The sequence below is a fragment of the Fringilla coelebs genome (assembly GCF_963513975.1).
Source record: "Fringilla coelebs genome assembly, chromosome: 3".
Taxonomy (NCBI): domain Eukaryota; kingdom Metazoa; phylum Chordata; class Aves; order Passeriformes; family Fringillidae; genus Fringilla; species Fringilla coelebs.
The window spans coordinates 16,148,578-16,436,935 of record NC_140030.1 but is presented as its reverse complement, the minus strand read 5'-3'; the positions used below and the strand labels follow the sequence as shown (position 1 = coordinate 16,436,935).

At 39.2% G+C, this 288,358-nt stretch overlaps 3 protein-coding genes across 7 annotated transcripts; 1 reads left to right on the top strand and 2 right to left on the bottom strand.

Annotated features, from left to right (window-relative positions):
- The first annotated feature begins 66,360 nt into the window (after window positions 1–66,360).
- Window positions 66,361–68,440, top strand: ID2 (inhibitor of DNA binding 2). The gene is made up of 3 exons (XM_084201948.1): window positions 66,361–66,787; window positions 67,028–67,092; window positions 67,772–68,440. Exons 1-2 carry the CDS (start codon window positions 66,440–66,442, stop codon window positions 67,082–67,084), a joined length of 405 nt encoding a protein of 134 aa, XP_084058074.1. The 5' UTR covers window positions 66,361–66,439; the 3' UTR covers window positions 67,085–67,092; window positions 67,772–68,440.
- A 21,495-nt stretch (window positions 68,441–89,935) lies between these two features.
- Window positions 89,936–165,113, bottom strand: KIDINS220 (kinase D interacting substrate 220). Of its 5 annotated transcripts, none has more exons than XM_084203241.1 (31): window positions 164,977–165,113; window positions 163,768–163,832; window positions 157,571–157,720; window positions 153,219–153,317; window positions 151,730–151,828; window positions 150,181–150,279; window positions 149,133–149,234; window positions 148,608–148,706; window positions 147,627–147,824; window positions 145,672–145,770; window positions 143,250–143,348; window positions 142,492–142,590; window positions 141,350–141,527; window positions 140,668–140,832; window positions 139,138–139,317; window positions 138,622–138,787; window positions 137,574–137,725; window positions 134,927–135,216; window positions 131,090–131,230; window positions 130,227–130,470; window positions 129,968–130,056; window positions 128,867–129,011; window positions 127,093–127,255; window positions 112,044–112,222; window positions 108,721–108,947; window positions 104,483–104,593; window positions 103,547–103,603; window positions 97,172–97,312; window positions 95,293–95,391; window positions 94,183–94,431; window positions 89,936–92,341 (listed from the first exon to the last, which is right to left on the bottom strand). In XM_084203241.1, exons 3-31 carry the CDS (start codon window positions 157,676–157,678, stop codon window positions 91,073–91,075), a joined length of 5,346 nt encoding a protein of 1,781 aa, XP_084059367.1. In that variant the 5' UTR covers window positions 157,679–157,720; window positions 163,768–163,832; window positions 164,977–165,113; the 3' UTR covers window positions 89,936–91,072. The 5 variants fall into 5 exon arrangements, with proteins under 5 accessions (XP_084059367.1, XP_084059369.1, XP_084059370.1 ...); XM_084203243.1 differs by having other exon boundaries at window positions 163,768–163,813; window positions 164,977–165,107; XM_084203244.1 differs by lacking the exon at window positions 103,547–103,603.
- An 8,595-nt stretch (window positions 165,114–173,708) lies between these two features.
- Window positions 173,709–259,886, bottom strand: MBOAT2 (membrane bound glycerophospholipid O-acyltransferase 2). Its single transcript, XM_084202264.1, has 13 exons — window positions 259,764–259,886; window positions 242,354–242,499; window positions 238,763–238,840; window positions 203,122–203,217; window positions 199,180–199,235; window positions 192,056–192,110; window positions 191,079–191,262; window positions 185,284–185,476; window positions 182,803–182,906; window positions 182,393–182,457; window positions 177,583–177,715; window positions 174,940–175,091; window positions 173,709–174,463 (listed from the first exon to the last, which is right to left on the bottom strand). The coding sequence occupies exons 1-13, from the start codon at window positions 259,833–259,835 to the stop codon at window positions 174,241–174,243; spliced, it is 1,557 nt and encodes a 518-aa protein (XP_084058390.1). The 5' UTR covers window positions 259,836–259,886; the 3' UTR covers window positions 173,709–174,240.
- Window positions 259,887–288,358: the final 28,472 nt, after the last annotated feature.

The following is a 288,358-nucleotide window of genomic DNA, read 5'->3' as shown; positions in this document are numbered from 1 at the left end:
GTGGGGGATTTACCCCCACTTCAGCAGGAGCAGGACACGGCCTCAGGTATCATTTAACATTGAAGGCTGTGCCCAGGCTGAGTGCTGGTCTATCTGCTGTGGAGATGCTGAACTTTATTCATTATATGATGAAGGTAATTATGGGCCATTAACCTGCTGGGTGGGAAACAGTGCACATGCTGAGGGGATCCAGGAGAAATGTGATGACAGAGCAGGGCATGTTTTGCTGGTTTTGCCAAACAGCCAGAAAGCGGCTGCTGGATCATAAAGGGATCAAAGAGCAGGAGTTTAAAATACATCAAGTAATGGTTTATAAATGCTGGTTCTTAGTCATGCTGCTCTCTGGGAGGCTTTTTCAGATGATCCACTGGCTGAAACCTTATTTCAGGCTTATGAAGCTCCTAAAGTAAAGGGAAAGAGCCTCGTCCAGACCCACAGATGTGTGTTTAACAGTTGCTCAGTGAGAGGAAGCGGGACCCTGACAGGCAACACTGGCCTTTAGGCAGCTCTAGGAGCCGCCTCCGCTCACCCGGTGCCCGCAGGAAGAATTAACCCCGCTCCAGCTGTGCAGAGATGTTCCAGCACAGGGGAGAGCCGCCGCCGAGGCAGCGCGGGGCGAGGGGAGGGCTGCGAGCCTGCCGGTCAGCCCGGGGCAGAAATTGCCCTTCAGCCTGGAGGCAAAGCAAGATGGGCAAGCTCTGCTGTGTGGGGACTGATCACTTCATCCTTCTCATCCTTCAGAACAAAAGGAGCTGACGCACCAACTGATCTGACATTTGCTTTGGTGGTGGTTTTTTTTTTTGTTTTAATTCCATGCATTCTCTAAATAATGGGAACAACGGGGCTTTGCACCTGGGAAGGCTGTTGTGCATTTCTCTCCGATAGGCAGGATATCAGGGTTAGCTAAATATGAGTTCAGCTGCGGGACTGACTCACTGCTTGTTCCTGGAACTGTCTGAAGGAGGGGAGGATGCTGTGGGCAGGCTCTAACTGTATCATCTGGGTTAGGGCCGGTAGCAGATGGTCCTAAAAACATACTTCCATGTGGGTTTAAAATAGCACAGCACCCACAATCAGCTGAATGGGGAAATGTGAAAAAGGCTTGTCACACAAGGAATGCTGCTGTGAAGATCTGCAGTCAGGAGGGGATCCAAAGTTTCACCAGCCCTCACAGCACAGAAGTGCCCAAGGCTGTCTCCTCGCACACATTGCCTCACACCACTGCCATGTCCCACCAGCCCTGGCAGGGGGATTTTGGCCTTCCCATCATATTTCATGCAAGAGAACAAACTTTTTCCCCCCACCACAAAATAAAAGGAGGAAACTTTCTCTTACAGCAGCTTTTCCAGTTAAGCAGCACTCCCTGTCCACTACATAAGCTTAAGCCCGAAAAATTGCACAGGAAAAAAACAAAAGAATTACTTGTCCTTTGTGAGTCAACCTACTGTAGTGCTGGTCAGCAGCGACAGCCCTAAATACTCTGAGTCTATAGTTACATCCTGCTGGCTGCTCTGATGCCACACATGGAGTAAAAGAGGTGGTGACAGGAGAGGAATTGGCAGAGGGCTCCGAGGCGTCAAGCAGGCGGCTCTCCCGAAGAGACAGAGGAACTACCCCGGGCTCAGCGGGGAGCAGCCAGGCAGCCTCGGGCGAATGCCCCAGCGCAAGCCTTAGGTGGGTGTCCACAGCACGCTGCAGCCCAAGGAGAGTGTCCAGCCGGCTGTGGCACAGCAGCAGGGAGCACTGCAGGGAGCACGGCAGGGCTGCCCTCTGCCTTGCCCCAGCCCACCGAGGCGAACCTCATGCAGCCAGCGGTGCCTGTCCGCACCTCGGAGGTGCACATTTCCTCAGCTCCCGCTACAACCGGCACAGAGAGCCCTTCCCGCACGCCTCCTGGGACTCTGCCAGCTGATGTCTTCCACTTGAAGAATGATGGGGTGACTTGCTTCTCAAGGCTCAGGTTAACTCCCAAAACTCCCTGTGCCTCAGGGAGTGGGATGAAGTGAAAACTGAGGAACTGCATTGCTATTGTGTGCCTGACTTTCTTAGGCTGAGGGGTAAAGAGATGCTGCGGAGAAAAGCACACCCTTCCATTCCCCCAGCCCTCCTCCTGTCCTCCCTGATGTGAGGGCTGTTACTGACCAAAGAACATGATTCCTCTTCATTCCTCCATATTTGTGTCTCAGTAGGTATGCAAATACTCCAGCAAAGGTTTCTTGCTCTTTCCCCTCTTCCCCACCTCTTGCCTTTTTGCCATGCAAGCACCAAGAGCAATCTGGCCTGTAACCTTTAGAGGAAGAGAAATATCACAGGCACATCTGTTTTTACAGCTAATTGGCCACAGTTTTTGAAACAGGCAGAAGTAGCGCAGATGAACAAAAAGAGTTCCCTGAGAAGCCCTGGCTACTGTGGGGGCCTGACTCTAGCTCCTAGAGCAGTTCATAGCACATCCCACAGATGCCAGAAAAACACATCAAGGTTTGCTTGTGATTGCACCAACTCCTGGTGGAAACATGTCCAGCCCCCTTTGCTCCGCTGGAACTTGCATGAGTACACAGCAGTGCATTTGGTCCTCAGTCTGAAACACATTTCAAAAGCAAAGATTTTCCTAGGCGTTACCCCAGTCTTAAGAAGTAAACACATGGTGTCTACACCTTGCACTTAGTTTTCAACATCTCCTGTAAACTGCTTTTACCACTGTAAGAAAGCATTTCAGAATGCATTTTTAAAAAAATATTTTCTGTGTTTCACTTCACTGGGTTTTTATCAGCACAGAACTATTAGTACAGCACTGGGTTGTTACGCACTTCGCCAATACAATAAAGGCTGTAACAAGAGATGGTTTAGATGAAGATTATTTATTACTGCCAATAGTTGCAGAGAAAGTGCTCATTTGGGCAGAGTGGGCTGAGGGGAGGAAGGGCTGTTCTGGTTTTTGCTGCAGCCTTCACTCATTACTTTTTCCAGAAAGCATTAAGCTTCCCGCCTGCACTTGCAGTTCACATCCCACAATTTTATCTAGGCTGAGCAATTTTAAGAGATTGGAAAGCTATTTAAGTTCACACAGGGTTGCCCTTTTCACCCATGTCTTCACATTTTGGTTCTAGCCAGCAGCAGTAAAGGAGCTTCCCTCCAAACTCATCTCCACCTGGCCCTACGAAACAGACACAGTAACTCAGAAATGGTCACTTCTTCTGTTTAAACTAGAGTTGCACAAATTGGGCAGGGCACTTTCTAAATGTAGAAAAAGACACAATGGCACAGTCTTAAAATATCTGAATAGCACTACTGTTTCTGCCTTCAAGTACACACAGAAGAAATTCTCCAGAATCAATAAGATAATCTTTTTCCTTATTGCTTATGCAAACTACATGCCCTTTTAACTGGAAATGATCACTTCCCAGGGATCTTGCTTAATTTTACGGCCTCTCCATCTCTCCCCAAGAATTCAACATACAATAGTGAAATAGCGAGCCTAACACATGCTGCAGTCTAAGCACATAATATTTTGCAATAAATATAAATTATATATACATATATATATATATATATATAAGCAGAAAGAGAATGACTGTGAGAAAGAACAACCCTACCTACTTCCCATTCATGTTATGCAAACACCTTTCACATGTGTCTGTGCTCACTGAATGCAAACAGTGAGTATGCATACAGCTATGCCCACAAAGCACACATTCCTCATTAAAACCCATGCAACACATTTGTATCTGATTGACTTTTAAATCCTTCATCTTCCCACAACTACATCTTCCCCAAATCTAGTGGTCCAAATCTTGTTCACTTCTTCAGGCAGTCTGTTGCAGTCAGGGTCTTCTGCCTCCATTAGTGGAAGGCATCCTCACATCCCTGGGAATGTTACTGGCTTAAACACCAGGACTGGTCACGTCCAGTTTTACAACATCAGCAACAAGGCGAAGAGGTGATAAATGGAGTTTGGTATCATGCAAGGGGAAGAGGCTGTGCCTTCCAACAAGGCAATATCTTTATGGAAAATTAAGGCACACAAGGACATTAACATGCTTCATTTTCACACAGGGGAAAGTTTTTCTCAGATTATTTTTAGAAAGATTTACTGGTTTTAATTTTGGTAGTTGGATCCTAAAAAAGGAAGCATGGCACATGGCCTCTTAAAAAGTTGCAAAACCCACTCTCAATAAAATTTAATATGCCCTGACTTGGCTTTCCTTTAATGTGCACTGTGTGAAGTACAGTGGTATAACATTTTTAGCATCAATCATTTCAGCACACTTCTGAGTAATGTGACTACCTCACACCTCTGCAGATAGGACGTTTATTCAACAGTGCCACTTATTTTCTCTGCACTATGTGCACGTCTACACACCCACAAACCTTTCACTGGCAGCTTTTCCTTGTTCTCCAACACTACTGCCCAGTGGAGGAGTCACTGAGTGCACAGAGATCAAGAGAACTGTGCTGACACAAATTCACTTCAGCAGACCAGGTTGTCATCCCAGCAGAACAGGAGCTCTGGAGAGTCCATGATACTATGTTCTCTGGGTCAGCACTGTTGTGTCTGTTTGTATGTCTAGGTAAATTTCCCATCCACTAATCCTTGATGGAATAAAAGTGGCCCAGTCTGCTGCTGCAGTGAACTGAGGGAGCCCTGTGTAATTTGACAGAGCTGTAACAGATTACACCCACTAAATGGTTGGCTCCAGGAAAGAATTTTGCTGCCATCGTTATTATGTGCAAGCAGCGCTACTATAGATTGTATTATTTATTGCATATTTATGTCACTGGTGCAGTCAGGAGAGTGGAGCATAAAATGAGGAGGAGCAGGGCCATCTAGCTCACCAAGTGCAGTCCCTCCAAAATCATATAAATAGATGTTCTCCCAGAATGGCCTGTAAACACTGTGAACATTTTCGCTGTCACACCCACACCCCCACGCCCCACCTGAAATAGATAAAAAGTGTAGTGTACCATGGGGAGCATGAGACATGAAAGTGTCCGTGTTCTGGGCCCCAGGAGAATTTCCTCCCATCCCCTAAAAGGGTCCTTTCAGGTACCACCACATATCCTGGAGTGAAGTTAAAATGTGCACAACAGAGGAGTGCACCCATCAGGGCTGATTATTTATTCAAGTAGACACTGACTGGTAACATTTTGGCTAATAACATAGACTTCCTTGAACTGCAAACCAAACTTTCTACAGGGTGGGTTAAATACCAAGACAGTACAGAAGAGGACTTCAGGAAGAAGCCCTTGTTAATCAGTATGCCCCCTTGTTAGTCTTGTTAGTCAACATGTCACTGCAAAACACATAAATAAGACCATATTTCCCACAGGCAAAGCTATAAAGTAGCAAAGTGAAAACTACTGCTGATTTAAAGCAAGAATCCCCATCTTCCTAAAGCTAGTTTTCCTCTAGGAAACACTTCCCATAAAACACAGAGACTCAGCACATTTGGGGTTTTAACAGGTCAGATCAGTTCAGCTTTGAACCTCTTGTGTGAGATATTCACTAAAATTTTCAAAGGATCAGGTTGATTTGAAAGCAAAATTAGACACTTCATATGTAATGATCTGGTTATCACCTAAGACTGATTTTCAAAAATTGGATATGAAGTGGCCACAGGACATGGTTAAAAGGAAGCTCATAGAAAGAGAGCATGTGAAATCTACAGCCAAAATACATATGGCCTAATTTAAAAACAGGATTAAAGGAAATTCACAAAGTCATTTTGCTGCCAGATGTAATTAGTATGTTTAATATGTGAGATCACCTGAATCTACTTCTACTTGTTTTGTGTCCCATTAGGAGTTTCACAGGAGCAGTAATATGATTGAATGGCCCCTGTGAGGGATGAAGCTTAGGCTGCTTTGAAACAAATTGAATTAATTTGAAATGATTCTTTCCAGGTATGACATTCTTGGAAACAGATGTGGGAATAAGGAGGGAGGGCATCAAGAGTCCAGATATATAGACCTAAAGCTGCACCCACATTTTTGTATAAACATCGGCACCTTTTTAAATATTTCCAGAAATATTGTAAAGCTTGAAAGCCTGTTCACATAAGATTACAATTGATGCTCCTCCCCAGAATTTTGTTACCATTTGAGATACTACAGTGACAAGGATCCTCACACAAATTTTCCATCTCTATCACTTCTCTAAAATGGGAAAGTTGTGGGGATTGGATCCTACAACCTTTTTTTGTAGGATGTTAAAAGAGTAAATTTATACCCAGATGTTTCATGGTGAGTGAAACAGGCCAGATTCCAGTTCACTGGCTGAGACAAGGCCATCGTGGAGGAAAGAGAGCCTTATTTTGAGTGGCATTCACAGCCTTTCCACTAGATTTTCCTATTGTTGATTGATTTTACATGGAAGTCACTCAGGGGTTTACACTGCTGAGTAGCAGCGCAAACTCCTAAATAGGATAGAGCAGATTTATACTGTTTCCCAAACAAATGGTATCATAAATGCTTTAAATAGTACAGTTACACAGCTAAAATACTCTAAACCAGCAGAGGAGGTGGAGGTAAGGGCAATAAGGATAGTATCAGGAGAAAAAATGTTCTGAGACTCAGAACATCTAAAATTTACACCCAACTCTGTAAGCTACAAGTGCTCAGCTCGCCTGAAAACAAGCCCATGCATATGCATTCTCATTTTAACCTACAAAAACATTTCAAAATCCAGGCCCTGATCTGGCAAGATGCTGAATGTTTTCCCTTTTCATCAGACAAGCCTCTAAAAGAGATACTGAAGCGTGCATACTGCAGGAGCCGAAGCGCAGCCACAAAGGCTAATTTACCCAGCCAAAAAGCAGTCATTGCTGCCACTGCTATGCAGACATACCCACTGCCTTCAGCAAAACTTCAGTGAAGACTGAGGGCACTTGTCACTTCACAGGGAGCACTCAGTGTCTTCCAGGCTCACATTGGGTCTACATATGGATGAGCCGAATATTTTTCACTACAAACACTCTTCCCCTTCCAGGCCTCCTTCGCTTTCAGTTCTGAAGGGTGAATTCATTGAAAACATCTGCACTACTAGAAACATTCTGTGCTTTTTCCAAACCTCATCCCCATGGTGGCTCTGTAGTAATGGAGAATAGACAGAGCTGCATAACACAAGCCTGCAAGGAATGAACTGCTGTAGGGAGAGGATACCAAATGCTGGAGCTTTGCCTCCAGTACCTAGCCACTACCTGGGCTCTGCTCACCCTCTGCCCTCTGCCATACAGCCAAAAGGCTCCCACAGCAACTGGCACATGCCATCACACTGCTCTTACCTCCACGATACGGAACACAGCTAAAAAAAATCCCACTTAGCAGTGTGTCATGTTACCTTCTGCACACCTAGGAGTTGCTGCATGCTTTCCTTGGTATCAAGGCCAGTTCTGGAATTGGTTTTTGGATATTTTACATAATTGCTATATCTCCTTCTTTTTTCCCTGTTTTCTTTAACTTTTCAGACTTGCAGCACTAAAGAAAGGGCTTTGTATCTGTGTCACAACAGCACGGTAGAGGCATAAATGGGACTGATCCTGTGTCATTCACAAGCAGCAGCAATGAACTGGGCTAAGACTGCAAGAGCATGTTTATGGGCAGCAAACTTTAATGAGCCACATGAAATCTTCAAACAAGGGAAAGGAAAAGCTGTATTTTTGTTTGGGGAATAAGGGATGTGGACCAGCCTTCAGCAGGCCTACCAGGAAGGCATGTGTAAGGGCTTGCGTGGCCATCTGTTTCTCCTCCTTATCAGCACTCCAGTGCCAGCTGCCTCTGTGGCTGAGCCGTCCCACAAGCAGGTCCCCTGCCCGGTTCTGTGCTGCCTCTGTCTCCTCCTCGCTAATCCCACATAGCTCTACGAGCTGCTTCCTACGGGCCCTATTTGGCCCCACCCCGCTGTAAACCCCTATAAATCACAGGGGGGAAGCGGCGTCTCCCCAGTGGTGCCTGCTCGCAATGCCGCTCCTCTCCCTGAGCAGTGGCTGAGGCACTCGAGTCGGTGCTGCGCTCGCTTTCCTTCCCGTGTTCTTCAGCCTGCCGAACCTCCATTTCCTGCAGTGCCACAGAAGTGTGGTCCAAGCCCGAACAACCACGGGATTTATGTTCGCTGACCTAGCACCCACATCCCAGCGCTGCCGTGCCCAAACTGCAATTAAAGCTGCAAAGGCAGCCCAGAAGTAGATACCCCGGATAGACAGGCAAGATAAGAAGCTAATAGCAGATAGACAGGCTGATAGGCGAGTTTGAAAGCTGCAGCCACCTGGGAGCCACGCACGGTGATGCAATCCAGCAGTGGCAGTTGCCAAAGTCGTTCTGACAGCAGAGGCCAAGGGTGGGCAGGGCGCCCGCAGGGGCGCCGGGGAGGGGAGCCGGGTCCATCTGCGCGGAGGTGTGAAAACAGCAGAGCCGCAGCCAGGCTCCCTTTGGGGCGTCTCGCAGCGCTGGCAGCACAGCGCTCCACTAAGCCTTGTGCTCAGAGACCATGAACAACCGGGATTGAAAAAATATGTGTAACCTGGCTAAAGGACAGCAGGCTGCTGGGGGAACGGAAGGGGAAGGCAGGAGAGCGTGGTAGGCTGTGGAGAGGCTGTGGATATCTGGAGGATACTGACCCCAGCAAGGGTGCGGGTGCCAAGTAAGAGAGCAAGAAATCATCCAGGATGCTAAGTTTTGCATTACTGTTCCCTGAATGAAGTACTGGATGAAATTAGGAGAAGAACAATGAAACCCAGCCAGGCAGGACAGGCTGACAGATGCACTGGCACTACATCTCCTTTGCATTCCAGGACCTCCGTAAGCAGGGCAACAGGGAGGAAGGCATGGGAGTTGCTCCCACAGATCACCCAAGGCACGGCAGCCAGACCTGGCCTTCTCAATTCACTTGCAAAGGTGGAGAGGATCCATCTCTATTGTAATATCTTTCAGCCCAGGAGGCATGGTCGCAGACCAACCATGAACACAATTCAGAACAAAACAATGATGCCACTCCCCAAAGAATTACCCGTTGATCTAAGTGCATGAGAAGTAACAGCAACTGGATGTAGTGTCTCCACCAGGGACTTAGAAATTTACAGTGAGTTGCCACAGCACTTTCACTAGCTTTTCAGCCTTCTCTTTAGCTTTACTGCTTTCCAGCCAACAAATTAGTCTATACAAAAGCCAACACTGAATGCAATTTTCACTTTAACCTACATGTTGAACTTCAATGTCTTCAGTGAACCCAGGGTTAGAGAAGGACTGATATAGTTTGCAGGATGGGTTTATCTGTCCCATAATAACTGTTGTTATTTTAAGTATAATAATAACAACTTCATAATTTAACTGTTTGTCTCCAAGTACAACAGCTATTTCCTACTAGTTCCCAAGTACTGCTACCAGCACAGCAGGAGGTGCCTTTGTCACAGACCTCCACATCAAGATTAAGGATGGTGCAGCACTGACAACTGAATTACAGTGGAAGTACTTGCTCTTGCTTCAGCGTTGAAGGTTCTAGAAGGCCAATGCAGCAAAAGTAACACCATTATCAACAACACTGGCTTCCAGAACTTCCCTTCCCTGGGCTGTCAACTGAACTAGTTATTACAAACTTCTGGCTACCTCTTGGAGGAGTCAATAGTCTGTACAGCTTATTTCTTATTTTACTTTTAAGTGGTGATTTGTACTTTTATGAAATAGAGTATGATCCAGGTGTCCTCGTGCTAGGTGCTGCAAAAAGTTTTTTGGGAATTTTTTTTGCAAAGGGAACCTAAAAGCTAAAACCAAAAATATTTAGGGAAAAAATGAAATGGAGAGGAGATGTTCTACCACTGTATCAAACCTATTGAAGAACATGTTCTCACTTGAAGAAGTGTTTACAGAGTCTATTGGAGTTTCTATGGATTTTACTGAGGCTGAGCACTACAAATATTAATTATTTGAAACTGACAGGCTAAAACTTCCTGATCAAACACCCTAAACAATGTGCAAATGTGGATTTGAGTGAGATATGAATTCTGACTGGATCCAGTCCCATGAAGGTCAATCCCATGTCATACAGTACAAAGCATAACTGTAAGATTAAAGAGAACTGAAAATAAATCCTTGTTCTGCTTTGGTAATTTTCATTTACAGAGATGAAAAGTACAAATATTTATAAACAATATTCTTACAGGAATTGGAGGGTATTTTTCCTTTTCAAATAATTACTATTTAAAGAAATGTTGAGCTCACTTAAAATGCAATGCAACATGTGAGTATGCTTAGCTTTGTTGGAGAAAATAAATATTGTTAAAAATAAAATTAGCATTGGAAAACCTCTGCCACTAATCCCAACCAATCCACCCGGCAAGCTTGAAGGCAAACATGCAAGCAAGTCTCAGATAATGCAATGATGCAAGATGCAGAAGAATCTGCTTGCCTGGGTAAGATAGAAGATCACTATTTAACACCACTAAGACAACACCTCCAGGCTCTTTTATTTCAGTACTGAGCTAACCTGACTCCATTTAGCTCACAAAGTGTGTTGGGACCAGATGATGATGAAGTCAGAGGCAAGATAACTGGAGATTAAACTTAACAGATATTTCTGTTCCTAAAATTACTTCCCTTTCTGTACTCTGCTAGTGGCTCTGGCTCACAAGTTTCTTATTCCTTCTTAATAAAGTTAAAAACAATTCAACCAGCTGAGGATCAGATCCTAAACTTTTGTTACTCTGTTAGAGTAAAATTAATGGTGGTTTGAAAGCCTCCAGAAGGTCAGCAAGAGGTGCATGGAGCACGCTGTGACCTAGTGTTAAAAGGAAGAAATTCCAGTCCCAGTTTCTTCAGCCACCTTAAGTTCAGAGATACAGAAGGAATCGGGCACCTGCAAAATGCAAATGAGGAAGGGGATGTGATGGACTGCAGGGCATAGGTAGTTACTCAATAGTATAAACAATAAGTAAGAAGAAGAGCTTATGAGAACAGCAGTGGAAGGGGTCCTTTAGAAGTGCAAGGAAATGCAGCTAAAAGCCCACTGAGCTCTCAGTGCTGCCTGCATGCTTCTATGGTGAGTGTTATTTTGAGGAGGTGAGGAATGCAAGGCAGGGGGTCTGAGGTCTATGGTTTGTTTTCCCATCAATACATATGTCTGACTTCGAGTAAAAGATTAACGAGACAGCTAGCAAATGTCCTCGGAGACAAATGGGCAAAAGGCTGTTTGTACATGTCAGGTGAGGGAGGGCTCATTCTCCTCTCTCAGTCTCTGAATGAATCTGCTAGGATGCACACCTGCACCAGGAAGACTTCCTTGACAAGGTAACCCTTTCCTCTGCAGAACACACGAGCATGTCAGCATGCAGCTTACCTTACACGTACATTCTTTCAGTCAATGTGGTTTGGAAAGAACCTTCCACCTACTTTTTTTCTTCATGTGACGTACATTACTGTATGTTACAGAAAAGCCCCAGGTAAAGTAAATGGAAACTCTATCCAGCAGCTATGCACCTGGTGTTTTTGCATTTCCCAACAGATATTACAGTTGCTGGAATGATGTGTGAATCTTCTACAACACCTCCTATTGACAATTTATTTTAGGTGTGGCATGAGAGAGATCTGAGATATTGATACTAATGACCCACAGCCTGTTGCTAAAGAGAAGGAAGAAAGGAAGTGAAGGAATTTATAGTAAAAAAAACAAAAGAAAAAAAAACAATGCCAAACTATAAAACCCCACAAATATTTACATTCTACTGCTTTTGACAGCAACCATTCTATTACAGACCAAAAACACAGCAAAAGGGCATGCTGACACTTTAATATTTCCAGGGTAGTCATGGTAGTAGGAAGAACAACTGGACTATCACTAAAACTCACCTTTCCTAGATATCAAAAACTCTGCTGTGTTTTCCTGTTCTGTTGTCAATCTGTGCTGCTGGTGATCCCCCAAAGTTGATGGTGTAATGGTGTTGGCCTGAGTCCCACTGCAAGGAATGCAGTGGCACCTAGTCAACCACCAGTACTAACCACATCTCACTGCAGATCTTAACTAACCTGGCAGCTCACCTTTGTGTAGTAATGCCACTAAAAATGGGAGTGCCTTTTCCTTTCCTTACTATCCTTCTTTTTTTTGATCTTTTCTGCTCTTTTCTGGAAAAGTCTGAGGGATATTAGCAGATTCCCTAAGGAGAGAAGTGACCCAGCACTTGTAACACTGTCACAACCTTCAACACCTCTTATGTTCTGATTTCTGCTTTACCTGAAACCTGTGGAGTGTGAGTCACATCCATTTCCCTTATGCCATGATAGGGAGGAATGCTGATATGTGGGAACTGACAAAGAAGCATGAGGGAGCCGATGTTCACCTCTTAAACCTGACGAAATTTGCTGGTGAATCACAGGGTAAGAACTTGACCTCACCCATGAAGTTTCATGAAGATTAAAAGAACTTCCTTGTAACCTCCTCGCTGTGCCTCTGCCTACCAGATTTATTGTCTGGAGACAAGCAGTTAAACCACCCCACTAAGCTCAAGGAGAATGAGTTCAAGTCTTGTCAACAGCCATCTCTGACAAGCCAGCTCAAAATAGCATAAGCTATCCCTTTTGATGAGTCAAGAACAACCAGTCCCCTCTATTGAACACATCAGACAGATGTGGTTGGCTGAGGAAAAGAATACACTGAACCGTTCCAGGCCCTTTCATATCAGTGACATCAGATATATTTTGGTGTGAGAAGCTTGGAGCTCTGAATGAGAAGGTGATGTTGCAGGAAATTAGTCCTCAAGCAATGTTTTTATCTCACTTAAGTCTGACAGCATGCAAGCAAGCACAGGATAAGCTTATCCAAAAAAGCTGAGAAATGTTAGAAAACTAAGACCAACTACAACTACCCCTGAAAAGCAGGAAAGGAAACACTAGGAAATGAACATGCTGTGTTATGAACCAAACAGCCTTCTGTAGGCAAGGTCCTTAGCCACCTGGGGATTAAAATGATCCTTAACACTCCTAACTGCAGCTCTTGAACTGAGGATCTGGCCCATAGTCACTGCCAGGGTGCTCTGTCCCTCCTCCCTGAATGCTGCCAGAATGCAGGAAATAAGACATATGTTGGTCCATCCTGTACTGTACTCTTACTTCTATTTTTTTCCTTCTTTGCAGCTGCAAAATACAACTGAGCAAGTTAAATTCCACTTCCCTTGAACACGGAAGCCAGCAGTGCATTTTGTCACATGGTCACATCAGCAGACCACAACAACAAGCACAGTCACCTGGTGAAACAATCCACACAGAGATTTGGAAGGAAAATTTCCTTCGGGCAGGTGACACCGGACATCTGGCAGTCCTCTACTTCTGTTCTGAGAGCAACACCCACATTGTAGGGCATGCTGCCAGAAGCTGCACCCACCTGGGATGTAGCCAGCCCAAGATAAAAGGGAGCACCAAATCCAGAAGGGATGATTAGCATTCACTGATGTTGTTCAGGACACAAGTACCTGGGAACATGCTAGTTCCCCTTAGGTGTTCAGTACTGCACAGAAAAGTCAGGGAACTAAGAAAGTTAATCAGGTCAGAGCCAGGCTTGCATATGCTTTCTCCACAGGAATTACAAACTATTTGCCAAATATTCAGATTGGGTAATTGCTACCCGGACTACTAAGGACGTGAAGCCCAAAAGAAGATAATTGCTCAGAGGTTCTGATAGATTGCATCACTCTCTGCCAAAGTATATGACAGAATGAGAATTATCAACATATAATGTAAGGATACAAGCCTGTGCATACAGCAGAGCTGGACCCATCATGGCTGGCTGAAGCAGAAAAAACATTAACCCCCAGACTGTTCATAGGAAAGCAATAATTTGATCCTGAACTCCAGAAGCATTTGTGGAATCCAGAGATTCCCTGAAATAACCTTCCCTTCTTAGGACACAGGGGAGAAGAATTTATCCCTGCTTTCTCTAAAATGTAAATTTGACCAAAGCTAATTTTTCCCCAGCATCTAGCTATGAGCTCATGGTTCTACCAGCATACAAGTTTAGTCTCACACTGCCACATATTTTATGACCAAATGCAACTTGGAGCAGAGCCTGTACTAGGTACTGGTAAGATTAGGAAGCAGAAAAACTAGGCATCCAAAATACTACAACCTAATTGTATGTGAGAGTAGGAGATTCCTGAAGCATTTCAGAGGAACATTTCTTCTATGCAACCAAACAGCAATATCCAGAGAAGAGAGCAGATATTTATTCAAAGTTTCACTATTCCAGTCAGTCATGCATACAGTGCTGACTCAGGAGCAAACATTAAAAAGCAGGAGCCATGTGGGAGCTTAGAAATCTAATTGTACATGTCCCAAGGGGAATCATTACAACAGTGTCAAACAGGCCTTAAGCAGGAGGAATGAATAGTTGGGGGAGATCTGACAGCAGGGGGAAACAGTGCTGGCAGAAAAGGCCCCCAGAACAACAGGTACAATCGACAGCACAGCCTTCAGACTGAGGCTTTTAGGGAGAAAACTGATAGCCCAAATTAAAAGTAAATAAGGAAGACAGGGTACAAATATAATAAGGAGAGAAAGTACATTAAAATCAAGTGCAGGCCCCACTTCTGTGTGCCATTAGGAGATTATCCTCCTCCTTGTTCTCCTAGGTTAATAACTGAAATAGTTAATTTTAGATATGACCGCAAACAAGCAAATAAACTCAAAACTACATCTCTAAGAAAACTGGAAGATGTCAACATTATTAGGGCTTATTCAAGGTACAACACCTAGCCATAGATGAAATACTAATGAAAGGTTGAATTTAGCACCTTCAGAAAATGACTATTCCACACATCAAGGGTGTTTTGCCTAATTGTGTAACCTAGTTTTATTTTACTATCCATAGTAAAATAGCCCAAAATGTTGGTGTAAAAAGACCACAGAGCTTTGTGATTGGCTGAAACTTAGGGAAGGCATGTGTGTATTAATATTTTACTTCAGAAAAAATGCAAATCACTTCAATAATACAGTGTTTGTGTTCTGTATGAGATAATGGATAGTCACAGCTCCCTTAAACTGGGAGGTTTCCAAAATTCTGATTGTGTACCATGACTCTCTCTCCTACATATAAAAAAAATGCTTCTTTATCTATTGTGAAAACATCTTTTTTCTTGATACAGGAACTATAAATTCCACTCCTCCCATTCACACCAAAAAGAACATTACTCCCTAAACAGCACCAACTTAATCCAAAACAAACAGCAAGATATCTCAAATATTCTTCAGTTTACTCAGGGATGTAAGACACAAGAGACAGAGTACCTCCTTCTTGGAACAAAGGAAGGAGAGAGGGTGGATTCAAAAGGGCTGAAATCAAAAGGGTCTAACTCATCTCCAAGTACCATGGTCAAATTTATGAGTGTTTCCACAGAAAAAAAATGTGTCAGAAGGACATCCTGGGTTGGAATGCGGTAGAATTGATTCCCACAAGCCCAGGAATGTTGCTGGTTTTCATGATAGAGCTGTTAATCTTATAATAAAGTAACTTTTGAATATATTTTGCACTCAGTGATGAGCTCTACTAGCAGTGACCTCAGTGTGAGCAGCCCTCCCCAGTAACAGGGCTGTGGAAATATTGCTGGAGGCAGGTCTTGCGTTGCTTTCTTTTGTCTCTCCACTTAAGCTTTGCAGAAAGATACTACCAGAAGCACAGAAAGGCCATAAAACTGAAAACATCATTTTAAATCAAAAGGCTTTTAGTGGTTGTCTTAAAGGGGCTATCTGTGTTCCCAACAGTGACTATAGCAATTACATGATGAAAACATCTATGCAGGTGCATAATTTAAAAAGAGAAAGGACATCCTCCCCCTTTAGGAGAGGCCAGGCTTTATATTTCAGTAGGTCTGTTTGGCTAACAAAGGAGAAAAAATGAGGACAGAGTAAAAGAAGGAGTGGAGCAGGAAAGAAAAAAAGATGAGATGAGAGAAAAGAATGGCCAGCAGAAAAAACAGCAGGGAAGGAGGATGAAAGAGAAGGATGACATCTGACTTGGACAAGGGGTGAACCACAAACCTAGTCATTGCCAGTGTCCAGACAAAAATAACTCGTTTGTCCAGCAGCAGCAGGGCAGCTGCCAGTGCAGCAGGACAGCCTCCCCCCTGCACTGCTCTGCCCAGCACATCCCCAGCACACTTCCAGATCTGCCCCTTTCCCTGTGCTGTGTGGCAAAACTCAGCATGCTCTTGCAGTCCCTGTGGTTGTGGTTAGGAAACTGCTGCATGATGGATCTCAATAGAAAAAGTATTTTAATACAAGAAAAACAGGAAACTCAAGCACGTTTTGAGTCTAATTCAATTTCAGTTCCGTGATTCCTTTATTTTCTATGGACAAAAGGCATGTAACAAAATTATGAACTGGGACGTGAAGAAAGCAGAACTGTGCACATGACAGATAAAACTGGCTCATTATGTGAAAACTGAAGCCATGCGAAATAAAAATGCAGAGCAGATTAGAGCACCTCTCATCCAAAAACCAGTTAGGACCAGTCAAGCACATCCCAGCACCTGGACAGAGTTTGAGCAGAACATATATGAACTGGCACAGGTCACAGTTTCACAAGAGGAGACCAGGTTATGAAGAAATGCAAATATTCTTTCTTCATTTTAAGCTGAAAGCAGCCTCTGGTTTAGGAATCTTCAGAGACAAAGTACAAGGTACCAGTTCAATGTCAGCTGCCTCACACTCTCTTTTCAATATCATCAGTGCATTTTAGTGCTAATGTACTAAAGCATGACACTAGCTAAAGATAACCACATTCTATTGAGAAACATAACAATTGAAATAATGGAATAAGCACTTCATGCAATTTGCTAGGAATGTAGTTTGGACACCAACAGCCAAAACAAACTAAAATGGCAAATGCAAGGACTCTATTTTGAAAAGATCTGCAAACAGACTCAGCAGCTTTACAGGGGGTCATATTTTCCACAAGGATAAACTGTCCTTGAACAATATTTTCAGTGTTCTGGATATTAACCTGCTTTCTTTTCATATGGATTGTTCTCACCTACACTCCTTTTCCTTGAACAAATATTTACTGTGACCAATAAAATTCTGCTCTCCATTTATGAGTTAAATAGCATTGCATTCCCACACGCTGCTTTATATACGTGTGCTTTATATACATTGAGCATAAGTGCCCACAGAAAATGACATCTCCCAACTACGTCTGATGGAATTATTTTAAGCAATCACATTCTCTGTAGATTTCAGTCCTGATTCATCAATACATTTAATTCGCTGTGGTATTAGATCTGTGAGCAAGAGGAATGAAACATGCAGCTGAAGGAAGAAGGTGACATATTTCACCAGCGATAAAGCATTTCTGTGAGCATGTGAGAGCGATGCCTGATGCATTGCTCATAAGCATGAGAGTAAACACATCATCTGCACAGGGAACTAGTGACATGTCTAATTTCAAGAAAGCAACAAAAAGTATTTTTAGCGAATTATTCATACGCTTCTAAATGTGTTCAAGGGTTTTACCAGGTCAGAATTAAAGTGGACAAATTACAGCCTGCAAGATGCCAAGAGTCTGTAGGTGATAAGCATGCTGGACTACTACCTACTACTGTTATTCATTCATTATTCACCTATTCGCTGCTCATTGTCTTGAAAATTTTAGTAAACAAGTCAGAAATTGAAAGAATCCTTAGATGTGAACCACAAACATCCAGCACAAACTATGTATAAAGAAAAAGGGTGAGAATTTCACAGGTTAACATATATAAACATATAATCTAAGCCTCTTTTCTTTTCTACCCGGGGGACAGACCCTCAGCACACCAGAGCCCACCAGCATCTGTACTGTGTTTATATAGCTTTGGGGAAGTCAGGGACTGTGCTCCACATGCAGGTCCTTTTTGCTGAATTCCCCTCCAGGGGCGCAGGGGTGAAGGGGAACACATCTCTCATGAACACCTGCAACCAGCAGTTCCTTCCTCAGACACTTAAATAGATTTTCCTCACACTACAGTAAAACGAGATACTGGCTGTTCCCCTTCATACCCCCCTAAACATAAACAGTTGTACTAACAAGAAAGAAGGTGAGAGCCGCAGCAGGTTAATCTGAGATGGAAAAGTAAAGCTATGCTGGACTTGGGTTTAATTTGGAAATCCCAGTTTCTTTGCAGCACCCCCCAAAATAGGTTCAGACTGCATAGCATGCCTAAGCTCTATCACAAACACACCCATTTACCTCGTTTAGAACTGTCCCTAGTCTTACAGATCTCTCTCAAGTCTTCTGAGACTAGTGGTATCTGACAAGGTTCAATACTGCACCCAGTCTTGTTTGACTTATTCAGCAATGACCTGGATGAAGGGGCAGAAGGCTCCTCAGCAAGTTCCCTGATGGCACAAAGCTGGCAGGAGCAGCCAGTGCCCCAGAGGGCCGTGCAGCCCTTCAGAAGGAACTCAACATGTTTGAGAGAGGGGCAGGGAAGAATGGTCTGAAATTCAACAAAGGCCATTGCAGAGTCCTGCACCTGTGGAGGAATAACCCCAGGCACCAGCACAGGCTGGGGCTGGCCTGCTGGGATGCAAGTGCCAAGAGGATGGACCAGGCTCTTCTCAGCAATAGAACAAGAGGCAAAGGGCAGAAACTGAGGTACAGGAAATTCCCCTTCAACACAGTTCTTTAGTGTGACGTGACTGAGCACTGGAACAGGTTGTCCAGAGAGGTTATGGAGTCTCCCTCACTGGAGATATGCAAGAACCGTCTGGATGCAATTCTCTGCAGTGTGCTCTGGGGTGACACAAGATTTAGCAGGAAGGTTGGACCTGATGACACACTGTAATCCCTTCCAATCCAACCCACTCTGGGATTCTGATCTTTACAAAAGAGGCTCAGCAGCCACAGACAATCTGAGAGAGCCAATTGGATGGTCTCTTGGAGGAGAAAGAGGTGCACCCACACAGGCAGCACCATGCATATGTATGGTCTCCTAACAATTTGACTAGGATTGGACCTAACTTGGTTTAGGGCTTATCTAAGCCTGATGTTTGAAATTATTAACATGGGCATGCATGGTCTGATTTCTATTTTACACATGCATTTGGTTTTTGTCAAGATAGCCTGACTTCAGGACAAGTGATAGCCACAAGGCAGCCAACCACCAAGCTAAGCCCAATGGCAAGGGAAGCACTGACTTCCCTGTGGGCGCAAGGAGGAGTAATATATCAGCACAGATGCCTTGGTTAAAGCAGAAGAGATGGATGAGAAGTCCTGTCCAGAAAAGAGATGTCTGTCCAACATGAGGAAGGACAGGTTAAACAGCCCATGCTACCTGTTCTGTACTAGGACATGCACTCTGTACAACAAGCCCTCAATGCCAAACACCAATGAAGCATTAAGCAGAGAGAAAATTAAGTCAACCACCAACACGCTGGAAACAGCAGAAACTATTGGCTTTGGCACACGTGCAAAGTGTGTATGCCTGGGCTGCCTGGAATAGCAAGAGATGCAAAATCCAGGACTGCCAGGATTGTTGGTGAGAGGGGAGGTGAGATGCTGCACGGCTGGGCAAAAAAATATATGATCCCCTGTGCTGATCTTAAAGGAAATCCAGATGCTCTCCTGATAATCTTGAGGCAGAGGATTTCAGATCCATCAGGCCAAGAAAGGGGAACTACACAGAATTAGAGAATCACTTAAGTTGGAAAAGACCTTTATCACCAAATCCAACCATAAACCTAACACTACCAAGTCCACCACTAAATCATGTCCCTAAGTGCCACATTTACACTCCTTTAAATACTGCCAGGGATGGTGACTCAACCACTTCCCTGGGTAGCCTGTTCCAATGCTTAACAATCTATTTGATGAGGAAATTTTTCCTAACAGCCAATCTAAACATCCCCTGGTACAACTTGAGGCCATTTCCTCTTGTCCTATCACTTGTTAGTTGGGAGAAGAGACCAACTCCCACCTCAATACAATCTCCTTTCAGATATTTGTGGCGTGTGATAAGGTCTCCCCTGAGCCTCTTTTTCTCCAGACTAAACAACCCCCGTTCTCACAGCTGGTCCTCTTAGGACTTGTTCACTAGACCCTTCACCAGCATGAGACAGTCATATCACAATGCTGAGGAGACTTTTTTGTTCACCAGGTTGTTTGTTTGTAAGGTATTTTTTTCTCTTAGCAGCAAGCGTGTTCTACACTAACATCTGCTTGACAATTTGTTATTTGAAAGCTGTGTCATCTGTAACCTTATCTGTCTCATTTATCTTCTGTCATACACTAAAGATCTGTGCTTTTACTTTAAGATTACCTTATTTCCAAATTTGTAAACCCTGCTTTACAGAGAAAATATCTTTTCATCTGTTATTTGGCCACTATCAAGCATTTAGCAACAAGAGCATAGAACAGCCACACTCTTCTGCACACCATGTAATAAAAACAAGAATGGCTTTCTTTTAAATAGTCCCTAATTAAGCCACAGTGCTGGTTTCAGGGACTTTTCCAGTAGTTCTGAGAAGAGACAATAGGTTGAGTTAGACAGCAGTGGCAAGCAGCCAATGTGCAGGTGAGAGAAGAAAGGGACACCAAACTTCATCTATGCCAAACGTTTCCACATGCTTGACCCCTTTCAGCCTCTATGAATAAGATTTCACTGATTTTCTTAAAACAGATGCTACTGGGAATAACTAGGAAGTCATTAAGCACTGTAAATAACTAAAATAGATAATATTGTTGCAAAAATATACTGAAGAACTGTGATTTGTGATGCATGAGCTTTGCTGTGCCGGGTATGTTAACTTAATAAATGGCCAAATTAATTTGGCCACAAAAGGTCTTCCAGTCAACCATGCAAATTAGCACAGTTCTGTTGAAATGCATTATATTTTAATACTGCTTCTAATCAGAGGATCTCAAAATACATTTTGGATCCATAATTAATAAGACATATTTCCTTGAGCTATGCAAGTATGATTATATCATACACTGCAGTAGTCTCACTGCACTTCTCCACAACTGTAACACTGTACAACTGTATGAGTGGGCTCATATAATAGCAACAAGCTCTGACCATTGCCTTGTTTCTGGTTTACCACTGTGCTAGTTATGTGAACATGTGCATATTCGTGTGTTGCCATTGCTATTCTTTCCCTCCCTGCACAGGTACAAAAGATGCAAGTTGGTGGGTAGATATTGAACTCGCAACAGTTTCTTCTCAGATGCCTATTTCTTGCAACTTTCCAGTGGGATCCTCCAAAGGAGAAGCAGCAACAGAAGTGAAAAGGGAATGTGCTTGTGTACTCATGTGGATGCCTGAGTGACAAATCAGTACATCACATGGCAGAATCATGTAGCGTCTGAGAAGCAGATAGGTAAGCCTAAATTTTACTAATCAAAACTGCATACCTATTTTTTCTTGCTAATCATGCAGAAGATTATTCATGGTGAAAGAGATTTAAAAATACAACTTAGTTTTAACCATGTATTCTTATTTAAAGACCAGAAGAAAAGTGTTATTTTACAGGTAGTGGTCAGACACCAGGAGTCTTAACTTTCCCACAGTTGCATTGTAAGTCTGTGCTCACACTGGCAGTTGCATCCACTCAAATTGCCATTAATTCTGCTTACCACATCAGTGCTTAAGAACTACTGCAAGTGTAGTGCCTTCACTCTCACCAGGCTCTGTGCACAAAGAGCTGCAGGCAGGCCCTGCCAGGAGGTCTCACAGGCAAAGCAAGAAATGCAGGAAAGGCTGGAGAAAAGTCAGTACCACAGCCAGCAAATTGTGCAGGCTTTAGATAATGTGAAGTGTGTGGAACTAAAAGAAACAAGTGACTGATGAGGAAAGATTAAAGGAGAAATAGGTCAGGAGAGATGAAGATAAACCAGAACAGACAAGGAGCAAAAATGAAGTGAAAGGACTGCAGGGAGTGGTAAGATGCAGAAGAGAGAGACAGAGCTCCAGCGAAAGAGGATGGGGTGCAGAAATTGCTCCAGAAGTGCGGCAAGCTCTCACAGCATCCAACAGTCCCTGTTTCAGCAACTCTGGTAGCTGTTCCTCTCTGTGGTTCAGGGGAGGCATCACTTGTGTCCTAACATCCTCTGAGCAAAAGAGCTCCCTACACAACTCTGCACTGTGGGAAGGAGGAGGGATGGGCACTGACCAGAGCCCGTCTACTTCCCCATCTCCTCCGAGCAGCTCAGCCCCGGCTGCCTCTGCAGCTGCTCCGCCAGCCAAGGAGTTCGGCCGCAAGGCCAACCACAAGCCCAAACTTCTCCTGCTAGTTGGTTCACCACTTGTATCTCACAAAACAGGCCTGCTCTGAGCCTGCTGCAAACACATTGAACACTCCTGCTTCTCTTCCATATCCATACCATTTCCCTTCCAGGTTCAGATGAGCAGAAATATATATGCAATAGATGAGAAAGGAGGAGAGGAAAGAGAAGAAAAAATGGAGCTTTCTGGCTCACCCAGATGGCTTTTTAGCTAAGTGTTCTGACAAACATGCAATACTGCTAAAAGCTGTTCCTATTAAACCCAACTGAATTTGAAGGACAGACTTCAATCTTTATTATTTTTTTTCAAAAGCTGCCCAAAACCCCAGATTTCAAAGTCTGCTGTACTTGATGGTTATGTCAGGCACCCGTTTCCTGCAGACAAAAGGACACAGACATACAGCACACCACAGTTTGAGATCTGGAAACAGAAGATGGAGGCACTGGCACCTACCTCCATATCCCTATCCCTCGTGGGAGGAAATGGACTTCAAGGGGATGGATGTACAACCACTTCCCATGGTGTTTTGCCAGTCCTCTGCCCCTGAGTCTGTTATGATTACTGCTGATCCACCACCTGGAGCCTATGTTGGCCATTCATACTGCTTTTCATGGCAAGTAACCATAGTGAGCATGTGTAATTGATCTCCACCCACATTTTTGAAGAGTTCTGGGATTGCTAGAAAGATGAAGCAAAGATAAACTGGACCCCAGACTGTACCATGGAACCAAATTCCCTGTGGATATATTTTCTGCTGATGGGCTTGTAGCAAAGGCTTTGTCTCCCTTGAGGGTATATTAGGAGCAGCAAGAAATGAATTACAGCAGGGTCACTTCTCAACAGGCAGCAGGGAAGAGAAGATATTTTCTTCTCCTAAGCCACTCTGAATGCTGTTCAGAAGCAAGTTTCTCTCCAGAATCCTTCAGACATTGAGACACACTGCCTCTAAAAGGCTGACCTTCAAACAAGAATATCAAAGTTAGGGCGACAGGTTTCTAAAACATTTCAAACAGTTTCTTGTGAGTCATCATTAAAATGGCCATTTGTGGGTAAGAACAAAATCCTGAGCAAAGGTTACCCCTCAAATGCTTTTGAAAAGCCATGTGCTGTGTTAAACAAAACCATTACAACACAAGCTGCAACCTATTTCCAACATTCAGAGCCAGAGATCATATAAAACTATCAGACTGGATTTGTATTGTGAAGTTTCTACTAAAATGAAGTCATGCCTGATAACACTGATATACTACACCCCATACATAAGTAAATCAATATTATCATTACCCCACCAAGTGCAATACTCAAGCTAGGTTTGCTAATAAAAGCAGACTGCATTTAACTGAATATCAGAAATATTTATGATTTCTTTAAAAAATTGCAATCCTGAAAGCTAGAGCCCTGATGATTCAAAGTACAAAGCATTCCATGGAAAGAGAATTTTCTTTCTCCATTTGGCACACTACCAACAGATCCCCTGCATGCAATCCAGCCCCACAGTAAATATCCAGGCCACATACAGCACACGTACACCCACAGGCACCCAAAGTTTTGGCTGTTGCAAACTATCATTGCTTGCTTGACTTCAGCACAACTGTCTGCAGCTCCTGAAGATCTGGCCCAACAAACATATTCCACCAGAAAATGAAAAGCACCGGTTTTAATGTGCTTTTGACAGATTAATGAGGTTGGTGTTGTTTTTTAAATTAACATCCTTTGGTTCATGAGAAGTCTTCAGCACTTTTATATTACAACAACCATTTTAAGCTTATCTGCAAGGTTTCAGGCCAATGCCAACAGACCCTGCGGCCAGGCACTGACATTTGGGGCTTACAAGTTATTACATTTCAGTCACCAAAGTAAAGGCCTAGAATCTCATCTGAGATTTCAAACTTCACCCTTCAGAAGAGCAGATTATGAGCAGCAACTGAGACTGTGGCTGCAACTGAGAGAGAGACCAGCTTCACAACAAGCCCCACAAATTTTCTCATACCTCCATCCTCACCACACTTTCCCAGATGAGATGCTTTGCTTCCATGTTGAGACTGCTGGGAATGTGATGAGCAGGCTCTGGTTTAACAACAGAGTATTCTTGTCTTTCTGTGGGTAGGTAAATAGGACCAGAAGTTTGGTGAAGTTCACAAAATAAAATCTGCTATTAACACAGTCTGGGTGGTTTGGATTTGTTTCTTTGTTTACTAGACTGTTCGTAAGTTTTACTAGGTTCATAAGAAGACTCACCTACTCATCTGTTCATTCTCAAGAAATGTAAACTCCTTAATCCACTGCACATCTAATTGGAAAACCCAGGGCCCTGTGATGTATCCTGAGCCCTGCCACCCAAGGAAGCACTGCAATTTGATGACACATTAAACAGCGTCGCTAGTAGAAGCAATTTCTAGGTATAAACACTGAAAATCTTTACAAGTACTGGTCAGTTGCTTGTTGAAGAAACTGCTGTTACAGGGTCCCCCTTCAGCTGGTTGCTACCATCCCTTTGCCAGGAGCTGCCCCCACTGCAGAGCTCCTCTTCAGTCCTATTACAAATGCTTAATTTGCAATAGCAGGTTAATTTAACACAAGAAAAGCTCTTTACTTTAATCTGGCTGACATTACCCTGAAGCAGATTCTCACTGTCTCTTTCCACATGGCTTTCAGGGCAATGGCATTACAAAAAAAAAAAAAAAAAAGTTGGTAACCAACAACAAAAAGGAAAGCACATCTGAAACCAGTGTGCTGATCTACAGTGGATGTCTACCACATCCTAAAACACAAAATGTCAGTCAAAGATGAAATCTGCAGGCAAAACCAATCTTTGCATGCCAGTGCTTTTCCTTTGAAAGAGATTAAAGAAAAAAAGTAATTGCAGTGAAAAACTACCCTTTACCTAAACAAAATCTGGGGAAATTCTAGGAACACATACCTTGGAGAAAAAGAATACATTCTGGAAATTATTTACAACTGGTTGACTTTCCTTATGGCAATGTTAGAATTTGAAGCTAAGGAAAAAGACAGTAAATTTCAGCAGATAGATCTCAATTTCCCTTCTCTAGTGCTCAGACCTGAATGTTAACATGATAGCAAATTTTGGACACATCAACTTTTTCCCTTGATTTTTATTTCTTTCCTGTGAAACTCTGAAAGTGTTTTTATCTTTTTTAATTTCAGTCTGGTTTATGTTCTTCAAATTTTATTTTTCTGTATAACTGCCCAAAATGCTGAGTGTTATGGTGATATATACAAATTTCAAACTCAGCATCCAAGGCTTTCTTCTGGAAAATGCCAATTTCCTCTAAAACACTCATTTTCTATGGAAAAAAATATTTGAGCTTCTCCTCTTTTCTGGGGATAGATCTCATTTCAAACTTGCTGTGATTTGTCACCTTTTCATCCAAATCTTGAAATATAATTCAAGATGATTTTCCAATTAGCCAGATCTTGAAATAGAGTGGAAGAGGCACTTCTGTGGAGCTTGGTTTGGTTTGTAGGTTTTCCCTGTAGCTGTCAATGAAAATCATCTCTCGACAATGGCAAGGAAAGGAAAGGAGGAAGGGAGGCCTGAAAGAGTGGGAACACCCAGTAGAAAATAAAAATCTTTACAAAGAATTTAAGATTTCTATTCCACTCTGCCCTTATTGTCAGCAAATCTCAAAACAAATATAAATAGTGCCCCTAAGCACTAATACAACCGACTCCTTCAGGTTCCCCCGTCCTTCTTTTGTTAATATCAGTGCTATGGAAAATGAAACCCAGTAACTTCTGATCAGCCTAGGCATGGAAACCAATGCTGCACTATGCAGATGAGAAGGATCTCCCTGATTTCCAACAGGAGTCCGAAAAACCAAGCAACACCAGTCCAACACAGCCATCCCTGGACGAAGTCCCCATGCCCCTTCCCAGATGTCCCTCAGCCAGGACTTGTCTGTTCCCTGCTGCTGCAAACCTGGGTCTTTTCACACCAGAATACAGCACTTACGCCAAATTGTGAAGCGGTTTTACAAGGTGGAAAGGCACCAGCTTGGGGCTAAAGCAAGGCCAATAAACTCCTCTAACTTGTAACAAAATAACAGATTTAAACCCAGGTCAACTGAGGTGAAGGGCAAGTGCATTAATCGCCTGCATTAACAAGGCTCTGCGTGCCCGCAGCAGCCCTCAATTGGAAAAGACAGTACATCTTCCTGTAAATAAGACAAATAAACAGCAGCTACAACAACAAATCTTCCCCCAATTTCTTTTACTTTTCATTAAACAAGTAATCTGACTTTTATTAAGTCCTCTTCAAAGGCTGTGCAGGCCACTCTCTGTAAGGGTGCCTGTTTGCAGCACATGCACACTCCAAGATGTTCATCTCAGCCTGACGGGTGCCTGGAAAGGAACCTCAGCCAGTTTTGTTCTTAAGTGATAATCGAAGAAATCCTCTGTCACGTGTTGCAGCAGTGTGAGTTGGCCATACCAGGACGAAGAGTCATGCAGATGTTACCCAAATGCTTCCATTAACTTAATCTTCCTCAGAAGAGCCCTTCTGCTGCCAAGTACTTAAGAGTGTCACTTGGGATTTAGATGCCATTTTTGTTCACTACTGAAGACCGGTCATGTGTAGGAATCTGCAGCCTTGATAATAGGGTTTACAGAACACCATGAAAATAGATTACTGACTGCTGAAAACATTTTAAAAAGACAATGCTACCTTTTTTACTAGCCTTAAGTGCTTTCTGGCATGGAAGGCCTAATGGTTGTTTACTCCGGCATGTTTTCTGGAGTGTCAGCTTAGAACAAAATAAGGATCATCATAATAATTAGCTGAGATGCTGACAATATGAATCAAGAGTCGAGATCAATATATGTTTTCATACACATCATTTTAGAAAACAAAACTCTATTTCTGTGATCAGAAAATGCATCAAACTTTTTCAATTGTCCTAGTATATGCTGTTATCTCAGTAATGAAACCAGTTTTGCTTTTTTCCTTTTTTAACTCAGTTGTTATGTGGGAAGATGTAGTAGTATAAAATAGGAGGAAATAGTATGAGTAAATTTAACTTGAACAGTTTAGTATGTGTTTTAGAGAAAAGATTATCAAGTCCTATTTTTTTTCAACTGTCTTTTCATCTCCGTTTTTTTCATCTTGCAGTTGCTTCAGCCAAGCAATTCCAACAGTTCAGAAGGACAGATGTTCCATCTCATTCTATTCCCAGACAAGTCACTCTGTAAAATTACATTTCTTTTGAAACACTAGTACAACAGTTTAAAGACCATCAGAAGTTTTAAAGGCAAATTGCAGAGGAATAATCAGCAATGTGTTTGGACCTAGTTACTCTGCTGGATTTTTTTTTAATTGTAGTACCACTCCTCAGTGAGACAGTTTCAAATTTATTTTCCACCTTGTGGTTCTTCCTGGTTTGCATCTACATAGTACCACAAACCTCAGTGCAACCTGAGCAGAGTATGTGTATTTGTGATATTCAAGGGTGATGTGTTCAGGCATGTGTTCAGTGAACCAAGGCATACCAATACACAAGACAAGGAGAAAAAAATTATTTCAAATACACTACTTTACTGACTGGCTAATCGAAGCCTACTCAATAAGGACATTCAGATCACACAGCTGCATTTCATAGCATCCCTGTTAATCTGCTAGTGCTGATACATTTCTACAACAAGGCCAGAGAGCTAGAAACCTTTGATCGATGCTCTCAGGAACCACACACCTGCACTGTCTCTTCCTGAACAGGTTAGTGATGGCACAAGAATTAAATGCAGTCTCAAGAAAAGCAAATTAGGATTTGATAGCAGTCACTTAACACAGAGAGACAGAAATCTTTCCATGTAGGTGCATCTGTATTACTGCTTTAGCTGGGATCACAGGGACTCTTTTGAGTCAAACCTACCAATCGTCCCATTTACTGCACTTGGGCTCACGCTGCAGAGTGGCCTCAGAGCTAAAAGAGAAGGAAATGTTCCTGAGAGCCCCTGTTTACTCACTGAGACTGCTGACATTCACTCCATGGGACTAGACTAGCATCAGCCTGAAGCACCCTCTGGAAATGTGCTCAGTGTGGCTACCAGGTCCAGAGGGCTGACAGCTCCTTCCTGCCAGTGCTGCTCGCCATCTGCACTGCTGGCTACTGTGGGCACACAGTCTGTACTGTGCCACATGGAAGGCACATTACTGTTAGGGCCTTAATCTCCAGGTTCTTCTCCAGGTATGAACACTGACGCTTGTAAAATGGAAATAATGCCTTACATGCATCTTATACAGTTTAAGTCAGACATAAGCTTCAAGAAAGTACAGAATTAGGCCCAGTATCTCAAATCTATATAATAACTGATTAACTATAATAACAATTAACTATAACTGATATGATATATTAAATACATTTCTGATTTTGGCATATAGAAATAAATTTCAAATTAGACCCTTCAAATCCTATTCAATATAATGTCTTCCTAGGCCAATTACTTCTCAGAAAACACTCAAGTTTACTAACTTGAAAGTGTGAATTTGTTGCCTAAAACTCCAGATCTGCAAATACACACAAACAAAACCTTGGCATGTGAGTATTTTATGTAACCCCGGTGTTGCCTACACATAGTAAACCTAACCACATACATTCTTGTTACCATATCAAGACTAAGAACTTCACAGAGAAAGGCTTGTGCATCCATTCTGTTACCAAGAGTCCCCATGTGAAATTGTGATAGATAAGCTCAGGCCAAAATACTCAGCTTAAGGCAGTTCACACAGCCCAGCTTCATCCACCTTCCCATATCAGATGCTGCTTGTTCAAAGCCCACTGAAGATCTGGACTCCCAGCTTTTGAATTTCAAAGGTACCACTAGAGATAATGGAAAGTAATATTTGGGCTTTTTTTCTTTACTTGTAGCTATTTAGGAGTTAATCACCTAAGGTTACTGTCAATGGAAACAAACTGGGTACCGCCCTGTTGTGATCTGAACCTGAACCCCACTTTTATGGAAGGACAGCTGACTATAAAAATAACCAGGTGCAACAGTGGAAAATTCCTGCCATCTTAATGTCACCAGGAATTTTACTATCGATTTCAACTAACAAAGTCAGGTTTCAAGGCAATTGTGGATATCCTTTAGGTATTCAGCACTATTTGCAGCAGCAGTTTGTCTACTCCCTCTAGCAGGAATTAAAAAAAAAAGAAAAGATGCTCATGTTCGAGTGCAGAAATAGAAAATTTTATTGTATTAAGCCCCCTGAAAGCAAGATGGCACTCAGTGAAGAGTGTATTAGGCCAAATCCAATTATTTAGTAACTCCAAAGAGGTCAATGGAATTGCAGCACAGCTGAATTTGGTCCAGCACTGCAAGTTAAGAAAATTGAGCTAAATTCTGCCCAAGGAACATGCACTGAAGTAAGGCTACACATTTAACAGACAGGAAAAAAATGAGCTTACACCACACACAGGATCAAGTCATGCTTGCTCTGGCAGTGTAAATCTCTTACCAAATGCAGTGGACTTACTCCTCTAATTCGAAGCAGCGAGATTTGGATTTTTCTTTTTACAGTTACATATAAGAATGTGATCACATTAGGAAGATTTTCTGTCATCACTTTTCCTTCAATTACAAAACAGAATACAGAGGGTAGGGGATGTTATGAAATCACAGTATTGGACTGAATCCCAAAACAAGGATTATGTTAAATAAAAAGGGGAATTCAAACTTGTTTCATGACTGTGGTGCTTCAGTTTTACTTAGATAATTCTAACAAAACTAATACTCATGTCTGATTTACAAATGTGCACATACCAAATATGGGATGGAAGATCTTAGGAGCTTTTCTCAAAAAATGTGAAAAATGCATGCTCCCTAGTAAAAGAAAAACCTGTTTTTACAATTATGTGACTAATCTTATTCACCTAATATTGGTACAATAATGGACTAAGATAACCTGTAGCTCCAATCACACAAATAGCCCCTTTTGTCACTTAATTCAGTGAGTTTCCTTTCTACCAAAGCAGCTAGAAAGCAAACTTTCATCTAATATTATCATGCACTAATTATATCTAACGCTCCATGCTTAGAAATTGTAAAAGTACTTTCTTTTTCATTAAATGTAACATAGCTTATGGACTTTCAGAATCCTGCAGGCATTCTTAGGACTTTGCATAACTGGAGATGCAAACTGGGATACTCATATCTGTTCATCTGCCCAGTTATTGAATTCCATTGAACAAGGTACTTAACCTACTACTGAGGATGCAAACCCCAGTTTCCCACAAAAATAATCCATCAATGCATCACAGAAAGGGGATACCAATGTGAGCTTTTCAGGCTGAGTCCTGAATGAAAAATGTGAGAAAGACTGAAGGAAAAAACTTCCTGCGTAATGATAGCAGTTTTGCTTTAAGTATCATCTGCTTTTTAAATTTTCAGACACTAGAAGGACTAAAATACCACATAAATGTTACATTTTAAAAAAGGAAAGTCCTGGAAGTAACAGAAATAAATGGAGTTCTCAGTGGCAAATTCTGCACCCTTTCTGTGGGAGTCAGCCTGAGGAAGTGGGAGTAGAATCACACTAATTGGTAACAGAGTCATTCAGTTCACTCCTAGACTGGTACTAATTTCATTATTACACTATATAGAAATGTATAATTATTTACAAATAATTTCACAAATAAATTGCCTGAATTTACACATGAATAAATCAGGCCAAAGTTAGGTTTTGCTCTGGAAAAAGCATTTTTCAGCAGCCTATAAAGGCCCAGACTTTAAAGGAGGGACGGATGCAAACAGTGCCTCTGTACGTTGCGCTGATCTTCTGCGCGAATTGGTTTAACACTAACGATACGCAGCACACAAAAACTCATATGGGCTCAACACTGCAAGGCTGCCAATTTAATTTGAAATGACTTGACAGAAAATCTCTAGGCCACCAAATGCTATTATAAAGCACTGTATTCTCATTAAAGGTCTGAGCCCTTTTTTTTTCTCCCCGAGGGCAGGCTCCTCGTGAGGCTGTCCCTCTGGCATAACATGTGATAGAGCTAATCTGTCTTCACTTGGACAGCATTGCGGATATGCAAACCCAGGTGGCACTAATAGGTTTACAGTAATAACTATGGAATTGGATACAGTATGTTACACTGTGAGAAATTCCCACAGATCAATTTTTGTGGTGAAGGTTAACCAACAGACATGGAGCCATAATATTCTTTTTTCATGGGTCTGTTAACAATTTTATGGTTTTAAAAGTAAAAGAAGAAAGACTCTCCCATATTTGGACAGAATATAAATATTTTACTTTTCAAACATATCTACAATATATGTGCATAAAAAATACTCTCCTGGAAAGACAACTTCTGTTGTCAGTTATCCCAGCACAAACCTGGAGGAATTCCACTGGCTTCAAAGAAAGATACCACTATAAGTGAGAGCACAATATGCCCCCAAAATATGTGTAACATAAGATCGTGTCATACCATTTTGTTTGTACATTTTGGTGGCAGTATTGTAACTTTATTATTAGAAATTACAATAAGAACAAAATTAGCTGCATAATCATAATGAATGTATTATACAGGTGAAAATACCCTTGTTGTAGTAAAGCATTATAGCCAGAGACACAAAATTGTGATCTGACCATTTGTGGTCATTAGAGATCCCATGGTACTCTTTGTAAGATTAGGGGTTTTAATCTCAGGGTGCTGGCCAAATTCCAGCAAGAGTAATTACATTCTCTCTACCCAAATTCCCCACATTTCACCTCAGGTGGGTGCCTTTCCATGGTGCATGAAGTGTTCTTTGCACGTGGATTTTAAAATTCTGTACCTGTTAGTGTAAAAGGTGTTATAAAATGTGATACAATTTGTTACAATTAAGTACATTCATTCCAGAAAAAAAGAAAGAGCCATCTGTCAATCAACTGCAACATTTAATGTACTGATTAAAAACATCATTTCAGCTCAAGAGGCACTCCTGTATTGTGGTATGTTATGTCTTTGCAGTCATAAATTCCATACCCCTGTTAGCTACTACAGATGGAACATATTGAGAAGTTAAACACACAGCACTGGTGACTGAAGAGGATGTATACAACCACACTGCAAATTCACCCAGCTTGTCAGCCCCCAAACAGCACTATTACCAGCTCAAGCCAGAGCATCTGTCTCACTTGAGACTAACAAAGAGATCTCCTCAAGGCAGTATAATCACCTAGGAGGGGGAGTTTGGAAACTGAAAACAAAGCCAGACAAAAGAAATACATTTCTCAGTACACAGCCACCTGAGCACTTCCAAGGCAGGGTACCTGTCTACCTGCAGACACGGGGATGATGGGCGACCACCTCCCCAGGCAATTTATTACTCCCTCTGATGATTCAGGTACTGCCTCCTACTGCAACACCTACTCACCCTCACTAGTAAGCAAAGACATATGGAAAGAAGGATGATGCACTCTGCAGCACTGCAAGATGGTTTTCCAGCCTAGAATGCCACCTCATGTGCATCTTGATTTTGTCAGCCATTTTGGTTTGTCTTCCACAAAAAGAAATGGACTGGAAGTAAAATAGCAAAGTATCACAAGAAAAAATAGTCATGAAAAATACTTCCAAGCCCTCCTTTCACCAGCATCTTTTTGTTTCATTTTTGACAGATTTTCAGTAAGAAACTTGATATTCTTCAAGCATAGAATGAAATCATTAGATTTCAGTTTCATATACTTAATTAATTTATTAAGGAGTAAAGCAACCTTTCAGGATTGTTCTAATAATTGATCCAGTGAGTCATGGGCCAGGCCTGGAGATGCTCAGTCTAGCAGAATGGCATCTTCATTTGGATTGAGACTGTTGACTGAACCAAGTCATGTACAATTCAATTCTCAGAGTCTACTCTGATGAAACCAGACTTCAATATCTATCTATCTATCTATCTATCTATCTATCTATCTATCTATCTATCTACCTATCTACCTATCTACCTATCTACCTATCTATGCATGCTAAGTGCTTAACAAGCAAATCACTTGTCTTGAGCGGTGCCATGTGCAATATTGACTCTGAGTGCAGTTGGAAGCGGGAAATCACTGTTTTTAAATTGATACTGACTGTTATTAGGCAGACACTGTTGTACTGAATCAGCACAAAATTATCTGATACGTGAAAAAACTACCATTAATCAAGGTAATACTAAGTGAACTTAACTGCGAGCTTCTAACAGATTTTCTTATTTGTTTGAGCCTTCCACATCAATTTCCACAACCTACTTACACAAGATACAGTTTATTGCTAAGATGAATGTTTTCTTCTGTATTTACAAAAATGTCTCACGTGTGGGCCTTCACATCAGAAAAAGACTTTATACAGCAGTTTCTCCTAAAAGGTTTTTTGACAACTGATACCATGCAACTGCACTGCCAACCCTTTTTTCCCCTAGAGAAAAGTGGAGGTATTTCAGACATGACATCTGACAACAATTTCAATAGCCTGTCTTTTTAATTTTGAATCTTCAGATTACTATACTATATCAGCATCATTTTTGTTTTGATGTGGGATCATATGCAACCTGTATATGGCTAACTTAGGGATCACAAGCAGTGCAGTCTCAAAGTCCAAGAGAACAACATTCCTTCAGATCACACATAATCCAGAGCTTTCAGACCCAACTCCGTAGGTAGTCAATGAAGAGAAGTTAAATTAGAGTTGTGGAATACAATACTCTGTATTTCTGTTTATGCTTTGCATTGCACAACCATATTAAAATATGAACTCACCCTATACAGCTTAGGCATCTCTGTGAGGTATCCAGTCGGAATACAGTCACCCTTTGATCCATGTCTTGCCAATAAGGATAGGAAGACCCCTCAACACAATAAACAGATGAATGAACAGAATGATGAACAGAAATAAAGTGTTATGTCCATTAAGTACAATGAAATTACTTAGAAATGCTGACTTGTCCAAAACCCCAGCACACACCTAAAGAAAGGTAGAAATGAGTCTCAGCTCTATCAAGCTCTGGTTTGGCATCTTACTTGTATGATGCCTTCTTACCATATGTGCTTCCAAAGACACAGATTCCTCAATGCTTTATGGATCAGGGCCTTCAATTATAGCAACATCTTTGAGAAATGGAGAAAAACAAAATTATTTTCCATCAAAATATTTAAACAATAAAATGTCAGTAGATTTTTCCTGCTTTAGCTCTAAGGAAAAGGCCTGGCTGAATCTTCCAGCTTTAGAGAAAGGTCTGATTTTAAAGCCAATTAATAAATTAGTTAATTAATAAATTGGCAGATTCTGAAATGGTTACCACATTTTAAGTTACCCAGATCTAAACCCAGCCTTTTATCTCAATTCTTCCTCTTACAGTGAAATTTCAGCTAAATCTGTTCCTACTTTATCACACCATCAACCTCTGAATTTTCATCATCTCAAACAGATCTCTTTTCTCAAAAAAGTTATCCAGTCTTCTTTGTTAGACTCTGAAAACTACAGACTCTTTTTCAGACTCTGAAAACTATAACTCAGTTTTATTCTTCACCACTCATCTTCACCTCTCCTTTTCTCCATCCCCAGACACCAGCAGTCCTCACTCTCCCATTATGCAACCCACATTCCCCAATACAAATCACAGCACTAAAATTACTGCTCTGCTTTGTTTTTTTACCAGCTTATCTCCCTCTACTACTCCCTTCCCTCCCTCTATCATATTTGTCAAACAGCACAAATTTCCTAACCTCTCATTCCTCCATCCAAGCTATCTCTGAATTGCCCCATGTGAATCCTACTCCTGTTCTCACCTTTCTGCCCCTCTCTTTTAGGCTTTGCTCTCTCTTCTGTTATCCACCAAGTTATTTTTCTCCTTTTGTCATTCACTTGCAGTGCATTTCTCCCACAAAGTATCTCAATCATAATACTACAGAGAGATTTTTAAATCTCAGTTAATAAGAAATGTGGATATTGAACCCATGTATTTCACACAGCTCAATACCTATTGTCTCACTCAGCCAAATCTATTGGAGGCCCCATGGGCAGCAGCATTTTCCCCTTGTATATCTGCACAGTAGCAAGTACTCTCCTGGAGCTCGGCAAATAATAAAGCAGTTGTGTATCTTAAAGGAACCAGATAACACAGTAATAATGATCATAAGCATATGCAGTAACTTTTCTCCAGATGGATCCCAAAGCACTCTATACCATTTGCCAATTAACAGTACAAAATGAAGTATTTACATAGGAATAATTTCACCCACAAACAATGGCATAATGCCAGCCATGCCTTAATTGCATGAAGTTACACAATACAAATTTAAGACAGGAAGTGAAGACTCACGTCATATTTTCAGGGAGAATTAAGGCTGGAGTATTATAATTACCAAAACTAGCAGTAAAATGCAAATAAACTCCAAAATAAACTACACTTATTCCCAGAATTGTGGAAACATATAAAATTTTTATCTGGTCAATAACAAGAACAGTTAATCCCAACCCAAATTCTGAACACTTTCAAAGATTGCTGCAATTTAAAAAAATTTAAAAACAAAATAAAAACACAAACAAAAACAAAACAACTCAAAAACTGGTGTAGTCCTGAATAACTTTATTAAAAATTGGAAAGTAGCCAGGACCTGAGACTTCTTTAATAATTGTTGTAGTGACTTGACTCATCATAAACTGGGACTTCAGATGACAGGAAATATCCTAATGTGGAAATCCAAAAAAAACCTCAGTTTGACTGTGCATTCACATATCCAGAGTCAAATTTTAATTTAAATTAATTAGATTAATAAAAGCTGAGGTGGAAGTAATTCCTGCTGATTTTTTTCTACACATTGGAAAAGTCACAGGCAAGTTTACCACTAATATTTAAACCAAGGTTCCATAGGTAAATGTAACATTTAGTTCTCAAAAGACTTTGAATTGGGTAAAGTCTTGGCATTGGTCAAATCATTTAGAATGCTTTTGCTAACTTTAACACAGTCAGTTTCACTCACAGTCCATGGGATAGAGGAGTGTATAATGAAAAAAATACTTTGAATAAATTACTCAATGATTGCTCAAAATTTATGAATAATTTATTTGGAAAAGAGTATTTAACCATACATGAAGCTTGTCAAAGAGGGGCAAATATATTTCTGAGTCATTTATTCAACAATTAATGGAAAAAAAAAACTATTCACAAATGTCATTCAAATAAGCTCCAGACTATAATAAGTTGGTTTCCAGTTGACTCAGTGTGCCTTTTAGAAAAGTTCCAAGTTTTCCTGCACACTAAGCTTGCTCTCATTATTTGAGATTCTCTTGTTTCTAATTTTCCCTTTCCCCCAGCAAAATAGCATCTTTTTTCAGTACCACCACCACATTGTAGGCCTGACTGGCTTTGACTGCAAGCCCAGTACCCAACTCTTATGAAGTGATCTTTCCCTTCACTAAGAAGCCAAGAAGTAAAGAAAAATGAGCATGTACCTATATGTATTTATATATCTTTGAATTTCTGAATATATCTTCTGGGTGGGGAGCAGAGAAGAAATCCACCTCAAAACAAGGGCATGAGTCAGAGGAAACAGAAGAGGTGAGACAAGAGTTGGTGGCTGCATTCCTTCAAAGCCTCTCTTCCAGCCCTGTCCACACTTGGACACACCTGCCTGGAGTGATCCAAGAGCATCAGTGCACAGCCAGAGAAGATTTCCCTTCTCAAGCCACAACATGATTCATTGCAGCCACTGGAGAAGTAGGTTTCTCTTGAAAAGAAATCCTGGCATTTGGTTTGATATGCTTTCCTAACTATAAAAATCTTAGATGCAGGAAATTCATGTTGTTATCATTGTTTTTCCAATATGCATTTAAAATGTAGCATTGCAAACACTGGACTGGCTGGTGTTCCTGCCTCAATGGGATTTTCCCAGTGCTTTGAGCACAGTATAATGGAGTGAACTCATCTTTCAACAACTTGGCACCTTTTTTTTCAAATGCAACTTAAACAATAAAGGTCAGATTTAAAGACACAGCAAGACAAACAGCTCTGCTTTATGCTTTTAAAAAAAATGTTATTCACTAGCATTTAATGAGAATTTCCAAGGCACTGCAAATCACCAAGGGTAAACAAGAATGAACTGCTAAGAAAAATTTACCTGAAAAGGAGGTAGAAGAAGAGCTGTATGATGCTCTGATAAATATAAGTACTCTTTGTACACAATGTGTGCAGAAATTGGTGACTTATTTCTTGTGCTGTGAGTAAGAACAAAGGCAAAGTGAAAGAAGCAGAAAAGATCAGAGTGCAAAGCTGTATAATAGCTATTCCAAAGCAAAACAGCCACTCTTTTTCAACCAGATCTGCTTTAAAATAATGGCTCATAGAACTAGATAGAATATTTTCTTAATTTAGACTTTTCTAATGCAATATGATTTGGCATCTAGAATATATAATCATCATGAGAATGTAAATGCTATAATCCTCCTGACATCTATTCTACCTACTCTTTTTGATGCTATTTTGGCTTGACTCTAAGAAATTGTAGCACACCAAGTATTACTTTAATTAATAAAGGTTAAGCATAGCTGAGTGCTGCTTAGCAAAATCTTATTTATGTGAATAAATAACTGCCTAGAAATGATGAGTACACACAGCAATGTGCATGCTTTCATTTCCACATAACATACATCCATTAACTCCCACTGTGCATTGGAGTTAAGTGCCCTATATCAATCAAAGAGATTTATTTAACAGAGCATAATTTTAAAGGTGAGTTTTGGACTGTTTGTTGGCCTATACCAAAGAACCCAGGTCTGGAGCTGGAAAGAAGATAAAAGTACATGATGTGGTTTGTGGTGCAAGTCACTCCTTCATTTATCCATCCCTGTCACACCTGAAGCTGCACAGTGCCAAGGACAAGACATCACTGCAGGTGCTGCCTTTCAGAGATGTACAGCCCGGCCTTAGCCTACATGAAACCAGCAGAAGGATGAGGTCATGGCTGGGAACAAAAGAAGCAATTTGGGGAACCTGCTGATCAGTGAACAGCCCTGGGGCTTAGCACAGGCTTGGCAGGATCTCCAATCCTCTGACCTCGCTGATTAGCAAGATGGGAGAAGGGAGGAGAGGGAAGGAGTTTGTAAGGAAGATGAAAGAGCAATTGAATCCTGACAAAAACAACCTTCCTGAGACCCCTGTGTCTAATGTCAGCAGTTAATTTGCATTTTCACATTTAATTTGGACACTGCTGGACCAAAGCCTCCCAGGCACAACCTGTCACCACGCTGGTTTCAACAGTGTTAAAGTGGGATACATTTGTCCTGTAGTCTACATATTAAACTGCCATCATCTCCTCTTTATGCATGTAGCAGTAGACTGAGATTGCTTCTCCACATTCATTTCAAGCAGCAGCCTTGCCACACACATTACAGCAATTGTGCCACTGACCATTTAACAACCAACACTGAAAGAAAAGAAGCCTCTTTCTTTTTCCCTCCCCTGTCCAGCAGATCAATGTTCAGGTCCCATCCATTCTCTATGGAAATGACCCCTCTGCAAATATCCCGTTACCCAATATTTACTGCACTGGCACGGAGTCCCAAAGGTAAACTTGAAAAGAGGTGAGTTCAGCCCTCACAAACAACTAACCAAGAAATGCTCTGGGAACAGCAGGCACGTAGGATTCGTTAGCTGGAGGAGGGCCACAAAAGCCATTCACAACACCCTTCTTGACACTGCTTTACTTCTTCAGGACTCTGCTTGCTAATAAAACTGCAAAAGGATTAACCAAGGAGTTGCACAGAAATCGCCACAAAATGTCTTAGCATTTTAAAGCAGAAAACCCTTGGCATCGATTTTACAGATGACATACTGAAAAGGTTGGGGGTTTTTGTTGCTTTTTTTTTTCTGCTAAAGAAAATAGGATTAGAGGTAGAGGCTTTTATATACCACCACTTCTGAGACATATGTTCTGCTCTCCCACCAGTTATGAAGTGATTACTGGAGTGGCACAAACAGATTTTTTTAACAAAGTAAAGGTGTGATTTTCTCAGGTTCTGTGAGAACATGCACACTTATTTTTACCAACCCAATCTGTTTTCCAGTAGTTTAATGTCCGCAGGGTTTATAAGGCTATCTTAGGTGTTGGAATCAACGCAGTTTGCAGGGTGCTACCTGACTATGGAAGTTTAAAGAAAAAGACACAGAGAAAGCAGAAATTATATAAGACTCAAACGAACATGGGGACCAATTTAAATATACAAAAATATTGCCCTTTTTTTGCTGTTTGCCCATATACAGTGGTCTAATGCCTGAAGGCCTTCATATTGTAAATACTTGCTTAGTTTTAGAAACCTCACTGAAGATCTATCCCTAAAAAATTTACATATACAGCCTGACATTTAAAAGTATTATTTTTACCCCACAAAAAGGAATTTGATCTTATAAATACTTACTGCCAGGAGCAACAATTTCCAAGTGGAAACCAGGACTTGATTTCTTGCACTTTGTCTATTTAAGCTGGCCATAAAATGTTATCAAAGGCACAACTGAAGAGATCTGATTTTATATCCATTCACACCAACTTTTCAGTATATAAAAACCAAGGAAAGGAGATTTCACTACAAGGCAGTGCAGAGAAAGCATTCACACCTGAATTGGACTGCTCACCTATTCCAGATTTTCAGCCAAAAATCTATAAACACACCAACAGAAGGCAATGCTCCTCCAAAAGGCCCCTAAAGTTAAATGTTGGTCTGTTACTGGGACAAATTTAGAATAACCACTTCAAATGCAGTGAAGAGACTCAGGACCAGAGGAAGTGAGAACAAAATTTGGTAGGGACTGTACAGGGAAGTAGTCAGTTAACATTTAATCCCTGATGAAAATCTTCACAATTGAGTGTCACTGGTTTAAAACCAGTTTATCTGAAAACCCTTTCATGGATATATTTCAAGCTACCCTACAGCATCTTAGCTCATAATTTAGCAACAGAATCTAGACTTTACATTTCCAGCCTGGTTGAAATCTATGCATTTGAAATTCTGCAAAGTTTTGATGCCATTTTAAGTATAACACTTCGGGGGGGAAAAAAAAAAAAAAATTCTACCTCCTTTTCTGAATCACTGAAACATTACAGGTAGAGAAAAGTCTTACACAGGACAATATCCCTTCAGTATTTTTCTGTTCAAATGACTTTACTTTGTCAGTACTCTTAAGACAAGAGGGCTGTGGCGTATTTTCTTGACACAAGATAGCTCAGCCCTCCTAATCAAAAATTTTTGGAAAAACAGTCTTCATCCTTAGCTCTATGCTGAGGAATCGGACAGTGAGGTCAAAGTCATTAGTCCCTGACAAAAGCCATAGCAGGTCCCACCAAGCATGCTCAGTAGGATTTGTTGTTGTTGTTGTTGCTTTTTATTTTGGATGAAAAGTCTCCCTTTCTTGAAAACTGGGATTTTCAGTGCAGCCTCATCTGGCTGAATGTGGGCACATTTGCAGGAGCAGAGAGGTCCTGTGTTCACAGCAGCACAGGTGCTGGAGACCCTGTGGCACAGGGCTGCACCCTGCACTTGGGGCTCCTTCGAAATGCAGAAGTTTAACTGTAAAGTTGAAAGGAAAATGGAGACTGGGAAAAACTCTATACATCAAAACTTAGAGAACAGATAATCCTTTTGTAGGAAGTACCCAGAGATAGCCCTGGTCATTTCATTTAGACCTCTTACAATGCCAAAGGCACTTGAGACAGCCAAGCTGTTCCTACAGCTTTGTTTTTCTCTGCTTGCCCATTACAGTATTTCCTAATCCTGAAACAGCTCCTCAGTGATGGAACTGGTGATGTTTCACTCAGGTTTTTTCACATAAATTATCTCCTCTTACCCCACTCCTTTATTTCCCATTGGCTGTACCAAATTTTTTATCAGACAAGGCTGTGAACAAATAGATGTTCCCATTTTAAAATGTACTATGTACACTGCTTTACCCCATACCTACATAAAAATCATCTCAAACACCTTGCATTAATTATAACATGGTATTTTCATTTACTTTTACTACCTGCTTATTACCATTAAAAAACCCCCATACAAACAAAAACAACATAAAAAAAAAAAAAAAACAAAAAAAAAACAACAGAAATAAAAGTGCAATAATCGATGGGAATGCAAAACACAAGTATCTGCTTTAGATACACAGAGGCAAAGAAATTAAGAGACTTAGACTCTGAGCTAATACTTCATCCCTAATTCATTCCCTTGCACCCATATATGGAACACTCAGCACAATGAATCTGTGAAAAGACACATTAGTGTGTTGTGGAACTGGTGTAGAATAAATTGATGGGGAATTTAATGTAACTCTGATCAGAGACTGGGTCAGAGATTTCAGTGATGAATAATGCCAGACAAATAATTTATATTTTAATTCAGTCTTTCCTTAGATTTTTTTGCTTTTATTCATCCAAAATACTTTTGGGGAAGGAGGCTTCTGCTGAGGCATCCTATACAAGGCACTGAATGTCTGACAGCAGTCAGTACTTTGTGATTTAACTGCACTGGTATTTCTTAAAAGTAAGAGGTCATATGTCACAAAGCAATGTCAGGGTCTGAACCTTTTCTCTTAAAGATTACTAAAAATTGTTAAATCCCATTTGCAACAGGAAGAACATACTAGTCCTAATATTGCAGAGCATGTTTGTAATCAAAACATGTTCACAAGTTCTCATAATCCTATATTCTAAGGAAGTAAAAATATCTTACATTGTATTAATGTCAAATTGAACAGAAACTCATGCTCTGTGATAAATTGTTCCCAAGAAGAAAAGCTTGCTTTTCCAAGTTCTTCCTGCCTCAACTTGCTTTTTTAATTTGCTGTGAAATAAAACAAGATTTTTAAAGAGTGGATATTTGGGAAAAATACAGAAACAATGCAATCTTTCCACTCTAAAAACCCATGCTGCACTGACAAAGGAAAGTAGAAGGTGTATGCAGAATCACTGCAAATAAATTGCTACATGTGCTGTATCTCGTAGAACTGCTGAACAGTTTTTATTACATTTTTGTTCATTGGTGATTGCTATAGAGATCTCTGCATTGCAAGTAGCCACACCATTTTAGTGCTTTGCTGTTTCAGAAGAGCAGATTTTCTTGATTAATAACAAAAGGTTTTGTTGGGATCAGAGCTGTTTCCCACCATCTCTATGCAAACCCGGCAACACAAACTGTGTACATTAGCATTTCAAGGAGCCTCCTATTAATGATGGCAAGAAAAGCTTCTCTCGGTGGGTAAAATCCATTTTGTCCTCTCTTGTGACATCTGTTCTAACTTTTAAAGCCAGAAAGGAAACTAGATAATGCCAGAGAGTCTTTTGATTTACTGTATTGGCACTTGTGATGATGCTTCAGACTATAAAAGCATGTAACCCTAGTGGACATACATGACTGTGTAAATGTGAACATCTGCATATTCCCACAACATAGGGTGAATTGAACAAGTAATTCCAAAGTTCTTTGTTAAACTTTTAATATCTTTTTTTTTTTCAAGATTTCATAATTATACTTCCAATTACTTCTACACCATACAAAATTCAACATTTTAAATTGTATTTTTATGTAAATGTTTATTGCTACATATGTTTTTTTAATTAATTTCATTTCCCAGAAGCTTTTCTTTTTCTTACATTTTTGTGAGTGAAGACATTTAAGCAAATAGAGTTGGAGTTACTGAAACATGGTTAAAAAAATAAAACCCCAAACAGTGTAGAATAAGAAAACGTAAACTAAACCCTGCAGATTTCTTACCTCTTTACACCATCTGTGCAGTATTGCTCTTAGGCCTTTTACATTGGTCATCCTGGGAACAAAGCTGAAGGCAGATTCCAGCAGTTTTTCCATTCACTATTCATTCAGAGGTTCATCAGCTCCATATGGATCCAGCCAACTGCTGTGTTAAATCAGAGCCTTTTCCCAGAATTGACATGGTAATGAAGTCATGGTATTGCTCACAGAAAAGGCCTCCATAGGTATTTTCCTCTCTAACAAATCCAGCCTTTTCACCCCATTCACTCCCTAAAATTATCTCATAACATTACAACATCTGTGAACTGGGTTTTTGCCTTTTAATGTCTAGCATGCTTTATTACATGACTATGCATTACGTACTGGTTAACAAGACTCCTACACAACCAAGGAAATAAACTTGCACTCTTCCCAGCTCAGATTGTTTTGTCCCCTTTTAATTTATATCTACTATATTTATTTTTCTGCAGATAGAGCTGTCCAAACTATTGATATACAAGATGAACTTTAATTTTTTTTTTATTTCTATCAGAAAGTGGCTTCAGAAATATTCCAGAATGAAAAATTGTTTAACCACAAAATGGTAAATCCATCAACACAAAAAATTGCTAAAGATAGTTTGCATTAATGGCAACTATGTTCTAAAAGTTTCCTTAGGTTCATCATATGTATGAGCTTTGCTTTAACAGCAATGGTTTAAGATTTTTTCAGGAATAAATATGAGAAAGTTATTTCTGCAATATTTCATCTGCAATAAATATGTAGATACTGCCTTGATATGAAAACACAAGGTAGCTTTATTGGAAAACGATGTCTTTCTTGTAGCAATAATGTACTTGAACAAATATGATCTGTAAAATGGGTACCATTACAGATGTGTATGTGTGCCCAAGGTTAGCCATGTGCTGACTGAAGAGATCAGTCTGTTACTTGCAGTTAGTGTAGGTTTTTGAGGTGGTTGTGAGATATGTTTCACTTCTGGTCTGCAAGCATGCTGCCATTATTTTTTTTTTGTATGAGTTAACACTGTGTCCTGGTAAATTCTGGTGTTTTGGATTGGAAAGCAGAAAGATGCAGAAAGATAAAGCACACACAATTCCCCTTCTGCACCCCAGCACAGCATCCATCCAAGTGCCTCAGCCAGAGGGAAGCTGTATGCATACAGAGAGTGGGTGCATGGGACAAGTGACTAAAGACTATTCTTAGAGAAACTGTCCATGGGATCCCTCCTGGCTACTCCTCACAGGGCTGGTCCCAGCACCTCAAGGCAGACATGGCAGAGTTACTGCATGTGCAGACAAGGACAACTAAAACTATCAAAGGGATAGAACAGTTGCTCTAAGAAGAAATAAGTCACTAAAAAAGATTAGAGCTCCAATTTGATGAGGGGCTAGTTGAGAGAGAGAATATAAGGTTTTTAGAATCACAAAGCAGAAGTCTTCAGCAACTTTTGCAATTCTATATCTAGGGGTCACTTGATGAAATCAGCAAGTGATCGATTTAAAAGAGGTAAAAGCACTTCTTTATAAAGCATCTACCAAACTTCTGGAGCCTGCTGATGCAGAAGAGTGAGGAGAGAAACTGCAAGTGTAGGATCATTAAAATATGAGATAACTTGATGGACCATGAGTCCATAAGCAGATGCTGAAAGAGCTGAGCAGGGCTACAGTCTAACATCCCTAACACAACTGCTCCAGGTGTGGGAGGGAACTGAAGAAGAATTAATTGCAGGAAGTGACCAGGCTAGTATGGTCTTCCTAAATACATTTCCTGTTTCTGCTTTCAGAGACACAACACCTGGGCAGCTGGACACTGGTCTGACCCAACTAGTGTCATTGCAAAGTTCTTTTTTACATCTTGTGAATATCATTCAGACACCACTCTAGAGCTCAGTGTTCATTCTGCTGAAGCAATGACTGCCATACTCTGCCAAAACTGACCTCAACCAGAGACCTGCTATTCAAAGTAAAGCCATCTAAAGGTAGATGGAGCATAAGGCCAAGTCATAGAGAACAAGGAATTGCTTTCAAACTGAGAGATATCTTTTTTTCATCTGACACAAAAAGGTCAGAGTGTCTCCAGTACCAGAAGACACACTTTATCAGTGAGTGACAATTAATGGTTGTTTTATGGGGGGGTGCTCCAACTGGATATTAGAGACCACATATAGTCACTGACAGCATCTGTACTGGATTAGTTCCTGGGAAAAAGTATCCTTGTCTGCACCACTTACTGCAGTGAGGTGCACCATCATGATTGCCTGAGATGTCACTAAGTCAAAAAGGAGCAACAAAAAACACTGGTAGAACACACAAGCTCCTTGTGGGTGAGTTAACTCATTATTAGTGAGATTAACCAAACAAACATGTCTTTAATCCTGACATCTTTAAGTCTGTGATGTTTAAGAATACAAAGGTCCAAGTTTGAAGATATTTCTTCTATACTTGTAATTCCAGAGGGCTACAGAGCTACAAGTACAGTGACAGCTCCACCAGCACAGTAACTCAGAAACATTACCCAGGGTGTATCCAAGCCTAACCTGGGATAAATGCCAATAGCTCCAAGAAGAGTAAAGAAGCACTTGATGAACATGAACAACATCCTCAAAATACTTGTGGCAACTGGGGAAAAAACTTGCCGCTTGTATAAAAATAGAAAGAAATGAAGATTAAATAACATCTGCAAAGAAACACTGCACAAGAAAACATATGGAACTTCTGTAGTAGATTATGCCAAAGAATACCCCTTACACAATAAATTTGTTTTACCTATCCATGAAAACCAGCTGCTGAGTCAGAGTCAGCCCACTCCATTTGTTCATGCTTTGCCTTTCAAGTTAACTGAAGTTTCTAGCACCTAACACTGCTGATTGCTGACAGAGGGCACACAGAGCAAAGACAAACAACACTGTACCTACAGGCCTCTCTGGTCCCTCTGAATTCAGACAGGACTCCATCTTGTGAAGTGATTCTGGGCCTTGGTGCAACAACTGCTGCAGGAAAATGTGGAACTGAGAGCAATGCCCAGGCAACTTTCGAGTCCTGGTTAGTAAATTCTGCTGTAGCAGCCTCACACTAAAAGGATAGTTTCTACCAAGATTTTCTGCTTCCCTTTGGCACCAGGCAGCTATGAAGAGGAAATGTTATCACTATCCTCAAGAAATCACACACACTGTCTCCACAGCACAGTATGTCTCCTCCTTTCCAGGCAGCAGAGTTTCCAAGCTGGTTAAGCCAAGCCGTCCTGCATAGCAGAGAGCTGAGGTGTTGACCGGCCCCTTGGAGAGCAGCGGAGGGCAGGGGGAGGGGACACAAATCCCCAGTGCTGGTGAGGAAGATGCACTTGCTCTGTCTCTGAGGACAAATGCTAAAGAAGTTGGCCATTCTCTGTGTTTGGACACCTACTGACAACTGATCTCATCCTTTCTTGGAAAGAGCTTTTTAACTATTCAGTGCACTTTAGACCTCTTTATTCACAAATAGCTGTTTCAAAGTAGCCTGGGGCATGGATGTATGGCATTGTGTTGCAATTGCCTCCACAATATTTGCAAAGGGACTGTTTATCTATTAGGTATTATGCAGCTCCCCACTTGCTTCTTCCTAGAGGCTACTATGAAGAACAATGCAATCGTGCTTGAAAGTCTTTTAACCCAGTATACAAACAACCATGAACAGCTCACACAATGTATTTACAAAATGACTACACCCAATATTCTGAGATTTTGATGTGGTATCTCCTTGTCTGTCCCTTACCTATAAACCTGTGGAGATATATGCCAGAGGTAATGGTGATGGAAGGAAAAGACTGCTGGTTTGAAATGGGACACCTGCACCTGGTCAGAATGGTGTTCATTCCTTGGTCAGAGCTGCTCAGAGCTGCTCTAACTGCCAGAAGATAAGGAGGGACTAAAGAGGTAAATCTGTCTCCTCAGCCAAGACTTGCAGGTGAAAACCTGTATTCTGGCTCCTTCTTGCATGCTTGTAACAGTGTTTTTCACTGCAACTTCTGTATGGGTACAGGCTGTTTGATTCAGTGACACAACACAAGACAGGAAAAAAAATCCCTTTTGTCCTCAATTACATTTATTAGATTTGTAACAAATGAAAGCAAACGAAGGCATAATTTTGTTGGAGTAATAAGAACCACAGGAGTTTGTAAAGGAAAGCAGAATCCTTTGCAACCTTGTACAGTGAATCCCACCCTGGATGAAACAGCATCTACTTCACATCGACTCAGGGATTTGACACAGCAAGATAATCAGTTAATTCCAGTTACACTAATGAGCTGGAAAAAAGTCTCCAACATGAAGAACAGCTTTGCTAGCCATTCAGAAGACAGGCTGCCTTAACACAGAGGGTTGCTGCCAACCCAGGGGCCTGCATTTGGGGTGCCACAAAAGAGGCCTCCAAGCTTGGCAAAAGCTGAAGATTCATGTAGGATCAACTGAAGCTGTGACAGATTCCAAAATATCAGAAGTGACTTCATGTGCTTCTGAAAGATATTGAAAGGATCTGAGGCACCAGTAGTGTTCTCTTTTATCCTCCCAGTAAGGCACTGGGACCCAGGCAGAGTGAAACAAGTGCACAGGGTGAAGGACTGCCACAAGATTGGTGCCATGCTCAGAGCTTTGGGTTCTCTGATGTGGGACGTGCCTTCGAGAGACTGGGCATGTCAACAGTAGATGGGGCACACTTGCTCAAGTGGGGTACAAGTGCTTTGGAGAGCAAGTTGGATGGACTTATTAGCCAGGGCTTTAAACTAGATTCAGTGGGGAAGGGGTTGCTCTACCAGGCATTAGTAAGGAACCAGGAAAAAGCAGCCCTAAAGCAAGGAAACACCAAAAGTCATCCCAAAGGAAATGGAGAGGGCTCCTCCCAAAAGACGAAGAGCTCAACAACCCAGCGACACCAATGCACGCAGCCTGGGGAACAAACAGGATGAGCTGGAAACCATGGTGCCAATTGCTCTCACAGAAACATGGTGGCAGGAGTTGTTGTGTTTGATTAAAGCATGGCAACAGAGGCCCACAAGCCTTTCAGAAAGGACAGGCTGGGAAGGGGGCCAGGGCCTTTTCACCCTGTGTTAAGGAGGGGATAGATTGTGAAGAGCTGCCTCTGAGTAACAGCCATGAACAGGTTGAGAGCTTGCGGGTAAAAATCTAGGACAGGACCAACAAAGGACACCTGGTGACAGGCATCTAGACCACCTGATCAGGAGCCTGTTGAGGAGGCTTTTTTGCTTCACATACAGAAACTGTCACACTTGCAAGTTCTCATCCTGATGGGCGATTTCAACCACCTGGACATCTGCTGGGAAAGAAATGCAGCTAGTGCAAACAGGGCAGGAGACTCCTGGAGTGTGTAGAGGACAACTTCCTGGTCCAGGTGTTAGACAAGGCAACCAGAGGTGAGGCATTACTGGACCTGGTGCTGACCAATGTGGATGAGCTCACATAAGGAATTAAGACTGGAGGCAGCCTGAGCTGTGATGACCATGCTCTAGCCTGGTGAGGAGCAAAGTCAAGACCCTGAAGTTTGCAAGGGTGAACTTCCAGCTGTCTAAAGAGTTGGTGAATGAGATCCCCTGGGTAACTGGCCTTAAGGACACAGTGGCTAAACAGAACTGGCAACTATTTAAAGCCATTTTTCTTATAATACAAGAGCTCCAATCCCAGTGTGCAGGAAATCAAGCAAGGCAGGACAGAAACTAGCACAGCTGAGCAAGGATCTGCTTCTCATACAGAGGAGTAAGAAAGAAATGCACAGCCAGTGAATGCAGGGACAGGTCACCTGGGGAGACTACAGATTTTCCCAGCTAGAAGTAGCTGGGTTTTGAGGCACAAAAGCCCAGAATACAAAGGAGGCTATGCTGCTGTTTCCAGTGGAGGAATGAGGGAAGACATTTCAGAGTCTTCAGTCCTCAAAATTTTTCTAAGTATAAACACCCAATTTACAGAATGTAAAACATCATATTAATCACATGTGTAAATTTAGGACTACAACATGATAGAAACACTGACTTCTTTTTTCTCCATAGCTCACAGCATTCTACTCTGTTCTGATAAAACCAGCAGATATCTTTGCCTTTTTCTTTCAAAGGGCAAACACATTCTTTTAGTCTCCCATCAAAGGGTCCTTTGACTTTTCACCTCCCTTGGTTTTAGTTCAGCTTCCAACAACAATCACTTACGGATTCTTGGAAACCAAGGGTAAGTGTACTTTTCTAATTTTTATCTCACTATTTTCAATAGGGGTGGGGCTTGGGGTTTTTTTTCATTCCTGGGCAAGTATTTTCAGCTTCCCCCTCATCTGTTCCATTCTGGAACAGCTGCTATCCTTGCCACTTCTTTACATTTTTGCTTTCCACTCAACATTTGTGTTTAGGTATGTACTTCATCCACGCTGTTTAAAATCAAACCACTACCTGCCACTTTTGTTTGCATTGACCAACAGCTCCCTAATAATTGCTGCCTCTACATTTAATCAGTCCATCACAAGCCACAGAAAATCCTTGAAATTAAGATTGCAGATAATTAGTAGGATTATAATCCACAGACACATAAATCAATAAAGAAATTTAGTTCAAGTAAAGACCACCCATACTTCCCAAACTAAAAATTAAACACCAAAGTAGTAAGATATTTCACTGGTTACTTCTGCATTTATCTTCTAGGTGTCTTTTTTGGCCCTCCATAAGAGCACAAACAGTTCAGATAAGCGTTAGGGCACAGAAAAAGAACACATCCATAAAATAAGGTACTCATTAACTCATCCAGATTCCTTGCCGATATGCCAAGAAAATCAAGATGAAGGACTAGCAGGAATTTCAGGCCTGCTATATATATTCTTCTGTAATTTCTTTTAAGATGAGGTGGGAAAAAATGTGCTTAGTTGTTTGTCAGACTTTAAAAAGAAGCAAAGTTTGCTTTGAAGTTCACAAACTTACGAATCTTTTAGCTCAGGGATGTTATATTGAACTGCTTGTTAAGTGCAGCAGGAACAATCTGTTGCACCATTAATTTAAGAGATCTATATACCTTCACTACTAATGATGCTGGCATTAAGAAAGGAGGCAGTGCATCCTTCATAAGACCTGGTCCTGGAGTGAACTTTACATTGACAGGTTATGCACGAGTCCGGAATTTGCAGCTGGAGCACAGACCGAGTTCCTACTTTCTTTTCTTTACAGTTAGTTTACAGCTTTTGCAACTTACTTAATTTCATGTCAGTTTAGAAACTTTAGGTGATTACCAACTGGTCATTGAGTTCAGTCAGAGGTGTGTCAACAAGACATTTGAGTTCATTTGCATTTAGCTTATTTAGCCACTTTAACTGCAGCCATAGCAGAGCCCAGGTACCTGTGGAGCACTGCTTACTAATGGCACAAACATCACAAACAGAAAAACAGACAAAAGACTTCAATAAGCAAAGCATCTGAGAATCTGTAGGATGTTACACAGCACTGGAGCAGGTGCACAGTTGGGTATGGCTCCATCCCTGTGCTGGGTGAGCAGGCCGCTCTGGAAAGGCAGAGTATAGCAAAAAACCACAAGTATATAGGCTGGAAATTAGCTGTTGGAATAAGAGAAACAGTTTCAGTGTTTATCTGTCAGTGTCAGTTTTTAAGTTAATGGTCAGTGAGTGCCGAGCCATGGAACTGACTCAGAGGCAGACATCGTTTGGGACTCTGGTTCGACACTCCCTAGAGACTGAGCTCATTGATTAGATGTTCACTGACTACAACTGGTGTCATTTGAGATGCCAAGAGGATGAAAGCAGGGTCTCCTCAGTGGATGCTAACAAGAAGGCAGCAGGCAGAAACAGATGTACAGGAAGTTCCACCTGAACATGAGGAAGAACAACTTTTCTGCGCAAGTGATCGGAGCAGGTTGCCGAGAAAGGCTGCGGAGCCTCCCTCACCAGAGATATTCAAGAACTGTCTGGACACAAATCTGTCCAATGTGCTCTGGGATGACCCTGCAGGAGCAGGGAGGTTGGAACAGATGACCCTCTGTGGTCTCTTCCAACCTGACCCATTCTGTAATTCTGTGGTGTGTCTCATCTGAATTCCAAAAATCCTGCTTCTGAATGAGCAACTCTGCAAGACTCCATTTTGGTCATTTGGACTTTGTGAGAGATGGAAATATAAAACCATACTTCCTACCACTGACAAGAGACATCCCCGGGACTGCAGTGCAAGAGATACTGCTACAGAAGGTCTTATGGATGTTTATGGAGAACAGAAAGGTGCATTCTGGGAAAGCAGACAAAAACTGAAAACCAAATTTGCTGGATTGATGAACCTCAAATGGGAAAGCAGTGACAGATTAGGTAGGCTCTCTTTTGGTTAGAAACATACCTCAACTAATTTGGGGGAAAAAAAAAAACAAACCAGTTCTGTTTCTCATTGGAATTGACTCCTCATATTCAAGGCTAATTCTTAATCTGATGTTTACTCTGTTCACTGCTTTTCTGCATTCTGCATTGTCCACATCTGGACAATGTGCATTTATTCATCAGCTGTGTTCATTCTAGCTGTGGTTGAGGTGGCAATTTCATTCTGTCTCTGCATACATCAATGGATACATTGCCTTTCCGCTGAACTTTCTCATGCCTGTTCTCAAGTCAGAACTTGCATATTTTTTCTGAAAGTTAGAAGTATACATGCACTCCTTTCCTAACCTCTCATTTAAATGTGAGAACACAACATTTTAACAAAATGCTTTTGATACAGAGTGGTTTTTTATTTCTCTTTTTGAGTCTTTCAATTTTAAAGCAGCTCTGAAGACAGAGGAACAAGTGTTTCTTCAAATGCTATCACAAATGGGAGAAAGGCACAAGACTGTCTAGGAAAGGTAAGGTTTATAAGGAAAAGGAACACCACCACTCTCATTTGTGCATGAACTCCAGCAGGAGGGTGAAGCATGTGACTGTGAGAAAGTTTGAGTCACATTTGCATACAAATAGTTAAAGAGCACTCAAATGAGTCATGAAAATTTACTCTGTTTCTAAAAATGAGTGGAAATGCTAATGCAATGGTAAGGCTGAGATTTCAATTGATGATAAGCAAAAATATTTACTGTTCTGGTTTCAAAGAGACTCTAACTTCTGCTCATTATTCCTACCTACTACAACAGCCCATGCAACATTCATTCAATTCAGATCTTGCCAGTATTTATCTATATATATATTTTTTTTATTATTTGGGTCTTTTTTTAAGGGAGGGTGGTTTGTGGTTTTTTTTTTTTTTTTTTTGTGCAATACCACATTTTTTTTCCTGCATTAATTGTGAAGTATATTATATCACAAAGGGTAATAGCGATATCTTATGAACAAAACATAACTATACTTAAATTCTGCGCTCTGGTAAAAACAGAATGGTCTAGGATGGTCTAATGTATTGTTCAGGAAAGCAAGGAAGGTGTCAGAGCTGGGATTTGTGCAAAGAGAAAGATGAGAAGGGAAAAGAGGTACCCTTTTTTGGAAGAAGGCATGGGTGTTTACTTGCAGAGCTGTGTAAAGGCAGTATTAGAGGATGATGGAAAGTCAGTTAGGATGAGTACAGTTTTCTGTCACTACAATGACAAAAAATTTTTAAAAGTCAAAAAGATGTGTGTTGTTCATGTCCAGGGCCCAGAAGACACAGTAGCAGCTTACCACAGCTTGACGAGCTCACTCTGCATTTACAAACATTTATAAAACCGAAGGTAATACAGCAAAGAGCAAAAAGTACAAAGGATTGTTCTTTCTCCAGTACTTAGTGGAGCAGCTGAACAAGTCAGAAGGATGGCTCTCACTGACAGCCCTGCTCCTGTACCAGCTATCATCAGCACCCATCCACACCACAGGTAACACTTCCATTGCTCCAGGGGAATGCATCACGTGAGGACTACTGAACGAAGTACTGCCTGACTTTTGCATCTGTCATCCTCACAAGCTGCCTGGTTTTAAAACATTAGCAAAAATGGCAAGGTAACAGCTTGTGTTTGTTCTGTCATCCCCCCACTTCAAGACCCCTGACGCACTGAGAGACAGACTGTGGGTCAGGTTCTGCTCTGCCCCGTTCTTTCTGTCGTTATTTACACCTGAACAAACTGAGTGGAAAACATGCAAAATGGTACCATTTTGTTTTGATAGTGTTTTACCCTCACTTCACAGGGGTGAGAATGAATAGACAGGGTGCAAGGCAGTGGAGAATCAGGGATTCTGTATATTAAAAAACAGTGCAGACAGCGCAGAAAGTGTCAAACACCATACAAAAGGACTGCTCATGCATTCACGCTCAGCATCTGTGATCTGGACAGTATAAACAGAAGTCACTGTCTTTGGGCTATGTGGATTTTACAGGGTTTTGTTTATATAATTTAAAAATCAGCAGACCTGCAAGGCTGAATGTTGCAGGATGCTTTGCAAACAGCAATCTCACCCTTTACAGAAGCTTCTGGAGCTTGCGAGAGGAATTCCCTCTTTATTGATAGATGGTGAATGATATTGTCAGATGATTGATACTGGCTCTCTGCCACATGATGCAGGAGCCTACAATATTAATTAAAACCCTAAAACAATTTGAAGAATTGCCTGTCTGAAGCTCTGATTAGCTAGGATGCCTTCCCCTTCCATATGGAGTTGGGCAAGTAATATCAACTAGGAGGGAAGCCTTTCTGCCACTCTGAAGGATTAAGAACTGTGGCTTCATATGCAAGAAAGTTATCTCCCTTAAAGAGATCTTTGATGCTTACAGCCAAGATGTGCTAATAAAGTCTGAAAGGGTGAACTCTGCCTTAGTCCCCTGGCCAGGCACAGGAGCTGAATTTGCAGATGTGCAAGAGCCAGGAAGGATGGAAGCAGCGCTGTGGCTAAAAGCAAACTGGGACAGCTGGGAGTGAAGGAGAGGGAAGGTAACAACCGGCAGAGCCAAGAGCTGCTCCTGTCTGTGTCAGCTTCCAATGACAGCTGATGGTTACTAAAATGGCATCATGGCCTGGTGATCCCCAGCAGGAAAGGGGTTCACAGCACATCTGCAGTAGGAATAACATGAGCATGTTTTCACACAGACTGCCTAAAAAACAATTTAACTTCCACTCTGCCCAGCTACTGTCAGCAAAGCCCCACAGACATGAGTGCATCTTAAGGAGTGATTTGAAGGCAAGTGGCTGGAAAGAATTTTCCAGATCTTTGTCCCACACATGGAGTATAGGACACAGGAAAATGTGAAGATATCTGTGCAGTAAAAGGACAAGTGTGTGGTACAGGCTGGCATTGCTACCAGAGCAAAGGTCAAGTTCAGCTATGCAATAAGTTAACAGAGCTGAAAAGAGAGGATAAAGAGTCCAAAAAAAGAGCAAGGGTGTTTTTTTGCCTGGAGCAAAAAGGATGTCAGGTGAAGTTAGTGGTTGTAGATGCAGGTTTTCCTCTTTAACTATCTGGTTTGTCAATTGATGGCATTTTTTGTTGTTTGGAAGAAAATTTCCAGCATTCTGGGATTTTGTTTTGGTCTCTCTCATACTGCAAGCACTCTTCAGAGCTATTAAGTTGAACAGCCACTAGTTAAGCACTTAAAGATGGGCTCTGACAGGTTTCCCAAGCTGCTTCTGAAATGTATTTGGCAAATAAATTCCTCCTCATCTGCTAATTTCAGACTTTTAAAATAATTTAGCTCTCAAGTACATAACATAATGTTATTATCTTGTTCTTTACAATCTGAGGGCAGAATCTATTTAGAACGTGAGCAGGCTGGCTATGTGCAAGTGACAAGTTTTAGATAAAATTCATTTGCCAACCCAGAGCAGTGAAACAAATTCCCTCTCAGCTCTCACAGACACCTGCTACACTAGCCAAAAACCAGCCACATCCCACAGACACATTCACAAACACACCTGAAGCTGAATCCAAAGCTGTGACCTGACAGGGAGAGTCTTCCCCTCTGGAAGGTCTCACTGGATTTGCATCAGGCCCCATAGGTGTAAAGCATGAAGATTACTGAGTCTCCATCAAAGGAGTTTCCACTGCCTGTTTTATGTCTTACCCACAGCCACCCCCATAACAGCTGATTCACACAGACAGCCTGCTTATTCTATACAGGAATGTACATTTGCAGCTTATATACATGTGCTTCTCTCCACAAAACACTACCAAAATAGCAAAAAGAGAGAAATTGGCACACTCCAGGCTGCTCCTTAAAACAATTCTGCAAGGTGTGTTGCTGCTCTCAGTACAGAGCAGAGAGTATCATGTCCCCAAAGAGCTATGCTTTTGTCAGGCTTAAAAAAGGAGCATCTGCATTACAGCAAAAAAACACCCAGTCAATAAAAAATTACCAAAAACTTTCCCATAACATTTTTTCTGTAATAGATTCTATAAAAGCACTTCTGAAAACAAAGCAGAAGCTCACATAAAGAGAAATAAAATCACACTTCAGAAGAAAACCAAGATTATTCTCCTGAACATTTTCTCAGGAAATTCGAAGTGGTCTGATGCTTACAAGGCCTGTCAAAAACCAAGGCTTCATGTCCCATTCTTCCCAGTTCAGATTGCAATTTAGAGTTTCCATTGCACCAGGTGAATGTCCAAAATTACCACTTCTGGAGTGTTTCTTATCTGATGATTATAGGAATCTCACTGGATCAACCCAGAACCTATGTCTCCCATAACCTAGGAAACTGATTTAACTAGGGCTAAAATCACCACTTACAACTCACAAGTTGTCCTAACAGGAGACAGAAATACAAGAAACTTCTTCAGCAGCATTCACTTTCTGGATAGTGTTGCTTATTTTAGCTTGACATTTCAAATGAAAAAAATCTAAATTGATGAAGAAATCTGAAACTTGAATTCTCCCTCTCCCCTTCCCCTTTAATCCTTAGACTTCCTTATTCCTGCTCCAAGTCCTCATCCAGCTGTGGCTGGTACTTTCTCTGGTCTCTGGCAATCACCCTACTGTCACTGCACCACCTTGTGATTTCCCAGCTGGAGAGCAGGACGTGAAATCTCTTTATGGGCACTGGAAAGAACACCAAAATGCCCCTTATTACAATTATTATGTCTGCCACCCAGAATATTTTCCCACGTTTATTAGAATATATTCTGTACTACCTTAAAAGGGATATTCCCTTTTCAAGAACAAGAAAATAAAAAAGAGAAAAGGGAAAAAATGAAAAAAAATTTAAAAGAAAAAAAAGGAAAAAAGGAGAAAAATAAGCTGTTATCTGTAAACCAATGATAATATGTGAAGCAGCTGGTCAGAAAATGTATTGGCTACTAACTCTAGTTCTGGCTGCCAAACTTGTGATCGATGGGACCTGTTACTTCAAGCAGTGTTTTCATCATAATTTAGATCTTTAAGGACAATTCCCATTGGATTAAGGACTTCCCATGTGATAAACAGTCTCCTGACACAGGTCAGCTCTAAGGGATTTGTCCATCATCACACATAAAAAAATCTTTGTGGCAGAGACATGGATTAAGTCCTCCAGAACATAAATCAGCTGTTTCAAGGAGCATCTTCCTTCTTTGTGTACCTTCTACAACAGCTGAGGTAAGGCTTCCACAGAAAGCCATCTCCTTCACCATGGAAGTCCCATCTATGCCACAAAGGAATACACAGCCCTGCTGGTGTAGATTGCACAGCTAACAGGCAGAAATGCACAAAACTTACAACTGTGAGCATCTAGCCTAGAGGTTACACACTGTGGACTGTAAAACCCCAGCACTCCACCAAAACACAGTCAGAAAAGGTTCTTGGTCTACATCTATTAGCCACTGTTCATTCTTCTCACTGCTGTCAAACGTGTGAAGTCACACACACACACACCCAAAAAAAAAAAAAAAAAAAAAAAAAAGAAAATTGAAAAAAAAAAAAAAAAAAAGAGGAGAATTGCCAAGAAAGTCTGAGAACTGAGAACCAACCCTGACATGGGACATCCACATCAAGGCCAGGGTGTCTAGTTAAACCATATGCTGTCTGGGCTAAAGACAGCTGGAGTCAGAAATCAAAAGAGTGTCCACGATAGAGCTAAGCTTTTAGACTTCAGCAGTAGGTAGATATAAGTCATCACAGAAGCAACAATTTTCTCAATTGTCTGTAAACTGAGTCTTTAAAGACAGGCTTAGATGCAGATATCAACCAGACACATGCCATAAATCAGGTATGGTGAATCCCATCTCCAGAACCAAGAGACCTGTGAAAGGGAATAAGGAATACAAAACTATTGCTAATGAAGTGAAAACAAACAGAGTGATAAGGCAGAAAAAAAAAGAAACTGCTAAAAGTCAAAATTCAATGGAGAACAGCTGAGATGCTACGTATAAGTGAGCTGTTTTGTTCTGGCTGAAAGTATTTCAATAGGATCTCTTGTCTCTGCTGTAAACAATAGCTTGAGGCCTTAAATAATTTAATTTTAGTCCATTCCAAATTATTTTTATGTTGCCAAATTTAGAAATATATCTTCCATATTTTGATAAAAGAAGTAGAAGGGTTTCTCAACCATGTGTTTTGGAATAATTGAAGGCATTCAGTTTTATGGAATGATTGACATGAACATAGTAACATCATCTCCAATTGTATTCATAGCTAAAAACCCATCAGGAGAACATATTACTGTAATTTTGCCAAACTGGACACTTATTTTCCACAATTGTTTCCACAATCTAAAATTTACAAAATGACTTGGATAATAAGCCTTTGGTGACCTTTAACTAAAATTGTCTTTCCCTGGAATCATCCATTTGCAAAGGGTATGTGTGCACCAAACTCAGACCAGCACAGAAAACACTTGCACTCCAGTAATTTGATAAGAAAGCTGGGTGACCTTTTGCTGATCTCTGATGAAACAATTAAGTACAGAGTTGGGATCTATGCTGCAGTACACCACAGCACTATTCCACATTAGCAAAAATGAAAAAACTATAGCTTTTTGAAACTGAGAATTACAGGCTCATCTCTTCAGAGCTAGTATTAAAGGTGATATTTTTAAAGGCATCCGACCACCAGTTTTAGAAGTCAGATACAGATTTTTCTGGGTATTCAAGAGCATAAAATGAGATATACACTTAGTCCATTTTCCATAGTACTTCACTTTTTTTGATTTAAATATGGACCCTTTCAGCTTTCTGAAAATCCCAACTGTATCCCTGTAATATCTTCAAACAATTTTTTTGCCTATTTTACACATCTAGCTCCTCCCTTTGAAGCAGTATGTGCCTCGAGTCAGTTAGACCATCCACAGAAGAGTGCAAAATGACAGGTTATAGTTCCATACTTACATTTCAGACACCCGACACCAGGATCCACAAGCACAGACTAGGAACACACATGGCCACATGGCCTTTAGGCTCTACAGGCTCAGCAATACTTCATCCCAAGACACTTCACCCCAGCTACCCATGTCCAGCCTTCCAGTGGAAGGAATGACCACGATACAGAGACAGAACTCAACTAACTTTGACTACATACCCAAATTTTAAAGGCTAAATACGGGTATGATGAATCAGAAAAATTAGTCATCCCCAGTGGAATCCACCTCACTTGGTATCTATAAGTCAGGCTTCTGGCTGAAATTGGTTGTCTGGCTCCTGCTGAGAACTGATGGTGAGCAACGGCCCCCAGCGAGGAGAGATTCACTCCATCCTGAGAGAGGTGTCAGATGGGCACAGAATGAATCACTCTCTGCAGGTGTCTCTTGCTCTCTCTTCCCACTGACTACAGAGAGATGAGACATAAAACCTCTAAATAGCTAAGATAAGGTGAGATGAACCTCACCCTCAAGAATGGGTGAGTCTGCCAGGCCAGCAGGCCCAGACTTCAGGGTTCTTGCCATCCAGGAGATGCCTTTACCCCTGAGCTACAGTGTTGGGCTCCCTCTTGTTTATAATGCCTCTGGCCCTCTGAAATTTGCATCTGTTTCTTTGCTGTGGCAAGCTTGAACAGGATGGGTGGGTGTCCTCCACCTTAGCCTTATCTCTGGTCGTTAGGGCTGCTTTGCAAGCAGGAGGGAGTTTATATCACCTCTGATGAGGAGAACATTGAATCTGCATCACTCACTTCCAGGACAAGTGCTCTCATGAGAAAAATTGCCTATGAGAAAGCAGCAGTTCCTTTCCTTCTTTGCCCCTGAACCTTCCGGCAGCTCCAGCTGCTGCGCCTTGTGCTAAGCTCCATGCTGTCAGTGTGCATTTAACCATGATCTTGTGCACACCTCCTGGACCAGGCTTCTCCAGAGATTTAGGCACATGCCTGTTTTGTGTGTCCCAGGTGGGTTTATGCAGGCGACAGTCACAGAGAAAGCTTAACCTAGATAATGCTCATTCTGGGCCAATAAAGAAGCAAAGTTTTAACAGCCTAGGAAACTTCACTAGAACTCACATGGTTCAACAGGACTCATGAGGGTGCACGTGCATTTGGGATATGGTGCGCATATTTTGTTAAACTGCACTTCCAGTACCCAAACCCTGAGTGGAATTAGGCTTTCCTGACCATACATTTTTTTTTCTGTATATTAGTAAAAAAGGACTGAGAATGCTGTGGTCCTGTGTTGACATATCCTATAACAATAGCTTTGGAAAAGTTACATTAGTACTGCCTGCTTAATAATACAAAGCTTTCCACCATGGAACTGAGGTGTTCCTCCTGAAGACAACAGGAACACCAGATTGACCAATAATTAGATGCAGTACAGACTCAATTTCTCCTCTATGTTCATGAACATTATTATTATTGAGGAAAAGCAAAACACACAGAGCATACTATGTAAATACATTTATACTTGAAATTATCATAATTTTACCATTTTGGGGGTGGAGTGGGGTGTGTGTGTTTAAAATCATACCTGGAACACATTTGCAAAATCTTTCTCACTAAGCCAATTCCCAATCCCTACCTTTTTTTTTTGGCGAAATTAAGACAAGCGTTTTGTGATCTCATTCCCATAGGCCTGTACCTAAAGATCAAAACTGGGCCAAAGTGGGAGACTGAGGGGAGCTGGACCAGGCAGCCAGAAAATTAAGAAAGGAATAAGCCCATTTTTTACTCCTTGGTTTATTCCTTATTGCAAGTGAGATTACTGTCAGTAATCTCCTGCCTGGCCCCTTCTCCCTTTTCTATCCTGAATAGATTTTCCAGAGAATTGGTGGGGAGTGCAAAACCCGCAACATTTTAGACCTACATTAATTTAAAGGTATCACTAGAAAAGTTACACTAGATGAAAACCATCTGCTACATAAGCCAAGCAGTAATAAGTGTACTTGCTTGATCCCAGATTTTAGAACAACCATGCTAAGTTAGAGAGCCACCTATAAGGATTTATAGAGGACTTAATTGAAACATAAATATTGCATTAATAAAATAGTTAAAGATTTTTAAAAAGAAATTTATTTGACTTTGAGTAAAAACTTAAGAGTTAATACATGGATCTAATACACCCTAGACTAGTAGAACTTACTATGCCAGAGAGATGCTGCTCTGAGAAAGATTTCACAGCAATTTTCTTCAAGTAGAATCAGGTAAGCAATAGCCCTTTGCAGATAGCAGTTTATATAGCAAAGCCTTCAGGGCACTGAGAAATCCTACAGAACAGAAAAATCCTACAAAACAGAAATAAACATTAGAACTAAAGCATCCGAATTTGGATTTGATATGAATGTTGCATACAATTCACATGGAAACACCCCTCTTTGCAGAGTGGTGTTGGAAAATACAGTTTGAGTAAAAGTCATTTTACTGCACAGCAGCAGTTTAGGAATATGATCATAAAATGATACACATGTTGAAATGGAATCCAAACAAAGGCCTGCCCTTCCTATAGTCCAATGCTTCTAGCCAAAATGGACATGTCTCAAAATAATGAAAAACCATTTATGTTTTGCCAAAATACTTCCAAAGCATCCCAACAACACACAGCCTGGGATTAACAGTAGCAGATGAGGGATGCTTAAAAGCGGGGATGAAGAGAATGATACTGTGCAAAGGCAACATTTTTCAAAAGCACAATGAGGAAGGAGGAAAAGAGATCTTAGAAGTTGGCAGATCTGTGGCATTTGCAAATACGGTCCAGAAAAGAATGGAGTTTGGAAATGGGTCTCAGAGAAGCTGTGTCCATACGTTCCTTGAAGCGGCACCCGGAGGGGGTGGGAGGGGGGGTGTGTGGAAGCGGTGGGCAGGGCATTCTCGTGCCCAGAGAAGGACCTGGAGGCGAGGGAGCTGTGCTGCCAGCCCCGCTGCCCGAGAGCCCTGCCAGGGCCAGCACGGGGTGCGGGAAGCAGGAGTCCTGCTCCCAACAGGAGCGCAGAGCGCCGCGGGAGCAGGGAGATGCCACCCTGCTGCTGCCGCTCCGGGGCTGCCCCCGCTGCCCGGCCGCGGGCACGGCAGCGCTGTCCCACGCACGGCAGCCGCGCTCCGCCGGGCCGGGCCGGGCCCGGTGACACCGGCGGCGGTGGCACACGGCAGCACACGCACGACACGCGCGAGGCGTGGGACGGTGGCTGCAGCCGCGCCACTGCCAGCCGGGTCTGCAGCGCTGGGGACGGGGGCATGGGGAGGGCTGCTGCCGGCATGGCGAGGAGTGGGAAACGGGGAAAAGTAGAAGGAAAATTTTTAAAATATTAAAAAAATAAAAACAAAAAACAGTCCCTTCCCCCAAGGCGGCTGTGGAGTGTGCTGAAACCCCCTTTTAGGCACAATCAGCCCCGAGCATCTGGGCAAGGATGAGGTGGGTGCAAAGTGCACGGGGAGGAAATGTGTCAGCTGCAGCATCCGAGAGCAGCGGAGCAAGCTCAGACGGGAAATGAGCTTGCGAAGTGCACCCGACAAGATGATCGCGGGGATAAGTTGCTTCTATGGAAACTGCAGCCCGATGAACCAAAAAAACAGTTTGATGGCAAAGTTTTAGCAGGAGCTGGCTGATGCCTGGTTTCAGCTACATTCCCCACCCCCTGAAGAAAAAAAGAAAAAAGTAGAAAAAGCTGCACAATGTGTTTCTTGTTATGGACCAAAAAAAAAAAAAAAAAAAAAGAAAAAAAAAGAAAAAAATGAAAAGAAAAAGAAAAAAAATGGGGACAGGTTTTTCCCTGTATGGGCTACATCATATTAAGCTGTAAGTTTAGTTCTGGACAAACAATCTCTTGTTGCATCTCTGAGATGGAGGTTAATGAATTCCCACAGATGATGTTGGCCAAACAGTGGTCGGCTTGTGACTTGATTTCCAGCATCATGATGTGAGGGGATCAGTATAGAAAAGCACTTTGAAGGGAAGAGGCTGCCTACAGCAGGATTGTTTCTACAAGCTAATTGTACTGAGTGCAGCTGCACAAAGCTGGATCAACAGTAATAGAAGGCGGCGCAGACTTCCTGACGCCAGCCCCGCAGAGCTCCCACCAACAGCCTGGCAATTCCAGATTGTTTTCCAGACCTTATCTCTCCCCCAAGTTTTTTTTTTTTTTTTTTCTTCTTCTTCTTCTTTCGCCTTTTTTTTTTTTTTTAATTTTGTGACCGGAACAAAAGTAACAGGAAAATCCTTTGTGAAAGTAGAAAATGCTGTTACAGATCGGTGCCTTTCGCAGAAGTTGTAACTAAATATTTTGCATGCATTACTCTCCCTCCCGCTCAAAAGCAAGAAAGGGGAAAAAAAAGCCAACCCCCAAACTTCTACAACTTTTCTTTGAATGAATTGGAAACGTGAGGCAAACAATAGGGAGCGGGTAGTTAAAAGCGGCAGGGTTTAGCGAGATATTTTACCTGGTACATTGAAAACTCCTGTGTCAAAACATATTTGGACACCCCGCTTGGACAGGCTGGATGGTGTCAATGACTTGGAACAGAGCCAATTTTAACAGATTTTTTTTTTTCTTCTTCTTCTTTTTTTTTTTTTTTAGTCTGGTTTGATGGGTTAAATACGCGGCAATTAAAGCTATTTACATTATTAATGAGTGTTTTAGATAGATTTCATTAGAGGCAGGGGACAGGGCCGCGGAGGAACGCGCCGGTCCCCAAGGAGGGTGGCAGCGCAGCCCCGCAGGTTCTGCCCGGAGCCCGTCGCCCCGCACACACACCGGGGGGAGCCTGGCCGGGGGGTGACTATGTGACCCTGGGGCTGAGCTGAGAGGACCTTCAGAAGCGAAAGAATAGGCATCAAAACAACCATGAAAATACACTTTTTTGGCGCGGGGGGAAAGGGGTGAGAAGCCGAGAGGAGAAGGACCGAACCCCCCACTCTCTACCCCACATCGGAGCCTGGGAAGCACGGCCCGCACCTTCCCGGCCGGGTCGCGTCAACCCGGCCCCGCAGGGCAGCCGGGCTGGGGGACGAGCAGCGCCGGCACCTTTCCTACCCCTCGTCCATTCGCGATTTTGCCCGTTTTACTCTTTCCTTTCTCCCTTCTGCGGGCGCCCCCCTCGCCCCCCCCTCCCGCCTTCCCACATTCCCTCGTCCTCCCCCCGCGGCATGGCGGGGCGTCCGGCGGCGGCCCCCGCTGCAGGTGCGCCCGGGAGGGGGAAGCGAGGCCGGGCCGCCGCCGCGGGCGCAGCCCCGGTCGCCATGGCAGCCGCCTGAGCGGCGCCGCCGGGCCCGGGCGGCGCGGGCGGGGGGGGCGGCGGCGAGGGGCTGATGTCACGGGGCTGGCGCCGCGCAGTCCGGGCCGGCCCCGGGCGCGGGGCGGGGCACGGGGGCGCGGGGGGAGGACGGCGCCCCCGGGGCGGCCGCGCTCCCGCCGCCGCTCCGCGCACCCAGCGCCGCCGCGGGCTGGCGACGGGTGCGGGGACCCGCGGAGCGCAGCCCCCGGTTCGCGATCCCGGGGGTGCGGAGGCGAAAGCGGCGCTTTGTGCGTGGCTTCGAGTGGCGGCGGTTCGGGACTGGGAACCGGCTGTAAAAGTCCCGGCTGAAAACGAAGAGGTGGGCGCACGGCTCCGAGACTCTCGGAGCTGCCTGGGACGGGTCCTGGCAAAGCCCCCGAGGAGCAGCTCGCAGTCCCTTCCCCGGTGGTTTCGGACTCCCCCGGCCCTGCAGTCGCCTTGGCTCGCCGGGCAGCGGGACCGCCGCGGGTGCGACACCGCTCCTGGGGCCCGTGTCGGAGCGCAGGAGCTCCCAAAGCTAGCGAGCCGCTGCCAAAGCTTTCTGTGGTCAAACAACAGAATTGAGGGAATGCAGTGTTAGGGAAAGCCTCTTCAGCCGCTTTCCTGGGGGAAGCGGAGCCTGGCTGCTCGGGGGCTCTATTTTGCATGCAGAAAGCGCACATGACAGTCATTTGATGACAGAGAAAATAGCCAGGTTAGGCTTTCCACACAACTTGCCGGTGTTCCAAAAAGCGTGCTTGATGTGGAAAACCGAGAGCAATAATACGGGGTCCTCTGCAGCGCCCGGCCGGCCCGTGCTGCTGCGCTGTCCAAGAACGACAAACAGTGATGGGAGAAACATGAACATATTTACGTTGGCTATTATTACACCCAAACCACTCACCATTTCTTTCACTGGTGCCTTCATTAGACAGAAACGCAAGTATGTTGCAGGACCAAAACCTGTAGCCGCTGGTCAAATTCCACCACCAGTTGGTATCTTAGGGATGTAAGGGTTGAACTCACCCTAAGTCGTGATTTTAAGTGAGTCGTTAATTGGCAGGGTGTTTCTTTATTATTATTTACTCTCTGTAACTGCACATGAACAGTCTACTTGCCTTCCTATCAGATTGAATGTCGAGATTCACTTTCACCCTTCGCGTTTCAAAACGCGTTGAATTGTGTTCCTGTCAGCCTCGGCACCGCCTCCAGTCCACCCTGGAGAACAGCCCTGGGGCAAACACCCTGGTGTGACAGTCACCGAAGTGCCCTGTTAAAAGAATAACCAACCACCAGCTCAGGAATGCCACGTTAATTGGAAAAAAACCTGATGTGGCTCTTCGCAGCTTTGTCTCCAAGTGTCCGCAATGTTCTTTCCTCACAGCCCCGACCCCCTTCGTGTAGCTATGCAACAACCGCGCAGATAAATCCAGTATTTGTCTGCTTTTAATATTTATGATTGGCAGCACAATCCTCACTGATTTTATGGATGTATGCGTTTACTACGGTTTTGTTTGCAATGAACACTAACGCGCTTTAAGCAACTGTGTGGTTCTACTATTAGAAAATTGCTGCGATTTGTGCAGAATTTAATTTATATTATTTGTGTATATACGTTCATGCTTTTGTAATTTGAACTTTCCTTAGGTAGTGCGGGGAATGGAAGGTAAAAGCTGTGTCCGTTTGTTATACCGCCGGTAGCATAAGCAAAATATAGAAAAATACAATGGAACTAAACTTTAAAAAAAACAAAAAAATCAAAGTCACTTCTCCAGCTCAACAAAACAGAAAAACCCCGAAAACTTTTTCCTCTGGAATGTTTCTGGAAGATGTTTCATTGGCTGCAACCAAAAACTGCTAAAAGTACAGCGCGTAGTAAGCATTTGCATTTGTCACCAGAAACAATCTATGCATAATTAATGGCAGTACTGTGTCACGAGCACTGATAGGGCGCAGATGAGCAGCCTTTCAAGGGTAATACATGTAAATGCACTTCCAATATGCAGATTTGCTTAATGATCTCCAATTAATAGCATCATCTGAAGTAGCCCTGTTCTCAGGAAGCAGGGCGCGGGGAGTGACGCCTGCCTGGCTGCTGAGGTGCTCAATGTCCCGTTCTCACCAGGACAGAAAGTTGCAGTGGGGTTTAAAGGCTTATTTTATCTTTAATCTTGGTTTATTTCATTCCTGCTTACAGCCGCTGCCTACAGCGCTGGCTGCAAACCCGACCATTGACTTTCGCTGCCGTGTGCTGAGTGGGGCCGTGCAAACACCGCCGGGATGCTCCAATTCACGGTGACCCGGGGCAGGCTCTGCCCTCGCCACCCCTCGCTGCAGTGGGACCTGCGCAGCCCGCACTGCGCCCCTGGCGCGGCCGGTGCGAGCCCGTGCACAGACCGGGGTGCGACGGAGGGGGAGAAGAGGCGGAGGCGTGTCTGAGGGCCGGAGGGGTGCCAGGGGGCGCGGCGGGGGTGTCTGAGGGCCGGAGGGGTGCCGGGAGCACGGCGGGGGTGTCTGAGGGCCGGAGGGGTGCCAGGGGGCACGGAGGGGGTGTCTGAGGGCCGGAGGGGTGCCAGGGGGCACGGCGGGGGTGTCTGAGGGCACGGCAGGAACGCGGCGCTGCCACCCCAGGCCCCGCGCGGGCCCGCGCAGCCCCGCGCACTATTTACTCCCTCAGCTGTGCACGCGGCCACGCCCCCCGCCGCTATTGGCTGCTCGGGCGGAAGGCCCCACCAGTGAGGGCGCCCCGCGGTGATGGACGTGCCGGCGGCCGCCAATGGCAACGAGCGCGGGCCGGTCCCGGCGGCGGCCGCCATATAAAAGCGGCCGCGCAGCGCTGCCCCTCAGTGCGAGCTCCGGCAGCGCCAGAGCGGCAGTACAGTGTTCCGCAGGCTCCAGCCCGCACGCCAGAACCGCGCTCTCCGCCCGCCTGCCAGCATGAAAGCCTTCAGCCCGGTGCGGTCCGTCAGGAAAACCGGCCTCTCGGAGCACAACCTGGGCATCTCCCGGAGCAAGACCCCCGTGGATGACCCCATGAGCCTGCTGTACAATATGAACGACTGCTACTCCAAGCTGAAGGAGCTGGTGCCCAGCATCCCGCAGAACAAGAAAGTGAGCAAGATGGAAATCTTGCAGCACGTCATCGACTACATCCTGGACCTGCAGATCGCCTTGGACTCGCACCCCAGCATCGTCAGCCTGCACCACCAGAGACCCGGGCAGAACCCTTCCTCCAGAACTCCTCTGACCACCCTCAACACAGACATCAGCATCCTCTCGCTACAGGTAAGCGCGTCCTCCGCGCCCCGGCTCTCCGCCGAGCCGCATCGGGGAGCTCGGGTGGCGCTGGCGGTGTCCCCGGCGCGGGCGGCGGGTGACAGCGGCCGCGGTGCGCTCCCTCTCCCGCGGCGGGGCCGGACCCGGAGGCGCTGCGGGGGATGTGCTGCGGGAGCCGGGACAATCCGCTCCGGCCTCCCTGTGAGAGCTCGGCCACCTCGCCCTTACCCTGCTCTTGTTCTCTCGCAGGCGTCCGAGTTCCCCTCAGAGCTCATGTCAAGCGACAGCAAAGCACTTTGTGGCTGAATCAAACGGTGAGTGCAGTGCGCCTTTTTTTCCTAAACTTCGGGTAAAAACTGCTTCCCGGGGAATGGGAGGCGTGATGGCAAGTGCTAAAAATAGGTACTGAAAGTTGATTAGGAGATGCCTTTGTAATCAGTAAGAAATGAGACTTATAATAATTGAGTCTTGAGGTCCTAAGTGTGTGTGTGTGTGTCGCTAAGGTTCATCCAGCAGCACTGACTCCTCTGATCCTGCTCGCTGCTTAATGCAAATTCTTATCTGTTCTTGGAGCCTTAACTTCCTGGGCCAAAGTGACTGATTAAGTTGGGAATCTTGGCACAATTCTTTGAATTCTGTGATGTGGGATTGTCTGTGTTATCAGTTAAATAAGTGACTGCTTTTAATCAAATAATTGCTCTAAGAGGCAGACTGGCGCCTCTGAACATTGCGTTTACAGAGATCTAAATAAAGATTGGACTGAGAATCCTCTTTCTAGCCTTTCCCTGGAGTGTATGTTATTTTTATGTTCAATTTGTGCTCTTGAGAGCGAGTGTGTGAGCTTGTATGTGTTGCATCTGGACGCCAGGGTTTGCCCAATCTCTGAGTGTTTGGTTAAATGTTCAAACTGTGGCTTCCTCTCTGGCGCCAGTCTGTCCGGATCTCTGCCCTGTTAGCATTCTCCTAAATATGCCTCTTTTCAATCTCTTGCAGGTGTTCCACTGATGAGAGTTTTTTTTTTTTCTTTTGCACAAGAAAATATCTACAGGATTTTTTTTCTTTTTTGAGGTGCTGAATTTATTTTTCAGCTGTATCTGGAGGGGAAAATCCACGTTCAAGTAAAAGGAACTTTTAAAATGAATAAAGAAGAAAAAATCAAGATTGATCTTTATCCCCACCCCATTTTTCAACTTGGACTGAACCTAGTTATTTATGAAGAGACTCTTAAATACCCTTTCCCTAGTTGGAAGGCTTCCTTTATATACTATTCCCAAGGTGGGGAGCGAAACAAAAATCTCACAAGGAGTTGCCCATTTTAAAGCAGACTTTGCCTTTTTTTCCAAAGGTGGAGCGTGAGTACCGGAAGGATCCAGTGTTCAGTTTTTTAGGAAAGTCTGTAGTCAGAAATTACCTTTTTGACACAAACCTAGGACTGAATGCTGTGTATATATTTATATATAAATATATATATATGAGTGAAACCTTGTGAACTCTTTAATTAGAGTTTTCTTGTATAGTGGCAGAAATACACATTTCTGCAAAAAGTGTAATGATGTACTTAATCATGCTAAACTTTTTATAAAAGTTTAGTTGTAAACTTAACCCTTTTTATACAAAATAAATCAAGTGTGTTTATTGAACTGATTGCTTGCTTTATTCTTTGGGGACCAACTGTTGGCTTTGATTTGTGTTGTTTCTGTTGGTTTTTTTAATACTTATACATTGTTATGAATTTATCAAGTAAAAATTCAAATATGTAGAGACTATAAAGAATAAAATTACCTGACGTGAATAATTCTTGTAATTCGGAAAATCTTATTTGAGTGTATATTGCAATCTTCTAAGTCATCTGCCTGTAAACAGTGTGAAAGGAATGAGAAAAGGAACTTAATACACAAGGGATGCTATTGACAAAAGGGCTTGGAAATGTACAAGAGCAGTTAATCCTGAGGCATTCCCATAGAGTATTGCCTTTTTTCTTCCCTCCCACCCCTCTGAATGATTCAGTTCGGGGTAGTAATGGCCCAGATCTGTTAATTTGTGCTTGGAATAATCGCTCAGAATTAAGGGTTGTGGGTGGTTATTAGTGCCCCAACTATTAAATTTCTCTAAAAAGGCTTTGAATGTTAGAGTTGGTGATGCGTTAACATGGGATCTAAAATGATGAAGTGACTGTTGCCTTTCCTCACTGGAATTTCCATGCTTCCATGCAATATTTCAATGAAATGGGCTTTCTAATCATTTGCAGCAGCTTCTCCATATGACTAAGATACTGAGAATTGACTTAAATTGCTGTTGTGTTACTGATTAAACTTTGGCTGCTCCTACAGGGACTCTCTCCATAAGAATTAAATTAAGTTTGAAATAGGAATCTAAATTCCTGAAAGCCAGAAACGGTTTATTTCTTCTTTCTCTTTTGCCCTCAGAAGCGATGCAATATCCCTTATTATTCCAGGGACACTTACTGTACCCTCTGGAGCCACTGTTCATTAAATATGTGTAGTTGTCATAAGACAGTGGTTGTGGGAACTGTGCCTTATCAGATGACATTCTAATTTAAGCACAGGCATAAACTTCTCTGAAATGAGAAGTTAAATTGTGGGTCCTACTTGGGAATTTAAGAGAGTCACTTGTAATCTGAAAGAAAGAAACTTCCCTGGTGCTTAGGGTAAGTACAGCTCTGGCAGGCACTGCGCTCTGGGCCTGAGGGAGGGTGTTTAGGGTTTTTGTGCTCTGAGGACTCTTAGTGTGAAAGGCAGGAGCCTCACCTGGGGCCAGTAACACTTTCCCTAGCGAACAGGTGGGTGGGTGGTGCTCTGGGGCAGCAGCAGCTGCCTTTCCTTGCCCTTGACACCAAATCCGTTCACGTAGGCTGGGAGAAAGCCAGCTCTGATCTCTTAATACTGACGCTGCCCTGCCCAAGCAGAAGCGCGCCCTCTCAGAGGATCAGTGCAATCAGAAGACAAGAAGGGTTAGCAAAAGCTGGGACGGGCCGGGGGGTGGGGAGAGAAGGACACGGCCCAAGGCTGATCTGCATCTCCCCGTGGCCAGCCCCGCAGGGATTAGGGAAAGCTCCGTGCAGCGCACACCGGCTGTGCCTCCTGTGGCCAAACCTCGCTACTGTCTCAGCGCCCGGAGCGCAGGGCTTGTTCCAGCTTCGTGCAATCAGCGTTTAACCCTGACAGCCCAGTAGTGAAATACTTCATTACCGCAAATCAGCACGCCTCAGTCCCTGAAATGCTCTTTTTCCTGTGTGTATTTTACCCAACTCTTAACAGCAGCACATTCGGGGTTGTAATCAGAGTATTGAAATCTTCCAAACCAGTAACAATCCAATGCAATCGTCCCCAAATTTCAGTGTCAAAACTACTTTTTCACCCTGCTGCTCATTTTGGAGTGAAACAACAGTAAGTCACTTTAAACCCACAGTTCATTTTATAAAATTAAAGAGCTGCAACGGTCAGATCACTGTAATTATTTTAAGATCAGCTCCTTTAGAAACTACGGAGTTTACACTTTGATATTTTTAAGCTACAGGATGATTAACACACTTGTAGAATGAAACCGATTTCCTTATCATGCACAGCCAAAATAGAAATTCACAATTTACAAGGCGTGGGGAGCTGAGCAGGAAAACAAACAAACATGTTTTTAAAAATGTAAATTAAGAAAGGAAAACATTTCTCATCTTTCAGAATTAACTAATTCCTCGACTTGACAATGCAATCCTTCCCTTCGATCAGAACTGGGGGCTTAAACTAGGTCCTCCCTGAGAGATTCACTCTTTGTTTCTGTTCTTAAGATTTTGTCATTCAAAGATAAACAAGGTCAAAGCTGAGTGCCCAACATAACTAATTCTTAACAGCAATTCTTTTAAGTTTCCTTAAAGGTGTAGGATTTCTTTATTCTATACCATTGTCATTGTCCCTCCAGAATGCATGAGAAAAATCTGTGATATTTTCACCACTTTCCCTGGCCCATTTAGTGTCACCGTACACAGCTGTTGTCCATAGTCCTGGTAACTGAGTAGCTCAGCACAACAGATCAATACGACCTGCAGTCAAGTATGTGATAGCAAAATAGTTTTTGTGACAATCATATTTAAACTCTGCAATTTGGTTTTGAGTAGGCTATGCATGAAAGTTGCAAATACACCTACAGACAATTCCACACGGGTGTGGGGGGAAACGGAGATACAAGAGGATTCTCTCATCCAGAAGAGAGGTTTCCAAGCCTGGCCTTTCTTGCATATCGCCCTTAATAACACATGGCCCAGCTCCCAGTCTTATCCCAGTCAGAAATCGGCAGGCGCACACCCACGGGCGGTAGGAGTCCCTCCAGCCCGTCTCCAGGTAAGGGAAACGCAGAGCGCAGGCTGGGGTTTGTTTACTCACCCCCGGGCAAACAGCATTGTGTCTATCGCACCGAAACCATTCGGGAGCCACTCGCAGAACCGGTGCCAATATTTTGACAAAAACGTGACCGAGGGCGCTGCCCGGGAGCGCGGGCAGGACGCACCTTTGGCCGCGTCCCGCGGCGCGGGCGGTGCGTGGAGGGCCAGTGCCACCCTCCGGGCCGGCCGCGCACCGCACCGCGCTCCCCGCGCCGGCGGCAGCGCCTTCCCTGCCCGCTCCGGCCGGGGAACTCAGCGAGAGCTCAGCTCTCATGGCTGCGGACTTCATTCCCAACGAGCGACACGCTTTGGAAAAACCTGCAGAGAACACTGCTTGGAAACACCAAGTACTTTGCTCGTAAGGTAATGAGAAAAAGCAGCATTTGATAGAACTAATTTGTGTTTGACTCTGGAAAGTAAACATGTTCTCTAAACAGTCTAGTGTGTGTGTTAAAGATTCTTCTACAGAACACTTTGCAGTCTGGATCGATTAATGCAATATGGGGAAAGAGATAAAATTATGATTTGCTAATGAGAATTAGCTGTGGGTGAGAATCTCTTCCTGTGTTTACCACTGCCCTTGCTTACTTACGAGGAATGATTTACACAGCTTTTACTGGAAGCTATAAAGAAGAGGGATAGCATAATGCAACTGTTGCATGGGAAAAGAAAACAGTGGTATTGAATTTTGTACAGAAAAAGGTTTTCACAAATGTACTCTGTAAAACTACTATTTTGCAAAAGGATCAATATTTTCTGATTCTATAAATGAAAGTGTTGGATATTTGAAATCAAATTTGTTTTACCTGCATTGCCATATTCCTCTCTAGAACAGCCATTAAGTTATCAAAATTCTAAAGTGTAGGAGCCAAATGCAAACAGTATTTCAATAAAACAAGCTGATATTGCAACAGCCACTGATTGTGTGAGCTACTAGCTAAGGTAAATTGAAGGAGAAAGCAAAGGACAAAATAAACAAATGCAATTACTTTTGGAGTCACTCATGATAACTGAGAAGAATTTATATTTCAGTTGATTGCTTATCTTGAAAAAAAATAATGATTTAAAAGGGCAGTCACTGCATTGGGCAAGAACTATAAATAGGGCCAAACTGAGAAAAATTAATTGCACAGGAAGTGCTGCAGTGGACTTACTGCTGTTAGCTGCTCTAGAAGACAGCACTTTACTTTCTATTTCACCAGAACACGATGAATGGATAGATAAAATGACATTATGTGAAGCAACAAGGCCTCTCCAGATTTGAAACAATTAAACTAACTGCATTACTTGCCAAAAAGAGTACGTTTCTATAATTTCTAGTGAATATCACCACAAATAACACCCTGTCTGTGACTAACAGTTTTATGAATAGATAAGGTATTTCTCCTTAAAACTAACAGCCTGAAACAGTTCTTAAGTTTTACTACTGATGGCAGAACTTCAAAAGCTCACACACAGTTGTTTGTGGGGTGTTTTTTTCCCCTTCTCTTCATAGGAACTGGACTGTAAACCTGCTGAATTTATCTTTCATTTGGAAAAGAACAAATTATTTGGATACTTATCATCTTGAATCTGAGCAGACACAGGACCAGCAGTATTGCCTCACTGAAGCCCACCCCTTGCTAACAGCTGCAGTATCTGATGCTGATGGACGAGTGCAAGATCAGCTGTGGGTGGCACTTCCTCCATATAATCTCAGCATCTCACATGCTCCTAGAACAGCTTTCCTCATATTTTTTGGCATGGAGGTTCACTTTGATGCACTGTTTCTCAATACAGAACTTGCATATCCTATTGGAGTTACACCTGTCACCTTATTTTTCTTTTGTCCTGAGAGGAGATGTAGTGCTCTGAAGGGGGAGACAGAAGCAGGAAGAAAAGTAGTAACATAAGACTAAGTATATCCTGCACATTAGACTGTCAAAGATCAAAGCAGTGTATCTGTCCTTTAAAAAACAATGAGGTTGGAATGGTGTTTTCAGTCTTGTGGAAGTTTCTTTCACCTGGAGTAGAGAGCCTGACCTCCATCCCAGATGGACCCTCTCACTCAGGCACCCCACAGACCTGAGCTGGGTTGGCCACATTGGATACTAGCACCCCATGGAAATTCAGGGTCTTAGAAAACCTCTAAGAGTGTCCTTCAGCCATATTTTCTGTCAACCTCATTGCCCATCCACAAGCTCTTTGTGATATTTAGAAATCTGTGCAGTACTTGAAGAGAAGGAATGTGATAACAGTCTACTGTAAACCAAAGTGGAGAGCAGAGAACAGAGAACTGGTGATCAACACCAAATGCTGCTGCTGCTGAGATTTCTTCCTTGTTCAGACCAGTAGCTTCACACCCAGCTGTAACACAGTAATGCCTATAGAAAAGACAGTCTCACACAGCATCAGAAAGACACCTCAGTGGAACTGGGAGGAAATGTTTCTCATGGACATTGCTATGCAGGAGGTTAACTACTAGAGATTCTTGTTTTCCATTCATTAGGGTAGAAGAGGTTTGCTTCAAGAACAAGAGTAAACAAAACAAAACAACCACAAAAACCAAAACAAAACCCCAAACAAACAAATAAAAAACACCCCCCAAAAAAATAAAAACAGACCAAGAATTTGAACATGTAAGTATTTTTTCAAGTTCAGATTCAGTGTCTACATGAATTAATATATAGGAATAAAGTGATGGGCAGGCTATTTCAGGAAGACTGGTCAAGCTACATGGCTACATTTCACAACTTCTTCGAAAAGTATCTTCCCAGTGCCTTTGTATTTCTCTGCATAAGTATATGAGAATACAGTGCCACTGCTTGTGTAAAAAACATTAAGTAAATCTCCCATTAGTACTTTTTAAAAGATGTAACAGTTTGAAGGCTGAGTAAATCACATGCCAAATCTATAAATTCAGTCCAGCTCTTGTTAGAATGCTGGTTTACAGCACATAGATATTTTCAGCCAGCAGATAGGAAGGTGCAGTAAAAAATGTGGACACATTTTTTACTAATCTTTACTAATTCCCATTTTGCTCCTGTTATCACAATGTGGTTGCACTTACCACTCTTTCAGAAAAAGCTGGAAGTGTTGGTTGGATCTCATCCTGCAAGTATCAAGACATCACAGTACCTATAAAACTAAATTCTAAATTCCACTGTAAATCTGATTCCTCAGTTATTCAAATGTTAAGGGTTCCTTAGAGATTTTTTTTTTAACTGAATTACTTTAATTTATCCACCTATCTAAGTTTAAAATTTTAATTTAGAAGAAAAAGCTATGCTTAGAGTTTAAAAGGGTAGATGTTTGGACCCTTGTAGTAAACATATACATAAAAAGTGTGTGTTATGTACACACCACATCCAACATGCAATTAGCAGTTTATTGATAGCGTGAAAACAATTCTCCTAATCTGAATATCGGACACACAGTGTCACTGATATTTAATGGTATGTTGCTTTTTGGCAGTTTTGAATACTTACTGTTATTTTTATTTCTATTTTACAGGACTTTGAGGTAAGCAGTATTTTCAGAACAGATAAAAGTAAGGTGGATGAACAGTACTTGTAAGGGGAAAGGGAGCACTTCTGGAGAGACATCCAAAGGCAGAAACTTCCTGGACTATGGCAGCCCTGGAAGGTAGCAGATTTGTTAGTTATGAGCCTAAAAATAACCAAAATTTTTCAAATAGAAAAAGAAACTCAGAAGCCAGGCATCAAAGTGAGAAAACAAAGAAGATACTTCAGGATTTATTGGTTTTCCACTGAAAAATATGATGGGACAACACCCTGGCACAAAACAAGGGAAATGTGACTACAAGTGGAAGAATGAGAGAAGAAAGATATGCAGAAAAAAAAGAATAAGTGATATAATGTACACACACAAGAAAATTCTGAAGAAAATTATTGTGCCAGAGGAAGGGAGGAAAAGTAGGTTTTATGCAAGGAATCACAGGTAAACAAAACATGGAACACACAAAGAACAAGGTAAAAAAATAGTGTCCATGTAAGAAAGAGGCAGAACAGAAGAAAGTGTATTAGCAGTGTAGAAAGTGAATGCAGTCACAAATTCTACAAGAAAGAAAGATTATGAGAACAAAAGTATGTAAAACATACTTGTCTTGTGAACTCAGGAAGGGGGTGGGCAGATTTATTCTTTATCCTCTCTGAAGAGTTTTAAGAAAGACCTAAAAATCCCTCTTCTAATTCCACAGTATTTACAAATATAAAATGCTAGTTCCAGCCAGCCTTGTGCCTCAATCAGAATATAAATTATTTCTTTCTTTTTTTTTTCCATTTAGATATTATTCACACTGCATAACCTATGGAAAATAAAGGACTTTAGTCCTTGATAACTATACCTCCCATAACAGACTAAATTTAACATTTCCTAGGGAAAAATAAGATAATTAGCTGTAAAAGTATTTCTTTAAAACTTCCTTTTGCAGGTTCAATTGCTAGGAAAATTATGAATGAATCACCTTCAGTAACACAATTCCTGCCAAGCATAAAGTAACAATAAAATATTATCATAGGAAGCGTGTAATTCACTGAAAGCAGGTAGAACAAAAAAGTAGGTCAGCTTTGAGAACTTATTTTTTTTAGATTCCATGTTGGGGTTTATTAGTTAGAGTTATTTCTTATTAAATCCCATGTACTTATAACATTTATAACCTCACATATGATTTCAGGGGGTTACCAATAAATCTGTAAATAAGTAATGAGGAGCATTTTTAAAATATTGTTTACATTAGGAATAAAAAGGGGGGGGGTTTCTCCTTCAGAACTATATGCAGCAAAGGATAAAAAGGACTATTATTATGTCAAAAAAATTCGACATGGTGAACAGAGTTTAGTTTAGTAAATGACAGAGAAAAGGAGGACTGACACTAAAAGCAAGAATTCTGTGATTTAAATTTCTTCATCAATCAGATTTTCCAATGAAAGTCATTCACTAAGAAACAAAAACAGCAGGTACTTTTAATATACAAGTTTCAGGCTTATAAAGGAAAAACAGCTCTGTAGGTGCTATCTTTGAGGGCATTAATTCATGCAGTAACTCAAAGGTTAGAGAAGGAGTGGATGTTGTCCTGGGGTGATCCAGCATTTTTGCAATCCTGAATAATGCTACCTCTGTAGTACAAGTGGGAAGCATGACTGCAGTATGTGAGCAAGACCTAAGCAAACTTCCATTCCCTTAGGCTGGGTACCAACACCAAAGTCCAGTACAGACTTCAGTGCAGAAGATAGCCAGGAGAATACACAAGGCTGTACTGACACCTAAATCTTTGCAACCTGACTGCCCCTGATGCTTCAAACAGCTTTTTCAGTCATCCTCATCATCTGCATGAACTGACCTAAAGGCTTCAGACTGAAACACAGACATACCCATAACAAATGCCTAAGGGCTTCAGTGGAGGTATACTCGGAATTATTATGTGACATAATCAATTATGGATATCTGTCCTTATCTTTGAGACAGTGTCACATGAGACCTAAAGGTAAATGTAAGGTAGCTGTGTGGCAATTTGATGTCATTATCACAGAAAAAGGTCTCAGAAGCACACTTCCAAACCCTCTAAGCAATTGAATGTTTTGCTGAAGAGATATTTATAGACATTCTTCTGTTTTCTGTAGAGAAAAAAAAAGAGCTTTATAAATGTAATCAATTTAAAGTTTTAGAAGTATTAGTTTACCATGTCTGAACTATTGCTGATATGTACTTTTAATTTTTTTGTCAACTGATGGCTTCCACAGCTTTCTTAAGCACTTAATTACAAGTCAGGAAAGAAAGGTAATTTCATTAGATTCTTATAGAGTTGGTGAATGATTTAAGGTGTCCATGAAAACACTAATAAGCCACAAAAACTTCTTAACTTTCCCCTCAAAGTTCTGGCATTTAAGCAGCTCAAACCAGTAATTTATCAGCTGTTGAAGGTGATGAAACAGGGCTTCACTGATGTGGGGGGAAATATGATCTTGTGGTTAAGACTTTGAACTGGGAGCTTTAAGACATAGCTCTTAGCCCAAATTTCCCACAGACTTTGTATGCGACCTCTGCAAGTCATCTCACTCCTTCATGTTTTTAACTGTCTGTAAAAATGGAAAATATCATTCTCCCTCTCAGGAATTCTTATGAACTATCACGTCTCAAGCTGGGCTACCTTTGTAATACTACCAATGGGAGCATCTTGGGCACTAAAATTGGTCATATGTCACGTGAAATTGTACCTGCCACGCACTCGAACCATTGCCAGTCACAGCTTGGGAGTTACATGGCCCAGAAGCCCTCCCAGAGTAGCATTATGTTTTACAGAGTATCTGTATCAATGTCAACAGGAGAGATTCCATTGCAATAGACCAAAGAATGCTCCTTATCCTGTTGGAAGCATTAAGGTTGGTTCGAGCCCCAGGTTTGTTTAAACCACTAAGAAAAAAGAGCCAGGGAGAAAGCATAAACCCTGGGCAGCCACAGATCTCTGGGTGAAGTAAAAGCAGTTTCTTTGGTCTGAATGTAAATCCGGTAGCAGGATTTTATGTCAAGCACTGCAATTCTTCCGAGATCCATACATTTAATTATCAATGTTAGTAATATTGTAGCATGAATGCAAAGACCCAGCATGACAGTAGGCTGGGCACGAGGTCACTGTGCAAAACACAAGAGTCATACTTGTGACTGGAGGCCACCAAGCGCATGAACAAGCATGAACAAGGACCTGTTAATCTGATATGCAAAATATACTGCTTTGCTCCTCCATTTGAACTGGCAGTCACTGTATCCCATACAACTGGAACAGTCTGGGTTACTGCTATCTTTGTGTTGCCTGGCTCTTTTTATTTCAAAGTGGGACCTTCTGCATTTGAACTTCTATTCATGGACCTGCTCCAAGGGGAAATTTGGCAACTTCTTCTCTTTCATGGGTATTTACAGTGAAGCCTACTTCATCAGTGAATTTCCCAGGAACACATATAGTTTGGCACATGCTGTTTTTCCTTTGGGAGTTCCATCAGTGCTGAACACAGTGACAGCTGATGTTTGAAACAAATATCTGTGCATTTGGCAATGTAAAACCAAGAAGTGCAAACCAGAGTGGCAGGAGGTCATCTTATGATCCGTTCATTTACATTACTCTCACTCACCCAGTAAATGAAATTCCGCAATTTAGCATCACTGATATTGCTTTAGTAGAAAGCTTTTATTTTCAGAACACTTGGGAGATGTTTCCACCACAAATTAGAAGCTCATTTCTTTGTGCTTCCCTGATGAAGCTTATAATCTTTTTGTAACAATATTTTACATCTGAAGAAATCATGTCCATTCAACCTTCCTCTAAATCCAGCTCTTCCATTATTATATACCTGTAAAGTAATGTTTTCTATATGTTTTTGCCATTCTCCTCCATTGCTGATTAAAGTTGCTCAGGTCTGGACACAGTACACCTTCAGCAGCAGGACATACCTCTCCTGGATTGGATAATACTGCTATTAATTCACCCATCAGACATTTCTCTTCTTCCCTTTCACTTCTACAGTTTTATTTATCTTCTTAGCTTACTACTGGTTTAGTAGCCACACTAAAACCCCATTGCTCTCTGCAGTATTTCAGTGGCTTTTAATCAATTTTATATTTGTGGATTTGATTTCACTTTTGTAAGTGCAATATTTATACTTACCTTTACTGAATGGCATCATGGTAATTTACAGTCTCCTGTGTATCAATAATTCTGTCCTGTGAGATAAGGCAGGTTCAGACAATAGCAAAGTCTGAGATTCCACCAATAATATTTCTTTCAGTACCAATTGAGGTACTGAACAAAAATGGACCAAACAGACCCCCCACGTGACCCTACTTTGACATGAGATAACTGATGATCACTCGAGGTTTACCTTTTCCAGCAGTAAGCTTTCACTCCATTGCATGATTTGCTTAAGTTTTCAATTATGATAGTCTTACTACAGTCAAACATATGACATCTGCTGTATCCATTTTCTGCAGGTTGGTTACTCAGACACAGGAGGAAATTGGAGCAATTTGATAAGGGTCATTCCTGAAAACTTAATATTAACTTTCAAATTTGCAGTCTAAACACCTGACGAATAATAAAAGCTTGATAAATAAAGTTCTTCCAGATGTCAGAGTAAAGATAGTTCCCCTGGCCCTCCCTTTTTGTCTTGAATATGATTCCAGATACTCCTCTCCTATCTGCTAGTAGCTGTATCTCCATGATACAGCTGTCTCTCCATTTCTCCAAGAAAATTGATCATAGTTTATAGATTATTTTGACTGGATTCATAATTTCAACAGAAAGCACATTGAAAGAAAAATAAGTATGCTTAAGTTACTATCTGGACAAAAAACCTCTTGTTGGTATGCTAGAAAGGTCTAAGTGTTCAGAACACCTCACTTCTGATCTCAAAAGTTTTTGGGTTGTTAAAATAATTATTGATTTCTTATTACTGCAGAAATCTCCATAATCATTTAGGTTTATAAGATGATTGGAGAGAAGAAAAATATACAAGCCAAACAGTTATGTGGAGTCAATTTATCTTGGATTTTTTCTGCTTCTACTTTTCAGAAAACATTAAAAAGGTCTTAGAACAGTTAACATGAATGAATTTTGAAGTTATTTTCTTCAGAATTTTAAAATCCAGATAATTCTAAGATATCTGAATTGAATATATTTCAGTGCTACATAGCATCAATGTGGAAGATTTTAATGACTATCCTCAGTAATTTTTTCCTGAAATCTCTCTTCTTTAGCCGTGATTTACTTTCTTAGAAGTGTTGTTCATTTGCATATTTATATTGTAATTGCACATGTTCCCAAGCAGTTAAGAATTTTCAACCTTTGCACTACCCACGGCGTGTGTTCACACCACATCCTCACACATACTTCAGATACAGGTGCTGTGTCATCTCAGCCCTGGCTCTGCTACAGAACTCAGAGTTCTCTGAAACACTTGCCCTTCGGTGCAACCTATGAATATTTTCTTTCTCCATTTTTAAATGTATATTTAAACATGTCTGTGCATTACTCTCAGTGACCTGGAAAGAGGTGTCACAGTCCTCATTTTAAGACTCAAATCAATCAATTGACTCACAGATCAATCTTAGAAGCTCAGCAGCAACCCCCAGATTCCTGTGTGATGCCATAACTCTTGCTGAATATCAGCTCGAAGCTTGTTGGCTCTGCTCTCAGCAGAGAAGAGCTTCACAACTATCTGCAGTGGAGACTCTCAAGGGTTGCCAGAGTTCTGAGAAATTGCACCACTCTGGGCAAGTTCCACTCTAGACATGTCATAAATCATCATACTGTTGAGCAGCCTTTACAGATAGCGTTGCTTTGCTACTAACATGGTGCTGACTTGATCCTGAGAATACAAAATCACCGCCTCTTATCATCCTGGTCATGAAAGAATGGTTTAGGAATGGGAGGCTACATAAAACTACATTCCCTAGTTAAAATAGAATTGCTTGGGAAGGGGGAAGCTATAGGACTTCACTTTATCCAAAAAAGTGACTGTGGCAGCGACAATCCTAAGTGTGAATTTCGCCTGCTCTCCAAACAATGTTACAATCTGAAGAGACCTGACCAGGAATGGTAATGCTGTAACTCCTCTGAGGTTCTGTCCCGCAGTCCTAGCCCTGATCATTACCTGGTTTGTTTCTTTTGGTCTTCCATGCTGGCAACAATTTAATTCAAACTAGAGAACCTTAAAGAACACTGAATTGAACATGTGTGGCTGGAGCATCAAGGTAATGCTCCCAAGTGAATGTCGAGCAGACAAGGGATGGTTGAGCTTCTTTAGCTCCAACAGAAAGTCCAAAGTCTGGACACTCAGCCAAGAGAGAAGAAACAGAAGGCTCTTTAGTGCATTCTCTCATAGAACCCTCTCTGTTTTTCATAAGGATTTCTCCCATAGCATAGGAAGATTAGTACCCTAACCCTGACAGACACTCAATATTCACACTGAAACAGGTAAAGAATTCTTCATCAGATCCAAGATCAGATAGAGATGTTATTTTGAGATTTGTTACTGACACATAGATAAAATTAAAAAAAAAAAAATCAAACCCCAACCTAAACCAAACCAAGCAAACAAAAAAAGAGAAACACCCCCCCAAAACAAACAAACAAACAAACAAACCACTAAAAAACCCACAATGAACTGAAGGTTATTTTTCCAGAAAGACTAGAAAGGAGTTCCTCACAGTAGGAGGATGACTGTCTAAGTGCTCTATCCAGCTTTCCACAGCCTGAAAAGATTCCTGAAGAGAAAAAGCTCTGATAGGGGTCTACCCACCCCTGAACACCAGGGGCTATTTAAATATAGGTGATTTTTTATTTCTTTTCATCTACTGTCCCTGCAACAAACAAACAAAAACACAAAAACCAAACAACAAACAAACAAACAAAAACCACAAAAAAAAAAAAAAAAAAAAAAAAAAAAAAAACAAACCAAGAATTGAAGAACCATAAAGTAGTTGACAGAACCTGAGACAACAAACCTTATGTTTTAGAGGCCAGTTACTCGAGCAAAAGAATCACGGTCCATCTCAGATGAGCAGTGGCAGGTCTCTGCTAAAAGACAACTAGTCCCAAGAAAAGTAATCTGAATTTTTTCTGAAAGTCCAAATAATTTCAAGGATGAGACTAAAACAACAGTCCCCTTCCTATACTGGAAAATTACAGAAGTGGGACTACTTTCCTGAATTTGAATTTTAAGCATAAATACCTTCTCTTGTAAATCTAGGATGAATCACCATTGTATTTTTTGCTTGAGAGTAATGGGTCTATGCAGATAAATTAGTTCTGTGGATCTCAGTTTTGCAAAGTAGCACCAGGTGCTTAAAGAAATTACTGTAAAAAAGAGACCTGAAATTTGATGTGAAGACAAAAAATAAAAAATAAAAATTACTGAACACTGTAGCCATGGACAACAAAATTAAAGACTCTGGTTCATATTAGCATATAAAAAGATCTGATGAAGCTGAGCTAGTCTGTCATCAAATGGAAGAGAGGCAGAAGGTAGCACAGATGGTGAAAACAGAGGAAATTATTCATGGTTCCTCGTCACACCTTGAAAGAAGCTACTGCAAAGATGATGTTGAAAATTAAGACCAGAAGGCATCCCGGAACAACAAAACCTCTAAACCCTCCTTTATATTCCAAAGGTGTAAATATGTCCGGAGGTTAAATAGGCTTATGGTTTGATGATTTGTCTTTTATAGAAAATGAAAAAAATCAAGATTTCTTTTTATCTTTCAGAGTAAAAATATCTGAACACCAAAGGTTGATTCTTGAGTCTTTAAACAAATGTAGAACCTTTCAGATTCTTCAGATTACTTGAAAGCAAGTGCTAAAATGTCCTGCACATAACAGCATTTGCAGTGCCACTCAGACCCGCATCATCAAGCATAACTTAGAGAACCAAGAGGAAAATTAACCCTTCCTGAGTGCAACTATAAAGTTCTTCTACAATCTTAACGGACTACCTGGGGTGTAGATGAGCTGGCAACTGTCCTTATCCTATGAGCAATGATTGCCTGATTATTTTCCTGGAACAGATGCAAGGAAACAAAGAAGCAGGTTTCTCCCCCACAAAATAAAGTTCGATGTTTTTTTCCATTGGCAGATATAAATTAGTGCATTTTTTTAGATGTGTCCACAATACCATCCACAATATAGATATCAGGTAAAATGTATTTTAAAACCAGCTTTGTGGACTGTGCATATATCCTGTGAATTTTCCAGGACTTGAGGAAGAGGATGGAGAGAAGTGAGAGAAAAAATGATTGTAGAACTTAAAGCCTACCTAGGCTGTAAAACCTTCCCGAGGTAAAAAACCCCACCAATTAAATATTCTCATCCAAGCAAAAAACACCACCAACACCACAGTACAACAGCATTTTCTGCCATTGCTGAAGTAGAAAAAATTGCAGAGTACAGCCGTTATGAGGTTATCATGAAGAAATTTGGGAAGGTAAGTCACACTGTCAGCAAACAAAGCCCCAGCTACCAGTCAGGTGTTAAGGCAGAACTGAAACAGTTCCAAATACACGCACCCAACACAGGGCATGGGGGCAAGACAGGACAGGAGCATGTCCAGCAATAAGGGAAAGCAAATACAGACCCAGTCCCAAAGGCCTGGATTGCCTAAAGCTCGAATAATTCAAAGCCAGAATCTTGGGTTTTGCCAAAAGGAAAGGACCATAAACAGCCTGTAAGGTTTATAGTCGGGGAACCTAAGGAGGATGGAAAAAAAAAGCTGGGTAATGAGAAAAAGTCAACTTAAGAGTAATCTTTAGTTTTGATTACAGGACTTTCTACTGTTTCAATGAACGTAAAATAAAGGTGGTCTCTCAACAAAAATCCATTTTGATTGGCAGATGAAAGCTCAGAACTCTTCTAAAAAATACATATAATTCTGTATTCTACCACTGCTGAGGTGGGAAAGGATTTTTGGTGTCCAAAATAAACCTAGGAAAGTTTTGCTGCCTCTCAAAAGTACTGTAAGAAACGAGGAAGATTTGACGGTAGTGTAATATGTAAACATATTAAAGATTATGTATTGCTTTTAGCCAAGCACAAACCATCACATTATTTCAGAAGAAATATACAAAACCAAAAAGTTAAATCTCTGCTGATTACTTCCCTGTGGTTTAATTAGTGAGGCAAGGCAGTAAGGCATCACAAAATTTCCATTTTAGTTTAACTATTCCCCAAAGTCAATATTTTATACCTTTGTTTTTATTTCTAGGTTCCAGGGACACATACAAACTATTCAAACTTTTCCTTTTGTTTGCTACCATTAGAAAACCTGGACACAAAGAAAAATCTCATAATGGACCACAACATTCCTTTCCTCCCCTTGTCTTTCACAAACAATAAACTTACTGTACTCCAGTAATGATATACAGACACTCTGGTTTACTCACAAAGATAATTCTGCAATCCAGGTTACTTCTGTAAGAAGCAACAAGGATATGCAATTTCAGTACTCAGACCTGAAACATGAAAGAACCCTGAACACTGTGCTGTGTAATGGCAGCTCTGAGAATTCACATTACAAGAAGTATGTTCCGTTGCTGGAATCTCATCTTTAAAAGAAATATACACCAACTCTCTGTGAGAGAGTGAAATGGCTAATGGCTTAAACACTGTAAAAATCATCAGAGGACTTCTGCCCACTCTAGCAAACTGCAAAGAAGCTGTTCATCTGAGACCAGCGCAGCCCACCCCACCCCAATTATGCCTACTGACTAGAGTGGGGAAAGTGACAGGCACTTGAGATAAGATAAAGGGGTGCTATTGCCCAATCATCCCAGGTCTGGGAGCAGAATGTATCCACAAGTGATGCTGATAGCTCAAACATTCGGGGCAAGCCGGCAATGTGCAAAGTACTCGCCCAGGTGCAGAGGGTGAGCACGCCTCTACAGGCTACAGCTGGTGTTGAGCAAGATAAGGAAAGAGGCAAACCCTGGGGCTCGGGGAATGTCTTTGTGTCCTTACTAAAGTCAACTCAGCTGTGGTGGCTCCCTTGCCGGGGAAGTACTGAGACATTCGCACTCCGCCTGAAGGTTTTCATCTCTGCTGATGGGCCATAATGGACTCTACTGGGCTGACACAGACAGCTCTAAGGGTGTCAAAGACTTCCCAAGTGTCCTGAACAACAACCTTAATCCACAATCATCATCCAGTGTGAAACTCCCCACCCCAGGAGAGGTACCCTGGGCGTTCCCATTCTCACCTGAACCTGAGTTGATGAAAACTCAACAGATGTAGTGTTTTAGGGGGTGCTGTTTGACTCCTCCCACCACCTGATGGTCTGCAACCACCACTTTGACTAACAGACATTATAATTGTAACTACCAACTGGTGTAAGGATGCCTTTTGATGCTGAGAATTTTCTACACTTGTCCCTTCCTTATATATTTTTAAATTGTATATTGTCATATTAATATAGACAATAATAGCCAAAATGGTTACATGCCTGCTTTCCATTGCAACCAAACTGTTCTGCAATAAATTCTACATGTATTTAGAAATACTGGCCATTCAGTGTCTTTTACTCTAAGCTGCCCCAAGGCATCCATTAACAAGAATCTGTGTTGCCCTTGACTTTCCAGGTGTGGGTTGTAGCACTCTGTTGTAACCTTTTACTACATAAAATGTTACACAATCTCTCACTTGTCTTTTCTTTCCTCAAAAAGACTTTTTTCTTCTAAATATCCCAGAGATTTTTTTCCTTCACCTTAGGTGACCCAAAGATAACGATAAAGTAAGAGAAGAAAATTAGCCAACAGAATTTCCTTTAGAAGTTTATCCACTGTCACCATCACAACAATTTGGGGGCAAGAACACCACCTGTTAATGTTTTTAAAGGCCCAAACATTTGTGTTGTCAGTATCAGTCTTGTGACTGCAAAAACCACTGCTAAGAACCCTGTAGCTCTGAGTCTTACTTCATGGAAGACAGGGCACAAACTTCTAAACCAAAACTTAACCAAAATATTCAGCATATCACAGGAGTCAGACCCACACATGAAAATAGAAATGTTAGACTCAACGCTTGGAAACATGGTGTGATATTATTTATACTATTAATTTTTTCAACACCCATTTTCCCTTTCATTTTCTTCTGTTTGTTACAATTCAGAAACCTTTGAGAATATGTCAAACTTATGAAACTGTTCTGTATTCCCAAGGAGAAAGATTCTAAGAAAAATTTTTGCCCACCCTGCCCTTAATCTAATGAAACGAGCCTTAAGAAACATAACTGAAATCTAGAAAATACAATGCATAAGGGCTGCCAGAAAACAGCATGTAAGTTTAGCACAGTCTTTCCAGTCTCTGCTTAACTGGAATTGGAACTTTGCTTTAAGTCCTCCTCACTACAACTCCTAGACAGCACAAAAAAGACCAAAATCCCAAAATCAGTCTTTATCTCACACCAATTACTACAATGTTTTTCTCTCATGTGTCTGAAAATTCACTAATTGGTATGAACACTTTTATTTTGCCACTATTGTAGTTTGCATTTACTGGACCTCAAATATTCAGGTATTATTTTTCTTTGGCAATTTCTTAGTAAAGTGTTTAGAAACTTAAACAAACCTGTAATGTTATGAACAAAAAAAGGGTTATCCATTTTTTTTTAAATTGCAAAGCTCACAACTGAAACCAGTAACTGCCAAGTGGGAGTCCTAACTATTCATGGTTTATAATTTCATGTTGTAATGTTCTGTTAACAGTATACTTTTAACTACCTGTTCTCAGTAGCTGCTGGGCTGCCCGAGGGCGGTGGAGCATCCCCTCCCCAGCGCGGGCCCCGGCGGGGCCGGGGGAGCCCCCACGGGTGGTGTCCGCGGGAACCAGCCCGCCCCGGGAACGGCGGGCGAACCCCTCTCCTCAAGCAGGGGTCCCAGCTGAGCCGGGGAGGGGACACCCCGGGGATAGCACGGGGGGGACAGGGACCAGCCCGAGCCCCTTTCCTGCAGGGGCAGCTGCTGAGCATAGCCTGCTGTTTCCCGAGTGATGGCACCCCGACAGATTGGTATGCTAATGCGGTGTTAACACTGTAGTTATCTGTGTCACCTGCCTGGGACAGGTAAATGACTGTTTCTCGGACGGTGGAGGGAAAGGCATCAGGAGTTTATATGCAGATTAAGTCGAACCAAGATGCACCATGAGCAAATTGCACCAAACGCAAGCTAATAAACCCCTAAACCGGCGAGCCAATATGGAATTTAGGAGTCAAAGTAGGGTCTGGACATCTAGGCGAAGTCTGGAACCGGCAGAGACTCTGAAAACCTTAATGGCCCCTCACCACAACCTCAGACAATGTTAGTAGGAGGGAGGATTCGAGATTTCAACCTTGATAAGCAGGATCCAGAGGTGTCTACTCCGGCCTATTCTTGTGAGGAGAGGACCCCCAGCTCTGCCCCCGGGTGGACAAAGTTGCACCTACCTCCTCTCCCGTAAGTCACTCCTGGGAGCGAGACTGGACACCGTGGACTCATCAGGCACCTCAACCTTGAGCTGATCACTTTTAATAAAGGCACTAAAAGGAGAAAGATTGCCTGCCCATTTATTTCATGGTACAGATGATAAAGCTGATCAAAATGATCAAGACCACAGGGTGCAACATGCTGAACTGTGGCTTCTCTGCTTGTGTTATCCTATGCCAGCACAGACAACCTCCCATATCCTTACAGCAAGGTCCAGAAAGCTTCCCATGAGAGCTGCACATGTGAAAAAGACTCTTTGTGGATTCTGTTGACAGAAGTGAACAGCTGAGCCCCAGACCACAAGAGAAACTACCTACTTTCAGCATTTTGTATAAACTCATGCTAAGTATGTCTCAGGAAAATTTCCCAAGTATTACATAAAAAAAAAAAAAAAAAAAAGGGGAAGAAACCAAAAAATGTAACAGTATTTGAAAAATTAAGAAAGCTAGGATCTGAAAACTTACCAACATGCCATACCTATTCTGTTGTGTGGGCAAAGTCACACAGGCTGATCAGATATCCCAGAATGACCAGGACAGGCACAAACTGGAAACTTTTTTTCCAGATCTCCAAGAATTTTACCAGACCATCATTTTGTCATAAGTTTTACAAGTGAAATGTAAGAACTTCCCTCTCTCACTTCCTCAGAAACTGCAATCCTGGAAAAGGCTGGCAAATAGCCACAAGAGTCTCATATAAAACCTGGAATGTTACTTGCATCCAATTTTTCCTTTCAAAAGTGGTTTATTTTCACCCTACCATGCAATCCTATCCAGGCATCATAACACAAGGACAAGCCAAACCGTGCTCTTAAGATTCAGTTAGACAAAGTAGTCATGGTTTCAAGTTCCTGTACATTCAGCCATCCAAAATTAGAGTGGATACATAAAGTATCATTACAAGAGTTCTGGAAAGCAATGAGTACCAGAAATAAGTTTGCAGTTGTCTTATTGTTTTATACTTTTCATTCATTTCCATTTTCCATGGAACTCTTGGGTTCCATGATTCCCACAAGTCACAGAGCTACCATTAAATATTTCAACACTGGAAATTGTTTATGGTTTCTTAACTCGAAAAATTGTGCAACTATGCAAGCAAGTAGCCATAGAAACTGTGGTAGAGAAAAAAAGTTTCAGCTAGGAAACTGCAGTGTATTTTTAATTCTTGCAAATGTTATTCCTTTATATTCTACATGTGAAAAAAACATTAAACATTTATAGTAACTAACATATATTTCTGTTATGTACGAAAGGACACTTACTACTCTGTTGTATTAAGTATTCCACTTCCTTCTTTCTTTTCTCTTCTCTCCCTTTATCATACTACAAGTTTCTTCTGTTAGCTTATGAACACCTGTGTAAAAAAACTTAGAAGAATTCACTCTGTCTAGTTATTTTTATGCAAGAAGATTCTGAAAGTCAGTTCTATTTATTGTCCTGTTAAAAGCCAGCTTTTATGGCATGCTGTTCTTAAACTGGCCATAAAGTATTCGTATTTCCCAATTCTAGGAACTTCGCTAGGAAGGCATTAAATAAAAAGTCCATGAACACATTTGATGATATAAACTACAGCCTGCATTACTACGTAACGCAGCTAAAGCAGTCCATGAAACTGCATGGACCCAGAGTTTGGAAATGAAATGACTTTAGGTGCCCATATCCCATGTGTGGCATGGATCAACATACCCAAAGGGAGAATTGCATTAAGCCCTGTGCCATCTTACACAGTTTCTTGTAACTATTGCTTCCTAGTGATGGTAAGTATTTCCACTGGTATTAGTGAACACACGACAGAAACGCTCAAAAGTTTTCCACTCAACCACCTCTTTCATCCCAACGTTGTTATTTTATGAAGACTTGAGGGATAAAACTTACATGAAGAAAAATACCTCAAAACCATACGACAAATTGTCATTCCTCTATTTAGAGGAATTAAGATTAAATTATCCCAACTAATTTGTATCTTATGTCAATACTATATGCTGAATGAAGAAGGCTACACTTGTCTTCTCTTACAAAACAATGATTATAAGTATCTTTCTGTCAAAAGCTTTCACATCCCAAAAATGCCTGAGAGCAATGTACTCTTATTTTTAAGACAAAGAACCCAGCCCAAAAAACTGTTCCCAAAGATTTGGCAAAGTATTACAAAGCTACACAGGCTTTGGGGGCTTCATATTTTGTTTGGGGAGGCTTTTTGGCTGAACTATTACTCTAATAGTGCACACAAGTCTCCAGTACTTCTGTAACACTGAGTAAATTTTAATTCAACCAAATAACATACCAACGAAATCCAGAAATGTACAGATCACATCTCCAGTCCTGTAAGTGTAAGACATCCATGGACTGAAAAAATAGAGAGCCTAGATAAAGGCAGAAAGACTTCTGTTGACTCTGGCATAGAAATGCATCTTCTTGATTTGAAAAACAAAGGCCAAGACCACAAGGTCCCTTGGGAAGCATCTGGTTGGAGATGCACTGGGATACAAGCAAAGCTGTGCAGAGTTACGAGCACATGTGACTGCCAAAACAGCAGGAATACTGCTCTGGACTAGTGAGAGGTGTCCACTTCTCTGCAGCTCACAGCACTTAATTTAGAAATGTCTGCTTTGGCAATTTCATTTATCAAATGTATTTCTATACTTATTTAGTATTATATTAAAAAGTACATTGTTTTATTGCATGTTAAAGAATTGAATCTGTGAAGTACTTAACCCATAACAACACGGATTTAACATTTTTATCAGGTGAAGAAACAAAGTACTGCAAACAAAAAGAAATTTGGACACAAGCCCAACATGCCAATTTATTTTTTATTTTCTTCCTATTAGCAGGCTCTAGCTTGAACAATTCTCCCTCAAAACCATGCAGATTTCACTGGACAGTACAAGTATTTGCTATAACATCATTCAGGTACATCACTTAGATGATAAAAAAATCTTCAAACACTGTACTTCAGAAATAAAGATGCTGGAGAACAGCTTTGACAAGATTCCAAAAGGTATGCATTAGTTTTAAAATGGAAAACACTGCTTATTTTTCTTTCCATACCAAATGATAAACACTGTACCAAGGAAAAACCACACACAGCCACAAATGCTTCATAAATTCAAACATCATATTCATACTTTACCGTTACAGTATTTTAATCTGGTGGTTGCATCTACGGAGACCATCTATTCAGGACTGCAAAACTGCGTACCTAAAATAAATAGTGGATCCACTAAGTCAATGATAAGGTATCACCTTATAAATAACTGCCAATTCCAGTGACACATCAAGACAACATTCCTGACAAACCTTATCACCACTCTACCCAAAGTTCACAAATTCAACAGTAACTACTGAACATACAAAGAGCAAAAGCATACATATAGCCAAACAAGTACCTTAACACTCAAATTTCAACATATGTAATTTATGTCGCACACATTAATTCATAAATTAATGCAAAGTTTGGTAAGGTTGTGCTATTTGATGTTTTGGCATCTTGAACATCAAATGGCAAGGATGGACAGCATTAACTTTACTTGCAAATATGGAGAATTAACGGAATGTTTAGATGGGATAAGTAATACATATCCCAAGAGAAAAGCAAAGTCACATTGTACTTTTCATAATTAAACCATTCTTCTGTAAAATCTGCCCCTGACCAAATCTTTGCACAGTGTTCTAACAAAGAACTGATTTTCCATGCTGACAACTACTGCTTTTATATGTGGGGAAGGTCTGAAGTAGTTTGCTTCTGGTAAAAATTATTCCTCCTTTCAGAAAAAATGACTGAAAATAATCTAGGCCTTCTTTTACGATATCGAAAGCTTGAACTACAGAGATTAATGTAACCACAGACTGGCAAAGAATTCCAAGCTACAATTCATGAGCATACTCTTTTCAACCTGGCTGCTTTTCACAGGATACTCTCTCTCTCTTCTCCAAACCCAGCCCCCTCTGAGGCTGCAACAGTGTGGAGCTCTGATGAATCTTTTGAAAGCCTTTTATAACTTGAACGCTGGCCTCGCTTGTGAGCAGCTGTCTTCAGGTTCTCATTCTGAACAGCAGTTGGATTCGAACCTGAGCCAGGGTGCAGGGTAATTTGAGATGGATCTCTGATAGCTTGTATTTCTTCAAAATTTTGATTAGCTCGATTGCTTGGAGCACTGTTGTTATTTAAGGTGACTGTACTAGGGGTTCTGTTTAAATTATAGACTTTCTGGCAGGCCGGCCAGCTCTCTTCGGGGCTACTTGCTATCAGGCTGCTTTCAGAAGGGCTTTTCTTATCTTCTGAGCAAATAGACATGCGAACCACAGCTGGATCTTGAAGGCCACTAAGGCTGTGTGGAATTCCTCTTTTTGCATTGTGACTGTCATCTTCAAGCTCAATGAGATTTGCCTTTTCAAGCTGTGAATCATCTGCTCCTTCATTGTGGAGGGAATGATTCGGAGAACTTTCATTAGATCTTACACCAGAGTCAGACGAATCTTTCTTATCCAGAAGGGCATCTGTCAAATACTCCTTGGCTTTGATGAAGGTTCTAATAGGTTCAGAACCATGTTCTGGAGATTTGGGCTGCTTCTCTATTTTGATATCTGTTTTCTTATCTTTACCTTCCTTAAGAAGTGGAGTATTATCTGATTCTTCAGTTCCTGACTCATCTTCATCACTGGGAAGTTTCTGATACCGGAGAGTAACTCCCTTAAGTTTTAAATCTGCAGCCTGGAAAATACTTGTTCTTTCCAAAGACTTCTTTCCTGGCAGAAGCTTGGAACCGGACTGATCAGATTTTTCATCTTCTTCAGTTATAGGATCCAAAGGAGATGCATCATTAGTAGAAACACCTGAAGTACTGTAATCAACATCATTCCTCTTCAGCAAAAAGGACTTTCTTCCATCATCCTGTTTTTGTTCACCATCTTTTCCTTTTTCCTGTTCTGCATTGGAGTGTAGGGAACCCCCCGATGTGCTCTGGCCCATATAGAAAGCACTTGAACTATGAGGGGAGGACCTCCCACTTACTGTGGTAGAATTGGCACCTCCTTCTAACTGTGACATTTGAGCAATATACTCTCTATATGCATCTCTGTACTCTGCCTGCACCTTGTCTGTAAGCTTTGATATTTCAATACTAGAATCTTGAGAGTTAAGACTCGAAAGACTTGGAGTTCTACGAGTTTGCGACTGGAAAAAAAAAAAGGAAGAGAAAAAGGTAACAGTTAAATGAACTATCTATTTTTACTTTTATCGATCTTCTTGCATGAAATAAAGCATTAAATATGTACTTAAATTATTCTTTTCATTGCTGCAAATAAGATTATGCAAGTAAAATTGTAAACACTATAATTAAATATGCTTACTATAAACATGTATATGCAATCACACACACTAACTAAACTGAGAAAATATTCCCATTCTTGGTTCCCATAATGAAAAATTTCCACAAAACAAGCATTTTATCCAGCGCATTTGAGACCAACTCTTTTGAGCATATAAAGACTGGATTTGTATGTCAAGATAGGCTTTTCTAATACATTTCATACATTTACAAAATTTGCATTTTATATTAGAAAGAAAGCAAGAATTCATCTAAATGTTGAAAAAAATCTCAAAAACATCTCTATAAGACCTCCACCATACATACTTCAATATATCCTGGCAAAATTCCATTGCATATATCTGTTTTCAGAAAGATCAGTTTTCTGACAAACATAACCCTCTTTGCCCCCATGTCTGTTTTTAGAATTTGGTTTTATTTCTCACTACCCTACTCTGACATCATTGGTAACAGATTAAACTAATCTCCCCAAGTGCAGTCTGTTTTGCCAATGATGGTCCCTGGTGAGTGATCTCTCCCTGCCCTTATCTTGTCCCACAAGCCTTCCATTATATTTCCTCTCCCCTGCCCAGCTGAGGAGGGCAGTGATAAAGAAACTTTGGTGGGCAACTGGCATCCAGCCAGGGCCAACTCACCACAACAGAGAAGCTGAAATACAAATCAGTATCGACTTTTAAAAAATTCTAACAGGTGAATTCTAATATTATCTTAAGGACAAACCACCTTTCTCATTCCTTTGACTCAACTTCAGATATAGGCATCAGAAGCACTGTTTATTCAATGCCACTTTGGCCTAAAAAAACATCCATTGATACTCCATGGAAATGGGCAGTAAGGGTAATTAGTATCCTACAAACATGCACAGGCATGCATGCACACGCTCAGAAGTATCTGGGATAGAAATCTATCTCTGGGATATATATCCCAAACCCACTTTCACAATGTTGATTACTGAAAGTATCACCTATGGTTAGGAATTTGGGGTGTCTTTTTATTTTGTTGCACCTCCAAGATTTTATAATTTACTTTTAGAGATGAAGAGCATTCACCCCACTGGATTTGCTGTCTTGTTTGTTTTATTTAATTTTAATCACTACTTAGCCACCAACTGACTAGTCATATATTTTAAGGACAGACAAATGAAAACCCAACACTTCACATGGTTTCATAAGATACAAGAAAACTGACCACAACCTATGGCAGAAACCACAGCTGGAGAAGGATGACAGTTCTGGAATTTATGAAGAGGTTATGCATTGTAAGGACAAGTTTCTGATGTCATGGGGCACTGTCTATTTTCAAAAGCCTAACAAATACATTTGCTGAATGGGCTAATATCTGGTTAGCACATAACTAAAATATTTCATATACAAAGCCTGAATAATACAAAAATACAGAAGCCTCGGAAGACACCACCCTAGGCTAGATGAGAAAAACATGATAGCTTTAGGCTTTTTGCCATGAAGAGTGATTACTGGAACAGATGAGTTAGTTTTCAGATGGCAAAAATTAAAGACTTCAACTCAGAGTATGGCTAGAGTTTACACTTCTGCAGAACCAGGCTTTACCTAGACTGAGAATTGAAAGCATCTGAACTATCCTAGAGACTTATTTCTTGACTTGTCTATAGCAAGCCTGTAAAAAACCTCTTTTCCATACAGGTAAGCAAGCAGAATACATTAAATACCTGCCAACTTAAGTTACTATGGCGTGGAGGAGCTTCATCAAGACCAATTGTGTTGAGTTCTTCAAAGCTGAAGTTCAGTGTGTAGGGAGCTTGACCAGCAAGGCCTGTCAGCTCAGTGTGAGGCAGCTCGGTGCTGTGGCCAGGACGGCGAGTAAGGTCACTGTGAGGAACTGCAGCTGCACCGTGCTCCGCTGCTCCATGAGGATCTTCCTGAGCAGCCTGATTTTCTGAATTTCTCATTTCAAGTATCTTAACATGCAAAGAGAGACAGTTTAAATGTAATTACGTAAATAGAAGAAGTTCTCAAAACTGATAAACAAAATTTCATTAAAAATAGGAATGAGGAATTCACAGCTGCAAATGTGTACCTGTATATGCAGTTTTCACCACAAAAAAGTAGAAAAATCACTTGCTAATTCTTTTGTATTTACAAATTATTCTTATTACTGCTCAAACCCTTGAAAGAACCCACATGCCACAAAAATACTTGAATTCTTGTAAAACTAGTAAGTGATAAATTACAAATTTTAAAGCAAAACCGAACACTTTGTATCTAACAATAAATCTCATCATGTAATTCTTGGTGTTTTCAAGACTGACTTACAGTTGAGAGACACACTGTTATTTCAAGAAAGAAAACTGGCAATAGTCTAAAAATACTTAAGAGAAACTCAGTTCTCTGTGATGCATAACCGTCACTATAACAGCCTGCCTGCCCAATTCCTTGCACTTATTATTACATATACTTTGAATTCCCTGACTAACTTCAACAGTAGGACAGAGATTTTAAAAAGATTTAAGTTCTGACCATTTCATTAAAATAAGCAAATTTCAAAAAGGGAACCCCCACAAGAAAAAACAGATCCCACAAGAAAAGGAGATAAAAAACTTCAGAGTTCACAATCAATTAAGATGCAAATTCACAAGCAAACAGTTACTCATTAGTGCTTAAGACAAAAAGACAAAGTAACAAAATAGCAGATGCATTCATGCTTTAAGACAATACTTAGAAACTGAAAGATGATGACAATAAGGAAGCAATCAGAAAGAAAGACTCATATTAAAAAAGACTAATTTATGATCACCTGAACACTGAACAGAAAGTCTTACCATGCTCCTGAACAGATGCCAGTCACCAAAATTCATATTCATTTCTTTTTTCAGTTCATCAATGTTGCACTGAGCCAAGACACGGCCATTTATATTTGCCTAAAAAAATACAACTAAATAATGTCAATTATGGATACCAGAATGATGGCATGGCAGTAACAGACTAAAAAGGTTGAGGTAAAGCTGGATGCAGACTACTAGTGAAATTTCCCAAAGTCACTATTAAGTCCAATTATATATAAAACCATATGTTTTTATAGAAGTATATTTAGTGCTAATTGCTGATGGACAAGAAACACCTATGTGTCATGGAAAAAAATGGAAATATTAAATCCATTAAAAATTTGTATAAAAAAGGCAATATGATAGTGTCCTATATACAGACATAAGGAAATAACATGTAAGTGGTAGAAAATTTCAGGGACAATAAGCCACACTGATCTGCTTATCTTCTGTTCCAACTCAGAACAGAAATGGACTGCAGACACCCAAGCATTTGAAGATAATCAGACAATGAAGTCCCAGGCAACATCTGACCCCTGGCTTCAAGCATCTAAGATCAAGTACTGCCTCCATTAAGTTCCCTCTCTGCATAAAACAGGCTTACATTCCTCCCATCATTAGAAATTGCCAGGGACAGAAGATTAGACATCTTTCTAATGTTCATCATCAATCAGAGATCAACACAGAAGTGCTTAAACAAATCTATATTCCTCACATTCAGCATGTTTATACAGTGCTTAACTTCCAAAAGCACCAAGTTCAACAGAGACCCATTTTCATTACATAACAACAAGAGGCATTTCTCTTTATACCATATATCCATGTATAGACAGAATGTAAAAGAGGAACCATGTCTTAGGAGAGCAGCCAGAAAACGGAAGACCCAAGTTGAGAGCTCTGCTTATACTAAGGGATCTCAATGATTTTGTACCCATATCCCAGCAGATGGTCTTAGTCAAACCAGGAAAAAGATCAGGCTGAGCCATTTTCTTCCTTCTTTTTTGCATGATATCCCTTGTAATTCTTACAATGCAAGAATATAAATAAGAGGAATCTCTTAGGGATAACTGATGAGCACATCCTTCTTTCAGTCTGGAGCAAAGGAAGCAACTAAAATTTTTTGCAGCTTCACTTAATGACCTGCAATCTAACATCCTGCTTCATGCTTTGAGTAACTTTGCTGAAGCTTCCTATGAAAAACCTGTCTCTTAATCCTTGAATCAAATCCTTCCATATTATTAAAGATACGATAGGTTCCAGGACAAAGTGAGCTCAGCAAAAACACTAATGATAACCTTCATATTTTCCCCTTCTTTCTTTGTAGAAAAGAGCACATGGAATGGTGAAAAAAAAAGTTCAAGAGCAAAAAACAATTCAGTGCTAATGTATCTATCACAGAAAAGAGGAGAGACAGAAAAATACACCGTGACCTTTTTCTAAAGCAAATAGATGTGGACTGTGATAAAGAAATGGAACCACCTTTACCACTCATTTACAACAGGAGAGATGTGCCAATTTTTCACAGAGAAATAGTAAGGGATACTGCTACTTAGATATAGAAGACATTTGCAACCCTTTTTATTTTTTCATTACACATGGCAATTTTGAAAACATTTTTCTTCTTCTTTTCTCAGAATAACCAGTCTCATCAGCATCTATACTTCTGTTTGTCCTATCCATCAGAGCATTTCCTCTGAAAAATGAATGCTTGTATTAAAATGCCCTCCAAACTTGTCATGCACAGAACTTAGGATGTTATTTTAACGTCTGATGTTTTTAATAAACATTTTCAAGAAAAGAGGTAACTAAATATTTTCTTCTCCTTGTCTATCTCCATGTTTAGGAACTAAACACATAAATGAAATTCAGCTGATACCTTTTTTATAGTTGCAGAGTACTGAGGTAGCATGCTCTGGTCCAGACCATCTATCTGCTTTAGCTTCTCACACACGGCTTCCACACTCATTGTGCTCAGAGATACATGGGATACTCCTGTGGCTGACCCTGTGCCTGATCCCTGTAAGTGAGAAAACATGCACATAAGACTTGTTCCAGTACTCAGTGCACCCAGAAATTCACAATACACACTAACACAAATCAAGTTGTGTTCGACTATATTTTAAAATTAAGATATGAAAATAAGAATGCACAGGCATTTTTAATTACTATCAAAATAGCTATATATTGGGAAACATTCATTATATGTATTTCTAGGAGAAAAAAAACAGCACCTTGAGTCCTGCCTTTGGGACAAAATAACCCTCTTACATAATTTTAAGTAAAGAAACATAAAAATCAGAAATATTAAGTACAGGTTAATCAATTTACAATGCAGTTTCACTCACAAGTTTTCCCCTAACTTTAGCAGTTACTTTGGTTTTGGGATGTTTGGGGTTTTTTTCTCAAATAATGCAGATACAACTTAGATTTTTCTGTCTTAAAATCTCCTGGTTTATTATCAGACAAAGATGACCTAAAACTCAAAGACATTCAAAACAAAGATAACTCCTCAACCCCTTGGATTAATTTTAACAATAATTTTAACATTATCTGTTCATTTTCCAGAGGTTCCTTCAGCTCTGCTTATGCAAGATCAGCCAAGGGGCTGTGTACCACAGTACTGAAACAGCAGCACTGCAAATGCCCTACAAGATACTATGAGGATGCTTCACGTACCCCAAACTTGGGCAAGATTCAGGCAGAAATTATTTATAATTATTCAGCTCTGTAACACAAGAGTAGTCCTGTTAATGTTGCTAGCTTCTGGGAATTTCAAAGAAAAGCTGGAAAACTAAAACAAATGCATCTGCAGGTAGACAGTATATTAAGGCAGTATGTTCTTTAAAAAAAACACATTCCCCCTGGATTGGAACCTATGTAGTTACATCAGTGATTCCAAGCAAAATCAGAATCAATTCTATCAGTTAAAAAATATTTGTATGCTCTCCACTTGTGAGGGAGGTTGCACCTTTCCTTTTTTCTTAAAATGAAGATTTGGGTGCAGCATTGTAGACTGTGCACCAAGCTCATTTTGGGAGGATGTAGAAGAGCTTCTAAGCTTCAGAGGTCATTATTACATGCACAAGCCCTGGGATGTAAAAGGGCATTTTGACTATCCAGTTAATCAAGTTTTATTTTAATCTTCAAATCACCAAAGAAGACTGGTTTTGGAGTTGTAATGTTGTCTCCCATTTTTATTTAATTACTTGGAAGATGTTTAATCTTTCAGAATTAATATAAATTACTAGATAAATTATTAAATTACTAGATCCCCATCCCTGTGAAAACCAAGAGTTATCACAGAGAATGCCATTAACCTTATCTGAATTATCTAAACAAGGATATTTACAAATAATTTATTCAGCTAGTAATTCCAAGGCAGCAATCCAAAACGCCATTATCTACAGCCTCAGAGTTCTGACTTAACTGTTATCAAAGATATCCTGATCTGGGGAGCTAGGCACACCCCTCACCCAACCTACTCTGAGTTTCAAAGTTTAGGTAGTATTACTTGTAATTCCCCCAAAGCTCTCCACCAGATGTCCTTGAAATGGACTTTAAAGTGTGTAACTATCAGTTTCATTTGGGAACACTACTGGGGGCTGTAGGGAATTTGAGCCTGGCAGTTCACACACTTGCCTGGAAATAGCTGGGGCACCAATCTTTGTTTCTTTAACCATTCCTAATGTTTTTAGTGTCATGTCAATTGGATAATAAACAAACAAAAGATATATCCTGTTTTCTGGGAAATCAATCTACCTAAATTACTGCAGAAAAATTAAACATTTTAGTTCCACTTCAGTCTAGGCACTTAAACTAGGGCTTGGTACCCCTTTAGAGGACATGCCAGCTACATTTCAGATACTGCATGTCTAAAAGACAAATTTTAGGTCTTAATTTAGTCTGATTCTCAGCATATCTAAAATCTGTATCATGTCAAGGATATAAGCCAATCATCAAAATGATGAAAATGACAGAATGAAGCTTCACCCATAATCTATTTATCATATACTTCTTGTATGAACATCTTTAATCTTCCTCTTTAAGAGATCACTGTGGGTTTTTCTTCACAATACCAGCTTGATCCATTATTTCCTCATAAACACACTATTTACTATTGGCATGAGTTAGATAATACATCAACAGCAACAGGATACTAAGTTTATTCAAATCTTAATTATTTTTTGAAAGAAGGCTTATCAATTAAAACAGAAGAAACTGTTATAGCCAAAATTACTTTGTGGTACCACTAAAATAAATGGTCCCTACGCAACATGTGTTAGCAACTGCCTTTGCTCTCAGAATCTATCAAATACATTATCTATGATATACCCAGAAATAAATGAAGAAAAGTTTTAAACACTTCTAATTTAACAGATTCTCATTCAGATCAAAATATTTTTCTAACAATCAAGGACAAGCAATTCTTTCTGCATGCATTAAGACCTAGTTTAGAAACTTTGCTTTCAGTGTATAAAAAAGATACATAAAAGCTGAAATATTTAGACTATTTTTGTTAAAGTGTGAACTGTTTGAAATAGATGCACATTAATCCAAATCATTCTTTATGAAAAGCACTCTCTGAAGAATAAGTAATGTAATAGCTTTAGGGATATTGTCATCATGTAAGTGAATTAAAACTGTACTTAAACTGACACATTTTTCAGCCTTAGTGGTTTTGTTAGAGATGCTTAGAGAACATTAGTCTGAAAAGTATTTGCCATGCAAAAGCTAAAAGCAGCTTGTCAAAACAAACCTCAAGGCTAGTAATGAGCATTAGTTTACAGACAGCCCAGCATGAAGCACCAGTATGATAGCTTCTGGAATGACTCTGAAACAAGTGAATGAGAATCCACAGGAAGTGGCTGTACCTTTCTGTTTTTGTTTAACTCAGACTTACACAGCTTTGAGAAAAGGACAAAACAGAATTAAAAGAAACAACAGCTTAAAGTGACATCACAAAGGTTGAACATACAGAGAACATGCTTTGAAGTAAACAGGAAATCAGGGTTAGGATAGACACAGGATATTTTCATCATGTGATGAAACTTTTAAAATAGGTCTTCAAAATATACATTTAGGATATGCTATACAAATACTATTTTCATGAGCAGACTATTCTGTTTTGCATTTGTAAAAAAACCACTAGTTATATTCTGGTTTTCATAAAGGTTTTAGATTGTTTCATTAAAAGGAAGATTTTCTGTCAGAAACATTCTCCTGCCATCTCAAGATCCCATTATACTACCAACGTACCCCAAATAACTTTTCAAATTCTATCAAACCAGATCTGCCAATGCCCCTCGCCCCCACCTGCCCAAAAAAGCCCCAAAAACAAACCAGCACCACCCACAGAATAGAAAAGGTATTTCTTATAAGCACAAAAATGCTACACAAAAGCACTGGAAAACCTGTGAGAAAACTCCCATGCCATACATTTTCATTCATGCTCAAATTTTTGAAAAGTACTTCTTAAGAAGTACTCTATGTTTATCTATACTACATGCTCTGGATCATGTTAGTCCTCATTCAAAGCACACATAATACTATATCTTAATGGATTATACATTCAGTGCAGTACAAAAAAGCGTATTTAAACAAAGTAATTATATTGGAACAAGCTACTTCCTAAGAAGTCAAAATTAACAATGCAAATGAAAGCGCAAAATCAAAGTTTATGACAGATAAGCACTGCTAATGCTGGTTTGATTTCTAACATAAAAGGGGATTCTGTGAACCATTCCATGACTGGTAACACTGCAATCCACTTACAAACTCTTCAAAAGGGCATTCTAGAAGTTTTTGCAGTTATTCAAAAATACGCATTTGTACAGTAAAACCTGCAGAAATGCATGTTGTCTCCATCACAAATGCCAAAGGCTGCCATCTTAAGACTATTTACATTAGTGATTCAAGCTGATAACCTAAAATTTCAATGTGCCTTCATGCTGATACAACTTAAACAGATGGTATTTGGTCAACTTACCAGTTTGACATCAATGTTTTGATCCATTCAGCAAAGAACAGTAAACTATGGTCTGAGACAGACAAGTTTTATCATCAGCAACAGAATCTAGCTATAGAAGGTGGCTAAAGTAAAATGCTTGATACAGGATGACTATACTCAAAATATTCCTGATTTTTACTAAGCTAACCTGGACTTACACAGATATTATGAGACTAATGATGGTGTCTGGAATTTCAGAACTTGGTCACTCCAACATCAGACTGACAACAACAGCAGACCCATAACTAGATCACTAACAGCCTCCACACAGCTCTGTTAACTCATGCAATAAGAAGAAATTATGATCTGTGTGAAAAAAAAATTATGCTCCTGAGTAATCCTGTTTTTTCACCCTGTTATGACTCAAACATTCAAAACAATGATTATTCTCTATTTTACACAGGAGTTGCAACATTCCTGGCTCCTTGCCAGTTTAGCATGAAAGACAATTTTGATTCTACATGCTCCTCTTGTTTTCAATCACCAAACCAATTACACATCTTGGTGTTCATTAACTACTTTGTGCAGGTTTTTTTCATTTATTTAATTACTTTGCGTGCACCAAACCATTTAATAAGTTGGATCACTTATACAGTAGCAACGACCCATCAATTAAGAGCTACCTAAATAGCTGGATGAAATTATTGCACCCATCATCTACAGATAATTGTAGCACATAACACAAACATAATATTGTTTCCTTTCATGGAAAATTCAATAAAGTTGACAAAAGAAGTGGATTTAGAGTAAATGAAACACTGCTAAGACATCGCATATCATATCTTGACTAACAACCTTCTTGTCAACTTCCCAAGAGACTTTAAGAAAAATTCAAAGTTTTAGATTTACACCATAGGTTAAATAGTGCTAAGTCTTAAAAAATATATGACCTGAAGTGCTGCATTACAGGCTCACAATAGTATACATTAAATTAAAAAACAGATCTAACAAAATCTTCCATTATCATTATCTCAAAAGAAGTTTCTTTTTAATGTTTTAATTCCTGTATTTTCTTACTTAGAGGCAATAGGTTACTTAACTTACAGGAGTCTTTTAAACTGCTGTTTGAAGCTGCATGTTAATGAGCATTAAGATAAACACTCAGCAGCAAGCAGAAGAGGCACCCAGTTCCAATTCTGCTGCTGGAACTCATTCACTACTCTGCCCCAAGACTAAATCCCACTTTTCCAGGCTTGTGTGCCTTGTCACACTCACAGAGACACACAGTTCTCAGCCATCATGCTAATACTTTTGAGCAAGTCATTAATTTTCCTTGCACTGGCAAGTCTCAAAGGTCTGGGAAAATAATGGGATAATGAGATAAGGAATCAAACACAAGGATGGCATTTCCAAAGGAAAAAGTACTCCGAAGTCATCCCTTCACACAAGGTAAAAAATGACTTGGGAGAGAGAAACTTAGCATACCTTTTCCATTGCACTGCACATATGTGGTTTCTCAGTGAAAGTTATGTACCCTTAAGCAGAGTTTGGAATCTGTGTGGGATTTGATTATTTTTTCATTGCACAATAGTAGAAAGACAATTTTTGCAATTATTTACTAAAAGAAAAAGTAAATGCAATCAAACCATAACTTTTGCCAACAACTATTGGCAGCAAATATTAAAGAGAATCATGACAGTCACATTAAACTCTTTGTTTTGGTATAAAACACAATTACTGTAATTAGAGTTAAAACATATACCATAAAGACGATATCCTAAGTATGAATACTTAGGATAAAACAAGACAAGTCATAGAAAAGGTAAGTGTTAACATCCTGACTCAAGAATAAATTATGACCAGCAATGTTTTATTTTTCCATTTCTATCAAAGCTGCCTTACATTGTGTTACCTGCAATAGCTTTATGTCACCAACTAAAGAAGTAGGTTCGGGAGAGAGAGTTGACTGAAGCAGAAAAACACGATTACTTCTAAAACTTAAGCACTGAATGACCAGCTGTCATTCTACACTCTGCTCAGCTACCACGACACTTGACTGAAAGCTCACCACAGCTACTGAGAAAGGCAGGGGGAAAACTACAGGGGAAAACAGAGTACATCTTACAAGTGAAATATTAGCTTTTAAATTCATTCACGAACTACATTAGTTTTCGACTACTCTATTTGCCCACCAAAGCCACTGATGCAGTGTTAGTGAACTGCAGTTATGATTAATGCAGACTCATTACTGCTGAAAAAGCAATGAGATGCTAAAATTTCCACACCACATGACTACTCGTTTACCATTGAGGGGTCTGTGGGTGAAGGAAGCCCCTCATCAGCATCCTCCTTGATAACATCCTAACAACAACAAAATATTATGGTTTGGGTAAAATGATCAAGGGCTCAACAAAAATTATGAAGTAAACAGTGAATGAGAATGATCTCATATTAATACATAATTCAATAGAAACACATTTGTTTTCTTTAAGTGATTAAAGTTTTCACCACCTTTTAACAGCCTTGCTCATTGTATCAATACCCTAGAATTAAAGCGACCAACAAGTGAGGCTTTTACTTTTTATCTTTCCTCAGTTCATAATTCCATTTGAACAGCCATCTGTCAGTAAAATAAGTACCGTTAAATAGGAAATTTATTATTCTATAGGAAACTAGAAAAGTCTGCTAGTTTTGCTCTTCTGATAGGTAAAATTGAATTATATGTACTTGCAAAAACACTTCAGATAAAATGTATTTTGTTTTACTTAAATATTAAATCTATTTCTTTTAACATTTAAATATGATCTTCCAGTTTCTAACATTCTTTACAATATTAAAGGATGTAATTTTATTTTCTCCAGGCACAAAGAATTTGTGACACATTATTAAAAAATTTGAGTATAAATTTACGAGTAGCACTCATTTTTCTTCTATCACTACATCTATTTTAGTACTACAGTACTGTTGGCATTTTCATTAATATATTTTTTGCCAGTATCACAGGTCATTCTTCTCTCATCTTTATACACGGATGCTAGAATTGGTCTTCCTCTGTAAAGAATTTCTAAAGTTAAAACAAAATACATTTACATTACATGTTAGTAAAACCTTTGCTTAAAATATTTATAATATAAAGCTTATACTTGTCTAACAGAGAACCATCATTAATAACCTTCAATTTCATTACTCACTATATTTATTGTCTAGGTTAGTATTTGAATTACCCTTCAAAATACTTACTAGGCCATTGTTCTGATCTCTGGACAAACTCGTTTTTAGTGGTGGACGTGAGATGAGATGAGAACTGCCAGGGTAATACCTTGGCATGTAAAGACATGGGGCAAAGAATGGCTATGGGAAAAAAAAAGGTGTAACAAAAAAGGGACAAACAATTACACAAATCAAAATGTAATAATAAAATAAAAATCATTACAACAAAACACATCCTCTAGTTGAGTTTCATAAAGTAAAAAAGAGCAATTACTAATGGCTTTCTTTACTTTTGCATTGAACCATTGAATAGAATTCAATCAAAAGCTCTGGAGTGAATTCTTCAAAATCACTCAGCAAATGACCCCTTTTTTTCCCTCCAAGCCAATGGGTGCTCTGGTATAGTTTTCTGGAAGAACAGAGTCAGAATGGTTTTGGTAGCTACACTCCAACGTCTGCTTTCAATATGGGAAAAGGATAATTTAATAACAATACTGACAATTTCACTCTATGACCTTCTAAACTAAAAATCAGGTGCTCAGCAAGACTTTGAGTCATTTGTAATGGCCAAGACAATTGAACCAAATAAATAAGAAGTGTGATACACTAGAGCATCACTAGAGCTTCCCATATTTGTGGCACCAAACCTGGGGACTTCCACAAACACTAGATTTGATAAACATATGAACAGATGCTTAGAGCAGACAGTATTGGAGTTTTGTTTTGCTGGAAATACATTAATGCATGTTGTTCAATACAAATAACACTTTAAGGGACAGTGTTAATTTAGACTTTAGGAAAAGCAGCATTACAGCACTCATTGCTTTCAACTTATTACCCAATTCTTAATAAAACTCCTCCCCCCCAAAAAAACAAAATCTAAAAACCAACAAAACATCATAAAAACCTAAAAGAAATCTCAAAACAATGGCTGCATTACTGATTTCTGGTGTCTCTATGTGTAGCATTTTCAAAATTGTATTATCCAGATACTTCACAAGAGAACATATTACCTGATTTGTGTTTCTGCACATGACAAGATTCTGATTAGTCTACAGCATGAAATTCAGTATAAAGTAAGTAATTCTATGACTAAAGGGAGAATCTATGAGGAAGGAGTTAAATTTCTTGAAATATTCCACTTTAGATTTGCCAATAAGGACTTAAAAACTCCTGAATTCAAAAGCAGCTCTAAATGAACTGAGAAATTCAAGTTTAATTTCTGAGTATATCATTTATGTAGCATATGCTACAACTTCAAGCATTTTATGGAAAATAAAAATGGTTCCATATTCTTAGCTGCTAGAGGTAGATTCTGAGCACTTTCACATAATTACCACAAAAATTTCATATGCTTTTCCAACATATGAAGTTACACAATATTCATTGTAACCATTAGTCTAATTGAGGAAGTTTGGTTACCTAGCTTTTGCCTCTACATTATTTGGCTAGTATAGAATTATGCAGGAAAGTCCACTGATTTAAATTATTCCACTGTCATAAGGCACATTCTACAAATAATACAAACTTTTTTCTGGAAGAGATTAATTTCCAGAAAATACCATAGAATCATTTAATGCTTCAGTTTTCCACTAACAGTTTAAACCATGTGGAAAACCCCCAAGCATGAAATGTTTAACAATCAAACCGCATTCAATCCCCCAGCTCTCACTGCAGAGCCTCTTCCCTGAAACACACGGGGAGCTTGCTGGTTGCATGATATCAGACTACAAAGCAATGGAAAAAAAATCTGTCCACTAAGGCAATTATCCCAAAATCCTCTCATAACTTCAAATCAACCCCTGGGCCCATTTCAGCTACTTCACTGTTTCCCAGTTGTGGAATTAATTCTCCATTACAGGCCAAGCACTTCAGACTCAATCCTCAATTGAAGTACAATACAGGTATCATGAAAACATGAGATCAATATAAATATATATTGGGCATAAACCAGTGCGGAGTTGCTCTTCAAGTCTACAGATAGTCTAAAAAGCTTAATGGATGTAGCAAAACATTATTTGTTCAAGATATCAAAGAATTTTCTCCTCTTTTGTAAAAAAAAAACCAAAACAAACAAGTGTTCACATACCATAATTTCTTGTTCCCACCCAGGAAACCCCAATTAGACTTGCCTACAGCTCTGACCTTCCCTGTAAGAAACATCATCTCCACAATAATCCATGAGAGCAGCAATTTTGAGAAGCTGAATTTGAAATCAGCTTTCAGCCAGGCATTAGACTGTGGTAAACAGTACATGTCCAGCTTAGCCCTATGTGCGAGCCAGAGTGCTAAATTGAAGAGCTTCTAAATGGGACCATAATCTTCCCTTCAGAGATAACCAGAGGGAGAACTGGGTTTTAAACCAAAAATTAATAGATTACATCACTGGAAGTTCCAGGTCCATAACATAGAAGAAACTAAAGAAAAAAGAAGAAACATACATAATTAAAAAACTTGTATTTTCCAAAAATAAAGTATTTTCCTCAACAGCTGAAGGGGGCTTTTCTTAAGCATAAATTAATGCTTAAAGACAATAGGACAGGAACCATTTACTGGTCAGAATATGGCACATATCCCCAGAACTGAGGGTGCTTTTGAATAAAATCCAGCCATTTCCACAGAAGTATCTGAATCCATTGTGTTGTGTCATACCAGTATCCAAGACCTCTCTCAGAAACTTCTACTGGGGAGTTGCTATTGGCTTTTTTAAACACCATTTTTACAAAAACCTGAGAAATGAAATATGATTGAAAATGCTGAAGGAAACAGTGTTTCAGGATGAATTCTACTTTTAAAAGCTTCTCATCACTCATCTCAGTATGTGGTGTTCATGACAGTACCTTTATGAGTCCAGAATAATGAATACAGTTCTCTGACAATATTTATTAAGTGACACACTAAAAATAATTATACTTTAGAAGGGTAGTATAAAATTCCAGTGAGAAAGGTCAAAATTGAAGTATTTTAGTCTTCAGCAGGCAAAAAAGTAAGCATGTCTATAAGCCTTAACACAAATGAACAAATAAACTCTTTGTAAGAACAGCTTATGACTCACCAGTAATTATTTCTCTAATGCTTATTGGAGCCAAAAACCCCACACAGGTTTCAACAGTTTATCACCCCAGACTTTAAACCTTGTCATGTACAGTAACATAAAACAGGGCAAAAAAGACACAAAAACAGGGCTTCCAACAAAACAGCTACTTGGACTAAGCTGAGTTAGTATCAACACAAATATTCATGTGTCAAGCATTTATCAGTGTTGGACTACTTCAAAATAGATGTTATTTTATGTTATTTTCAACCAAACAGCATACTGTCAATGTCTTGAAGGTATATAAGAATCATTTCAGAACACATAACTTAAAAGTTCTGGCCTACGTATACATTTTTTTGCCTTGGTTAACACACGCTGATTTATGAATAACTCAATTTACTTTTCACCATAATAGGTTATATGTTTATCTACAGTCAAACCTACTTAATGTTAAGCAATTTCCTGTATATAGAAGTACACTATGACTTTTATCAGCTCTCTGTGGTTTTTTTCATGATAGTACTACAGGAAAAAAAAGTGAAAAATAAAGTTTAAAAATAGTGATCACATCCCACAAAACCAGAAAGTTTATAGACACTCTTGAACTATACAGTAAAGCACTGAATTCAATTTTCACGTGAGCTGCTCCCAGGACTATGTTTTCTGAGGCCCACATATAGCTCAAAAATGTATGTTTTGTGCAATTCATGTTAATTCCTTTAAACTAGTACAACACCAGCTTAGGGAAAAGATCACGGAATAACTTTAAAAAGAGACAGAAGGGAAGACAGACATACATTCGCATAATCTATCTCCCCACTTGAGTTTCTGTATGATTTAAACAAAAGTAACCAAAAAAAGATGGGATCCTTTCCAACATCTATGAGCATGCAAAAAACTGAGCACTGTTTACCACCCTCAAAAAAACCCCAAAACCCAACAAAACAAAAACAAACAAAAAACCAGCAACCCAAAAAGCCCTGCAATATCCTACAAATGAGCAGTGTCTCAAAGTTATTTTCTCTCCTTTGTAATTTGTTTTTCTAATGCCATTTACCATGTTTCTTCCCCAAACAACAGTGACTGAACACTACTGCAAAATTTGTCAGCTTTTGGACTTTTTTCCCACTCCTAAATAAAACTTGCATGGGTATTTTAATATTTAATCGATTACATCTGCAGTATTACCAAACTAAATCAGAAGAATGTTAATTGGATCTCGATTATTTACCCGATTGTAAAAGGGATGCTGAGGTCCTGTCATACCACTATAGTAACTGCTGTGAGGCTGGGGGGACAAAACTCCGCTGTTGAAAGGCCCATTGAAAGAGGCTGTAGAAGAGCAAGCTGAGGAAGGCTGACTGAACAGAGATGTTGCTCTAGCAGGTGCCTCATGTAAAGGCAAGGTGGGATAAGGAAGTCCTCCAATATTCATCTGATCTCTTGCAGCACGAACATCTGAAAAATAAATTGGTAACAAGAATATGATTTTGCTTGAAGTATTTGGAAAAGTTTTTATTTGTTTGCCAATTCACTACAGTACATTTTTGTATATTTAACTCCAAACAGAGCTTATCAAATAGAACATCAAGAAGGTCAAATTTCAGCTGGATTTGGTTGATTTCTCTTGATTATCACGTCTACACAGGAGTCCTTAGGAAAGTTAGGATGGTTTATCACATAAAACTTATGTAGCATATTCAATCTCTCTAAACATTAAGTTTTTTTTTTTAAATGTGGCATAAAGGAACCTAACAGTCATACTCCAAGAGAAGCTGCTCCAAGGCTGGTCTGTACAATGGCAGAGTGACAAATCCCAGCACACAGGGACCTCTTCTGATCCACCAGGGTCTCTCAATCCTCTCACTTCAGGTGCTACAGGGACCTGAGAGTTGCCAAAGAAAAGAAGGTCCCCAACAACCCACAGCCCAGGGAGAGTGACAAGGTAGTTTGAGTGGCCAGGGCGCAGGAAATGGTGCAGTCACCCTACCCAAGAGGTGAGCCCCCTTGGTGGTCGTTATCCTCTCAGAAGGAGCTCAGATATGGCATCCACATAAGGCACAAACCCATAGTCCTCTGCCACCACCAGAAAGGATGTGACAACACAGACAGAGCTCCCATCCAGGTCTCAGGCTGCAGGGGTCAGAGCCTGTCACCAGTGTTGGATGGTAGTAGAGACAACAGCTGTGTGAGACATGACCAGGGAGACAACCCTGGTCCAGCCTGGTAAAAGAGTTAAGTAAGGAAGCAGAAAGATTAAGAAGCATTGAAGAGTCAGAGGATAGAGACTGCTGGAATCATGCTCTGGCCTCCCTGAGACAGAACAGCCACCAGAAAAAAGCCGAGATCCAGGGGACCCTGTATTCTCCCTATAACAGGCAAAAGGCACCTGCGCATGGGGACATTCATGTTGGACATTAGAAACAATTCCTCCACTGAAAGTCTCATGGAGATCAGCCAGGAACTCCTGAGGTAACAGAATCCAACAGGGAAACACCACTAAAATACTTCAAAGGAATTAAAGGGTGCTCCTCTAAGAAGGTAACACAGCTGACAGCCCAGCTGAGGTGCCTCCACCTCAGTGCACACAGACTCGGCAACTAACAGAAGGAGCTGGAAGCCACTGTGCTGCCAGAAAGCTGTGACCTAGCTGACATTCCAGAAACTTGGTGGATGAATCCCAGTTGATGGCTGCAGGCTGTTCAAATGGGATAGGAGAGGAAGGTGGGGAAGAGAGTTTTCCCTCTACATCAAGAGATGGAGAGATGCAAATTCTTAAAAACAGTAACAAGGAGGACCCCAGGAACTAGCAACCTGTCCGCCTCGCTTCTGAAGATCGTGGACCAGATCCTCAGGAAAGTTTTGCTAAGGCACATGGAGGACAGAGGTGATTCAAGACAGCTAGCAACAGCTTCACCACAGGGAAGTCCTGCCTGACTAACCTGTGACCTGTGATGGAGTGACTGCATCAGTGGACAAGGGAAGGGCTAGAGATATCTCTCTGGATAGCTATCTATCTATAGATATCTGTATTTATCTGGACTTCCACAAAACTTTTCATGCAGTTCCCCACAATAGCCTTCTCTCTACATTGGAGATACATTTGATGGGTAGACTGTTACACAGATAAGAAATTGTGTGTGGACAACTGTATCCAGAGGATAATGGTCAATGGCTCAGAGTCCCAGCAGACATCAGTGACAAGTGGTGTCCACTGGGTCCATACAGGGACGAGTGTTATTTAGTATCTGCATTATTGACATGAATGGATGAGTGCATCCTCAGCCAGTCTGCAGACGACACCATGCCGAGTGGTGGAGTTGACACAACTGAGGGATGGGATGCCATCCAGAGGGACCTGGATGAGCTCAAGAAGGGGACCTATGGGAATCTTATGAGGTTTAATAAGATCACCTGATTTGGGTCAACTCTCAGTAACAATCCAGGCTGGGGATGAACAGATCCAGAGCAGCCCTGCTGAGAAGGACTTGGGGGTGCTGTGGGTGAGAGGCTGGACTCGACCCAGCCATGTGCCCTTGTAGCTCAGAAAGACAAACATGTCCTGGGCTGCATCCAAAGCAGTGTAGGCAGCAGGTGAGGGAGGGATTCTGCCCCTCTGCCCTGGTGAGACCCCACCTGCAGTGCTGCATCCAGCTCTGGGATTCCCAGAACAAGAAGGACATCAATGTATTTTAGCAAGTCCAGAGGAGGCCATAAAGATGACTGATGAGGAACGGAGCACCTCTACTATGAGGAAAGGTTGAGAGAATTGGGATTTTTCAGAGAGAAGGCTTTGGGGTGACCTAATTGCAGCCTTCTGGCATCTGGAGAGAGCCTCCAAGACAGGTGGAAAAAGACTATTTACAGGTATGTAGTGACAGGACAAGGGGGAATGGCTACAAACTGATAGTAGGTTTAGAATTCTTTACCATGAAGGTGGTGACATAGTAGAGCAGGCTGACCAGAGAACTTACGGATGCCCCAACACTGAAAGTGCTCAAGACCAGGTTGGATGGGGTTCTGAGCAACCTGGTCCAGTGAAAGGTATCCCTGCACATCGCAGGGGGTTGGAACTAGATCATTTTTAAGGTCCCTTCCTACCTAAGCCATTATAAGACTCTAAGGAACAACTCCCCTAGGAGGAAAGGCTGACAGAGTTGGGGTTCTCCAGCCTGGAGAAGACTTTGTTTCACTGACTTAATTTCTACAGGGTTTTACATGTACTTTCAAAATTGTTAACAAAGATCTGAAGTCAACTTGCATCTCTTCTACTAAAATATCATTGTGTGTATTGGTTTCTTCCATCTCCTCAAGTGCTCTGCAAAGCAAGAACAATGGACTTTGCCCTCCAAAAGAGAAGCTTTAGTCCAGGATGGTCTGAGTATTACAGCAAAATTATTAAGTGAAACTGAATGGCCTCTTACTGAAGTCAAATCAGACAATCTAAAGGTATGATTTGATGAACAAATGAGTGTTCTGTGTGATATGCCAAGTAGCTCAACTTAAAATAAATAACAGATTTGTCATTTTCCATTTATTTGAAAGCATACTCACCTGCAATGATTTCTCGTAGCTTGGGATCCAAGTTCACTGTACAAGGCAAAAAAGTTCTTACATCACGTGCAACAAGGACAGGTGTTCGTGAGGACAAAAATACTTCGAAGTTCCGTATATCTGCATCAATTTCAAGTAGAGGTTCAACATCTTTAGTTGTAGGAATATTCTTTGAAATTCTGGGGGGTGAAATTAGATACATCATAAACCATATTTATTAGAGTATGACTTCAGTTTACAAAGTAATATTCTAGGGTGCAATACTAGCACACTTGCACCCAATTCTTCCTGCTCTCTGGAAAATAAGAGAACCCATAAAAAGCTGTTCTGTCTGCAGAAAGAGCAATGTAATATTTTCTAATATGCAAAAAACCTTAAACTGCTGAACAATCTGATCTAATGGTATGCTTCAGAGAAATGTCAAAGAAGCCATACATCAGTAATGTCAAATCCCAAGTAAGGGGAAGTTAACATTTGTGAACTTTAACCCCAAACATCTATTCAAATTCCTATACCCAATTCAGAAATTCCATGGGAAAAACAATCTCATTTTTAAACTTTTTGTAAGAGGAACAGGCATCTTAAAGTTGATCAAAATCTAACTGTGCATTCATTATAAAAAGTGGGAAAACAACCACCTGCTTTCAAGCAATTCACCTTCTAAGAAAAAGCCACAAACAAATGAAAACAACAAAACCATGAGACATGATCAATGTAAGGGACTGTTCAAGCATTATGACTATTGTCAAGCAACAGTGGGGGTTTTGTGAGCAGTAGTATAAAGGGGAGTTTCAGGAAGGAACAAGTAGGATTAAATGTTAGTCTTGTGGAAGTTCATGAAAAGCTCCTACCAAGCAAGTGATGGAGGCTGACAATGTTGGTCAGATGGACCTATCTTACTTGATGTTTCATCTCATAGTACTGGTATCACATATAAAATGAGAAATTATAATCTACATTACAAATTACTAAAATGAAAAATTACTCACACCCAGCATAATAAATACGTAAACAGTGAAAGAATGCACTGAGAATAGTGAACACAGTTACAGTAAGAGCTACAAAGTGACTGTGACACCACTCTATATGGATACCAGTGAAGTAACCACACTGTACATAAAGTAAAAATAAAAAAAAAATTATGAGGAGAAAAAACCAATGAACTTCATATAAATACAAAAATAATTATGACTTTTAATGGCTCTTTTCAATGATGTGTTAGGACTACAACTCCATGATAAAGGGGTACAGCATAGATGTGTTGGCTGCTCTGTGAACTGCTGTAACTTGCTTAAAAGAAGGTAGCATAGAAAAAAGAAAGTGTGTTTTCTCCAACTACTGGGCAATTAGAAGAGCAAAGGCAACTACAAATGCTGTCACGAGGGAAATGAGTGCACCGATGCATGGATGGGTAGGAAGGCAGGAGAATCATGCACACTAAGTAAATCATCAGGACACCAGCAATCTCTTACATTAAATAAATTTACAATCACATTGTGTCTTCAAAAAGAAAAAAACACTTAAAAGAAACCCCCAACTGGTTGTAATTGAACTGTATTTTTAAGACAGCTAATGAACTAAGTCTACCATTAGCTGAACAATCTTACCCTATTTCACAATTTGTCTGCTTTTTAAAAGCAACAATCTTTTTTATCTTTATTTTTAGATTCTCCACAGGGAGTAGAATTTTATGTACCATGGGATTATTTCAGAGACAAAAGTTGCAGATTTACACAGAATACATTTAATGTTAAGAAAAATAAAAAAATTGAGAATCAATGCTACATGCTTGAAGTAAGCGCAACTCCATTGCATTAAAAATGTATTTCAGCTGTGGTAATCTTTCAATCTGATCTTTTACCACATTCTAGCCACATACTAAGACAAAAATTAACAAATTCCTATTAATTTGATCAGAAAACAATGGACCATGTACCTAACAGACAGAGAATACTGCCATACCATGCTGTCATAAACAGTGTCTGAATAACTTCATTCACAGTGAGAGATTACTTTATAGCACAGAAAAAATGTAACAAATATAAAGCATAAAAGCAAGTGTAGCCCATTCTAACAAAGGTTTTGCAGAACAAATTGTTATGAGACATTGTCCAGATGGCAGCTGGGTTATCCACTTTAGGGAAGCTCAATGCATGTAAGACTTCAGAGACTCCAGCCGTAAGAGAATAAAAGGTAGTGCTTCTGTAAAAGGTAGTGCTTCTGTGAGAAGACAAACTTGACACTCAAAGGTTACAATTTCAAATAACGGGTACAGTTCATTCTCTGGCAAAGTTCAAAGAAATCTAGTAGAAGCTGAAAGTAGTCCTAACCTCAAGGAGTGAAGGGCAAAAAGAAAAAAAATAAGAACACTGGCAGTATCAAAGTAAAACCTGGATACTCCACTGAATCTGAGAAATGCATATTTTACACTAATATTTAGCTATTACCTTACGAAATTCTATTTAGCCTTACATCAAACTACAACTAAACTGACTGTAAATGTGTATGTTTTAAATCAAACATCAGATTGTGAAGAGAACCAAGATCCTTAATGCGCACTTTAGCTAAATATATTTGTTATATATATATATATACACACTGTTTGTATTTTAGACAGGAGTTCAACACTGTAAAAGTAAAAATTAAGTCACTTTTCAAGTCAGGAAGTGAAGAGTTAAAGAGTGGCCTACTTCAACACTTCAATCTACAAAATAAAAAGCCAAAAGAGAATGTGACATAGATTTAAATAAAACACACAGCTGATGAATCACATGAAACAAATTAGCTGATTTTTAATGCCAGCTCTACTTAAGTCTGAATGCGAACAGTGTTCCGAATGCGATGAACAAAGCTACTGTTCAGAAGCCAATAGCCCACTGCTGGTGTGCAGATTGAAGTCTCTATTCTAACCTCCTGAGCTCAATGTCTTAAACTACGCCTTTGAAAGAAATATTTATGTAAATGATAATCTTTTGGCAAAGAGCCACAAAAACCATACGTGCCTGCACTTCTCAGATAAAAAAATAAAAGGTTAGCATTTAAAGCACTTTAGAAGTTACTTTTTCTAAAATACAAGCATGCAGATCTAAAAATAAAGCACTGTGAACACACTTTTTTCATTTTGGGGCTAGATTCCTGAGGCAAAAGAATTATATTTAAAATCAGAAACATCAGAAAGTGTCAGTGCTACAGACTGTCTGTTTCCAGGAGAAACTACTTGAATTTAGAAGGAATTAAACTAAAACAAAACATTTCATTGATTGAAGCGAACCTTAAAAATTAATTCCACTACTCTTCACATTGCTTTCCCATGAGCAGCTGAAATTAAAAACTGCTTTCATTCGGGAGTAAGTTACATTGCAACAACAATGAATTATTCCTGGCTTTTTCCTCAAATATAGACAACTTAGTACAAGTACACAGAGGCACATCATCTTATCTTTCATTCTGTAAATTAGATTCACATTTGCTCTAATTACGGTCACCTTGTACTTCCATGACTGACTTAGAAAATAACCAACCATGGTCTGACAGTGTGTACAGCACTGAATGTTGCCAGCACAGCTCAGAGGAAGGTGCTAAGCTGTTGAACCTATTGGCCATCTCCTTCACTACCCTACTAGGTGGTGGCAAAATGGCAACAGCCAAAATTACCCACCTTCACCCGCACTGGAGGCTGCAGTGGAGGTGCCCACATTGCCTATGCCACTGGTTATGTCAGGCCCTGGAATATGCCAACAGGATTTACTCACCTCTTCCCCCAGCCAGGGCTTTTGGGGCAGGCTGCCTCTGACCCAGTGTAGCGCAGTAACCGGGCTGTGCTGACAAGAGCTGTGAGGAGCCTCACTGCAGGGCTCTCCTGCCTGAGCTAAGAACAGCTTTTAAGCTCAGACCTTTGCCCTTGGTCCTCCTCCGAGCTACATCTATGCACCTTTGGTCTTGACCTTGACTACTGGCTTAACTTCCTGCCTTGAGCTGTGCCTTGTGGCTACACACCACAGGGCTGTTGGCTGTCCCTGGTTACCGTCACTGAACCCGCTCAGCTTTTCCTGTTTGGCTACTGAGTGATTGCTCCCCTTGCTCACAGTGCCATGCCTGCCTTGCAGCCCTCCTCAGCTCCCAGCTCACCCTCGCTCATGGAGCAGAACCCTGCTGTTCCCACACTGATAGAAGGTTGACTTCTTTACAAGTCCTCATACCCCAAAGGGCTGTTCTCTCTGCTCTTTCCAAACCTCTCTCCCTGAAGGTTAAAAACAAAGAAATGCTTCAAATTGATCTTTGCACACCTAATTTTTTTTCTTCATGTGTTTTACAGAAGCAAGCAACTGCATGGACAAAAGTAATTTAACTTTCACACCCCATAAAAAGCAAATTAATTAATTGCTATTAAATAATAGAGCAACAGAAGGCATGAGCATGAAGGCATGTCATGTTTTATCTATCATGGGCTTTTAAATTTTTTTCTCTCAAGATAGTACAAATCAAAAATGTTGCTTCAAATAATGAAATAATTTGTCATTAAAAATAAGAAAAAAATTTCTACAGGTTTGATGCTGAGAAACACAAAACTAGAAAATCTTGGCCGCTATGGAATGCAATAAGAAATTCTGATGCTCAACAGTCTGCTAATTTGATGTCCGATCTCTAATACCTAATAATCAAATCTTATGCTTTGCACTGAAGTTACTTATCCCACTCTTCTCATGTCTGGTCAATATAGTGACAGTGGTAAAAGCTCTCACACAAATCACTCCAGGAACTTTGTAGTACTTTCAATATATTAGCACCTGTGCTACAAATATTCTCTCAAACTGAAAACTGCAACAGGTCACTTGGACACTGAAAAAGAACATTCGCTTATACACCCATTCATATAAAAATAGGAACAAAAAGCCATCACACAGTCAATAATATAACATAAGGGAACAAATGCTTTATCTTTATAAAGACCAAAAAAAAGAGAAAGCTATAGTTTGATATATCTATGTAGACAAAAATTCAAGTCCCCTCAGCGCATATTAAGCAGAAGAGACTTCACTGAACAGATGCAACAGCTATTTAAAAACTCCTATTACCATAGGTATTCAGGAAAGCTTGATTTGCAAAACTGACTCTATTCAATTCAAGAACCAGCAGATAAACCACCTCTCCACCTCTCCTCCTAAAGCGTTCCTGCTTTTGATCATTTCAGAAAAAAAAACCATTCTGATGCTTAAAAGATTGGTATTTATTAAACTAATCTCCCACACCCAGTATCACACACTGTCACTGAGCCATATTAAAAAGTTCTGTTCTTTAAACAACTCTCTGGCATACTTTATGATTAAAATAAAGTGTTAAAGCAGTTACAAATGCCCGGATTCATTCACAGCTTTGCAGTGCTATTTGAATTACAAAAGGCAAAAGAATTTTAAAAAAGGTGGGCATCAACCACCTACTACTCAACTGCTACATTGCCTTTTAACATTGAGACCACACTATTAGCACAGTAAGAAACGTAATAACTTTATGTGCCCTGCCTTTTAAGTATGAGGCAATAAAAGGAGATGGAAAAACAAAAAGCAGGTTAAATATTTTAGAAGTAATGCCTCACTGTGAGGTCTACAATACTAAATTGTCTACTTAAAGGAAGTGATTTATTTAAACCTGGCCTGGGCAAAGATGATTGTAGAGAACATTATCATCAGAGTGATGAATGTGGCACCTTCCACAGAGTTTTCATTTTTAATTTCTATAATCACTAAATAGCTACACTTCTTAAATTAATACATCAATAGGTATTAAGCAACTCACAAATCCCTCTGAAGTTCATTTCACCCTTTTTTTAAAAAGGTATTTAAACAGTGTCACAACTGGAATTAACATAATAACCTTCCAAAAAAGTTACATTTCAATGATCTTGCTGAATTTTAACATTTAAAATTTCTACAGAATTGCTGAAAGCATGTAACATACTTTTCTAAAAGAATAATTCAATAGATATTTGTCTAAAGCACTGTAATGAAAAAGTAAACAGATAATGCTTATCTTCCATTTTTATTTTACTTTTCTTCTTACTTATGTATATTAACAAAAAAAACCTCAAATGATTTAAACAAAAGCTTTTAGCTCAACACATAATTGCAACAAAATTACAATAATTGTACCAATTAAAATAATCCTGAATGAACAGTTTGTCATCTTAATGTTCCAATGGTTTATAGAAGGATCTACTTAATTAGCTGAAATTGCTTTCCAATGTTAGTATCAAATGTCATTTGTTAAAAGTTGAACGATTTTGAAAATAATTTAACAAAGCAATTTTACAAAACACCAAGAACCAACATTTTCTTTTCAGCTGAATAAAGCAAGCAGATGTGTCATCAAATTGCTATAAAAATAAATGAGCCTTTATATGGAGAAAAATAAATTTTACTACTAGTGCTACAGAATACTATTTTTGTATGAAATCAGATTCTTTAATAAAATAATTTCATATCATTTATATCTTGGTGATATTTTTAGTATGCTATAAATATACTTTCTTAAATTGAGGTAGTAAACAATCAAGGAGAAATATTCCACCGTACATGAAACAGAAAAATGTTTTAACGTAAGTGATTTCTTGATTTGATTACTATGTGTGCATTACACAAGAGATCTGAATCTATCAGGAAAACATGGCACCACTGAAACCATGTTATAGAACTCCAAATCTATAGTAATGAACTGCGGTTTCACTTATAAATCAATTCGTTTGTACCAGTTTAATTTCAAGAGAAAAGGAAAAAAATAAAAGAAAAACCCTTCTGTGGTTGATTTCAAGAAAGAGTAACTTCACTAAAGACTGGAAAAAAACTCAAGCAAAATCATATACCAGTGCTGAAACTGGACTGGAACTGAAAAAATTAAGAAACAACAATTCCTTCTATTATTGATAAATTAAACAAAGCATATATTCCACAATCCATCCCTTGGAATGCTGTACAAGTTGCAAAAGCCTTAAAATGAAATTAATACATGAGCTATGGCTCGCTTAGATCCTTTGGTGCTTCAACCCCTGTAACCCCCCTCCCTCCTTCCCCCAACAAGAAAAATAAAAAGAATTAGAAAAAGAAAAAGAAAAAGAGAAAAAGGTGCTGAATTAAAGAAAGCCGTTATGCTATTCTTCTAAATTTGGTGTGTTCTGCCTCGGCACATCGTATTGCCATCCAATTTGCCATCCATCATAGGTAGGCATGCACACATATGTGCACAAAGACTTTATCACAGAGGTTAAATAAAGCCCAAGTGATGGATGAATTACATGTTGCTAAGTTTTAAATAACGGTTACCTACAACTCTGAGAAAAGTATAACCATTTTCTTGTCCTGAGAAATCTTTTTTCAAAATCAAAGAGCTCTTGATTTCCATAGTTTCCTTCAGCTTCCCAAAAAGCATATTTTCAAGGAGATTAAGGAAGGGTGGAGATCGTAATCTGAACAGATGGCTCATGAGTTTCTTCTATCCTGAGCCAAGCTCTTCTGTTCTAATATTTTTAATAAATATATAAAAATAGTCACAGAAATTTACAGACCATCAGCTATTTGCAAATATCCTCATAAAAAATCAGAAAGTTCTGTCTTAATATTCTGGTTTGCTCAAAGCCCCTGTCTTAACACCCCAGTTTGGTCAAAGTTAGGGCAAAGAATGACAGGTAGGACTGTCCCTCGTGACATCAAGCCCAAAAAGCAGATTAACATCAAAAGCAGCCAGTAGGAAGCACCTGAATAGAAGGTTACATGAATATCTGAATTCTGTAGCATTAAAAAAATTGTATATTCAGTCATGGGGGACAAGCACCCTCCCCTCCCCAGCATCTTTAAGCACTGATCTCATGGTCCCTCTTAGGGCTACCTACTCAGATATACCAGCCTTACACTTCTCACATTTTCAGCAGGTAAGGGCTAGAATTATATTCAGAAAGACACAGAACCTAGGTCCTAACCCCATAAGAGAGAGGACAATATTTACCACACCTCTACCTAGTGCCTGGGTGAATGTCTGGTATCTGAGCACAACCATGAGGAAATTCTCATGGATTGTCATCAACTTCATACTGACTTTTTTCTTTCCAAAAGGCCCTCTGTAACAGGTAGATCATTAAATTCTTCTGGTAGCCTCCAGTGCATACCCCGCCATTTTCTTTCCAAAGGCCAACTGGAACTTTTCCACAGTGGCCTTCCTTGCCTGCTGGACAACACGTCTTGCTCACCAGCACCAGGAGGTTCCCGCAACCTGTAACACATCCTGTCCCAGCACTTGGTACAACTAATTCAGACACATTTATCTTAGAATTAAAGTAGCCCTTTCTGCTGTACTTTGTGCTGAACCTCATTTTATCCTCCTGCTTCAAACATGCTCAAACCACGTTTTTTGTCCTTTACTTGGCTCTTTAAGCGCTTCAGCTACTGACTGAATAGGTTCTAGGTGCAATGTAGGCCTTGCTTTAGCAATTCTGTACATTCACAACAGAACTGTTTCACAGCAGAACCATTGATTACACAGGACTCTCAGGGGTAAAAATTCAGTCCATAGTTTTTCAAGTTTTTTCAAGTATTCAATTACAATAATTTTCTGAAATGCCATACAAGACATTCTTGAACTCAAGAGGCATACGCATGCCTGAAGTTTCACTTTCAATTGCATAAATCTTACAGTCCAGCTACCAACAGCTCTAAGAAGTGGCAGACTGGTAAATTTACCACATCTAGTTGAGAACAGGCTTGCTCATAGATACAGAAACTCTCCCTAATGCCTCTGGAAGGACAAAAGTCTCCAGAAGGACAGGCAAGAGAGTTACACAATTACTTCAGTGAATTCTAGGAACATTTTCCAATTGACAAAGTACTGCAGACTTTGATTTCTGCCATGATAAGAAGGATACGAAGAGATAAAATATGTTCAGCAGATTATCTTATTTAAGGAGGCAATTTGATGAGGAAAGGGACTGGGAAGACATTTCTTCTCATACAATCAGCTTTAATAGCATGATTTTTGATCAACATGGTGGTAAATATCAATCCCTGACATCTTTGGTCTTAAGAAGTAGAAAATATCAAGAAACTAAGACTACCAAGACTCAGAGCCTCAAACTGAAATGAAAAAATTAGGACTTTTGGGGAAAAGAAAGAAATAAATCAAATGTCTTAAGAATGCGGAGGGCTGGAGAAGAGAGGAGAAAGTCTGGCAAAACTGGGAGTCAACACTGCTTGATGTGAGACTACAGCTTTCCCTGGCCTCTTAAGTATATCAATTTTGGTACAACTATTTTGAAATGCGATGATTAGAAACTCAGTCTTTAGAACTTAGAAAAATCACAGATTTGTATAACACAATACATTCTGCCCTTCCGTTGTTTTGTTGTTTTAGGGAACTCCTAAAGACACTGTTTCATTTTCTGACTGAAGTGGGGCACAAAACATTGTTCAGAGAAATCAGCAACAATTGATTAATTCCTTTCCTTACCACAGATTTACTGCCCACTACTGTGTTAGCAGGGCTGTAGATGAGATTATTTTCCCCAGTAGGGTATATACCTATATGAACAACAACTTTGATCTGCAACTTACTCACAGCTACTTCCACAACCCTCTGTGAAACTGTTATCTTGGTTATATGCCCACATGGCATCACCTCCCTCTATCAGACCATTCACTGGCATGTCAAATAGCACAAGAATTATCTTTGGAATCCTCACCTGCAAGTTTCTCATGAGACACATACTCCTATCTTTTGCTTCCTTCTTTTGTTTTCCTGGGGCAATCGTGCCTGTTATTATCTTAGATTTTAATACATTTAGATGTTCTAGAATAAGATCTTGCTTAAAATGTCTTAAATTTCAAAATAGTTCCTTGTCTTCTTCCTATGTTCATGGACTCTGTTGAGAATTCAGTTTTGTAAAATGTATATTTTTTCCTACAAAAGCCACAGTGACTTTTCCCAAGATATCATTTATTTAGATCTGACACTGTCGTTTATTCTGGTGTCATGGATGCTTTACTTGCCTTCACAAGAGAGCACATTCCCATAGCTGGCTAATTTACAAGTCTGAGAAGTCTCAGTTGCAAACACTCAACAGAAACTTGCTTTAATCTGACAACTTAATTCTCTTAGAAATTTATTTGCAGAAAGCCCACATATTTTATTTCACTTCAGATCTTTAAAAATTTGCCTTTTGCAACTTCTGCAAGCCACTTTGGTGTTACACAAAATTGACTCTTTACAGTAACGCAGAAGAGAATACAGCACAACATAAATGTAGAGAAATATTAACGCTATGTCATAGCTATAAATCAAATGGTAAAGATAATTAAATTAGACCAGGATGGACATATGGGTAATGACAACAGTGAGCTTGACCACTGAAGAACCTAAACACAAAAAGGGGAGGAGCAACAAAATCAGAATTAAGAGCTTAACCTGGTAAGGAGAGAGACTACATGAAAATCCTGATGATGAGAAAAGGCAACACATTACCTGAAGGAGTAAATACTACTAATAATAAATATACCAGGTGAAAAGCAAGACCAACCAGACAAGTAGATAGAGATAGACTGAAATGAGAGGATAGAAGTGAGATGATAAAACAGGTCAGTTTAAGGAAATAAAGAGTAAAGACATTTTTCTTGAGCATATAAACTGAAAGCCAACAAAGCAGATTCAGCATTTTCTTTTCAAAATTTGCCACAGTGACAAAGCATGGGCTTGCCTCCCTCTAAAAAAGATTGAGAGCACAGAGTCTCAACCTGTTACCATAAGAGATGTTAAGTGACTCCAGCTCATAAAGGTTGTTCACAGAGGTGTGTATGTGTCACAAACTGAAGAGTAATTTTCTTTAGAGGACTGGGGGGGAAGAAGGAGGGGGGTGTTCTGTTTTGGGTTGGTTTTTCTTGTGGTTTTCTAATTGGTTGTGTGGTTTGGTTTTTTTGGTTTGTTTGTTGTTGTTGTCATTGTTGTTGGTTTTGGTTGTTGTTTTGCGGGGGGAGTCTGTGTTCTTTTGGTTTTGGTGGGGTTTTTTGTGAGGGTGGTTTTTCTGTTTGTTTGTTGGGTTTTCTGTTATAGACCCTGGAAGAAACTTCCCAATATGATATTCAGTAGGTTTTTCATCTCGGCATACTATGAAATAGGAAATACACACTTCTCCTAACAGATCTGGCTTCATACTCATCAACTTAGTCTTTGATATTCTTCACAGTATCTATAGAAAAAGACAAATTTACTTTCCCCAACAAGTCTTCATAATAAGAATATATTAGCTAGCTTTATTTTTAATGACAAATTGAAACACAGAGATAACAAGTAAACTTATTTAGTTACCAAATTGAGGTATCCATTTCTTTCCAGAATACTCCACCAACTGAAAGCAGAGCTCCCAGTAGCTCCAGATATAGCTCTGAACACTGAGTACTTAGCATTATCAGCCTACAGAACCATAAGCTGTACACCACCTCCCCACGGAGGCATGATTACTATCCAAGTGAAAGGTACTATAGAGGTGACTAGTCCAGCATCACACAAACTCTGACTAATAGTTGTGGAACAGCATTTCATTGTCTTACTTTAGTTATTGCATTCAACTCCAAAAGACAGCACTGCAATGTTACAGAAAATGGCCTTCTCTTTTACTACAGTTTGCAAAATTAAATCCTGGACATTACAAGATGGGAATCTCATGGAGGCAAAATAGCATATAATCATGGAAATCATATATCATTGTGCCTGCATAGAGGAGAATTAACTAAAGACTATATTTATTCTTTTGCTTCTTAGTGCTTGACTACCCGATTCTTTTCGCTTTCCCGTATTTTTTGTATGTTGTGAAAGTATCGCTTTCTCCGGGAAACAGCGAGCCAAGGCTCTGGCGCCAGCGCTCCCCGCGGCTGTGCCGAGCCGGGAGCGCCACCTGCCGGCACCGCGCCGCGCTGCACAGTCCCTGCGGCACTAGCGCTGCCGGGGGACCGCTGGGGACAGCCCGCCTCGGGGTCACAGGCGGGGACAGCCCGCCTCGGAGACACAGCTGCAGGGCAACACGGGGTTAACTGTCCCCCCCACCCCCTCCCGTTGCACCCTCAGCGCACACAGCGACCATCTACAGCAACTCCTCCGCTGAAGGGAGCTGTAACTGGTCAGCCTAGCGTGGTCACCCTCTGCTCCGCACCGTCTGCAGCAGAGGGGAAGGCAATGGAGAGTTCTCACTGCAAGGGAATCCTTGTGATTCAAAAGCTTTTTAACACATGAGCTTTTAAAATTTGGAAAAGCAACTGTAATATCAAAGGATTCTCTTTACACAGAGAATGCAATCAAGCGTGAAATTCTTACATTTAACATAGAACCTACAAGACTCCTTTTATTGACGAGATGTCCAAGCAGCAACCCTAAAGCTGCAATGTCACAATAGAAAGTAGTTTGACAAAAACTATTCAATACTAGGAAAACTATATTCTTGATTCTGAGCTAAAATATCAAGATATTTAAAAAAAAACCCTGAAGAATAAAAAGCGGAGAACAACAAACTCAGTACAGGAACATGCTACATAATTATCAAAATCTGGTATGTATTTTGATAACACATGAGAGACTCCAATGGGAAAGCTGCTCTATAAACTAACAAAACTTAGAAAACTGAAACTGAAGTTTTAGAAGAGGAACTAACTTTGAAATGATAGTGAAACAGTTATTTGAATCAAGTTACCTTAAACAGTTGCAGATAAAAAGAATAGCAATGACACTGAAAGGATTACTTTGGATAAAACATAATTTTAGAGGTCTGTATAGTCCCAGAGAAGAGTTCACAGACTTTTTCACATTCAGCATATGGTAAAGAAGATCACTCAAATCACCAGACAGACCTCAGCTTTGTCAATACCTCAGAAGAGTTACATATTTAGTTCCTTACACAGGTTCAATAGAAGGGGCTGAGAGACATCAATTCTCTTCCTAAGCATGCAGCAACATTATTGTTAGAAAACTTTTTTCTTTAATTGTTAAGAAGCTGAAGAATTGGTCTTGTTTTCCTTTTCCTTATTTTTCTGGTATTGCAGGTAGAATACAAACGGCTTTCCTTAAAAGATGATGATCACCTTCCCTTTTCCAATACATTGTACAGGGTTCTTCACTGTTTCTTCCCATTATGTACTCTGGTTTTAAAACACTAAAAAATTATCTATACCCTTGTAATTGTCAGTTATGAACTAGCAGTTACTCAAGTGGCTGTATCACTTCCAAACAACCTGCATAGCAAGAGGTACAACACAGCAGCAGTCATGAATCTCCTCCACACCTTAACTAATAAACCATGACTCGCTCCAGCTGGCACTAAGCATCAACAGCTCAAGTGTTTGTGCTAACAACAAACAACCCAGAACCCAAGTAAGTTATTCACATTCACTTGTCAATGTCCTTTTATTTATGTTGGTTTACTACGATTTAACATCCATGAATACTGGAATTACTAGCATCCATTTATGAAAAAAAAATCAGGTCTCTAATACCTCTTCTGGTTTATCAGAAGACAAACATTGTTATGTCTTGAAGACAGCTTTGGACTTCAATCATCCCAAAGTGATTTATTACTCTAGATGCCAATAATCAGAAAACTGTAATGAGTTTGTTGGGTAAATACTGAAAATATAAAATTGTGAAACATGCTTTACAGAAATCTGAACAAAGAGAAGTTTGAATAAAAAGCATGACAGAAAAGGAAATTCCTGATGATTCTGAATTACTTTACTTAGCTGATCACATAAACATTTGTGATACTAACTGTGTGAACACACAGTCGAAAGATGGGTTCCCTGTGCTTTACCTTCGATTTCACAGGTATATTATACTCATAGAGGAAACGCAAAACTCAAAAACTGGGTCCATACTCTAGAGGAGAGTGTTTTCTAATCATGCACTTAATTTACCTGTGAAGTCTGGTATTTCTAAAGCCATCTTCCATCTTAAAGCCAGTCAACTACTTCACTCTACTACTTGCCCTCTTTATCTGTCTTCAATCCTCAGCCTCATCATGCCCAATCCACACTTATCCCTCTACCTTCTGAGATTTCTGTGTTCAGATCATAACTGCACTTCAACTTTTCTAATACAACTCATTCAATCTTTCTCAAATAATCCTAATTCCATTCTCAGCCCACCCCAGATCCTACACAGTTCACCTCCTACTCCTTGACTTTCATTGCAGAGCACACTTCCAGTATTTTCTCTCCAAGTTCATTCCCCTGGACCCTGCAAAATTTCTAGATTTTCTGGTAACTTGTTCAATCAGTCACAATCTTCTCTCTTTACCTCAGCAGCTCTTTTCATTGGATCTCAATTATATTTTATCCAAACCAAACCTTTCTTTCTTCCCCCTGACTCTCAGATTCTGCTTTCCTTCTATAGGCCCCACTCTCAGTCACATCTCTCTCTTCCATTCCTCCCACTGTCATCAGGTCACAACTCACAAATCTTTTCTTACAAGCAGAGGGTTCTGGAGAGAGATGCTCACTGGCAACACAGGACAATTTGTTCTCAGCAGTAATACCTAGACAGCTCTGTAGGAAAGCAACTTGTAGCAGAAATGGAGAAAGACATGCCTCTTTTTCACATCCCTTAACTGCAGCACATGGCACTGCCATAGCACACCTGCTTAGCACAAAACCTTCAGAGATTTTTATCAGTGAAGGCCAGTTTCTGCTGAGCTTACTTCAGATTAACAAAGAAGTGGAAAAAATATCCAACTTGTAGCTTGGCCAAAGTAAAGATGAAAAGGATATCAAGAGACAAAAGTACAGTTAGCTGCCTGTGAAAGAATACCTGTACAGTTCTCTTTGGTTTAAATACAAAGCACTCATTCATACATGGAGCATCAATTAGCAATGAAACTCACTTAGAGTTTTCAAAAGTCAGCAAAAGAGGGTGAGATTGTGGGAATTTTAGATTACAACCTGATAAATGTCTGAAAGCCATGTTATTCTAGTGATCATTAATAACAATCACTATTTTAATCACTGAAATTGCACACCATTACCAGAATAATGACTACCTCTCATAGATGGTTTTTAAAGTCAGGTGATCTGGAACACCTTCAGTCTCTTCAAGATGCAGGATGAGCCACGATGTTCTATATGGCCACTGCTCTGTGAGATTGATCCAACTTGCCAGTCTGTCCCAATTGAATGTGATTTGATTGGCTCTCAATAAACGACCTGAAAGAACAAGAAAGAACAGAAGAAAACATAGAGGATTTTTTTCTCCCTTTTGAAAGATACCTTTTTTCCCCTCAAAGTAACAGTTATGTTACTTTGTTATTATCTGATATGTGAACTTCCTGCTATTATATTTTTAGCTCAGTAAATTCAAAAATCATTGCAAGATACATCTAAAAATATAATTTTACAGTCTAATAAAAATCCCTGCAAATACTGGTCAAAATATTAGACTCTCCAAAACTGTCAACTTCAGCCCCAGTTTAAACACTAATTACTATCATCCTGCTCCTGATGAATCTTAACTTACTTCAACCAAATTCAATAAAGAATTTCACACAGCATTAATTTCTCCATCTAAACACAGAATTTCATGCTAATACTTTGACAGATTTTCTATGCACTCGTATATGAAATGTGGTCAAAACAAGTTAAGCATACAACTGCCAACTTCAATAGCTAATATAGTAAAATTCAATGCTATAAAAAAAGACTGGTTTAAGTTAGTAAGGTAAGGTATAAATTACAAATAAGGTTATTTTGAAAACCAGAAAAAGTTAATACTACAATTTAGGCATCTGAAGTTTCAGCAAATTTTCTGTCTTTTATTTATATCTGTAATTACATGTAACATACAGCCTGAAGGCTCTGATCATAAAGCTGTTCATGAAATCATCATGTCTAACCACAGATTATACTACAATAAAAGTGTTCCTGCAAGGTCTTTTTTTTTAGTTTAATTTTACAACTAATATTTTGTGATTTTGTTATGCTTTTGTAACTGCACTGTAATTTGCCAAAACAAGACAGGTTACATGCTACAAATTGCAGTAACAACTAAGAGACAGACCACTTATTTAAAACATTAGCCCAGAATTTGAGAGGCTAAATATGTTGCAGATTTATTCTCTTAACTATACACAGTGTGAAAAGTAACTCAATTTCTCTGCTTTGGGTAGCTGTAGGGCCACCCAGTGCCTTCTACTGTCTGTAATAGAAAAGACACTAAATAATCACTCCCCATTCTCTTACTACATGAAACATGTTTTTATTAAACCTCCATAACCCCTCTTCCAGTTATTTCCAGTTTTTAAAGTTCATAGATACCAATGTCTTGACTGTATTTTATTGAAGAAAAGCAGGTGACAAAATGCTTTCATCAGCCCTACACAATCATTTAGGGAAAAAGAACTGCAAATATTCACAGCAAAAATAAACAGGATACATACTTGGTTTTCCACTCACAGCTTACCTTTTTACATATCATCACTACAATCTTTGCTCACACCACAGTATTATGAAATTGAAAAATGTAATTTTCTTATACCACTTCAAAATAAAAAAATATAAAATTTCCTAAAAATGCAAAATAGAATAATTTGTCTCCCAACTGAAGCCAATGAAACAACAAATATTACATATCTTTCAAATTCCATGTAGAATGGTCAATAATGTTTTCATACATTTTGGAAGAGTTTGCTTCAGAAGGACTTTCAAAATCAAAACATCAACTGACTTGTTCAATTTAGTTTACACACTGAAAAGTCTGAGTGTAACTACAAGCAGCCAAAACACAATCCTGTTTACTGCATACCAGCATGTCATGCTTACCAGTCACTGAAACAATATTTAGCAACCTCCTCATGGTCTGAGGGCTGATATCACTGAACCAATCCTCTGTAACCAACAGCTTGGTCAAATCAAATGACATTTGGCGGGTTATGGTCCTCTGCATCTGGCGCCTTCGGTAAGTATCCTGATAATGAAGCAAAAACCCAAGGAATACTGATTAGTACCAAAAGCTTTTATGTATTTCAAATACTTCAGTTTTACTTGATCATCAAGTTAGAGCCTTTGTGAGTAAGTCTGTGAACCTGACAGGTAATATCAAATGTACAAGAATTTAATTCTGATTTACCTGTGTAAAAGCTGAACACTATTTCCACAGAAGCCAAGAAGTGGTAAGAGTTACACATTTTACTTCTACATCAATTCTGAGAGGGCAAAATAGAGTAACATAGCAAAATATTTTCTAAAATGATTACTACTTTCAGCATTTCTATCAATGCTTCCTACTGTCTCTCCAATGAGTTAATATGATCCATTTACTACCCACATGTAACAATTCAAGCGACCATTAGGCTCCTCCACTACATAATTCTCAGAGTCTCTACCAATGGCAGCTCAAGAACTCAGTAGCCTCAGACTCTATGTTCTTTTTCACAACTTTCTAGATACCAGTTTGTGATTTTATGTAAATATGAAAGGAGAGAAAGCAGGATAAGAATGTGGTAGACATTGCAGTACAAGTCTAGTACTTAATATTGCTTTGATTAAGTCAGTTACTGTCTCTTGTTGCAACGTCCTGCAACAAACTGATGTCAGGCTTACACAAAAAAAAATCCAAAATATACACACAGACCATAGCTCCTAGAGGATCTGCTGTATCATCTCAGCATTCACAGAGAGCTGTATTTAATTTTTTGTGGAAAGGAATACTTTGGTGAGCAAGCAAACTTTTTCCTCTTTGACAGAGCATCAGTCTACTAATGTAAGAACAGACTTTTCTTACATGGATCATTTATAAAAATTTCAAAAGAATGGGTTGATAAGTCTTCCAAGTTGATATTACTGAAAATGTCAAAGAAAAAAAAACAGAAAAGAAAAAAAGGTTTTACCAGTATCTCTATTTAGACTAAAAATCCTTCTCACCCGCCTGTTGAGAGCAGTTTTGCTACCAAGCTTGGTCATGTCTCCAAGACTGTTCTGAGAAACTCTCCTGTCAACCTCTTCATGCAATCCTATGGAAAGGAAAACAAAGGTAGGCATATATCTCTCTAGTCATATACATTTGACTGACCTGTAAAAATAATACTAATGATCTGTCAATTATTTTAAAAATTTCTTCCAAAACACAGATTTTGGATTGTTGGTTTTGTAATGCTCATATCACCTTCCTGCAGAACCTTACCTGCATTATCTGCATAAGGAATATCCCCATTGGTTGTTGAAGCTACCATCAGTTTTTTTGCATTACTAAGCCCTCGGCTGTTGAGAAAAACAGGCAAATGGACAATATTTCGCATGTAATCATGGCCATTTATGTTTGAATCCCGTAGAACACTGTTGAGATTCTGGTTAATTGCCTTTATAATAATGTGTGGGTCACTTGCAAAAATCGCAATGAATGGTCCTTTTGAAAACAAGACTCGCACCTGTAAAAAAGTAGACAGTAAACCTTGTTAGTAACAACTAACTGTAGCTGCAGATCACTTGAACATTTGGCTCAACAGCTTATATTCATTCTGTTCAAGGAATAAAACCTGAGAGGCCAAGAGATGAATGGACATGTCATCTTCTTCTATATGAGGTATCTAACATTAGGAACTTATTCACAGCTAGAAATAAGCACACTCAACAAGTCAACAGCAGAATTTACAATGGAAATCATCACCAAGGATGTATCATGCAGTAATGTTCCAGTTTCCCACAAATATTTAGCATTTAAGTATTTTTCATCTCAAGTACTTCAAAGGTAAAAATATGAAAAACCCTCCAAACATTTTAAGCTTGTTTCAACCTTATACTTATTTTCCATAGTTTGTATTTGATTGTTTCAAACCTTTCAAAAGTACTAACATGCAATTTAATTTTCAACTTTTAAAATCCATCACTCTTAGCATTATAGTTATGCCAATGTACACAAATATTAATTACCACAACATAGCTTTCTTTCTACAGAAAATACACAACAACCATATGTATCTGAACTCATTTGTGGAAGAGATCATGCATATAATCCAGAGGTTATCTTTATAAAATGATCCAACTCACAGTATCAAGCATCTGTAAAACCTTGTCCTGTTCACAAGCATCCAGTCCATCAATAATTACAACAAGCCTTGTCTGATTCTGAGTGAAGCTGTCAATGGTTTTTGCCATTTTGGCCATCAGTTCCACTTCACATTTCAAAACCTAAAAAAATGAAAAAAAAAAAAAGAAAAGAAGGAAAGGACACATCTATAATACTTAAAACTGATAAAAATACATACATTTCCTTTTGCCGATTACTATTTGTCCCAAAAATACTCAGTAAGATTACAAGAAAAAATTTACAAATACTCAAAGTGAAAAGTCCTAAAATATCACTTCCAACGTATTAATTTCCTTTTTGAACAAAAATGTATAGCAGAAACATATATTCCGCTTTGATATAGCAAACTATCCTTATTTAAAATCCATTACAATGTTATTTAAGAAAGTAACATTTATGCACAGTAAAAAGCATTATTTCAGAAGTAAATAAAAAAGCATTTGTAGCTTCAGCTAGTCCTCAAACATGGCTCTGCAAAAAATGTACAGCAAAATTTTCTATCTCCCTTCCAGCCAAGCACATTATGCTATTACTCTAATAGTCAAGATAGGCAGTCTGAAGATCTGTTAAGCTTTTCAACATTGTTACACATGTAACAACCAACCATAACATAGAAACAAAGGAGGAATTTGCCTTTCCTAACTTCAGCAGCTAACAGGTAGACATTAAAATCTGATCTCTTAACCAACAGGTTCATTAGAATGTGCACAGTAAGATGACATAAAACATGAGATTAACAACTCTCCTGAAATACTTCTCTCCTTTGATGGCCAAGGGTGAACCTAACTCCTAAAGGCTCAAGTTATGTCAGATAAATACCACTCAACAAACAACTGTCAAGAAAAACAGTACCAACACACAATCAGGTCTTCTGTGCTGCAAAAACATGACACTAGGCATGCTGGCATCAGATGGGATTCACCTTTCTCAAAAGGCAAAGAGAGCATTCAACCAGGAGCCAGCAGGGTTAACTGACACAGCTTTAAACAAGAGGGAGGGGGATAAATCAGGCTTGCCCACAACAAACTGTGGTATGACACACTAAGGTTACAGGGATGAAGGGCTACTGAGGGCCCTCATCTGAGATGTGCTGGCCACACTGGAGCATACTTGGTAGTCTTATGGAGATCAGCCAGGAACTCCTGAGGTAACAGAATCCAACAGGGAAACACCACTAAAATACTTCAAAGGAATTAAAGGGTGCTCGACTAAGAAGCTGACAGAGCTGACAGCCCAGCTGAGGTGCCTCCACCTCAGTGCACACAGACTGGGCAACTAACAGAAGGAGCTGGAAGCCACTGTGCTGCCAGAAAGCTGTGACCTAGCTGACATTCCAGAAACTTGGTGGATGAATCCCATGACTGGAGTGCAACTGCTGATGGCTGCAGGCTGTTCAAATGGGACAGGAGAGGAAGGAGGGGAGGAGAGGTTGCCCTCTACAACAAGAGATGGAGAGATCACAAAAAGATGCCTCTGAGAAACAACCACAAACTGGTGGAGTCAGTGCATAAAAGACCAATAAATGTCACCTTGGGGTTTGTGTCTTTAACAGGCCTGATCAAGGGGGGCCTATTGACAAAGGCTATGTCCCAGCTACAGGAGGCATCATGCTCATGGGCTTGCTTCCTCCTGGGGAACTTAGATGACCCCAGCATCTGGAAACGCAGCCCCATGAGCTGTCAGCAATCCAGGAGATTGCTGGAATTCAGCTAGATAATAGACAAGCCCTACCAGAAGGGGAGCAACACTGGACCTGATGATCACTAATGTAAGTGAGGTAACTGGGGATGTCAAGCTTGGAGCTGCATCCTGGGCTGCAGTGATCACACACTGCTGGAGTTTGCAGTCCTGAGGGATATGGGTCAGGTAAGGAGTAAAGTCAGCACACCGCATTTCAGGAAAGCAAACTTTTGGCTCTTCAAAGAGATAGTCAACAGACCCCCTGGAAAACTGACTACAGGGACAACACAGCTGGCAGATCTTTTAAGGATGCTTTCCATGGAACACAAAAGCCTGTAATACCCAGGTACAAGAAAATTAGCAAGGAAGACTAAAAGCTGGCTGCACTGAGTAGAGACCTGCTGGTCAACCAAAAGACCAAGACATAAATGCACAGGTAGTGGAAGCAAGCACAGGTACACTAGGAAGAGTATAAGGGCACAGTCTGGTTGTGAGAGGATGTGGTGAGGAAGGCCAAGGCAGAGCTGGAGCTGAACTTGTCAAGAGGAGCAAAAAAATAACAAAGAGTCAATGGCTCAGTGTCCCAATGGACATCAGCGACAAGTACTTTCCCTCAGAGGTCCACACTGGGACCAGTGTTATTTAATATCTGCATTAATGACATGAATGAAGGGATCAAGTGCATGCCCAGCAAGTTTGCAGATGACACCAAGGTAAGTGGTGCAGCTGACACACCTGAGGGACAGGACGCCATCCAAAGGGACCTGAACAAGCTCAAGAAGGGGGTTCATGAGGTTCAATAAGGCCAAGAGCAAGGCCCTGCAGCTGTATCCCTGGTATCATTCCAGGCTGGGTGATGAACAGATGTAGAGGAGCTCTGCCAAGAAGCTTGGGGGATGCTGTAGGTGAGAGGCTGGACACGGCCCAGCCATGTGCCCTTGCAGCCCAGAAAGCAAAAATGTGTCCTGGGCTGCATCCAAAGCAGTGTGAGCAGCAGGTCTGGGAGGGATTCTGTCCCTCTGCTCCACTCTAGTGAAACCATACCTGCAGCCCTGCATCCAGCTCTGCACTCCTCAGCACAGGAATGACACTGATGTGTTGGAGCAAGTCCAGAGGAGGCCACAAAGATGATAAGAGGGATGGAGCACCTCTGCTGTGATAAAAGGCTGAGAGGACTGGGATTATTCAGCCTGAAGAAGATGAGATTCTGGGGAGATGTTTATTGTGGCTTTCCAGTACCTAAAGAGGCCTGTAAGTAGTATGAGGATAAACTTTTTGGCAAGGCCTTTTGCAAGAGGAAAAGGGGGATTGGTTTTAAAAACTGACAGACAGTCAATTTAGGTTAGATATAAGAAAGAAGCTTGTTTAAAATGAGGTGGTAAAACACTGGTACAGATTGCCCAGAGAAGTTGTGGATGCCCATCCTCGGAAATATTCAAGGTCAGGTTGCACTGGCTGACCTTTAAAAGGTCCCTTTCAACTCAAACTATTCTATGACTGTTTGAAAAATATTTGTACAACAGATTTTTATACATTGGCTGTAATCTACAAAGTTAAAAATCAGGATGCTACATTTTACTTTCAAAGAATAAGTATATCTGATGAGAGCCTGAGACTATATTTATCAGTTTATAGATACAAGACAGCAAAACAGTAGTATTTCCTACCATTTTTCATTAAATACATGGAGTGTTTTGTAATGTTCCTTCAGTGCTACAATTTCTTTCTTAGCAAAGAGGTCTTGCACACAAAGTTAGGCTTGTTTTTACACCTTTAGAAGACTCTCAAAGTTATTCTTTCTCATCTTATGATCTAAAGCAAGCTTTTACAAAATAATGGTAATTGAGAATTGTTTTCCAAGTACTTTCTTCCCAGCAAAAATAAAATCAGAAAACTGAACCCCCAAATTTAACATTCATGATTAAGCAGATAGATCTCATACACGAAGCACAATTACCACTGGCACAGAAGTGTCTCATTCAGTAAAAACTCACCAAGTCTCATTCTCCTGTTGTGAGACTTAGCCTGATTAAATTAATGGTGCCCCAATTTAATAATGCTCCATGTTTGGGGGTTCGTTTCATTCCTTTTAAGGGCCAATTCATACAAACACTCACCTTCATGAAGCCCTCACTTTTCAGCTTGTGAAGCTTGGAGGCAGCACTGTGAAGACGTTTTCTTTGAGAATTCAACACAGAGTCCATCACCTGCCACCATGTGCGGCAATTCAAGAAAAAGGCCAAGCCAACAATACAGGTCACTGTTATGAGGATAACGTTCACTGTCATGTTGGCTGACTCCACATTAAAAATCGCCAACAGGGCGATCGCAGAAACAACGCAAGACAAGATGAACAGGAAAATCACAAAGGATGGGAGGCAGCAAGTTTTCTTCCATTTCTTTTTACCTAGGAAACGGGTACTGCTGTTAGAATTAATGTACAATGTAAAGACATGTGAGAGAAAAATCTATTCACTTGCATATTTTTCATAAAACACTAACTGGCACAAAAGCTTACTGCAGTGTTACCATCTAGTCACAAACCTGTGGAGAAAAAAATCTATTACTTGCCAAAATTCTTGGAAATTAAGAATCAGAAATCAGAGCTATTCCTTTAATCTTTAGTTTATTTCTATCATTTCAAGAAATCCACACTGGATAGAAATGAATTTTGTACCAGTGCTATCACCCCTTTTGCGGTATCTCTTTGTAAAGTGTATTTATGTAAATAAATTGTAGGACAACAGTACAGGATCTACTCAGTTTTAAACTGGAACTTACATAATATAACAGTACCATTGAAGAACTAAACCAAAATTACAAGCTGCAGCCTGAGGCCATCCTTTCTTGCATGCTAAAACACACACGAACAGGAAAACTGCAGCAAATATGCTTTGGACAGCTCACAAGGGCCCCAGAGGAGAGTACAGAGCTCCTGACTTCAAGTGGACTGATAAGAAAGAAGCAAATACTGCAGTTGGAGCTTAGCACAGCTAAATCAGTGACCAAAGAAACAGCATTTTCCAAAGCAGCAGTCTCTGCCTTTAGGACCTGTACAGACCCAGTGGTACATCTAGAAGATTGCTATCTTCTGGACACATTTGTTGATAACAAAGAACAGAATAGCAATGATCTGAAGCAAAATTATGACAGTTAAACATCAGTATTTGAACTGCAGGGGGAAAACCAAATTTTTAATATGCTAAGTAGAAAGAATACTCAAAGTTTATATGTGGCCCATATAATTCTCTATACCAACAGAGATCTTGGTCATTTATGTCAGCAATGTGAAGGTTTTTCACATTGCTGACATAATTGACTCATAGGATTGTGCTGTAGGACAAAGCAACAAAAATGCATAATGACAGAAGTGAGAGGCAAGAAATGAAGTGGAACAGCTCAGATATAATTAGACTCAGTTCTAGACTTAGTAGAAATGTAAGCATCCTCTTACTAGAAAGAGACAAAACTGGATTAGAGAGACACTTAAATATCAGGAACAATGTCATAACAATTGAAAGAGGCATGTCTGCAAGTTTACAGACGTAACAAAAATTAAGATACAGAAGGCTAAAAATAAACCTCTATGGAATTTCTATGAACATCTAGAGGTAATAAACCTATGACCCTGGACCTGTAAACAACTTGAGAAGAGAATGTGCAAAATCATCAAATAGATAAAACAATTTTAAAAAATCAATCAGATATTTAGACAGAGCACAGGAAGGCAACAGAGCAAGGAATACAAGTGAATGTAAGATTACAAATGAAAGGGAAAAGATGATTACTGCAAATAATCACAAGAAGCCAGCACCACGCTGCCATTCCCAAGACATCTTCAGGAGAAATTACAGCTGTTTTACTAAGAAAAAGGAGAGGAACTGCAGAACCTAACATGGAAAAAAGGGTGAAAAAATCCACACATCTCTTTCATAAAGAACACTTAGTGAATTTGTAAAAGAACAATGAGGAGTAAGTTGTGTTCAGCACACAGCTGAACATAGCAAACATAACGTGTTTTTTCCAGCCTCTGCAGGACAGAAGAGTCATTTCACTTTGTGAGAGGTGACAGATTCCTCAATTCATGGACAAAAAGAAATGAGAAGTAACTGACACATATTAAAGTACAAATAAATCCTCAATTAATTACAAGTTAAGCTCTAGTACTCCTTCTTCACAATATCATACTCTCCTCTGTGAATTTCTTTTTCTAGAAACCTACAGATGAAACAGAATGAAAAAGCTTGTAGTATCAAGAGGTAAATTTCATCCCATCTTACTAGTATTAATCACAGCAATTTATAGGATTGGACCAACATGTTCTACACATTTATTATTTCTAAGAATAAATAGTGGTCACTCATACAAGCTCTAAATTAAAATCTAATAAACTAAACAAACCTCTCATAGCAATACACATAAACATACATTTCCCTTTATCTGACTCAGACACATTGACTTAATTGCTATGGAAATATACTGCATCTATAAGGATGTAATATAAATATACATTTCCACTGACATTTCTGAAAACTGTACTTCACAGGAGATATTCCTTTATTATATTAATAAAATCAAGATTAGCAAATAAAATGGGGCATTTTTTCTCTTCCAAACAAAGAGTTCTCCCTTCTCTATGAATTTCTGCATGGCTACAATTTCTAAAGAGAGCTTATAATGCAAAAAACAGAAGCCCTGGTAACAGTGCACTGAAATGGAAAAACTGGAAATGTCAGTCAGGTAAAAAAAAAAACAAAAACCAACCTTGTGTATCTTCTGTCTTGAAAACTCGAAATAGCCTTGTTGCTAGGAAACCAAATTCCCTTTCACATGCATCAGAGAGGGTAGCAATCATCTCAGCCAGTGAAGTCTCTCCACCTACACTGGACAGTCTATTGTAGTCTGTAAACAAAAATCTGAAAGAGAAAAGCATTTATTTTGTATACTTCAGAAAACTTTAAATATTTTCTGGCAACTAAAACAAAAGTTTTGCTGCATCTCTGTAGTTAAAAGTTCTTTTAAGTGGTACAAAATGTAAAACACTTAGATTTTTTTTTTTTTAAAATCTACATGGAATTTAACTACTTCCCCATTTATCAACCTCTTCTTTGCCCCACTTCCTATTCTAAAACTTGATTTCTTTAAAAGACAAAAATTGTCACATCACTAAGAGTTCCTCAGATGACAGTAAAAACATGAAAATATCTTTATGATGCCAAACCATAATATTGACAAATATTTTCAAAACTGCATTCTGATCTATTTTCAAATATTTATAGAGGATTATAGAGGATTATAAAAAATACAGAAACACAAGATGACATAAAAGCACCATGAGGAGAAAATAGAAGTCTTTAAGCAATAGAAGTAAATTAAATTTTCAAACACATAGTATAAATTTTCTTGTTTTCAGGTAAACTAGAAGTTTTGAACAGTCTGATGCTCTGCTTACAGGGAAGAAAAAAACCCCCAAACCTTAACAAAAGTAATCAGTGGAACAAGCATTAAACATAGATAATACACAACATACATAAACTCTTCTTTTATCTGGTATGAATTTTCCTTAGTACAACAGTCAAAATCTCTAATTCTAAAAAGCATTTCCATCAGCTTTGGAAGATAGTAGTGTTCTCAAGAAAAACTCTCTTCCTCACACTCAAAAGTTTATGATCTTCTAGAGCTACTGTTTTTCTAACAGGAATCTCAATAAATTTTCCTATGAAGCTAAATGTGCACATTAAACACACAGTTTGAGAAGTATCAGAGTGAGCCTGACTGATTTATTCAAGAGTAAAAAAATGAAATAACTAACCTGACAGGTAAAGCTTTAGTGGTTTGCTCTGGTAGTTCTGGTGGGTTCACAAACATGAGTTTGAGAAGCAACTCTAAATATCCAACATGTCTTGCCAACCTTGTACTTAACACCCAGGCCCAGTTCCATCTCTCCCCTTCTCTCCGGCCACCAAAGTAAATTACAGCTAAAATATTAAAAAGATGTTACAGTTTTAATTTAGCCAACATTGACAGCTGAAAGAATCATGAAGTTTGAAAAGATAAAGTATGGAGTTCTGTAAAAAAAGTTATGAACTTTTAGCAGTTAGGCTAAAAATGAGAATGGTAAGAATAACACAATGAAATTAATAGACAAAATCCTTCTTTGTTCTCAAGAATGCCCTCTCACAAATTACATGCAAAACAAAAGGTCCAAAGGGGTCTTATTGTCTACAAAACCATTTAGTATTTTTTATGAATGGCAAAGCATATCTACAAAGCAATATTTAATCCCAAAAATAGATTAAAACATTCATGAATTCCATACAAGACTTACTAAAGAAAATGTAGAGAACAGCTAATAAGCTGAGTGACACTGCTATTCCAAGCTTTGCGTCCACAGTGAAAGCAAGCAATAAACCCAAACCTCCACACAGCAAGAGTGTGAGGAATACAACAAGCCAGGAGAACTGAAACAGAGGTTCAATCTGCTGTCCTGCAAAAGTCTTCATTTCATCTAAAACAAAAACACAAAAACCAGTTAACACAGCAAGACACTAAGGAACAGATCATTTTTGAAAAGAACTTTTTCAGCAGACTGTATAACTTATCTCAATTACTGATTCAAAAAGAAAACAAATGATGCTTGAATTCTTCTTCAAACATCAGCACAAAATCATCCATGCAATGAATGAAAATATTTAAATACACAATGCTTAGAGATTCCTTGCTGCAGATTTTCTACTTCTGAGAGCATATTAAAAGTCATGCAATCCTCCTGCGAAAGTGTAAAACATATTTTATGACTCTGAGAAAAATAAATCCACCATATCTATCAAAAACCCAACCCAACCCCCAAAATCTCAATCACTGAAGCATGGACTGTGTTCCTCAAATAGTCAGATATAAGAGTACAATGTGAAGGCCGTAGTACTATTTCTGTTTGTGGATTCTTATTAACTAAGACAGGAATTCCTGAAGGAACTTATTTCGGTTCTACAGAATAAGAAATAATAGATACACAATCCAGAATAAAAACAGGAATGAGGAACAGGAAGAAAACACTGAGAAAGTGCTTTAGAAATGTAAGAGCTCATCAGCAACAAATATCACAGTCAAAATACATATGGTTTTTGTTTATGACATGGAACAGGAGGTGAAAAAAATGAATGCAGAAATCCCATTTTGGCTAACAGAGAAATCACAGAAAGTAAGAAACACCAAGATTAGTGGAATGATTTTGAATTATATTGAAACATCTCCGAAAAACAGCCTCTATAAGAAAATGCTAAAACTAAGTAAGATGCCTATTTCCACCAGGAATAATATTGATTCATTTCATATACTGCATTTGCCTTCCTCTGTCATTTCAGAAAGTTCTAAAAACTCAAAATAAGAAACAGGAAAGGGGAAGAAAACTAGATGCAAAGAACATACACTACAGAGAATAAAATATTAATAGCCTGATAATTGTTCTTAAGCATTAAAAAGAAAAAGATACATAGGATGCACAATAAATAAATACTACAGCAGAAGAGGTCTGAACCTGATCTGACACACAAACAGGCCCAGCAAGGCATATTTTGGCAGTCAGACTTTCCGCAGTACCTAAAGGGTAGATTTACTGCTGCAGGAAACTCACAGGAAAATAGACAAAAGCACTTAAAGACCAACTTGACATTATATAAATGAACAAAGCAATCTATGAATGAACTGGCCACAGTAAAATTTCAATCCCTTTATCATAGAAACAGAGGCCAGACACAACATTACATGGACCAACAACCCTCACAAAAACCAATAACTCCGATGTGATGCTTTTCATAGATAGATTGTAAGTACTGAAAAGACTAAATCAAGATTTTACCTTCCAGTTTCTTAAGCAGGAAAGATTTTCCACTTCCCCACTGTGCATACAAGCCTACACAGATGGGTGGCTGCATGGTTGGTTCACTCAGAATATCAGCCAAAGCGCTGCTGTACAGATCATAGCCCAGCATGTCACCATCAGATTCAGTGGGAGACAAGTGTCCTGCAACACAAACACTGTGCTACACAACTTTGCTCTAAGAAAGCTCTTCAGTAGAACAATTTTCATACATAAAGTCATGACACGTTCACCCATATTTGTATATATACTCCTGCCCTGTAACAGCTTTTGTTCTTTGTACATTCCTGTTCAAAGCAATTTTAAATCATCCACATAAATGATACATAATTATCACAACTACTAAAGCCTACTACAAGATTCAAGACCCCAAACCACAGGAGGTCAAAGAAAGTAATTCCCACACAAGCAAGATCCAAATAAAAACAAACCAATCGACAGAAGTCACGTAGTATCTAACACCTAAAGTCAAAATAAAAGGTTATTATACCTCTGCCAGGCTTTTAGAGTGATGGGGTTTTTTCCCAACTGATTATTTTTAAGCCTTCCTGTTAGGTGCAACATTGAAACATTGAAAAATCTGTAGTCACCTTTCAATACATAGTTGAATAAACTGGATTGTCAATATATGAATGATTTAATAAAAACTGCTTATACTTACTGGCACCAAATATCTGTGTTAAAATACTCTTCTGGTGGCTACAGTCAATATTGTAAGGGGTTTCTCCTGTTTTGTTGGGTCTATAAAGCAATCGACCATCTTTTGGATTTCTCAGGAGTAATTCAGCAAGTTTACGGCTTCTTCCACGAATAGCAATGTGAAGTGGAGTATCCCCTTTCTGCAATTAAGTGAACAGCTTGTAATATCTACCAGGAATTCCTAAGACTAGAGACAGACTATGCGTTCAATGCTGTTTCAGAAGTATTACTTCCTTGAAATAAATCTTAGGGCACTTTCAAAAGCATCAGTGCCTTACAGCAAGCATTTTTCCCCCTGAAAAAGCATTACAAATGTTTCAGAGAAAACATGTAAAAAAGCAGTTCTTAGAATGCTAAACCTCAGACACTTTCTTCTTTCTTAAATGTTTATTAATATCTTAAAGTTCATGAAAACTGCAGTCTCTGTGAAGAAACAAATGTCTACAGGCAAACTCAGGGACTTGTTTGGAACAAGAGACAGTGCTTGTTAGAATTGTTTCACTGTCTGCTCAGAATTCCCCAAAAACTTCCCAGTAAAAGCTTTCTTATTGCATCAAATCAATATAACTACTTATTCACCCTAAATAAGAGATTTAAAAAGCACCAAATAAATGTTGCTGTCTTTAAGAGTTTTGCAGTCAAAGCACGTAATGCATAACAAGACAGAAATAATCACCTGTATTTATCCTTGGCATCCTTTAGTTTAATGTCTATTAATCAAAAACTAACATTAGTGACAATGACAACCATTCTCTATGCTCTTCTTCAAGTATACTAAGAATTAGCTGTTTAATCTGTGGAAGTTTTATTCCTTGCCTGGATTTTTTTTTCAAGTAATTAAGAGCACCCTAACACAAAACAAACCAAAACCTAACAATATACTAATGGTGGAAACAAATTTACACTTAAGTGTTCCTATCTATTTAATTATTAAACATATGGGAGATTAAGCATTTAAGTCTTACTGTCTATTTAATTATTAACCATATGAGAAGCTCTCCTTCTTTAGCCTCATCAGTATTAGCCTCAACAGCTCTCTCCAAAATCCTGCTGCAAAACTAAAATGATTAAATTTACTGAAGTAAATAAACAAATACTCTTTACCTTGTCTACAGCAGAGACCTTAGCTCCTTTATCCAGAAGAAGCTCTACTATTTCAATATTCCTCATCTTGGTTGCCTTTATAAGTGGTGTCTCTCCATCCTAAAATGGAAAAGTAGGACTAATATAAAGACCTCCATATAGCCAAAACCAAGGAAAAGAAATAGTGATTCGGTAACAAATTAAAGCAAAAAAATTTAAGATAATTAAAAATAAAACCGCTGTTGTGCAAGCAACAACACCTTAGCACCTATGTCTGTGAAAAAGTATCCCAGACCCAGTTCTAGATTAATTAGAATCAAAGATCAAAATACATTTCTGTCAATAACAGTGTCAAATAGAGAAAGACGAAATTCAGTTATAATACTAGATATTTGAAAATACTTCAATGCTGCGCCAACTACTTCTCTTATTTTTCCCTTACTGCTGCACATGCCTGAACTCATGCCTAGTAATATCAGAAACCTCTTTCCTCAGTTTCCAGTAGCACTTGCTCTTTACTCCTTATTGCTGCTCATGTCAATGATGTAAGGAATCCACATGCCCCATGCTATCCCTGTTTGCTATTTAATAGCAAATCATTTTTATCAACAGAGGGAATATTACTATTGCTGAGAAGACTTATTTCATGAAAAAAAAAATTAACAGTGTTCAAGGTACCAAAACTTCCCAAAAACTGAATTTTGTATGATCTTCACATCACATAAGAGCTAAGAAAAGAACAGATAATAAAGAAAGCAACTCAATTAAAATTCTGTTACCTTGGTACATGTCTCAGTATCAGGGTTGCATTGCAAGATATCCCTCACCATTGTAGCATTTCCTTTCTCAACTGCCCAATATAAAGCAGTTTTATTATCCTAAAAAAAAAAAAAAGTAGTATTAAACACTAACAGTACTTTCATTGGATTTAGTTGGATTAATTTCAAAAAAAGTATTTAAAGTACAACCACTATATATTGAAAACTGCATACAATAAAGCAAGTTTTAGCACAGCTGAAGGCAAAGGGAAATGTCAACAAATCTAGGTGGCATAACAGAAGAATTTAGAGGGGAGGATGAAAATTTGGCTAGGGAATATAAATCTATTTTGAAAACCTTTGTGAAATATATTAAGAGCTTTAACAATCCAAGCAGACTTAACCTGTCTTGAAAAAGTTTCTGAAACTACATGTAAGTATTCAGTTCGAACTCAAATATACAAATTACCTAATGAAATAAACATTTTTTCAGAGGCCATGGAAGCTGGGAAGCTGTAAAAGTAGATGGACAAGAAAGGCAACACGAAGCACCAGAACACTGATCAGCCAGACATTTCATCAGTAAACCTGGAGGAAGGTTCATAGCCACAAATATGCTTCTGTCATCTTCTTTTCCTCCCAGTGATGTGTGGATGTGTGCCACCCAGAAAGTCTTCACATATGGGAAGACTTTCACAATCTTTCTGTAGCCTAATGACTGCATCATGACTCTTTCTGTTTGATGCATATTTGTGTAGAGACATTTAAGAATAGCCTCTGAACACACACCGCTTCTAAGCATGAATATCAAAGTGTCCCTTGCAGCCTTCTACCTTGCCTACTTCTTTCATTTGCAGCTCTCTCTCTTCCACTCATGGGCCTCACAGAAAACTGAGTTTAAAGCCTTTCTCAACAGTTTAAGAAGCCCAGTGACTAAGATTTCATTCCTCTCCAATCACTTGAGTTTCATCTTCTCTGCCCTTCAGTGAGCTGGCTTCCAAGATATCAGCCTGAGCTGTACATCAGCTACATAGCCAGGTGCTCCCAGCCAGGTCCTTTCTCCTCCCAGAAGGGCTGAGGAAAATACTGCCTGAGCCCTCACCTGCCCCAACACCTACTCTCAATGGCCTTTGAGTCATGTTTTATCTGCTGAAGGTATCCACCAGCTAGTGACCACACGAATGAATGACCAGCAAGGAACACCATTGCTGGAAGGCTGATCAAGACTCAGCAATATTTCTGAAATGTCACAAATTTGGGCAGTGAACACATCTCCCCAGAACAGGCCAGCAGGCAAGTGCTGGCTGCAGTGCTAAACAGCAGGGAAGTTGATCCCAGCAGGGAAGTGGCACTCATCTCCAATTTTGATACTGCTGGTCCTAAACTATGATCTGAAGTGAGGAGCCAAAATATTGCTCTGATGGTACTGACTCCTGCTGTGCCTCCTTGTAAGGCCACAGAAGTGTTCTCTAGATCAACCACTGCAAGTTGCCACTCAAGCAGCCTCATGCTGCCAGAAGTCACAAGCTTCCCTGCTACCAAACATGTTGCATCCTCCTGCTGTTTCTGTATTGCTTCAGTCACAGCAAGATATTGAAGAGCTTCAGATTTTCAAACCCATGTCACAGCCAGAAGCTGAGATACACGGGTTGCCAATGTCAGGTTAGAGGAAGAGATTCAAATGCTACTTTTTCTTGAGAATAAAAACTTGCAGACTTTTCAGAGACGCTCTGCAGCAGCAGCAGGCACTGAACCTTTACAGCTCTCAGTGACTAGTTAGTTTTGTGTACCAACTTGGCAGAACCCATGTGCCAACAAAGCAGAGTGATTTGAATAGCTTCAAGCAAAAGAAAGCAAGTTGAATGTAACAAACACAAGTACCATACTGAATGAGAGATCTTCCAGTAGAAGAGTAAAACTAATATCTTAATCAAAGGACAAAAAAGAAAGAAGAGGTAGGTAGAAAACACAGAAATCACTAACAGTGTTTAACAGACAGTAACAAAGAAAATTGGTGGAGACCAGAACCAACCAAGCACAGAATTGCTCTTACAACAGATATAATCTCTGGGGCATCACATTTCATTGATATTCTATTTAAAATATGATTAAAATCATTATTTTAAGTATCTTTAAAGTATGTAATTATCCTAAATCTGTTCAGTAGTGCAGATGAAGTTCAGTTTACATCTTTTGCTTTTCAACCATTATACAATTAAGTGAAAAAACTGTGCTTAACAGGCCATTACAATTACATGTATCTTATTTGTTAAAACCTGCACAGCAACGTGATGTATCTTACTGTTTGACGCAATTTGAATTTCCTACAGAGTAGACAGTGCAAACTTTAATGCCCTGTTTTCAGGAATACAGTATAATTGTTTGGTATAAAGATTCACACCCTATTTAAGAAGTACTCTAACATTTACACTGTTGTACTTACCTGACCTCTGATATCTATATCAGCATATTTATGGAGCAGGGCCCTCACAATTTCAACGTGACCACCTCTAACAGCCCCAATCAACACTGTATCTCCACTCTAAAAAAAATGTGAAAGAATATTGAACATGAATTAACATTATTTACGAACAAGAAATGCAACAGAGAATGCATTATAGCTTCCAAATATGCACTATGCCTATTCACATTGAGAAATCTCCACTCATTTTAAAAAAGAAATATATAGAAAATAGAACTATCTCTGAAAAAATGAGTATTTACTAGAAAAAATTCTTAACTTTTTTCTCAATTGTTCAGGAAAACAAACACTACATAAATACATCTAGCTTAAACCACTATCCTAAAAACATCCAGCATAAATTAATAATAAATATGAAAAAAGCCAATAGGGAAGGCCAATGCACTCATAGTAATAACCTACTTACAACCAAACAAGAATATTGTCAATCTCTTTGAGATGTTTCACAGTTGACAAAAGCTCCTTAAGAATTTTAAATACATTTATCTTGTTTACATACACTATGCTATTACAAAGAAAAAAGCAAAAGGCTGATTTCATCTCAGATTAAAAAAAAAAAATTTGGCGTGGTAAACGAAGTTTTATATACATAAAACAAAGTTACAGTTGTGCTTAAGGCTTCTGATTTTAACACACTTAAGGACATGCCAGAATTTCAGAAATTACCTTATACTCCTGAAACTGCCTATTACTCCTCTTAGGATGAAACAGGAAAAATAAATAAAAGCATAGCAAAATCACAGGTGTGGAACTCAGAGAACTCAGCAGTAGGAAATGCCCCATCACTCATTCATTACATACTTGGGTGAAAACCAAGAAATTTTCTTTATCAGAACCTACTCTAGCATCTGAAACTAAAAGTGTATTTCTGGAACACAGTCAGCTGTGCTGAAAGCTGTAATTTCTCCCTCCTGAAAGCACAGAAATGCAGACCGTTGTAGAACATTGTGGCAAAAGAGGTGCTAAGAGGATTGCAATGTATTTTCTTAAATATTTTAAGATTTCTTTGCTATGTGCCTGAGGTGAAATTTGTCATGACACGACTGTAGCTCAGTACACTGCCATCTAAGAAAGGCACTGACACCTGAAATACAGGAAAATGCATCCAAAATAATTTTAAATTTATTAGGCAAATATTCGAAAACTTTCCTCTATTCTCTGCAACCCCAAACAATCCAACTTATGCAGTGTCAAAAACATATTACCTCTCTGAACTAAGTCACTGAGCCTGATAGAGACATCTAAGTTCAGGTACCTAACCAACTACAGCCTCGAGGCTGCAGTGCTTGACCTGTCTCTCTGACACTTCAGAAACACCTTCCTGTCAAGAGGGCACTGCACAGTGCAAAGCACCTGTGTAAGTAACCAACTAAAATCCTGAACTGCCAGCGAGCAGATTCACACTGTGGGCACTGTTCATGTCACATCTCAACTGAGTAATGCACTTATGGGTCAGGTACACAGCGCTAGATTTACATCTCTTAACTCAGAGCTGAAGTCTCCCTCTCATATATGCAAGTTTTGTGGTAAACATTTTTATTGTAAAAGATAAAGGTACATGCTGAATATATTCTTTTTTTACAGAAACCACGGTTTACAGTTTAAGCAGCACTACCCCACCCCAAACCTAAAGATTAGTTCAGAATTAGTCTTATGTTACAGATATGTCAGATGCCCTATGTTCTCAATTCAAGCATCTCAAAGAAAAAGAGTAGTTTCAGTAGTTTATCCTTTACCTTCACATAGCAACATTTAGCACTTAATGTACTTGTAAAAGAGCAGTACACAAAAACACCCCTAGATGGCAGAAAAATCAGAAAGCCAGAAAAATCACATATTTACAAATCTGCATACACTGGTATTTAAACATAAACTATATAAATATAAAGTGACAATTATGATGAAAATTGACTCACTCTGTCAGGAATGTTCACATAAGTTCCAGCATCAAGAAGATCCTGCACAATTTCAGTATGTCCCTCCTTGGATGCAATCATCAAAGCTGTATTTCCATCTTTATCTGTTAGGTTCACATTTGGGTTCCTTTTCAGAATTTCTTTTACTGAGTCAGTATAGCCACCCTTCACTGCTACAATAAGTGCAGTCATAGAATTCTTTAAATAAAACCAAAATATTTCATTGTACAGCGAATATAGCAATCATCATTATATCAGCAGTTCAAATAAGAAGAGAACACTGACTAACATCACTCTCTTAATCAACCAAATGGTACTTCAGTTTTGTGTTTTAAAGTGCACCAAAAAACACGCTTTTTAAAAGCAAAGAAATAAACTAAGAGCAATAGTACGCATTTCAAATGCAAAAAGTAAAGCTCAGATCAGTTTATTCTATCTCCTGAATTCCACACCTGATACAATAATTTTCTTCTCATATGGGAACATAGTATTATCAGAGTACCCGGGTCTACCAATGTTCACAAAGAAGATTTTTTAAGAACTTCAGAAATAATCATATGAATACCGAAAGTTTTCCCAATCTTCCACTTAACTAGAAATGGACTTTGGTTTTGTTTTGACAAGCAATTTAAATGTAATCTGTTGTATTTAAAAACAATATGCAGCAGAAACTTCTGAAAAAAAATCAGTTTTTGAAAAGTTGCAGTCAACATTATTACTTTCAAAAGATGATTTGTATTTGATTTACTTTTCAAATGGCACTGAGGAATAGGATATTTGATATATAAGGCGTAGATACTGAATGAATTTAGACAGCATTAACCTTCAGATAACAATTACCTACATTTATTTATAGTCATTAAAATTTACACTTAACATACTAGTGTGTGTGCTGTCAATACAACTCCCTAGTTACATCACTAAAAGGTGCTAAGAAATAGGACACAGATGTACTCATCACTGGAAAATGCAGTTACTTACAGCTCCTTCTTGGTCAACATCAGCTCCCATCTGCAGCAGGTATTTCACACACTCCAAATGACCTTTCCTTGCTGCCCAAACCAGTGGGGTGGTTCCATACTGAAAAAACATTCACAACATTTTATCATATTGCTTTTTGTATTAAGTATCCCGTACAACCTAGTATTTATCCTATACTTCATTGCTTTCGTTTTTACAAAAATATAATTAGGTCTTGTGAATTAACACAAGCATTTGAAAAGCCGCTTCAATTTTTCTTTTGTAGATAGCTGTAAGAATTATTTTTCTATATAACCTAGGATAGCAAGGTTTCCAATAGCTCTGAAAATAGAAATATGTTCACAACCATCTTGAGCATACTATGCAAAAACCTCTTTCAAGCATAACTTACTCTAGCATGCTAATTTTAATCTCATGGGTAAAATATAACAGCAAGTGTTTTTCTAATCAAGAACTCATAGATTTCCTTTCACAAGAAATTCATCAAACATTACAGAAATTAAATGTTATACAGGTATAACTTACTTTGTCAGAGCAGTTCACTTTAGCTCCATGCTGCAGTAAGAGATGGACTATATCTGAGTGGCCACGTCCTGCTGCCCAAATGATTGGATAAACACTGTATTGCTTAGAATTAAAAAATAAATAAATAATTATAGTCTTATGCTTTTAATTCTTTTACATCAACAAAACAAGTCTCAAGAGATGTTAAACCCATAGAAGAATGAATATATAGAAATAAATCCAACTGCATTACCAATGATTGTTATCTAGTACATTACCTAGATGATATCTGGGAAGATGTCCACTGTTTTGAACCAGTTTTGATTTATAACTCTTTAAACAAGGTTTGTAAATTCACATCCCTGTCTTAATAAGAACAGTTGTAAGGTAGAAAGGAAGCAACAGACAGCTGTGTAATACCCCTGAGTAAACAGGACTGCAGAGGATTTGTGCCATGCCCACAGACACTGCATATATAAACCTGAGAAAATCAACCATCACAGAGGTTGCTCTGGCCACTGGGGTTCTTTCTTCATTGTTCCTTGCCTCAAACAGCAGAGAACTGCTAGCATAAACAAATTGTTCAGTGCCTACACTTTTGTAGAAAATGCTTACAAATGAGCTAAATCTCAAAATCTTAGGTTTTTTTATTCTCCAACATGAATGGTATATGTTCATATAATCTAAACTATTATGAAACAATTAAAGCAAATTATGGTTTCTACATTGCACACATTAGTTACTCCATTAACTTCTACAGTTGCAGAAAAATGACAGTTGTGATACAAATAACATTAGATTCACTACTTATCTTTTCTATGATTTCCTCTCCTGGTAATTTGAATCTCAGTATGAGCTATACACCCATTTGCTTCAATTAAAAAAAAATCAAAATTCTTAAAAAAGCCACTGGCAATCACACAGATTATTAAAGCAAGCCCTTTATAAAGTACAGCAAAAAATGTCATACAGCAAAGAATGTAAAATGTTTGATCAAGATAATAAGATGAGCATACAACTCAAGACTTCAAACACTTGGGAGAAGGAGATGTTGAAGACTAAAACTTACCATGCCTGTGATGTTTGGATTTGCTCCTTTCTCAAGCAGCAGTTTAGCCACTTCAGTACGGCCTTTGTATGATGCCCACATCAGGGCAGTCCATCCTCCCTAGCAAACACAATTCAAAGAATTGTAAAAACTGAAAAATACTTAAGAAATATAACTAATGATTTGATTTCATTTTGTATTTGTCCTAAGACTATTCTGTAAATTCAATATATAGTAAGGACTGACCACACAATGTTGTAATACTATTTATTCAGAATGAATAATAAGCTCCTGTATGGAAGTACTAATTTCCTGTTATATGCAAAACTTGGGAAAATATCATGTTCTTAATGTTGCTGAACACTGTATTCAGATTTCAAATGCACATACAAATCCAACCACTGGATTAAAAAAAAAAAAAAAAAAAAAAAAAAAAAAAAAAAAAAAAAGAAGAAACACATCAATATCTTAAAATAAAGTCTAGATTCCAAATCCGTTAACATAGAAAATGTACTTTTGATTTCTGTAGCAGGGAGTAATAAGAGCAATTCATTTCAAACTACGCCGGTGTGTTCATTTAAGTTTGTAAGCTAGGAGACAATGAGGTTTCACTGCCTAAGGCATTTGACAGGTCAGGTAAACAAATATAATTTTAAAATAACAGCATACCTCCGATAACTGTAAGCACAGTTTTGATTTATTTCTTTATAATACATCTCTTTCAGAGATGTGAAAGATCCCTCTGACTGGCAGAGGTCTAGAAATCAAGCACTTGGCCATGTGAATGTGCTTAATGTTAAACAAAACATCTGGGTTAGTGAAGACGCCTCAGCTTTCAGACAGAATGGAACTTCAATTAAAGGAAGCACTTGAAGTCACCCCTAGTGGTTTTCCACATTTTAACTTAAGCAGAACCAAATCAGTCCTTGCAGGTGCTTAATTCCATCTTCTGTCAATGGGAACAGTTTATAGCTCTTCAGGGCTATCTAACTGCAGACTCATGTCAGCAGCTTTTGTAACTCTTTAGATGGGCTGGACTGTAATGCCCACTTTCCCATATAAAATTTTGGCAAGATGAATGAAAGCAAGTGTTAGGAGACTGAAAACAAGGACTGCTGTATGAGCAATCATGGCTGTCCAGAGTGAAAGTAAATACAGACAGGTATCTTCTGGGAAAGATAATGTTTATTTTACCAGAATACTTAAAAAAAAGGCCACTACCATCCAAAAAAACCTCCAACAAAAAAAAAACCACAAACCAATCTTCCTCCTGCAAAAAACTCTCACCACACAAACCACACCCCAAAATCAAACTGTTGTTCAGCTTAGCTTTTTTCCAAAGCAAATTAAGGGGGAATAGCAGCCCTGGTAAATCAGCTGCCATTATTAACAGTAAACCAATCATTCGACAGCTGTAAAAAGCAATATTTAACTATATATTCTTTTTCATTTCAACAGCACTGGGTACATAATGTAAAAATGAAAGGTCTTTCCTTAGTTTAATGGAATCGAAAAACTCCAACTCCCACAGGTGTTCTCTATTTTATTTTTACACTAAGCCAACACATACCAAATCCCGATGTTCCAAATTGACATTATAATTGAGTAGCTCTGCTACAATAGCTGCATGTCCTTCTTTAGCTGCTGAAATAAGAGCTGTCCAGTTATCCTACAAAAAAAAAGGATAAAATGTTATAAAGTAATATTCAATATTTCAATACAAGTAACCTTGGTTTTCAAATGTTTAATATCCACAACAGGAAATAGAGAAGCTCTTAAAACAGGTGTCCTTTAAAATAATAATAACAGTACTAATAAACTCACAGCATGCCAGTTATACACATGGAAATACAGAGCAACTACTCCAAATCTCCCCTCCAGTTATGTGCTCTCCTACCCATTATCTAGCCCTTTCCACTCCTCAGTTCACTGCAGGTTATCTTAATAAACATACGGAGGAAGCAGCACCTACAAAGCATTAGAAAATGAGGTCAAGGTTTTAAAAACTGCTGAGAGGGAATAAGATGCCACCAAGACCACAGAAAACAGTGGCAGTAAGTCTCCACAGATAGTGTGTAACAGCACTCAAGGGACTGATATGCAGGGTAATCTGGACCACAGCTTTTCACACTTCTGATCACTTCAGGAAGACACATTTCCCCTTGCATTATGTTTATTTCCCCCCCACTGCTCAAAGCTCATCCAGGTGTGGATTGATTTTTTAAATGCTACACACTTATAAAATATAGCATCAATTTATAAGGTAGCTGTCCTTCCTACAAGTATAGAAATTGTGGCATTTACAGCAACTGTAATAAAATGTCTCATAACAACAGAGACTTGGTTGGTTGGTAGGTTTTGGTTGTTTTGGATTTTTAGGTGACAGATTCCACAGAAGACCTTTCCCGGATATCCATGTTGCTACACTTAAACTAAGTGCACAAGTAAATAAAACAAGTGATATCCTTTCCCTGGTTATCACTCTTCACTGGACTATACAGAGCTTTCAAAACTTTCTAACAGTATCTCTGTTCTATTCACCCCTTTTGGGCATCTTTCATCTGGAGTCAACCTCTTTTGCTGAGGCACAAAGACAATTCATAAATGTGAAACCCCTCTCTGACAATGTTCTGAAATAATCCTTTAACCTGAATTCTCTCTAGGTATTTATTGGAAAAACACTAAAACCAAATTTTAAAACCCCACCAAATAAACAAAAATTCAACCCACTGACAGACCTCAACAACACCAAGATGAGCAAAATCACTTGTACCTCATCTTTGATGCTGTATTTCTCTATTCTGATTTCCCAGAAGAAACACCAGCAAATTCAGCAGAGATCAAGATGTTTTAAACACCTGAGGAATATCCCTACTTTTCATGAGGGCTCAGAGAAATACATGAGCTAAACAATTTTGTATAAAATTTCTCATGTATGTCATCATTTTCCATCTGCTTTTTTCCCCCCTGAGCTCAACACTAACCCTCTCTTTGCCTGCCCCTTGAAATTTCTTCTTCTTCCACTGTTAGGTGCCATCACATAAAACACTAATACTTACTGCATCTTCCAAGTTGCAATTAGCTCCCTTCTTGAGAAGCTCCTGGACAATTTCTAAACTGCCTTGCTCAGCAGCCAACATAAGTGGAGTCTGGCCATTCTGAAATCAAAGTGAGAGGAAAATAGATGCATTGGGAAATGATGACAATGACACACATACCCACACAATAAAAACCCAGAAACTACAGAGCAACATTGTTTCCATTTTTAATTACCACTGAGACGTAGTAAGAAGGAATGGTGTTGAAACCACACCGCATACTTGCAATAAATATGGAGAATATGTTATTAAATCCTGTCCCATAGGAGATTAAAAAATAAACACAAAAACCCCCAAACATTTCAGACATTAAAAAGGGCTACTAAAAGGAAAAAAGTTACATTATCAAATATCTACCTTTTTGAATGATTTCTTCACTGAAGACATCTCCAATATGTGTTACATCTCTACAACTTGGAGTAACTCATTCACATTGCAGAAAAAAATTAATAAAGAAATATATCTACCTTTGGAACCACATTGGCCATTAAAACATGCACACTGATTTAGAGGAACAGTTGCTAAAGCCTTGGAAAAAATAGTCAGGTTATATACCCCACTTTTATCTCACAGCATAGGAAATACAGTCATCACTCTTGTCCTCTGCAACATGAGTTTTTAGCAGACAGTCTCATCTCAGGGAAGATGAAAGACAGAAAATCTGGTTTATTTGCCTTCAGAGGTATTTTAAAAGTCACTTAGAATCTGTCACCCTTCCATTAGCCTACTTTTGTGTCAGCAAATTTCTCAGATACAATTGCTCTGTATGCTGAAAAGTAAAACTTGCTAAATTTTACAGTAAATTTCTTAATTACATGTTTAAAAACTTAAGAGAATTTTTCCTGACCTTGCATCTATTTTTTCTCTCCACCATACAGAAAACTCAAATTAACTAGTTTCTTAATAATGCTAAAGCTACATGTTGGGAGCTATATACCAGCAATTTCCCTGGAAAGAATAATAATCAATGCAGAATCACAATACAGTAATATCACTAATCTCCATAACTGAAACTATTAATAATATGATTGCTAAAGATACTTGATGACTCTTTCTGCTCTTTACACACACAGAATCAGAGAAATACATGGATTCTTTCAAAAATGCTTTCTGGCCCATCAGCTGCTCCTTACGTAATTATATTTAGAAGGTAATTTTTCACAAGGAAAGGTTGTGCCCTCATGTAAGTTTATGCTGTTATAACTGTACATTGTATACATTCAAAAGGACACCATTGCTTTTAGATCCTAAAGTATATTTTGTATCAATAAGAAGTAGTTTTAGGTCTGGTCATTAAAAAAAAGGTATTAAAATGCTCAAAAAATCAATAAAAAATAAAATGCTACTTTTTAGAAAAGAACAGCTCTCTTTGGAGGAGAAAAGAGTCATAACTTCTGCTCTTTAAGATATGTAAGTTAAGCTGGGAATACACATGCCAAGTGATTTAAGAAATCCTGACTGACCCCTCTTCCCTCTGTAATGACATATCAGTGGATCACTGGTCAGTGGATGCAGAGCTGAGGTATTGTTTATGCCATAGCTAGCAAGGATTTCAACACTGTCTCCCACAACAGCCAGGGACACTAATGAAGTACAAGCTAGACAAAAGGACAGTGAGGTGGACTGAAACTGGCTGCAAGCGCTGGGCTCAGAGCACAGGGATCAGCAGTACAAAGTCCAGCTGGAGGCCAGTCGTTAGTGCAGGGAATCAATACTGGGATCCTATTTAACCCTTTCATGAAGGACTGGGGCAATGGCACAGAGTGCTCCTACAGCACCTCTGCAGCCTGGACAAAGTTGGGAGGAGTGGCTGATGCACCTGAGGCTTGTGCTGCTATGCAGAGGGCACTGATGGGCTGGGCAGACAGGAACCTTACTGCACAGACTACAGGATGGGATGTCCAGAGGGAACTGCACTGAGCCTTTGTGAAGACAGGCTGGGACTGCCCTGCACCAGCTGGCTCCAACCAACCCACCTCAGGACACAGGACTAGATAATATCCAGGGATCCCTTCCAAGCAATGCTTTGGCAAAACAAATAAAAACCCCTATTTTAGTCTGACCATTCTTCTCACCTCCTTCTGAACAGTTACTATTATCACTCTGATTGTCTTCCACAAGTAGGTAACACAAAAGGATAACACATTCCAAATAAAAGTATGTCTGGATAAGAAGCTGTGGATGATAAAATTATTCCCTTCTGTAAGAAGTGTCATACAGCTGCAGACTGGCTTTAGTTTTCTGAGACAGATGGAAGATTTTCTATAGGGGTACTGAAAACATCCTCCCCTTTTTGTTAGAATACTCTCAAATGTAAGTATAACATTATAAGGTTTTAGCAACCATCACAAAGATTTCACCAACACAGAAACAAAAGATAATTATTGAACCTGTGACCGCCAGATTAATTCTCAAAAGTTTTCCAAGAGTCTAGACACTCCACAACAACTAAAAGCCCATATTTCTCACACACACATCAAGTACTGTCTATTTGTACATCACAGCTCAGTGTAAGTGTTGGTATAACCAAATTATAAAGGAGCACACCTGCATCTTTTTGGGGAAATCAGTTAGTAGTGTCACCTTACAGGTTAGCGCTCTCACAGTCCATGAGAGAACAAAAGATTCAGAATTGAACATGCAGAAGCTCCTTCAGTACCAAGAGCAGAAAGAAAGGCACATCAAGGAAAAGTGGAGGCTGTTAGGATCAAACTGCATCACACAAAGCAAACATCTGTCATTAGCTGTTAATTCATGTGTCTGGTATGAGAGAGAAAAAAAATCACACAAGCAGAAGGATGTGCAGAGAAAAGGCACAGAGGCTGAGACTTGCCCCACTTAACTGAAACTGACGGTGTTAATGAAATAAAACTATCCATACACAAACTGACTGGGACATTCCAGCTTTTCTGGCAACTGACCACACTCAAGATAAAAAGGATCCTACCAAGTCACACATCACTGCAGCCTGGGAGGTCCTGGCATTAGCAAACCTTAGCTTGCCAGCAATCTTTTTATATCTCCAAAGGCACTCTCCATTTGGTATTTTCTTTTTACCCAAGAAGAAAAGATGTCTTGGCAGGTCCAAAGCTGGAAACTGAACAGCACTCAAAGCCACTGATTTCCAAGGAAGAGCTATCATTTAAACAAAACTCCTATCATTATGCATATAGAGCATGCCCACAATGGGTTTGAAACTGATGCAAACAACACACGTCTGTCTGCAGAAATTACCTTCTTCAACGCAACAGATAAGAAGACTGAAAACAATAGGTATTGGGGAAATGATCTCTGCAAAAAAGGCAGTTAATGAAACCCAGGACTACATTTAGTCCCACCAATAAGTGAAGAAAAATTTAGAAAAGAAGGTGAAGGTGGTCACACTTGATAAAATCCACACGATCTGTCTGATTTCGGCCATGTTGTTGAAAGGAACTGCCAGCAGAGGAAACAGACATTCCCATTCTCAGATATGCTACATGCCAGGTGGTGAGGTTCATGTGTATGCTCAGAAACTTAAAAATTCTCCCATCTGAAATACCTCAGCATATGTGCATGCACAGCATGGAATGAACGTGCCAACAATGAAAGAAAACTATCTTAATTGAAAACAGATTTAATAACTACAGTAAGGCTAAATTCTGCACATTGTTTTCACATTTGCATGATGCTTTTTGGGTTTGAGTAATATATGCTATTGGATTTCTTTCAAAAAAAATATTCTTTCCATCTTATGCAGATCTAAAATGTCTATCAAAATAACAGATTCTGAATAACTATCATATAAACTCCCTACTGCGTATCACAACTTTTGTGTACTCCTGGTAAACTCTTAGACTGACCTCTTGGATACCTACTTTTTCACCTAGATGAGCATATTCTCATGTAAGTTGCAATACATGCTCTTATTTGCATTGTATAACAAAGTATCTCTTGACTGAAAACCATGGTATGAGGCAAGGGTTATCATCATACCAGGTTTCACCACAACATGAACCCGGCATATGCAGTTGGATCTGTGAACTAAGAAACAATTCTTAGTCACAGAAATACAGGTATAAACTCCATTCACAAAATGAGGATAGAGCTGCATTTTCCAGCTCAGAAGAACACTCTTGAAAGCAAACACTATGAAAGATGCTTGAGGTGCTGTCAGAGACTAAACACGCAGTGTTCAGGTTATGCAAACTAAGCAATCACTTCAAAACAAAACTGAAATTTGTATGTTAAATAACCAGCGTGATCTCACTAATTATTCACTCTATAGCTAATAAGCTGCAATGTGAAACTGACCTTTAAAAAAATCATCTTACCTCATTTCTCTCATCAACATCCCTGCATTTCTCAAGAAGTGCTTTCAGAGCAGGAACATTTCCTTCTTCTACGTAGGTCAACAGACTCTGACTCATCAGACTCGCCATCTTCACCCACTATTTAAAGGGCTTCTAGATAACAAAGCTTACCTGTATTTCAGGAAAGGAAAAAAACCAGCAAAGCATAAGTAACAGCTATGACATTTGACATTAGAAAGCATGAATTGCATATGCTAATAAGTTATTGGCTGGGTACAAATGCTTGCCATTCTCTTCAACAAAACACCTTGGAGATGTGCATTAAAAGGCACTATGTTTTCATGAAAAGTCTTAACTCTCCCTAGTTCTTAGAAAATTATAGAAATTATTCTGTTATGTGTTGTCTAAATAAATATTTTGAATGGAATGCACATAAGTAAATACAACATTATAGGAATATCTGTATATGCTACATACTTTATATATACTAATTATTTGCAATATAATCCTTACCCTTGATGTGTATAAGCAGAGCACTGAGACTAATCAGCATTACAAAATACAGTGATGCTATCTAAACTGCAGCCACATGGAACTCTGAGAAACACTATTTACTAAATCATTTATCACCAACTTCATGCAGACATGCCTGCATGTGATGGCATGTTGTTAACTCAAGAGTCAAACATAACACGGCTTCTGTTAACTGATTATGTTTTTAATCTCTAATATGCAAGACAGCAAAGGTTTTTCTTTCTTAAGGCATGCCACTAAGAACCATTTCAGACTTCCTAAAAAGCTGTGCCCAGTAGGTTCACAGCACCAGTACTACCGTGCCAAATTTACACACACACAGGGACAGAAGCTGAGTCAAAATTAAGTTTCACTGGATGCAGAAGAGGTCATGGGGCTAAATACAAGACTCCACCATCCCTTTACACCTTTCTACTCACCAGTGGCTGACATGATCATGCTCTCTGCCTTTTTTTCTAACAGCAGAGGAAAACCTCCAGTTTACTGATAAATAAAGCCTACTGCTTGGGCCATTCTCTCCCAGGGAGAAGCCAAAGAGTAGCGGCTTCCCAGGAAAATATTCTTACTTTTATTTTCAAATCAAAGCAGACAATGAATTTTTCTGTGTTTCCAACTGAAGTGGAAAAAAAGAGATGAGAGGAAGCCAGCAAGAACTTCACTGTACTTAGCACAGGGAAGTTAGTTTAGATTCGGAGATTTAAATCAAATAATCCAGCTCCACTTTAAATTGCTTACATAGCCTGTAACACCATCCTTTCTCCTTTACCATCTAAGTATATATAGTCATACACATTGTTGCCAAGGTATGTTAGATACTACCTGAGCTCACCTACAGCACTGCAGCCATCAGATGACCAACATACAGAAATGCCTTCTTCAAAATAAGGCCAGTTAATACCTCAGTTAAGATGACAGCAGCTCTTTGTACATGCAAATCAAATTCAGGTGCACATGAATGACTAGTGATAAAAGAAACTACATTGTTTAAAACCCACACCTAAAACCAGTTAAAAAAAAAAAAAATCTATATTTGATACTTAAAGCCCAGCAGCAGCTTTCCTAGGCACTGCCCAAGCAGCCAGTCTGTCCCACAAGAAAGCTATAAATAAACTAAGAACACAAAAGGTCTGTCACGTTTACCGTACAGTTAAATTACCATCAAAGGGAGCAAGCAACACAACAGTGGTGCTGTATTTTTGTCTCCAGTTTTTCAGTAGGAGGAAGAGCCAATTGAGAGGTTGCAAACTTAAAAACAGAAAACCCATCAATCCACACAAAATATGAAAGGTTTGAAAAGAAATAGCAATTTTACTGACTCAGTGTGGACACACTGGTTACTACTGCCATTTCAGACACTAAAAACACCAGGAAAGTATGTAGTATCTTGCCTGGTATCCAACTGCCAGTCCAGGACAGCCCACCTCCCTTACAGCCTACAGCAGCATCTTACAGCCCTATGCAGGTGTCTCAGATATTCTCAGGCACCTAAAATGACATTAGATATGCACATACATCTGTATTCCTCCAATTATTTTTTACATATGACAACAAAAATCCATTAAATGTGATTTGCCGCTAGCTCCACTGCCACCACAGGCATTTTGTGTTTTTCCTGTGCTGTCTCCCAGCTTCTCTCCTGTAGCTGCACCTTCAATCCCCACGCTATTTTCCATACCATATACTAAATTTGAAAACTGTACTAAGAACATCCTCAAAACATGACTAAAAATGTCTCACCAAATGATTTATACTCTGCAGTTGCTATCCAAACTTCACCAATTAATTCTTAGCTAGTCTGGAAAGAAAAAGTATTCAGCATTGCTTTTTCCTCAGAGTAAGATTCTTCCCTTGATGTTCCCTATGGGCATATTTCCAAAAGGCAGAGGCAGCCCTGCTGCACTGTAGATAAGCATCCTGCTTCAGAAATCCCAGTTGGCAACAGTGCAGCTTCTGCCTCCATGCAGAGCTGAATCCTTAGAGATATCTTAAACCTCTGACTAACAGCAAAATACCTGATGCCAATGAACACATCAAGAGATGTGTTTATAAACTCCATGTTAATATTACTTTTATAAATCATAAAAGATCTGTACCAGTGAAACATGTCCAAGAATATTAATATTTCTTGTCCCCTATGCTTCACTGTCACATAACATCCCCTTCTTAGAATTAATAACAGTCTTTTATAAAAACAAGAATCACAAGATCAAATACTGTAATTATGCATTTTATATACTCATGCTTTTATTTGCCCTTATTCAGGCAAGCTTCTTAGAGCATCTTAAAGATTAACATCACTGGAGGGCATTAGGAAAGCACAGTTTAGAGACAACAACCACCACCAAACAAACAAAACTCTCCCCACCACTTCAGAAACAAAAAAAAAAAAAAATTAAATGGTGGTATTAAGGTTTTTGGAAACTTTGCTTTATTTCTTCCCTACCAAGAACAAAGAACATTGCCAAAATAAGCCTGACTGGGTCTGCTCATGATACACTCATGACAGCAACTCAACATCAGCTGAATGCAGTCACAGTCCAGCTTTTCATTAAACAAAATGTGTGTTACTATGCTACGAAAATCAGGCATTGTACTCAAAGTTCATAGGTGTGCTGGTCACTAAAGTGTGATTTCTTCCAATGCTTCAGATTTCTTTTAAATAATCATAAAAACTGAAGTAAGACTCTGAGGAACAGTATCTGGCTAGAGAAGTAATTCTAATCTGGTCCCTCTAATGCAAAAAGCTCCTGAAATATATATTCATACAGCTTTCAAACAACCCTGGAATAAAAAAAAATCTAAGGCTTACTCTTGACCAAATTAAAGGATGAGAACTTAATCCCTGCCAAATTTCATAAATACAGTGCAAAACCAGCATAATTCAAGAACATCCTCTACATAAATGGTCCTTAATTGCTCAATTAACACAATTACTTTCTTTGACACAGCAGAAGTATTTTCACAACCTGTAACAAAAATTTCAGTTAAAACCAGGATTCTATTTGGAAACCAATCCCCTTTCCAATAAGGATTAATGCTGTTATTTTTCTCTCCCACCTAAGTGAGCTAATTTCCAGTGCAAAAACCTGCTGTTCATTCACAATCCAAACTTTCAAGCTTGGAAATCTCACAATGCCCTTGGGCAGCAAATCCTGGTATTTTACAAAACTAACAACACACCAAGAACTATGAAATCATATGAAGCGCACAAATACTCAGGTGAAGGCAATGCTTGCACAGGGATTAACCTGTTTTTGTAAGGCTCTTGCATCCTGAGCTGAAGCAGACACACATTATCACTGTTTTGGAAAGACTGCAAAAATGTGTCAATTAAAAAAAAATAGTTTCTCCCAATAGCACCAGTATTGACAGCAGAGGTCCTGATAACTCAAATCTGCAGGTATTTTATGTATTCTCAGAACCTCTTCGGAGTTCCTAACTATATAAGAAATATTACCCAGTAAATTTTCCAACTATCACAATTTTTACATAGATCTTCTGCACAGGCTTTTTTAATTGTGCAAACAGTGATCTTTTATGAATAAATATCAAAGCTGGTCAACAACTCTAGCATTATTGACAATGTCTATTGAAAACAAAAATGAAAAAGTCAAGATAGTTATGACATTAAATTCGTACTTCTCATCGTACAATGAAAAAACTGTCGCCTACTTTTTAATGCCTCCTTCCTTTTCCAGACACAAAAGCCACATTCCCAACATGCAACACTGTGGCACATCCTTCAGCTAACTATAAAAGGAAATAATTACTATGGTGCTGAAATCTGAGCACGTACAACTCAAATGTGTAAATGCACAGCATTTCACCCTAAGAACTGAAAATGCCATCTTTTCAATTTAAAACTTAAAAAAGGTAAAACATAAGAATTGTATGCAAGAAATTTATTAGAAAAAATGAACATAAGCCAGTTTCATACTCTCACACGTTTTTATGCTTTATGATGGCATAAAGAAATGAAAACCATGCTGAAACATCACCTTTAATTACAGCATACAGAATCTTACTAACACAAGCATTGCCCAGCCTTTATGACACCTTATTGTAATCCCTTCCTAAATTTATATATTTCCTAAACATGAAGAAATCAAAAGTCAGGCATCACATGAAGTGGCAAATATTTTAAAATATTCTTTCTACTGGAACTAAGTCAATCAGGATTCTGTTTAAAGAAGAAATTTTCAGAACAGCTGAAATAAGTCTCTAAAAATATTAATTTCTGATATCCAGAGTCAGAGAGAAATAACAAATCTAAGTTTCCATAAGTAGTCTACACCCACACTTCTTCTCCAGTGTCTGAAATTCCAGTGTGACTAATGACCTTATGCTGCATTTCTGCTTTTCCCTATTCATCTGGGAATATTTATTCTACTTCTCTTAACCACATTTCTGTTATTCAGGTGAGAATATTTTTTTTTAAATTACCTTATTTTTTGAAGAACAAAAATATGTAACTCTAAAATATCAGAAGACACAAAAAGTGAACCACAGCTAGACAGACAGACATTCTTCTTTTGAAACCTGAAACTAATATAACTAAAAAAAATTGCATAAAAGGAGGTCTCTATTGTAATCATCAAAACTGCACACAAATTGGAAACACACAAGTCCTTCTTTACTACCTTATGCACTCAAGGCAATGGCCATTTCCAAATATTGTAGTGATTGATTTTTTGTTGAGTTTTAATAAAACAAAAGAGGCTGGGGATTACATATAAAAGACGGGAAAGATCTAAATCTATATTTAAAATTCAGGGCTGGTTGTCAGATGACAGCAACTATCAGAAATGCCTATGTTCCACCCTGGTTAAAAAAATCAGTTAAAATAATGTGTGAAGTAGCTGACAACAGGATTAATACTTTATCAGAGAAATCTGTCCACCTTTGGGACAAAATTTAAATATGGTCAATGAACAGTAACATATTGCTAAGAACATCTGAATTCTAAGACAAAATTCAATTCCTAAACAAAATACAAGGTGCTCAGTCCTACAAATCACTATTTCAGGTTTTAAATACATCAGATAAAAGAAAGCAAACAGAAAGTTACCAATATTAATGGGTTTCCTAAAATTATACCAACCAACACAAATCAATTGTCAAAACCTGTACAAAATACACAAAAGTACAGGAACGTCTGCAATGTCATCTGACACATTCTCATATGGCCAACACGTTTCTCTGTATCATAAAACCAAGGGTATGTTAGTCACAGATACAAGTTATATGACAAAAAAAATTAGGTAACTTTTGGAGTGTTTCCACTTAAAAAGAGTGAATGGTGTGATGTAGAACTTTAAACTAATATGGCACCATTTCATAAGCTGTGGTCACATAGAATTTAAAGCAGATATTAATTTCTTAATAACCAAATTATTTTAAATAAACATTGTGACAGAACAAAGAATAGGTAGTTATCCAGTAGACAAAAAGATGGCTTTTCTTACATGTTCTGATCTCAGAAAAAGATATTCTCTTTTTCTGCCCATTTCCTTACTATTTGATGGGGGGAGGAATGGCAGGTAATTAATCAGGTAACAATTCAAATACTTTTCCAGCAAAAGACATATTACTGCATTATTCCACCACTAATCCTTTATCAAAAGTTATAGAGAGGAAATCAATTTTCCAACCAATTTTTAAGCATACATGCAAAGCGCCATTACCTTTAAGACATTTTGCTACTCTTCCAGAGATATCCTGTGGCAGGATCTGAGGCAATGGGCAGAAACTGAAAACCAAAATCAATTAAGCTGGAAAAGACCTCTAAGAAATCATTGAGTCTAACCTGCAGTTGAACACCACTATGTCACCTAGACCATGGCACTAAGTGGTCTTTCCTTAACGACCTCCAGGGCCAGTGACTCCAGCATCTCCCTGGGCAGCCCATTGCAATGTCTAACCACTCTTTCTGACAAGAAAGTCTTCTTAATATCCAACCCAAACGTCCTCCCACACAGCTTGAGGCTACACTTTCTTGCCCTATCACTTGTTACCTGGGAGAAGAGGCTGATCCCCACCTGGCTACAAACTCCTTTCAAGTAGCTGTAAAAAGTGATAGGTCACCCCCGAGCCTCCTTCTCTTCCAGGCTAAACACTCCCCGCACTCCCTCAGCCTCTCCTCACAGGACTTGTGCTCCAGACCCTTCACCAGCTTCGCTGCCCTTCTCTGCATTCAAAGGAGTCTCTCTCTGAACATTTGTTACTGAGAGGGTGACCCAGCACGGGCACAAGTAGCCCAGAGAGGCTGCCGAGTCTCCTTCCTTGGAGACACACCAAAGCCCGCTGGGCACGGTCCGGGAGATCCACTCTTGTTGTCTGGACTGAACCCTATGACCTGGGGAGGTCCCTCCCATCCTCAGTCAGTCTGTTATTCTTTACCTTATAAGCTAGATGCCAAAAACTTTCCTGACGAGTCGAACCCTTATCTACCTTCCAAGCCAACAAGAGAGAAACACCGTACAAGAGGATCCTCTACCCCCAGGGCAGGGGTGACAGGGACGCCAGGCCGTGCCCGCGGCACCTGCAGAACGCTTCACCCACGGGGCGCTGCCCCCCGACACCCGCACACCGAGCCCGGTCCGCCCCGCACACGGCACCACCGGCCCCGCGATGCCCAGGGCAGAGCGGAGCGGGCGCGCCGCCGCTCCCGACCCGCGGTCCTGCACTGAGGGCACCGGGGCGTGAGGGGACCGGGCCCGCGAGCCACGGAGACCATGAACCGCCCGAGCCCAGCGCTCCCCCGGGGCCCTACGGGAAGCGGCTCCGCCGCGCCCTTTGTTTGGCAGCGGGAGCGCCTCCCCCACAGCCCGTGCCCTTCCCCTGCCCTTCCGCGGCCGGCCCGTATCCCCCTCCTTCCTCCCGCCGCTACTCACCCTACGGCCGGGCGCACTCGGCCCCTGCGGCGGCTGCCCGGGCCCAGCAGGAGCCTGACACGGAGGGAGGCGGCGGCCCCGAGCGCTTCTCAGCTGGGCCCGGCGGCGCCCGCCATCTTCCGCCACCGCACTCCGCCCGCCCGGGCCGTGACGCGCGGGGGCGGCTCCGCCCGCTCCGGCCGCGCCCATCGCCGCGGGCGGCGGCAACGGCGGGCACAGGCACGGCCCTGCCCGGGAGCGCCGCGGCACCGCCGGCCCGGCGCGGAGCGGAGCGGCCTTGGCTGAGCCGGAGCGCAGCGCTGGGTAGCCCAGAGAGTGGCAACGCCCTGCAGAGCCACCAGCAGTTACCCGCCGGGTGCTTTCTGTTAGAAAAAAGGGGGGGGAAAGGGTAGTGAACAATTGGTGCCTGATGTACGGACGGACCGAAGCTGGAAAGCGGCACCGCGGAAAGGGACCTCACCTTGAGCCCTGGGGGCAGTTTTGGGCACCACAATATAAGAAAGACATTGAGCTCTTAGAGAGCGTCCAAAGGAGGGCAATGAAGGTTGAGAAGGGCTTTGAGCCGAGGAAATGCGGAGAGAGGCTGAGGTCACTGGTCGTGCTCAGTGTGGAGAAGAGTGAGGAGAGGCCTCACTGCAGTTACAACTTCCTCATGAGGGAAAGAGGAGGGGCAGGCACTGATCTCTTTCTTCTCTGTGGTGACAGTGACAGGACCTGAGAAGCTGAGTCGGGAGGTTGAGGCTGAATATTAGAAAAAGGTTCTTCACCCGGAGGGTGGTTGGCACTGGAACCGGCTCTCTAGGGAAGTTGCCATAGTTCCCACAGTACTGCTTATTTCTAATGTTACTGAGTTTCAAGGGTCAAAGCATTGATATAATTCTTCACAACCCTGAGCTCTTCAATCTCAGTAAAGAGCCATGACTGTTTCCTTCTTAAAGAAACATCTGACAGGCCTTCCTCTATACCCCAAATACTTATAAATCAGAAACCATGCAGCAAAGGCTTTCCTCATTTTTTTAAGCAAGAATTCTCTAATGACCTTAAAGTATTCACACCCTGATAAAATATACAGATTCCTTACCTGCTCTAAAGTTGTTAACACAAAGCAAAGGCACAAGCAGTGAAATTCAAAAGCTAAATCCACTTCATCTTGCACCAAAATATTGGTTCATCTGAAAAACGGAAAAATTATGACCATAAAATACATTCTCCTTCTTTACACTTATTTGCAGAAATGAAATGTGAACAAATGGAGGATGAGTCCCTGCAGTTAGTGTGGGGCTGGAAAGGGCTCTCTGTGCCACCTGAACATATGCACAAGGGCCACTACTCAAGGAAGAGTGGTTCTAATGCTTCAGGCACCCATATAATCTTGTGTACCTAAGAGAAACCACAGTCTGACAAGACTGCCTGTGTTAGCCTCTTAAGGTTTATAGATTTTGAAACCCTTTCAAGATATTACTCTTTTTTCACACTTTATACAAAAATGTATTAGTATCTCACTTCATTATCTCCCATCACCCATATCCTTCTTCCCATACCACAGTGTTCCCACCCATCAGGTGTTTGCTGTATTCTCACCATGTAGTTACAAATTTCAGACAGAAACAGTAGCTACTTCCCTCGTGCATAAAAAGGAACTGTACAAACACTGTGAGTGTGGAGGCAGAAAAGGCAGTTTTCTGTATGGTCCTTCACTATCACCCACTTTTGCTACAGATGGATCCAGCTCCTGACATGCTTGTGCTCCTCTAAATTTTATCCTACGCTTTCCCACCAGTGACTAATTCACACAGGCAGTGAAACATGGTGCAATTGTTATTTATTCAGTTTGGAAAGATCATGTGCAACCCCCATGGAGAAATAAGTCCTTTAGTGCTATATATGACCACCTTAGGAAGAGCTGTAAGATGCTGCCAAACTCTGGACAGATCTCCAACTCTCACCTAGTAATCAGGCTGAAGACATCTCCCCCTAGAACTACTTCTGTATGCTGTACTGAAACATCCTGCATGTTATTAGGAAGTTACTGAGATGGAACTAAGTTAATTACGGGCACAGGAAAATATCTGCTGGTTCCAGGATGTTCTCAATTATGACTCCTTCTGTGCAGCAACAATTTACAACACTTAGTAGCAGAAAGCTGTGTTTTAGTTTAATCTCTTCAAATTACTTTTTCATTAAATGCAGCAATGTTTAGTTCACGAGGATACTTCATACTCCTGACTGACTCCGTTGTGAATGTGTATTTGAGGAGGCAGTTTCCATTGCAGTCTAACTTCTGCAACACCAGACCTTCTAAAATATCATCTGTAGTCCTTTGTGTTGGAATGGCAAATATTTTCATCTCATGTGATACCACTTGCTAAAAGAGAATTCTAAGCACAGAGAGAAAATGCTTCAGTGTGCGACAGGAAGTGATGGAAACAGCCCCTCTTTAGCAGTGACACCTAATATCTTTTATTTTCTCCAACAATTTAAGCTCACATGGTAAAAACCTGCAGGTCCAGGAGGCTCAGCCAGCTTTGACATACTGTCACCAGCCAACAAAAACTGCCTTATCAGAGTCCTGGTAGCTGAGTTTCAAAAAGAAAAAAAATGTGCATGTATGGTACCCATTTAGCCCTGCTTCTTTGGAATCAGCAATTAAAGCAACAGCTTGTCCAAAGCTGAATTTGATGTCTCAGTTATGAGGTTTTCATTTCTCAAGCTAAAACCACCCCAGTTGTCATATCCAGAAGCAGTGCTCATCAGGTAGCAATATACTCTGAGATGGAGGGTTTAAATTGCTTAAGCACCTTTCCCCAGTAACAAGAGGCGAGACTCAAAATTCTGTTTACTAGCTCTACTGAAAAATAATTATAGACATATACCTGTATATAAGCTCTAGAAAACAAACTAAATAAATGCAATTTTGAACTAGAACATTCCATATAACAATGTGAATGCATGCACTGTATATTTAGCAATCTAAGAGGAGAAACTGCATTAAAATAATTTTGTTCTTCACCACTCATTAAAGACAGACACCAAAGAATTTAGAAAAACAAGTTCACTTTTTTTAAACTACAGTTTAATCAGATTTAAAGACACAAATTAGAAAAGAACATTTATAGGCAAGTTAAAAACACCTTTAAAACATAACAGCATGCTGCTTCTGCAGCACTGCTGAGACAAATTAGAAATAAGTAATTATTAAAATATCACAATCACAGTGTAACTAACAGCGGTATTTTAATTTTACCATACACCAACACTTAGTTTATGGATCTGTTGAAAAATAACACTTTTTAAAAAATATATATTTTGGAATAATAAAAATGAAATTCACTGACAATGTATTATAATCTGAACCAGGAAAGGCAAATTTAGGAATACTGTAGCTATCCACTTTTAGGGGTGTTCTCGCACCTTCACATACGGGTGGTTGGAGGCATAACTACTTCTGCATTGAGGTAAAACTATTCCTTTGAATGTGTAACCAAGGCAGGAAATAATAAAGTTCCATATTTTAAATTCATAAATTGAATAACTTATTACAACATCTTTGAATAATGCTATATTACCCATCTTACACTATTTTTCATCCAATACATTTTGAATGTTCTCTTCTAACTGACCTAGAACACATCTGAGGTCTGGGATTTAAGAGTAACTACCTAATTACTATTGTAGCATTTTGACACCTTTGTCACAGTAAGACACGTCAGCAGATTCTCCACAGAAATAGTCAACACCACTGGACAAAAGAAGGTACAAAGAAAAGATGTAAAGAGAACTGAAAAACACAGAGAAAGGCAAAAGATGCATAGGCAAATACTCCTTAACTTATTGTACTAATTGTTGCACCTTTAATAAGCAGTGTTGCACTTTCTGATTACCAATCTCTAGGCACCCCACTTTCTCTATTTTTTTTTATTTTGGATCACACTGTCCCAGTTTTCAAGTCTAATCTGGCTAGAGCATGGACCCCAGCTATCAATTCATACGACATATTATAGTGAAACCCAAATGAAAATCCAGCCTGGGGTACCTCCCCCTTAGAGAACAAAAGGAAGGAAGAAGATTGTGCAGAGGTCTCTTTTGCCAAGAGGTTTGTTTGGAATAAGGTGCTAGACTGAGTCACTAGCAAGACAAAAACCTTCCTCCAGAAGTAGCCCTACCTCAGATCTCAGTCTGAAGTAACACAGTTTTTCAATTCAAAATTTATGCAATGTTTATATGGATATGCACATAGGTTCAGAAAATCTAAAACCATCTACAACCAAGACCAGGTCTAAGTCACTGGACACACAGCTAAGACACAAATGATGATAAAGTGGCAACATTTGCTTTTGCACATTTGTATACCTAAACTGAGCAAAACTGTGGTTCAAATATTTAATGTGATGAAAATGGATACATTTGATGGTTAGATTTTGTAAAAAAACCAACAAAAAGCCCATCCTGAAATAAGTTTTTAAGAAATCTTATTTTCATTTAGCTTTGACCATAATAAACAAGTGTTGCAGTATTTGTAATTGTAACTTTGAAGGGTGACTTTGTGGATGCCTGGATTTCATGGTGTTTGCAAAATGTCTAGATTAAGACAGCAAACATGTCAAAAATCCAGCCAGATGTAGTACAGAGCAGCTGCAGCCTGGGTCACAAGCAAGTAGAACCTTTGCCAAGCTCTGCACACAGGGTTAGTTCCCCGTGGGAGCTGTGACAAACCCTTCCAGCACAGATGGGACATGTTCTGACCAGAGACTTCTCCACTGCCATCCTTTTCTACCAAGACTCTGAGGATGAAGATGGACAGCACAAACTAGCTGAGACGCAGACAGATCTGGTAATCTTATGAGAGTAGGCTCAGTTCACTAAAGTGCCTGCTTACTTATTCAGAGTAGCATTTAAATACTTATTGAAGTGCTTATTGTCAATTGATTTTTAAACAGGAAAATTTAAAAATACACCAAGTGCAGTTCAGAGTATTACTGGACCTAAATAAATACATAAAGGTCAATCATGTAGTGAAATGCTATCATGAATCAGCACAGAACTAATGTGTATTTTTTTATACATAGTCTGCATCATATTAAAATCCCTAAATTTATTTCCATCTGTTTTTCTAACACTGATCACTTTTCTACATAGATGGTAGTATTTCAAACTTTTCAATGAAAATTAAATTCTCAAGCCTGATTTCAGAATTCAATGAGAATTACAAAGTGAAAGAATTAAAGATAAGGGAAATGAAAGCCTAAATTACAGTAACTTGTGCTTTTAAATTTCTTTATCTTTCAAGGCCAACTTATAAAGTTGAACATGTGAAAGTTTACATATAAGCAAGTTACACATTTTGATGCAAACATGAAGACACATTTGATCATGTATTTAAACAAATTGTCAACAACTTGTTTGCAAAGCTTCTGAGAGAAAAAAAATCTAGATTTTGTTAAAATTACTTTTGATATGAATTAGGAGGTGATGATCTCAACCATCTCCTCTGCATCAAAAGACATTTTACCACTATCCAAATCAATGCCATCAAAAGAGGCAAAACTACCTAGTGTGCATCCTGTCATAGAAGCCTAGCATTTATATTAATATTACTTATTCCCCTGGGGGGAAAGAGAACAAGCTCTTAAAGTGTAAAATTTCTCTAATAAATAATTTACTATATTGGTAAAACTTACACCGTATGTCAGTGTAGAGCAGGGAATATACCAAGGTCTCTTCATGGTCTTCTCACTAAAGTGTGATTTGTAATCAAGAACATATTGAAATGCATACCAATATTTTTACATGTAATACATCTTCAAATGTCACAAATTACTGAAATCTCGTCTACATGTCAACTTAAGGAATGGCCAGGGAAGAATACATTTCCTTTGTAAGAAGGGCATATCTGTAACTGCAAAACAAAGCCTTTTTGATTACAACAGTAGTGGGCACCACTGAAAGTATTATTTAAATATGTAATACATATCTCTCTCATTAATACAGAATCATAAAAGTTAAAAAATGTTAAGCAAACAAATAGTTACTATTTGGGTGACTGCATTTACTAAAATTAACTCATTAAGTGCCTGAATGAACTGTTCACAATAGGCAAATATCTGTAAAGCACCATAAAATTATGAATGATATGTTGCATTTACTTTTCATAGTGTGCTGATCTGCAATACAGGAGACACTTTTACCTTTTGGATATACATCATTTAATAAGGGAAAGAATACTTTTAAAACCATGTTTCCTTCATGTCCAAAACATTTATAGGAAATATACTTTCTACAATTTTTGTTAGGAAGAGCAATAGAAATCACTTCCATCCTTTCAAATTCAGTATTATCAAATGATGTGTGTAAAACCTCAAAATTATCTAAAGCATTGGGGCTGGCTGCTTTTGACTTTCTGATTAAATGGATAAAAAGGATCCAGTGTGATAGCAAGGCAGAAAATAAGTAAAGCAGAGGGAAAGAAACATCAAAACACCAGTCTGACTAAAATCAGGGTGCTGCCATTAAAATAAAACAGTTCTTTCCATAGTCCCCAGGAGAATTCATTCTTGTGAAGAGCAGATTTTTAAAGTACTTTTATATTTAACATTGGCATTTAAAGGGTAAATCCTAGGACACTATACTTAAATTCTGTGCAGAATTACTTGTAATATTTTTCTTGTGTTGCAGTTACTAAGTGAGTTCAAATCATGAAGAAAGTTGGGTCCAATTTTAAAACCTGTATTTTGCCACCTGTGCTCAATGAAAGTATGAATGTATTTTCTCAGTTGTTTCAACTTCCCAACATACAAAACTTCTGAACAAAATTAATTCACTCACATTAAAGTACCAGTCTGCACTCACCTCTGAATTCACTCACATTAAAGTACCAGTCTGCACTACCCTAAACCTTATTTGCTGGGAGCCTTTACAACCGTTTCCATATTTCATTACGAAGAATTAGTGAGCCTCCACAGCACACATGGGCACACATGCCAAAACAGTAAATCAAGAGTACGAGAACATAAATAGGAAAAAAGCACATTGTACTGGAATCCAAAAGTGTTTTTTAAAAATAGATTTTAAGACTGTACTAATAAGATGAATTTAAGTTCAAGAGTAACAAATGCTGAAAGAATCAACCCTATTTCTACTTACCCACCCAGAAATGTGCAAATCTAATTTGTTCTTTTATGTAAGTGTCCCTTCAAGTGCAGAACACAAAAAGAAGTCTTTCCTGATTCTGTATCTAACAAGGATGATCAAATAAACTAGGATACCCTTCCTTATTAACAAAAATAAAACCATAATGTGGTGTCAAAGAAGTGTATGACAACCACAACCCCATGTAAGGGGAAGTCTACCTGGGCAATCAAAGTAAGGATTTAGAAGTCAGATTATTTTATCTAAAAGATAATACAGCTGTCATTAAAACAATGAACATCCGTTCTCATCTAAACAGACTCATCCACTCTCATTTCATATTCAGTTCCCCCTTTCTGAATAGATTAATTAGTGCTAACCTAGATATATGGGAAGTTATGTTCTCTTCCTCCTGGAGTTTTAGGCAAGGAGCCAAGGGCCAGAGAGTTATGACAGCAAGGAAACAACTCTGACCTAACTCAAGGTCTGGTTTTTCAGGGAATACGGTGATGATTTTAGTGTGGCAATATCCCCAAAGCTGAGGACCATCATTGCACTTCTGGCACTAAGAATACTCATCCAACTGGAGCTAGATATTTGATGAAAACTTTAGGTTTCAAAATATTATGACAAAATTTTCTCAATCATTTGTTAGTTATTAATCAACCAGCTGCATTATTTTTCTCTGGTATTATTTTATATCTGATTTAAAATTAAGAATAAACCCCACATGGATAAACATCTTGTGTTTACTTTAAAAAATTATATGAAAATACATAATATATGCAATTAAAATGTAGCCCTTTAACAGTAGTACTCTAGCACTAACCATCATACAATAAATGATTGGAAATAGATAAAACCACTACACTGTTTCCTTGATTTATGGAATTACACTTCCATAATTCAGACAGTCAGATATTCTGAAGGATTTCTTTCTTCCATTATGTTACCCAGAAATATGACATGAAATTTGCATCTAAAATTCTAATTCAAAGAAAAAGCTTTTCCTCAAATTCACACACTTCTTTGGATAAAGGTTTATCACTTATCAAGCATACAGAAATTGGTTGTGATAGTCATTTCTTGTTTGACTACCTATGTGCTGGAGCTACAAGGTAATTTTGCTATTTTATACTGAAAGCATCATGAACTAACTGATGCCTGAAAATTCAAAATAACTTTAAGTATTAAAAATTGCTTTTTGTAAAACAGTTCTATTCTAGAACAAGTATCAATGGTATTTAAGGGCAAAACCACACTTTCATTGAAATCCCAGTGCTTGCACATTGTCTTCTGTGCCTTGTGGCTGCCTTTCCCCCTCTGGCTGCAATGCCCACTTGGCAGTGTATTATTGGGTTTAGGTACTTTTAAAGTAAAAGAAATCTACATTAGAGTTATCAGCTACCAGCTTACCATGGAAAAGGAATATCTTCAGGTGTTTTTAATCCATTCAGAAGGGCCATTTTAATCCATTCAGAGTAATTATATTCTTTATTAAAGAAACCTAACTATAATTTGGCATCAATGTTTACAGTTCTGTAATGTACTCTAATAGTTTGAGATAAGAAAACCCTCCAAATACTGAGATGCTTATTGCAATTCCCTTTGAAAGACTCCAAAGTCTTCTAGCGACTTTGCATTTCCTCTCATTATCTTCTTTATAGCACATAGTGTTACATATTTGAAATACTTTTCGCATAAAATCAAACTTGAAATACCCACTTAGAAACAATATTTCAGTAAATAGAGGGTTTAAGGCAAGTCATTCAGTTGGAAAATTAATTTCCATTTGTTAATCCTAGACTGACACAATTTTATTCCACCCCATCAGTGCCTTGGGATACACAACGTACATTCAGCAAAGGGCACACATATGACCCTATGGACATACGTTGCAAGTCCTGAGTGCCCATTGAAGTAATGGTAATATCTTCATATAAGGCGTGACCCACAGGGACATGGCATGGGAGGGGTTAATTTGTTTTGTTTCCAGTCTTGCTATTGTATGTGATTTTCCTAGGTAATGCATTCTTGTCTTACTAAATATCTTTGCAAACAAATACAAACCCCTTTAAAAGGTGCTAAAAATGGGTTTCTGAAAACATACAAAATATATTCATCATAGTATTTCCTCAATCACTGTTTTAATGCTTGATATCTGCAGGTTATTTCTTGTTTCTGACTGAAACTATTATTTGTTGTGGAATAATTGTTCTTTTGCAAAAGACTTTCTTCTTCTAGCTTTCTGGACCACACAGGCTGGACACTTTCATGCTTTTTACTTCCTTTTTGAGTTCTTTTCAATGGAAATACCAACAACACTAGGATGCTGGCAATATGAAGACAGAAATAGCAGGAGCTAAAAAACAAACAGAAATAATAAATCAGTGAAACTCTGACCACTCTAACAGAAGTACTTTAAAACATTAGTATTTTATCTAAGAAAAGTAAAATAAGGGGAAAATCAGAAATTAAGTCTTCCCTCACATTATTTAGGACTGCATAAAGTGAACAGAAGTCTGCTTTCAACTTTTTTCACAAGTTATTTGTGGGAAGTCAATATTTAGTCTTTCTACAAAACAGTTCAAGGGCAAATAGTAATTTCAAAGGTATCCTGCCCCCTGAAAAATAAGTCTGTTATGCCCCCTGAAAAATAAGTCTGTTATGACAGGAAAGTGTGAGCAACACAAAAGACACTGTTCGAGCACTAGAAATACAGTTTGCTGAGCTACAAATCAATCTTAGAATTGTATCACTAAAATAGCTTCAGAAATCTTCTGCCACTGAAAATTCTACTCCAAGTCAAAGAAAAGGAAACAGGTAGAATGTGCTTACCTGTAAAAGGTGAGAGAGGGTTTTACAGAGAGCAGTACAAATGGCACGACTGTGTAACTTATTGCTACTTGAGTTGTCATCCATGTCACAATATCATAACATAGTTTAACAGCAGGAGACTGAACAAAATAGTGTCTGATATTGTTTCTTATCTGAAAAAGCAGGTAATACTAAGTTAGCTGAGGAATAAACCTTGAGAGGTCAGTTTGTTGCACTGACAAAAAAGTCATAGGATGAATTTACATGCTACAGTTTGGTCAAATATCTTTGAACTATTCAAAATGCCCATCAACTTCAACAAGAATTGGTTCAAATTCACTGCAATTCATTCAGCATGGGAATTTGAGCATTTATCAATTTAAACAGAATTTAAATAAATTAATCCTACCCTAAATCCAATGCAAATTTGCACTGCTTGTATGAATGAGGCAGAAATTGTATTCTATCAAGGCATACTGTAAATATAGAGGGTTGGAGTAAGTGAAGGCCAGAGTCTCTGACAAAAGCTTCTACATAGTAAGCCATTTTTATATACTTGTTAATAAAATATATTTTAAGGCAAGTAGGGTTTCTATCAGAATATGCAAAATATCAGTTCTAATTACGTATTTCAGGAGTCTTAACTTCTATCAAGTGGGATTATTGTAAAATTGTTCAATTTTCTATGCTGAATCTTCTTTTATTCTAAAATTCTGCTCAAAAGATTGAATACCAGAAGTATTTAAAAAGCTCAAATCCAAATCCCACACAGGGTTGGGTCCAGTTTTATTTAAGTCTACAATTATAATGACATAGGTAAATCTTTGCCTCTCCTTCCTTTGACTGAACTGCTATCCTTGCTCACACTCTGTCTTCGGTGCTGACAAACCAAGATGGGCTCAATTCAGCCTTTGACCCCAGCTTGATATCACAGTTGCCACCTCCCAGTCACCTGCACTGAAGCAGTGCTCTCTGAAAAGCTGTACACTGTTCAGCCTCTTTAACTCTCAGCTTCTTTAGAACTTGTTCCAAAGAATGTATCCAAAGCTAGCTCCTGCTGATTTAATTCTTTGCATTAAAAACCCTTTTTGGCCCTTCTAGTTCTTCTTCTTCTTCTAATTGCCGCGTAGATACCACATTGCCACTCAGTCTTTTCTTAGTTAAGCTAAGTCAAACAAGTAATTCTAGCTACATACCCTTCATTCTGCCATCTCCCTCTAGTTATTCCTATGGTCACATGCAAGGACTTGTTCCTGAGTTCTGTAGAACCCAGATGAAGCTTCACAAAATTTCTTGTAATCTTGTATTTTAGGACTTGGAGAACAACTTCTAACACATATCTATGGCTGCCACTAGTAAACACCCGGTTATGAAATCTGTAATGATTAAAGGCAGTAAAATAAGTTGGATACATGCTTAGGCATAACAGAACAAAGTGTGGATCAGTGTTGCCAAACTTTGCAGTTAAAGGCTAGTAGAGTTAAATAACAAATATGCTCTAACATATCTTAGTTAATATTAAATACCTGTTGATACAGAAACTGAAAATACTTTTTTACTAGCTGAAAATACTTTTTTACTTTTTTTCCTATGACTGATACATGGGAAACATGAATATGATATAGCCTACTAGAGAAGCCCAGGATGAAGGGCAGTGAGCACTCCAATTTACTGGACTCATCTCACTAAGTAAACAACTTTTATCTGTGAACTGTCCCAGAACCTTGGCTTTTGCTCCAGTCCCTGGCTGACAAATGTCAAAAGTTCCCTGTGATAGATCTGGAAGAAGAAAGCTGTATCTATTGTAAAGAAAGGAGTCGGTTCTGTCAAACAAGGACTACAACCATATCTCGTGAAGAAAGAGAAGCATTTGTTTTACTGATGTAGTAGCAATCTAAATCTGAACTACACCTTCCCCTAGCTATTATAGCAACCACAGAGCAGTCTGCTTCATTTCTCACTCCCCTGCTTCTTTCAACAAGAAAGTGCTCTGTTATGCTCACTGATCTGATGAATAATTTGCTCCTCTTTTCCACTGAGTGACTGATAAACCTGTCTCTGTTCTTACACAGCTTTCTCAGGCAGAACAGTGAGAAATTTCTTGGCAGATTTGCTGTCTCCATATGGTTCTGAATAGCAACTGCAAAAGCTTGTTAGTATGACTGCACTATTGGCTGGCCAACTTGAAATAGTAACTGCACTAGAGGTTTTTATGTGCTGCTTGAGGGGGATCATTCTTTAGTTATCATCCTTACAATAGTACTGGAGAGAAATTAGGGATAAAGCAGACTCTAAAAATATATAGCAATGACACCCAAATTTTAAGCTACTCATCGTCACTGATTTTTTCAAAATTATTTTAGATAACATCAACCTGTTCAGCATGCTACAGTAATACACTAACAGTTAATACAGAGGAAGAGCTTCCACAAAAGATACAAAGGCGCTACAAAGATGTTATAGGCTGTGTATAGTCTTGTTTGTTTCCAACAATCAAGCCCTCCTTTTCATTAATCATTTCCATTGTTCTCATAACTAAAAAAAGTAAACATCACTATCAGACAGATTGTGTATCAACAGTAAAGAGCATCTTTGGAGCAATGAACATGATCAATTTGCTTTTACAAAACTTATCATTTATGAAGATACTTGGTTTGTACTTACAGCTCGTGCTGCTAGTGTCATTAGTACTCCTGTTAAAAATGTTAAATAATATCCTGGATAAACCCCATGCCAGATGGCAGAAAGAATGAAGGTTTGGATCGTTGGGCTGAAGGTGGCTCGCTCATAGCACACTCTAGCAAGTCAAAAACAATTCAAGATAAGTAACATGAAACAAATCACCCTGTCTTCCCAGCTATCATTTATACTTTTACCAGTTTCATCTCCAACAAAGAAGTTTCAATGCAATTGCAGTTTTCTATTCTTTAATAATGTTGTCACTATATTATGGCTTACAAAAAATACTTAAAGCTATTCACAGCTCCTGATTTCAGCCCTCAGTGCTAAATTTGTGCTCAGTGCCATCACACATTGTCCTTATTCCTAATGAAGTGATACACAAGCATCCAAAGATGAGTTTTGGCATTAATAAGGGATCTTGAACCATCAAAGAATGTGTTTGAAAAGCTGCACTGGAAGGCACAAACCACCACCAGATTCTTGGGATGAATTAGGTATGTTTTCCATAAAATAAGAGCAGCTTAAAGGAAAAGGGGAAAACTAATGACTACCTTCAATTTTGAATAATAAAGAAACTACAGTTGAAAATGTGTCTGTGTGACACAATTAGGTGAGCGTGACAATGAATTCTAATAAATACTCCAGTGCTGAGAGACTACTAAATAAGGAGAATGCTGAACTCTGTGTTATTTTAAAACTGAGACTGAATTACTAGGCAAAGTCCTATAATAAGGAATTCCAGAAGGAAGAAGGGAAAAAGGAATCCAAGAAAGGTGGTTTCTAGAAGACAACATTATATGACACAATGACAAACCATCATGATGTGGAAGAATGATAGGAAACATGGCAAAGTCCTGATATGGCTTCATCAAGAGTTCTTTAATGCCTTTAATGATCTGAAAACCAAAAAGCAATAGGAAACATGGAAACAGATACAAACTAACAAAGCAAAAATAAACACCACAAGCACACATGAGCACAAATCTATAGCTAACATACAAAAATGAGTTTTAACTAAAAAAGCTATAGACACGAATATGTAAAAAGCTATTATAACCACGCAGCAAGTAAGAGAGAAAGATAAGAGAATGCACAACTGTTATCCAAAGATGACAAGCTAATGATACCGAGAGCCATAACATCCACTACCAATCTAACTACTTTACAACAACTTCCACATAAAGATTACTGAAACCTACTGATGTGGTCTATGTCGAAGAACAGAAGGTAAAAAGACAGGATCTGAATAGGGGAAGATTGAAAGTGTAATTTTCTACTTTAGTTTATTTCAGTCAAATAGATGTGGTACGTTTTATCTTATGAGGTCTACAGTGGGATATGTGCACAACCCCCTCCTCTTGCTAAAGGACTTCATTCACAGTGGCAACTGAGATGAGAACATGGGGCTAGGCTAATACTTAAAACTGTCTGAGGACATTTGCCCAAAACAGATCACCTTAAAGAGGAAAGCAACACTGGCCAGGCTGAATCGTAAATAGGGACATTTTTGACAAAGAATCTATCAGCCTAAGGAGTAGCGAAGCATTAGGAAAATGTGCACTGAGTCAGGGAGACATTTTGGAGCAAAATACTTTTCATCAAAACCTCATTTGACACTGCCAGAAGTCACCCCACCAACACAATGACCTCTGTCTCGGCCAAGACAGAGCATCCCTGGTAGACAGAGAGTAGCTGCATCCAGATAGAGGCCTGTCAGTGCAGTGCGCCATGCCAGGGAGCAGTGTCTCATCCCTGTCAGCTGCAGACACATGGATTTGTGCCAGGCTTTTCCAGGGGGCATGTGAAATCACCAGATTCACACCAAGCTGGAGCACCCACATCTCCCACAGGCAGTGCATGCAAGCAGGGCTTTGTATCCCACACATCCTTAGGAGAGGAGGTGCAGTTTGCATGTAATTGTGTACGTACATGCGCTGCTTTTTAATCTGCTTGAAATTAGTTGCAGAAGAGTGTTTAAAAATGTTTATTACACCAAAGCACTAAGCACATGTGAAATGTTGTGTGTTCTAATACTGCTATTAATTCTAAGTGTATATGTCTGAAATTATCCCTGGAAAGCATTCAGGAGCAAACAGAACTCACTAAATTAACTAACCAAATTTCAGCTGTATCAATGCAAGTAAGGTAAAAAAGTACAAAAAATTCCTCAGATTTCAATTTCAAAGAGTAAACAGTAAACTTAAATGCTTCCATAGATTTGGCAATAATAAATCTTGGTCAAATACTTCATTTGACGACCCTAGAAACAAATGAAGGAAACACAGTCATCACAACAGGCTGAGAAAATCTATTCAAATATAGGTGGTTCAGGTTATCCATAGTGCTCTAGAACTGGAAAGATGCATCAAGGTACTGCAGCAAGGTACTGTCTTCAGTCTGGTTCTATGATTTCTTTACTAACTTAGGTGGTAAACTGAGAAGCATTTCTTCCACCTTGTCTTCCCTTCCTTTTTTGAAGTGGAAGGTGGGATGGACGAGATTGGCATTGTTTTCTTAGTAGAGAGCATTAGAATCCAAAATGATCTTGGCAGACTTGAAGGATGTGCTGAAATCAACAAGATGAAGTCCAAAGCATAGAACATCTAATAAGAAAATTGGAAGACACAAACCAGTACCATTCCTGTAACATTACTCAAAAAGTGTAGCTGAGTATGAATATGGATCAGCAGTATGAAACACTGAGTATCAGCTAAGCATGAATCAACAGTAGATTGCTGCTGCAAAAAAAGACCAATGACACCCTTTCTAATACATCACAGTATTACCCAAAGAAAATAATTATAAATAATCCACTCAAATTAATCAACTCTGCCTCTAAAAAGCCAGGGAGAAAATCACGAAGGTCTTAGCAGAAGTACTGCATCTACTGTAAGACAGAAGGTTTGGAAAGATGTCAGAATTGAGCAACAAGAACCACGGAGGCTTTGCAAACATGACCAAAGACAAATGGGATGAGATGGTTTCTTTGGAAAAGAGAAAGAACCGGCTGAGGGAAACATAAAAGCTTTCCCAGCCAGGAAACATATTAATAATATATATTGTTATATATGTAACTATGCTATATATGCTACTATGTAAACATCTATTTTAACTTGTATGCTTGTAACAACAATGCTCTTAAATTGCTGTATACTATGAACTACATTAAATATTTACTAAACTTCTGTGTGATCTGTAGCTCCATTAACTGTGGTTTTTACAAGTTTGTTTTTACACACAATCAGGCTTTAACTAATGGTTCCGTTTTTACGATTATCAGAAAAGAACAGAACAAATCTTAATGTCTGGTATTTTATGTGAGATTTATAGCTGAAGTTTTAGGTACTTCTATAAATTGTAAAAAAAAAATGAGTTATTAAAAGTGGATGTTTAAAGTAATCCATGAGTTTGTCCTCTATGCGTTGTAGCATTGCAACTAACCAAATGATTAGTAACAAAGTAAACATTCTCTACCACTATTCATGGACCTATTTTACTTGCAACAAAACTTTCACACAACATCCATCTTTCCACCCCCTTTCACTTTGACAGAATCAAGACCACCGCCAAGGATTCTTTTATTATTGTTTTAAAAAATACTTATTAAAAGAGATGCTTTAATTTTTATTCACATCTTCTTTTATAATCACCCTGAGCAATTGACTTGCATTTTTTTTTTCTTTCAATTTTTAACAGAAATATTATGCTTCTTCACTAATAATTTTTGTTTCGAATCATTCCATTTAGGAGATGAGAAAGTTTGTTGAAATATAACCTTTTCCTATTATGTTTTAATACTGTTAAACTTTTCCTATTATGTTTTAATACTGTTAAACTTCTGTTCTCTAACTAAATCAAAACAGCTAAATTACATATTTGGTTTTTGAAATGCTACATTTCAATACCTGCAAACATGCAATTTTTTGTTCACTGTCCTAGCAATAGATTCCACTGACTATTGAGCCAACCAAAATAATCACATAAAATTCAATTTCTTTTTTAAATTTGGTGAGCAAAATAGGGATGAAATTATGGAAGAAAGAGAACATACTACAAAGAAATTTGATGGAAGCGACATCCAATTGCCAGCTATCCTAGAATAAGGGGCAAAGTCCTCTAAGTGATCTCAAGATAGGGGTCTCAGTTAAACTTGCACCTGTGGAACTCAACAGTCTGACTGGAAGAAGGGAAACAATACCCATGAGCTACTCAAGAACACTTCTACTTTCTCCTTACCACAAAGAAGCAGAATGATGCAATTCACAGGGCACTGTGCATGTTCCCCAGGCAAGGAAAAAGAGTGCAGCTGAGAGAGAGTAATTTGGAATTTTTGTTGACAGCACATTGTAGGGTTTGATGTCTGTCATACACACATAATGAAAGGAGCACAGAAAGTTCTCTCACAGAACATACGGAAGTTCCTGTATCACTCTGTGGCTAAAAATAATGCAGAGCTTTCACAGGCTGAGATGCACACTTTGCCTGATGCTCCCAGCAACGTGCACTAGCTGAATGCTAAGAGAGGGAAAAAAGACACCTCCACAGATTAACAGTTTTAGGTTCCCTATGGCCTGTGAAGAAAAATAGATTCTATCATAACCTGATAGTTTACACTAAGAGAGAAGTCCTAAACTCAGAGGCTTTACTTCAAGTATTACAAGAAGAATCTCCCTCACAGTTGTTAAACAAGTGATGTTTTGTGGGAGTTAGCTTCAAATGTTATACCATCTTCAAAGAAATATGTATCTTAGAAATCTCACTGGAAAAAAAATTTCCTTCAAGAAATAAATACCTTTTGAGCCAAAGAGCTGTTTGGATATTCCAGTTATCAAGAAACATCTTGAAACTTGTGGAAAACTGTAAAATAAAACAAACTAATTATTTCCATAATTGCAGAGTGTCACAATGTGTTTCAAAATTCTTGTGTATAAATTATAAATCCTCCCACCCAAATTTGTGATGAGCTGAATAAGTTATTTACTCAACTACTTGTAACCACAGAATATTTTGGAAGTCAATTGACAAGTAGAACATGTTCAAAACAAGCTATTTTACACCCTTTTTAAAAGGTGTGAACACATCATTTTTTACTTAGAACATATTCACCATCTAAAGGAAGAAAAGGGGAAGGAAAAGTTACTGAAATTAAGAGTAACTACCTACATGGACATGTGGGTTTTTTCGAAAGAACCAGAAACAAACCTCTATTTGCTGGATTCTCAGATTTGATATTAGATCCCAACGTGTAACTCCATTTTTATCATAGCCTCTAAAACCAAACCCTGCTGCATTATTAATTGCATCTGCTGCAATGAGACAAGAAGAAACAAATTAATTATAAACTGTCCATATTACAAATTGTGCATCATACAACATGTAGTTTGTTCAAAACATTTATTGCACTTTAAAGACTACATGTATTTTTTTCTTTTAAATACTGAAGATCACTTGAACAAACAGAAAACAATCCAAGCAACACTAGCTTCCAATTCAAAAATTTGCACAAAAGCATAAGAATGAGAGGTAGCACTAACTACTTCACAGTACAGATGTTCCCTGCCTCCCATAACACCTACTTAGATTTGCTTGAGTAATCAGACAGAAAAACAGGCTCAATGAGATGTATCAAGACTACAAAACAGTAGCTGGTTGTAATGATTTGAAACAGCAGCTCCATGTTCACATGCATGTCTTTGATCTTCATTATGCAGCAACAGTGATGCTTAAAGCACAAAGATTAAATGGTGTGATTCCCTCCATGCAGGTGCACATTCACAGCACCCCACGGAGGGCAGTGCAAACTGAACAGACAGAACCAGTAATTTTGTAAGTAATGCAGAGCTCATCAAACTTCCACTAATGGCACAAGGTCACTGTTACAACACCTTTGAATGTGAAGTGTTTACAGTGTATGTCAAAGGTCAGATGTTCCAAACAAACAATATTTTTCCCTAGGAGAAAAAGCTTCTACTGTCATCTGGACTACGCAGGAAAATACAAGGGATGTCTACTGCCTGTCACTTTCAGCCATCACCTTTCACCTGAGCTTTGTTAGCTCAGACACTAACATTTCCTCACCTGTATTTTCCAAATTAGGATGACCACACACAAGGAAATGAGATGTGTTTGAATTTATAATATTTTTACTTCCTTGTGAAAGTTCTTTTAAAAACGTCTTTGAAAGTAACAAAATTTGCTGCTTTACATCTGATGTTGCTATGCCAACTTCAAATACTGGACAATGGTTTTATGCTCAATTAGAAACAGCTGGAAACAAACTCCATCATCTTTTTGCAAGCTAGAATGCAAAGACTGTAACTAGACTAAGTACTCATTTTATTAACTTATTAAGCATTTTAGTATCCATTTTAAGTAACTAATTTCATTAACACTTTTAAGTGTAAAGAATACACTTAAAACTAAAAGATGTAACGCTGTACAACTAAAAGATGTAAAGACCCAGTAAAACTGTTAAAGCCCCTCACATTCTACTCACATTCTACTCCTACCATTGAAAGCTTAGAGGAGACAAACTGGAAGGAAGAAGGCTAAAAAACTAGAAGTACAGAGTTGGCATAGTTTATTTTCTTTGGTATTGACCAGAGGAATGCTAGCTCTACACTACTAACAAGTGCATAAAGAAGAATCCAACTGAAATATTAAAGGCAAAAAAAAGCCCAACTGAAATTATTCACTGTTCAGATGACTACTACTATTTATAGATGATGATATGGGTGTATAAGAGCATAATATTCAAAAGTATTTATTTCCACAAAAAGCCCCAAAACTACTATATCCAGACAAGCTGAAAATATTTAATTCATTGACCAGGAATGAAACCAAGAGCTGTAAATGAATCATGCTGCTCTGCTACCCTAAAGCTTTCTTTATTGCATTGTTCCCACAGATTTTCTCTCAAAAGAACTATCAGACAAATATGTAAAACTGGAGAGGAGGAAGCTGATGAAATCTGTTGTGTGAGCCACTTTCAAGATGTCAGCTTACTTAAATAAAGCATCTTCCTGTTATACACATTGTTTTTTTACAAGTAACATGAAGGAAAATGCAAAATATTTTTTAAATGGTATAATCTATTCAAGTGTCTTAAATAAGTTACTAAGCATGTTCTCTCACCAGTGATTCAAACTTTTATTAAACAAAGGCTAAAACTGAAGTGTCACCTATCAAATTCTGAAAATGCCACCTACTATTAACAACAGTATCGTGTACCTGAATTCCAAAGTATTACTTTTCCTTTGTGAGTGAATAAAATCAAGCAAATTACTTATAACTAACCACAGAAAGAGGTTAAAATTAACTTTGAAGATATGCCAAAAATAAAATTATCAAAATAAAATTATTATTTTTAAAAATCATAAACAAAAAGAAGGATTGTACATCAGACTAGATTTACTACTATTTTTTCTTTTTTTAAAGTTACTGTTCATTGGAACACTATCACTCGCTGAAAAGAGAGTGATCACTTCTCAAAAAGAGAGACACTATTCAATGTACTTAATACCTTGAAAGACTGAAATGCAATCAGGTTTTCCTAACGCCTCAAGAGGGCACTGCCACTTTTTAATACACACTTCAGTGTGCACACCTCAGATGACTCTCAGTACTCTTTGATACTCATCAATGCTCTTTCTGTTATCATTATATTTTTAAACATATACTTACCTAAAGTCCATGCAAAATAATACTTGGGTCTGGCAGCCATAAGAGACACATACAGGTAGAAAAACCTTACAGGCCATGATGCTGTAGCTCTGAAGTTATCATCAATGTTGTATTCCACAGGCAAAGTTTTTGTAATAGTCATGTGGAAGAGCAAGGACAGTCCACAGATCAAGAGTTTCTGTGCCACAGCTATCTGAAAATTTAAGGGAGATTCTGTAAGCTTCATTTTTTTGTTTATCTTTCGGAAACAAAGGAAAGTTATAATCTTCCCTCCCCATACAGACATATACATATGTTCGTTTTTCAGTAATACGTATAGTAACAACTTTAAAATAGTTTATAAATAATCTCTGTTTTATAAAGACTCTAGGAATATTGTTATATTGATCAAGTTGCGAGCATCGCTTCCCATGGCCAGCACAATAAATCCAGTCTGACTACAGTGAGTCTCTAAAGGCCCTTTAAATAACCAGAGCACCTTTTTAAAGTCAGGGTTTTCTTCTAATTTTCTTGTCAAATTACTGAAGCAATTAAATTGTTAAGACATCATAACACAAAACATAATCTAGGACAAAGTAAGATTATTACTACAGAAATTCCAGAACAATGGCAAAACTTCAGTTTCTTTCCTGGACCCTTTGGCATAATGTCGGTGTTCAATTTCTGCCCAACTCAATACATCAATCATCTCTGTTACATTATCAAAGTATCTAAATTATAAACCAACTAAAATAGTGAAATGATTTATGAATTTCAGCCCAAATTTCAGCCAAGCAGTTCTACATGGACCTGTTTTCCAATCAGAGTGAGCAAACTACAATGGTACAAATAATATGCTCACAGATATGTGTACAAGTGTGTTTTTCAGATAGGACCAACTCAAATTTTCTCAAAACTCAGCTTTGCTGTAACCACCACAGTAAAGAGTATGTATCTTCAGTAGAACTTTTCTAAGGTTCTATTATAAAACATACAAAGCAATATATGCCTGACACTGCTCTAAGCCATTAGTCTGATCCACATCCCAAGGGCAAACACCATGTCTTGTGAAAGACCCCAGTAACATACTAAAGCAAGCACCAACAAGAGAAGCTTGAAAGCTAATCCACTGAAATGCAATTTTCAAGCTTTTATTTTATGTAATGTCAATATTTAAGCATTACTGTTATAACTTACATTACAATTATACAGATACTAAACTTGACAAGAAAACAATCTGCTTCACTGAGAGTGCAGCTCAACATCTAGTTTCAAAATAAAGAGCAATTTTTTCCATAATAAAGAATGGGGCAGTAAATGTCCAACTGAAAGCACACACTTGGGCAAGACACACAGTATCAAAGGTTCACCCAGTTGCACAGATGCAAGAAGTGGTACAACCTGATTAAAGAATGAGACTTGGAAAAGCTGTAAAACGGTGAGGGTATTTTTGAATCTTGCATATATTTCACTTGGCTCATCTCAGAAGATATTTCAGAGAGGATCAGGAATCAGCAATTTCAAAAAAAACATCAGCCAGATAATTCAGGAGGCAACTACCTATTAATGGTTAAAACTGGTGCTTAATTATTTGTTTCTACTTGCTTTCTAATGAACTTCATTTTAATACTTTATTCTATTAGAAGAGTTCAATGTGAAGACCAATAATTTTCTAAAAGCATTCCTTTGTTATTCCAGAACTATTAATAATCTCTCTCTTTGCTACAGCAGAGGGAAAGTTCAGTTGGCTTAACGCCTTCAGGATCTTCAATAGAAATGTATGTTCATAAAGTCAATTACTACTAAAGCTAATGAATCTTTAATTCTGGTAAGCAGTATCTGACAAATGCAAACATCTGATATTTGTAAGTGTCAGAAAGCATCACCCCAAGTTCTGAAGATATTTGCAAGGATTTAACTTAAAGGCCTAAGCCATAAATACAAGTCATGTTCAATTCTGCAGGAGAAACAACAAGCTGGTAACAGTAACATGCAAGTTAAAACATAAGTATGAATATATGAAATAGGTTCTTTCCATCTGAAGATGACCACAAAGTCTCAAAAAATGTTTTGGGCACTTATGATGTTATCTCTGTTCAAAGACCTGCCTTGTGCCACTGCCTCTATTTGCCAATTTTTTTATTAGTAAACAGACATCATTCACCTACCTATTCAAAAAACCAAATATTTGTATTTTTCTGAAGGTTGTTAACTAAATTGTGGAGGTGAAAACGCCTCTTTTACAAAAGAGCATCAGGGTTTCAACAAAATCTATTTTAAGAAAAAATAATGAACTCATACAGTATTCTGCCATTAATAAACTTTTTTTTTTTCAACTGCACTACTTCACTCAATAATTATAAATCCCAGCATGCTGATATCACTTACAGGGATCAGAATCAGGGGCAACAGTATCCTTAGAAAACTGCGGTGGAAATAAATCTCCCACCTTGACGAAGCTGGGGAGCTGCTGTTTCCAGACTGGTTTAAGCAGAGTTTCTGAGGCCAAACCAAACACAGGCTGCAAGACAAAGGAGTCCTGCCCTGCCTCCACCCCCTCCCTGAAGGTTTGGCTTGTGCTCCTTAGGCTGAGTCAGATTAGAGAAACAAAGCAGATGAAAACCTCAATTTTTGGCATTTTGCGGGGGAGCATTTGTTGTTTGGAAATTTTTTTGGTGGGAAGGTGCGGTGGTACGTCTGGTAGGTTTTGGTGGGTTTTTGTTTGCTTTTTCCTGACAAGTTAGTTTCAGACAAATCAAATTATCTGACTCAAACTACAACACTATGTAATAACACCAACAAAATCATTGTTCAATTTTTCAATTACCTATTGAAATGCATTTGGTAAAACATTCATTCACTCCCAATTACTCAATTAACCTTTCTTTGTCAAGCTATAAACGGGAAATCACTGAATTGCACAGTCACATAGAAGGGTTGGTCAGTTTTTACAAGGGTGAAGTAATTTGAGGTTTCATTTCATTTACTCTTTTAAGTTTTCAACACAGCAAAATAATTATTCTGTTAAGGAATTAAAAGACAGTAAGATGCAGGATAACTTTGACCTCAGAAGAAGCACAAAAAACAAATTATTTTACAACAAAAAGGTAAAAAAACCCGTCTCATCCAGTTCTGATGAACAACAGGGCAGACCTGTATAAAAATATGAAATATGATCAATGCTGGGAAGTGAAGGACGTACTTAAGCTAGAAGACAGTGCCAGGACAAAACCAGATATGCATAAATTATATGGGATTATAATTAGGTTGAAAGCTAGATACCTAACTGGAGAAAGCAGTTCAGGAGCTGCTTTCTAATTGAAGAAATAAAGGTAAAACACTCAGAGCTCAGAAAGTTTAAAACTAAATTACTGCATAAACATGTATAACATATAAAAGTAGATTTTAAAAAGTAGAGAGGAATCCTGAAAATTTTTATTTGAATGAACTTGTTCTTAATTTGATAAAGAATCAGTACTTAATACACAATATTAAACAGTATTAAAGCACATTATTCTGGACATGTTGGTACCTCAGACAAAAACGATAGATATTTAAGCAAGAACATTATAATCTGTAGGAAGATTCTGCATAATAAGCAAGAAAGCAGGTATCTGCTGACAAGAATCTTGTATTTTAAGGGTAGCCATAATAAAAAGAAACTTACAAAGACAGATATTAATTTCTGAGAGTTGACACCACTTTGAGCACCAACAACTGATAGCTTGCAAAAAGGCACAATAGGAAGGATATAAGAAGTAAGTTTTAATATGGTGACTTGATTCATTTAACATGCAATGAACACAGCAAAAGTACTAATCCAAGTTAACATCATGCAGTCAACACAGAGTATAGAGGAGGAGGCTGGCATGAACTACTTCAGTTATGTAATTGTATTTAACAAGAAATGAAACTTACTGTAACTCAGCTCAAGGATTCTTTTTTATTTATGACATTAACATTTGCTGATCCCCACTACATTTCAAATTTTTTTGTTACCTAAAAATTTATTCTTCTTGAAATAATAACAAATTTAAAGTATTAATATAAAGTTAATGGTATTTAAACCTTCTTCTAGAATAAGACAATGAATATTTTAATTGATACAGCAAATGCAGTGAAATTGTGTTGTTCATCTTTCTCCAAAAGCACACAATACTCACTGGTGTTATAAAATGCAGCCAGATTTCTCTAACACCAGTTTGGAGATGAAGTATCAGGAGCATAAACAGCTTCTCTTTGTTTTTTATGTCAAAAGCTAATGCAGCATAAATTGCAAAAGTTTCAAGCATCTTAAGAGCAAATAATTTTAAGGAAAAGCACTTACCTGAAAAAAGAACCCATCATAGGTTTATATTTGTTTCTATTGACCTTGTCCATATTACTAGCAAGATTATGTGGTAAAAAGCCAGGAAGTCCTATCAGACAATCCGTGGATGTATGTCCAGAAGCACTGATACAGGCAGGTTTGGTTTATCTCCATTCATTTGCAATAATTTTACTACATAACACTTTTCTGCAGAAATAGGATTTTAGTACACAAGACTTTACTGGGCCAAAACAATGTTTAGAAACAAAAGTCCCTGTAACTTTGTTGATACAACACAGCAAAGCAGAACATGGGCCACGTGATGCTGATCTACACTAGGAATTCTCCGTGTCTCACCCTTCCTAACGCGTTCCACAGCTCACTTGTGTGAGCCCATGTGCTCTGTCAATTTGTGGAGCACCTTCAAGCGTTATCATCCTCCAGCCATGAGTTTAGATTCCAGCTGTGCAAGTTACTACAATCACACAAGATGGGTAGAATGGAACATACCAAGAGTCCTCACCCACCTTTCCAAGGATGGAAGCGGTTGGAGATGCCCCAAGTGATTGGGAAGCATTCCCTGTTGCCCCAGCTGTGGGGCCATAACCTTTAGAGGGTAGGACAAGACAAGCAGCTACACATGGGAACACCTCCATCTGCTCCAGCAACAGCTGGTCTCACAAGACAAGCAGAGTATGGGCAACTGGTGCTGGAATTAGCAAAAGCCATCCATGTGAAGTGTTCCACTTGACCCCATGATAATTCTGCCTCTTATGTGGGGTAAGAATTATCTTAGGCACATGTAAATTTAAATGCCTGATACATTACTATTTAAGACAATATGAAAAGAGTGAAAAAGATAACATTCAATACTCTGGGCATTAACCTAATTGGACTAAATTTTAAAAGTAACAAGTTTTGTGAGCTTTTGAGTTAAATTCAGGTCATACAATCTCTCCTGTAAGGCATGATCAACTGGATTATCTTCTCTATGTATTAGGTCTCTTCTCCAATAACAGACCAAAGAAAAAAAAAAGACTTATGTGTCTTGAAGTATTGTTCATAGTGCTATGGGTACTACATCTTTTACTACACCTTCAGATCAAAATTCTTCTTTGATACCTCTCTACGTGACTGTAAGCGTGAAAAATGAAACTATTTCTATGACTTTTTCAATTTGTTACATATGACTGGGCTTTTATGCACAGTATATGCTTTGAAGTGAACATGCATGAACAGTTTTCATTTAAAGATGGCTTTTTACCATATAAGCTTGTTAGGAAGCTCCAAATTAATCTGCTTTTATCCACAAGATCCAGACTGGAAACCATGGAGAAAACCTGCCTTTAAAAAAATAAGCATATAACTTTTTGAACAGGGAACTTTTCCGTTGATGAATGAACTCCAGACTCAGCTCAGCAGTTATGCCTGTAAATGAAGAGTGCAAACCAAGCTTTCCATGCAATGATTCCATAAGCATCAGCACTGGAAGAGTCATACATCTTACATTTGGGGAAGGATCCGTTTGTTCATACTTTGTATCTTCCTTCCCATTTGCTTCAGACTGTTGCAGTTGGTATGATCTGCCTTCAATGAAAGTAATATAGTCTTTGTAAGAGCATAACGGGCCTGCCAGGATACCCATGAAATTACAGTTGTAACTTAAATACTCCAGTAGACTTGGCATGCGTCTGTAATTCAAAGACAAGCAACTCGTGAGATGGATTGTGTAATTCTTCAGGATTTCACAGTAGGAAAAGTCACACTCCATGCTGCCACTCACTCTAACTGCAGTAAAAATCACATGGACAACACCAGTTTGTCTGTCTTTTGTAATCACAGCTTGAAACATTCTACACATAGCATTTCTTTCCAATCCATACTGGGCATTTTGAGACAGACCTCCTGAACTCTACTGAGTCTCTCCTTGCCCAGCAGAGGTGTTTGACTGAAGCTGAGCCCAAAGAAGGAAAGGGAAGGCTGTTTTCCTGAGTGTTTGTTCAACTGTGTTAAGCTCTCTATTTTTCCCTCAGCAATTGAATCAATAAACAAAGGTTTGGGTTAACTGGCAATAATTTCAATTAAAGCAAATGTCTCAACACTCTCTTGCCAAAGCAACATGCTATTTCATAGAGTCCTGAATAAAGAACTGAGAAAAGGCAAGTTAAATAATGAAAAACAGAATTTAAAAATGTTTCTTCACCAGCTACTTCATTTGTGTACTGTTTACTAGTTTTCTAGCTGATATGGAATTCATTTGCATAGACTGCATAGAACGTATAATGATTTTTCTAAATAACTATAAAATCTACTTCTAGTGATATTTTTCAGAAGAACAAATGTACAAATTAATCTAAAAATAAAAACATGGATCTGTTTTACATGAGCTTGTAAACTCTTGTCGTGAACCTGAGCTGTAGAAACTTCACAGAGCATTAAGAAAATACACAAAACATCCCTAAAGCAGAACGTCTGAAAACCTACCTTACAGCCAAACACCTCTGTGATGGAGTCAAGTCTTCATTTTTCCGAAACATTCCTAGGGAAGAGGACAAGAAAAAGAAAAAAATAAAGAAAAGCTAAATCCCCCCACATTTTACTCAGCAGAACAAGTCTCATGCTGCAATGTAATTTCTTAATGCCTCGAGCAATTTCAGCGCTATTATGTCACATAACATTTTTGCTGGAGTTGGATCAAACAATTCTTGCTGACAAAATCACAAACTCTCATATCTTCAGTTATATCCAGCAGTGCCTAAACGTGAAATCATGTGGATTTCAGGAAAGCATTGACAACTTGAAAGAAGTGTTAACAAAAACAATTCTCCTATATCAGTTGAGACTTCAGTCTGCAGGTTTTAAAACCCTTTATTTCCAATTCTGGAAACAGGACAAGCCCCAAAACACAGCCATTGTCACAGCCATAGTCACTGCAGTTTCAATGCATAAAATGGACACAGTCCAACAGAGATTTCTGCAATTGGAAACTCTTGAGGCAGACCTCAAGAACAGCTTTTCACTGCAAGTAAAGGTTGTGACCAAGCTCCAGTGAAGCAGGCATGGCAGTAAAGGGTGCCACAGCCTTTTTCCTGAGCACTAACAAGAAGCTCTAATCCCTGCTAGCAGAAGGGGGCAGTCCAAGTCTAAGTTCAGCAACAAGACTGAGTTTACTTCTTGCCATATGTGGCTATTTCTGAAATGCTGGCAACCTATCCCTGAAAAATAGTCTTCAAAACCTCTACTTTCATCACAGAGAAAAGTAAAAAATAAAACTTTCAACATTTTCATTTATTATGAAATACACTAATTCAGGGGAACAAAAAAACTAAGAGCTGCCTCCTTCAGACAGCCCTGGCTAATACCAGCCAGCACGGGGCTGGCCAGACTGACCACTTCAGCTCCTCCTGCAGCCTTCTCTAGGGGCTCAGACATCCCACATGCAGCCATTTCCTGCTGTTCATATTTGCATTTTTGCTTTGCCACTGCAACTACTAGAAACTTTATCCACATAGCTTCCTAAAGGAAATCAAATTTATGGGCTCACGCTTCAATTATCTTCCTCCACAGCAGTGCTTAAACCCAGCAGCCAATTTCTAATCAAGTCTGACAAAAGAGCAGGGCAATATAAACACAAAATCATAATGTGCTTTATGAAAATAGGTGCTTCTATAGAAGATAGTCCTCCTGTCATAGAAAGGTTGCTTTCAACCCCACTCCTTGATGCCAGTAAATCCACAGAGGGGAGCCCTTATACTTGATCCATGGTAAGTTTCAAGTGGAGCCAATTTTTTTTTAGATATCAAAATCAGTCAGCCTGACAAAAAAGATTGAGGAGCTGAGGCAAAGTAAAAGCTAATTTAATTCTATGACTCATGGAAACACTTGTTATCTACAAAGAGGAAAATTCTGTTGTCTTAGTGTGTGACTCCAGTGTGGCCATGATCTACACACACTTATGACTTCAAAACCACACTTGAAGTCTTCAACAAAGCTGAGAATACAGAAGGAGTTACCAGCTTGAAGAAAGAACCTCAACTTGTCGCCTCCTCTCTTTCAATACAGTCCGGGAAAATGCCTTCCTTGGTCCTGATCCTTCACAGTCAAAAGTTATCCTCACTCATACTCATTCAAGGCAAGAAACTGAAGAACGAGTCACCCCCTAACTTCATGCAGCACCTCTGATGCCTCAGGTTTTAGCTTTTATATTTTTCAGATACTGTGCTGATTTAGTGTGTGGGTCTGGGCTTCATATTACGGGATGTTGAGCTCTCTTCCCAGAGTAGGGAGACAAAACAATTCCTTCTCTAGCTGGGGACTAAGGACAGCTGATCCAGATCTCAGGCCCAAGAGCATAAACAATGGTGAACTGAAGAGAGAAAAATAAGAAGGATGGGCTAAAGCTGTAATTGGACAATTAGCTCCAATATGCAAATGGACCAGAACTTATAAAAGTGTGAGACCCCATGCCCCGTTGACCATTTTTGTGACCATTTTGGGTTCACCTGCAGTGTAGCCCTGGCTGGGCTCTTGTGCTGCTCAAGGTGGATCCATTGAGACCTTCTAATAAATCCCTACTTTATTCTTTAGCTCTGTCTAGTCTCTGTTCTAGGTCAGCCTTCACAAAGCATCACCTTCTCTTCCTCATCATTACATTTTCACATCTTCTCCTTGCTTCTGTAGCAAGGACTTTTATGCTGATAACGGTATGAATAAAAAATGTGGAAGAAGCATTTTGAAAGATTCTGTAACCTTTAAGGCCATAATATTACAGTTCTCAGGCAGTGAATCTCTGAATTTAATACAAACAAATTTAACACAAAGACACCTATAAATGGATGTAGATCCCAGCACATAGTGAAGTGTCTCATACAGAATCTTCAGCCTCTCACAGCCCCCACAATGTACACTGACTGGAGCAGAAGCCTCCCTTGCCATTACATTCCATATAAATATTTTACCCTGAAGTCAGAAAGAGGAAGTGATCACCCAGTGTGTCCAAAGGAACTTGCATAAAGCCAGATCAGTCATTAAATAAAGGTAATTAGTCAAATGAAATTATTCATATTACAAATGTGTGACAAAAAAAGAAGGAAAGAACCTCAAATCTGAAACAGAAGAATCTAATCACTGGGATATCATCTGTGGTTTTGGAGAGGTAGGAGGAAAGAAATGGGCTATTTAAAACAGGTTTTAGTCATGTTATGTATGCAATTGTTACATACATACATATGAAGTCATTTAAGGCCCAAATAACTTTGTGAGCAATGCACTTGCTGTCTAAAACATACTGCATCCAAGTAAGCCTCAATCAATCTTTCATTTCCCTATCTCACGAAGGTTTCCCTCCAGCCAGCACATTCTTTGTGGTCAGGTTAGTGGCTTTCCCTGTTTTGTTGGGTTTTTTTTTAAATGCCTTCTCAGCACCTTCAAGGCCCATTTATCATCTTAGCACAGCATGCAAGAACATGATGATCTCTGTCATACTCTTGAAAGCTTTCAGGAAGCTACCATTAAGATTTTTTAAATAATAGAAAATAAACATGGAAGAGGTGCTCTTACCTTGCTGCTTATTCAATATGAGATGAATTAACAGATACACATTCACTACTTCCCAGGCCCATGGGAACAGAGACCTGATGAGCCATAGCTGTCACCTACCTACTACACACTGGAGATTAAGAACTCCCACTTCAGCAGCACACTGCTGCTAGGGAACTCATGAGGTTTTGTAGCATTCCTTTGGGGATTTTAAGAATTGCTTTCTTCTGTCCTAAAGCAAAAGACTACTACAGCAACTGCAGCTCCTTCTTACTACCAAATCACACAGCAGAGATTAGAGAAAATGGGTTTTATTGAACATCTGTTAGAGAGGTGAAACAATTTGGTCACTCAGCAACTGTAACTCCATTTTCTCATCTCTAAAGGAGGAAATACTCCTATGTTCCTTCCTTAGTAAAAGAATTATGTAAATCATCAGTAAAAAAAATTTTCCCAAGTGGTCTACATAATGAGGAAGTTCTGTCTTCTCATTCCTTCTCAAAAGCCCAGCACTCTTAGGCACCACTATCCTGCCACACAGACTTTATTATGGGATATTATGACTGCTTCTGAGCTCTCACTACAACAGTATTTACAAATATTATCACCCCATCTTTGTGGTTCAACTTATCCACTTTTATATTTGTAGGGAAATCTGGTTAATCAGTAACTAAAAATGCCTAGACATAGGATTATGTATTAATAATAAACATAGATCCTATCACAGGCTCTGTTGCAATTACAGTAAATTTTTGTAGTTCTGAAATGAATCACCAACTGAGCCCAAACGCTTGTTGCTATTAAAACATTTTAAGATCCAAAAACAGCCAATAACAGTTTTAGTTGTTATTACCACACTGGTAGCAACAAAAGCAAATAGGTAGCATGCCCACTGAGTAAAATTGAAAAAAAAACTACAAAAAAAGCAAGAAAATTTACAGGTCTTCATATCCAGAGAGCTATACACGCAAAACACAGGCAGAAAACTACACTTGAAAACTTATAAGGCGAAAAATACAATATCATTCCTTTAACCACTAAGGACATGTATGATAAAAAAATAATTTGATAACTGATACTGAAACAATAATCACCATGCTGTCACTATCATACCAGAGAGCCCATTAAAAAATAAATAAAAATCAAGAGGCAGATGGAGACAGAGCATTAAAAGGAAATCCTAACCATAATAAGAAAGCAACAAGTTATGAAATAAATACCCCAAAATAGCAAAACACCATGGCAGTTTCACTGATATAATTAACAGAAATATTAGAAAGCAATGTTTTTTGTTAAACAGCTGCAAATTTTTTGTTCTAATAAAAATAAAATTCCTTTTTCTCCCTTAACTCTGTTATTCACCTGAAGTGAATATTCAGAATATTCACCTGAAGTGTTGCCTAAATAAGTCTAAATCTTCACATAACGAATTAATATGGACATCAGCAGTTTCCAAATACGTAAAAACATTTCTCTCTTTGGAATATACATGTGAGATGCCTGGGGTAATCAGCAAAAAAAATACAAAGCAAATGTTAACACACTGACTACTTGTTTTTGGCATTGCTCATTTGAGTAACAAGGAACTGCAAGGTAAGACTACCAAAGACTGAAGTTCAAAATGTAGCTCAGAATACATGAAAGGCATACTCCAAATCCCTTCAGGTGTAAGTTTGTGATCCATGCAAACTTCTGGAATGTCTGTATTATACAGTGAGCTTAAAGTACAGTATCACAGAATAGGCTGAATTGGAAGGGACCCCAAGGATCATCAAATCCAAATTGCATGCAACTTGCATTTAACTTCCCTGCTTAAAAAAATCCCTCGTGGTAAGAGCACAAGGGTCTAACAGTTATAGGGGTAGCTGTTATTTGTGTATGGGATTCCATACTAGCTTTCAGCTTGGAATCAAGCATATCCACTTAGCTAGACAGACACTTGAATATGCAGCAAGAGTGAGTGGTGTTTGTGGCTACATTCACTTCAGTCCGGGACCTTCAAATGAAACCAGCTGAAGACAACAAACTGGCTGCCATGGAAAGATCAAGTCCAGAAGACTGGCCTTTACCAAAAACCAACCTAGCTACCACTGGAATCTTGAAGTTTGCCAAGAACTTCCAACACAGCAACATTTTTTTTCCAGCTGTTTATTTTCACTACACAACTTGGACATACTGGTAAAAAATGAGGGAAGAAAATAAAGTAATGGGTGTTTAATATAGCCAAGCTGATGTGACTAGAAGCTCAGAGTGCCATTAATCACTTAGAATTATTTGCAACATTATCTCCTCTCCTGTCCCTATATCTCTAAGTAATTTCTAGTGGAAGCATGTATCTTTGTAGAGTGAACAAAAGTCCACTGACAGCAGGGCTTGTTTTCATTAATTTTTCATGAAGGATCCCTTTTAGCTTGTCTAAGATTAAAAAATTTTGCTTTAACACAATCTTAGTCTGCCCTGCACATCTTTTCTTATCATCTCATGACACCAGACTATCAGCTGCTTCTGAACTCACATTGGTCACATCAACTTTTGAAAGTCATGTTCACAACTGCAAATGTGACCATCCAACGCAAGGAATCTGCTAAACCGCAGACACAACCACAGAAATTTTTCCAATATACTGTTAGTTACTACTCAAGGGCTGACAAAGAAGTTAGACGTCAATGAGAAACAAAATGCCAAGACTTACACTAAAAATTCAGTGTATAAAGAAATCCAGAAGAAAATACAAATTATCTGAATTTGTATTCAGATAATACCAGAGCTGGCTAAATGAAACATTTGTCTCAAGATTGCCAGGAACACTCACATGCTTGTTTCATACCACCACTCCACTATTTGAGCTTGATGTCAGCAAATTCAAAATAGTTCTTTTCCCTAGCAAAATAATAGTAAGAGGAAGCATTCATGCTTGATACTAGAACTATTACTTCCTTATAATAACCTGTTTCCACTAACCTGTTTACTCTGTACTTCAGTTGATTACAGATTGCAAAATTACTACTTCTGAATATATTTTCTCTGGAAGTAAACATCACTGTGTTTGACCAACTAGATAATCCCAGCATTATTTATTTTCATTCAAACAAAAATACTTTAAAAAGGTCTTTTCCCAACTTCTCATGTTCCTGGAAGTTTTTGCCCACAGGCTTCTCTAGACAGTGCCACTTAACAATGGAAAAAAACATTAAACACCAAGAGCACTAAAGCTAGGATGCATATGAGACAGAAACACATTAAACTTCATGCACAAGTTAATAAGCAATATCAGAAAAGCAGGGGTCTTGATCCAGGGGTCTGGAGCTACTCCCAAATCTTCAACTGATATCAGTAGCTCCAAGGGATTCAAGCTACCTGGACAGATTTATGAGATGACATTTTCAAACCTTAAAATGAAAATAACTCCTTTGAATTTTGAGGTAACTAAAAACCTAGCTATCCTACCCATGAAAGCCAACATTAGGATTCATTGTCACAACTAGGGCCCACTTATCTGATGGATACATCTGACGGGAGAAAAGACATAAACATAATTAGATAATCTCCCTGTTCACAGCAATCTGTTAGCTGTGAGTGGAATTATGATACTAAACAAAATGAAACACACAAAGGTTTTATAAAAATCAGCATATATGGCACAAACTAGGGAGGTGCTCAAGATTTAGCCTTCTAAAACAAAAGGTGCTAAACAGCTGAAATTACATGTGCTTTTTCTATCCATCTGTCAGCAACAGAGGTCTCTGAATCTGGAAGTTCTTTAATTAACTCTCACAGTCAATATCCCAGCCCAAAAGAATATCATTGCTCTTTAGACACTGACTCCAGAAGTGTCACTGGTCTTCTGATAAGTCACATCTTCTGCACAGTGTCAGCATTTTCAGAGCTTCTGTAGAGTCCGAGCCACATTTCTCAGTAGTTTCATTAATAAGCATCAATGAAACAACTGAGACACAGAAATTTATTTTCCCTTGAAACACAAAACTGGTCCAAAGTAATTCACTGACTCATTATGAACTTGCATAAAATTTATTTTGTATGGAAAATTAAACACAGTAAAGAAATCTTACCATCATGAATCTCAAATGCCAAACTAGTGATCTTCTGTGTAATTATCATCATTGGACTGTCACAAAAAAAGGGAAGAAAGAACAATTTAGATACAAATTCAGGATTGTCTTTCACTTATAAATACCAGGGGAAGTTTATAATAGGAGTCTAGGCTAACTACTCTAAGCTGGAACATCTTCAATGCAAGAACAGAGTGTTTAATTTTTTCATTCAAACCACTGCAGAGCTTTCAATGCAATGGAAAGAATTTAAGCCTTAAATGCAGTATTTGATAACACTTGTCTTTTATTGCTGCATTAGGTTCTACAAATACAGCTGAAGTGTTTCACGTGTATTTTTTACTAACATAGTTTATTTTTTTAACAGAAAGATGAGCAAAAAAGAAGAAAGGAGAGAGCAATTATGTTCATTGCAAGATACAGCAGCAGTAAGCAAAGGACAAGAAAATTATAACAAAGTTGAATATTAAAATAAGTTATTTAGCTATGCAGACCACTTCCATGGTTTCTGCTAACACCTGATCCTATCTTTGATTTCTCCATTGAGAATTATTATTTGCTCCAAGTAAACATACCTGGCAAAACAAAAACCCAGCATAATTATGCTGGCTCAAACAGAGTTCACTTTGTTCTAAATTTGGTACACTTGAGTGAATCTTAAACTGTCCAAGAAATATTCTGCCATGGCTATCCAAGTCAGTTTTATACTAAGAATTTCTACCATTTTCACAGTGTCTAAGAGCTTTTGCCTGACGAGAACCTCAACATTATGAACCCCCTCCCTGGGGTAGGGAAGCAATTGGGAATGCATAAAGTAAACTACAACAAATTAGAAATTTAATTTTTAAATCAGATCTCAAAAAAACACATCAGGGGTTGAATTTACCTAGAAGTATCTGAGCTGGAAAAAAACCAAAACAAACAACCCAAACAACAAAACCAACAACAACCACCAAACAAAAAAAAAAAGCACCAGCAAACAAAAACCCTCACAATAAAAAAATAATGCTGTACAATGGGCACTTAGTTTTGTTCACATCTTGAGTGCACTTGGCATCTTTGTAACATTAAGTTGGCACAGAAACACAAATCCAAAAGCCATCAAGTCCTCCTTCATTAACAAGGCAGTATTTTGCCATATGGTTCAGTCCATCAAATTGATTTTCTTTTTAGGTAATGGTTAAAATGGTTTCAAAGCACACAATTATTTCCAGTCCTCAACATGCACTAAGGGGGAAAAAAAATTCTACAGTACTACCAGTGCCCCAAAATCCTGATACCAAGACTAAAGTGACACACAAGGGTCATAAAGGAAAAAGACTAAACAGATAGTCTGATAAATGCCTCATACCTTTTTCTAGCATTTAAGCTGTAGGCCTGCCTGATGCTGGCAGAAATCCCCAACTGACTCTAAACATAATGGGTTTTCCTTCTGCAAGCAGACATGTGACAGCATGAGTCCTGCCTGGTGGAAGGATGGAGTCCAGGAGGAGCTCAGTCAGCCCTTACATTAATTCCAGCTGATAAATCTGTCATTGTTATCATAGCAGACCCTGGTATTCTATTTTTTTTTTCTCCTGAAGTGGCTATTCCAGTACCATCAAATATTTGGCTGAGGAGCAAAAATCTAGAGACTAAAAGAGGAAGAGTCCTTCCTGGCACAGTGAGGCTGTGAAGCAGGATTTTAACAATCCCTTTTAGGTGCTGGCAGAAAGGCAAAGGAGGCAGCTGGGATCTGTTAGTACTGCAGCCAGGACCACACAGCTCTGCACAAGCAATTGCATCTCCAGCATGAGGTGTCCCCAGCTTTCTCCACTGTCAGTGCACTGAGACCTTCCTTCAAATTTTGAGCAGATTTTCTCAGCTTGGGCACCTCAGACAAGCACTGCATACCAGGAGAAATATCTAGGTAAACACACATTAAAGCTCTTTTGGGGCTAACGACTATACAAATCCATGCCAGCATCTTTAGAAGAACTTGCTCATACTGGAGCTCAGCAGCTAGTTAGGTAACTTTAGGGGTTTTTTGAGCTTACTCTCTTCTCCCAGAACCAGAGAAAGTTTTTTTTCTCTGCCTGTTTTGGAAGTAATGTGTCTCATGTCAAGGGAGCACATGCAGTGTATGCCAGAGAAATGCATACATCAAGCTCCCCAACTGGTTCATGAAAGGGTGGTTTAAATCTGCCATCAGACACTTGGATCTAGGCTTCAGAACAGTTCTGTCCAGAGCACAGAGCTCATAAATCATGGAATGCTTTGGGTTGGAAGGGACCTTGAAAATCATCTACCTCCATCATCCCTACCCTGAGCAGACACCTCCAATGAGATCAGGCTGCTCCATCCAACCTGGCCTTGAACTCCTCCAGGGATGGGATGTTGGAATCTCTGGACGTGTTTAGACCTAACAGAAATCTCTGAGCTACCCCCAAACCATCTGAAAGCAGTACAGTCCCATCTGAGCAATGGTGTGCTCAAGCTCTACTAATTGTTTTGAGAATAAGAACAACAAAGTGCAATTACACTGTTTCCACAGCCAGCTCAGAACTTTGGTCACTGCCAGGCTTGTACACTTTGGCCCTACAGTGAACTGGAAGGGACAGCATCTGGATTACAGCTTCACTAGTAATGGTGAAATTAAGTTCAACATCAGTAAATCTAGTGTCTTTATGCAAATGACTGTGCTGCAAGCTCTCATTATAGCCAGGGGAGATGTAGTCCAGAGTCAGGGGCATCTAACAAGTGACCCAGTTCATGCTCAGGTAGACACTTAGTGCCGGGTCAGCTGAAATGCCCTCCAGCCTCTACTGCCCACATCGATCACATCTCTGCTGACTACAAGTGGATCTTGGATATCTGGCTTGAAGGCAGACACTTGGATGTAAAATAAATGTAGAAAGATGTTTTAGAAGGTAAGAAGATAAAGATGACAGAAAAGATGAACTCAACCATAAGAGCTTTTGGCTTCAGCATACAAGTTAATTTTCTGGACTACATGCCTGTTACCAATAAAGACTGAAAAGTAACAAGGCTAACAAGTACAATTCTACCACAGGTTATGCTAAACTACAAAGACCACTGCCATTCACAGTATCCCTGGAAAGTATATAATGCATTATTTTAAGCAGACTAGCAAATACTTCCCCATCTCTTTTTCTTTTTCCCCTCCAGAATATATACCCTCCTTTAAATCAACAAAAACGCTATCACAGCACAAACCTGTTTTTAAGAAATGCTGTATTTCTCTGTGTCTGCAGAGAAAGACAAATTACCAATATGGTTTATTTTTATTTTGCCCATTTAGTTCTGTTTTGCTCCTTCAAGTTTTGCTCCTTCAAGTCAAATATAGGTATAAGTTCATGATATAATATGAGAGCAAACAGACAAAACTTTCTGTTTCCAACGTCTCTGTGACTACCTCAACATCCAGGTGCCTGTCTCCTTAGCTTTCTCCTCCTGGAACATCTAACATAAAATGAAAAAAAGAAAGAAGCTAAAAGCTAAATTCCAAAAAACGTTCAGATTTTCCTCAAAAAGTGGTATCAGACTGTGCCAGGCAACTAAGTACACCAGACACAATTCAAGGTTCATCATGCTGTCAAGGATGGAAGCAGACACTTTAATGGAAAAATGAAAAAGCTCCCATAGCCACCAAATCCTTTATGCCATTCAGACAGGAACAAGAGGCAATAAATAACACATTGGTGGTTCTAAGAAGAGCAGTTGTTCACAAAAATTCTCAGTTTGTATGATTAAAGCACAGTTACTTACATATTTGCATGTGTGCCAATAGCACATACATGCTTAGCTTTCTCCCAGGGTTTTAAAAGTTGACACAATTAATTGGGGGGGGAGGAGGGGAGAGGAACAAATAAAAAATCCCCAACAAGAACAGATATAGTATCACTTAGGAGGAAAAGATAGGAAGATTATTTTCCTCCTTACCCAGAAAAATCAGCAGAATACTGTCCATAATCAAAGATATAGACCCTCGTAATTTGGCACACAGTGAGGTATCCTAAAGCGAAAACAAAACAATACCTGGAAAGAAGATGGAAAAAAAAAATCAGTTAAAAATCGCAAACATTTCTCCACAGAATAAAGTACCATTTCAATAGCATCTAATCTCCAATTATTTCTACAAAATATTACATAATAGGAATCTGTAATTACACTTTCATTCTGCCTGAGGTTTTTTTTGCAATGTTTATTCCACGCAAGCACATACTTTTTTATTTGAAAGTGTGCAGTTCAACCATATAAATTCTATTGTCAGTAGCCAAAATACTTATTCACACAAATAAAGCCTAGAATTTACAATTGTAAGCACCACTGTAAAAACTGCAAGTCCTATGAAGAGAAAGTTAATCTCTTAAGGTTTTGGGTTCTTTTGTTTTGTAGTTCAGATCTTATTGTTGTCTCTATGAGCATAGATGTCTGGAAAACAATACATCAAATAATTTCCATTGCATGTACTGCTATAGATTCAAACACAACAATACCACCAATTGTATTGCTGCTGTTTTCAAAGGAACTGGAAAAGGCAAGTCATTTTCAAATACCCATATTAAAATATAGCTGAGTGAAAAAGGAACAGGACACCTTCTGTCTTCTATTATGCTGATCCTGAGCAAAAGTAAGAAAAAACACATATATGAACTATAAAAGTGTTACAACATTATAACCAGATGAACTCTGAAAGCATTAAAATTAGTTTTACATATTGTTTTCCCAACAATGCATTAGTGAGAACTGATCTGCCAATACACCTCACAAAATCTGCCAGATATTCTTTGAAGTCCAAATGGATAGTGAATGCCAGCAGGAACTTAACTAATCCTGTAGGACTTTAATGTATGAACTCTACAGTCTTCATTTCATGCACAAGACTGATGTGCAATCGCTGCAACAGACTGTATAACGCATCCAAAAACCAGTTAGAATGAAAATATTCATCCAACAAATTGAAAATCACAGCTAGGACTGGATTTAGGTGAACTAGTGAGGGACACTGCAAGACAACTTTGGTACATGACTTCCTTTTCCAGATAAATATTTCGCAAAAATTTGTTAAGAAAATCCAAGGTCTTAGAAATTATTCTTCAATCTGACACTTGCAGTCTAACCTTTAACTGAAAAATGTGCTATATATAAACCATTTAATATTTTAAAGCATCCAACTTTGAAATTACAGATTAAGTTATATATCATTAACTTACATGTGTTTTGGTGAAGAAAAAAAATTAGAGGGTCTGTTTTAGCAATAGTTTATTTTCTGTTTTCATTAACATGCATAATCCAGAAACAGTATTATGCTGGGTGACTAACTGGTACAAAAGTGCTTATAGTAAGAATACACTGGCACAGGTTGCCCAGAGAGGTGCCAGATGCCCCATCCTTGGAACATTCAAGGTCAGGTTGAATAGGGCTCTGAACAACCTGATCTAGTTGAAGATGTTCCTTGCAGGGTGGACTAGATGTCCTTTAAAATTCAATTCAAACTAATCCACAATTCTATGAAATAAACAATAGTCATCATGACCAACATGGCAGGGGTTTCTCACAACATTCAGTTAATACCCACACTGAAGTTAAAGTACAAAAAATGGAAGAAAGAAAAGCAAAACACCTTAAACTTCTTGATTTGGTTCCAAATTTCAGTCTAAAACAAAAGCTGTCTTCTGACGGAGCAGTGAAATTTGCTGCTGTTGCACTCCCCAAACATAACTATAAGTCTTAACTATCTTCCAGCTATGTCAGCCACAGTTCCAAGTTACACACAGACTGGAAGATTGAAAATTTTTAATTGATGAGTAAAACAGGAATTTGCAACCCATGCAATGCTTTTCAACTTCCAACTGCATCTCTACACATTAGTCATGCCACATCACTTCCCCTGTTCAAGAGAAATGCCATGTCACCAGGCAAAGTGCAGCAATATGTTCTCCCCTAAAGAAACTGAAAAGGTTTATGAGAGCTTGCATCATTCCTTCTATTTCTTCTGCAGGTTTGCAGTGCAACTTGCTGATCATCCTAACTCTCATGTAAATCCACCTTTAGTTAAAGAAAATCAGGTAAGATATGAAAATGTTTTGAGAACTTTCTAGAATACTCTTACTATGTGTTTCTTACTCTCTTCAATGATTCATTCACCAACCCTTAGATCAGAAAATTGAGTGAAGTTTTGCAGAGCTCAACCACATCAAGTTTTACGCAACTGTAAACCTTATTACAAGCTTCACACAAATGCAACAGTTTTACCCAATTTTCTCCACCAGTAGAAAAGCAATTGGTCTTAAAAGTCAATGTTACTCTATACTCCTCACTGTATAATGTTCTTGTGAGCATAAAGATGAAAGTATCTCACTCTGAACGTGAGCAGCTACAAGCAAGTCACAACACAGTTATTATTACAAGTAACTTTTAGACAAACTGACCTGTAATGAACACTGTATTATGTAACTGAAAGACATAAAAACATTCATTTAAAATATGTCTAATTCCCAGGATCTTTGTCAATACAACCTTACTTTATCTATCAACAGATGCACCAAATTCAGAGATATCTGGAAGACATTGTAGCACATATAAGAACGAACACGGCGATATGTTTAACTCCTGGTTAAAACTTTAAAAAAAAGAAGGAAATTAAGCAAACAATACTGGATTGCCTATTATATAGAAGGGCTTTTCTCGTACAGGTATTCATATAATATTTCAATTCCTTACAAATTTTAACATCTCAGAACACTAAAAACAGTATGCAATATGTTTTACCCATAAAATTTTATCTTTCCTTTAGAAAGAAATGTATCAAGTAAACTACTCAATGTTTTTTAGAAGTACATTATAAATGAAGCACCTAAAACTATACACATAAATATTACAATATATAGAAAATTCTAAGTAAGCAGCCTCTCCATGTACTTTACAGAAGGTGTTCATAAAGAGAACATTCATTTATTTCTATTTTTTTAGAAAAAGGTAAATTAATCTCTTATTAGCAAATAAAATACATTGTCCTATTCACTATTTTTGTCTAGTCCTGTTTTGACAACTAACATTAAGCAACATACATATCAGGAATTTTTACCTGCATGTGTACATATAAAACCAAAATACATAATTCTATCTACATGTGTGTGTGTGTGTATATATATATACACACATACATACATACACACACACATATATATGTACACACACAAACAGATATACAGGGTTTGGTTCCTTCTCATTACATGAAATTTCTTCTAGTCTCCAAACATCCTGATGGAACTTGATACACATTTCCTATTACACTTTCTATTGCTAACATTACATAGAAGGACTCCTGAAACACCATTTCTGCTAATGCAGAAAACTTCAATCTCCTCCCTGTACTCCTCTTATTTATTGTCCTCACAAGTTTAGCACAGCCAACACAACATTCACAGCACCACTGCTCACTTCAGTGTAAAGTGGTTGGATTTTGTTTGAATAGTTGATTTTTTTTTTTCTACAGGCAAAACACTTTTAGCCAGTGTCACCTTACATTTTCACTCCACATGACACAGCACCATGGTTTAACTCCAGCTGGCAGCCACTCCCTCACTGCTTCCATCATACATCCACCACCCACCAGGAAAGGGAGCAGTAGGAAGAAAAGGTGAACCTCATGAGTTGAGATAAGCACAATGTATAAAGTGCAACTAGATATCATAACAATAAATGTGCTAATACTAATAATAATAATTGAAATTACAAGGAGAAGAAGAACAAGTAATAGAACCCAAGAGAAAAGAGATGCACAGTACAATTGCTCATCACGTGCTTACTGAGGAGCAGATGAGTCTCCTTCCAGGTAACTCCCCCCTGTTTATACACTGACCATGTCACTCTGTGGTATGGAATATCCCTTGGGCCAGCTCAGGTCAGCTGTCCTGGCCATGCTTCCTCACAGCTTCTTGTGCCCCTCCTCACTGGCAGAGCGTGGGAAACTGACATGCATCTGACTTATAGTAAGCATTACCTAGCCACAACCAAAATGTCAGTGCGTTATCAACACTGTTCTCATGCCAAATCCCAAGCACAGCAATGCACCAGCTACTAGGAAGAAAATAACATTGTCCCAGTCTAAAGCAGGACATAGAGCAGCCATCCTGCCCAGCACACCCTGTGTAACAGGAGGACATAAAGGCTCAGACAAAGTCTCCATCTAGCCCAGGATCCAGAACTGTGTCCTCCCCACAGCAGGAGCTCAAACACAGATGCCCGGGAATGCAGATGAGCAGAACAAGCACAGAAGTTGCTTCCCAGTAGATGCAGATTCAAACACATTATCCACATGTTTAATAACACTCAGCATACTACACCTCTATCAACTTCTGGCTCCAAAGCATACCCTCATCTTTGCCACCCTCTGTTGCTCCAATACACTTGAGAAAGAGCTGTTAATCTCAACATCCTCAGCATAACCATACACAAATTTGGTATAACTGAATGAGCCAGCAGAACCCACTTATATAAAGCTTCCACACATTTAAGAATATAAAGATTACATATGTGGTTTAAAGGCAGAATCCCCATCTTTTACCTGTGTTCCTCAGAAATTTTGGCTTGCTACTCAAGAAAGAACATCCAGAAGTTAATTATAGAGCTTTGTCTCTGCTGATGAGCAAGCTGAGCAGCACACAGATCCAGGCTAACAATCAGCCAATGTATGTTATGTTTTTGTATAACAAAGTGTGGGAGTTGCATTTTCATTTTACACTTTTGGGGGACTCAGCATCTTAGTTATAAAATGTACATTCCTACTGTACCTATCTCTGTTTGCACAAAGTGCAGCAAAAATAGAACTGTGACCTTGACAAAGGCAGGCTTTGAGAGATGTCATAACAGCTTCTGTTATTTTAGGCTCTTCTCATGCAGTAGAAGGACAACAGCACAATATGCTATTTCGCTGGAAGAAAGTTAAATAAATGAATCAACACAGGATGCTTTTTAACCAGCTAGTTGGCACATACTACAGATTTAGCCTTGAAATAAAAGCTTCATGTCCAGTCAAGATCCACTTCTTCCACCATGTCAGGAAAAAGTACTTTTCTTTTCTTTAAATGTGTAATTATTCCATTTCAAAAGGCAAACCTAGACACCACATAACATTATACTGCATTGATTTTTAGAAAAGGTGACAGAATAGCCTCTGAGTTTTCCCAGAAGCTCTGCTGAAAGCTGTTGCATGGGTTTGCTTGCTTATTTTTCTACAGATTATGACAAATATATTTTTTAAAACACCTAAAAAAAAAGTTAAATTCTTGCCTCTAGAGTCAGAACTGAATTCTTATTAAAATCCAGCTATATTAATTTTTTAATTCTAATGATCATAATCAGTTTGCATTGTTCACACAGAGAAATTCAACTCTGTGCAGTTAGAACATACAATATTTGCTTAAAAAACTTCAAAGGGAAAAAATGTACATCAAAAAAAAGTCCAAAGCATCAAAGCTAAGCATCTAATTCTGCAATCATCCAGCACAAGCCAACAGAAATACTGATTAGAATTAGCTTCGTTTTGACTATCTGAGAGCCTCAAGGTAAGCCACTCTGCTCAATTTGCTTGTTTTACACCAAAAAGAGTTGTCTATTTATAATTTTTTTATGTATGTGTTATTGACATACATAATTGGTATTTCTTAGGAAACAGAGCAGTTTTATGATGTAAACAATAACAGCCTCAGAGTGTGCCTGGCTCTAAAATACAAGCAATAATAATGCTTTTGCCCACTCAGAAGCTTCTGATTCACAAACTAATCTGTCCCTCCTGATTACTTCAAGTGGAGATCCAAAATGCATTTAAATAAACAGCAAACAAAAAGACAAAACCAGGCTGTCTACGAGCCCATTTCAGAAAATGGAAGCATTCATATCATCATGCTTTGGTAATAAGCAATCTGACTACCACATTCCACCCATTTCCAACCCTCAGACGAAGATTTTTGGGTCATTTCAAAGCAAATTTAACAAGTGGACAGAGTTCTCCAACACTTAGATCCAAGAGCAGCCCGACCCAACCCACGGCAGGAGAGCTGCAGCAGCCCCCAGCAGCCCGGCCTGCCTGTCCCAGCAGTGCCCTGCAGCCCCAGGGCCCCTGGCACAGGAAAACACCAGCCAGGGGTGCACACAGACAGACACACAGGGCTGGCTACACGAGGATTCATTGGCTCAGCTGTCCCAGAACCATTTGTAATGGCTTGACTGTTTGTTTACTGCAGATCTGCTGCTGACATTATCGCTCCACTAATGTATTTTGATGTTTTGCTACATAATGGCAACATAATGGTTTGGTAAAGTAAATCTTTACCAAGCTAAATTAAATTATCATTCCAGTTATAGCTACAGGCCATATTCCAAATGCAACATTAATACATGACAAATGCAACACAGATATTCTTGTCAAAAATGCATGCAAAACCACTTCAGATCTTCCAAGTGCTCCCTAGCATTACATTCTCTTGCTCTCCCCCCTGCTCCCTTCAATTCTGGAACTCCTCAAGGACAAGGAGACCAGCTTCAGACTCTAATAAATGAGAGAAACATCATCTAGAACAGAAGACAGGCAGGAGAGAGGGTGCTTTCATATCTTCCCTGGAATGGAAGACACATATTGTGTGATTCATTCTTCCTGTAAGACTCCAAAAGGAACACAGAACTAAGCAAGTGGGAATAAAAAAATATTTGTTCCTCTAGAAAACTCAAAGTTGAGGGCTGAAGTTGACTATGTCCAAAATTTAATGTTAAACTGAGATGAGACAGGAGGGGTCAGCTAAGTTCTCTCTCACTTGAAAAACCATTTTGGGTCATATCAACCCCTATTTCTGCAATCACTTGAAAGTATAACAGTAAACAATGCAGATAAGAGAACCAAGTCTGACCTTTGCATTTCAAAAAGTTGACAACAGTATTGAGCACTTAAAAACACAAAGAAGAAAGCCAAACAGCGTCACAACACAAAATCTGTGAAGGCAGAACTCCACAATTCCGGAATCTGCCTCTACAAAACCCTGATGAAGGAAGTAGAATCTTGAGCTCTTCTGACAAAAATGAGTACTCATAACTCAGAAAACAAATAGTTGACATGCTGATGCTGTGAATTTTCATCTGTTCACTCATTTTTCTACATAATATTTGCCTAGCTTTAGGATGTTTCAGCATCACAGCATGCAAGTAATTTTATGCTTCCTCTTTCTTCTATGTGATACATAAGCAACTTTTCTGCAAACAACAGAACTGTGCCCAGTATCATTAATTTTGCAAACCAGCAGAAACCCAAAGACCACAGAGTCAGAAAACAGTCTCCTATTAGGAGTGTAGTAGCAACACAACTTCTGAGAGTATTTTTAAGGAAATAAAAATGTAATTACAGAACACTGACAGTAACGGGACTACTGCAAGTGCTATTTTAAAGAGCATGTCTAATAGTCACAATGGTTTAGAGCCAGTAAACTAGAACTGCTAAGTACAAAATATTTTGCAATAATTCTATTTCACTGGACCAGTAAGCTTCATACAAAAACTCACAGGTAGTTTAACAAAACAAGTTTTCTGATGGAAAAACAATCGCAAGGTCAATCATTAAACCCATCACTGCTGTTAACTTGGCAAGTATCATCTTGGATGAAGATAAGAGGGAGCTGTTATTTCCATTCACCCACTCATCACCCTGCTCCAGCTACACACCCCCTCGTGCCCCATGCTCATGCCCACGTTCTGTGGGGAAGGAGCAGATTCCAGCTGCCTCAGCCCTCCAATCTCTGCTGCAGCCCCACATCTTTGCCTTGAGACACAAAAAACGAGGCAGAGAACCGGTGTGGCTGCAACACTGCCAGGAGAGAGGCCAGGTTTGCTCAGCCACGAGGTGATGCCAGCTGGAATTTGTGTTCAGCCAGCCAGGAGACATTTTCTGCATGTGTTAAGGATGGCAGCAGCTGGGGAACATGATTTGCTGAGAAGGTGGTTGTGCAGCCAGAATCAGTACACAGGGCAGCCAGCAGATTAATAAACAACCCAACTCCCTGCAAGCAGCATGCAAAACAAAAGGCCACAGGAATCAGATTTAGTTACAAAAACCAAGTATTTTAATGATTCCAAGACCAAAGGAAAGCCAGGAGTTTGTGCTAACAACCTAACACAGCTCCATTTTCTTTTAAACCACTTCTCAAAACAAAATGCCCTACAGAGGTATTTTGTCAGAGGGGATGATGGTATTTATATTTCCCATCCTATTTCTTGCTTTGCCTATAGGAAGGAATCAAACAATTCTTTGTTTTCAGCAGGGTACTGAATCAGCTGCAAGCCCCACAGCTGGTCAGACCTGCACCAACAGTGCAGCCCTATAACTTGCTGAGCTATTTACACCATCTTGCAATCAGACACATGTCTCAAACAGCATAATGGCTGCAATAAAACACTTCTGAAACAAATAAAACCATTTCTGAAAAATACAATTTACTTAAAACATAGCATAAATGAAACACCTGCTTTTCTCCAATGTTTAACATTCCTCTAACCTGGAAAGACCTATCCCTTCAGATGACTTGTTTCATTTCTGTCCAATCCCCATCCCCCAGCTAAGTTAAAGCACTGCTACAATGTCCTATCTTCTGCATCCTTTAATCAATGCATGCCGATGTATATAACATTCACATGATGCATCAACGTCACCACTGTCACAGTATTTGTCATATGGTCCTGCAGAAACACACGCAGAGACCTAAATCAGCTGTTTCCTGCTCTCAGTCAGGAGAAAATCTGTGGGTAGCTCCATTTTCTTTGCTCACTGATGAAGCCTGACACAGAAATAGATGATGGCAATTTCTATTTTCATGTAGATTTTTCTCCTGCATGTGAAAAACACTAATGACTATTTCCAGGGATGAATTTGAGATACTCCACAAAAAACAATGATACACAAGGAACCCATTATGAAAAAGCCTTGCATTTATTTTTGGAACATTTTTCATGCTTCCAGTTAGTAATGGAAAACAAAACAAAAACAAAAACAAAAAAACAAAACAAAAAAAAACACAAAAACAAAAAGCCAACAAACAACAAACAAACAAACAAGAATCACACACAAAAAAACCCACAGCAAAATAAACACCTACTCAATGGCAGTCCAAGTCATGGCTCAATCACTTATGACCTACTTCAACTACAGGCAAACAATATTACACAAAAATGTATTTATGGTCTTTGAATTAGAAAGTAACTACGTTGCCTGAGTATGTATGTACATATTACACATATTTGTATTTATATAACCCATACCTTTTTAAATTTTTGATTTATTGGAATACTGTCTTGTTCCTATTTCATGGATATTTGAACCTGGTGGCACTTCTGGCCTACCACAGCCACTGAACTGCTTGCACTCTGGTTTTTCACCTCCCTGCTCTTCAGTGGAGACACACAAACCACTCATGTTCGTAATTTTCTAATACACTTCAAGAATTTCCCTTTAAATGCCCAGTGCAATCAAATTATCTCACAATTAAAAATAAGAGAAATTTAAAAATTTAGAATGTCTCAGGTTATTCCAGACGAATTAATCATATGACCTGGCCTTCACAGTAAGTTGTATGAAGTCAACTAATAGATACTTTTGGGTAGATTTAATCACAATATATGCTGGCGGAAGAGGCTACATTTCTGTAAGAATGCAGTCTTTATGTCAATGCTAATAAGGAACTTCAGGTTGTTCATCAATTATCCTTCTCCCAAATCTTTTGCAACACTGATTTATCAATGAACAAAATCATCTGCTGCTAGCAGGACTGTCCAGAGGCAGCAAATTACACACAAAGAAGGCATCTGCAATCGTTTTGCCAGCTCAAAGCTTCCTTTGTGAAAATTTTTATTACTTGAGTTTTTTTATCTACAGGTAACACAAAAGTCACAAGAGAATTCTAAAGAGACATGAATGAATTTTAAACCTGAACTATAAAAAAGAGACTAAGAAGGGAGTTCATCTTAAGTTGCACTTTTCATAACTGGTACTATTCGGAATTAGGAAATATGCTCAATTTTTTTCATCATTATTGGAGCCATTATACAGTGAAAAAATTACTATTTATTAAAAGCCAAATATTATAAATTCGAAGTTTGTTAAACTCAGAGCAACAGTTAAAAAAGTAGTTTACAAGAAATAGCTTACACCTTTTTGTTCATAGCAAGAAATACACATTACATAGATACAGAAGAAGTTTACTATGGTTACAGTGGCAAAGGTCTCACTGCACATTGGACAATTCACCATAATACCACTAACAGCCAGCACAGACAGGCAGAATCAAGGAAAATAAGTGGACTTCAGCAGCCTGGGAAACCTATCACAGACTCATCATATCATTACAAACAGGTGGTTTCAACCAAGATCCACAAACGCAGTATTGGTCTCTATACAGCTATTCTCTAGACATTCAAATTCCCATTGTATAAATCCACAGAACCTTGCTAAGGTTCTGTGGATTTACAGAGCTATTTCAATCCCTCTGACTGCCCCATCTATATAACACTTACAGAAACACCTGGTGCACAAGAGCATTCAGTGGGCAAGTGTCTTATAGATTACAATTCACTGAACTGAATTACAGGATCGTAGAATACCAGATTAGAAGGCACAAGAACTACCTGATCCAACCTTTCTTGGAAAAAGGACAGTCTAGACAAAGAGCCCAGCATCCTGTCCAGCTTTCCATTGAAAGTGTCCAATATTGGGGAATCCACCACTACACTGGAGAGATTATTCTAATGCTTAATTGTTCTTACTCTGAAAAATTTTCTTCTTATGTCTAATTGGAATCTTACCAGGAGTAACTTGCACTCATTACAAGTAATTTCTTCCCCTTTTTTCTGAAAAGGAATCATATGAAGTCTCAATTTTCTCTATATCCACATTTTAAATATTGGAATACAGTGGTAAGGTCTCCCCTGAACTTTCTTTTCTCAAGACTGAACAAACCCAGTTCTCTCAGCCTTTCCTCATATGGCAGGCTGCCTGGTCCTTTTACCTTTTCTGTGCCCCTCTCTGGATCCTCTCCAGCTTGTCCACATCCTTTTTTGCAGAGCAGGGACCAAAACTGAACACAGTGTTCCAGATGAGGCCTGACAATCACTGAATAGAGTGGGACAATGACTTATTTCTCTCTGCTGCTGCTGTCCCTGAGCAGCATCCTGTTGGTTTCCTTTGCTGCAGCAAATGTTCACCCTTGAGCTGTTGTCGCTTTGAGCCCTTTCCCAGAGCTGCTCCCCAGACAGGGAGATCCCAGCCTGTGCTGCACTCCTGGACTTTGCTCTCCCAGGACCTTACACTTGCCCTTGCTGAACTTCACAAGGTTCCTGGCAGCCCACTCTTCCAGCCTATCCAGGTCTTTCTGCAGGAAGACAGTCTCTTCCAAAGTGCCCACTTCTCTACTTGGTTCCATCCCATCTTGCTGATTACATTTCAAGATATTAATGTGCCCAATATCAAGCCCTGGGGGAAACAGTTTGGGACAGGATGCCAGTTTGAAGAGGAGGCATCTACCACCACCTGGCTGAGAGTGAAGTTTCTCAGCCACTTCCCCACCCACTGCACAAATCACTTATCTAAGGCCATCACACATCAGTTTCTCTAGAAAAAGGCCACAGGAAATGGTACTGAAAACCTTGGAGAAATCCAGGTAGACATCCACCTTTCACTCCTCACCAACCAAACAGTCTGTTTCGTCATAGAAGTCGATCAGGTTTGTCAAGCACCATTGCTCTTGGGGAATCCATGCTGGATTTTCCCAACCACATGCTTCATTCTGACTTATGATAATCTGCAGTGGAAAGAGATACTTTGCTTTCCTAACTGCATCTCTGCACACACAGGCAATGTCTTTGTATTTTTCAGCCACTTTTCCATGCAACCACTTTTCCATCTCTGATACAGCTCTCTTTAAGTTTTCAACACACTCAGAAGCTCAGAGTTAAGCCAAGGGGACCTTTTGCTCTGCTTACCTTTGAAGGGGATGAACTGCTTTTGTGCTTCCAGGAAAACATCCTTGGAAAATTCCCAATACTCACTAGCTCCTTTATCCTCCATGGATCCCTCCCAGCTGAGCTCTGAGTGAGCTGAAGTGCACTCTTCTAAACTCCAAAGTTTTTGTCTCAGTACTGCCTTCAGCATGCTCAGCCAGATCCCAAATGCCACAATATTGCCATCACTGCCACCCAGGCTATCACTAACTGAGCTATTCAAAACAGGTCTTGTCCATTTTTGAGCAGCTCCTCACTCCTGGTTGGCACATCTAACATTTGTATGAAGAAGCAGTTCCCGGTGCATTCCAGAAACTTGATGGATGACACATCAACTGCTGTATGGCTTTTCCAGCAAATGTCTGGGTAGTTGAATTTGCCCATAAGAACCAAGTTCTGTTGACCTGAAGTTTGCTCAAGTGACCCAAATATTGCTTCACTGGCCCTTGTTTTGGACAAATGTCTACTGCAGGACTCCCCTTGGAGACAACTACTCTGAGCTTGACCCAGAAGCATTCAGAAGGGCCTCCATGATCACCACAGATGGTTATTACACATTCAAGGTTCTCCTTAACATAGAGCACAACTCCTCCTCCTCCTCTTCTTCCCTACCTGTCTTTATAAAACAGCCTACAGCCATCCATCGCAGTTCTCAAGACACATGACCTGGCTCACCATGTTTCAGTTATTTCTGTGATATAGTAACTTTGTGGCTGCACAAGGGGCTCCAGTTCCTCCTGTCCACCAGCTGGATGTGATGATGTGAGCATTGCCACTTTGGACCCAATCCCTCAAGTCCTTCACTTTAAAACCAGCCTCACCAAATTAGTCAGCCTGCTGTCAAAGATTCCCACACCTCCTCCACACAGGTAGATCCCATCCCTCCATAACAGACTACAGTCATCAAAGAATGTCCCACTGTCATAAAGCCCAAACCCTCAAGATGATGATCAGCCACAAAGTCAGAAGTTAACTCACATCATACATCTCTTTCTGGCTGCACCCTTTCCTCTAACCGTCAAAACAGAAGAAAAAGACACCAATACTTTTCATTTGGACTCCCAGGGCTCTGTAGTTTTCCCTGATTTTAGTTTATGCTGAACTGCTTTATGGTCACTATTATAAGAACACCTAAACATTTGTCTACTCTCCAAAACAAGTTTTTAATAAGAAGGGTGTAATGTACTTATAAATGATATTCAAGTTAATCAAAATCACCAATTTTCAGATAGAACTTTTAATTTTATTCCAAGCATGTGAAACTCTACACTGTAAGCCTTCAAGTCTAAAAATAGTACGATTGCCAGTCAGCCAGAAATTTAGAATGCATCCAGAAGCTCCTACGCTGCACTTGCCAGGAATGTCAAGACTTTGAAAAATCACATACATTATAACAGTCAAGACAGACTAATCTGTAACACAAGCACACAGAACACACTCTGATTTTTCATTATTGTGAAGCCTGGCAGTATGACTGCAGCTCAGCTTCCGTCTGTATTTTCATTATAAAACCAACTCTGAAGAAATGTTTCAGCTAAATGTGCACATCCTGGTCTACATGCCTTAAAAAAACAGTTTAACATGTTTGGGGATTATGACACTTAGTAGTGACTTAAGAATATGAAAGGAAATCAACAGTATCTTTTAAGTAAACAATTTCATACTGTTTTGGTGACTGAAACTAGACATACCCATGAAGTCTCAGACCAGAGTAATGAGAACTCCTCCATGAGGGGTTTGGATCAGCTGTATTCTATTTATGTCAAACAAAACGTGGTGAATTTATACACCTATGTTTTGCCACTAGCTATTTAATTAAACATATTTTCACAATGTGAATAAATCTCATCAGGTGATCTTTAGACCACCAGGTATCCATCCAGCCAGGGCTAACTTTCAATTGCTATTGAATACTTGGAGTGCTAGCTCTTAAATAACTTACAATGCTCTTGTGCTACTAGTAATCACTCTCCTCCCACTTGTAGCTGTTGGAAGAGCTGAGAAAAGATTCTGTAGACATTACTAGTCTGAAAGCACATTCTATTTAGGCCTGTTACTTGCAAAATTTCCATCACAGAATGGGTCAGGTTGGAAGAGACTAGAGTGGGTCATTTGGTCAAATCTCCCTGCCAAAGCAGAGTCATCCTAGAACACATGGCACAGGATTGTGTCCAGATGGCTCCTGAATATCTCCAGTGAGGGAGACTCAACAGCCTCTCCGGAAACCTGTTCCTGGGCATGGTCACTCACACAGTAAGGAAGTTCTTCCTCATGTTCAGGCGGAACTTCCTGTGCATCAGTTTCTGCCCATTGCCTCTTATTCTATTAGCTGGCACCACCAAGAGCCTGGCTCCATCCTCTTCACAACCACTTTGCAGATATTTATACACATTGGTGAGGTCCCCTCTCAATCGCCGGTTCTCAAGGCTGAACAGGCCCAGCTCCCTCAGCCTTTCCTCACAAGAGAGATTCTCCAGACCCATTTAGTAGCTCTCTGCTGGACAAAGGCATAAACTGAGAAAAAATTTAATGATGGAATGCTTTTCAAACTTCAGCTGGGTCTTCTTCTAGGGACAAGTAGTGCTTGCTGTAACACCATTTCATATACAGTCTAATGCCAGCACACACATTGGAATTAGAAAGAGGCAACAGGAAGAAAAAGGCTGGTGGCAGTCTTGTGAGAAGACAACAGAACTAAAAACAGGCAAACAGACTGTAAGATTCATATCTTGTTTTAGTGATTTCAGCTGAATGCCAGAACTTTGTCATACTTCATCTCTGGAGATGCAAAGAAAACAAGTGCTGACTGAGAAAGGATGGGGAAAAAAGAAACAACAGAAGCCATCATGAGAAAAAACATTCTACTTGAAGCAGCATTAAGTGCAAAGCACACCCACAAAAGGGAGATGCAGTCCTGCCACAATTCATAGAGAATTATATACTTAATAACTAACCACAGTAGTCTTAAACCTTTCAGTTGATGGTTTATCAAAGTATTTTCAGTCTTTATGAAGTTCTACCATGCAGATCAGATATTTCGACTATAGTTGAAAGCAGTACATAGGTTAGCCTTCAGCTGTTAGTAAATTAAGATCAGTGCACCCCTAAGTTATTTGTGCCTTTGCCAGAAAAGGTATTTCAGGAGAGTACAAACATATTGGCACATCTCTAGCCTAAACTGATTATTTTAACAAGACAAAGACACGCTACATTTCTGCAATGACTGAATTTGTTTCTCAAGTTATTTCAATAGTGAACCAATAAAGCCTGTGAAAGTAATGATGTATAAAAAAAGTGAAAACATGTCTCCTATAAAATCTACAACTGCAAGAAAAAAGGGACAAAGATTTTAATCCAAAGGCATAGTTATTCATCATGGCCCAATCACACTGGATCACTGCAAAACCATGAGACCAGGTTTACAAGGCAGGGAGGGAAGCCTCAGTTAAGCAGCCCACAGCTTTGTCTTGTTTGGCCTCAGAGATGTTTTATGAAGTGGTAATTCAGGTAATTCTAATTCAATGTGAATGATGAGGCACTGGGTAAGATTTTGCTCTCAAGGTCCACTTCAACCTTATATAGATCTACTCCTAGCTGATGATCAGCTTGAAGGAGAAAGCAGAGGATGGCAATGGTTATCCAGACCCAACAGGACAAAGTCCTGACTAACCTCATCTGCTCCCACCACTGACCCTGCTTTGAGCAGGAGGCTGTCAGAGACCTTGATGTCCCTCATTCTATGAATTTACTCGGTCAATTGAGCTGTTCATAGTTTATTAATAGTTAATTTTTAAGATAAAATGAGAAAGAAAATAAGCAATTTCTTTTATTAAAGCTTGCTATCACATCCTATGTGCATTCCAAATATAAACCAATAGTTTAACAGCTCTTTGTCCCAAGACAAGTAATTTTCCTCAAACAATCCTAATCCTTCCTAGGACTTGCAGTAGGGGAGAGTTGCACAGAAGAATGCCACAGATGCAGGGTAAAGCAAACCCTACTGAAAGAAACTACCTGGAAGCAATGAATACTGGAGCACAACTGAGATGGGGCCACATGGGATAAATAATTATTCTTTTGCAGAGTTTCATCAGCACAGTACCTATATATCTCCATACAGCAAGTTATAAACTATTGCTGCATTAATGGAATTGTACTAAAAGCCTTACTCTAAAATCCCACTATTTTAACTTAATAGTAGGAACATGTACCTCCTACGAAAATTGCAATTCCTAAAATGTTATTTAAATAGCAGATTCTGTTGCACTGTAAGCATCACAGTTAAGTCAGATTTCTCTTACCACTCTAACTATAAAACTATTTACTCCCAAGTACACATTTTTGAGTTGCAGAGGCCTATAAGAGCAAATGTGTCATCTCAACTTTTAGTACAGGTGGCAGAGATTGTAGAAAAAATGACCATTTTTATCAAAGACACCAAATGTTTGTAAAGATAATTTGAAACAAATAACAGGAAAATTACAGGGGAGCATCTGAGAAGAAAGGTAGAAAAAGAAAAAAATTTACTTTAATAACCATAAGCTCCATCAGTCACTACAACTTGCTGTGGGAAAACTTCAGTAAGAAAGCCTCCACATGTGAATGACCCAAACTGCTTAGTCAAAGGACAGGATTTATGCAAAGCACCCAGAGTTAGCCACAGTTTTAAAATTACATATCTGGATTCTCACACCCCTCTCCTCTTTCTGCAGTTTTTGAGGATTGTTTTAAAGGCTTTTAATTTTTCTTTTTGGGGGGTGGAGGGAGAGCAGACACAAAAAGGGGGAACACGATACACAATAAAACAAAACAACATACACTTTACTAGAACAAGAACGAGAAGCTTAAATTCCTAACAGAAAAATCTGAGAGCAAGTAGGGCAGCCAGAACACAAAGCACATCCCTCCCTTTGTTCATTGTGTCCTTGGCAGACAGACCCATACTTCCAGCCAAGTCTAGCATTTTCTGAACAGTGGCAGACTCTGCTCAACTACCCCAATCCCTCAGAAGCTTTCCTTGTCCCCTCTGAGAACTGGCTGCCTGTTCCCAGCTCCTCACCACAGCCATGCAGCCCCTCGACAAGCCCTGGGCATCTGCAGCTTCCCCTGCAACTCTCCTCTGGCCACACTTCTGAGCCCTTAACCCCTAAGAAAGCTCTCATGGGAAGAAAGAGTTTCTACCTCCACCTATCCTTGTCTTCAAAAGAAGATATTAGGCATGATGCCTTTTGTTCACTGCTATTGATTTTGATACTTAGGCAATTTTTAGGTTTCACCTACAGGATCAAACCCATGGCTTGCTTAGCACACTACCCTTGTCAGAATAGACATGTCAGAAACAGTTGTGAGAACCACATGGCACAGTAGCTCAGACTAGAAAATACCTGGTTGGAAGACAAACGTTACTTTTATACTGAAAGAATGAGGGCTCCATCAGGACAGTAAGAAGGGAAAAGCCAGGCAGATATAACAAGAAATAATGCCAGGAATACAGCTCAAAACACTCAGATTAGAATCAATAAAAGTGATTACCAGAATCTAGTCTAATGGAAAACATTTTCTGACTCTTGAAATCTTACACAAAAGCATCCATCTTGATTTTGAAATACATTTAATTAAACAACTTACTGGTTTAATCATGGAAATATGTCTGTGCTACATCAGAAGCCAAGGTGAACTAAAAAAATCTCACTTTAGAAGTCAATCTCCAGAAGAATTTACTCATCTTTGCTCTTTACAGTAGGAAACCGTTTTAGATCACGACACCTGGGATTTACAACCCTTCCAGAATACTTTCTCTTTAGTAAGGATACCAGGGCTCTTCTTGGCATTTTTCTAGTCTTAGCCCCAGCAACATCTGAGAAAGTTAAAACTTGTATTTCCGCTAAGAACTGAGACAGAAGCAAACGCCTGCCCCTTTTGAAAGGGGAATTTTAAAAGCAATTTGGATTTACATTCTTCCTGAGGGAAAAATTAATAAGCTGACTTTTCTATGATGTTCATATGCATCTCCATTCATAGCTAGAACGAGGTACATCATTAAAAGTAGGTACATGCTTAGGGCAAGAGACTACCATGAAAAAAAATATGTTAGTTTTAGAAATGAGTAGTCCTGTTGAACAGGACAATCATAACTCCTGCTTTTCTCAGCAACAAGAAGATGAAATCCAGGTTTCCATCCCAGATCCCTTCCCAGTCAGCTCTCCACTGTGGTCCACAATGACTCATCTGAATTTTCTACACCTGTTGTTTTTTTGTTAATTTATCTTCTCCAAATTCACAATAAATGTGCAGTACTCTATGGGAAAAAGGCCTTGACACCAGGCTCAGAATTACACCACATCCCCTAGCCATGTAACAGCACTATGTCCTCCCTGTTATTCTCCACTTCACACAGTTTGCGTTACAAAGCTTCTCTTGGAGTTTGTCCATGACATCCATATCCCATTCCTAATTTCAAGCTACCATGCTGCATGCACAATTGAACAGCCTCCACTGAAGTACGTATTGTTGGCTTTTTCAGTGTTGAAGCAAGCCTGTCTTTTTTTTGTCCATTTATTCTTTCCTGTTCTGAAGTTCTTCAGAACACTTTACTTGCTTCATTCAGCCAAACATTGCCAAGTGTTGCCAGTAATTCAAGGGAGGTGACACATACTCCCTACACAGAGCTGCACAAAGAGGCCACACCTGGAACAGAAGGTGCAGCCCTGGCCTCCTCAGCAAGAGGGAAACATGGAGAAACTGGAGAGAGTCCCAAAGGCCACAAGACAGTGAAGGGACCGGACTTTCTCTCCTGTGGGGAAAGGTTGAGAGAGCTGGGATTGTTCAGCCTGGAGACAAGAAGGCTCAGGGGTTCCTCATCTATGTAAGCAAACTCCTGAAGGGAGAGTATAAAGAGGATGCAGCCAGGCTCTTTATGGGGAGTCTTCCCATGTCTGAGATACTCAAAAGCTGCCTGGGCATGGACCAGGGCATTATGCTCTGGGTGTCTGGCTTGAGCACTGCAATTGGACCAGATGGCTTCCACAGGCTCCTTCTGACCTCAACCATTTTGTGATTCGATGGTTATTAGTGTCTCTTTCAGATCATTAATAACCATAATTGAGTTGTGTGGTTACTGCACTTTCACCCAGACACACCCTACTTCTACTAGCTTCCTAACAGAAGGTGACAACTGACAGCAGCCCCTTCTCTCTAACAAATGCCTAAACCTTAAGTGCAATTCACAAGAGGCTGCTTTTGAGACATCTTTCTTTTTAACAGTCACAATGCATTCAAAACCACAAATCAAATAGCCTGTAAATCATAAAGGCAGTATGGACAATTTCAGAAAGCAAATGGAAGATAAGGTTCAGAAACAATCTGGAGAAGTAGGAGCTGACAAATCAAAATACAAGTAAAATCCCTAAGATATTAAGCTAAACGATGCTTAGTAATATTTAATAATTATCCACCAAGAAAAAATTTGCATGGGTAAGATTTCCTTGAAACTGGAAAAAAAAGGGCTACATTTCTTTAGAATGTGGTCTTTAGAAGTAGAAAGGGAATTCAAAAAATCATAGACCCTTGAACTGGAAATTAAATACTATCAAGGGTTTTGTTGGCTTTTTACACAGTACATATTTATAAACACCTAGAAGGTAAACAGGGCAACATAACTGAATCAAAAGCTTATCCAGAACAAGTACAACTTGATTATATGAGTGCAACTAACAGATGTGGCCTGCCACATGGGCACGACCACCTTCCATGATCAAAGCTATCCTTAGCACAGCCAGGGTGAGGAACAGCTGGGCCAAAGTTAATTTGCTTCCTAGTAATGTTGATAAAACACTGAAGTTTTAGTTGTTGCTTAGCAGTGCTTACTCCAAGTCCAGGACTTTGCAGTGTCTCATGCTCTGCCAGCGGGGAGGTACACAAGAAGCTGGGAGAGAACATGGCCTGGGCAGGTGACAAACCAGTCCAAGGGATATTCCACACCATAGGGCATGATGCTCAGGATAGAAACTGGGGGGAACTGGCTCCAGGGACAATCACTGCTAAGGGACAGGCTGGGCATCAGTCAGTGGTACGATGTACAATTGTACCGTGCATCACTTCTTTCTTGGCAATTTTATTTCTTTGTCTCCCTTTTTATTATTACTGCATGGTACTTAGCTGCTGGCTATAGTTAAAGTTATGCCTACAGCCAGTCAGCCTGTCTTAATTCTAATATTTGGGCTGCTGGAGAATACCAACCCAAATCCAAATTGTACAAAAAAAAAGTTGATGAAATACCACCAAATCATAAGGATCTATCAGCTATCACTCCACTAATCAAACCTACGAAAACAACAGGAAACATTTAAATAGTTTCGTAACAGTAAGTACACTAATTAAATCTTCAAGTAGCCATTACATTATAAAACTTGCAAACACTCAGTTGATCAGAAAATCTTGAGAAAAAAAAAGAAAAATTAAAAAAGGTTTAAAAGCCTCAAATGGAGCTGAATTAAGTTACATGCAAAGCACAGTTTTGCTTGGTAAATAATCAAGCATAAAAATCTGTAATGGAAACCAACTATTAGGCAGCATTAGAGCAGGAAAGGATCCATGCAAAGTAACAGCATTGCTAAACAGACAGAATAAGCCTTTTACTCTGCTTAGCATTACAAATACCTCAATCTGTTTTGAGAAGCACATCTCCAAATGACACAGAACAACTGGAAGAGTTCCAAAAGCAGCTACACAAAAAAAAGGAAAGAGGCCTTGAAAACACAACCTAAGTAGAGATTTAAATAGACTTTTTCAGGCTTTACTGGACTGAAAGAAGACAATATAAATAGAGGATTCCTACAAACACAAGGGAAATACACTTCCCTCCACAGATGAAAGGGGCTCAAACTACAGATCATTTAGGCTAAATTTGGGCTAATTTCTAGGGCAACCTAACCACAAGCATAGTTAAGCACCTGTACAGATTGCCAAACAAGACCAAAAACTTTAAAGAATTTTAAAGTTATTTTTAAAGCTTTCAAACTGACTTTGATCAGAGGTCCAGGTAAACTCTCAAGTCCCTTTCAGCCTCCATTTCCAGAAATCTATATTGGATTTTGTTCACCAAAGAAATATTTTTCAAAATGAGAGAAAAGTAATCTGCCTAAAAATTTTTCCAGTACATAGATGAAGAGACATCTGTATTTAAAATATTCATAATTTAAAGTCTGCTAGGAGATCAGATGCAATAGGCAGGAAAAACAGCTATGAGAGCCAGTCAGGATACTGATGATCTGGCAAGACAAACTCAAGTACAGGAACAAGACACACCCACAGGAGCTGGTTTTGCCTCGAGACCATTCTAGTACTAGTCAAATTTCTTTTAAATGCTTCCAGTCTTGTCAAACCAAGGTTACATTTGCTGAAAAGATTTCACATTATAGTCATGTGCTTGGTTTTGAAAACATTCCGTATGTTAAACTCTGATTAGGAGTTCAGCTATGCTGTGAGGGCGGGCAGTCTACACCTCCCTTATCTCCTGATCAATGCAAACAAATATTTTCAAGTGAGGATGAGCCTTTAGCACCAGTAAATTCAGAAACCTTTGCTTGCTAAGAGAGTGGTAACCTACAACACCTATCTTCTAATTCAAATTAGAAGATTGTTCAAACATTTTGCACGTTAAACTTGTTTACAATCACAGAACACATCATTGAATGAAAAAAAAAAAAGCAAGCAGTGAAAAAAATTGAACTGAGCTGCAGTTCTCACCCACACGTTTTCCCTTCTATATGTACTGCCTTTATATGCTTGTCTCCTTGAAAAGCCAGATGTAGCATTTCTTATTAATTCCTTTGGGAAAGCAGGGAGTGCAAGAAAGCAGACAGAACCTCTGAAGAAATGCAGAAATCCAAAGACTGTGCTTAGAATAATGGATTTCTTAACTTCCATAAAAAGGGAAAACTTGGAAAGAAGCAAACCTAGTAATAGAACTCTCATTTGATTCAGCACCATCCCAAATGGGGGTAACAAAGCTTATGGCCAAAAGCTACATAGACAGCTACCCACTGTAAGACAAGCTATTTCTAAAATTTTCATTATAAAAACCCAACTGTGCATATATACCTCAGGGACAGGTGTAGAGAAGTTGTGGATTAAGGACATTGAGTTACATTCCATGAGAAGCTTTGTCCCTCCTCCTCAGGCAGAGATCTTGGACTCTGCAGCAGAACTGCACCCACACATTGATTCTCACAAGGCATGCCCTGATGAGAACAAGTAAGAAACAGGAAGACTGGCAAGCCTGAAAATAGATGAAGGCTTCTAACTTCAGAAAGGCACTTCCAGAAGTGTAGATCTGTTGACAAAAGTCTTATTGTTTTCTCCTTTTCAGCAACTCAGAGAAGACAGTGTAGAAAGACATGGAATACTCCTTCTAATCTACTCTTCATTTCTGCTGGTTTCTTCACAGTCTGCCTAGTCTACCAAGGAGTATAAAAATCAAAACCATAGTAAAACACTTAAATATAGAAACTTTCTTTGCTAATAAGGAGAAAAAAAAAAACAAAAACAAAAAATGCGAACAACCCCCTCACTTGGAAACACTTTTGATAGCCTCCAGTTCAGAAAAAAAGCCTTCAATTTTCAAGTAACATTTTCATACCAACAGATCCTGAAGAATCAATCTATCTCTTTCTAAAAGCCTATGCTTGTCTAAAAGGAAGGTATATACTTGTTTAAATGGTGACTTTTGCATTAGTAGTTGGTCAGTAGACTTTCTGCACCCTGTATTTTGGACAGCTTTGTGTTCCAGTGGAACAGAAATGCTCTCTTACTATCTAGAAATGCTTCCTGTGGATTTGGAGCTCTATTTATGCAATCTCTGAAAATCACATTTCATTGTATTTATCTAGTTCAAACAGCAAGAAGATTGACATTTCATGAATAATACAGCATCTTTCATTACCGCAGCCAAATAATCTCCAAAACAGTCTATGATGTTTAAAGGGTAAAGCTACTAGTTCCCTCTGAGATATTAAATCATCCCTTCCCCCAAGATTTAGTCAGAAAGCATGACACACAGATTTTTAAAAACCCAAAACTATCACAAGTATATCAGTAGAAAATAGTAACACCTACCAAAGTCCCTGCATACACTAATTAAGTCAGAGGTCCCAACTTGGTTTTCCTTTTTTTTTTTGCTGTCCTTCCCTCCTCTTAGAATTTGGAATACTGAACTATGTCAGACTATAAAACAAAAATAAATGCCCAGGATTTGCATTTTGTTGTTTGTTTGGGGAGGTTTGGGGCTTAGTTCTAGGGTGAGGCTTTTTGGTTGGGTTTTTTTGGTTTTCATTTTGTTTTGGTTATTTGTTTGTTTTTCTGGGTTTTTTCACAATCAAGATAGCCTAGCAAAAAAGATTATCTCAAAATGATCTTTTAAAAGATCCCTAAAGGAAATGAGATTCTGATAGATGCTGTGACAGCATCCTGTATTTGAGAGAATAGTTAATCCCTTGGAAAAAAACAGGAGCATTAAAATAATTTGGAAGTAGCAGGCTCTCTAATTAATGTGATCCAACATGAAATCTTGGAAGAGACAGACAAAATTCTTTCCTACCTGAAGCTGAAAAGGCTGTCCTCTGCCCAGACTTGAGCAGATCCAGAAAAACATAAGAGCATGCAGTACAAAACAGCCAGATAAATATCACCAATTCAAATTAAAAAAAAAAAAAATTAAAAAAAAAGGACACCCTTCAAATGGAAAAGCAAGGAAAGGTTCACACACAAAGGTCATGGCACCACACAGTTTCTCCATAGAGGCAAGAGAGGCAGGCAGAAGAAAACCAGCAAGGAGTTGCGCCAGTTCACAAGAATGCAAGCATTAGCAGGTACTCAGAATGGAAATACAGGGTCCAGCTACCAAAAGGGAATCCTGAGTGTACAAAAGAATGGCAAAGTTTGGTCTGCAGCATACATCAAGTCCACAAGAGATGGGCGAAGGCTTTGAAAACATCACAGATTTAGAATGATAGTACTCTCTTCACTCAGCTTCCAACTTTCATAACATGCAAAGAAAACTATCTTTATGAAAGTCAAATTCATGCCCAAGCTGATTGAACCAGTCAGCCAATTTCAAATGCACAAGCACAGCATTAGCCTCTATTCATTAAGGGACTGAAAAAATAAGATTAAACCAATCACATACAGCCCATCATGCTCTTCCATCTTTAGGAATCAAAAGGAACCAGAAAGGGACTGTGGAAGAACAATTCACAGGATCACAGAATGGCTTGGATCAGAAGGGACCATAAGGATTATCTAGTTCCAAACCCCTGCCCAAGGGCACTTTTTACTAGACCTGGCTGCTCAGGGCTCCATCCAGCCAGGGCTTGAACACTTTTGTGGATGAGGCATCCACAACTTCTCTGGGCAACTGCTCTGGTTCCAGCACCACATCACCCTCACAGGGAAGTATTTCTTTCTTATATCTAAACTAAACCTCTGCTCTTTCAATTTAAAGCCATTCCCTCTTGCCCTATCATTACATGTCCTTCTGAACAGTTCCTCTCCTGCTCTTTTGCTGCCCCGCCCTTTAGGTACTGGAAGGTGCTCTGAGGTCTCTCCAAAGCCTTCCCTTCTCCAGGCTGAACAGCTTCATCTCTCTCCATCCATATTCACAGGAGAAGTCCTCCAGCCTTCTGATCATCTTCATGGGCCTCCTCTGGACTAGCTCCAACAGTCTGATGTCCTTATGTTGAGGACCCCACATCTGAACACAGCCCTCCAGGTAGGGTCCCACAGGAGCAGAATTGGCTCCTTGACCTGCTGGCCATGCTTCTTGTGATGCAGCCCAGGATACAACTGGCTTTCTGGGCTGAAAGTGCACATTGCCAGCTCATGCTGAGCATCTCATAACACAACACCCAAGTCCTCCTCAAGGCTGCTCTTGATCTCTCTCTACCCAGCCTGTACTTGCTTGGGATTGCCCCAACTCAGGTGCACTGTCCCCTTGCATTTGTCCCTGCTGAGGTCTGCACAAGCTCACCTCTCAAGCCTGTCCAGGTCCCTTTGGATGGCACCCCTTCCCTGCAGTGGGTGTTGGCTACACCACAGTTTTATGTCATTGGAAAACTAGCTGGAATTGCACTCAATCCTTTAGCACTGATCCCAGTACAGACCTCTGAGGGACACCACCCATCACAGGTCTCCACTAGGACACTGAGTCACTGACCACAACTCTTCAACTCCATTAATCCTAAAACAGAGACCTGATCTTTGGAAATCTGCAAATGTTTTCAGTTAAAAAGATAAAAGCAAAATCAAACAAACTAAAATAAGCCATTATAGCTTCAGATACAAAAATCAGGCAAATAAATAACATGGCTAGAAACACTTTTACAAAGGCCAATTCGGATTTTTTGAAGCTGGTAGACTTAAGTAGTTAAAGAAGAAACACTCTCAGAACAGAAGACATGTTTTTTGTAGATGGAAAACAGCCTATTTCATACAGCAGCCAGCTGCAGGCTCTTACCACAAAGACTAATGGCATTCCAGACTGCATTAGGCAAAGCATTGCCAGCAGGTCAAGGGTGGCAACCCATCTTCTCTATCGGGCACTGGGTGCGGCCACAAGGAATGTTGGGTCCAGTGCTGTGTTTTCCAGTACAAGGGAGGCATGGACATACCAGAGAGAATCCAAACAGGTCTCTAAGACAAGGGACTGGAGCATCCTTCTGATACAGAAAGACTGAGAGATCTGGGTGTGTGCAGCCTGGAGAAGGCTCAGGGAGATCTCACCAATGTGTGTAAATACCTGAAGGGAAGCTACATGGAGGATGGAGCCAGGCTCTTTCCCATGGTGCCCAGTGACAGGAGTATGCCCAGGGGCAGTATGCACACACTCATACACAGAAGGTGCTCTCCAAACAGTGGGAAACACTGGCAGAAGTTCCCTGGGGCATTGAGAGCTCTCCCTCCTTAGAGATACTCAAAAGCCATCTGGACATACTTTTGGACAACTGGGTCTAGATTGCCCTGCTTGAACAGGAAGGTGATCTCTGGGAGGTTCCTTTCAATTTTAACCGATCTCAAATTCCACAAAGACTTTTTAGGCTGCTACAATTAATACAAGAGATATCTCAGAAAATACACATCAGAAAACCAGGACTTGCTCCCATGTGAGTCAATCCCACAAACCCAAGCTCAGAACTCTGGCATTAGAAAATAAGATGCTGACAGAGCAGACTAAGCAACCAGTTGCTGCAGGGGAAGGCTCACTGCTGAGCCTTTAATAAGAACTGTCTGGCTGAACTGAGGCTACCATCCATTTTCTCCCTCTGCCTCCTGAGATCTGGCATTTAAAGCATCCACCAACCAGCATCCATCTGGCAGGAGTCCTATTCTGGAATCCCTCAGGCTCTCACAGATAGGGTATTCTGAACTTTTCTGGCAAAATGAATCAAGATTTCCATTTGCAGAAGATTCCCTTTAACAGAGAATCCTTAACTGAGCACACTGATAGTTCAACGACTGTCTGCTGAAGTTACCCAAACAATGTCTGATTACTCAAGTGTAAGAGAACAGGTCAGGACAACCATAAATACAGAGTCTGTCATTCAGGTACCAGTTATTCTGTTTGAGTGGTTTTGTCTCCTCTTCACCACTTCATCTTTTCTCAACTGCACAATGAACCACAGTTTGCATGAGTTACCTGTTAATCACAACATACTATAGTTCTTAATACACAGAGACAGACAGGAAAAGAGTAAGAATTTTCACAGCCAAGGAGAGGAAAGGAAAGTGACCTAAAACAGGTTGCTCAGACATCTGCTCAATGACTTGACCAAATGCCATTTTAAACATATGTCATCACTGTTCATGCCCTGTGGCATGAAAACTGAGGCAGTGCACCCAGAACAAACTGGCTAGTGTCACAGTGCTCCTATGTGTTTGCAGATGATGGAGAGAAAGCACAGTTAAGAAACAGAAGCTATTTTCTGATTGATCACATTTTTTCACTCTGATTATGAGAGACTAAGGAGAGAAAATCCAATAAGTGATTATGAAACACTGGAGAAATACACTATGGACAAATAATGGCTTCATTTCACAATGAACACAAGCACACAGCAGGTCATTACCATCCTGATAATATACTTTAAACAAATGCCTCTCAGCGCTGACCTGAAGAGTAAGTTGACAAGAATTATATTGATTATTCAATGTTCTTACATCAGTTGACACCTACAGCAGAAAATTTAAAGATTAAGAATTATTTTATTTCTTCATTGATTCTGCTCATAAACACAAAGTGGTGCTGCATGTAAGGAACTGAAGTATTAGCAAACAATGGCATTGCCTCTACCATTGCCCGTTTTACAAATTTCAGAAAGCATCACTTACCTGATTTCATTATTATTAACTGCTAAAATATATGGGATTTTCTGCTTCAAGTAAAAGGATTTCTTCTACCCTAAGAACTGGACAGGGACTGCATCTGCTCTTTGTGTGTTTGAGTTTATGTTGTACCTTGTATTTCAATTCTCATGTGTAAGAGGAAGATGTTTAAAAGCAGAAATCATTTAATATTCCTGAGTTTACTGCACTTCTGCACTGCAAAGGGAATACTTTTTCAGGATCTTTGAAAAATGCACTGAGTAGTTATATGAGTAGTAAAACATAGCTGGCACAACAAACCAAACATTCTGCTCCTAGATGCCTTAGCCTCCTTTATTTAGCCTCTTCTCCTATTTATACAGATTGTGTCACATATACTAATTGCTCAAACAGGAGTATGGAAAAAACACCAGAGAAACTAACCAGCCTCCAAAGCCACATATTTTACATCAAACCAACATCAGAATAAAGCTTTATTTTAACACTTTTCAGAAGCTACCCATGAATCAAGTTTTGTTCTTACATCTGAAAGCCTCAGCTTTTTCAGTGTGAAGATATCCTATCTGGACACGGATGTTGACACTTCAGACATTTATATAAAACATAGCAAAAGCTGTGTTTTATATAAATTCTGCTCTCCAGCAGCTAGGATTGATTAAGCCATTGGCTTCTGACTGCAGCTCTGATAGAAGCTTGGTAGCAAGGCACTCACTCTGTTCTGGAAAGGTACCTCAGGTACAGTAATAGAATATACCACATCATGGCCACACAGACCAAATTTTAGTTTTGTTATAACATAAAATGGTAAGAACTTACTATGGGGACAACTCTAAAGTAATCAAAACCACACTGCTTACATGGATTTCTGAAGCAAACCTACTGCAGTCAGGACTAACACCAAGACTACAGGTTTATATGAATGTTCTCTCTGCAGAAGAATGTAGCCACAGCATGCACCAGCCAGCTTTTCAGAGCACCATGGTCATGCAGAGAAAGCGATCCAGAGGAGCCCAGACTCTTGTTTCATAACATCTGAAGACAAGTGGATACTACTGTTCAATGAGACCTCCTGCCATCTTGTAGGGAAAAAAAACCAAAAGGATGGCACTATAGTTTTTTCTTTTGTCATAACACATTTAACAAGTTTTAGCTGACATGTGTACATCTTATGTAGGGAAATGGTAAAATCTTACTATTTAATCTCACCGTATGCATACCAACTCATTTATACCTCACAAGCATTAAAGCATTCAAGAGTTTAATATTATTTGAAGACAAAAAGCTTTTTATAGAAACAGTAACACCTAACACTAAAACCAGCACTCAGTATCAAAGCCAGCAGACAGTGATTAGGCACACAGATGATGACACAGCATATATTAAAGGTGGTATCACAAGTGGATACTACAGTGGAAGGAAGCAAAAGAGGAAACCTCAATCAGCTGAAAAGGCTTACATTTATTAAAGAGCTTCCAGGATATAAGATTTTAAACAGACACTCCTAGAGAGAGCAGAATACCAAGAAAAAGAAAGCTACCCAGGTGACTCTTGTTTAAAATGGTGCATTACTTGTATGCATTGTGCATTTCCATGTGGTATGATCTATTAATAAAACAGATTATTCACTCTTTAAGTAATCATACACCAAATTACCCAGAGCTTCCTTTTGCAAGCCTACTGACTTCACAGTTCCTGTTGTGCCTGTGATGAGTAATGACTGCAAGAACAGCTTAGCACTTGGCTATACTAAGTATTTTTTATTTCAGTATTATCCAGTTTTGAAGATTAACTCCATGCTACATTGTCTAAGGTACTTGCATCTTCTTACCAGATGTAAACACACAACAAACCTGTTAAAATATCACATACCTAAAATTTCCCAGGAAATAGAAGACTCGAAGTTCAAATTCAAGAAAGGTACTGTAAATTTTACAGTAAATTTCAACATCCTGTGATTTCTATCTTTTATTTACCCATTTCTCTTCAAACATAATTCAATGCAACTTTTAAATAGAAAGCTTGAAATTTACTGTTTTAAAGCACCAAGCTTCTTGATTAAAAATTATGCCAACCAACACATAAAGAAATTGCTTTCAGGAGGAGTACGTGCAAGAAATCCAATTTGTCCATGATGATGGGAGTACAAGTAAATCAACTGCTATCTTCTCATAGCATCACAGAATATGGTGAGTTGAAAGGGATCCACAAGGATCACACAGTCTCATTCCCAGCCCTGCACAGCACCATCCCCACAAGTCACACCATGTGTCCAAGAGCATTGTCCAAGCACTCCTTCAGCTCTGTCAGGCTGGTGCTGTGACCACTTCCCTGGGGAGCCTGTTTCAGTACCCAACCACCCTCTGGGTGAAAAACCTTTTCCAAATATCCAACCTAAACTTCCCTGACAATTTTAGGCCATTCAGCTCCTATCACTGGTGACCACGGAGAAGAGATGAGTCTCTCCTCCTCTCACAAGGAAGTTGTAACTGCAGTGAGGTTCCCCCTCAGTCTCCCCTTCTCCAGGCTGAGCAGACCAAGCAACCTCAGCCACTCCTCAAATCGCTTCTCCTCAAGATCTTTCACCATCTTTGTCAAGAAGAAAAGAAGGGATTTCTTGGTTGAAAACTGAAAGAACATTTGTCCTCAAACATAACTGAAAAGTTAATTCAAAGTAAAACCAACTTGCAGTGTCAAATACTCCTCTGACATGTCTTCATTACTCAGCCAGGCTTCCACCTGTTTCCACTGATTAAAGACATAAGACTTCTATACTTTTTCTTGACATAGTCTTTTTTTCATGTGTTTTGCCCTCACCCCTCTTTTTATTATTAATGCTGCCTCTTACAAAAAAGGATAGACTGACATGCTACCACTCATTGCCTAATATGGTCTCCTCCTATTAAATTAACTGTCTCAAGTACAGCTGGTTTATTTCACCTTAAGTTGAAATGAGCCTGATCAATTTAAACTAATAATACCAAATCTGGACAATTATTGGGTGAGGAAAAATTACAGCATAAAAAAGCTTTTGTGCAAGTTCAGAACAGATGGGAAAACTAAGCTGCATGAAGTCACCTCAAATAAATTTTAAACTATAATCGACATTGAGGCAAGACACCAAAAGGAAATGGCTAGCATGCTTATAACAACCGGAACTATTCAGGATCGTGACAGTACTAAGGAAGACTTGGGTTTCACAGAGCAACCTGCTCTAACTGATCCTGCTTTGAGCAGGCAGGGTGGGAGTCAGAAACACTTCCTCCCACAGCTATTCTATGATTCTGTGATCTTATCTTTAACTTCCAGTAAAGACATTTGATCTGCAAAACTGATCAGCTTCAAAAGCTAAATGAAACTTAATATCTTTAATTGAGGCACTGGATTTTTAAAATTAAGATGTTTGTATTTCTTAAATATCAATACTTTCTAGTTACATCCACCCTCCTTTATAGGAAAAAAACCCCACACAAACGGAATTTTTACAGTTTACAGTGCATTGGTATCAAAGGTCATGATCTTTTAGCTCCAACTCAGACACTTCATACACCATCACCTGCAGTTCTGCAGGCAAAACTGACTTGCCAAACTTACAGCCAGCAGTTTCATTAAGAACAATGAAATTATTGTTTGCTGAGCTTGTCATAATTAGTCAAGTGAAATTTGTCTCAAATGCAAGAAATTTCACCAAAGAATAAAAAACCATGGATAATTAAGCTCTTAGAGAAGAAAATTTACTGCAATATACGGTACCCTTGCACATTATCTCTTTATCCCAAACACCACTGTCTCAATTCAGTCAATGCCATGCAACCAGAATTTTAATCAACTCTTATTAGTGACTGTCTTTGCCAGGAGCTGAAGAAGAACATAGCTTTCACTGAACTCTTCTAGGTACAATTTATTCTGCCACTTCATTTTGTAGGGAGCCTGATTTATTTGACATCAATAGTTTGTTGAGGTAATAAACCATGCAGCAATGATACCATGACTCAGAGCTCATTTGCTAACAGTCAAGTTGCTTGGCAGCATGACAGGCAGAGTAATGTGCCTTGAAGAAGTATCTGTATAGATGCCACAGAGATTACCAAACAAATACAGAGCCCCAAAACACAACTTTATCAACTCTGCTTTGATTGACTGATTGTGCTCAGCTTCACTTTGAGCACAAAGATTAAAAAAAAAAATAAATCTATACGCAAGCCAAAAAGCTACTCCATCCCAACAGATTCTAACACACCCAGGCAATTTTACACTACAGCTTCCTTCCAAGACAGGGCTGTCCTTCACAGGCTTACAGAAGCACTCAGTGTAGGAAGTAAGGGAGCCCTCCTTCAGGTAAATATCAATACTCAGTGAAGCATAGCTACATCCTACAACAGAAGTCCAAATTTATTTTTTCATCTGAGTTTGCAAGAGGGATAAAAGAGGTTTTATATGTCAATTTTAAAACCCTGTTCTGCTGAGAATTCTGTTCTTTTGACTACCATCAGCAATCAAGCACAAAATGAATTAAAACTTTAAAAAGGAGGTAGGGAATTAAGAAAAAGACTGATTTAGACCCTTCTCTCTGGAAATACAAAGCATATAATCAGATTTTTTCCTAGTTGCATAAAGGCAGCATATGTCTTTTTTGTACCAAACCAGCTGAGAAGGCTACAACACTTTAAAATGCCCATGCATTATCTTTTTCAGCCTCTCTACTTAAGTACCAACATTTACAAATCTGCAGATACTAGATGATTCCTATCCTTCTTTCTCCCTATACCTCTATAGGGACACACACCTTCCCCAGGATTAAATAAGTGTATTTAATCTTTATTTAAAAGTACAGAAAAAAGTGATAGGCACTACAGGTAAGGAAATCACAGTCCTCTTTTCACTCCATTCCTGTCAATACCAAATACATGCTCATTAAAGACCTTTCCATTTAAACACTCCAATTTTAGGAAGGATAATATATCAAGTTATTTTTCAACATACATATTCATTGTTTGAAGCCATGCATTGAGTTCTATGCAGGCTCAGCCTGCAGTGTTACAGGAAGTTCCCAGAGTGGATGAACTTGTAATAGCTACTTAGAGCAAATAATTTTAGAAGAAATTCAGAAGGATTACTAGGAAATTCCTTCACAGCTGTTAACTTCAACAAGTGCTTATTTTTCAAGTAATTTAAGACTGACAATTTACAATCCATTTACATGGTCATTTTTGTTATCATCAAATCTCCAACATACAGAAAATCACTGCCTGGTGCTAGTTAGTGTTTCCATCCAAAATCTTCAAAATACAAGTCTGATTTCTAGGTAAGCATCAGAAAAATCACAACATTCAGCATCATTAAACACCTGACTGACAAATTAAGTGCCACAATTAACATGCCAAGGAAATTAGTTTACTCAGATGATCAAGACTTATTTGGCTCTAATCTGAGATTTTTAAGATAAAACAATCAAATCTTCACCACATCTCCCATTGTTTGTCAACCCCAGAGTAATGAGTGAAGGCAAAGGGGAGCTCCCCCTCAGTCCTGGCTCTGGCCTGGAGTGTAAGGGAACTTACTGAAGACTAACATTTCAAAATCCCAAGAAAGGTATGACCAGGAAGTACCTCCACAGATACCAACCAGACCACTTACAACCAAAGTTTGTTTACTCTAATTCAAATAACTCTTTACATTAGCATGTTCAAAGAGCTCAGACACATGAGCACAGGAACAGTACAAAGAACTGATGGCCATCAAAACAAACAGAATAGCAGACATAACAGCTACCATGAAAGGTTCAAGTGCTTTGGAGAGGGCAAAAATTTATCAAAAAACCTCTCCTGGCTTCAGAGTGTAAGGAAGCCTGTATAACCAGTGCACAGCAACTGAACTGATAGCATTTTAAAAAATTTAGTTGTCTCTTACTAGTTTAAGCAATTTTTAGAGAGGCTGGAGACCCTGAGGAGCTATGTTAGCAGGTAGGGAAAACAGCAAGGAGAGGAATAATGTTTTTCCTATCTGTACACTCATGAAATCTTCAGGAGAGCCAGCAGGGCAGGGAAAAGAAGGAAACTTAGGTCAGTGAATATATTTAGATAATAAACAAATATGATTTCTACAACAGTGCTTTTCCAATACAAAATCCACTTGAGTCCATATTTACATCACATATAGGTATTTGAAGTTTGACTCCAAGATTAAGACACTCATTGAACAATGCAGGTAACCTCTAAATAGGACTGCCAGCCAATGGGTCTCTCTACCATACAAAAAGGAAATCCCAAACCTGGGGCTATGCAGATATATACAAGCACTATAATTAGTTGTACACACATCCCCACTAAAACACTGACATTCTCCAGTCCTGAGGCCAGCTGGTACCAGCTGCACTCTGCTGTACAGTACTTAACCTTCAATCTCCCCTGGGAACCATGAGACACATTCATAGCCTGAAGACAAACACTTAGGTGGGGAAGGGAGTAATTCACTTTGGTTTCTATTCAGACTGCCCAACAGAAAGCTGTAAGTGGCATTTTCCTGATAGAAAATTAAGTGTACCTGGTGCATTCTTTAGGTACAGGCACCATCACTTCTGGGATCCAGCAGAGGAAGGAGCAAACCTTGTGTAGTCTTGCCTGTATCACCTACTAGAAGTGGCTCCTGGAGCTTGTCATACAGCCTCCACACATTGCCCACAGTTTAAAGTAACAAATGATTCTTACATTTTTTTCCTTCCATTGAAAGAAGAGCTTTTTATTTTTATCCAATAGCAGACTAATTCATATGGTGACAAAGCAATATAAGCTCTGTAATCAAATCTAGTTCTCCCCTCTCTCGTCTCCCAGCTGCGCAGTAACAGCTGTTTATAACACAGCCAACATCTCAGATCAGGGCATGCAGTGAAACCAGCTGGAATGAATTAGGAGGATCAGGAATTAGTGTTCCCTTGCCACAGAGCAGGAAATCTGCCTACCTGTCTCACGCTATTAGGAATGTAAACCACGGCTGGATTTCCATTTTCCAGAAACCTACGTACCTCGTTAAGGTAAAGACCAAAGTGCTCCTGCTGGCACCTCCCTTTGCTGCATTTAACCACATTAATCATTTCTTTAGAATATTAACTAACATCAGTTAGAGCTGACATTGTTGAATGTCTAAAGAGAAATTTACATGAACAAGTTACTTTACAACAACCAATAATCAAAGAAGCTGTTTGTCTATAAACCAGCTATCCAACCAAATGAGGTTCTCTCATATCCACATTAGTCTGAATACATGAGGCTTTGAAGAAAATCCTGAACATAAGAGCCTAGTACTGGATATTTTAAAAGACAATAAAACTACGTTCACTATCACACTACAATTCAGCAGAGTATCTAACAGATAGGATCACGAACTAAGGCTGCCCTGGCCTTGTGCTTTCTGTGCAATGCAATTTTCTTCTTTGTTTTTTCTACCAGCATTTTTCTCACAGGCTCACATACTTCAGGAACCTATTCGAGCAAGGATCTGCTATTTTGCTAAACATTTATGCAGGAATTAACACAGTGGGAACCTAATTTGTTTCTGATCTCTAGGCTACTAGAATAGTAAAACATATGCATACCGTAATAAATGTCTTCCCTGCTTTTAAGAATGACTGCAAAAGAGAAACAAGTGTTTTTCTATATGGATTCAGATACTGCTAATATAATCAAGCATTCAAACTTAAAATAAGGCATTATGTGTTTCATAAGTGTATTCTTAACCTAAGCATTCATACTGATATTAAAAAAAAAAAAAGTAATTATAAGCACTTAGTTCTTAAAGAAATTTCTCACACAAATTGTCTTCTGTTCAGACATCTTCCATCTACTAGCACTGGCTGTTTTCAAATGATGTTTGTCATTTGTCAATACTTGGAAATACTTAAGATTAAGCAATAATGAAAAAAGAAGAATATGTAAACACAAAATATGTCTCAGTGGGGCATTATTTCAATAAGCTTTAGATATTTCAAAAAGCTGGCAAAAATTCCCCAAATAAGCCATCCTCTCACTTGAAAATAAAACTATGGTTAGAGAATTCAAATACTGAAGTGTTATGATACAACTAGAATTATGGTATATTTGCAGGATTGCAAAAAAAACCCTCAACAGTAGCATTCTTGTAAAGGCAAAGCAAAATAAATTTTAGAATAGAAACTTACTTGTGCATATTTTCCACTCCTATTATGATCATGATATAGTAGGAAATTCCACTTTGTATAACAAAATGTAAGGCATACCTAGGGGGAAAAAGAAAGTAAACCTTCATAGCATTTTCTTTAATGACAGTCAACTGCATTCATTTATTATGAAATTAAAGAGGTTCAAAGTTTTAAGCCATCACTGCTCCCAAAGAAAACCCCCCTTTTATTCCTTTTAGGTTTTCTCCTACCCTTCCTTCTCCTGAGAACATCTCCCTTTAGCACAGCACAGAGAGCAGTAATGAACAAAAACTAGACACCCAGCTAGAATGTTCCAGCTCAATCAAGACCATTGCAAATGTTGATAATTCTTAAAATACAAAGAATATGTCTTATAATACTTCAATTTGGCATTATTTCCCGAGTAAATAATCTAAACAACATGAAAGTTCTGTGGTTTAACTTCCATATTCATCTTGCTAGCCATTTACAGTAATAGATTATATCTATTGCTGTAAATGTCTAGAAAGATGAATATGGAAACTAAATTGTTGTTTTAATGGAAATTAAATTGTTTATTCTTTCAGATAAGGCCAACAATTTCTTAGTATCCACAATATTGTAAGATTTCCCACTCAACAGAAATGGTGACTGTGTTCAGCCAGTCTCTTTGTCCCAGGCTGTCAGTAACTTTTAAAGGGATGGTGGTGATGGTCATAAAAAACACACACAAAAAAGTCCCACACACCAACAAGCCACAGATTTATTTCACAAAGGTGCTCTAAGCTCCTTTTGTTTGTTTTCCACAACTTACCTCCACAGCTATCCCAACAGCCCTGCTTTGGGAGTTTGCTTTGGCCTTTGAAGGAGTTATACTTCAGTAAACTCTAGAGCACTGCTATCAAAACAGTGCCAGTGAATGGGGAAAAGAGCTGATCTTCAGTAACTTGGGGTTTTTTTTCATTCTGGTACCTTAAGTGCCTCAGTGCCACAGGTACCTATGCTCAAGTGACACAACTCATCTAATTTGGGAACTTTTTTCCCCCATGAAAAGTAGCCTAAAAAGTAGCTATTATTTTGCTACAGTGATGCTGTTTTCTTTCAGCTACAGTGATGCTACAGTGATTCTTTCAGTTTATCACCAACAATTTCCTAATTTCGCTCCTCCTCTACTCACAAGGAAATTACTTCAAAGATTTTCAACAAGAAAACCAGTTCTATCCAACTAAAATCCTTCATCCTACACATGAGTAACTGAGGCAAGACTTGGATTCAAGGTTATTCACTTGGACATGAATCAACCTTGAAAAATCTTGATTTTTACCAAAGAGCAAATCTGTATATGCTCCCACGCTTCACTTCTAGTTAGTCTCATTTAGGATAGGACTACCTAAAACTCATGTGTGCATTTTAAAATAGTAATTGTCAATTTAAAATGTATTTAGTTCTTTTTCTTATCTGCCAAGCATTAGCAATATTGTATAGCAAAAACAGGCATTAGTGAAATGACAAAAACTTAAGAGGTTTGTTCTTATACAGAGAAAGGAGACCATGATATCAAAGCCTAAAAGAGCGTGGACTGACATGGAGTACCATACCAGGATTACAGTCACTGAAAACATTTCTCTTTCAGAGCTGTTAACAATAGCAACATGTTCCTTGATTCAAACATTCAAAGGGATATATTGAGATAAAAATCACTATTCTCTGGGCTAACTACATACAAAGAGTGCATATTCTGGGCCTTTAATGCTATTTGCTATTATGCCAAGGGAATTACTGCTTCTCTTCCTTTCCTCTACCACCATCACAAGTATTACAAAAGTAACTAACACACTTGAAGATGACAACGTAACTACTGCTAAATGCCCTTTAAAGGGTGCAGATTACAAACTACTTCCAACATTTAAATTTGCACTATCTACAAGTTACTATATTTACTAGTAACACTATATATAAAAAAACAGTAACAGTTTCCTTCTTGCTATAGAGTCACTGAGGATATATCAGGGGCTTGTAACCTGTATGCATCCTTGATTTCTTGAAAGGGGGAACCAAAAAAACCAAAACCCTCAAAAAATGCTTGTATAACATGTACTTAACCAAAAGGAAAAAAAACTGGCAGAAATATTAATTTTTAACAAATGTGCACTTCCAACATCTCAAATTATGTTCTTTTCTTCATTTTAAAATAGTTTTTGGCTCAGTAACAGCAAAATAGAAATTAAACACTTAAAAATAAAACATCTTTCTTTTTTTTCCCGGCCATATTGCCAGTGAGAAGCTTCCACAGATTTTTATTTATGTCTGTTGGGAGTAAAGATTGTTTATTTTCAAAATCTCTCCAAAATTCATATATGAATATATTAGTAACCTTTTCTAATTACAAGTTACAATTAATGATTTCTGCTTCTAAAGCAATGGAAACAATGTGCTTCTAAGCTTACACAGCTCTCAAAAAAAATCATCCCACAGTACCTCCTATCTCCCATACCTTCCTCTTTTTCTGGGGTGTTAAGACTGGAAGTCTTTGAGATCAGATCATTCTCCCAAAGCAGAATACCATGGCCACGCCTTTAAGAAGTGGACTGGCATAGAATAGTTTTATATAAAAGTAAATCATGCATGTAAATCTAGAGAATAAAGGTTACTAATTTCCTTCCCTAAAATTTAAAAACAAGATATGTCAATTATTGTTGGGAGAGTTCTGTAACATGACAGCAGACAGACCAACACACTCTGCATGTGCAGAGACAGATGCACACAGACCCTGGGTGCAGCTTCCCACCTGCACAACAGCTTGATTAATTCCCCCAGCTCAGTAACACTCTATAAGAGTCAGCATAAATAAGTCTTTTATACACTTGAAGCTAAGTAAGCACCTTGTTTACAATGCAATAAAATGAAACTGGCACTCAAACCATCTTGGGAAGGTGTGAGCCATTTAGTAAGCTATTTTTTGAAGAAAAAAAATTCACCAAACTAAATGAATACCCTTTCCTAACTTTACTAACATTCTGTCTTGCGACACTGTGAAAAGATCAAGATACGCAAACAGCAGTCACACAAAATGTGTTAGAAAAACAATCACATCTTTCCTCCCTCCAAATCATTAAAGAAAAAAAAAGAAACCATGAAACAGTCTGAAGTCAAAGCCAGCTCTTTTCCAGGTGTTTTATACTACTAGGAGTGCCACTAAATACACTTTACAGTTCCAGCAACTCTTCCTTAAAAAAGTCACATTATATTCACTCTTCAGAAAAAGACACTGAATTATCTCATGTCATGAGTATTTATGGGGAATTATCCTAGTCACCACATCTGTGCTGTGCCTCAAGAGAATATTTCTCCAGCAAGTTTACAGAGAAAAAGATGGAGAAGTTAAACAAACTGCACCTGCTTCATCTTCCCAAAACCACAGGCAGCAAGTATGGTAGTTACCAGTTTGCAAACAGATGACCTTTCAAAATTTGTGGACCTCATCAGAATATTTAAGCTGCTTTCTGTACATTTGCAGCAGCTAAAAGCCCCATAGAATCAGGCAATAAGGTTCTTCATAACACAGAAATAAAAACTGACAAGTTCCTGAAAAATAATTTAAGTGCAACTTACCATCCAAAACAAAAAAGTGCAAGATAAAGGCCCAAGAGTGTTGCAACAACATGTCTTATAAATGGGCTAGTTTTGCTTGAATGAAGGTATGTTCGAAACCAAACAGCCGCGAGCAAGGCAAACAGTTGGCACACTACAAAGTTGACCTGCATAAAAAAAAAAGAAAAGAAAGAAGAACTCACACAAGTGTGTATTAAAAATTAACAGAAATATCCACACATTTTCAGCAATTTGCAGAGCCTGTGGCTTTGGCATGGCTTTTACCACAGCATGTCTAAGAGCTTCTCCCAGAAGTCCCTCCCTGGCCAAAGCTCCCAGAGTGCTCCCCCGAGCAGCTGAGAGGAAAAGATGCATTGAACACAAGGCAATATGTGCTTAAATCAAGAAAAGAAAATGATGTCTTCTGCTGTAGATTTTCTGAATACCAAACCACTATCAACCATTAAATCACCTCTGCTCTCCCAGTAATGTGAAGATCTGAGCTGCAGTTTTATTTGTTTTTTTAAGTGAGCAGGACTCAAAGCTATATATCAGCTCCAAAAATCACCGGCAGATCACTTCAGTAGCCTGTGCAGAAGCAGGGCTCAGTGAAGTGCATTTCAGTGCTATGTAATCAGATAAACAGCTTGGTTGCATACTGCATTTTCTTCTTGTACATTCAAGTAGGATAGTTTCAGAAATTCTTCCTCCCTTCAGGCCATTTATTCTTGAAGATAGAAAATTTCTTGTATATTAAATATTTAAAGACATTAGGGCACTGAAAGCAAAAGCAGAATTGAATAAAACTAAATCAGTGAGTAAAAAGAATTGTTCTGATCATGGCCTGGAAAAAATGTAACAGTAAGGGCACAGTAAAGAAATAAATTCTTCAAATACAGCAACCACTACCAAAAGTAGCTTAAGCTACAAAAAGCTGGATAAATTACTTTGTTTAGAAAATAACATTTCTCACTTAAAAGATTTTATTTTTGACTCAGATAGAAAACTGCCTAACAATTTTCCATGTCTAATAGTGGCATCCCGAGTCATCACAAGCAACAGCTTGGAAACCACTTCTTCAGGTCCTAAGCACTTCAACAACAGAAACTGGTACATCCTGCAAGCTTCACTGGTCCTCTGCACAACAGTGTTTCAGACTGTTTGATGGCACTTAGCTGAAATACGTACTTAATGTTAACACCACAGGGTACAGTGACAGTACTATTTTTATGTTCCTGACAGCAAGTCTAATATTGATGTTTGCAGCAACATAGTGCACACTTGCAGGACTGTAATTCACCTTGTCCATTCCTTAATCATTTTTCAATCAAGCTTCAGGCTGTAATAGGTAAGGGTCAGAGTATGCAAACATGGTCATTTCTAAAGTAGCAATTAAAACAGCAACTACAGAACTCTCTTGCTTGTAACAGCTGAACTGAACCACTCCAAAACCTGCAACACCAAGTTAATGCTTTAAGTGCTAGCAGGGAAAGAGATTCAAAAGGCAGGGCTGATGCTTTTTAATGGGCACAATTCCCTAAATTAAACTGTTCTTTAAACTGTCGCACACTTTTCCATCCATTCTTTTACTACCACACTTCTCTTATGCTTTTAACAGTATTTGAAAAATCCTAAATAAATGAGGAGATATTCTTCCAGGGCATAACTTGACCTCTTTTCTCTCCTTTATAAGCAATGATGCAAATGAAACAGAGCGAGGTTTATTACTCAAGATGATTCTACAGATTTAGTGGAAAAGTTTCATACAAAACAGTCAAGTGAACCACTGAAAGGGAAACAAACTGATAATGTTTGAGAAAAGAGGGCAAGAAAGAAAAGAGAAAACAAAAAAATTAATTCAGCATCAACATTTGTATGAATGTTTGCTACAGAAATTACACCAGGTAACCCACAAAGCATGTTTCTGACCCAAAGAACTCTGATCCTAGACAGACTAGAAGGGGAAGGGAGACAGAGAAGGTTGCACATTCACAGATACGTAGTGAAGCTGAGGTAAAGAGACAGAGGGAAGAAATGAGCACGAATACCTGTCCTGAAATGGACACACTTGCATTGCTGATTTTCTGAATGCCCAGGCATTAGTGCTTTAACTGCAATATAGATAATTTACCAACTGGCATCACATAGTGTCCTTTTTCAGATTACTACTAAAAGCAACCTAGCAAGACCCAGGGAAAAAGGAAAGTCATCATCTGGCTCCCACTACTGCTGTGAAAAGGGTAGAAGTGCTTGGCATTTCTGACCTGTACCATCAACTCCATAGGAGCAGACAATAACAAAACAACAAATCTTCAATCTCACAATTCAGGATGAGCCTGCAGGTTTAGGAATGAGTAAAATCCTCACACAAAACACAAAAAGCAAACCTAAGAAAGGATTCAGCAGCTAGGGAGTGAAAAGGGGGTACCTTTCTTGGGCACATGCTATTTGCTTATCTATTTACTCAAATGACAAAATCTGTACCTGAAAAACAGTATCCCATTAATTAAAAAACAAATAAAACCCCCATTAAAAAAAAAAAAAACAAAACCAAAACACCTTCTCCAAGAAGAATATTTTGAGAACAGCAATAAAATGCAGGATAACATACCTTCAGATCAACCCCATAAGCCAACTTCTAAGGATGTGAATTTATTGTGTCAGTTTTCTGAACACAAAACTAAGTGATCCAAGCAGCACAAGCCTTTTCCAAAAGCCTTCCTCACAAATGAATCCAAAACTGCCAGTGGGTATTTTCAAAGTGCTCTTCCCAAAAAGTACACAAACATATACAATACTTGGAAATCTAAGGCATCACCACAATAGTCACACACTACCCTGCATTTCCTCTCTACTCTTACCAATCCCATTCTTATCCTTGTGTCAGTGCACCAAAATGCAGATTACAAAGCACCAAGAGTTCTGCTGAACTTGTAAAGCTCCCAAAGCTTTAAACATGTATCTGTAAAACCAAGCCATGCAGCAGTTAAGGTTTGAAAGCCATGTAACTTGAGTTTAGCCTTTATATATAGCTACTTTTGACTATATTCTTCTGCTGCTTTACTGTATTTTCCCCAGCAGTATTTCTGATTCATTCAGCAAATGGACAATTGCCAGTTTTTGCCCTCATCCTGTGACCCATTAAATGCTTACCATCTGCATTCTACACTGAATATAAGAACTTTACATGTTATGCAGCTCTGTCTATAACATACATACATAAATGTAAACTTTGCAATAATTTCATAAGATCATTATTCCTATTGTAAAGGTGAATGACTAGTGCAAAAATTATGAAAGCCCAAAGGGTAAAATAAATGCCCACTAACTTTGGTTGCTCAATTTCAGACACTCAGTGCCTAGTTTTTCAGTCAGTACTTTTAAAAGAACTTTAACTGGAAATGTGTTTTGAAAATATAAATTCAGCTGCTATTCTGATTATCCAGCATGCCTCTAAATCAGGCCCAAAGTATCTCAAAATACAAGCAAAATTTAAAGTCATCACTACAATCTATTTTTTTCCCTATTTTTTCTCCAGTTCACAAAAATCCTCTGGTTTACTACTGATTTGCCTTCTAAATAAAGGAAGTCATATGGAAGAGTTTATGAGTGCTGCTGGGTAGTATCAGAGTCACAGGGGTAATCTTCATCTGACACTTATTCTGACCTTTGAGCATCTGCTATTACAGGTTATATATTCCCTTGGTAAACATCTTGAGTACTTGACTACTTACATTTTAAAAGAAAACACAGAATTTCTACAACAAAAATCAAAACTTACCTGTGGCTTTCAGTCCACAGTACTCATTTCTACCACTTGTACTCATTTCCACATGGAAAGAAGTTTCATCCCTTGCCAATACTACAGGAAGCAGAATGAGAAACAGACTCAGTGGGCTCCCCAATTCCACTGGATGCACTTCCAACTCCAGCAGTGAGATAATTCGTGCATCTCCACAGTGGTTTTGTTCAGATCAGAGGGGGGTCCTGAAGCCTCCCAGTTATCTGCACTTCACATGCTTTGCAAGTGCTGTGCAATGGTGTCTGGATACACAAACATGATTTCTTCTAAACTAAACTGAACTAGAATGTCTGCTCTGAAGGTAAGTGAACATTAAGCCCTCAGACTAACCTAGGCAAAAGCAGTACTTCCCAAAATTATTACAGCACCCATATTGGATCCTCAATGCCAATCACTTCATCCCACAGAAACACTTCTTTCTGTACTCCACTACTTGGTTTAGTAAACAATGCCAATATTTAATCTTCAGGCTCTTCCTAACTCCATCTCCCATCTTAAACCATGCTGAGCAGTGTGGAATTGACAGACAGCTTTGTTGTATCCACATCCTGAGATAGATGAAAAACTTGCCTTCACATACACAGCTTGCATTGAAAGGGTGACAAAAATGATCAGGCTGTCTATAGGAACAGACATTAGGAACAGACAGCAAATGGGCAGGAACAAGGACAGAGCTGGACATCACCCCTTGAAAGCTTCCATGAAAACCAGGCATTCAACCAAGCAGTGATTTTGCTGGCAAATGTTATATATACAAACGTCAACAACTGGGAATGGTAAACTTGTGTACCTTTTGAAAACTTATGTCAAGCTCTTATAACACTGTGAGTATGGGCAGAAAACAACTTTCTAAATACCATATGACTTGGTCAGCTGTGAGCAGAACACCCACAAAGAACAAAGACAACACGTTCCCTAAAGTTGCATGATGCATTCTTCAAATCTAATTGCAATGTGCCTCCATGAAATCACAAAACCTGTTTCAATAAGCAGCTTCAATTTTTCAAAAGAAATTTTTAAACAAACCTAACCAAGATCTATTTAAAGCTGAGATTTCATGGGGGAAAAAATATCTTGCCATAGAATGGCAAGTTTCACCCTGAGCAGTTACAATTTAGCACATATATAACAAAATACCAGAATTTTTTATTCCTCCTCATATACAGGATATCAAAAGCTCGGCCAATAACACCTCAAAATCTTACAGAGAGAGCAATGTGTAATGGAAAGTTATGTGCACATAAGAATAAAAAACAAACAACTATAATGTAAATTATCACCACTAGTTATTCAGCAATGAATGTTGCAAGTGTGTGTTACACATACTAAGCTATTACAGAGCCTGCTGTGTGTAGCCTAGCAATTTCAAAATTAATCCACTATTTTGGTTCAAAACTAGTCATACAAGCACTGCAGTTCATAGGCATAACTCATGCCAAATGTAATAGTAAAACATGAACACAAATTCACAGTTTCAATATTTGGAGTAGCTACACAAAATACAAATCCATTATATCATTAACTGCATTAAGCTATCTACATAAGAAACTCCCCATTTGCATGATGTCTGCAAAAGTCAAAAGAAAGTATGTAACTTTTAAATACATTTATGCTAGTATTTTAAAGGAATAAAATGTAATTTATGCCATGCTTTTGTAAAAACAAAGTTATTGCTAAGGGAAAAGTATTTAAGGAATCAATTCTTAACATAAAGGAAAGAAAAAAAAAGAAAAAGGTCACTGCCACAAGGATTCTCATCATCCAGAGGAAATTCTAGCATAACGTTGGATTTGAAGACCTGGAAGTTTTCAAATCAGAGAAATTTAAGTTCACATTAAAAAGAAATACATAAGAAAAGTTTATTTCTTCTACAAAACTAATTTTAATACATGCAAATTTTATCTACTAATTCAGATTTTAGGTTAAGCTTCCTCTTCATATCAGCTATATTTTAGTATCAAAAGCCAATTGCTGCAGTCAATTGCAGCAGAATCCTCCAGAACCCTGCTACTTCACAGCACAGAAGGCATTTGCCTCATTCAGAAAAGCAGTCAAAGCAGAGAGGGAATTTTATTGATACAGATAATTCCTAACTGGATGGCACAAGTTAATCATACAGGCCCACAGTGTACAGACTACTAATAACCCACTGAAAAGCAGCAACACAATGGCATAGAGTTTTGCTTACCAGCTATAGCAAGGTACTGAGAGACAGCCAAAGAACAACATTTACACCAGAGTACCTCACAAGAGAAACAGTGGTTTAGCAGGTGAAGCACCAAAGATGACCCAGGAATGTTGAATTTTACTCCTTCTGCCAACAGCCCACACAAACTCTTGGCAGGTTACTTTGTCTTGGTGCTTCTCTATTTTCTCATTTTTACAAATTTTCTCCAATAAGAAGAAAAATAAGCAATCAAACCTTTAAAATGCAGTGAATGCCCATGGCCTCAATACAACACTTTGGATAAATAAAGCTGATGTGAGGGTTCCATTTGGGGGTTTGTGTTTTTCTGTGGATTTTTGTCTGTTCTTTAGTGCATTTTTTCTAAGTTATTCCTGAAGAAAAATAAGAAGACATTCTGTCCTTATTGCTGATGAATTAGGCTTTGAAAAACAATTACTCAGAAGCAGAACCACTGAAGCCTACCTGATCATGTGCAGACCCTAAACTAACAAGTTTAAGACACAAGATGCTTTACAGACAACAGCCAAGAACCTGTGGATATAGCAATTCTGCAGACAGAGATTTAGGAGTACGCCCTCTAAGCCATACCATGGAATTCCCCTGGAATTCGGATTTGCTGAGGTACAAGATACCAGCATCACATGTTTCCCTGTAATTTTTGGCCCTCCATTCCACCACAGACAGAAAGTGAAGACCTATGCTTCCTCCTGTATCTGACAGGGCCAATGAGCAAGGTGTACTAAGCAGCATTCCTATTCTCCAACCCTTAGTTATTCTTTTCAATATCTATGGCTATTAGAGAAAAAAAGACTTTCTAGGAAAAAAAAATAGAATATGAACTACAAAATCACCTTAAAATGAGTTCTTGCAAGAGCTAGGAGATCAAGACAGGATAATGTACATACACCTTATAAAGACCTTAAAACCAAGGCTTTGATGTTTCTTCTAAATCTGCAGGGCCACTTTAGCAGTAACATTTTGAACACAAACCTCTTCAAGCATGATGTTTGTTGACACATACTTGTCAAAAATTGCCAAACCTTACCACAATTAATGAAGCATCAGTTCTGCCTTGTTCCTTAAACATCATTATTTTCTTGTTCCTGCTCCAAGTTAAGTCAAAACTATTTCCCTTTCCCACAAAAACAATGAGCTGAAGAATGAAAAACATCTACAAGAGTTCACAAGAAGTTGGTTATAACATACAAGGGAGTTAATGTTTCTCCACAACAACCAGAAAAACAGTATGGATGGATATTCTTCTGTCCAATTTCTAACCTTCTTCAAGTATAAATACAACTTGTACAATTATCCAATAATTGCTTAATGCCAGACAGATAAGACCTGAAAAGTGAGAATGACTTATTTGAAACCAACATCAATTTTCCAACTACTGCCTCAAAGTTGCTGCACTAATATTAAAGGGGAAAAAAAAGGAAATAACATTTTCCACACTAAAGCTGAAAAAAGTAATTCCATTACAAGGCTCAAAATCAAACCACTTGGTAATTTTCTTCAATTTATTGGGAAATGTCAGGAAGATGAGTTCAGAGATACTGGCAAGGGTATTTCATAAAGTTGACAGATACTTAAGAGTAGTTCAGAGAAACTTTCTTCTCTGAATGATAGGAAGAAACAAGAGTCCTCTTTCAACTGAAAGCATCATAAATCTTGCAAAAATGCTTTCAAATGTATTTTTTTATTCAATTAATACTCTGCCTTACATTATGAAAATATAACTAATTAACCCTCCTGCTGTGAAAACTCAACCTTGCTTCATAGGTGAAATGTGAAGAAATGGAGGATAAGCAGCAGTGATTATTTTGAAATCATACCAGCATGGGAGATGTTTGTATTAAGGCACAATGTGCTTTGTAGCAAAGACTGTATTACTGAATGTTTATACAGTATCCAGTGTGAAGGGACACTTACTCAGATGAAAACTCCAAGCACAGCCCTCTAATATCAGCCACTTCCTCAAAGTGCATGCTCTAACCATTTCTGTTAGTCAACATCAACATCACTGGCAAATGCTTTTTAATATTGGACACATATACTTCATCTTCCCATTAATTTGTTGGCAGATGAAAGGACTTAACATAAGATCCTAAACATTTTCTTTCCAAGCTGGTTTCAGTCCAAGACATCAAATCCAGTTCTGACATAGGTTAGCAATAGTAGTTCTATTTCCAGTATTAACTCCCAGTTTGCAATTCTTAAGTATGCAACATAGAGAGCAAAGCACATCACAAACAAAATGATGGAGGCAATAGTAATCTGGTTTGTGCAATAAATGAGCATCAAATCCAATAAGCTTATTCAAAGAAGGCTTACTTAATCATTACTCAGAATTACTCTAAAATAAACTGTATGACTAAAGATGTAAAATGAAACATCAATGTACATTTTATAGTGAGAACAACCAAAACTAATTCATTAAGGATAGGAAGATACTGGCTGAAGGGTGTTCTCTCTGATAGGCTCTTAATAATTCACCATCATAGATCACAAATTGTCAAAAAAAGCTACTTATTCACGGGAATACGCAAAATCTAGGATGCAAGTTTGGTTCAAAGGTGACATCAGACTAAGAATGCTGGCTCAGGTGTTTTTGCTTGTGTGCTTTGTTTTCTTCTCTTTTCAGAAACAATAAGGACCTAAACCACTTGCTTCTGTTAAGCAAAAACTGGTTTGGCCAGTTAAGGATTGCAGATCTTGGACTACCAGAGAAAAAGAGTTTACAACATCAAAACACCACAGCCTGGCATTATGTTGGCAAAACACAGCTCCAAACAAAGACCAACTCAGTTACTGTGCTTTTAAAACCATGGCTTTTTATCACACATTCACAGTGCACATGCACATAATGAGATGAACTTAAAACCTCTACTCTGTCACGTGCATCAGCAGTACACTGACAACAAAATCAGCTAGAAAATAACACAATTTGAAGTCTTAGAAAGCAGGCATTCTTTAGTACAGTATTGGACACTTTCAGAGGATATCTTTGCTAATCAAATGCGTGTGAGAAACTTTACAACAGGGTATTTATTCCATCATGACCATACATACTCATTACAGCGTACTTCCTGGCAAATACATAAACATCATTTTTCCTAGAACTAATTGGAATGCATCTGTCTCCTATTGGAAGCCCTTCTATGGTCCTAGAGGGTTGTCTAAGGGGGTCTCTAGTGGTCATACTCAATGAGTGCCTCAGTATTACAGGTGACCTTTCCTTGAACTTTTTTTGGGAATGAGCTGTTACTTCTGGAGACAGAACTTTGCCAGAAAACCCACTATATTCCTCATTATCTGTTTATCCAATAGTTCCAGCTATGTTTATCATCCTGTGTGCATACTTTTACGTTCTTTTATCCTTTTGTTGCTAGTTAATCTTTAAGCTCCATCTAGCAATTCCAGGGAAATGGAAAATTTCTATTCTCTGTCATCTATAAATACAGGGTATTCAAATGTGTATTTGAATGACAAGCTTTTATTTGAAAGCCCAGAGAACCACTACAGTGTCTGAAATTTGACAAATACTTCACAAGCTACTCACTTTCCTAGGCATTTAAAAATAAAGCAAAATAATCAACATCTATGGAGGTATCTTTCTCAAATGCAACCAGAAACTGACATTTTCTCAATTAAGATCTTACTTCACTACAATTATATTCTCCTGGTATGTGAGAAACTTAAATACATCTTAAAATAAGCAGCAGACATTGAAAGTAAGTCTCTTGTCCATACAGCAAGCACAAATCTGGTAACGACAACAGTAATTTCAATTAGCAAGTAGAACAAATATTCCCCATCTTTAAAATGGCAGCTTCACAGTGCTCCCTGTGGGAAGGAAAAAAATAGTAGAGGGCTTCCTTACACTCTCCCTTGAACAAACTACTATCCAACACACCCTGTATTCCTCCATGTCTATTATCTTCCTGCTTTTCCCAGTTCAGGAATCATTCCCATGAGATCAGCCAAGCCTCATCTCCAAGCAGCACAACAGCAGCCTTTTAAACATCTACAGTATGCAGCAATACACAGAAGCAATGGACACTACTTTGAGATGTTACATCTCTTCAAATTAATCCCATTTTTAATAATATTTTAGTAACATTTAGAAGTATACTTCTATATTAAAATATTTTACCTGACCTCTTACATTCAATTCCATTACAGAAAATGATTTGCCAATGTATCTCACAGGCAGACCTTCCACAAATCTCAGCCATTACAGAACTTCTAAAATTCTGCAGATTTGTGATGACCTCAAATTCTTTCTAGCTTTCCCACCATGAAGAATAAAACCCAATTCATTTCAGTCTGGGCCTTCAGTCCAATTTTTCAATGCTTAGTGAATTGAATAATTGGGGTTTTATATATGTGTGTGTATCTATATATATATATATGTAAGACTGAGAGGAAGCAGTAGCATCAAGAACATTACTCAGCCAAAAGGCAGACCAGAAAGGTTAAGAATGATTTGTACAGGTGGCATTGCTATATAGAATATACCACTGCAGTGATACAATCAGTGTGCTCAAAAGCCACATTTCAGAATAAGCACACCTTCTGCAGCTTAGGTCACTTTAACTGAAAACACCAAAAGAAGAAAACACCAAAAATCCCAAGCCAAACCAAAATAGCTTCTTCACCTTTGGCTATATTATTCTAGAATAAAAAGCAGAGCTATGGAAGTCTTCCTTTTCAAAAGATGGCTTAGTTATCAGAATGATCACTTAAAACAAGTAGGCATAACGAGAACTTAGCTAAAATTTGCAGAGAAATTGAAATTCTCAAACAGATCTGTTCACTTAAGTGCTAAAAGAGTAGCAATGTTGACTCAACTGACGTTGAATTTAAAATACTCCTCAAAAGAAAGAAGGAAAATGAAATATCCATACTGAAGAACTACATCACCTTTCTTTGTAACAAAAATACTGTGAAGATGCACACATCAAGCAAACAGGTTTCCACTTGGCTATGTGTAGTTGTTCTCACTTTCCAGGAGAAAATAAAACTCCAGTCTAGACTCCCTAGTTTGAAGGGAACAAGGAAAAAAAAAATGGGCACAGGTTACTCAGGAAAAGTGCACATTAGTCAAAATAATAAATGTGAAGAAAGTATTCTGTAATCAAGTCTGCAAAGGATGTATCACAGTGCTTCATTTGGTCAACACAGGAACAGGTAAACAAGAAGGAAAAGTCAACAAATGTCAGGATCACCCAATGATAAAGATGACTCATCTATTTCAGTTTTATTGCTTTTTCAGAACTCTTGCTTAAAGTCAGAACAGTACTCAAGAAAAAGCCCACAGACAAAAAAGATCTAATAGCTGTGGTACAAGAGATTTACAGCAGAAACCCTTCAGAAACAGAAAGCAACACAGTGGTAACCATGGACTCTATAAAAAGTGACTCTTGTTATCTTCCTTATGCCTTAATCTTTTTTTCCTTATTAGATTGCTCTTTGAGCACTCCACTATTTCTGTTCAACATCCCAGAACTGCAGTTCCTGTACCCCATTTTGGATTCAGAAATGGATTGTACTATCATGAGCATAGATGCATGTTCACACACAACCTCAACGACTTGCATAAGGATGTGAAAAGAATGTGACAAAACAAATCGGGTGACTATAAGCTGTTCAGGTTAAGAATATTTAGTTTAAATGTTTACTGTTGAAACCTTAGGTGTAACTATATTTGAGTTTTTCCACTGCTTCGCAAAAAACTGAAGAAAACCTACCCTATGAAAGCATGTGAGAGCAAAATTCACTGCTGCTTCTCTAAATATTAAAGAATTACAGCAACTGTGTAATTTACACCCTCACAATAATATTCATGAACCTGAATATAACATGGATTTATTTTCTTCTTGCACTAAATCTATCACTTCATAAATGGCCCATCTTTTCTAACACTGTAACCCAGTGTTTGCTTTCTTTTCCAACTGTTCATGACAGATTTCACCTCTTCCTTCAAGATAGTCACTTTCTCTTGTCAATTTTTCCTCTTATCCCAAACACTTCATCCTTCTCTATGTATTTTTCATTGCAGAGTTAACTCTTTACCTAATCTTTGTTGAGTAAGTCAACACCTAACCACTAACAGTAAAACCTAGGAAAGATGTCACTGTACAGGACCCTCCTGATGATACACTCCCTCCCTTCCAAGAGTTCAAAGAGAAGTTAAGAAACCACTAAAAACCTGGCTAGCAAATCCAAACAATTCAAACCATCACTGAGAACAGCACATTCCAAATGAAGAACAGAACTTTATTTTCAGCTTTTTTTCACCCACTACAGTCTCCATCTATCATCATAGAAGATCATGTTTTGCCATCCACCCTTCATTCTCCTGACTGCTGCTAGCAGCACATAAGGAGAGCACAGGGCAAAGTAGGGGCACCATTTGCTTATCCTACCACTCCCTTGCCTTCAGTGTTTGCATTTTACACACCCATGAATGCTAATTTTACTCACAGCTGTTACTTCTAAATTTCCTGGGTCATATCTGAAAAATCAGTAACAAGCTGCTCTGGGTTCCACAACCAGACCCTTAGACAAAGGTCTAAGATCAATGTTGAAAGAAGGAAACTTAGGACACTCATCACTTTATTCATTTTTCTAGTTTGCTAATGCTTCAGTCAAATGTTAGGCCATCTAAATTCTGGATAGTTATATCCAGATAATATTTTGGATGAATAAATATTTTGATACCCATTCCATGTTTAGACAAAAAGTTTTTATCAGACTAAAACATTTCAGCCCTCAGGAGGCTACTTTATGTTGCCTTGATAAAAAACAAGGGGTTATCATCATTTAAAGATAGTAAGATAGAAGACATTAATGCTCAAAATTTTGAGAAACAACAGATCTAACTAGGAGACGTACTCAGATGTACCCTGCAGGCAAATCAGGCACATAATGCTTCTCAGCAAAATTCCCTACCCCACCTCCAAGACTTGCCTTTTCCCCAAACTACAGCTGCACTCACCAAGGCATCAAAATAAAGGAGAAAAAATTGCTAAATTGCTTTGTTACATCATATGCATGTAAGAAATAAATATTTCATAAATATATACAAGGAAAAAAAATTCCTACCCACTCTCCTTGAGGGCTTAAAGGTGAAACACAGGCTCAACATACATCAGTGCTTTTATGTGGAAGCAAGTGTGTTAAGGGCATGATGAAAGCAACTTGGATAACTCTCTGCACAAGGAAGCGTACGCAGAAAATTATGTAAAGGTACAGAAAGCTGGCTTATGATCACTAAATGAAGAAAGTTTGTGTGGCCTATGCAATTCATGTTTAGGAAGAGTTGGATTTTTATATCTATTCTTGATAAAAAAGTCAGTTTAGATTCTTTGAAGATTGATGGCACCCACACAGAAAATTGTATTTATTCTACATAAATGAGAAAACTTAACAGATAAAAGCTAAAACTAGATTGGGGAAAAAAAAAAAACACACAAAAAAAAAAAAAACCAAGAAAAGCATGGAAATAGCACAGAACTTTTTTTTTCTTCTGTTGAAAATTTTTTTACATCCTGTAGTTTAAGTCAAGCGCATAATCATAAGCATGACATTTTATTCTGTCCACCTATCTTACACATCTATACTGTTAGTAGTTGGAGCCACATTCTTCCCTTTCTTATTTAGAAGATAATCACTGAAGTTCAGACCATATTTCAGGATCTCAAGATCAATCTTTTAGACAACTCATATAAAAAGTTGATGTTCACATATTGTCACAGTCAGTCTCCTGTGTCCCCTGTTCAACTATTCCTCTAGTACAAATTACAAATTTCTACGACAAATGAAGGGCAGAAATAACCCCTACAATTTCTGCACATTTTCAGTAAAAAAATTTTGCTCCCTCTGGTGGAAGCAGTGAAAGCAATGATTATTCTCTGAACTCCCCTAACCCCACAGTGACCACAAAGCCAAAAAGAAAGCTTTGCTTTCCTAGAATCATTGTCAAAGCAAATTTAAATCCTTCCAATTTAATGACAAGTAAGCTGACACATCAAGAGAAGTCATTTATCAATAGAAAATCAGCTAGGTAGTGATAGAATTGGGAACAAACCAAAGTCCAATATTTGTCAGGCTTCACCTTAGAGAAAGAAGAAAGAAGCACAGGCATAAATATTACATGAGAACAGACAGGAAAAATATAAAGCTAGGGGACAGATGTAACTACAATAAAATAATTCAAGTTGCAACCCCAATGCATTAGGCAACATGTGATACTCTAGCAGCCAAGCTTTTATGGTAAACCTTCCCATACTTCTCTTGGGAAGTGGTCCAGGTTGGGAAGGACATGGCTACTTTTATTCCTTATGTCCCCTGACAAGGCACAAGGAATATGAAGTATATTAATATTTATCACTCATTCATTAACTTTAAGGACTTAATGTGCCACAGCTGTTGACAGAATGCTTCCTTTCCTGAGCAGCCAATTTACATTCTCCAAGATGTGAAAAGGAACAGTTTTTACCAGGCTTTTCACTCTCAAGCAGTGATTTTTTTTTCCCTACTACAAAATACAGAAGAAAAGTAAATTTGCTCTAGGTTCTTGCTGAGCATCTTCCCTTTCATCAAATGACTGAAAATAACAACAGAAAACTGGCCCAAGAAGCCTATAAGGAGAACATTAACTTTTCCAAGTAGCCCTTTAGGTTAATCTGGTGCAAGAAAATACAAGAGACACAGGTGAACACAGCAACGAGTTACTGCACAACACCTTGTTGGGAGATACACACAGAAGAAGAAAACAAGTTCTTCTCCATTCCTTTAGGTACCCAGTACTCTAGTTCCAAGAAAAAATGTCTAGCAAATTGTTAAAGCAACAAAGCTTTTCTTTTGCAACACAGCTGGGCACACAGAGAAGACTCCTGTGTCAAATGACTCTGATGGAGCTCACCCTTCATGTTTTGCACTGACCTCCAACTAGCACATAACCAACCATTCTCAAATCTCTGTCCCTAGTTCTGCCAAGCATTAAGTAAAAAAGTAATCAATTTCGCTCACACAGAGATGTGGATCTGATTGATTAATCTTAAAGATAGCAACTTCACCTTGAACTTAAATTTCTACTTCCATGCACTGCCAAATTCTCCATTCATTTGCTTGAGCACCAGTGAGTAAGGCAACATTGACATATGCTACCTCAATTTGTCTTCCAAGAGTTATATTCCTTAGTAGGAAAATTAGATAGTAATGGCTTAAATCTATATCACAATTTAAGCAACATTTTGGATAAAGATTAGTATCTATTTGTGGTCAAAACTGAAACTGAGTGGAGAAAAAAACCCCTACTGATCTCCAGCAGTTGAGTGCTGGTATTATACCAGAGTGCCTATTTCAAGCAGCTGCTATATTGGTATGACTGTAGTCATAGTACAGATTTGGAGCAAGTAGTAGAAACAATGTACCAACCAAAAAACCTTCATTCATCTATTATTTTTTCAAAGCAGTGCTACATTTTCATTCTGAATATGCTTATAGTATCACCAAATGTCAAGCATAATCTCTGAGCAAACACACCAAAGAGTATCAGAACTTTCTTTTTCTTCCCTGACCTCATTATCTCCTTCACTCCCTTTGATTTGATTACACTGAACACAATTCACATTCCTTCTGTATTACAAACTTACTATCAAGATAGAATCTTGAGCTGAGGTCACAAAAAACTTTGCGCTTTTTTAATCAGGTTTTTTATAGATAGGCTCTCCTCAGTGCAGCAAAATTTTGAAGCTCTTCATACTCCAGTCACAAATCAGTGTTCTTCATACACAACTGGACCTATATTATGTACAGTCTGAAAACAATGTATGTCTGACTTCCAACTACTTATAACAAACTTTCTAAACAAGCCACCCTCCAGTGTGATTACTCCCAAAAGCTCCAACAGAGCTCAAAGTGTACTTTATAAAAACTTCTTGGCACTACAGAGCATCTGTGGCAAAACATTCAATACAGGAAAGGCATTGATAAAAAGTAACTTCATTATCATAAAAATTTTGTAACCACAATTTAAAAACAATTTTGGCAGTAGTCACACCATGTCATGAACAATTAAATTTATGACTACTACTATGAGTATAAAATTATACATCACCAACATCCTGCCATAAAAAGATTGTCAACTCTGATGTGTTTTACGGTATCCTGCAGAAGCTGCACATTTTATGGAAATAACCACACAGCACCTGGCAAGAGCAGCTTACCACCTGCAGGTAGAGGCACCAAGCCACGAGGTGCCATCGATCCCAGCCACAGGTATCATTGCAAGGGGTGCACAGTATCTATTCCATCCCACCAAGCTCAATTTCAACTTGCCTATTTTACCAGTTTTCTAGAAGGCACTTTTTCATGTATATCCTTAACCATCCTTCCATTCTAACAAGTGGCTGGGGAATGGGGGATGAAAAAAAGAAGAATGTGTAACTCAATGACTTCCCAAATACTTTCACTAGGCATGCTCCTTCCTCTCTATTTCATTTCCAGCTACATCTCTTGCTTATCAGGTGTATTTTGTAAAAACAAGCCATCAAAGTCTCCCTCTACTAAAGCACAGACTGTTTTCTTTGATTTGTTTCACTCATATGTACATGAATGAAGCATTAAAAAAAATAAAAATTCCTAACATAAAATTGGTGCTACAAAATTTATATGAAGATTACCTTTCTTATGTATTCCTAAATACATAAATATTCTATAGATTTTAGAGGTCTAGACCACTTCCCCCATAAATAAACATTCTGGTCCAGCTTCAGTGATTAAACTCGGCAAACCTCAGTTTCCCAATCTTATTTTGTAATATTCTGATATTTTGTGAAGTAACCAGGATTAACAGCCTTCAGGAATTTTTATATCACTTGGACAATAGACACCACAGAAACGCTCTGCCTACAAAGCACATAGGAATTCCCAGCAGCATTGTGTGCGGCGCACATTATTTAACACCGCGTGTAAACCCCCCTGGCAGGCGCATCCAGGCGCAGCGCGCTGCTTTGCATTTGCAATTATTACCCAACCTTTGCATCCCTTGAACTGATACCGGCCCTACTCCCAGCTGCGGATCCACATCTGGCCGGCTGACGCTGCCAACAAGTTGGGGCGAGGCAGGGCCGGGCAGGACAGGGTTGGATGCGGGCAGGATGCTGGACCAGCCGGGGCGGCCGCGGGGCGAGCGCACCTGCCCGCGAAGCGCGGCCGCCGCCCCGGCGCCCCCCCGCCCGCGGGTGCGGAGAGGAACCGCGGCCGCCCCCGGCTCCGGGCGCCGCCCGCCCCGCACCGGCCCCGCGGATGGATGGAGGGGCCGCGGGGGGCCGGGGCGGGGCAGGACGGCGCGGAGCGGGGGCGCGGTGCGGTCCCTCCCCGGCGAGCCCGCGGGAGCGGCGGCGGGGCGGGCGCCTCCCCATCCTCACCTGGTCGACGGGCAGGCGCACGGCGTTGCTGAGGGGCTGCAGCAGCGTGGAGCCCGTGGTGCTGGTGGCCATGGCGAGGCCGGGGAGCCGCTCCCTGCCCGGGCTCCCGCGGCGGCGGCAACAACAGCGGCGCGAACGGCCCCAGCCCCGCACGGCGCCGTGACAACAAGGGGCGGGCGCGGTCTCGCCGATGACTGATAGCGCCGACGGCCAATCGCTGCGCGGCGCCGCCGCGGAGTGACGGGCGGGCTCGCCCAATCCCCGCCCCCGTCGGGCTGGGCGGGACGAGGCGGTGCCGCGGCGGCCGCTCCGCGCTGAGGGTGGGTGGGAGCTGCGCGCACCGCGCAGGTACCGCGCAGGGCCCGGCGCCGTCTCAGCCGGTCCCAGCCTGCGATAGGGGGCATTCTGCTGGGACGGTCTTCGCAGGACCGGCTATTAGACATTGGAGCGGGCTGCCCAGGGTGGTGGGGAAGTCACTGTCGGCGGTGTTTAAGGAAAGACGGCTCAGTGCTGGGCTAGTTGACCTAGTGGTGTTCGCTCGTAGGCTGGACTCGATGATCTCGGAGTCTCTTCCTACTTCACTCTGATTCCGAGCGCTGACCTGCGCCCAGGTGCGCGGGGGGAGCGCTGAGGGCGCGGGTGGGTGATGGATGCGGGCACCTCATGGGAAGTGACATTTCCCTGCGAGGGGTGGGCAGGCAGGGACAGCCGGACAGGGACAGCCCGACAGGGACAGCCCGACAGGGAGCGCGGTGCTGGCGGGGTCGGTGCCCAGTGGCCCCTGAGGAGGCGTCAGTCGCTGAGGGTAGCCCAGACCGTGTGGGTGCAGATAACTGTTGAGGTAATGACACGTCTGGCTCCCAACCATCGCCCCTTCGCCCGGACGGGCACACGGGCTCTCAGCAGCGGCATCCACAGAGATGGATGAGTGATGGATACACACTGGGCATGAGGGCGGCCTGGAGCCCTGAAGAAGTGGCACAAAAATTGGGTGAAGAAATCCTGTTCTTAAAACCACCCATGAACTTAAGGAACTCTGTCTATCATGCTGTAAGATACAGTTTTTATTTTATTATTGGCCTATTTCTTAAATACAGAAACCAGTTCTTCAGTGGGTTCAGTCTAGCAGTGCTGTTTCCTTACAGAAAGCAAGAAGTGATGTGATGGCCATAGTACTGAATTGTGCACAGCACAACTCTTCCACCTGTCCAGTCAGCATTACCCAGTGTGAAACAAAGCACTTCAGTGAAGGCATCACGTTAGGGAAGTGCAGAAAGCTCTACCAGATGAGCTTATGCAGTAGGCTACTTATTAAGCCATTCTGGTTTAATGCCCTGCCTGCTATTTACATTAGAACTTTCTGTAGATTTTTTTCCCCTATGAAATAACTGAAATATTAATTTTTCTAAAACACAACATTTTTGTGGTGAAGGCGGTTGCAAAGGAATATTCTGGTCTTATCTATAAAACTGCTCAAGATCCCTGTGTTTCTTGAGATAAAACTGCAAGTTATTTCTTGCAGTTTATCAAACATTTTTCTATAATTTTTGTATGCTGCACCTCTAAACCACAATACAATCAGAAATTTGCCCTCAACACAAAAAATGTCACCATTTTAAGCATGTAAAAGATGAAATGCATTATCCAATGTCCTGCTAGCAGTCTGAGTGTGTCTGGATTAGTGGCCAGGTGTAGTGATTTACATAGTCATTTAAATTCATGGTTAATGCTAATTGGTAATAGCAGGAAAATGGAGGTAAGTGTAATTATCTGAAAACACACGTTGTTTCTCTTGCTGAATTGCAGACCACACTCTGTACTTATGTTTTAGCTTGTGGTAAGGTCTTTTGTCTGAATTTAAAGAGACTGGTTAATAGGTGCAAATAAGTGGTTTTAATTAGATTGCTTCACTGCATGACAGGCAATTACAATTGAGGTAGCATCTGCAGAAGCAATAGCATAATGTTCTTGTGGTAAAGCAAAATAGAGCTGCTTTCAGAAAGGGGAAAAAGCCCCAAACTTTTCCCAATTAATTCTGAATCAGTCTCTTAAATCTAAACCTGCAAATTATATACATGTGTGAGTGCAGTGTCACTAGGCTCAGTACAGTCTCCATTACGCTATACATATGTATATATGCATATGAAGACTCAGCTCACTTATCTGATTTTCTTTTATTAAGATACATATCTACACACAGAAATCTTTGGAAATCTTAACCTAAACGTTCTCAAATGAAGCCACAAAAGCTTTAGAAAAGGCTGATACTTAATTCTGTGTCAGTCTAATCACAAGAAATTGTTCTGGTGCATCTGTATAAACCTATGGAGGTGCTATTACTGACACTTTGATGAAATACTGGCAGCAAAGAATTGACCTACTGAATGAACTCCTTATTTCCAATTAACAAAAGAAGCACTCATGATTTCACAGCATAAATGTTGGTTGGATTTAAACCACAATGTTTTATTTTTCTGGTAAGTTTTATTCTTTTTGTGAGTGTATCTATTCTTGCAATGCTCAGAAAATAGCAAAAATATTCTTTCCTGTATGACTCCTAGGAGTTCATCTGTCAAACATGCATCTATACTGTGTATCACAGTATTATCATAAATAGTTTGCACCTATGGCAGTAAGTTACATTGTTATGTCTTTCACAAGTTTTCAGTGGAGAAATGTGTTTGGGAAGACTTACTTGTGCTCTTATTTAGGAAGGTGTGTGTTGGGGAACACAACGTCACAGAAATACATCTTGAAAACAGTTACAAAATAATAGTCCCTTTGTTGAAACCCTCCCTTAGTGAGGGAGTTGCATGGAAGAACAAAAGGTGTCCTACCCCACAGAGCTGAATATCGAAGTTTGCAATTAAAAGTGAGGTGTACAGATGTTGCTTGAGAAGAAAGTAACAGGAAAATAAGGGATTTCTGACAGAGAAAAAGTGGCTTGTCTTTGATGTCTGCTGTATGAACGTATGGTAAGGGCTGTCACTGGCACCGCAGTAAAACTAGGTCTTCTGCTTTTCCTCTTTTTTTTTCTTTGAAAGAAGGTTTTATTGCAGATGTTTTCAGAGAACTTCCTGCCTGTGTGAGAAGACTGGGTGTGGGAAGGTGAAGCATTGTCTGGCGGCAGGTAGCATTCTGCATCACATTGACACAATGACAATGCAGTTGGTCCTGACAGGTAAATGATGCTGTGAAAAAGAAGGCTGGTGGGTGATACACAGAAGCTGATGTACTGAGAGTAGTGAATCTGTAAAATTTCATGTGAATTGGACAGTTTTCAATAAACATGACTTACATTCCTACTGTTTAAAATATTTTCATGTAAGAGAACAAGAAGTGATACTTCCTCAAAGAAAATTCTTTCCATCAAAGGCTGTCAGACAGAATGCAGGAGGGTGTGGTGATTTAAGTAATTCCAGGAGAGTGGCTTGGCACACCATGAACAACTTGTGATGTTCTTCTTCTGATTAAGTTTTTATGGTCCCATAAATGCTTTTAGTTCTTGGGTACAAAAAATCACAAAGGCATCTCAGCCCTACAGAGATTCCTCAATCTGTCAGAATGAAGTAACAAACACAAGAGGTTTCCTGTATACTTTGTTTATTTGAATGACACTGTAAGATACTCAGGTGCTAACAATACCAGTGTTCCCATATGACACTCTACAACAGAATAACAAAACGAGAAGCACTGTGGCAGGGGATAGGAAGGGATAAAGTTTCTAGATGCACCATTGTGAACAGTTCTTGTTCCTCTTTGTTTGATAAGGCCATTCTAGGAACACATTCACAGTCAGAAAATAGGAACAATTACTGAAACTCCTTCTAACAAAATAAATGAAAGGAAAATGAGTTTCAGTGTTAGAGAGTCGACCACTTTTGCACAGTAAAGTCTTATTTTAGACTTTCCTATCTGGCTTGTTTAGCCTGAAATATTTGAGACTTCGTTCCAAAGAGAAGAATGTTTCTGCAAAAGCTGATGCCAGTCAAATGGAAATACTTTTAATTAAAAAATCTACTCTAAAAATTTAGGTATTTGTATTTTTGCCTCACCCTTCCTGCAAAGCAGTCTTTTGCTATATCTTTGAATATTCTGCACAGCACAGTAAACCTCACATGCATCAGATGTTTTCTGAAATTATATAATCTTTAATTAGCCATTTCAGCTATTTTAGTAATTTAGTGCTCTGTGTGATTCCTTAATATTTGTTGGAATTCTTCATGATGATACTGTTAATTGCTAGTTCAAGTAATGTCTGTTTGTCTCTCTCTCTCTGCTTATGAGGAAAAATATAAATTCCTTTCCACAGCTTAGATACAAGACAGGTAAAATCTCCCTTTGGTTCTTTTAGCAGAATGCTTTGGTTTCTGATTTTTGACTTATGTTAGTCTTAGAGCTGCTCTGAGAGTGAACAACCTTCTCTGTTATTAAGGCAGCAATCAGTTTCAATCACATAATTGATTGATGTGATTGACTTGTTTTCTTCAAAGTGCTTACATCTTGGAAATTCTCTTATGGGGTGTCTCAAAAACATAGAGTCATGTTCAGCTCAGACCATTTTGGTTTTTAATTACAGCACAAATTCTCTTAAAATCAGGCAGAGCTTCTAAAGAAGGATGAGTGAAACTAAAGCTTACTGTTTAGCTGTAAATAACAAATCTTATGTACAGATTTTGGAGTTGTAATTTCTTTGCTAAAGGAATGTCCTGCTTTCATGACAAGGTTGAGGCATCTGACTTTAACAAGAAGTTACTCTGATAAATGGGTTACCCTTTAATAGCAAATTCTACTAAAGAATTCTTTATGGAGAAACAGTCCAAACTGATAGTGTACAGCGTTTCAAAATGTAATAACCAGTGCCACAGGCAGTTGGGTTTTTGTTGTCACTCTGATAATTGAAAAGTTTAGAGAACAAAAGACCTTTTTTCGGAACTGAAATAAAAGCAATGAACTTTAAAGCTAGGTTATGAGTTTAAGAATAGCTGTTTTGAGCTTAATTAAATATTTATTATACACTGTGGGAGATACAGCGGATGGGAGAGGTTGGTGGTAACCTTGCAAGGAACCTACTACTATAAAACAGTAGTAAAAAACTGGTAAGTCTATGCTTTTAATTGATTTGACTAGTAAAAAAACTCATATTCAGATAAAATGTATATGAATAAGTGTGCAGTGAATATATAATTAAGTTTTATTTCCTGTCATACTATAACAGCAGGGCATAGAAATAACAGCTTTTACAAGTTTCTCAGGTTTCTGGGATGTCTGTGTATCGTGTCTCCTTGGCTGAAAGGAGAGACCTGGCTTTCCTCGATACCAGATATTACAAGTTCTCAAACTGATCCTTGCTGCCTAGAGAGCTCAGTTCCCAAGGTTCCTCCCACTTGCCATAGGTTGAGTGCAACAAGATAGGACTAAGATTCTTCATTATTTGGATTAATTGTTTTTCAAATAATAATATTCCTTATTCATCCCAAATTTGCTTTAGAGTTGCTTTTAATGCCAAGATAAGCTTTCAGAATAAAATGAGTTTACTGTAAGAGCAAAAGTTGAACTGTAGCAGGGGATGCAAAGTAAATAACAAAAAAGCAATTTAAAATTAGGCTTACCAAGTAAGTTTCCCTTTCAGTTACTTCAAGTTCACAGTTAACTTAAAGGAGAGAATAGGATAACTATGGCATTTTCTTTTTCTGCATTACAGGACTGGCTTGCACTAAATATCTTTCTCAGTCCATATGGTCATTGCTACTTAGTTTGGGATGGTTCTCCCTGTTCTTATGCATTATCATGTTCAATCTGAGCATATTTCTGTTCAGTAAGAAGGAGAAACATTTCCTTCAGGAGTTTCTGGGCTTAGTCTTGTGCGTTCATTTGAGTTTAAATTATTCTCCTATTCTTGAAACATTTTTGAAGTTTTTGTCATAAGACATCTTCAGTGTTCATGTGACTAGTTTCATTGTCTGCTATTCATTTTACATTCTTTAATGCAATTGCACATATCTACACTAGAAAAGATAAGATTGGACATACAACACTTCATTCCCACTTGTCCCATCATTCCTATTATTTTCTTCACCGCATACTATTGGTACTCCTGCTCTTAAAATTCCTCCCTTGCTGTTTCTGACTCCCACAATATCAGTCAGCACAGCTTGAGGTGCCTCCTGTTTGACAGCCACTAGGTCACAATGGACTTTTTAGTGATCAGAACTGGTGGTGTGCGGCAGAACCAGGCTGAGGGACACGATGAATAGAAAGTAGGTACTTGGGATGTTCAACCTGTTTGTTGCAGCCAGAAACAGCCCAGTGCAATTGAGCTCGTCACTGGATGTTTCTGCAGTTGCTCTGGTACTCACCTGCTCCCCCAGTGCCTTTCTCTTCTTTGCTCAACACTGAGAAGCTGTTCTAGTGGCTGAGCCTTTGCTGTTCAGAGCAGCAGGACAGGCTGGTCAGCTCAGAGATCTACAGACCTGGGAGGAAATGGACCAAGAGCCTCACACTGTCAGCCACTGAGATAAAAATACTCCATTGAGGTTTACTTTTGTTCATGTATCTTTGCTTGATGTCCTGTCTGTGAAGTGTCCAACTGCAAGCATAAGGGGATATGGAGCATGAGCGTTCTCCAAATACAAATTTGTGAGATAAGTCATAATACCATAGTCCTCCTAACAACATACCCAAAACTTTAGTAAGTAATGTTCTGGGAAGAGTAGTCAAAGATGCCTGCTGGTGTTCAGGTTTCTGAGAGTTATATCAGGGCACAAGCTCAGATATGTGTTCCATTTCTATAAGTGCTGTTACTTGCATAAGTGAAGCCATTTGCATAAATTCCAACCATTCAGTCAAGGAGCACTCTTTTTTTTTTTCCTGAAATTGCAGTATGTGTACCTGAAACACTCTAGGATATAAATTTATTTTTCAGGAAACCAATCTAGGAAACTGAAGAATCATTTTATTAAATTGAATATACTCATTGGTATATATAAGTTCTTTTCTCTTTCCTTGATAGTTCAGTTAAATCATAATCATAATCAAATCATTAGATATATTTATTGTGCTGTGCTTCATTCTTTTTCACCCTTTACATTGTGTGTAGAAGCAGGCTTTGTCTATTATCTCTTCCACAGTTTTTGAGATTGGTGTTTATGATGAAAGTAAATTTAATGTTTCTAAACTGTACTTTAATGGAGGTGTGAGTATTTAGGGGCATGAACGATTAAACAACCTGAATGAAAAAGCAGTATTCCATCTCTTTCTTCAAGCTGCTAGCACCTTCATCACTTCTCTGAAAATCAGGATTTATGTCTGCATAAAGGAAAATCTGTTCATAACATCCACTGCTATGCCAGTCAGAATAGTCCATTTCATGATGTTTTGTCCACAGATCTTTATTGTAGACAGCAAATCTGACATTGCTGCTTTTTTGATGGTCCTGCTCCTAGTTTTGGCATTTTTATTGACCAACTATGATTACGTTTATTTTTCATAAAGAATTAACTATTAAAGATTACTAGGACCACTGCATCTCCTTGTCTAGAGGAGAAAGAAATTTTGTGAAAGAATGTAGACCAAAAAACAAATTTTAAAGTATGTGTTTATTCTTTGGAAATCATTACCAGAACATAAAAGCCTGCTTAAATGTATTTTAAAAAATAAGAGAAACAGCCGAGATAATTTAAAATCACAAAGGATATGAATCTTTAAGCCTTGGACATTTAGTTACTAAGCTAAGAAATTACTGTTTTGTCAAAGAAACTTTTGTGTAGGTTATTATGTAACTGACTTCTAAAATTCTTGCGCATTTTTGAAAGGTACTGGGGAGAGAGAGGATGCTAAACCACTGATCAATTCCCTAGTGCTCCTTCTCTTCCCATTTCTGTTAGAGTTATTGTGTCACAGTGAAGAAATACTAACTGCAGGATCTTGCCATATATAACACTGCAGGGGACCCTTGAAGCTGACTGGAGCCCTGTTCCTGCAATGCTGCAGTCAAGTTAATATCATGAACTGTGTGATTGATGTTCTCAGGGCTGCACTCCCTGCTGCTTTAAACAGGAAGCTCTTCCAGTGTTGCTTCAGCTCACTGAACAAGGCCACTTCCTTAACAATACAATAACAGGAATTCAATCAGAAACTTTAAAATTCAGTTCTCAAAGGCATGACAGCGATTGCTTTCATTCTTGCATTATCTGCAGTATTTAGGTATAAAAGTTATGGATTTTATTTGAAAAAAAGAATACTTTCCTTGTATTCTTTTCACAAGGAGAAATTTGGCTTTTTTATGATAATTAAAATATTGTTCCAGTTTTGTGAGAGATTTGTTATTCTCCTCTCTTTCCCTAGACTAGATTTATGTTGCCAATATCACAATATGATTCTGCAGGAAAATGCCCTCAGCTACTTATAACAGTTTTTCATCTTTCAAGGTCCATGCTTACCACTAAGAACAGTAGTTTTAAACAGATATTGTTCAGGTGCAGGATGCTCAAGAAGCATCCCTCAGTCATCACCTGCATTCCTTTGCTACTTCTAAAACAGATACAAAAATGTCACGGCTAAATAAAACTGAATTATTCATGCCACAGAACTAAATTACTTGCCTTGGTTTTTACTGGTAAGATTTGCCTTCAGGGATCCTAGGCCATGGAGATCAGTGGAAAAGTCTGGAGCTCTGAAGACTTAACCTCAGTAAAGGAGGATTGAGTTAGGAAATGTTTAAACAAATAGTGTACATGCAAGTCAGTAGGATTTGGTGGGGTTCAACCATGCATGCAGGGCTGCTCTCAATTGTATCTGGAAGGTCATGGAAATCAGAGGAGGTTCCTGGGGCCTGTAAGAAAGCAAATGTCCCTGCTTTATTCCAAAAGGGCAAGAAGGAGAGTGCAGGGAACTATAAGCCTGTCAGCCTCACCTAAAACTCTGTGAGGGCATAATACAGCAAATCCTCAAGGAAATTATTTTCAAATATATCATGAACAATGTGATTAGGAGTTGTCAATGTGGATATAAAGGGAGGAAACTTTCCCTGACCAATCTGGTGGCCTTCTGTGATGGAAGAGCTGGCTTTGTGGATGAGAGGAGACTCAGGCATGTTGTTTGTCTTGGCTTTAGCAAGATTTTCAATGCTGTGTCCTGTAACTTCCATACAGACAAACTGACAAAGTGCAGACTAGATAAATGGACAGTGAGATGGACTGAAAACTGGACAAACTGCTGGCCTCAAAGGGCTGTGCTGGGCACAAAGTCAGCTGGAGATCAGTCAGTAAAAAAGTACATGGGGATTGATACTGGGGTTTATATTGGGTGGAGCTGTCAGAGTGCACCCACAGCAAGTATCCAGACAATAGAAGGTTGAGAGGAGTGGTTGAGACCAGGTGTGTGCGCTGACATTCAGAGGGACATCAACACGCTTGAGAAATGGGCCAACTCTTGTTCTTGAGCCCCATATAATTCAACAAAGGGAAATGCCAAGTCCTGTAGCAGCTGAGGATTAACCCTATGTACATTGGAGCCTGAGAAGCAGCTTTACAGAAAAGGATCCAGGGCTCCTGCTGGGCAAAAGGTTGATTGTGAAACAGCAATGTGCAGTTGCAGAAAAGGCAGCCAGCAACATCCAGGCATTGCCAGTAGGTCAAGGGACATAATTCTTCCTGGTGAGATCACACCTTGAGACCTGTGTCCTGTTCTGGGCTCCCCAGCACAAGAAACACATGCCCATAGTGGAGGAAGTTAAGTGAAAGGTTGCAAAGATAATTAGGAGAATGGAGGATGTGTCATACAAGGAGAGAGTTGGAATTGTTAACCTGGGTGAAATGAAGTCTCAGTGGACCTTATCAATGTGTATAAATACCAGAAGGAATTAAGGTAGTAGAAGACCACAGAATCAGTCTCTTTGCTGCCCAGAAAGGACAATTCGAAACAGGCACAGATTGAAAGACAGGAAATTCCACTTAAATGTGTGAAAAGCTTCTTTACAGTGAGGGTGGTCTGGCACTGAAACAGTTATCCCAGAGCAGTTGTGGAGACCCTTGAAATCCAGCTGGATAAGGTCCTGCACAACCTGCGGTAGCTGACTAAAGTTTGAGTAGGGTAGGGCCTGAACTCAGCATTCTGGTGAGGTCCCTTCACAATTCAACTATTACTCTTCTGTGAGTCTATCAGATTAGGGTAGTCAGAAAGGTTTGAGGTAAATTCTGCCATTTACAAATGGAGCGTAAGAGCATAAGGAGCAAGGTAAAGCCTCAAGATAAATTGTTGGCTAGGAGTTTCTGTTCAAGAATACAGAATTTGTGCATATCAGGAGAGCAATACATATAAACACAAATGCTTGCACAGTGGACCTAAACTGTTCCTTTTGGCATTCTGTACTAATATGCTAATGGATATAATGCAGATTGGGATTTTTAATTGTAGAGGGACCTTTGAATGAAAAAGTAATTTAAAGTCCTCAAGTTCTGCTGAAATTAGTAAATTCAAGAAGCCTGCTTGGAAACCCTATTATTTAACCAGGCAGAGATTTGTATTTTTAAAGTGTTTTTGAAGGCCTCAATTCAACTTTCAAGTCCAAGAAATTGCAAGTTGGGGCTTTTATGTATATGTGCAACAATGTCAATAAATAAAGGGGAACCAGCATAAAGATGCTTCTCTCCATCATTTTATTGAATTTTGTTTGGTGGCTCCCATATACTTTATGGATCTTGGAGTTCTCTGGGCTGGTGTGAGGTTTTGGATAGTGCCAGGTATGGCACTCCAGTAAATCACTCCTTTTCCTGCAGGTTATTCTTAGCTGCAGTTTTACCTACTCTGGATTAAGTTCTCTTCCCTTTTTTCTCTTCATTTTAGCTTTTTTTTCCCTGTGCTCTTTATTTCCCGTCCCATCTCCTTGTGGAGAATGGCATGTCACACTCCTGGAGACACACCACACTTAAGCTTCAGTTTCTCCCTCGGATAAGAAATTCTACAGCCATTCTTCAAAATTCAGACATTTCTAATGGATCTGCATTTTCAGCTGTGAGGACTTCAGCAAAGATTCAACAACTTCCCTTTCCTTTCATCATAGGCTCCTGTAGTCTCTTTTTGGCCAACATGTAATTAGTCTGTCCAGAACAACTGCAAAGGCTTTCCTTCCTTGTTTTTCCGTAACAGATGGGTGTTACTGCATGTGTATTTGGGAAAGAAGACAAAGACTGGACATCTATTTCTCAGCCATCTGCTTCCTTGTCAGCCTCTTTCTTTAAACCATGTTATGGAAGAAGAGTAACAGGGTCTCTGGCATGATGGTTCTACATAAATAAATGAAAAGGCATGGTTCCTCTCAAAAAAATTGCAGTAAACAGAGAGATATGCCAAGAAAGTAATCACTGAGGCTTCATACAGGTATGTAAGTTGCATCATAAACCATAAAAAATATTAATCAATTCAATATTTGAAGTAAATATCTCATGTATACAATTCCATCATAGAGCCTAAAAAATGGGCAGAATTTTGTTTTTAAATTTTAGAGCACTACAGGAGACTATGTATGTGTTTTATACCTGACATGAAAAAGACTGTTGGCAGATGTGCTTGTGATGAAGGCACTGAAAAGTTTATGCTGTTTAATTGCATTATGCTCCCCCTTGTTCATGTAGATACTTGGGTTTGTCCTGCAAATTGGAAAATCCAAAGCTCTTTTTTTTTTTTTTTTTTGTTATCCCTGTCTGCTTTCTAAAGGCTTTATGAGGTTGTAATAGCCATGTGCATGCTGTACTGCTTGGAGCTTTGGTCTGTATTTTACTGGCAGGAGCATTTCTGGTTCCCTACAGGACCCAATAAAACAACCTTCTCCCATTGGGAAAGTGATCTGTGCTTTTTTATTAGTCCAAAGCTAGAGGCTATTTTAATCCTCCAATGTCTGCACATTACTGAACTAGATTCTGATTTTCCTGCTTACTAATGTGAATTCAGAACAAGACAAAACTATGGCAATAAAAACATGCATCTTCTTTATGTCTGCAAGTCATGTTTTCTTTCCGGGCAACAATGGGCAGACAGTGCACAGAGGCAATACAGCACTGAGGAGATAAAGCAAGAAGGAAGGAAGCAGTACAGGTGTTGAACGCTTGATACTTTGTAGGCTTTTCAGAGCAGGAAAATCTGCCTGAAATCTCTGGCGTCTTAGTCAAGAAATGGTAGAGATTTGCTACCCTGGACTGGCATTGGAAGTAAACGATTAGACTAAATTGCCAAGACATGTCATCAGGAGCACACCTGAAATATTTTTTAGTTTTTAGAATGTTCTAGTTATAACATACAAATATTCTCTTAATTGCACTATATGGAAGAACCAAGTTAACCTCAAATAGTAGTGTTCCTCTGTCCTGCAGGATTAGGAGACTATTGGGAAACATTCACAAGCACATTTGGATGCCACCTCTGTTTCAACATGTTCTGAAACAAGTGAGTCCACACCTCCTTGGACAGCCAAAACTTATGGCCACACATACACTTCTCTATCACAGTTTAGGGAGAGCTGAGACTGTCATCTTCTGACATGGCCTAAAAGCAACCTGACACGATATGGGATGTGCAGAACACTTTGTTCTTAGTTGTTTATAGGTAACAGAGTTCCACACTCATAAAACAGTCACCTAAACAATGTTGACCTAAGCCAAGAGGCATTAGTGAAATGAAGGCTGAACTTGTTTAATTCCCTGCCCTTTACAGATACTTTAATAAGTAGTTGCCTGCAACCATTTACAGTGTTAAGTTGCAAAATACATCGCAACACATTGTCCTCATTTCTTTCGTGCTGTGCAGTCTATATTTGCTTAATTTTCTATTTTTTATGTCTGTTCTTCTGCCTGGGGTATTTTGTCATAGATTAATTCACGAAATGTACAAGAAAATATTTAAGTACCCCCATCAGATTGCTAAGAAAAAGTAAATGTACTTTTAAACTGTGGAATGGTATGAAAACAAGCCAAATTCAACCTGTGAAATGCTTGGACTGGGACATGAGTTATAATTTCTTCTGCATTGGAGGGTTTTCTTTTCCCACAGATCTCTTCTTCATTTGGCATGGACTATGGCCACTATGGGAGGTCACACATGCATTTCATAAAATGTTCATCTTTGACTTTTTCATTCTCTGAAAAGCAACAGAGCAAAGTTTAGAGGAGTTTGGGATGTTTGCCTCTGAAACTGGAGGGGAACTTATGGGATGGGGATCATGTGTCCCTGTGTCTGTGGGAGACTTTTTTCTCAGAGCCTGGCAAAAGTGCCAGTGGTGGCTTCATAACTGAGCCAATGTATTTCTGGTGTCTGTCCACAAAAGAATTTATCTTTCAAGAACCCTGATAGCGTTTGCAATTCCCCCATGCCTGCAATAATTTTTGTGATTTTTTGCCTCCTAATGTGGGTAAGGGGTGCATTTTCTCCTGGCCTCACACTGTGGTGACCACGTACTCATGCTCCTCTGTTTTCACAGTATTTGCAGTGGGAAAAACCAGTCTCTTCAATATTCTTTTTCAGATATCAAGACCTGGATTTTCAATGTGAGAATTAATTGCTTTTACATTACAGAATTGCAGTTTGCAGATTTAATTTTTCTTTTCTTATTTCCCCTTTGAGGTCAGCAGACCTCAGAGGTTTCTGGGAAATCATATCAGAGTGACAACAGATCATGTTGTGAGAAAGTGGCTTTTGTTATTTGTTGATTCGTTTAAATCACCTTTTATCGCTTACTAACTTCCTTTGGAAGTGGTTTGTATTTTGGCATTAAGGTGTCTAAACAGATAATTAGCATCTTTATCTTTGACCTTCTTTGAGTTTGGGCAACCCACTAGTGAAATTTATATCTTAGAGATCCCTGAGAGGAGAAGAGAGGGAATGTCTAAGTCCAGCATGGCCTGAACATTCTCTTTAGGCTCTGCAAAGTTTTAGAATAGCCTTCTGAACACATAATATGTAAGTAAAATGAGAAATTTTCTGAACTACAAAAGCTCAAACACAAATTGCACTATTATTTGATCAAATCCATGCCTGAAGTGCTCTTTCCCTTAAATTTGTCAAGCATTATTTTTGATATAGATCTGGGAGAGTGCTGATCTGAAGTAACTACTTTTTCAGTTCTACCTGCCAACCAGCATTGCCACAAGAATGGCTTATCTGCCGCAGCAGAGGGGGCAGAAGTGAGCTGTGTGTAGTTTATCTCCAGGACCTCTCATGATAGAGTTCTGCCTCTGTGACTATTCAAAGGACCCCTTGCCAAAAAGCATTGGCTGCTGCACTGCCTGGAACAGCATCCACCTAAAACAGACCAGTAGAACAGACCTCTGGTGACTTTTCATGTTAACAGACGTCACCCACTAAAGCAGCCTCACAATTTAAAAGTTAATCAAAACTTAACTTTGCTTAAACTTTTTCTTAGATTAATTCATAAGCACTATCCTTTCACAGACAACGATAACAATGATTATTAGTGAAGTACAGGTTGCAAAATTTACCACACACCTTAAGCCATCTTCACTTAGGGGACAGCCCCTCTATAAAAACAGATATTGCCAGTTTAAATTAACCATGGAGAAAGAGGTTTAAGGATAAGGTTGATAACAGTTCTGCAGCCCTTACTGAGATCGTGTTGGGGAAGGTGCTGTACCATTATCATGGGTTTCGAAACAGCACATCCATCAGTGATGTCTCACTGTGAAGAAATTGGCCAAGTATACCAGGCAGGTTTTTAGGGGAAAAAACTGGATGAGATGGTTTCCTTTGTAGATCACTATTCCGTACCTGGCTGGAGACAGCCTTCAAAACAAGTAATGCAGCACAAGCTGTCATCTCCTTCTGAAAGCTATTTCCCATGTGAATTGACTGTACTTGTCTTCAAGTGCTGCAACCATGGCAAAACCAGATTTCTTGCCATTTTAATATTTATACACTTAATTGCGTATTTAATATATATTAACCTTTTGTGGCAATTACTGAGACATGCTTTATTACATAATTTAAAACACCCAACACTATGCAAATTCAGTTTATGTATATAAAACCCTCTCCTATTGGCAGTCATCCATGCAAGCAGCAGCCATAAAGTTCTAACTTGGTTTCTTCCATTTCTAACTGTAGATTGTAACTGTCCAGAATTCTCCTCCCTGTTTGCAGAGAAACCATGACAAAGTCAGTGCTTGATATTTTAACAATGTCACTCAGAGCATGGAAAGATTTCTCCCAGTGCATCAGGTCCCCCAATTATTCTTCTAGCTTGTGAGGGAACTGTTTGTTGAGGAAGTTGTTCCAGACAAGGTGTTAGGATAAATGGTCATGTTTGTGCCATAGTAACACTTCATGGAATGCCTTTCTACTCTCCTGTCATTTTTGTCCTTTGAAGCAGTGACTTCTTCAAGAGAGAAAAAAAAGATTTCAGAAATCTCAGTACTTAAGGCAATATAAGCGCTTTACTGGGCTCTAATTAGCAAAGACTGGAGGTCAGGGCATGTCCAGGTGCAGTTCAGATCCATTGCCTTTCAGGAAATTAGAGACATATGCCTGCTGCTCCCCTCAAATTGCTGTGTGCACCCTGGCTCAAAATGGCACTGCTGCAATGTGCTTAATATATCAGCTGAAGTCACGGGGCCCGTGTGTCCCTGCTGGGATTGGACCAGGATTTGACTCTACTCTTCCTACTGATGCCTGCATGTCAGGGACGTGCATGACTTGGGCTGACAGCCTGGAGCAGCCCCTGGGAATGAGGCTGTAGGCCAAACTGAGTTTTACAATAATGCCTCAGCAAAGCAGCAAAGTGGGAAAGTTTGTCCAAAGAACAAGAGATTTGGGGATGGTGAGTGAAGGATGTGCTGGCAGTACTTAACTCCCATCAGCTTGTGGTTCTGCTGCAGCCACAGTGCAAACGCGCAGCATGAAGTGGGGCCAGCAGCTGAAGCAGGTGCGGGACTGAAATCTGAGCCCCCGCGTCAGGCTGCCCTTGGGCCACAGAGCCAATACACGGAGGGGCTTCCCGGAGGCTCTGGGCAGAGGCGTGAGCAGGAACTCACTCCCAGCACAGCTGGGCATCGCTTCCTGGCGTGTGCTCAGGGACTGCATTATACCAAAAATAAATTCTCGTCTTGCCTCATAAGGAATGTGGGGGTTTTTGCCCATAAGCAAGATTTTAAACATAGCAAAATTGGACACACATTTTCTTTATTTGTATAGCTGTTGCATCATCCCAGGAAGGCAGGCACTCTCCTGAGCTTGTGGAGCAGACTGAGTCTTTACCAAGGAGTGGCTGAGAGGGCAACTAGCAGGGGGGAACCAAGTGGCCACATCATCCTGATTCACCCAGCACATGTTTCCACTGTGTGACTGTATCCTTGTTTCCCACCAACCATAAGCTTGAGATTTCTTGATTTAACATATGATCTAATTGTGAACTTTTGACACTACCATAAAACTATTGTCTTTAGTATTATTTTTTCTTCTTTGCAGTGCTCTGAAGTAGAAGTCTTGAGCTCAAGATTACTCAGGAATTTAGACTTAAATGCAAATTTTTGTTTAATGATAAAGTGTACTAATTACTACTAATTATACATGTACAATTCTTACTATACAAGAGCATAGCACTTTAAAAATATTGATGGAGTTAGTCTGATATTACTAAGATAATGTAAGTAAGCATAAATTTGGTCACTCAGCATGAAACAACTCTAGTGATGCATGTGACTAATACAAGTGTAATACTTTATGCTGATTTACTAAGCCTGTTGACTCACTATGTAACCAAAATCCAGTTAAAGGAACTGGGGAGTGGCTGTGTAGGACAAGGGGCAAGGACTGTACAGGCAGGAAGGTTTGATAGGGTGGGACACTGTAATCAGAAGGCAGAAAGCTTTTTATTTGCTCATTTTATTTCTTTTTTATGGTTGTCAAATTCCAGAAAGGGACAAGTTACACTGGTTGTGTCACTGAGAAGTCTGGGCACAGCATCTCTTCATATATGAACTGCATTTGCTTTGAGATGGGATATTTGAAGAAGAAAGTACAAGAGGAGCACCAGAGTAGTGTCACCTCTGCATAGCCAGTCTCTGGCTTTATTTGACAGCTACCTCACATATTTCTTTCTATAAATTAATTACACCAGTTTATAAGCTCTGTTTTATTATTTGTCCTTGTAACTCCCATTGGAAAGTTTTTTCAGGAACTCAGTACTTTATTCTAGTGTCAGTAAAACTTAGCTTGGGTACCTTGATACCTACTGTGTGCTTTAGTTTGAAGAGCACACATCCTTTCATCTGCTTCTTTAACTCAAAATTTGCTTTAAAGTCCCATTCCTACTGCTGGCCCTGGAGCCTTCCCATACAGGGCACCTGGCATTGTTGCTGTTTCCAGTATTTTAAGTTATCTGTGTGTCCTTTCTTTCAGTTGTTGCCAGTGCCCTAAAGTAGTCAGTAAAAGTCATTTGTTGTAAGTACAGCAATTTAATTACAGTGAACTGCATTTGCTATTACTTTGCTATGTGTGTGTTTTAAAGGTTTTCTTTAACCATTCCATTCATACATTTCTGTGGTTTTTTGAATCAGCCACTCAACATGCTGGATTGGATTGACAGCCCAGAATTCAATGTTCACTTGTGCTGCCTGGCATAACAAGATTTTTTTCTTTTCCATTGGCAATGTTCATGGATCCTTAGCAGAAAGAATGGAGATCAAGTTAACAAAGCTGTACACTTCCTTTGCTGGCATTAAATAAATGCTGTACATTTGGAGTCATTTCAGCTGTTCAATGCACTTTAAGTCATTCTCAAACCACTGTCAGACAGTCAGAGGAATCTACTGAGCTCTCCTACACTTAGGAAGAAAACATTGCTTTTTTATTTAGAAGAACTTATTAATTTTGCTTCTATGTACAGCTAAAAATCAGAAATAAAATGTGATTGAAAAACAGGCTATGAGCTTCCAGTGCTGTCTGACATAAACCACAACCCATCACTAAGATCACTAAGACCCAGGTGAGTCCTAAGCATAAAGTCCAGTGCATGCCTCATACAATTCAGATGGGCTTTAAAATTTTCCCCTCTTGACATCTTTGAATGTAACTCCAATAGCCATTTTTATTCTAGGATTAAGCAAGAGTACATGTTGTTCCATAGAGGGTTGGTTGCCCCTTTTTTAGGCTGTTGATATAGTTATGACAAATTGTTCAGAATGACATGCACCACAACTCAATACTTAATCTAGCAGCAAACTGCTTTTTAGCTGCAGTCCCTAAACTTTGTTATGGAAAAATAAGAAAAGTTGATGGAAAGAATTGGCCAAAATATTCAATCATTTGTACTGGATAAGCGCTGAAAATAAAGAACTGTTAGTCAATTGTGATTTTATCAAGACTTTTTTCACAAATGCAGTTAGAGATGAACGATTTCAAGCAAAAGAGCTTTGTTATATCAAATAATATATTGTTTGCTATAGTACAACATTGGGGAGAGCAAATGATTACTTCTTGGAGAGGGATAAAAGCAAAATTCAACAACTAAAAAGGATGCAGGAAGTGCATGAAGCAGTAAAGGAAACAAATCCTCCCATCTGCTGCAAAAAAAAAACATGGTTAAGGACTATGCTGTAAGCAGGGAAACACATTTGCATCTGATTTTATTACAGATGATTATATGAACTTTATATTCTGATGTCCATAGGTATTCAAACTGCATTTGAATAACATTTTCCAGAAAAAAATAATAGCAACAAGTTTAAATACGATAATGAATTTTTAATAGCAATAAAGTTGTTACCAAAATTGTAATAAAAGACCAAAAATCCCAAGGAATGGTCAAAATAAGGTTCTCCTGATACATTGATCCTTTAATTAGACAGAGAGAAATTGTATTTCCATTAGCAAGGCATTTTATGCCTTGTGAGGGTAGAAGATGGAAGGACAACAGTTCAATCATCTGGACCACCAGTTATGTTTGCCGTTTTGGCTGTTCTCTTCCTCCCCAGTTTAGGCTGCTCATAGACCTGGGCACCACCTCTTTTCTTCAGGTACTCTGGATAAAATGAATTCTGCCTTCACAAACCTCTTTAGCTTTCAGAAATTTCTCAGGTTCTCTGAGAGTAGTAAAGTTCTTTCCCTCATGACTTTAGGTGCTATGGAAAAGCAGAAACTGAGGTTTCAGAAGATAAATAGCTAGGAATATATGAATTCATCAAGATCTCAGTGGCCCAATTAAATAATTGAAGACTCAGGTCATGAAAAACTGAGTATACTAATAAAACCATGAGTCATCGTTCCTTTTTTATTGATTCTTGTTATCTTTCTGTATCTGAGGCAACAATAAACATGATTTATATGCACTGCCTTTAATTTCCCCTGGTATTCTAACCTCACAGTGGTGTAGGGGAAAAGTCAATGAAGATGGATGGTGAGCAGATTGCAAACTGGGAGGCAGGCAGCAAATTTGGTCAGAAGTTGGGGCGGGGAGGGGGAGATCATGTTGCAGAGATAAGTAACTTTTACATCTCTAGAGCTGGTGCCATTTAACCTACATTAAAAGAAAAAGAGTGATGGGATGGGTAAGGCAGGAAGGTGGTCCTGTCTGTACCCATAAAAAGCACCCATTTAAATCTCCTTTGTGGATGAAGGAACATAATGCTTAACACTTAGGGGCCTTTCTTCCCTCTGCACACTGCTAAGCAGAGACAATTCCTGTGAAGATGTCTTCTATAAGGTCCAAATAATCTAAGTGATATTGGTGAAGCCTGCTACAGCAGTTCTCCTTGCTGAGCCACATGGACAGCATAGCACACATGGCATCACAGAAACTTCCAGCACCTTCATATACATTTTCTATGTCACATGGGTGTTTGATGGAGAGCTGCCTGGAGATAGGCTGTAGGGTCCCTGGCAGAATCATTCACAAAAAATTAATTCAATCTTCTAAAATATAGGCAGACTAGAAGAAAATTACTACAGGCTATTTTCCAGTTCCTTCCCTTTGGATGCATTTTTTGGGCCTTTTTGAAAAACATTGAACTAGGCTGCAAAATCCTCCCCTTTCATTTCTTGTCTCTGATAAAATCCTCTTCATAACTGTACTCCATTTACTGCTGAAATGGTGCCATTTCACTATGTGCTATTTATCTTTGCAAAAGGGATGGTTAAGCCTGCAGCTTCTGGCAGAGCCATGACCCTCATGCCTGCACAAGGGCCTCTGCATAGGATACAGAAGAGGCACCACTGGCTGTCTGTGAGATTCTGAATGAAGATGAGATGCCAGAGCACTTGGCTAAAATGGGAATCAGTGCTGAGGACAGCTACCAAGAAAGTGCTTAAGGTGCAAGTGCAGATACTTACTGACTTCCTTCTAAAATTATTTATTGTGGCTCGAGATATCAGGAGCATTGGTGAGCAAACAGGTCAGTCATGGGCACAGAAAATGTAGTAGTAAAGCAACTAGACTTCTTGAAATGCTGCATACCTCTGTAGAGAATGCCTCAGGGAGAAAAAAAAAAAAGCCTTTCCAAGGAGCAGCTTTTTGTAGGGCCATTGCAGCAATTGTAGAGGGATATCCCTGGAAGCCCAGCTTTGTCTCCAGTTGTTTTTACTGGAATAAGAAAAAGATCACATTCTAAAGCAACAATGGTTTAAGCCTTTATAAGCAACTCCCTCTTTACGGTTCATTTTGTGGTCTCACCAATAAACTATTTTACAGTTTCTTCCAGAGAAAGGCTGCCCTACAGTTAGAGAAAAGCCCTTTGGGTTCTGTTCCTCAGCTCCACTATCCCTCTCTTCTCCAGTGAACACAGAGATCCTTAACCTACTTTTACGTTATTATGAGGCTCAGAGCCTGTGCTTCTCCCTTTGAGGACAACTGGAAAGCTGCCACTGACTTCAAAAAGAGCATGGGCAGGCTTCTCATTAGTTAACATTTGTTAAGTGCTTGGAGGTGCTTAGACAAGAGATGTTACATAAATGTGATTAATATTGTAACTTGGCTGTCAATACTGCAAGGCTGTGCTGCACCTTGGTCAGCAGGGTCTCCATTCACACTCAGCACCATGCACCTGAGGATTAGGGGTTAGTAAAATGCAGATAAATAATCTTCCCAAATTCAATGCAACTATTCATCTACATAAGTAAATCTTCTACCTTTGTCTAAATAAGGAAATCTCTTGTTTGTGTGGAAAGCCTTTTAGAAATATATATTAACACTAGCTCTTATTCCTGGTACAATTATAAAACATAGCTGCTTTTTGAGTTGTTGTATGTTTGAATCATCACAGATGCCCTGGTAATAGCAATATAACAATAGATACAGAAGGTGAATGCTATTTAACAATTGTAACAATTCAACTGTTCATGTTAACTTTGCCAGTTAATTGTCACAATTAGATTTATCTTCCATTGGCACGGAGAAGTTCACTAACACTGATGAGTTGTTCAGGTTACCTAAGTACTTCGGTGTGATTTGTTTCTTTCACATTCCATGAGAACAAAGTTATTTCTCTATCATTTTACAGAATTCACATCAATATTTCTAAATCTGTGGGCATTTTTTAGTGGTTCCATACATCAACCTTCAAGTTAACTTTGGGCAGTATTGCTTGATTCTATCACCTTGTGGCCACTACAGCCAGAGTTTTGAAAAAGAAGTTAGAGGCTTGGAAAGAGAGTGCAATGAATGCAATGCCTAGAAATCACCTGCTGACATGGCATGGCAGCCAGTGCTGACAGGGAAAGGATCCATGGCAGAGGGCTGGTAGAAGGAGGCGGATTTTGGATGAGTCTCAGCTCCTCTCACCAGTAATGGCAACGGGCTAAACAGTGAAATCCAATGCTGAAAGGCAGCAGCAAGCACAAACCCCTGTCCTGTGCAGACAACCCACATTCATACACAGGCTTTATGTTGTATGAGCAGAGCCATCATGCATTATGAGAACTATAATATGTACTAACTGATTGATTTAATTATGCTCCATGAACCACTGTCTTTTTTCCTAAAAATTCAATCCACAGGATAAAATCTGGCATCAAGTCTTTTGATAAGTTTTTTAATATGATGGAAACTTCCCCTTTTGTGTTACACCCCTGCAATTCTCCATCAGCATTCTATGCATTTTTGTTATGGAGAGCCTAAAATTAATATTTTATCGTAATTCCTTTTCTGTATTGTCAGCACTTTGTTGTCATGTGCTGCAAGTATTAGTCAGTTTGGTTAGTCTTACAAAAAAAGTAGCATGTAAATGATTAATATGGCTGCGTATCTACTGTTTCAGATTCTAATTTACTCATTTGAGGTAATTACCAAAGAAATATGCAGAATATCTGTGGATAATGTACTTAAAGAATAAAGCATTCTTGTAAAAATAAACATTATTCAATTACAAAACTAAAAATATAATGAGTCGAGAGGAAGCCTACTGGGTATTTGAAAGGGCAACTCTAATGCACTTTATCAAATCGAACAGTCATTTTTATTCCCACATTTCTTTCATGTGCAGCACATAAAGAAAGCAATTCTTGATGCAGACAGCTGGTTTAGTAGTCCTTAAGTGATGGAGAACCTGAGGTCCATGGGTAGTTCAGGCAAATATTTGCAAGCAGTGTAACTGAGCTGTGCTTCTCATTTCTCAGACATAGAATGTGAGATACTTGGAGTGTGATGGGAAGAAGTCTTTAGCCCATTATTCCAGTCATGGCCTGGCAATCATAATGCCAGTTCATGCATCATGGATATATTTGGTATTTGAATACTTTGAGACACAGCCTTTCCACAGCAGAGGATGTTATTCACTATAATTGTTATTCACTCTAACTGCTGCTTTGCAGCCACTTTTAAGGCTTTTAGTATTTCTACAAATATGACTTTTCATTCTCTTACTTTATTTGTCAACATTAAAATGTGGAATACTTTGCACTCTGTTCAGCAAGTGATGCCTATAAAAGCTAGGTTTGCATTTTCAATTTCCACTCCATCAGTCTTCATGCTGCACAGGAATATCAAAGCCAGCTCAAGAGGAGCTCACTACAGGCTCATGTTGCTGAACAAACCCAGCTGTTTCCAGGCTTCATCAGCTCCCTTTAGCTATGTACCCACTCCAAAGCTCAAACAATTTCTCAGCCAGTTTGATGACTGATGAGTAGACTGGATAGAGATTTGGAATTTGTCTGCAATTTGCCAGTGATAAGCCAGAAGTGGAATATTAATGCTGCTCTCTGAGCTAGTCAGAGGTGGGAAGCTTCTTACAAAACTTCACTGCACTATGCGGACAAAAACTTTCTTCTCTAATTCTTGAGAGTAGCTATTTTATGCAGTCTTCAGGCTGACAGATTAGAAAATTAATGTATAGCTGCTTAAATAATTTAAGTGCTGAAGTGTGTTAAATCATCAAACTGGGTAATAAGGATGGGTATTTTCTCTACCTTACTTCTATTCAAATTCAGTCAGCATTTTATGCCTGAAAAAGATTTACACTGATGTTTGACGAGAAATGTTGAATACATGTTCCTTTTAAAAAACGTGTTCATAGAATCACTCGAATATCCTGAGTTGGAAGAGACTTGCAAGGATTATTAGTCCAGCTCTTGGCCCTGCACAGGACAAGCCTGGATCACACCCTATGCCTGAAAGCATCATCCAAACACTTCTTGAACTCTGGCAGGCTTGGTGCTGTGACCACTTCCATGGGGAGCCTGTTCAGTGCCTGACTACCCACTGGGGGAAGAATCTTCATCTAATACCCAGCCTAGAGCTCTCCTAAATGAGTGCTGACTAAGTGATAATGTCAGTGATTGACAGTGCCTGACTATATTGCATTGAACCTGAAGCTCCTTCAAGCTGGGCTTCCATTTTGCAGTGAGAAGACAAAAAAGCACTTCCCTCAGTTCTGAATATGTAGGGAGCTGGCTCTATTCTTCCCATTCACCTCCAGCATCCATCATTTATAGGCGTTCGGAGTCTCTGCTCACAAGAAGGCTGGAGTTGCAGTATCACCTCCTCAGCAGTATCATGCTGTCATTGCAGTATCACCTCCTGCATGAAGTGCCACGGGGTTGCTCTGTGCTGTCTAAACTAGAGCACAAATATGATGTCTTGATGTTAAAATTCACAGAAATGAATAAGGAACTTGCAGAAAGGTCTGGCTGTTACAATTATTTTGTGTCTGTAGTGAGACTCTATCTAGCATCAGTGTCAATTGCATGTAAGGCAGAGGGTGTTTCTCCTGGTCATTTATTCAGGCAGACCCAGTCCTGCCTAGAAGCTAGCAGTCAGTCATCCCTTGTGTAGCTTCACAGAAACAGATGGAATTGGCCTCGGCTAAGCATAATTTACCCTTTAAAATAGCTATGCAATCATGTCTGGATCTTACACCTAATGTATTTTTCCTTTGTAGTTTTTTAAAAAAGACATTTTCAGTTATGTAGCCCCTTTTCCTGTACAGCGCTTCACAAGAGTGGGCAGCTCTTGACTTCGTAGTGGTGTGCACCATAGAACACTGACTTCATGCTTGAAAAACTACATGGACTTTCCAGCAACTTTATTTTTTCTTTCATAATTATATTCATGAACTGAACCAAAAGAAGTAGAATATAGACCAGTAAAGAGACAAAACCAGCAGCTGATTGCACAATATGGATAGCTGTTTTATGCTTTCACAGAATATTCAGGAAATAGTTTGTTATATTTGGTACTCATACCCTCAATTCAAAGAGACTCTAATTTATATCAACTAAATATTGTAGCAGTGAAAATCCTTGTGCCAAGCACAAGAAGCTTGTGGTAAAACAAGAGGCACAAAAACCTGTCCAAAACATTGTATGTCAGCTATATAACTTGTTAGAGCTGGTTTATGACAGTGGCTACCTGTACAGACTGTTATCCATTTTAATTTTAATAAGAATCTTAAATACATGTAAATTCAGTCCAAATGCTGAATATTCTCTTTCTGATCCCAAAGCCCCACTTGCTACTGAACAACAGCTCTGACTTGTTGAGAGAATATTCTGTGCTATGACTGCAGTGGGCAGAGAATCAGATGTGACCATTATGGAAGACATTAGGTCTTGGCTTTTTTTCTGGATTTGGCCACCTCTCCCACAGGTGAATGGCACTATTAGTTTCATCACTCAGCTTTTGTTTCCTTGAGCTCTTGAGAGCACATGACCTGTATCATTCTTGCTACAGTATCTAATTTATGATGTGCCTACCAAGAATGTTCCTGTGCAGTTTTTCCATTCTTTCTTCTCTCATTTCAAACTTAGCTTCAATCCTGGAGAAAAGCCATATAGCCATAAGCAAGGTTGGAACAGTATTTAGCAAAAGTTGTGGTTTTTGTGGATATCCATATTCCTTTCAAATCATGCCTAGTTTAGCAATCATATGGATGCACTATTTGTAATTCACCAACATTCAGTTATACACCACATTATGAAGATTGTTGCTGAACAGTTTCCTATTTCTTAGTTTATTTTTGATCAGTTTACTGTTGTAGTTAAGAAAGGACATACATATATGGACAATGAGAGCAAACTGACTCTGGGCTGTAAAAAGGAGACAACATTTTCAATTACATGGTCATGTTATTATTTCTGCCCCCTAGCAGAAAGGTAGCACCCAGACTTCAAAATAAAATACTAAGATTTTATTACTAATGGTGGACTGGCTATGGGTAATTGATATAAACTCTTATAGCTCTCATGACTTCACCACAATAACTTAATTAAGCAATTGAACCTGACAGGCAGTGCATTGCAGAGGGATTATTGCATGCCTTTAATAGAGCATAAAATAAAAAGCAAGGAATTTCAGCTACCAAGAAACCTCTGAAAACAAATATTCTGTCCACCTTGTTGTAAAAAAAAGAGAAACCAATGGAATTTTAGGAAATCAGAAAAGAAAATAGGCCAGTTTTGCATTTAGCAGTCTAAGGATATTTATCACCACTCTGAAAAATCTGCCCAGAATACTGTATTTATTTCTCATAACCCATTGCAGGGTGACTTTTACCCTGGAACCAATATTCAAACAATGGTTTCATGTTAAGATACTTTTCCATGTATTCTGACAAAAAAAGCAAGAATTACAGAGCCAACCTTGAAGTGCTCTTTTGAGGAGTGAGCAGAGATGGGACAATCTCGTGTCATTAGGTTTGTCTGCTTTGGTGGAGACAGCTGAAAAGACAACGCGAAGAAATAGTGTTAGCAGCTAAGAGTCGGTGGGATAGAGCCCAGTTTACTTGAGCCAAGCCCTGTATTGCTGTCAGAGCTTTGCCAGCTGGGAATATGGTTTGCAGCAGATGAATTTTTATTGACTAAAGGTTTGGATTTAGAGCCAGTTATGTAATACAGAAATGCCCAAATCATTTATTTCACTAAAACAGCAAGGAGAGCTGAAATTCTGCCATGTTAACAAAAACCTGGGTACTTATCATAACCACTCTACTGACAGGGTCTACCAGCACAGGTGTGCTGTAACGCTTTCCAAAACTTTACCCTTCAGTATTTCATATCTAAACGTAATCTGTCAGAAAAGCGATGAGACGATTAAATCAGTCAAAGCCAAACCAGGAGTTACTCTCCTTTTTCAAGGTTTGAGGTTAGCATGCTGCATTCTATATGGAGAAATAATAAAGATTTTGTTTAAACCTCTTTCAGACTGGAGCAATGAAATGAAGAGTAACATGGAGAGTATTCTGTTACAAAAAGACTTGGCTTTGCCTTGATCCCTGCTTTTCTATTTGAGCTCTACTATGAGGTCTTCCTGGTCTCTGTTCAGTCTCCAGTACCTGAAGGGCACTGTTTGTCCCTGCTTGATGCCTGATCAGTGTCAAGTGTAGAAAATAGTTACATACCAACATATTGACTGAGCACAGACTCCTCACTGTATCAATGTTGTATTGCATTTTGAAGGCTATTAAAATAAAAAACTATTGACTTAATCTTCTGCTTTCTGCCCACATCCCTCTTGGACTTACCAAATTTATCAAATATCCCCCTCCCATCTTATATCTGATGTCAGTGACAGGCTGTCTTCACAGGAGCACGTGCTGCCCATTGAGGATCAGAAGATGAAACAATGGAGTTGTTTGCCCTATGCTGCAATTAGCATGCAGTCAAAAGAAGAAGATGCCCTTTCTATTACTGGCACCTGAGCAACCACTGGTACAGGAGTTGATGCTGATGAAGGAGGAAGAAAGCTGTGAAGGTGACTGATGAACTTCTCATGGCAGTCCTTATCTAAATGCCATAGAGTCATTTCTGCCACTTTGGCATCAGACCAACGGCTGACATTCCTTTTGTTTCTCTTTCCAGTTGTCTCTCTGATATGCTTCCTTCCTTGAGCTGAGGATAATCACATTAGGAACATACTGTGCTTCTATGTTTAGATTTCTAATTAGTTTATTCAATAGGGTAAGTATAATTATCTTCATTTCGAACCATTGTATGAAGATGAAACAATTTGCTCAATCTTACCTCAAATCATTTAGATATATATTTTTATATCTATGAAAATTCCTCATTCTATTGCTTGTAGTAATAGCTTGTCTCACTTAGTTCCACACTGTGTCCTACGTCTCACTCCCAAGCATTTATTTCCAAGTAAACTTCTCACTAGACTTCTGCCCACATTACACTGTGATGTGGGTGAGAGGCACAGCCTCACACTGCAGTGAAGGAACCTGTCTGGCAGGGCACCTCATTCTCCCCAAGGTAAGGAATGAAAACTTTGAAGATTTCTCTGTTTACTCTAAAAAAACAGAACAGATGTATGTTGACAGTTTATTTCTCCTAGTCAGCTATTTGTAAGCACACCACTTCTTAAAGGTAGTATAAAGTTATGCATATAGAGGTTCAGTAATTTTTAAAAAGACATTCTGTATGTAGCTGATGAATCCCAATACAGTTTTCTGTTCAGTTACCATCCTTTGCTATAACAGACTGAAAAGTTGCACTCATAAGCCAGAGTCATTCAGAAAGTTAATTTTTTTTCAGCTGTATTTTATGTGATTTTTTAAGGAAGGGAAAAATTAAAGGAATTTTGAAAAGGTTTTTGACAATTGCATTCACAGCAGTGCTTGTATTCTGTTCAGCACAATCATTACGCTGGAGCACACAAAACCCCAGTTTTCATTTGTTGGGAGTGACTTTTAAGAAGCTTTCTCACCAGTGCATACAATTTGGTCTGTGTGTCCTCTTTTGTGGCCATTATTAACTCACAGTGTGGGCTAAAAAGCCAGGCTTCCTCATCTGGTGCCAACTGGCATCTGTCACCACTCTCTCCTTATCTGCTACCTCTGCCAGTTCCCAGTGTGAAATGAGGCCACGCCACGCTATCGTCAGGATTAGACCTAATGCACGGAGTTCTGTCTGCCCTGTTTATTTTTACCAACTTATTTAGATTTCCAGGCTGGGCATCTGATGCCCAGAAATACTGGTGTTTTTATAAGCAGTAAATCCACACAGATGCAAAGCCTGACTATTTCCTCTTGCATTTTTTGTGTGTCCTTAGAGGGCATGGAGGAGATACAAAATCCTACAGCACAGAAAGCCCTACAGAAGTTGCTTCCATACCACCGCCGTGTGTGTGCCCAGGTGCAGAAGGACCAGGGGACACAAGG

Excerpts from the sequence above, each read along its gene's own strand:
- KIDINS220 (XM_084203241.1), bottom strand. The coding sequence starts at position 157,678 with ATGGCGAGTCTGATGAGTCAGAGTCTGTTGACCTACGTAGAAGAAGGA. Across the intron at positions 147,825-148,607 it reads ATGTTGACCAAGAAGGAGCT|AATTCTATGACTGCACTTAT; the intron begins GTAAGTAACTGC and ends TTTTATTTAAAG. Across the intron at positions 140,833-141,349 it reads AACACAGATATTTGGTGCCA|GACACTTGTCTCCCACTGAA; the intron begins GTAAGTATAAGC and ends TTTGTGTTGCAG.
- MBOAT2 (XM_084202264.1), bottom strand. The coding sequence starts at position 259,835 with ATGGCCACCAGCACCACGGGCTCCACGCTGCTGCAGCCCCTCAGCAAC. Across the intron at positions 185,477-191,078 it reads AAACGGATCCTTCCCCAAAT|ATAGCTGTGGCACAGAAACT; the intron begins GTAAGATGTATG and ends TTAAATTTTCAG. Across the intron at positions 175,092-177,582 it reads TGACACTAGCAGCACGAGCT|ATAAGAAACAATATCAGACA; the intron begins GTAAGTACAAAC and ends CTGCTTTTTCAG.
- ID2 (XM_084201948.1), top strand. The coding sequence starts at position 66,440 with ATGAAAGCCTTCAGCCCGGTGCGGTCCGTCAGGAAAACCGGCCTCTCG. Across the intron at positions 66,788-67,027 it reads TCAGCATCCTCTCGCTACAG|GCGTCCGAGTTCCCCTCAGA; the intron begins GTAAGCGCGTCC and ends GTTCTCTCGCAG.